This window comes from Pinus tabuliformis, chromosome 8, assembly GCF_031772625.1.
Source record: "Pinus tabuliformis cultivar Carrire ecotype Pingquan chromosome 8, CPIR1, whole genome shotgun sequence".
Taxonomy (NCBI): Eukaryota; Viridiplantae; Streptophyta; class Pinopsida; order Pinales; family Pinaceae; genus Pinus; species Pinus tabuliformis.
Genome location: NC_142294.1, coordinates 1,558,462,866 through 1,558,751,223, shown reverse-complemented (window position 1 = coordinate 1,558,751,223; position 288,358 = coordinate 1,558,462,866). Strand labels below are relative to the sequence as shown.

Here is a 288,358-nt window from a genome sequence, read left to right as displayed (position 1 = left end):
TGGAGATATTTCTGACACAATTTCTGGCACCATTCCCAGTGCTATTTCTGGCACTATTTCCGGCATAGAATCTGGTGCTATGATAAACATCCTTGTTTGCGTCGAAAAAGGTGTCCAATTCATGAACTGAAATACACTAAATTTCGACATTTTTTTGGCACTATTTTCCTATTATGTTGTAGTGTTGTAATCAGTAATTAATTAACAAAAGACCATTACCTCACTGTCCAAATCTCTGTTGAACATGCATCATTGTTGTTGTAGTCTTCTCTGCTGGCTCTACCTTTAATGTTATAGTCTTCTAATGTCCTTCACTCAGAAATTTTTGTTTTCAAATCTATCTTCAAAACAAATATGATCTACTTCCTCCCAAAGTATATTTTCTTCCACACACTGTCTTCTTCATTAAACCATCATGCAATCATCAATATTCAAATTCAATAAGAATTAAAAAAAAATAAGTTACCTCAATCAAATTTTCAAATATGATTTTGCTCCATGCTTCTGCTGCGAACTCTGAACTTTATTGGCTTCCTTTCTTTCAAATTTTCATTTTGCAATCACTCAATTATATTTGATTATGCTCTATGTTCTGAATTTCATCTCCAAAACTTTGCTTTCTTGTTGAGTTACTCTAATCTCATAACCAAAGAGTGTTCAGGATTTGATACCACTTGATGACAGTCAAGCCACCCCGACACCAATATCCCCAATCTACTCCACACATAGCTTTGTATTTACATACAATTCAACAATATTTTAGGAAACATTTAACCTATGCATTCAATATAAGAATACAAATTTATTATGATAAATTCCGTGAGATATTTTTTCTCTCACCCTCCATCACGAATCTCACCTCATTTCAGAAATCCAATTACATACGCTTCAACTTAACAAATAATGGATGCAATATAATAATTCTTTAACGCACTCATTTAACAGCTTGTCCCTATGTTTTAATCCTTCATGTTTAAGCCCATGTAACAATGGGCTCGACCCTTTGTCACATTCAATTCCCAACAATAAAAATACCCTCGCAACTGGGCAATACAAAAACAGGCCAAAAGGGGACTCCTACTGGAACACAATCTTTCAAATTTATTTTTTTTAACCATTCGCTAGGAAATTATTTCGTAGCACATGTTTTCCAATTTATTGTTCTGTCACTACGAAATTTCGTTAAAATTTTTTGTTGTTGTTTCGAGGAAGATGAAACGACCCGACTCCTTTCTCAGGTCAACTCCCAACGTCCTTAACTTGCTCCTTGTTATAGTGAATTATTTCACTCTCCTTTCTTCGTTAAGATTTACACGCTAGCTTGCATTGCATGGTCAGAAAATCAATATAAAGGATGTGACAACATTTCAAAATAGGGTACTCTGTTACAACTCCCAATTTATTGTAAATACCTCACATTCCTACTCCTGGACATCGTGGTACATTCCTCTGCGAGTTTTGAGACCATTTCAAAAAATAATACACAAGATACATGAACAAATCACACAAAGATTAAAGCTTCAATTCTCAGATTCTTAATGTAAATCAATTGAACAAGTACAAACTTTTAAACATAACCAAACACACTAAAATAAAACTGCAATTAGTAACAATTCATAAGTAGAAATCGATTTGCTTCAACACTGGGGTTTCGATTCAGTATAAAACCACACCAAATTGCAGTCCCATTTGCAATTCAATTACGCCATTCAGACATAAATACCTTCTTTTTCACACAAATTTGAAAGTACAGACAAGTTTGCAACTCAAGACTATAGTTGCACAAAGAAACAACGAGTTCCTCTCTTCTCTCCCTCACTTTTCTCCTCACTTGGGAGCGTCTCCTCTCACCTATTCTTCCCAAACACTCTTTTTTTATTATTTCCCAGAAGAAAACGACCATGACAACCAAGAGTCACAAAAATGTGAATTGTTTCCCCTTCTCCACAAAATAAGGGAAATTGAAAACTAAAATTTACATCAGAAAATACATTCTCCAACTTATTCTAGAAAGTAAAAACTCACTCCTAAGTGTAAATATTTACAATTTCATACAAAACATTTAAAATTTCCTCTCAGCATTACCATGTGGCCATCCCATCACATTGGTAAGCTCTTGTCTAGACTTCATCATATTGTGTGCTAGGCCTATGCAGCTACATCAAATTACTCAATGAATAAAATTTAAAAAGCATGTCTGTTGTAATGGTTAATAAGTGCCACATTTGGCATAGTGGTAAGTTGTTGGATTTGTAGCCAAGAGGTCGGGGATTCGATCCACCTGCCCAACCCTTTCGAAACTAATAAGGCCCTTTTGAGAAAATTTGGGATGCAATGTGGTAACATCTAATTGGTCCATGTGGAATCCATGTAACCTACTCGGTTATCAAGCCACATCTTCAACCATGTATGCAAACATGCTACATCAGCTATGCCATGTCAGTGTTATGTTGCATCAGCAGCATAACATGTCTTGTTTCAGTGCAACCACTTTTCAAGCATGTAAGAAAAACCCACCATGTGTCACACTATGATTCATCCACCTGTTAGCATCCATACTTCAACGTCAACATTTGCATTATCATACTACCACATGTTACAATATGTTTGGTCCACCCTTCAGTAATCGTCCTACCATATCTGCATTCATACTAACTGTACTAGTATGTGTCCTCTTGTGGTGTTGCCACATGGCACACCCTGCCAACTTTTTGCTTGTTGGAACTATTGCCTAAAAAGCTAACACGCCTTGTGAGGGGATCCCACAATGAAAAAGTGAGGCCAAGTGATAACAATATGAGGTGTGGACCACTATCACCACAACCACTACCTCCCACTCTTTAGTGGACTTTCACCACAAGGGAGGCTTCCCTATGTTAGGTCACTTAAAGGATATATCAAGTCCAGGGACTGGAGGTGACAAAGATAGGTCGAGGATGGATGCTCTAGTTAGTAACAGGGCTCATCTAGCTTAATAAGGAAATGCACATTCTCCAAGAGGCTTAATTAGGGAAAAAGTGACCTAGGATTTAAGAATAGGCAAGTTCAACAGACTTAACTAGGATCATGAGGCCAAGAAAAGGCTTGAAATATATAGGTATGATCAATTTATGATAGAACAAGCCTTCAACAAGCCCCAAGGTTAAGCGTATGGAAAGACTAGGGTTTCGCTAGGGAAAAAAGTACCTAAGGCAAAGGATGTGAGCCCTAAAATAGAGAAATTAGCCAAGGGAAAAGGTTGATTTTAACACAATGACCTCACAAACAAGTGTTGAATGCCTCCATCGAGTAACATAGTGAACCCTAGTTGAATTTAAACCCTAACCCTGGCCTAGCAGCTTTCCTTAAGAGGTCAAAAATAAGATTTTTGGAAGAAAAATGTGGTTTGAAGTTAAGTTTAGGTGTGATTAACAAAGTGAATAAGGCCAGTGATGGAGTCTAAGGGAGGTCTACTTACGAGAAAAGGCTAAACCCTGACAAGCAATAAGGGAATAAGAAACCCCATTTTCAAACCCCCAACTATCATTTTATGAGGGAGAAAAGTCAATGATGAGAGCTTATCATGAATATTCACTCATGGGATTGTCACATAAATTCTATAAGGGTAATGCATACAATACCATTGTTAAGATTCCATAGAAAAAAATTTCAATAATAATTAGCACATAGAAACCCTAGACAATAACCATTCCATGCAATATCCAATAAAATAAATTCCAATACAATTAAATTACAAGATATATGCATGAACCAATCCTTTATTGCTCCAGAATGACATCTCCAAAATAAGAGAATGGCTCCATAAACAAAAACTCCACAATAGATCACATCTACACAAGATACAAGACAAATTGCAGCTAGGACCAAAATCTCTATGAGGGCTGAATTGATACACAAGTGATGATCCAAATGAAGTGAATATAACCTCTACTTATATGAGGCTTACATCAACTATTTCAGCCTAATAAAGCCCATAATCACAAGTTTGACATGAAATGAACTTAGGTTACAAGCCAACCTATAATCTAATGACAAAATAGACCATAATTGCCCACACATGTGAGTCATAGCCTCTATAAATGTTGATATCATGCCCTTTTAGGGCTCATAACTCCATGCCAAGGTGTGGTGAGGTGTCCAAATTTGTTAAAGAGCCTAGATCATCCAAAATTTGAGGGAGAGTCCTCAAATCTTCCTATGGGGTGCCATCAAGTGGTCTCCACAGATCCCCAATTATCAAATAAGGCCTCCATCTCCAGAGAATTAGGGCTTCCTCTGGTGCAACTAGCCCTCCCTAGTCTCTCAATGGGAGACCATCCTCATCTAGGATCTAAATAAACTCTTTCCCATCAGGTTGTGTTAAGGCTAGCTTGGGGGAATGCTAGGTCCAATGGTGTCATCATGAAGAATCCTTAAATCTAGGTCAAATTTTACCAACGTCCAAGGTCCTGAAGCTACTTTGAGACATGAAACGTCTTCATATGTTGTTAGGAGGCTCAAGTCCCTTAATGTTGTATTTTCTAAGGCCATATACCTCTCCGAGAGGCCTGAGTACCTGTGGAATGGGTTCCCTCAAGGCCTGGGTTGTTATGAGCTACCTGAGACAAAACAATGTGTGCTCAAGTGAAAGAAACCATCCATAAAAGACTGAGATCAATAATGCATCTAAGTGGACCAAACTTGAATGTCAAGGGTTGGTAAATACTTAAAACAAAGATCACATTTAGATCTTTGGACCAAGTCCTTGCAAAGGTGTTTTCTCCCTTGGTATGGGTGGCTAATAGTCAACCTTATTAGGTGATTCTAGCCCTTAAGGGGAAGTGACAATTCCTAGGTCCATCCATCAATCAATAGGTGTTAGTGTATAATATGTGATAATGAAGGGGAAAAGGCTTCATGGCCAAGTTCCCTAGTCAAAGGGACTAACTGATTGGGTGTATCCACATCTAAAGTGTATGAATATAGAGGAGGGAGTGATTGTGGAGGCATGAAGTACCAACTTGGCTTGATTTTTCCACCACTCTTTTGTGTCTTTTACTTCTTCTTGAGTATTCCTTGTATTACTACATATAACTCAAGGGTTAGAGCTTGCTCTTTATGATGAAACAATTTTTCTACCCCTTAAAATGAGTCAAATTATCACTGATAAGGGTTGGGACATGTAAGTCTTCCTCTTTGATGTAATCGAGCATCATGTCCTCAAGAACCAGGTGATGGTTAATGAGGAGGGGAGATCTCATGCTAGGATTTTTCCCACATGCTAATCTTATGTCCTTGGCCATATTTTTCATTTTGATTTTCTACTTTTTATTTTATTGTGGTCATGATATTCTTTTCTTTTAGTTGCATCAACATCTAGGACAATAGTTTTTCGGCCGTACTCAAGGAATGTGAACATATTAGTGCCAAATCCCAAAGAACTAATGACAAGTTTGTTCCAAATAATGGAGGCAAGAAAAGGGGCTTGTAATGTGTAACAGAAAGTGTTAAGTATGTTATGTGTAATAATGAACACGCTATCTCAATCATCGTTTCCCAACAATGTCTTGCATGTAACCATAAGGCCTCACGAGAGGTCCCATTCGACTAGGGCTAAAGATTAACCCACTTGGTAAAATGAGAGAAAAAAAGTATTGTCAATAGACTAGGTCACCCCATTATCCATATTAAATGCCCAAAACAAACAATTATAAACACTCGATTACAAAATTATCAAAGTACCTTTTGAATAACAACCCACGTCCATCCAAGTGTAAATGTGGAATGGTGAGAGGCACGTGGTTGATGCAAATGGCAAAGGTACATGGCTGATGCAAATGGTGAAGGCACATGGCACATCATCATAAAATGATGGTTGGCAAGGGTTGTTCGCTAGCTAGTTGTGAAATGTAGGAGAAAATATTTCTCCTATGGGGCTACCATTTTAGTGGGTAAGGGGGCCAAAACTTGAGATGGCCATAAATTGTTATGCAACCAGCTCACAAAACACAAGAAAGAGATAGATCAATGACTTCAAAAGTAGCCTCTTCGAGGGGGAAACCTCCTTTGCATTACACAAATGAACAATTCTTGGATGATACAAATGACAATACCTCCTTTCTATATATAGGAGTCTAAGGGGTCACAACATAATTAAAGGTGACATAACAATAATAATGTAAGCGCACAAAAATAACAATAGTGGGCTTCTATGGGGCACAATAATAACAACATGGGGACAACATGGGCACAACAATAACAATAAAGGGATACAGTGACAATAATAATAAGGAAATACACTAGTATTATAGGGATCTAACATTCCCCTCTCCTTCAAAACAGTGTTGTCCTCAACACTTGAGTATTTATGGATGCTTCTGTATAAAATTCTCATCCTCCCATGTGGAATCTTCAGTGGGTAAGTTCTTCCACTTGATGAGATACGCTGAAATTAATCGATTTCGTACCTGTTGAGTTCTTGTTTATGTGACTGCTTCAGGTCCAAATATTATTTTTCCTTCATCATCAAGTTTTGGCAATATTGTTTGAACTAGGAGCTTGTCACCTATAACATTCTTTAAGCATGAAACATGGAAACTTGGGTGCACTTCAGAAGATGCAGGAAGCTCCAATTTGTATGCCATAGTACCAATATTTTGCAACACATTGTACAGGCCATAATACTTTGGTGATAATTTATTATCATTCTTAGCTTGCTTGAGGGAGATTTTTTGGTATGATTATAGTCGTAGAAATACCCAGTCACCTACAAAAAGACTTTTTTCGTTGTGATGTTGATATGCCTGTTGTTTCATTCTATTTTGTGCCAAAGTGAGGTTATCCTTTAATAGTTAGAGAACTTGTTGTTGATGCTCAATGTGATCTTCCATTGCTTGAACCTTAGAATTTTCTCTTAAATATGACATGATGGATGGTGGATGATATCCATAAAGTGCCATAAATGGGGTCATTTTTGTTGTAGTATGGAAGGAATTGTTATACCACCATTCAGCGAGAGGAAACCATTTGACCCATTGTATCTGTTTATCATATACAAATCAATGGAGATATTCTTCCAAACATTTGTTCACTATCTCAGTTTTCCCATAAATTTGAGGATGATAAGATGAGTTATGAGCTAACTGAGTACCCAGACATGAAACTAATTTTGTCCAAAAAAATTCCAGTGAAAATGGGATCTCAGCAACAATCTTTGGGTTTCCATGTAGCTTTTGAATTGTTTCCATAAATGCAGTAGCAATTGTATTGGCTTTAAATGGATGAGATAATGCACAAAAGTGTGCATACTTGGTAGGTCTAGCAACTACCACCATGATGACACTCTTTCCTTCAGACTTGGGTAAACCTATGATAAAATCCATTGAAACCTCCTCCCAACGTTGACTTGGAATGGATAGAGGTTGTAATAGACCTGGGGTCTTAATTGTCTCAACTTTATTTTGTTGGCAAACCAAAAATTCTGCCACAAACTTTTGAATATTAGATTTAAGGCCATCCCAAAAAAAATCCTTTTTAACCCTATGGTAAGTTTTAAAAATCCTGAGTTCCCTCCTAAGGGAGAGGTGTGAAATTCCAGAAGAATATTTTGTTTGAGTTGGGAATTCTTACAAAGGTATAAGGGATACTTTGTACCATAACAAATAATTATTCCAGCTAAATGTATCAGATGTACTGGGATCTTGCTGCAACTCTTGAATGAGTGCCCACACTTCTTCATCATTCTTCCACTCATCCCTTGCTTCGTTTATCTGATCTAGTTGGATAATAGAAATGGCACAAACCAATACTTCCACATCCTCATCCTTTCTTGAGAGTGCATCTGCAACAACATTTTGCTTCCCTTTTTTGTAGATGATTTCAAATTCATAACCCAACATCTTTTCTGGCCCATTTTGCTGCTCTATTGAAGATAATCTTTGTTCTAAAAAGTATCTAAGACTATCATGATCTGTTTTTACCTTGAAGTGTCTTCCCATTAGGTAAGGTCGTCATTTCTTAAGTGCATGTAATATTTCCAACATTTCCTTTTCATAAATAGCTTTGTGTAAACACTTTCCTTTAATTGGATGACTTTCGAAAGCAATGGGTCTTGCTTCTTGCATTAAAACAACACCAACTCCATTTCTTGAGGGATCCCATTCTACAATAAAGGTTTTTGTGAAGTCTGGCATAGATAAGGCCAGTCCTTGTCACATTGCCTCTTCAAGATGTTCAAAGGTCTTCATTGCTTCTGGAGTCCAAGAAAATGCATCTTTCTTCAATAATGTCGTTAGAGGTGTTGCTATTCTCCCATAATTCTTAAAAAACCTGCGATAATACCCTGTCAACCTGAGAAATCCTCATAGATGCTTTATGGATATGGGGATTTTCCATTCCTTAATGGCTTTAATTTTGCTAGGGTCTACCTTAACACCTTCATGAGATACAATACGACCTGGATATTCCACCTCTTATACTCCAAAGAAACATTTGGAGTTTTTTGCATATAATTGTTTCTCCTCCTATAGTTTGAGCACCCTGTCAACATGTTGAACATGATCCTTCCAAGACTTGTTGTAGATTAGTAATAATCAAAAAATACTAACATATTTTTTCTAAGAAAGGGTTTGAAAATGGAACTCATCAAACCTTGAAATATAGAAGGTGCATTCGTAAGGCCAAAAGGCATGATCAAAAATTCATAATGGCCCTCATGAGTTCTAAATGTTGTTTTTGGAATGTCTTCAATCTTCATTCTGATTTGATGATATCCTAAACGAAGATCCAACTTGGTGAAATAAATTGCTCCATGCAATTCATCCAATAATTCATCAATGACAGGAATGGAAAATTTATCTTTAATAATGATCTTGTTGAGCTCCCTATAATCAGACACATGTGCCATGATCCATCCTTCTTGTGCACCAATACTACTGGAGTAGAGAAAGGACTTTGACTAGGTTGAATTATACCAGCCTTTAACATTTTTGAAACCATACGTTCAATTTCACTCTTTTGGGCATATGGATATCTATAAGGCCTGATGTTTGGAGGAACACATCTTGGAATCAAAAGAATAACATGATCATGATCACGAATAGGTGGGAGGCCTTTGGGAGTCTTAAATACCTTGGAATGATTGTCCAAGAATTTTGGAGATCTGAAGAAATAGATGATTTCGATGTGGGAACCTCTAGCGAACATAATTGTGCAATTACGTCTCGTTGTTCTTTCTTCAGAAGCTTTTTCATGTCGTTAGAGCTAATTATGTTTCTCGGTTTCCATATGATACCCCTTAATTCAACTTCCTTTCCTTCTGAAAAAAAAAATAAAATAAAATAAAATAAAATAAAAAATAAAAATAAAAATAAATAAAATAAAATAAAATATATATATATATATATACATATAAAATGAAATAAAATTATATATATATATATATATAATAATAAAAAATTTAAAAAAAATAAATAAAAAAATAAAAAAATTTATTGAAAATTAAAAGTTATCATACCCAAAGATTGTATCCATTGGACTCCTAGTACAACATCAACACCACCCATTGGAATGGAAAGCATTGGACTATTCAATACATATTCTCCCATGGATAGATTGATATTATGGCACTTTCCAAAGCAATTTATGGTTCCTCCATTTGCAACCATCACTTGACACTCTGGTGCTAAATATAGGAAGCAATTCAATTCTTTGGCTATCTTACAATGAATAAAATTATGTGTACTGTCTGAATCAATCAACACTATTACCCTTTTATTCTTGATATGCCCTTCTATCTTGAGAGTTTGAGAAGTGGTAATTTCGGCCAATGCATTACAAGATATGGTCGGATTCATTTCTTCTTTCTCTAGAGTTTGTTCCTGGTGTATATCCTCTTCTTTTGACGTTTCTTGTTCATTTTCTTCCTCCTCTTCACAATCTATGTAGAATAATTTCTTCTCAACACACTTATGACCTTTAGTGTATTTGCTATCACAACTATAACAAAGCCCTTTTTCTCTTTTTTCTTCCAATTGTTGTGGTGTAAACCTTGTAGGTTGTGGAAGGCTAGGAAAAACAACACTTCCATCTTTATAGTTATGAGTGGTAGGCTTCCTTGTTGCCATAATTTTGCTTTCAAATTTTCTTGCCAACCTGAATGCCTTCTCCAATGAATCAGGTTCCCAAAGGCGAACCTCATGTTGTATGTTATCCTTTAAAGTCCCTATGAACACATCAATCCTATGCTCCTCCGGAATATCTTTTACCCTTATATTCAATTTTCGGAAGTCCTCAATGTGCTCCACCATTGAACCCTTTTGTTTGAGATTTATCAATTAGCTAAAAAAAGATGTTTCTTTTTGTATCCTCATAATGTGTTATCATTTCTTCCGTAAAAATTGACCAAGTGACATTTTTTTTACGAGAGCAAAGCCATAGATACCATACAAACTGATTGGGTTCCAAATATGAAGTTGCAATGCATACCTTTTGTGTGTTTTGCACATTATGGAGATCGAAATATTGCTCCATCTCTAGTATCCATGTTACGGGATCCTTGCCATCAAACTTCCTCATATCGATATTTGGAACATGATGGGTCTTCAATCCAACGTTAGAGTCTATGAAATCATTATTAATATTTATTTTGTTCTCATCATGAGTTTCTTTTACTACCCTTTCACCATTACTAAGCATTTCTTGTAGCAACTTTGTCAAATCTATCTTTAAATCTTCCATGTTGCCTTTAAGTTTTGCTTCTATACCATCCATCTTAGCTTCCATGTCATCCATATTAGATTCCATTCAATTCTTTAAACCATCCATATTAGCTTCAGTTACCTTTTGAGAGAGCAAAATTTGTTGCACTTGGTCTCGTAATTTTGATATATCATGTTGCATTTCTTCCTCTTCTTCATGTGTCATAGTAGATATTTTGGATTGTTTACTAAGTGTTACCATTTTCTTTCTTTGGGTCATCAATGAATGATAATTATGGTTCACAATGCCTTTTTAATCACTTCAAACTACTATGTCAAACAAAACTTGGGCAAATTTTAAAAAAACTACACACCTTTTTTTTCCGCTTTGTATGAGCTCAATCTTGAAACGACTGTAACTCTATAATTTCATATCTCCAAGTTCTAATTTTTTTTCTTCTGATAGCCCTCTAAGTCCTCTTTCCAACCCCGTAGGCCTAATCACAATTATATTCTCCAAGAAAGAGTTATTCCCAATATCCCGCGATGACCTGATTATAGACTAATTCAATAGAGTGAACTTGTACAACGTGCTACGTGTCACTGTTTCAACCTTCGGCCCTAAAAGTGATACCCAACAAACTAAAATCCGTTATATTTCTGTTACTTTTTACGAAATTTGAATCTGATGCTCAGAGAGAAAGTTATGATGATTTTCCCAAGGTGACCTATTTGAGATTGAATTCGAGAGCCTACAAAAATCATAACTTCCTCAATTCATATCTCCGAAAATATAGTGATACAAGATCTAAAATTCGGTCACCTGGTTCATCACAATTTCGTCTCAAATGGGATTTAAGTTCAACGTCTGAAGCTTGGTAGAAAAAAAATTTATATCAAAAATGGCACGATGACCTGTTTGAAGTAGCAAAACCCTAGAATCCAAAGCTTTGATACCAATTGTTATGCAACTAGCTCACAGAATAAAAGAAAGAAATAGATCAACGACTTCAAAATTATCCTCTTCGAAGGGAAAAACTCCTTTACATTACACAAATGAACAATTATTAGATGATACAAATGACAAGACCTCCTTTCTATATATAGAAGTCTAAGGGGTCACAATATAATCAGAGCCGACATAACAATAATAATGTAGGGGCACAACAATAACAATAATGGTATTCTATGGGGCACAACAATAACAATAATGGGCTTCTATGGGGCACAATAATAGCAATATGGGGAAAACATGAGCACAAAAATAACGATAAGGGGCTACAATGACAATAGTAATGAAGGAATGCACTGGTATTATAGGGACCTAACACTTTCTCATACAGTGTCCATTTGACTTTGTCCAATTATCATTGGAAAGCTCTCGATGAGCACTTAGACATGGGTACAATTCCATCATAATTTGGGAATAGCAATTTTTCCTTTTTTTAGAGATCATCCAAAATCAATTCTCCCAACAAAAGGACTTTTGGTCCACTAAAAGTATACATACATGAATTGACTTGTCTCTATAACTTGCACACTCTCAAAAAGCATAAAAAAACTATGTTGCATATAAGTGATGTTATAACAAGTCCTCACTTCTACTATTTTCCCTTCTAGGGGTTCCATACACAACATGTGAGGTTTACAAAGTTTGAATAAATTGACTCTATAAGTAGGCTACCCATTTCTTACCCAACCAAGCTAGTGGATTCTCCTTTCTTAGTTGATCATCTTCATGAACTGCTTATTTGATTATTATTGTGTGCTCCACTTTTTATCTGCTACCTCCTTCTTTGTCGGTGCGCGCATAACTTCCTTACCCTGCTTTGGACGAAGTTGTGGATGGAGTTTCCAATATTTCTCAATCCAGTAACCACTCATATTGCAGTAAGTGTAATAATTATGTTACTGTGAGTCCTTCTTGCAATTCTTCGTATTTTGACTTGGAGAGTGGCCTTTATGTCTTGTCTCCTTCCTAGTTGACATGACCTTCCTATACAAGGACTTTTACTTCCAACACTTGGCTGCACAATGATTATGTAATCTGCAAAAAATGCATGGATATGCATATCATAATTTATGTATAACATCACCATTTTTCTTCTAATCAAAGAAAACATTGGAGTAATCATGCTTGTCATACTTTTAATGTGTGTGCTTTTTTCAAGTTTGACGAGGAGAAGTTGTGTTCACACATCCTTTGGAATGTTCATATCTCTTTGGAGACACCTTTAAATATTTATCACTATCATGAAGTGATGTTTCATTACTTTAGATGAGGGATTTCTGTATTGGCTTAGGTGCTTTTCTTGAAGCATCTCTTTTCTTCAACAACCTTGGATCATTCTTCAACTTCTCCTTTTCTATATCCCAAACCTCCATAGTGAAGTCTTTCAATAACCTCTATGGGATTCAATATTCCTTGGCCATTGATTCCAAGGCCCTTTCTTTCAAATCCCATATTGGTTAGCAATATAAAACCACCACCCCGAGTATGCTTCTCAAATGCATAGAAATAAGAATCTACATATTGATTGGAGGAGGGAGAACAACTAGAATCACTTACACTACATATCTCAATCATTGTTTATATATCTGGTGTAGAAGATGGCTTCTTTAGAAAGGTATACTCTCCTTTCCCATTCAATCGTTCAACACTCTGAAACATTTTCAAAGTTTCTTCTACAATTTAACACTAGAGTTGCATCTCTTTGATGATTCCTAGGAGAAATTCACCACAAAGCAACAATTTGTCTTGCAACTCTTACTTCTCATCTTATGAGTCTTGCAGAAACCTTCTAAAATTAGAATTCTCTTCCTGAATATTATGGTTAATCTCTTCAATCTCTTGAAATATTTCTCGCTTCAACACTTTTCCCATGGTTATCTTACACAATTGCAAATCCCATCAGGCCTATTCAAATACCAAAATTTATCACAATGATTGCAAAAACTTAATGTGTAAATTTACTTAATTTATGTTATTAAAATTAATGAGAAATTGTAAGAAATAATTGGATAAATGAGTGGTAACAAGAAAGCCAAAAAAGCAGAAATTGATAACAGAGTTCACACAATTTGGGCTATGTCTTTGAGCCTACTCAACTGAACAACGGTTCCATTATTATAATGTGAAGAATATCATATGCTTTGTTACAACATCACGAAACTAAAATCCACGACATAATGTTATCACCAACTCTAGGAAAATTGTGACACTAATCTTAGGCTCCACCTACTCTTGGTCTGCTTGAAAAATGTCTGCAACTACCTTAGTTTTTTGTCTTACAACTCCATTGTTTCAGAACAAAAACTACTTGGCTTACACACTTCATCCACAAACAACTCCCTGGCACATTGGTATCTTGCAAAAATTATAATGGACAGATCTAGGCTTTCTCCATCCTCAAGTTGCTTCGGAAATGGCTTTAAAAACCCTCTTCTCCAAAATTACACAGAGAACTAATGCCTCAAAAGGGCTTGTTGTTGATAATTTTATCGACAAAAAGCCCCTTGGTGCAGTTGTAACACTCTTGGTTGTCTAATAATAGGTTACAGGGTTGAGCCTCAACATTTCCATCCTGGGTTGTTCAATTACTTAATCTTCAACCTTTAGCTCTACAATAAAACAGGTCTCCACGTAATGTGTTTCAACATTGAGCCCTTTGGCGCATTGGTAAGGAACTCAATTGTGCAAAAGCAAGTCATGGGGTCAAACCTTGCACTTTCCACCCTTTGGCTTTGGCTTGTCCTCTTGTTTGGGCTACGCTCTGACAAAAGGAGTCTGCGCCACCATTTTTCCAAGCCAAAACTAGACAATGTACTGGTAAAAGCGCTTGGTGTTACATAGTAGAGTTTTCACGGTTGAATCTCTCAAATTGTTGGGATTTTTCAGCCACTCATTACAACAAACTTCAAATATAGGAGTTTTTAGTTGAATGCCAACGAACTTGTGGTGGCATGTTGGTGATGTGATTAGTTCCTTCGGTCAAGGTTTCCAAGTTGATCCCCCCCGTCAATTTCCAATTTTAAGTATTTCTCAATGTATAAATTTTAAATAGCACTTTAGTCGTGATGGTTAAGAAATGGAACCTTTGGCATAGCAGTAAGTTGTTGTATTTATAGGGAGGAGGTTGGGGGTTCAATCCACCCACTTGAGCCTTCCATAGTCAACAAGGCCCTTTTGAACAAATTTGGGTTGCCATGTAGCATCCTCTAATTGGTCCACGTGGCAGCCATGTAACTTGCTTTATCAACAAGCCACATCTTCAACCACATTTGTAAACTTACTATGTCAGCTCTACCACATCACTGCCATGTCAACATATTTACTATCATAATGGCATGTGTCACAATGTGTTTGTTCCACTTGTTAATAGTTGTACTTCCACTTCATCGTCTATAATATTTGTACTACCACGTGTCCGCATGTGGTGTTGCCATGTGGCACACCCTCCCAACTTTTTGCTCGTTGGACAAAAACTTCAAATGGCCATAATTTTCTCATACAACATCCATTAGACTTTTTTCAAGCATTGTTGGAAAGCTCTCAACGAGCTCTTCGATGTAGGTACAAATTTCATCAAAATTCGAGAACATCAATTTTTATTGATTTTAGAGATCCTCCCCACAAAAGGGCTCTTGGTCCACCGAAAGCCTACGTACATGGATTGACTCATATATTTAATTTGAACACTCTCAAAAAGCATAAAACACTATGTTTCATATAAGTAATGTTATAACATTTTGCATAATTTTCCCTTCTAGGGGTCCCATAAACAACATGTGAGGTTCACAAAGTTTGAAGCAACTAACCCTGCAAATAGGGTACCAGTTTCTTACCTGACCAGGCTAATGGATTCTCCTTTCTTAATTGAGCTTCTTCATTAACTTCTTCTTTGATTGTTATTTCATGCTCCACTTTTCATCTGCTAACTCCTTCTTTGTGGGCACTTGCACAACTTTCTTACATGCTTTGGACAAAGTTGTGGATGGAATTTCCAACATTTCTCAATCCAGTGACTACTCTATTGTAGTGATTGATATAGTTCTTTGACAGCAAGTGCTTCTTTCCAGTCTTTATATTCTGACTTGGAGGGTAGTCTTTATGTGTTGTCTCCTTCCCGATTGACATGACCTTCCTATACAAGGAATTTCGCTTCCAACACTTGGCTACACAATGGTTATGTAATCCAAAAAAAGTGCATGTATATGCATACCATAACTTATGTATCACAACACCATTTTTATTATAATGAAAGAAAACATTAGAGTAATCGTTCTTTCCATACCTTCATGGGTGTGTTTCGTGCGAGTTTTTCAAGGAGAAATTGTCTTCACTCCTACTTGGAATGTTCATCTCTCATTACAAATGCCTTGCATTCTTTATCATTACCATGAAGTGATGTGTCATCTATTTGGATCAGGGATTTCGGTAATGTCTTAGGCTCTCCTCTTGAAGTGTCTCTTGCTTCAGTGACCTTGGAGCATTCTTCAACTTCTCCTTTTCCATATTCCAAACCTCCATAGCGAGGTATTTCAATAACCTTTATGTGATTCATTATACATTTGCCATTGGTTCCAAGGCCCTTTAATTCAAATCCCATCTTGTTCAATAATTTATAACCAACAACTAAAGTATGCTTCTCAAATGCATCGAAAGAAGAATTTACATCTTGATGGGAGGAAAGAGAACAAGAACAATCACTAACATTACATACCTCACTCACTGTTATTATATCATGTGTAGATGATGGTTTCTTTAGAAAGGTAGACTTTCCTTTCCCCTTCAATCCTCCAACACTCTGAAATTTTTTCAAAGTTTATTATGAAACTTGAAACTAAAGTTGAATCTCTTGGATGATTCCCACGAGAAATTCGCCATGAAGTGACAATCTATTTTGCAGCTCTTGCTTCTCATCTTCGAAGACTTGCAATAATCTTCTTTATTTTGAATTCTCTTTCTGAATATGATGGTTAATCTCTTCAATTGTTGGAAACCTTTGAGCACTACTGGGAGGGGTGGGGGATGAATCGATAGTGTGATGTATTATCATTTTTTCCCTTTTATTACTTCTCAACTTAATCACACACTTGTTATTACAGCAACTCACAATGTGTTAGCAGCATATGAATGAACAATAAACATGTGACCAAATAAGCAGCTAAACCAAAACAACCATGAGAGAAACAAAACCATCAAAAACAACTACAAAAACCATCACACAAGAGACACAATATATTTGGTGGAAAACCCTTCACTGGGAAAAACACCACCCTCAGTACTGTTGTGTTTCCTTGAATCTTCTATTAATAAAAATGATGTCTTTTACATAGATGAATCACTCCCATCAGTCTGGAGACTCAACCTCACTACAATCAACTGACTCTGATCGGCCAAGAGAATCGATTCTATTGATCGAATTAGAAGACTATTTTCTCACATAGATCTGCAAACTACCATCCATTGAAGGCAAACATGATCAATGATCCTCACCCAACTTCAGTTGGACTATCCAACTCTGATTGGATGGAGAAATTGTTCCTTTCACTGAAGCTTCAAAATCCCTGCTCCACTCTCGTGAAGTCATTTCTCCTCTGCTCTATGTGGATCTCATTCCATCTATTTTCATATTGGATCCCAGATTTTCTACTCAACTCTGATTCAGCTTTTCATTCATACTCTCAACAACAAGATTATGTGCAAATCAACATCAAAAATACCACCATGAATATGCTCTATACTCTAGAAAAATGGTGGTTCAAAACCATACATCATTTCCGCAACAACTATAATATATAGAAGCATAAACTCTCCTCCGACAACTCTATTTTGCAAACTAATAATTTTGTTGCAACAATTCTCCAACAACTTCAGAATTGCTCACTTCTTTGTCATCTACAGCATCTCCACACACTAACTTTGATCACATGAAGGTCTAAAACATTGTGCAATATCTCCAATGCTCACTCTCACTGTTTGTATGCACATATGCAATAGAAGTTTGACCTCCTCTATCTACACTCACATCTACTCACCCTACACTCAACAATCTAACCTCAAAATGATGGATCTACTCCTCTACTTAAGCAAATTTCTCCACCATTTCCACTACTCAAATCATCAATGTATTCACACACTAAACACTTATTCCGGATGTAGATTAATTCAACCATAAGATTCCAACTCATACCATGGTAAATTACCATTGTATCATTCTCAAGAAAACATTTGATGCGTAAGGAATGCGGTAAAACTAAGTTTGGACAGGATAACACTCCTTCTGCCTTAGGGAAAAGTGTTCATATCGGGATTAACGCTTCCCTAATGAAGGAAACAAGGGCTATAATGCTTGCCATGCTCTGCTAGATAACATTACCCAAGTTTGACCTCCAAAACTAAGTCAACATTGCTCCAAAACTTCCAGAGTCATCCTCTCAGTGCCTACAATCACCTCCTAAGTCAGTATAATGAATACATCATTTTATCATGCTCATATGAAGGCTATAAGTCATCATGTCAATGCCTCCAACCCTATCTAACTGATCAACATGTTAGGGTCTCCAAACAAGTTGACATCGTGCAAACAACTCACCTCTAACAGTTGCACAAACTATAACATCTCTGCACAAACCTATAATACATCTCCATCATCATCATAAGGGAAAACCATCACTGCAATAAGTCATATCCATGAGCATAAGCATGAAGACCTGGATGAAGCACATACCAACACAAGGCAAGAATATATTTCCAACATGCTACATCATCAAGAGGTTGACATAACCATCTCAATTCTAGTCACAACTAGCTACAACCGATCAAACATATGCATGAATGAACACCTGGAGTACATGCTACAAGGCTAACACCAATGCCAACACATAGAAACTGCAACTACATCATCCATAATGCTAACAATCTCCCGCTTTGGTATTGATATCAGCCACACAACCTCCAAATCAAACTCCTCTTCTATCACTCCCCCTTTGACATCAACGGCAAAGGGTCAAATCTGATAAGGCAGCAAGAACACTAGCATAAACACTAGAGCAACTGATCTCTACATGGTTGAAAAAGAATTCATATTAACCAACATCCATGCTTGTCACATCAGTAGCAACAAGAAACATAATAAACCAATCAACATTCAGAGAAACATATCCAACCAACAACCCTAGCAGCAACAACAATATGCACAAGCAACTATAAGCAGCATCAATGAACAACATGACATAGTATGTGCATGTTGGTGGAATTATATGTACTCTATTTCCAAGATTTAGTTATTGAATTTGGGATCATAAGATTAAGAGATGCAAGCACAGGAAATGCAGGATTAAAGCCTATTCTAACCTATGCTAACAACTAACTATAGAAAGAACTAATCACTAAGGATTATAACTTGTCACTGGACTATGGGACTCTAATGCTTATCAAGTTCTAAACCGCAATCTTTCATTACCAACAAACAATGTTCATGTGGTTTTATATATGTAGGTTATTAGGTCTTGAGACTTCAAGGATTTTAGTCCTATAGTGCTACATACAAAAAATCATTAAACATGTTGCAGAAAAATAATTTACATAAAAGTAAATGCTGACAACTATAAGCAAAAGAATGCGAGGCAAATAAAGAAAACAAGGCAATAAACTACAAGAAATGCATTAACAAAATATAAAAAATAAATGCTAAGCAGGCTTAAAGATATATTGTAGGTTCTTATTCGTTGTAGGAATCTTTTACCAAGTAGTTGCAAAGCTTCAATCAATTAAAGAATCATAAACTACAAATTACATATTTTTAATACCCTGTTCTAGTACAGAAATTAGTACTGAATTAAGTACAGAAAGTCTAGCAATTGAAATTCTGAATAAGTACCGAATTAAGTACGGAAATTTTGTAGATTAAAATTCTGAATACCAAAATGTGTTAAGAAACCAATTTTAAATTTGTTTGACTCTTAAGCCTGAGAAAAATCAATTTGAATCTAATCATGTTGAAATTACTATACTAATAGATTTGAAATGTAAGTCTAATATAAATTGAGATTTATGAATCTAAATATCAAACAAAATGCATGGAAAGAAACTGAATATGACTAACATTCTACTCTACAAATAAAACTTTCGGTACTCTAGAAAAACAAATCTTGATCAAGCCCATATTTGCTCAGTGGATACAATCTCCTCATGGTAAGATGTTATATGGTATACTCCTATCTTCAACAAGTGGTCCAACATTCGATGCAGGTAAGAGCATATGGTTGCCCGGTTGGTTAAATGCTATTAATGATAATAATAATTCATTGTTCTCAACAATTGGTCCTGGAGACTTTTTGGTTCATCATTCTCTTGCTCTAGGTTTGCATACAACTACATTGATCCTAGTTAAAAGTGCTTTGGATGCACGTGGTACCAGGTTGATGCCAGATAAAAAAGATTTTGGTTATAGATTTCCTTGCGATGGTCCGGGATGGGATGGTACTTGCGATATCTCGACCTGGGATGCTTTTTATTTAGCAGTTTTCCCAGGACATTACGTAAGTCGAGGGGCCCTTCCTGCCCTGGAAACTAACTTAGATTAGAATAACACATAGAGCTTCAACAATTAAATCTTCATTACAAGAATATCAACTTCAGCTTACAAACAAAAGTCAAATCTATTACAAAAGATCAACTCAAAATGATGATAAAATTCCTCTTTGCACCCTCTCCCTATTACAATAATGAACAACCTCCTTCCTATACCGTTTGAGGCTTTATTTATACATAAACTCCATTGAGGAAAGATAAGATCCAATCCTCTAAACTCAGAAAACGAATTTACAACTTTATACAAAATCTGATTTTTTGTAATTTTATACAAATTGGTGTTAAAGAACCAACCATATCTTCTCGACCATGATGTATTTTGAGGAGATATTTTTATGGAGCCTAATTTGTCATATTATAAACAAAAAAAATCTCTTGTAATTTCCTTATTCACTTCCATGGCCTCAGAAATCGTGCCCAAAGATGATTGTTTAGATACTTTTTCCAATCTGGGTTTTGCAGAAATTTTGTACAAATTTTCTTCAGAGAACCTGTTGTAACTTTGCAACCGCATTGAATTTCTGGAAACAATTTGAGATCTAAGTAAACTGATATGTTTTGCAAATCCCATTTTCTAGATTCTTGAGATTCGCCATCATATGCATGGAAATCGAGGTAGAAAATGAGAGTTTCAAAATTGTTACATATTTTTGGCTCTAGCTTAAATCATGTGCTAGGATCCCAAATGTGTAAGCTGGGTATATTCCAAATCTTGTAACATCATATTAGGCCCATGTGGAACCTAATTTACCATGCTTTGAGAAAGAAAAACATATTTTATAATTTTGACTTGTTTTCCCTCCATTCGTGCAAGTGCAAAATTAAGTATCGAACTGTTGAACTAATACATAGATAGAAATTTTCGTAGTGGAACATGCTCCTTGGCCACATAAACACATTAGTAAACCATGTTAAAAACTCATTTAATCATTAAAAATACAAGAAATTGGTAATAATTAACCACAAGGTAACATGAATGCATTTAGTGAAAATTGGTAATATAATAGTTACAGAATATGTTATAAAGGTATGAATATGGCTTGTAAATGAAAGGTTTAGATAGCCAATACAATAACATATCTAGGGCCCAACATCCTCCCATGCCTAAGACTTTGCATGCCCTCATGCAAACAAAATATGGACTAGGAAGGAATGATGGATGATATAAGGTGACAATGAAGATAATGGCTAAATAAATATGGATTTGGAAACTAGAATATGCATTAATGGATTTGGAAATGGTGATTTAAGAAAGGTGAAGAAATAGGAAGTGGTTAATCATCAATTTTCCTTAAATTTTAATGATCTAAAGAGCCTTTAAACATGTTTTTCCTCAAGTATGCCTTTCGGACTTTGATTTGTACTGCAGGATGAAATGGAAGTTATATGGAGCTGAAGATGAGGCAAAGTAAGGTTCAGAGTCTTGAATGATCTAGAAGATATGGAGTTGATGAGTGCCAATTTTATTTGCTAAAGGAAGCTTAAGAGAATGAAATTAATATGTTGAAAATGTCCCAGCAACCACTCCCCCATGTCTGAGATTTTGCATGTCCTCATACAAGCAAGGTGAGGTATTGAAGAAGTGAGGAGGGATGCTAAGATGGCTCTAGTACAAAGGAACCTGAAAAAACAAAAAAAATGGAGCTAATGAGATGAATACTGAATAAAAATAAGTCATCTCATATTTATTAAAATGATGCTAAACTAACACCAAGCATAAAAGAAATTCCAAATCACTCATTACATATGATTTCATCAATCTTTAACAATTTTATGCTCAAGAAAAAGAAACCTTTTATAAATTTAAGGGGCTCTCCTTCTTTGTAAGTAGGAGGATTTTTTTAATGATCACAACAAATGATGAACCAATGAAAAATTAGTTATTACTAACCAAATCCCAAAGTCTTATAGTTATCCAAGTATTACAGATAAGCTTTGCAGTTGAGTTTTATTAATTCTCTGTGATCATAGGTCCCACTTCTAAGGTAATTAAATCTTAGATATAGTATGAAAAACCAATGATAGAGGACTCAAGGTTACCTTAAGGCCATTCTTTAGTAGCAAATTTATGGAGTTTTTTTTCCCTTGACTTCATCCACACATGCTTCCTTTTGATTGTAACACTATAGAGTAACCATCATACATGTAGACAAAAGCCCTGGTTTGGTTGACACTTCTTTAGGCAGAATGCCCCATTGCCTGTGAGTGTCCATAGCCCCGATGGGTTTTCCTAGTGGTATCACAGGTCAATACCTACTTCCAGTAAGCATCCATAGCCTCGATGAGTTAACCTCTTAAACCTATTTTACATTGAAGGCTCTAGTCCCATGTTTCCTACCATTTTAGGTTTAGATTATGGACATTGATTTTACAATTGGTAGATGGGGGAGCGGCTTCAGAAAGCCCCTTAAAGGCATAAGATGATACCTTTCAAAGTGACTTTGATTACCTGCATAATGTCTTGGATGCATAAGGTACTTATAGGTACTCAAAGGACATAGCATGAATGAGCCATTTTTAATGTGAGATGGATGAGGTTGCCAAAGAATAACCAAAAGACACCTAAAGTTCTACCAATCATAGTTTTCATGTATGTTTTTGCTTTTTAAAGTAGTGTTCCACTATGAGTAGAGACTTCAATAACTCTTCTGCAAGTCTTAATAAAGATGCTCGAATATCATGCTTTGGTGTTATGGTTATAGTATTCAAGTTTATTTTTTCATTGGTATCATTGTATGGACCTCTTAACTTTGTTATAATCCCCTTAGTATGTTTTGGTAACTATATTTTGAGCAACTATTTTGTATTGATAATCATAAATCTATATGAATAAGAGAAATGAAATTCGAGATTGTGTCATATGTTGTTTTTTGAAACCGTTACAAGCAAGCACGTGAATAAATAAAAAGAGAGGAATACTACGAAAGCAATAACAACCATGTGAAGTAAGACGGAGGATGTCGATTACTACAGGTTTCCATAAGGGTTTAGGGTAAAACCCTAAGGTTTTTTACTGCAGCCTTTTGCAGTCTATTGGAGCAGCGTACCCGTCGCTGACAGTATTGCCCGTCGTTTCCGTTGCTGCCTCGTCCGTCGCTTTCTGAATGTCGGTTTCTGCTTGCATTATGGGGGAATCGATGGATGTTGAGGAGATCGATTATTCCGAGGATCCACAGCCGGATCGTGTCATTTTCGGGCACCCAAGTTTCTCTTCGTCGGCAGCTGGCCCTAGTCTCCCGTCCGACCCTTTTCTACCTAACTCGTCGCCAGTGGTTACCTTGTCGGAGCACTGTTCTACACCTCCATTCATCGGGTCTCTCTCTATAGAATCCCCTGCTCTGGATGTTCCTCCATTATCCCCTGGAACTTTACACATTCTGACCGTGAATACGCCTCCATCGCCTTCATTCGACCCTCATCCGCCCTTATCAACTTTCTTCATTGCGCTGTCTGCTGGCTTCCATTCCTCGGTGGCCCCAAACCCTTCTTTACCCATCCACTCGCCGTCAGGCTATTTCGAGACACCAGCTGTCAAGGTTAAGTCTGCAAAATCCATCCCTCTGGAAGGCTCCCCTGACCCTTTGGCGGATCACCCATCTGCACCTCGCTCGGGGAAGAGAAAAACAAAGTGTGTGAAGACGACCTCCAAGGATATCACGATTCGGTTTGGCGAGACCTCTGCAATTGGGGAAGCGGCATATATGGCTAGCACAATACTTGTCGGACATGTTTGCGGTAGGGCATATTCGGCCACCAGACTCACTTCATGGGTCAAGGAAATCTGGGGTGGATTACTTAAAGAACTGCCTGAGGTGTAGGTTCTACCTAGGGGTTGGTTTGCCCTTCACTTTGCAAAGGAGAATTATACAGATTTGGTTCTTGCCAGGTACTGGCACATTGAGATGGCTCTGGTTCTCCTCAAGAGATGGAGCCCTCTTTTTGATCCTGAGCGAGAACAAATTGGGGCTAGACCCCTATGGGTGCGCTTGCCAGGACTCCCTCTACAGTATTGGTGCGAGGAGGTCTTCATCAGAATCGGGAATGCCCTTGGTACATATCTGGACCATGATCGTACCTTTGTGGAATCAAGAAATAGAACCCTCGCCCGCATCCTGGTCCATTTGGACACTCGCGAGGGTTTGGAGGAGAAGATTACGCTTCAATGGGGGAAATATACCAAGATCCAGATACTGGACTACGAAGGGGTTCCATTCCGCTGTCGACGGTGTCACAAGGTGGGACATATATTTAAAGATTGCCCCCTTAATAAGAAACCAGAGGATACCCCTAAAGCGTCATCTGCACCATCCAGGATCGACTCGCCGGCCATCCAGCGCTCACCTGCTCCGGGCCCTATTCCTCCGGTCAGCAATCCTCCTCCTAAGGTAGTGGACGAGGAACACAGACTGAACTCGCCGCCTCTCACCAGGTCTCGGGCAACTGCTGAAGCCGCAAAAGCTTCGGGTACTCCTCTAACCCCTCTTATCTCTTCTATTGCACATTGCTCCTCATTTGTTGCACCTTCCATTACTGTGGCACATTGCACTATGTCATCCTCCCCTGTTATTGCACCTACCGCTCCCTCTCTGCATTCATTATCCACATCCTCCTCCTCACCATCTTCGTCATGGGTTTCGAAATCTCATCATTACAATCTCTGACCCCGTTCACTATCTAGCGGCACTCCGGTACATCTTGTCGGATTGGGTCTCACTATTCCTGGTCCGGCCTCTCTATCATCTCGGGGGAGAAAATCTGATCTGTCCAAAGCCATCAGACGTGCTGGAGCTGAAGTCACCTCTGGCCGTCAATCTACTCTTGATGGGGTTCTTAGAGCACTGAATACCCTTGGTAGCGTTCCCCCATGAAATGTCTTTCTTTTAATTGTAGAGGCATGGCTAGTGCCTCCAAGAAACTAGCCCTGCACAGACTTTTTGAGATTGAACCTGTTGACATTATCTTGCTGCAAGAAACCCTAGGTTCGACTGATCACATTACCAGCTCCCTGAACTCTATTTCTCCAGGATGGATCTATATGGCAATGGATGTTGTGGGGAGATCTGGTGGTCTTGCCATTGGATATAATCCCAGAACCATCAGAGTCATTGCATCTTGGGGAGGCCATGGTTTCCTGGGGTTAGATCTCTTTTTGGCAGAGCTTGGCACCAACCTACGGGTTGTCAACATATATGGTCCTTGTCAACAGAGGGAGAATTTCTGGCAGCACCTGCTTGGCCTCTCCATTTTCTCATCTGATCACATCATTATTGGAGGCGATCTCAACTTCTCCCTAGGTTATAGTGAATCCTGGGGGTCAATGGCACAAGTGGATTCAATCTCGGGGTTTATGACAGATCTCCTGGAGCGGTTTAACTTGATGGATGTCCCTATGAACAAGCCTCTTCCCAAATGGAGGAATAAAAGGGTGGGTGAGGCTACCCTTGCTCGAAGATTAGACATATTCATAATGAAGGGGCCCCTATTTCAGCAGCTGCATCACTATAAACAATGGGTGGGAACAGGGGGTATCTCGGATCACTCCCCCATTTATCTAGAGATATTGGGGCCTCACCCTAAGCCAAAAGCCCCTTTCAAGTTTAACCATGTCTGGCTTCAGGATCCTACTTATGTTCGTATGGTTTCAGACTTCTGGGCTGCAAACCCGATCGATAGATCTGACTCCTTGGCAAAAGGTTTATGTTTAAACTTGTCCAAGCTCAAGCATCTTTCTATTAACTGGGCTAGAGAGAAGCACCAGAGGGAGATTTCGACTCTATTACACATAGAATCCGAGCTTAGCTCTCTGCTCGATGAGCGAAGCCTGGGGTTTATCACTATTGAAGACAAATCTCATCTGATTAAACTTGAGAATCAAAAGGCTCAAATACTGAAGGAAAGAGAGGAATCCATCCGGCTTCAGAGTAGGGCCATATGGCTGAAAGCAAGGGATGACAATACAAGGTTTTTTCAGAATTATGCAAAAGGTAGAAAGGTAACAAATACCATTTGGAATCTACCTCTACCTGAGGGAGGAGTGGCTGATTCTTTCAATAAACTCTCCCATCTTGGCTCTACTCATTTCAAGAATCTATACAAAAGCCCTCCTAGTTCGAATCTTGTTGATATCATTAATGTGGCTGGTCACTTCCCTAGATTTGTTAATGAGGATGAGGCAGAGGAACTTTTTGCTCCCGTGACATCTGGTGAGCTTGAAGGCACGCTAAAATGGTTCAAAAAGGACAAGAGCCCGGGACCAGATGGTTGGACCATAGAATTCTACCTCGCTTTCTATGACCTCCTGGGACAAGATCTGTTGAAAGTTGTGGAAGAGTGCAGATTGTCTGGATCTCTGTACAATGCCATCAACTCGACTTTCATTGCCCTCATTCCTAAGTCCGACACCCCATCCTCCTTTAATGACTACAGGCCCATCTCTTTGTGCAATTGTTTGTACAAAATTATCTCCAAGATCATTGCTAATCACCTCTGCCCTATTCTCTCTCAACATATTGCCCCCCAGCAATTCGCTTTTCTTGAACATCGACAGATTCATGAAGCAATTGGCTCGGCCCAAGAAGCCATTCATACTATCTGGACCAGACACCAAAAACCCATTATTCTTAAGATAGATCTGGCAAAAAAAATTTATCGTGTCAGCTGGCTTTATATTAAGACGCTCCTCATCCATTTGGGCTTCCCCCACAATTTCATCACCTGGATCATGGCTTGCATAACCTCTCCCACCTTCAGTGTTCTCATTAATGGGTCTGCATCTCATTTTTTTCACTCTGAGAGGGGGCTTAGACAAGGATGCCCCCTCTCACCTCTCCTTTTTTTGATTGTCATGGATGGTCTTAGTCGATTGATTGCATCGGCTAAGAGAGATGGTGATCTTTGTGGACTCAAGATATCTGATGATTGCTTTCTCACCCATCTACTTTTTGTGGATGATGTTCTTATTTTTCTTGATGGAAGTATTCAGGATTCCTGCTCCTTTTCCAAGATTCTCTCTCTCTTCTCATCAACTACTGGGATGTTAGCCAATCACTCAAAATCCACCATTACTTTTGCCCGAACCTCCATCCAAGAGTCACATCTTGCTCATCAGCTTTTCCCTTATTGCATCAATCCTCTAGACCAGGGTCTCAAATACCTGGGGTTCTGGATAAAGCCTATCAGCCAGAAAATTGTTGATTAGGTTTGGCTCGTCACAAAATTGGAGAAAAGGCTTACCATATGGAGCCACAAATATTTGTCCAGAGCTGGTAGACTTGTTCTTATAAAATCTGTTCTTGAGGCCACTCCTGTATTCTGGATGGCACTTGCTTGGATTCCTAGGAGCATCTTGGCTCGTTTGCAACAAATCTGCAATAGATATCTATGGAATGGAAACCAGGACAAACGGATTTTTGCATGGGTTGGCTGGAGTAAGATAGCGTTGCCCAAAAAATGGGGAGGCTGGGGCCTAAAAGATCTTCCTTTTTTCGCTCAAGCACTTGCTGCAAAAATGGGATGGACTCTGTTGACCAGACAGAATCTCTAGACTGCCATCACATATCACAAGTATATTTGGCCTCAGCAAATCATGGATTGGATTCATTTGCCAAGTTGGCCTAAATCTGGCATCTCATCTTTCTGGAAGGCACTCCTTCACTCTCTGCCGCTCATCAAGGATAATCTGGCCTGGAGAATCAACGATGGATCTATGGCTCGCATTGGTTTAGATCCATGGACTGGAGGTGGAGGAAGATATCAGCTGTCTAGAGGACTCATACAGCATCTTCATTCACACGAGCTCAAGGTACTTGCAAACATTGCGGATCCTCATAATTCCACCATTTTTGCTCAAGGATGGAAAACCGCCTTACAGCTCGATTTACCACAATGTTGGCACCAAGAATGGCATGATTATATTTCTGCACTATCTGAATCTCATATCAGGATAAAAGAGGGCCCAGATGAACTCATTTGGTGTCATGCGGACAATGGTATATACTCACCTAAGTCTGGTTATTTAGCCCTGATCTCCCACAAGATACCGGATTTGATTACCTTCTGGTGGAAGCCTATTTGGAAACTTACTGCGCCTCCTCGGACCAGACTATTTTTCTAGTGTATACTAAAAGACAAAGTTCCCACAGGTAAAAATCTCATGCATAGATCCTTCCATGGGCCAAATTGGTGTACATTATGCAAAAGCTCATCGGAATCGACTTTACATCTGTTTCTGAAATGCTCAGCCTTGATTGATCTTTGGCAAAATATATCTTCTACAATTCACTACACAGGGCACTGGGAAGGTGATGACATAAACAAAGCATGGGAAGGTTGGTACAATCGGCATAAAGGTTCAAAACTTCAAAGTCTCCCTTTGATTATCAGCTGGCATCTCTGGCTGGCTCGGAATCGTTCTATTTTTGACAACAAACCTGTGTGTTGGCCACACACTGCGGCATGTATAGTATCGGCATATAATGAGATGCCTGATCCTCCACAAACCCGAGCCCGTAGGCCTCATACTCCTCCACATATTGATAAAAATACCCCTTGGGCGTATTTCGATGGTGCAGCACAACAGCAGGGATGTGGTGGTGGATTCATCTTATACATTAGTGAACATCATTACTTCAAAGTTAAGATGGGATTAGGGGCTAGAACAAACAATTTTGCAGAACTCATCACCCTTCGTCATCTCTTGCATTTCTCTTTGGGGCATAATTGCATGGGCATAAATATTTTTGGAGACTCGAAGATCATTATAAATTGGTTCAATAATATTACTGCTTGTCACATACACACACTTAGTAATATTTTGGATGAAATAAACATTTTCAAGGCTCAATTTAATAATATCACATGCAATCATATTTACAGGGAACATAACAGTTGTGCTGACAGGCTATCCAAGGAGGCCACGGTACTTCCCAGAGGAGAGTGGATGATCCAGGAACAGCGAGGGACAAATGAATACCGCTACTATCATCGCCCATACATAGATCTGCATTATCACAGGGCAGAGAGCCCATGATCTGGTTTTTTTGGAAATTTTTTGAACAATGTTTCTTTGAAAATTTTGTATATATTATACAGGATATTTATGTATGGCCCTGCGTGGCACATGTACAGACTTAATACAAGGCTCCTATTTATGAACATCCTGCGTGGTGTTCTGGACAGTATACAGTTTTTTTTTTTGAAGAACCTTCAAAATTTTGACTGAGCCCTCTGGGGCTAGACAGATACAGCATATGCAAATCACATCTACAATATGTAATTTTTCAAAGTTAATGAAAGATTACGATTTTTCCAGTGAAAAAAATAATAATAATAAATAAATAAATAAAATAAAAAAATTATCGTTCAATTAAATGTTTTATGAAAATGATTGCTTATTCAATCATCTTTATGAAATAACGATCTTAAAACAGATAAGTAATGATAAAGCATGAACACATCATTTTTAACAACTTAAGGTAAAAAGAAAGATGTCATCAAATACTCCTCTAAGTGTTCCATTTCATTGATGAAGATGTCTTTTCCGCTTTTGAGAATATTCTTCTAGTATTTAAGCATCTCAAATGAACAATATCCTTGAATCATGCTTTGTCTTGCAAAATAGCAAATTGGTACTAGAATTATGGGTATTGATTAGCTGAAACAAGGTACCAAACAATTGGTATGCAATACCAGACGATGTTGCAATGCAATCATTTCCAACTTCACATAAGATTCCAAACATAATGGTCATAGCTTACTTTATTGAAAAGAAAAACTAGAAACAAATCTAACTATTAGAAAGAAATAATAAGTGGGAAAGCAAAGTAATAGTTGAACCATGTTGCAGTTGGAAATAAAACTGAGTGACAATCTTCATTAAAATAATATGCAGCTGAAAGAGACCCCAACATAAATATGCAATACGAACATAAATCTCCCATTTTCAACTAATTACTTTTTAGTTGTTAACATCCCCACTTATACAAAACAAATGAGAAAGATGTTGCACTATATTTTAGAACTAAACTAACTATTATATGCAACATTTATTTATTATCCTACTCTACTTGAGAAAAATAAATTCCTCTCCTCAAGTATATGAGTATTTCCAATGTAACCATGTGTGTAACAAGTATAAAAATGCATTCATACTCAAGTTTAGAATATAATCTTCAATTCATACCTAAGTATGAAGAACCAGTTGTTTTAATGATGATGTTAAGGAGTAAAGAAGAATGAGAGAGTGGTATGTCCTTATAGTTGCTTGAAACCAATTTTCAATCAAATCAAAATGCTCTTGGTTTACCTCGTTATTTGGATCATTTAGGATATCATCCTTTACCATGCAATGTCGATCTTCCATTATGAGATGAATATCCTCTTGTGTGCTTAGAGGATCCACAGATAAGCATGTCGAAAATTCTTCAATCTCAGGTTCTAATGGTTTCTCTCCATTGGATGTGGTCCATGATTCTTTAGTTTCCTCGACAAGATTGCAAGGGTGAAATTCTTCTTGTGGATGTGGTTCATGGAGTTGTTGTTTTTCTATCACTTCTGGGGAGGCAGATAAGTTCTTGATTGTTGTCAAGATTTGTTCTTCCTGAGAAGTGAAATCCCAACTGTTGCTAGGATTTGAGAAAGTTCTTTCAAACTCTTGATCATCCTTGAACATTGTTTTGCTGGTTGCTAATCCTTGTCCTGCACATGGATTAGTGTATGGAGTTCTTAAAGTACCAAAAACTTTAAAAATCCTAAAGAAATAAAAATGAAACACACTTAAAATAGATACAAGCAAACCAATCATGTACTCGAAGCGCCACCATGCTACTAAGACCCTGTTGTCACCAAGTTATTTGTTCACACAAGTTAGGCTTCTCTTCTTTTCATGAATCAATCTAAAGGAAAACACACTTGAAAAGAAAAATGAGGCTTTGGATCCTACCTTTAATTCTATGCATATGAAAAAGAAACTAGAAAATCAATTAGAGACAACCAGACTTTGGAGCGACCCCAAACCAAAGCGGATGTGTGGCTCTTCACTCATGTCTTACCATCTTTCTCCACCCTCTAGTTGCCCTGCAACTAAGATCACGCAGAAAACTTGTGAAAGAAACTATGCTCTAATCCCTTTAGCACCTCCCCAGCAACGATGCCAAAAATGTTGGTGGAATTATATGTACTCTAATTCCAACATTTAATTATTGAATCCAAGATCATAAGACTTAGAGATGCAAGCACAAGAAATGCAAGATTAGAGCCTATTCTAACCTATGCTAACAACTAACTCTAGAAATAAATAATCACTAAGGATTATAACTTGTCATTAAACTGTGGGACTCTAATGCTTATCAGGTTCTAAACCACAATCTTTCATTACCAACATACAGTGTTCATGTGGCTGTATATATGTAGCTTATTAGATATTGAGACTTCAATGGTTTTAATCCTATAGTGCTGCATACAAAAAATCATTAAACATGTTGTAGAAAAATAAATTGCATAAAAGTAAATGCCGACAACTATAAGCAAAATCATGCGATGCAAATAAAGAAAACAAGGCAATAAACTACAAGAAATGCATTAACAAAATATCAAAAATAAATTCTAAGTAGGCTTAAATATATATTGTAGGTTCTTATTCACTATAGGAATCTTTTACCAAGTAGCTGCAAATCTTCAATCAATTAAAGAATCATAAAGTGCAAATTATATATTTTTTAATACCCTGTTCTAGTACAAAACTTAGTACCAAATTAAGTACAGAAAGTCTGGCAATTGAAATTCTGAATAAGTATCTAATTAAGTACGAAAATTTATGTAGATTAAAATTATGAATACCAAAATGTGTTAAGAAACCAATTTTAAATTTTTTTACTCTTAAGCTTGAGAAAAATCAATTTGAATCTAATCGTGTTGAAATTACTATACTAACATATCTAAAATGTAAGTCGAATATAAATTGAGATTTATGAATCTAAATATCAAACAAAATGCATGGAAAGAAACTGAATCTGACTAACATTCTACTCTACGAATAAAATCCAAGACATTACCTGAGTCGAGGGGCCCTCCCCACCTGGAAACGTGCCTGGAAACTAACTTAGATCAGAATAACACATAGAGCTTCAACAATTAAATCTTCATTACAAGAATATCAACTTCAGCTTACAAACAAAAGTTCAAATCTATTACAAAAGATCAACTCAAAATGATGATAAAATTCCTCTTTGCATCCTCTCCACCTCCTTCCTATACCCTTTGAGGCTTTATTTATACATAAAATCCATTGAGGAAGGATAAGATCCAATCCCCTAAACTTAGAAAACAAATTTACAACTTTATACAAAATCTGATTTTTTTGTAATTTTATACAAATTGGTGTTAAAGAACTAGCCATATCTTCTCTACCGTTATGTATTTTAAGGAGTTGTTTTTATGGAGCCTAATTTGTCATATTATAAATAAAAACCTCCTTTTTAATTTCCTTATTCACTTCCATGGCCTTGGAAATCACGCCCAAAGATGATTTTTAGATACTTTTTCCAATCTGGGTTTTGCAGAAATTTTGTACAAAACTACTTCGAAGAACCTGTTGTAACTTTGCAACTGTATTGAATTTTTGGAAACAGTTTGAGATATAAGTAAACTGATATGTTTTTACAAAACCCCATATTCTTGAGATTCACCATCATATGCATGAAAATCAAGGTAGAGCATGGCAGTTTCAAAACTTTTACATATTTTTTGCTCTAGCTTAAATCATGTGTTAGGATCCCACACGTGTGAGCTGGGTATATTCCAAGGCTTGTACCAGAATATTAATCCCATGTGGAACCTAATTTACCATGCTTTGAGAAAGAAAAACATATTTTATAATTTTGACTCTTTTTTTCCCTCCATTCGTGCAAGTGTAGAATTAAGTACCGAACTGTTGAACTGATACAGAAACGAAAAAAAAAATGGTAGTGGAACATGCTCCTTGGCCACATAACCACATTAGTTAACCTGTCATTGGAAAACCATATTAAAAACTCATTTAATCATTAAAAATACAAGAAATCATTAATAATTAACCACAAGGTAAAATGAATGCATTTAGTGAAAATTGGTAATATAATAGTTATGAAATATGTTATAAAGGTATGAATATGGCTTGTAAATGAAAGGTTCAGATAGCCAATACGATAACATATATAGGGCCCAATAGTGCATATACATAATGCAACCACCAACATCCACATGAGGCACCACACACAATATTCACCAAAACTACATAACAACAACACATGTATATCTCCAATTAGCAACATCAAAGCCAATAAAAACCTCTCTACTCATATCATGATATAAATATCCCCAGCGGACATAGCATGGCATGATGTACACCATGAACACCTCAAGAAAACCATAATGCCAACAATATATGGTTGAAGCAATAGGAACATAAAATGCTCCCCCCTGAACATGTGTCATCTTCTTAATCAACTCCATCCTGCAATGAACCACTTTCGTTATAAACAATGCTTCATTTCTACAAATAGAAGCATCCTATGGACCTAAACTCCACATGACCATGACTGAATGACATATAACATTGTACATACATGGTTGTAGCAGCTACATAAGGCCTCATACATGACCTCATGACCTCATGACTCATGACTAGATGACCAATGACAAATAAAATAGAAGTACATAGTGTCATGAGCATTTTACATGGATTTTACAGTAAAGAACATTGTTTCTATGTTCATCTCCTATGGACCAATGACTGAAATACATGACATATCATGATTGTTACATCATTATTAGCCCATACATGTGGCTGCAAAGATAACTCCATGAAACTCCTCTAAGGCATGCCTAACACCATGAAGACTCAACATACTATTGACTTGGACTCTCGACCAATACATAATGATGAAACAATAAAAGGTACATGGTTGTAACAACCTACATATGGTGGCCCCAACTCTCAAGTCACATATGCATGTCATTGTCATGTCTCCTCATGTTAGGGTAGCTGAACATGATCAACAAAAGCTGCAACAAGGTTGAGATAACATGCTTTTCCACTCATAAACAATAAGTATACCTGTTGTAAAGAAAATATGAGTGAAAATGACTAACACTGTGAAGAACAAGCCTTGAAACCCTAGAAATAACACTTGAAATTCATGTAGAATTTGGAGAAAATCATCAAAAACAGAGGAACGCTCCCTCTGGTCTTTTGTCCTATGTTAGAACACTCTGTGTCAAGCCATGGGCAATGTTAGTAACACTATGTGTCTCAAAGCTATTTTGTGTTAGTCCCTCTTAGGCCTATTTTGTGATGGATTTTGCCAACTTTACTTCAGGTACTTATCCAGCTGCTAATACTCCCCTTGAGATCATACCTCATGAGTATGTTGACCATGTTGATCTGAAAATGCATGTGTGAACTAGATCAAAAACTCATTGTTGTTGATGCTCTTCAAGTTGCTAGTGCTCCCCCTAAGACCATGTTGGTCTCATATATGTCTTTACAGTCAAAGATATACCATGCAAGAATGGACTATAGTAGGGGTTGATCTCTCCTACTCTGAATCCGACGTGGAAGAATACTCTCTTGGTCTCTTCTTACTCTTCACTATTCCCTTCAACATATACACATTATCCAATGTTTTGAATCCCTTAATAATGACTCTCTTAGATCCTTCTTTTCAGATGATGCAACCTTTGGAGTTAAAAAACACTTCCTTACCTTCATCAACCATTTGGCTCACACTCAAGATATCAGGCTTTAGAACTTCAACAAGCCATACATCATCTGCATTGGTCCTCTTCTCACCAAGATTAGCTTTACCGCTTCCCAACACTCTTGTGGTTTCATTTCCTTCAAAAGCAACCCATCAAGTCTTGGTTTTCCTTATGAAGTGAAATTTCCTCTTATCTCCTGATATATGGTGTGAACATCTGCTATCAATATACCACATGTCATCCTCATCATGAGAACAAAGTGCAATTCCACACCTTCCTAGTTGTTGTTGCTTCTTCTTCCACAAGTTCCTTTATTAGTTCCTTGGTTGTGTTTGCTTCTATGATTGTTGCTTTTAACCTGAAAGCATCATGGATATAGGCATATTGCAATCCTTGGCCATGTGTCCAAAGTTGTGACACACATAACACTTTATATGGCCAAGATAAGAAGCCAAAGGATCTGATCTTTTACTACCCATATCGGACCTCCATCTCCTCATGCTAGATCTGCAATCAATGACTTCGCGCCCAAATAGGTTACAAGCAAAACAAAAACCATTAAAAGAACTCATATACTTGAATGTACGTCCTCTCCTTGGTTGATCATACTGCTGCAAGAACGTGTGCATTCTCTTCCTACAGTCAGTTGCCATATGTCCAAAATTGTGGCAGTTGAAGCACTCAATATCATCCATCAAGGGGGAAAAGGAGTTTTTATTTCTCCTCTAAAATTTGCCACCATTAATCCTAGGAGTGGATGGTGTCCTTGGTTCTCTTCTTTGTTGTTGGTGGTGGATTTGTTTTGTCTCTCCTTTCTTACTGCTATTGTTGGTCACATTATTTGTTGCGAGCTTCTTTGGTTCTTCTTTGTTATTTTTCCTTGCATGTAAACTTGTCTCACCTTTTTTAAGATTGCTGGTAGATTTTCTTACTGCTATGGTCCTCTTCACTTGCTCCAGCTGCTGGTATTTTTCTTCAAGTCACTTCCTTAATTTGTCAATCACAACTTCAAGCACTTCAACATAGTCTTTCCTATACTTTGCTTGCTGCAATTGACTTCTTTAATACTTTTTATTCTGCCAACTGTGTCCTCAAGGTAGTGATCTCTTCCCTGAGATTTTTCTCATTTTCCTCATAAATCTGCAATTTCTTCTCATGCTCCTTGCATGCATCAGTTAGTCTACCAACTTCACCAGAAAGCTCTTCAACAATAACTAATGTAGATTCATATTCAACCTTAAGGAGCATATAACTACGATCACAATTTTCTTCACTAACCAAATCTGAATTATCATCACCACTACTATAAAAAATATAACTCATAAGTAAATCATTGTGTTTTATACCTTCAGATTTGTTGTCCTCTTGCACAATTGGTTTAACTGGAGCTCCCTTTTTCATGGATCCCTTCTTCTTCTTATTTTTGCCACTCTTCTCAACCTATTCTTTACTGTTGCTGCAACTTACTCCATATTACATATGAAATATGTCTAAAATCTCCTTGGCATATTTTAAATTTCCAACTTTCTCTAAATCTGCATTATGGAGACTTTCAAAATTAATTCGCCTTGCTTGAGCATTCAACTTATTTTCTTCGGATTAAGGAAAATCATCATCATATCCTTCACAAACCAAACTCCATAAGTTAGATCCACAAGAAAATAACTTATACTTCACACTTTTTTGCCATACCTTGAAATTTGCAGTAATAAGCATAGGTATTCCTTGAGAAGGCATTATGAAAATTTGCAAATTTTTGCCAACAAATCTCAGATCTGCTCTCCAACGATCAAGCTGCAACTAAGAGCCTCGCTCTGATACCAATTGTTGTAAACCTTTGAGCAATACTGAGAGGGGGGGGTGAATTAGTAGTGTGACTTATTATCAATTTTTGCCTTTTATTACTTCTCAACTGAATCACACACTTGTTATTGCAACAACTCACAATGTGTTACCAACATATCAATGGACAATAAATATGTGACCACATAAACAGCTAAACCAAAACAGCCATGACAGCAACAAAACCATCAAACATAACCACAAAAACCATCACACAAGAGACACAAGATATCTGGTGGAAAACCTTCACCGGGAAAAAAACCACCCTCACTATTGTTGCATTTCTTTGAATCTTTTATTACGCAAAATGATGTCTTTTACATAGATGACTGACTCCCATCAGTCTGTAGACTCGACCTCACTAGAATCAACTGACTTCGATCATCTAGGAGACTCGATTCTACTGATTAGCTCGGAAGACTATGTCCTCACACAGATCCACAGACTACCATCCGTTGAAGGCCACCACAATCAATGACCCCTGCCCAACTCTAATTGGACTATCCAACTCTGGTTGGATGGAGAAATTATTCCTTTCACTGAAGCTTCGAAATCTCTACTCCACTCTCATGAAGTCACTACTCCTCTACTATATGCATATCTTGTTTCATCTATTTTCATATTGGATCCCAGACTCTCTGCTCAACTCTGATTCAACTTTACCATCATACTCTTAGTAGCTAGACTCTCTACAAATCAACATCGAAAATACCACTATGAACAAGCTCTATACTCTAGCAAAATAGTGGCTCAAAACCATACATCATTTCTGCCGCAACTATAACATCCAACAACATAAACTCTCCTCCAACAACTCTATTCTGCAAACTCATAATTCCGCTATAGTAATTCTGCAACAGCGTCATATTTGCTCACTTCTATGCCATCTGCAACATTTCCACACACTAACTCTCCTCACATGAAGGTCTAAAACATTATGCAGCTTCTCTAATGCTCACTCTCGCTGTCTGTATGCACATATGAAATATAAGCTCAAACCCCTTTGTCTGCACTCACATCTGCCCACCCTACACTTAACAATCTAACCTCAGAATGATGGATCTGCTCCTCTACTTAAGCAAATTTCTCCACCATCTCCACTACTCAGATCATCAATGTATTCACACACTAAACACTTATCTAAGTTGTAGATTAAGTCAATAGAAGATTCCAACTCATACCATGGGCAATTACCATTGTATAATTCTTAGGAATGCGAGAAAACTGAGTTTGGACACGGTAATGCTCCTTCTACCTTTGGGAAAAGTTTTCATATCATGACAAACACTTTCCTAATGAAGGCAATAAGAGTTATAACACTTTCCATGCTATGCTAGACATCCTTACCCAAGTTTGACACCCAAAACTAAGTCAACACTGCACCAAAACTTCCAGAATCATCCTCTCAGTGCCTGCAATCACCTCCTAAGCCAGTAGAATGAATACACCATTTGATCATGCTCATATGAAGGCTCTAAGTCATCATGTCAATGCCTCCAACCCCGTTTAACTTATAAACATTTTAGGGTCTCCAAACAAGTTGACATGATGCCAACGAATCACCTCTAAGAAATGCACAAGCTGCAAGATCTCTGCACAAACCTATAAGACATCTCCATCATCAAGAGGTTGACATAACCAACTCAATGACAATCACAACTAGTTGCAACCGATCAAACATATGCATGACTAAACACCGACAGTACATGCTACAAGGTTGACATCAATGCCAACACACACCAGCTTCAACTACAACAACCATAATGCCAACATCAATCTCTTGAAAACTTTCTCGCTTCAACACTTTTCCCATGTTTGTCTTACACACTTGCAAATCTTGTCAAACCTTCTTTGATACTAAACTTGATATGAAAATATACTAACTGATTGCAAAAACTTCATGTAAATTGATTTAGCTTAAGTTATGAAACGTAATGAGCAATTGTAAGAAAAAATTGTAGGAATGAGCGATAAGAAGAAAGAAAAAATAACACAAATTGATAATAGAGTTCACTTGATTTGGGTTACCTCTCCAGGCCCACTCAACTATGCAACCATTCCATTATTATAATGTGAAGCATCTCATATGCTTTGTTACATCATCATGGAACTCAAATTTGCAACACAATGTTATCACCGACTCTATGAAGATTGTGGCATTGATGTCGGGCTCCTAGTACTCTCGATCTGCTTGAAAAATGTTCACAATTGCCTCATTTTTTAGTTTTACACCTCCTGTGTCTTGGAACAAAAACTACATAGCTTGCACACTTTATCCACAAATAAATCCCTCACACATTAATATCTTGTAGAAATTACAATGAACCGTTCTAGTCTTTCTCCGTCCTTGGGCTACTTCAGAAATGACATTAAAACCCTCTTCTCCAAAATTACACAAAGAACTAATTCCTCAAAAGGGCTTTTTGTTGATCATTATGTCAACAAAAAGTCCCTTTCTGCAGGGGTAGACTCCTATTCTTTTAATAATAGGTTATGAGGTTGAGTCCCAATATCTCCATCCTCAACAATTCAACTGATTTGGCTTCAACCTTTGACTCTGCAATAAAACGAGTCTCCGCACAATGTGTTTCAACACTGACCCCTTTAACCTACTGGTAAGGCACTTCGTTGTGCAACAATAGGTCGTGGGGTTGAGCTCTATCCTTTCCACCCTTTGGATTTGGCTTCTCCCCTCATTCGGGCTACACTTTTCAACAAAAGGAGTCTGTGCCACCACTTTTCCATGCTGCAAATACATGATGTACTGGTAAAAGTTCTTGGTGTTACATAGGAAAGGTATCATGGTCGAATCCTGCAAATTGTTGGGATTTTTGGGCCACTCGTTACAGCAAACTTCAAATATAGGAACTATTGGTTGAATACCAACGAACTCATGGTGGCATGTTGGTAATGTGATTGGCTCATTCCAACGAGGTTGTCAGGTCATTCCCCTCGTTTACTGCCAATTTTAAACATTGCTCAATGAAAAAACTTTAAATATCATTTTCGTTGTAAATGGTTGATAAGTACCACCTTTTCTATGACGATGAGTTGTTGGATTTGCAATGAGGAGATCTAGGGTTTGATTCACCAACTTTACCCTTCCGCCACTGATAAGGCCCTCTTGAACAAATTTAGGTTACCATGTGGCAACCTCTAATTGGTCCATGTGGGTGCCATGTAACTTGCTATGTTAGCAAGCGACGTATTTAACTACATCTGTGAACTTGTTACATCAGCTCTACTACGTCAAACTTATGCCACGTCAACAATGCCACACACCGTGTTCTGGTGCACCCACTTTTCAACCACATCAGCAGACCCTGTCGCATGTCACACTGTGATTGGTCCACTTGTCAGCAACCGTAATGCCACATCAACATCCATATTATCATATTGCCATGTGTCACAATGGGTTTGGTCCACCTGCCAGTAGTCGTATTGCCACATCAACATATTTACTATCTATACTTCCATGTGTCGTCCCGTGGTGCTACCACATACCACACCCCACCAACTTTTTGCTTTTTGAATCAAAACTTCAGATGGCTATAACTTTCTCATATGACGTCCATTTCATTTCGTTCAAACGTCATTGGAAACCTCTCAACAAGCTCTTCAATATGGGCACAATTTTCATCAGAATTTGAAAACATCAAATTTTCTTGGTTTTGGAGATATTCCTGGATCACCAACGGTCCAGATTCATGTAAAGTCAATTGTTTTTTCCTTAAAACTAATGATCTTTTGTGTATGTATGTTTACATAGCCTGTAATCATGTTGAATGTTTTTTGGATCTTGTGAAGACTTTTTGACAATATTATATACATCAATGTGTGTGTGTGTGTGTGTATTACTTCTTTGTCATTACACAATATTAATAGTTAATATATATGAGATGGCATGAATAGATCCAATTATTACAATGGTGTTACTATCTAATTTACAATTGGAAAAAGGTTTTTCAATTGTTTTTTTCCTTAAAACTAAGGTGAAGATTTCTTGACGACATTATATATACTAATATGTGTGTGTATATATAACTTATTTGTGTGTGTGTGTTTGTCTATATATATATATATATATATTACTTCTTTGTAATTGCTCAATATTAATAACTAATATATATGGAATAGCATGAATGGATCCAATTATTACAATGGTGTTAATGCCTAATTTATAATTGATATTTATGTACATATGCATACTTTTTGTGAAATTTAAATGTTATTATTATTTTTGTTTGTTATGTAATGTGAGTCATGAGATGATTGGCATGCCTACCTTGTGCTTTGAATAACCACGATCTAGGGTATCTAAGCTATCAAAATCACCCGAGGATAGCACCTGATCTGGGCCACACCAAACCTTAGCATGGTTGGATTTTTCCCCATGAAGTTTTGAACCAATGACCTTTTCACCATAGAGTGTCTTAAAAGAACACCTTGTCACCGTCTACTCTATGCCCGTTATATTCTTTTAATTTAATTATGAATAAATAATTATTTTCTGACCAAATGTATTTAGTAATATTAATTTTTTACACCGAAGGTGTCCCTTTCGAATTAGTTGGCTGCCTATAATCGTCTACCCTTTTGTTTTCCACGGTACAGTTGTCGTTGCTGCTTTGGTTTTCCACCGTTAACTTGTCAATCAACGTTCGAAAAAAAACTTACATATCCTGACACAGCTCTACCAGAATTGTCGACACCCTCTCTCCATCATCGAGGCAGAGTCCTACGCAGAAAAGTTTGGAGCAAAGCCCTCAAGATCAGGTTAGGGTTTTAATATTAATTAATCTTTTGATAATTTGTCTCTCTTCGATCTTCCGAAATCCACCGATTGGGCAAAACTTTGTGCGATCATGGCATATAACGCTTGTTTTGCTCGGCCAAATTTCAATAAACGCGTATAATTCAGTTACACCCAGGCCCGGTAAAATTCATACCTACAATTTTTTGTGTTTGTTCTAAATTTATTGTGAGGATTCTTTTATGACAAAAGAGAAGTTGAATGATGTAGTTAATATCTGTATTTATCCTTAATTATTCAAGATTTTACAGTATACATCGGTTTTGGCTAATTTGGCAAGCCACTAATGATTAGTCAGTTGCATAAGCTTCTGGATGACTTTTAATGATCTATGAAATTTTATTGTGATTGAATTATTTATGATTTTGTTCGATGCAACTTGTAGAAATCGATAAAAAGCAGCCCAGACTACCCACCTACCCTCCGATTTGATGAAAATCGACATCCAAAATTGACATTGACTATGGAATTTGTTGTGAAAATTTGGGAGAATGTGGGTACCGTAGATTAGCACAATACAAGGGTTTGTGGCCATCAACTAAAAAGGCTATAGATATGAAGCAGTTGAGCCAATATGTTTGTAATAGAGTGGTTTGGGTTCCAAAATAACCTTAATGTTCTTTAATTGAAACCCAAGCTTGGGGATGATTTTTTAGAATGCTCTTCTTTAATTTTGTGTAAGGAAAATGGTTTTGGAATTGGTTCTGAAATACTACATTGGAAATATGAGTTGTAGATTGAAACCTCACCTCAGAGATGATTTTTTGAATGTTCTTTTTTTATTTTTGTGTAAGGATCATGGTTTTGAATTTTTTTTCTAAAATGCTATGTTGGAAATATGAGCTGCAGGGGTGCAGGCTTTGTCGATGCATGGGGCTGGGAGTGTATTGGGAGCCAGTCGAATGGACCATTCCTTTGTTGTTTTTCCCAAGCAGAGGAATCAGGTCACTCACTATATATCGACCACACCCCCCATCCCCCCCCCCACCCCCTTGAAGATTAGTCCCAAATCTTCTCACAACATTACGGTGAGACGCAGGAACAACTGAGACAACAAACACTTCTGGGGCGGTCCAAGAAGTTACCTTTATCATCTGTTGACTCCCCCTCTCTTATCAACATTCCAATTTGCTCCACATCTGACCCTTGGGCTCTTAGAGATTCTCAGCTCGATCACCGAGAGTCATGACCCTATGCCTATCTCTCAATATGTGGAGTCTGGGGGACTCACACAAATTCTTAATCCTTAGAGAACTCATTACTTCTGCTAATACTTATATAATCCTTCTACAAGAATCTATGACTAAAGCCCAGAAGGTGATAGACTATTTCATAAAAATGCTTCCGGAATGGCATATGGCGACGATTGACTCAAATGGCCTCTCTAGGGGACTGGCTACCCTATGGAACCTGAGATGGGTTAGATTTAAAGCTTATAAATGTTTTGTTGGTATTTTGCTATCAAGTGGAATTAGGGGCCTACCAGGGCAACTGCATATACTCAATATATATGCCCCATATCGAGATAGGACTTATTTCTGGAACAAATTAGAGGAGGTTGATATTCTCAATATTGGTTCTCTCATTGTTGCGGGAGATCTAAATACCACCACTAGCCTGGATGAGTGTTGGGGTATGACGTGTAAGTTGGACCCTTTGACTCACAGATTAAAAGAAATTATCTATGATCATAACCTTGTGGACATCAGGCCACAGAAACTGGTTCCCACCTGGCATAATGGAAGGGATGGATCTCAACACATTTCTAAGAGACTTGACAGATACCTAATACATGAAGATCTGGTGGATAGGATGGGCATCCTACAATCAAAGGTTATTAACTCGTTTATCTCTAATCATCATCCCATCACCTTAATTTGGCGTAGGGAGTAGACAAGGATGGGTATGTCCTTCAAATTCAACAATATATGGCTAGAAGATCCAGACTTTAACACTTTTATCAGAGATTATTGGACACAATTAAAGAATCAGAGGATTCCCCTATGTTGGTGATCTTGGGAAGCTCCAAGTATTGAAATTTGTTGTGAAGGAATGGGAACCAAAAAAAAAACTCATGGACATCAAAGAAGAAATGGATAGATTGGGATTGGCTTTGAACTTAGGATGCCCATCTGCGGACCTCTTACACAACATCAAGGAACTTAAGGGAAAAAAGGAAAAAGATATTACATATACAAGGAGTCACTTTGAGACTGAATATCAGGGCACTGTGAATCTAGGAGGGTGACAAAAACACCAAGTTCTTCCATAGATATGTCAACCATATAAGAAAAATTAATACTATATGGGACATCAATGATTCAAATGGAGTTATGGTACATGCCCTTCCAGAGATACAACAGGCGAAAATCTCTTTCTTTGAAGATGCATACAAAAAGAGAGAAGTTGGTTGCATCGAAGATCAGATATGGGGAACTGACTCATACCCTACCATCTTCGATGAGGACAAAAATGAAGAGTTATACAGGGTTGTCAATTTGGATGAGATTCATGATGTCCTTAAATCTTTCACTAAGGACAAATTCCCTGGCCCAGATGGCTGGACTGTTGAGCTATTTATGCATTTCTTTGATTTAATGGGAACGAACTTGCTGAGGATGGTTGAGGAATCCAGGCTGGGAGGTCGTATCATACTTGAAATTAACTCAACATTCATTTATCTTATACCAAAGAAGAGTGATACGGGGACCTTCCACGACTACAGGCCCATCTCATTATGTAATCTGATATACAAACTGATCTCTAAGATCATTTCTCTTAGAATCAAGAACACTATGCCCTCATACATCACACCAGAGCAATATGGTTTCCTTCGGGACTGACTGATTCATGATGTAGCTGCTACCACACAGGAGGGTTTACATACCATTCACACCAAGAAATTGAATGCGACTATTATGAAGGTGGATCTACATAGGGTATGTGACTGTCTCGATTGGGTATACATGTGTATTGTACTACACAAATTGGTCTCCATGCACGCAACACTGAATGGATAATGGATTGTGTTACTAATGTTAGATATGCAGTCATTATAAATGGTTTTCCCACAAAATATTTTAGGGTTGGCTGAGGGTTGCAGTAGGGTTGTTCGCTATCCCCACTTCTATTCATTTTGGCCATGGATGGCCTCCGTCATAAAATAAAAAAATGCATGTATGAGGGGATAATTCGTTACTCTCGAGGTGGGCAGTGGCATCAAGATCTCGCATAGTTTCTTTGTTGATGACATTCTAATCTTTGGTATGTTATAAAATATGGCTTGGGCAACATTACATAATTTATTCTACACGTTTGGTAGGGCATCAAGTCTCCTCATGAATAAACATAAATCTATGATTCTATTCGGAGAGGGGCAAATAGAGGATATAAAGCACATTAAAAATATTTTTTGGGTGGAGGCTAAATCGATTGGCATTGGTTTGAAATATATGGGCTTTAATATTAAGCCTAACAAATACAGAGTTAAGGACTGGTATTGGATGGTTGACAAATTTCATAACACGATTTCATGATGGGAACACAAATGTTTAAGACTTGGAGGCAGGGTTTGTTGAAAATAGCAACAAGAAATGATAAAAATAGAATCTAGAATATTCCAATTTTAATTTTTCCTTGAATTAAAATCGAATTTAGTCTCATCAGCTGCTTGGAAATAATTAATTAATTCATTATGGATTAATTAGTTGGAGAAATTCAAGTTAGAAGTCTTTCTGAATTCATGCAAGAGTTATCCCTTAAATTAAGGAGATAAGATTGAGTTATATTTGAGTTGTAATTAGTTAACTTATTTTACTGAGTTAAGTCCAGCTAAATTAGTTCCAAACTGTTTGAGGAACTAATTGTGAGTTATCAGCCAATTGATGCATGCATGCACTCAACCAGTGTACTCCAGATAACTTAAGATTCCCTCATCAGTAACTCATGCATGTCTATTTTGAGAAAGACCCAGTTGAACTAAATGTCAAGGACAATGTACTATCAGTTGCATGTGTTTTCCACTAAAGAAAACTCATGCATGCAGAAGGAAAAATTCCTTGAGGATTGTGCAGTTCTGATAGGGTGTGAGAACAATGTTGAGATGAGTTTTCCACTTGGTTGGAGAAGATCATCCCAGAGGAACAACACAAGGAAATATGAGCTTGGAGAGGAGAGAGGAAGGCTTGTGAGAAGCCAGGATAGCTTGTGATCATCTGTGAGGATTGTACTGAGAGCTGGATAACTGTGAGAGCTAAGGCTTTGTATAATTCCAATGTATTTCCACCCTGTATGATAATACAGATAGTGGGGTTTTTAGCTGAGGCTTTCCCCAAAGTATTTTCATGTGTATTGTGCATTGATTCTTCTCCTTCTCGTTATATGTGTTCAACTTGATCTTGCTCAATATTTAAGCTTCCACAAATTGCTTGACAATAGAAGTAGGTTATAGTATTTTGCTTTAGTTATATTGCATTATCAAGTTAATCTACAGTCAACTTTTCTCTATGGTCTTAGAGGAGCGAGATTTGTAGAGAGAATTTGCAGAATTTCTACATGGTATCGGAGCCTATTTTATCGGAGTTGTGAACAGTATACAGAGAAGAGAATTCGAAGTTTGAAGTTCAGGGTTGCAGGTGCAAATCAAATTCTTATCATACTTCAGGGTTGGCCAATGGCATTCTATGGCTTGAGACTCGAGTATGCCTTGGAAGGCAGCTTGAATTACATAGCATGGAAAGATCGCATGGAGGCTGTATTAGAAGAAAACGGCTTGAAGGATTTCATTGATCAAGAAATCCAAAAGCCAACTTCAACTAATGCACAAGAGTTGGTTAAGTGGAAGAAGTGTGTGGCGAGGGAGAGACAGATCATCCTTAAGGGAGTTCGAGACCATATTGTCTGGAGTATCCATGGGAAAGATACTCCATATTCAATGTGGAAGACATTGAAGGACCTCTACCAGAACAATAGCGACCAGAGGAAATTGCGCTTAAGGATAAGCTTCGAAGAATCAAGATGGAGAACGGCAATACTATTTCCACATATCTGAACAAGCTCACCACCTACAAAGATGAGCTTAGCAGTGTGGGAATAACTACTGCCGATGATGATATGGTGAGCCTCACTCTTCTTGGCCTTCCAAAGAGTTGGAATAACTACCAGGCCTCTGTGAATGGAAGGGAGAAATTTCTGGATTGGGAATGATTGTGGTCGGATCTCATGCAAGAGGAGATCAGGAGGAGCACATGAGATGGTTCTTCATCCAAGAATGATGATGAAGAAAATCTGGCCTTAGCAAGTAAGGCAAGGAGAGTGAAGGGGAAGGATTCCCATTCTAAATCAAATTATTCTCATGAAGGGAAGAAGGGTGACAAGTGTAAAGTGAGATGCTTTAATTGTCACGAGATGGGACATTATGTGACTAATTGCCCATCGAAGAAGTCCAAGAAGGGATCCTCAAAAGGATCGGAAGATGAGGCATTAGCCTTTCAGTTTGAAATGGACTTTACCCTCATCGCATGCATGGTGTCATCGATGATGGGTTGTGTTTGGTATCTTGACAATGGAGCCTTATTCCACATGATCGACAATAAAAGTTTATTCAGTACCTTGGAGGAAAAATAACTCAAGATGCGCATAGAGATGGGCGACGACGAAAGGTATAGTGTTTCACGAGTGGGCACGGCTGCTTTTTAGAGGGAGCATGGAGCTCCTATTACCTTGACATATGTGAAGTACGTGCCTGGATTGAAGAAGAACTTGGTATCGGTCATGATGTTGGAGGACAAAGGCTATGATGTGTTTTTTAGTAAGGGAAAGGTTTTCCTTAGACACATCACCACGAGACAGGTGAAACAAATCAGTTCATGAGTCAATAACCTATATGCTCTTGAGGTTAAAGATGCATGCAAAGCCTTGAAGAACAAGGCAAATGTTAGAGACTTGGTGGTTGAGAAAGAGAGTAAATTACCTCTCAACATGCAACCCTAGAAGAAGTCTCAGACAATTGTGGAGGAGCCACAATTGGAGAAGTGGGCAGAGGGATCACATGCAGCCATACCTCCAGGTGTGAGGTGGGGCGATGCGAAGTGATAGTCCCAACAAGGTTGAAATTGGGGAGGGTCCATTGAGAGGTTTATCTCATGGATCGTACCTTGCTATGGGAGCCCAAAGTATATAGTAGCGGGAGGAATCAGTGGGATTGATGCAGTCAGAGATCAAAGTGACAGAGGCTAGAGTAGTTAGATACTGAAGAGTGCAGAGAAGGACTGACAACAGTGCAGAAAGGCAGAGTCAGCAGAAGCGCAAAGTTTTCAGTTGATAGAGGCAATAGCAGTCAGAGACTTTGATGACAGATGCATCATATTGAATCAGGTTAGATGTTGTTGTTATTGTTGTTGTTTTTTTTTTTTTTTGGAGTTGTTGGAGCAACAACACTAGAGAGAGGTGTTGCATGCATAACATTCCAAAGGTTCACGATCGAGATCGAGTTGAATTCCTTTCTTATTGAGAGGGAGTGTTGAAAATAGCAACAAGAAATGATAAAAATAGAATCCATAATATTCCAATTTTAATTTGTCCTTGAATTAAATTTATGAATTAAATTCGAATTTGGTCTCACCAGCTGCTTGCAAATAATTAATTAATTCATTATGGATTAATTAGTTGGAGAAATTCAAGTTAGAAGTCTTTCTGAAGTCATGCAAGAGTTATCCCTTAAATTAAGGAGATAAGATTGAGTTATATTTGAGTTGTAATTAGTTAACTCAATTTACTGGGTTAAGTCCAGTTAAATTAGTTCCAAACTGTTTGAGGAACTAATTGTGAGTTATCAGTCAGTTGATGCATGCATGCACTCAACCAGTGTACTCCAGATAACTGAAGATTCCCTCATCAGTAACTCATGCATGTCTATTCTGAGAAAGACCAAGTTGAACTAAATGTCAAGGACAGTGTTCTATCAGTTGCATTTGTTTTCCTATAAAGAAAACTCATGCATGCAAAAGGAAAAATTCCTTGAGGATTGTGCAGTTCTGACAGGGTGTGAGATCAATTTTCCACTTGGTTGGAGAAGATCATCCTAGAGGAACAACGCAAGGAATAGGAGCTTGGAGGGCAGATAGGAAGGCTTGTGAGGAGCCAGTATAGCTTGTGAGCATCTGTGAGGATTGTACTGAGAGCTGGCTAGCTGTGATAGCTAAGGCTTTGTATAATTCCTATGTATTTCCACCTTGTATGATAATACAGATAGTCGTGTTTTTAGCTGAGGCTTTCCCCAAAGTATTTTCATGTGTTTTGTGCATTGATTCTTCTTCTTCTAGTTATATGTGTTCAGCTCGATCTTGCTCAATCTTTAAGCTTCTGCAAATTGCTTGATAGTAGAAGTAGGTTATAGTATTTTACTTTAGTTATATTGCATTATTAGGTTAATCTACAGGCATATTTTCTCTATGGTCTCAGAGGAGTGGAGATTTGTAGAGAGAATTTGCAGAATTTCTACAGGGTTACCCTCACTCAGTCGGTCCTGCAACAACTTGCACTATATTGGGCGCACTTATACTGCCTCCCTACCTCTATTATTATGAAAATTAATATGATCATGGCTAAATTTATTTGGGTCAGCTCCAGAAATGCACATAAATTCCATCTTACCAAACTAGATAAGATCACCAAACCTAAGTGCCATGGGGGATGGGATATGTTGAACATCAAATAGTTTGGTTGGGTCTTGCTAATAAAAAGGCTATGGCGAGGATTGTTTGGCAATTGTTTATCGGGAGATATTATCCGATCCAAATACATCCAGGTTATTAAGGCCACTCATTGGATGCAAGAGGGACTAGTTGGGAAACCAACCGACTCCACTATTTGGATCAGCTTAAACAAGGTCAAACACTAGCTGCTACAAAGGTTATGCTAGATATTTGGCTTGGGGAGGGAGATTATCATCGGCAGGGATTGCATCTTGGGAACGACCATTGAAAAATTATTCTAAGATGAGCTCACTCGTAGCTTAAACAACAAAGGATACTTCTTCTTAGATCAAGCTATCAGTACTTGGTTTGGCTCCATTCCGATTTGGAAGGAGGTAGGGGAATTCAGACTATTGGGGATGTGGCCGAAATGTGGGAACAAATTCGGATTGAACTATGCCAGTCTCACATCTGCAGGGCAGAGCAAGGAGATCAGATGGGATGGGATGGGATTATGAAGTGAGGAGAAATATCAGTCTCAGACTCCTACCAATATATGTGTAGCTGCATTCAGAACTCCCATGAGGTATTTATGTTCACCATATTTTGGAAGATTAAGATTTCTATCAAGATAATTTTATTTGTTTGGTTGGCATGGAAGAACAAAAATCTCACCTGGGACAACCTGAGGAAGAGGAATATGCAAGGCCCAAGCATATGTGCTTTCTGCAGGCAGGAGGAAGAAAGAAATTTACATATTATATTAGTGTTCCTGGTGGTTGTCCAGATCTGGCATGAGATCTCCGGTAAACTCTCTTTCCCCTATATTAATCATGTCACGATAGAATCTTGCTTGTTATGGTGGAGCAGGAAAACAAATCCATGGAGGGCTATCCCACTTGTGACTTTCTGGGAAATCTGGCGATCTAGGAACCTTATTATATTTGAAGGGTTTTCTCTTAACATTGACCATATTGTGAGCAACATTATAACTTGGGTGAGACCCCTACTGTCTTACCATTATGGGCCTAATCGGGACCATTGCTGCCCTAATGGACCACTTATATCCTACCCAGGTGACTTTTTTGATGGCGCAGAACAAAGAGGTAATTGTGGATGTGGCTTTTGGATCCGTGTTGAACATGACCAGCAGTATAAGATTCATTGCAGAGGGGGCAAAGGAACTAACATGAAAGCAAAGGCGATGGCTCTTTAGGGATTGCTTTGGTTTGCAGACTTCTTGAACATTCCAACACTTCACATATATGGGGATTCACAATCCATTATAAATCATGTGTTGGGCAAATCCTACATTCAACAACCACACCTACAAGGCTGGCTTAAGAACATCGGTAATCTCATGGGCACTTTTCAAGAGATCTCCATTCAGCACATTCGCAGGGTTCACAATACCACTGTTGATGCCATGTCCAAGCTTGGAATCATTGCTCCTCAAGATAGTCTACATATCGCGCTGGAGATGGAGGGTTGTTCTCATGATGTTATTTTCCTTCCTTTCCCCTGATGGGGACAACTTTTTTATTTTCATAGTTGCACTTACTATGCCTGCACTATGTTGTTCTCTATGTTTTTGGTTTCACTTTACATATGTTTGACACTTTCATAATATGTTGATTTAGATAAGAAGGTGGACAATTATTACTACTATTTATGTTTCTCTTTTACTTTTCCAAATATGATGACCATCTTACTGCTATTTATGTTTCTTTTTTATAGGCTTAATTACATACCAGGATGATGACCATCTTATGATAGAGCTCCCATAATGACAAATGTACTGGTTTTTTAGTATATAATGCCAACATTTTTTCACACCGGGGAAAAAAAAACAAAAACAACAACAACAACAACAACAACAACAACAAAAACAAAAACAAAACAAAACAAACAAACAAACAAAAAACAAAACCAAAACCAAAAACAAAAACAAAAACAAAACAAAACAAAAATCCCTATGTTGTTGAAGTCTATAGAGGACCTACATGTATTTTGTATGTCTTGAAAAGTGAAACGTTGTTAATTTAAAGTCAAGTTGGTGAGTTCTGAATTAGTTTCATTATAAGATGGTTGATTGGTTTTCAAAATGATAGGGTGTGTGAAAATAGAAACTATTCAATATGTTTTTCTAAATGTTTCGACCATTAAAACCATGAAGCAAATCAATTTGAATTTAATATTATATTAAATTTATTACAAGTCATTATATGATTATTAAAGGTTATATTTAAATTTGTTATTGTGAAGTGGGGAAGCTACAACTTTTTAAATCAACAAAATATTTTGCTCATTATATATATATATATATATATTTGCTCATTATATACATACATATATATATATATATATATATATATATATATATATATATGTATATATCTGTTTTTTCTCTTATTAAATAATTTTTTTTAAGTGCTAAAAAAGTTTTTAATTTATTGTTTTGTTAATTTAAATTAAACGTATATTAATTATTAAATTAAATTAATATATTTTTGAAAAATAGACAAAAAAAAAAATTAAATAAGATAGTATATTACTTGGTAAATTGACAGATTACAAAAAGGGTTTTGTGGGAAAGAACCCGACACAAGACCCAGCTGAAAAGTTAGTGTTGGTCATAGCATAGGTTGTATTTACAGTACAACCCAGACAAAAGATGGAACATAGTACAAAAGAGGAGCTGAGAGATGCTCTCATTACAATATTTTCAAAATTGAGAAATTAGAAGCCGAGAAAGGAAAAGAACGCCTTATGGCAACCGACCATGCAGAAATTGTTAACCTCTGCGACAAATAGACTTTCGCGGAGGCAGAAGAACATACACTTGGGAATAAAAACAGAGAAGGAAACCAACTGCATCACTCATGGTTGGTGGTGACCCGATCCTCACTAGATGAATGGGAGTTTCCTGAGAGCTTCCCTCCTACTGCGCGGTGATGACCTAACGACTCGTGGAGGCCCAAGGGTCCTCTTTATTGATGCTCGAGGATCCTTTAGTGGTTGAATGGACCTTCATTGTTGACTTCTTCTTGATGCTAGTATAATTCGGAGTGTTCTAAGTGAGCCGGTCAATCTTAGTTTCCAGAGCCTTGGAGCGCTCATCTTGTTCCTGCATAGCAAGCCCCATGATGGTCTTCATTTTCCACCATGTTTCAATTGTACGTTTGTAGAGGTTTTCGTGCGCTCGGGTAAGAGCAGGGTCTAGAATCCATGCAAATTCTGCGTTGACCTCCTCCATGGTGACCTCTCTACAGAGAATATTGGCATGAGCCTCTAAGTCTGAAATTCGTTGTTGAGTTTCCGGTTTAACCACCACCGTGAAGCACAATCTCAAGCGCCTAGCAATAGTCTCCAGGCGAGTGGTAGGGGTCAGGCCCAAGGAGTGCCAACAGGAGGTTGCGTGACTGCGCGCACCTCCCCTACTTGGACCAGGGGTGGAGCTATTCCTCAGAGCCATGAGAGAAACTAAGGGACTGGAATGCAGGGGGAACCAGAGAGTGAGGGGCAAACAGAGGAGGGAAAAGGCAGTGAGAAGAATGAGGGGAAGAAGGGGGAGGGGTGAATTTATAGATGCCAGGAGGAGGAGGGAGACCAGAATGAGGGAGAGGGGGCGGGAAGGGGAAGCATGCAGAGATCTGAGGAGGGGCGGAGGAGTAATGGCAGAGCAGAGAGGAAGAGACTGAGAGATGGCGGTCACACAAGGGATACGGGAGGTGCCATCACAGACTCTGGAGACAGACGAGCCTAGGATGAATCTGTACTCAGGTGCCCTCCACCTGTCCTTCTCATTGAGTAGAGAATCCATCTTGTAATGATGAAAAGTACGCGAACAATTATTGTTCGGTAGAGTAGTTATCTTCTTCATTGATTGATGTGCATTGTTGACGGAGTTCCCCTTCCTCCAATTCCTACCACGCTCGGGACTTCGTGCAAAAGGTACCAGCCATACCCTCATTTGCCAGCTATCCACAAACTTGTTTCCTTTCCTTCTGATTACTTGAAAGTGGAGACCTACCATGTTGTCAATTCCTTGCTTGATCCGTTGTATTATTTTGTTTAGGTGCCAATTTTTCGAGATCTTGTCCACCTCAAAACCCTGCTGAAGTTTTTTGCTAATTTGGGTAGCCAGCGCAGAATCTCCTTCAACTACCAGAGGACTGAGGTTTAGGTTGTGCACTATGGCAATGTCATGTTCCAGGGAAAGAAGTTCAACAGCATTGTTGGTGGCTGAACCTATATTGCCCTCATAAATCCAGATTTTCTCACCTTTACAGTTTCTGAAGACCCCTTCAAAACCTGTTGGGCCCAGATTCCCTTTATCTGCGCCATCGTAGTTGAGCATGAAAGTCCCCTGCTCCGGCGGCTGCCATGTGTTATTTTAATTATCATTCTTGGGGAGGGGAGTGACTTCACAGACCTTAATATGAAGGAGATATAGCATTGAGAGAATTCTCACTTAGCGGAGGGTGGGAGGGGCTTTGACATTCTGAGTGGGTAGAGAGGTAATTGTTTCGCGGAGCGCACTTTTGATCTTCACAATAATGAATTCCTTCTGGATGGAGAGGCCGCGAAAGATTCTCGTGTTTCATTCCATCCATAGAGCCCAGCGGATCAAACCAAGAATTAAATTCCATGCACGGTTAACCAAAGGATGGGGGGGAAGGTTGTTCTCCAGTTCACGATGGTACTTTGAATGGAAGAGGGGTCCCAGTCCGAGCTTTTAAAGACAAAAGAAATCCAATTCCAAACATTGGATGCGAAAGGGCAGACATTTAACAGATGATTTTGGGTTTCTTCTTCTTGCTGGTAGAGGGGGCATCTCGAGGGGCCAATAAAGCCTTTTCTTCTTAGATTATCCCACGTTAAAACTTTTCTGTGCATGATTAACCAAAGGAAGATAGAAATTTTCTGTCAATGCTTCCTATCCCAGATTGCATTCCATTTCAGATCTTGTTGGAGTTGGTCATGCTTTGCAATGTATTTGTAGGCTTCGCTTAAGATGAAGTGTCCTACTGAGTTTTTCCCCCATCTAAGTTTATCCTCAACAAAGTCAAGGAGGATTTGTATTTTTTTAACTCTGAGGAGAGGTCTGACCAGGTTTGGGGGTTCATATGGGGAGTCCATTCCTCATGATTGTTCCAATTTCTCCATCTATCATTTTCTTCACTTTTTCCCCAGTACTGGTTGACTTTGATCTTCCCTCTATTTTTCATTTCAACCTTGATATGTTGATAGTGATCTTGATCAAGTTTCGACCTTTGTTGCCAGGCATCCTCCCAGAAAAGAGCCTTGTTTCCGCTGCCTATTTCCCAGAAACTATGTCTTTGAATGATATCCTTGTTCTCCCAAGCTTCATTCCAAATGATAGAACCTTTGGTGTTTCCATTGAGCCTGATGATTTGCTCATGTGTTAAGGAGGGAGTTTAATTTGCTTTCCAGAGGGTGCCCCAAGGGGAGTTGGAGTTAGCAATCCCTCTCCATTGGTTTTTGGCTCCCAGGGCCTTTCCTAGGAGGTCTATATCTCTAAGACCAAGGCCACCATCTTTTTTAGGCTTGCATATTTTTTCCCATGCTACAGGAGCCCATTTCTGTTTGACCTCTGTATCTCTCCATAAGAAGTTCTTATGAAGGTTTCTGATTTTTTTTGAAATCAATTTTGGGGCTGCTAGAGTTGAGTACATGTAAAGTGGGATGGCCTAAAGGAAAAATTTAACCAGGATAAGATGACCAACCAAATTTAGAGATCTGAAGGTCCAATTAGCCAATCTTTTCTCCAATTTGTTTAGCAGGTTCTCCCAAGTGGCCCGGGAGAGTGGCCTATCTGTAAGGAGAACACCAAGGTAAGTGGAGAGGAGAGAGCTAATAGGAATGGTTGGGAGTCTAGCGACGTTCCTGCAAATGGATGGAGTGTTAAAGAAAAACAACTTGGATTTAAGGGGATTGATGGAACTGCCAGAAGCAGCAGAGAAGTCCGTCGGGATGGACATGAAAGAGGCAGCCTCTTTGATGGATGGGAGGCCCATGAGAAGAGTATCATCCACAAATTGTTGGTGAGTTGTAGGGGGGGCAGAGGCATGGGGTTGGAGACCAGAGAGCTTATTTTCATGCAGGGCAGCAGTGATAGAGCGACTTAGCCCTTTCGCCATTATAACAAAGAGGAAGGGAGAGATTGGATCCCCTTGCCTGATACCCCTTGTAGGATTGAAGGGTTGCAAAGGTGATCCATTCACGAGGATGGAGAAGAAAGCTCCTGACACCATAGCCATGATCCACTTGATGCTTTCTTTGTGGAAATCGAATGCATCCAAGATCTGTCTCATATAGTTCCAGCTAATTTTCTCAATGGCTTTCGACATATCTAGTTGAATCATCATACCATGTATTTTTTGGGATTTGAGAGAATGAATAAGCTCATGAGAGAAGATGATGCTATCCATGATTTGTCTTCCTTCCACATAGTCAATTGTTAGTGGGAGATGAGGAGAGGGAGGATGAATTTAATTTGATTAGCAAGAACTTTGGAGATTATTTTGTATATGACATTGCAGAGGGCCATGGGCCTGAATTTGTCCAGAGAATCTACAGAGATTCCCTTAGGTATCAGTGTTAAAAAGGTGGAGTTAAGGGCTTTAAGGACAAACTTCTGAATTTGAGATTCCTCCACCAGGATATGAACATCTAGTTGTATGATAGGCCACCAAGCTTTGTAGAAATCAATGGTGAACCCATCGGGCCCTGGAGCTTTTCCATTAGGCATTCCCATGACCACATCTTCCACTTCATGGAGGGAGACTTTCCTTAGGATTTTTTGATGGTGTTGGACCCGCCAAAATGTCAAGGGGATCTCCCCAGTAAGAAGTCCCAATTAGACCTCAGACCGTTTGGTGTAGGAGTCCCAACAATGGGTTGTAATATAATTCCTTGACCACGATGTCGCATAGAGACAAGTAAGATAACTCTGTCAGTAGCAAAGGTGTGACCACTACAGTGAGTCGAGGAAGGTGAATGAGAGGTTCTAGCACATGGGGGGTGAGATGAGTGCACCCCTTAGCAACCTGTAGTAGTACTCAGCTGAGAAGGGAACACACGAACGAAGATGCATCACAAGCTGGAAAGAAGATCAATCAACAATCCAAAGTGATGGTTAAACCAATAGCACATTTGCAACAAGATTCATATAATCGCATACAAAGTAGTTCATACACAAATATGTAAGTTAAACAACATATATTGCTAAGCAACCAGAGCAGTCCAACTACAATAACAACATATCCATGAAAATGTGCTAGCTCTTATTATATAAAGAAGTGTAAGTCCCAATCATACAATACATCCATGTAAACCTACTAGCCCCAATAGGAAGCATTACAACCACATCTGCCTGCTCCTCCAAAGAGATGAACTAGCTCCGTACAGTAGAGAAGCCAAGGCGCATTACAATACAGTCCAAGCTTTCTCCAAGATAGTCTTATCAGAAACTTGGCTAACCAAAAGCCCTTACAATGAGTTATGAGGGACTATTTATAGCAAAGGGTGGGTGACCCTTGACATTCCCCTTTGTGACAGTTCAACTACCCTCATGACTATTCACCTACTCTATGACTGTTACATCCAACTATTGACACTTGACATGACTCAACATTACAATGCACATCTACTCATGTGAGACAACATGGCTTGAGTAAGCCATGCAAGACATCACTGACACTCAGTACACTGTGATGAGACCAACTCTTTGACATGCTTGTGATGGTGAAGGTGGTGAGCTGATGCCAAGCTTGGTCATCCGTGATGGTGTGCATGCACCTCATGGTGACATCTTGCTGAAGCGAACTCTTGCCTCCGTTGCAACGGTGCATTAGTTCGGCTCCTTCATCCAACTCATCTGTTAACATGCACATGGTCTTCTTGGGTGCGGATGAACCAGAAACACATGGATGCATAGTGTTCATGCTGATCTTCAAGTATGTGTTGGTGGTCATGTGCATCAACTTGCCGAAGTACATGTTCAACTCCAGTTGGACTTGCTTCTTGTCTTCGCCTTGGTGAGTGTGTTGAATGGGTTGGATTGCATCTGTGTGCACAAAGACATGCATGTCGTTCAATCCCTTGCATGCGAACAACACTACTCACCATGTCTGCTCCGTGTCAGCTACTGGGACGGATCTTTAACTTGTATGAGTGCAGTTTCATTCGTGAGTTCATGTTGCGCTCATTGTTCTTCCTATTCCTTCTGCAACTCATTCGTTTGTCTGTGCAGCTTCATGTTCTTCCTAAGTTGCTGCTTCAACACATGCAACTCCTTCTTTGTTCCATTCTCTGTCTTTGTGCGATCTTCATGTCACGCTGCCACCTCATTGCCCGAGTCTCCAAAGTTGCTTTCATTATCAGTGGATCTGCTTGACCTTGCAACTTTTTTCCGCCTTTGCGTTGTCAAAAACCTTCCTCTTGCATTCATTATGTTCACTACATTCATTGTATTCGCTATTTTCGGTATGTTGCCTTCAACTTTTGTTCATGAAGTTGCTTGTTGTGATATCTTGATGTTCTTTTCTATGAACAACTTGATATCTTCGTGAGTAGGGGAGCTCATAGACATTTGATCGATTGCATCTCCAAGCGTGCTCTGAACGGTGTCTTCGACTCTGCCCTATTATTATCCAAGTGGATTTTGGTGGCCACCCACCAAGTCCACTTGGACCCCCACCATTATTTCTTTTAGCTTTTCAGTTTCCTTAATTGTAGCACAATTCACTATTTTTAGCAGTTTTTTCGGGTCCTGAAATTCCGAAGCTATTTTGAGGCCCTAAACGACATTTTTTTGGAAAAATGGGAGCAACATGCGTCCATGGACCGATGTTTCACTTTCCATATTGGTAGTTCTCAGATAGATCTTTCTAACGAGATATTGTGCGTGTCAAATAGAGATTGTATGCCAAAGTTACGACCCCGGGAAGTTGATGTACCAATTTACCCAAACGGAGCCCACTGTTTGGCGTTTCATCTTCTAGGGTTAGGTTTTTGGATGTTTAGGGTTTTCCATTATTTCTCAATAATAAATAAGCCTTTGAGCCTCATTGTAACACAGTTCAAAGTCATGTAGCGGCCACATCTCTTCTTAGAGATAAGCTACCATCGCCCTAGCTAATTTATTTCCATCTATGTTTGTAAGCATATTTCAGTATTTTATAGTAATGAAATGAAGTATTATTTCTACTGCATCTCTATATGTATTTCTATATCTGTAATTTGTTTTGTTCCTATTTAAATCTGGATTAGTGGTATCAGAGCGGTCTGCTCTTTCTCTGTCTTTCTTTGCATGTCCCTAATGAGGTCGGGATATAAGGAGTTAGGGCTTGAACTCATCGAACCTTTGCAAGACCAGGCTCGCAAATCCCAATGGCCTCCCATGGCGGATGAAAAGAAAGATGAGGGGACAGGAGATCCTATCAAAATCTTGCTTGAAGAGGCCCTCGAGCGACAAAGGAACGCGATGATGGACAACTTTGCCGAGATCCTTCAACGGCTACCCAGGGGCGACACATCTACTTCCAACAGCTACTCTGGAAGCACCACACCCTTTAAGGTACAAGTTAACTTTGACATTCCCATATTTGAGGGTCAGATAGATGCAGATGTCATAGATAAATGGTTAAATCTGCTAGAAGGGTATTTTTTTGTTCATGATTTTTCCAGTCAGGAAAAGATTACTTTCACTCTTCTCAAAGTTGCCCCCCACGTCAAGGACTGGTGGGAAACCTACTGCGAGCAAAAGTATGAAAGTATAGCCTCACTGTTTTTAGCTACACCCACTTGGAATTCATTCGGGACTGCCATCAAGGAGTAGTACTACCCTGTTGGAAGCTATGAGGATCAATACATAAAGTGGACCACGCTGCAGTAGGGAAGGGACCAAGACATGCCAGAGTTTACCAATATTTTCCATACCCTTCACACGAAGTTGGGTATCAAGGATTCGGAGTAGCATTTGGTACTCAAATACTATGGCTATCTGCACAAGTACATCCAGGAAGAAATAGAATTCTTGAACATCTCCTCGCTTGGCATGGCATACTGATATGCCGTCAAGATCGAGAAAAAGTTTAAACAGAAGAAGCGAGAATTTGGATCTGTGAATCCGAAGCAAGGGAAAGGTTCCCCCAAACTGCAGAACAAAGGACAAAGCCAAGGCAGGGCGGCCCAAGACAACCCACCAAAGATGCAAGCAAAGAATAGCGTCGTGAAGCCGAAAAAAGACACAGGAAGGTGGTGTAAGTTCCATAAGAGCTCCACTCACAACACAAGTGAGTGTCGGGCCAAGCAGTCACTGGTGGCCAAGCTAAAGGTTTCAGAGTCAGATGCATGTTTAGACTCTGAGTTAGAACCCAACAAGGGGAATGACAAAGGGAGTCAGATTATCGATGCGGGGCCCAATGCCACCATTTCCACCACAAAGATCCAGAAGGAGGAACCCGAAGATCCAGAGGAGGAGGAGCGTCTCTTCCATTCCCAGATGTGGGTAAAGGGCTCCCCGCTACAATTCATTATCGATAACGGAAGCCAAAAGAACTTCATTTTGGTAGAGGTCGTGAAGCGGCTGGGCTTATTGACCACAGCACATCCACAGTCGTACACCATCGGGTGGCTTCACCAAGGACAAGATCTTCACGTGAGCCAGCAGTGTCGCCTTCCATACAACATCAAGCCCTTCACGGATGAGGTATTGTGCGACGTTGCTCCCCTGATGTTTGTGATGTATTATTATGACAACCATACTTGTGGAAGTGACATGCTATGTATGAATCAAGGCCCCATGTTGTTATTGTTACTTTGGGAAATAAGTTGTACAAGATACCAGAGGTAGCACCACCTACCGCCATCTCTTTGGTTACTGCAAAACAATGCAGTAAGCTCATTTCCAAAACCGAGAAATTTGTTTTCCTGATGATACGGCCTCAAGGAAAGAAGAAGATGGTGGCCACGACCTCCAGGCAAGGTGTTGGCATTATGATACAAGTGTTGTCCTTGATGGCAACTCACTCAGAGGTTTGATACAGGTGATGGCAACTTAATCAGAGGACAGATCTTAGTACAGCAGGTCAAGAGAGAGATATATGCAGGTTCATTGTGACAAAGCCGCGTATACACGCGGGTTAGATGTTTCGAAGACGCGTATGCGTATACACGCACTTTCACGCAAGGAAAAGCGCGTACATGTGGGAGAACTTATGTTTTGGTCCGTGGTATTTAGTCCTTGGTATTTGAACCTATGGTTGTGGACCATGGTATCTCGTCAGAAGTGTTGATCCCAAGTATTGGGTCCATGGTATTGTTTCTACATGGTTTTGGACCATGGTATTGAGAGAAGCCTAACCTATATAAGGAGAAGATCATTAGGCAAAGGGGATGCAAGGAATGGATGTCTGATGAAGTGTGAAGATCTAGTATGCTAGTTACGGGTTTGTGATGCTTGGCTCAAGTGGAAATGACAGCGAAGGTATAAGTATTAGGTAGAGGAGGAATGACTTGTTGTAGAGTTTTATGAACCCAACGTTTCGGACTACCAAGTGAGTCCATCATCAGGGGAGAATGCGTCAATAGATATTCTTAAAATCATAATGATGTATCCAAGAGCTAAAATTAGGGTATATATATAAGTTATTAAACAAAAGAAATAAGAAAATAGGTCGGCTCTTATCTTTTTATTTAGTTAATTAATTAAATTATTATTTATTATTATTATTATATAATTATTATTATTTTTAATTAATTAATTTATTTATTCAAGGGGATAACTTAATCGAATAATTTTATTATCTATAGAATTAATTATTATGTTTATTAATTCTATTTTAAATAATTGGTTCAATTGATTCATTAATTTGTTTAAATAATAAATTAATTTGTTTGATTAATCAAATTAATTAATTTAATTATGTATTCATTATTAATATGTTTATTCATTTATTTACATTATTAATTTATTAATTTGATTGATTAATTCATTAATTAATAAGTTTACACGGATAGATTAATTACTTATTTTTCTATTTCTTGAATTAATTATTAGGTTTAATAAATTTATGAAAAATTAATTTTTATTTTTTGTTTTATTTTATTTTTTTATTGATTAATTACTATGTTTTACTAATTAATTAATTTTTGATAGTTAATTAAACGAATAGATTAGTTAACAAATTTATTATATATATATATATATATATATATATATATATATTAATAAGTTTATTAATTTAATTTAATGTACTTATTTCTTTGTTTAATTATTTATTTATTTGATTAATTTGTTTTAATTGCTTAATTAATTAATTAATTTTTATTTATTTATTTATTTTTTATTTTTTTGGTTTTAGTGAGTTGTTTATCTATAATTTCTAGAGTTTATTTATTTATTATTATTATTATTATTATTATTATTATTATTATTATATATATAATGAAGAATTGAGTAATTACACCTATATGCATTCTATTAGTTATTTTATTTTTTTTATTATTTTTTTTTATTTTTTATGATATCAAATGATTATGTGTGAAGAAATCTATTACTAAATTATGTTTATGATTGTTAATTAAATGTATTGTTTAAGGAGGATATTACATAATTGATGATTTTATTATTTGTTTATTTTTACCTTTTTAAAGTTTTTTAAGGGAATATAGTTAGTTATTGGCTTTTAAGGTTTCAATTAATGGTTTCCAGGTGTTGCTTAGTTTTAATCCATCATCCCGGTTTACGTTATTCTTCCTTTTTTCTATTTCAATGGCTCCCTTGATTTTCCTTTTGAGATAGTGGTCTTCTTTTCTAACCAGTTTGACGTCTTCTATGTAGATGTAATGAGAGGAAGAGTGAACGTGTTCAACTAAGGCTGATTTAGAGGTCCTTTCTCTTCTTAGGTCAGCAGTGTGTTCTTTAATTCTATTATTAAGAGACCTACCCGTTTCGCCTATGTATTCTTTACCGCATGAGCAAGGAATCACATAAACACCTTTTTGATGTTTAGGGTTTATGGGATCCTTGACAGAGTTGAATAATTGTGTGATAGTATTAGCAGGGGTGAATGCTACATTAATGTTATGTTTATTAAGAATTTTAGAGATTTTATCAGTGGTGCCTTTTATGTATGGAAGGGAGACTTGAGGAGTGGATAAACTTTGATTTTTAATATCTTTGTTAATCTTGTTTAGGGATAGGTGCATAGCTTTCTTGATGGTATTTCTATTGTAGCCATTTAGTTCAAACACCTTGTGAAGATGGTTAAGCTCATCATTTAGATGGTCTGCATCAGATATTCTGGCCGTCCTAGTAGTTAAGGTCCTAATGATGCCAATCTTCTGTTTAGGGTGGTGATGGGAATTTGCATGAAGATATCTTTCTGTATGGGTTTTCTTTTTGTAGACTTGGAAACCAAGAGACCCATCTCTTTTAGTTAGAAGGATATCGAGAAAGGGAAGTTGGTTGTTGTTTTCAATTTCAATAGTGAATTTTACATGGTCAGAGAGGCTATTTAAGTGATTGAGGAATAGGTCAAGTTTTTCTTTAGGTCTGTACGCAAGTTGTCTCTAGTGAAAGCGCGTATACACACAGTTTTGATATAGTCAAGTAGCGTATGCATTATGAGATTTTGAGTTTCAGGTTGTTGTTGGTTCTAGTGGTTGTTGTAGAGTTCTGGGCTCTGGACTGTGTTCTAGTAACTGTGTTTTGATGACAGGGTTTCAGTGATTCAGTATTGGGTGATTTATGATATAGGTATAAGTTGATGATTGTATTGCAGCAGTGATTGTTTTGTACTTATGGATCCAGTTTGAAAATGTATGAAACGTGGTCCCTGGAAGAAAAGAAGTTTGCAGCCTTCTGTAGGTCAGCACCTACGTACTAGTATATCAGCTAGTACAAGAGCTAAGGGGGTTGTAGGTCCCTTCCAGGATTAAGCTGGAAAACGAGAGAGAGTTGTAGCTCTCTGTAGGTTGCAGCCTGCGTGCTGGTAAAGGACTGCACCAATACATTGTAAAAGAAGTTTCTTATTAAGGGAAGATAGAAACAAATTGCAGTAGGTGGTTTTCACCCTCATTGGGTTTCCACCTTAAATCATGGTGTTCATGTGTCCTCTTTATGTGTGATGATCTGTTCTGTTTACTGTTCATATGGTTAATAATGTTCTGATGCATTCATTGAAGATGAACTAACTAAATCATAAAGTTTACTGGATGTACGCTGGTTGCTTTTAACACAGTCGCGTATATACGCGGATATCTTTAACTGAAGTAGCGTATATGAATCAGAATATGAAAATTGAAAAGTGGTTGATTTGCTAATACTGATTCACCCTGCCCCCCTCTCAATATTATTTCCAACACAAGGACCCTCCGCACGACAACTATAGATGGATAAGGTCATCAGGAGTATGAGGACATCTTCACCTCCCCCGCAAGGGTTCCTCTGCACTGTCAGGTCAAGCACTCCATCGATCTGACCCCAGCTGCGCCACTGCCTATTGGACCAATCTCTCAGCGCCCTGTTCTGGAGAACGAGGAAATCAAGAGGCAAATTCAGGAGCTGCTGTAGAAAGGTCACATCCATATGAGTTCATAACCCTGTGGGAGCCTGATCGTGTTGGTACAGAAGAAGGATGGTATATGGAGACTCTGTATTGACTATCGGGCGCTAAACAAGATCACTGTCAGTAATAGGTACCCGATCCCATGGATTGATGACCTCTTGGACCAATTGAAGGGGGGGAATATTTCAACAAGATCGATTTGAAGTCACGATATCACCAGGTACCAATCGAACCCTCCGATGTGTGGAAGACTTCCTTCAAAGCCAAGGAGGGCCTTTTCGAATGGTTGGTTATGCCTTTCGGATTGACGAATGCTCTTGCAACCTTCATGAGGCTAATGGATGACATCTTATAGCCATTCACCAACTCATTTGTAGTGGTATACTTGCATGAAATCCTGATCTTCAGCCATAGTTGGGAAGAGCACCTCCACCACATCCGACAAGTTCTCCAAACACTACGGCAACACAAGTTATGTGCCAATTTGGAGAAATGCACTTTTGGCATGACCTAGGTTCAGTATCTGGGATACATTATTGATGAACGGGCGGTGCATGTGGATCCAACCAAGATCCAAGTCATTCGGGATTGGCCATCTCCAACCACTATGACAGAGCTCCGCAACTTTCTAGGTCTTTCCAACTTCTACCGCAAGTTCGTGTTGGGATTTTCTCATATCACTTGGACCTTAAGTCAAGTCACCAAGGGAGGAGTGAAAGAAAAATTCTTTTGGTCTGAATCTCAACAGAAGGCATTCACAGAGTTGAAAGATCGCCTCTGCTCGGTACCAGTCCTCGCATTATCAGACTTGCAACAACCATTTGAGGTCAAGACAAATGCCCCTGACTATGCAATTGGGGAAGTCCTTACTCAACACGAGCATCCAGTGGCTTATCACAGTGAGACACTTTCAGACACAGTCCGGAAGTATCCCACTTACGACAAAGAGATGTATTCCATTGTGCAGGCCTGCCGACAATGGAAGCATTACATTTTGGGGAAGGAAACGGTCATCCACACAGACCACCGACCCCTATAGTTCATACAGACCCAACGGAAATTGTAGAATGATCGCCATCAGAAGTGGTCCACATACCTGCAACAGTCCCATTTGAATATCAAGTATAAGAAAGCCAGCACCAATAATGTTGCAAATTGCCTAAGTCGACCACCAATCATGGCGTTAACCACCGTGCTCAAATCTTGTGGGCACGAGACTTTTGATTGGCCACTTCTCTACAAAAGCCACCTAGAATTTGGCCGCACATACCAGACACTCTTGGAGGGTCAGCATGTTCCATATTTTCACCTCTAGGATGCCTTGTTATGCCACCTGGGTCACCTTTGTGTTCCTTCAAGCGAGCGTGCAAGATGGTTTGGGAAACACACTACAGTCGAGTTGTTGGGCATTTCAGGGTCGAGAAAATAGTGGTAGTACTGCAGAAGTATTTCTATTGGCTGAATCTTTGACAGGATGTCGGGAAGTACATCAGATCATGCACTGCCTGCGCCATTGCCAAACCGACCATCAAGAAGCAAGGCCTCTATACCCCGCTGTCTACCCCTAGTCGACCTTGGGAATCCATCTCCATGGATTACATGTCGGGCCTTCCTTCTACTAAGCATGGAAATGACTGTGTTTTTGTTCCCGAAGATGGCCATTATGGCGACCTGCAAGAAGGATATCACAGCAAAAGCCACTGCTAAACTCTTCTTTTAATGAGTGTGGGTACACTTTGGGATCCCATAATCTCTCATCTAAGATTGGGACAGCAGGTTCCTCAGTAAATTTTGGTCCAGTCTCTAGTCGATGCTGGACACCAAACTCACTAAGTCCACAACCTTCCATCCTCAAACTGATGGCTAGATAGAGGTTGTCAATAGGATGATTGTACACATTTTGCACATGTACAACTCAAAGCATCCACGCACATGGGATGAGAGCCTCCCCTACGTTCAACGTAGCTACAACCGGGCTCTCCACATCTCGACTGGCCACAACCCCTTTCAGGTGGGCTTAGGATTCTAGCCACTATGTCCCATTGATGTGGCCATGCCATTTGTAGCTACTCACGCAGATTCAACTCATGTCCAGTCCGAAACAGATAAAGCAAACAACTTCGTTGAGCACATCCAACATATTCACCAGCAGATCCACGACATTCTAGAGAAATCAAATGCCAAGTGCAAGCAACAACATGATCGACATCGGGTACCACACAAGTTTCAGGTGGGCGACAAAGTCTAGTTTCATTTGCAAAAGGAACGCCTTACCGGAGCCTATCGGAAACTCAGACCACTCCGATATGGTCCTTACACCATTACCAAGGTTGTGGGAGACAATGCATTTGAGCTCCGCATTACCCTATTCCTTGGCTTGCACCCAGTGTTCAATGTGGACTGCCTTTGGCCATACTTTCCACCATTACTAGACACATCCAACATTACATAACAACTCACACCCACAGAGTTAAATCCGGATTGCATGAAACAAGCTAAACTGATTGGATGATGGACACAAAGATCAAGCACATTCGCCAGTAGAATATCCAACTGTATCGAGTTGTCAAAGTAGGCCAACTCCTTCACCAGGGCAAGTGGCTCACCAGGGACCAAGTTTAGTAGAAGTTTCCTCATCTCATTGAGGAACTCAACGCAATGGGGACCATTGCTTCCTAAGGAGGGCGGAATGATCCGGGTGTATTTTGGTGGCCACCCGCCAAGTCCACTTGGACCCCCACCATCGTTTCTTTCTGTTTTTCAGTATTTTTAATTGTATCACAGTTTACTATTTTTAGCAGTTTTCCGGGTCCTGAACTTCCGAACCTGTTTTTGAGGCCCTAAACGACGTTTTTTGGAAAAACTAGGAGCAACATGGGTCCATGGACGAAAGTTGATCTTCCCAAAGTGGTAGTTCTTGGATAGATCTTTCTAACAAGATATTGTGCGCGTCAAATGAAGATTGTATGCCAAAGTTATGACCCCGGGAAGTTGATGTACCAATTTACCCAAACAGGGCCCACAGTTTGGCGTTTCATCTTCTAGGGTTAGGTTTTCGGATGTTTAGGGTTTTCCATTGTTTCTCAACAATAAATAGGCCTTCGAGCATCATTGTAACACGGTTCAGAGGCATGTAGCAGCCACATCTCTTCTCAGAGATAAGCTACCATCGCCCTAGCTAGTTTATTTCCATTTCTGTTTGTAAGCATATCTCAGTATTTTACAATAATGAAATGAAGTATTATTTTTGTTGCATCTCTATATGTATGGTTATATCTGTAATTTGTTGTGTTCCTGTTTAAATCCGGATCATCTTGGAAACCATTGTACCTGCACTGCTGAGAGGCAGATGAACACCTACAATACCTGAAGACTTGGAAACACTCATGACAAGAAATCTGTAAGTCAAAAACCAAACTGAACTTGAGAATTGACTTGCAACATACCTATGTGACTGATCATGAAGGTTGCGCAATTTCGGTTGGGCAGTCGGGAGACTGACTTCCAAGACTGCATGAGGCACAGTCTGGGTTGCTGGGAGACTAACTGACTATTGGAACTGCACGAGGCACAGTCTGAGCTGCTGGGAGACTGACTGACTGTTGGAACTACGCAATGCACAATCTAGTTTGGCTACTGACTGTTGGAATTGTACAATGCGCAATCTCAGCTGGAAATGGTTGTAGGCTTAGTGACTGCATTGCGCAATTTTCTAGGTTAGCAGTCACTGTCCCTCATAAATGTGAAAAATAGTCCTGGAGGACAGTGCCTGGGCAGAAATGCGCATTTCCTGAGAGGAAAACAGAGCCTTCCCTCTCAGGATTGCGCAATGTTGTCTTGGTGAGGCAGAGTCCAGGCCAAGGCTGCCCAAACTCGTCGACGGGCAACTGAAAGTGAATTTGAGTGTGAATGTATGGTGATATTGAGTGAAAGCGTAAGTGAATTCTCATGCATGCAAATGGTGAATGACAGATTCAGAAAACAAAACAACATGCATGTGGGTGAGGCGAGTCACTGGATCGGCAACTGTTCGTGAAAAACAATTTCATGCATGTGACAACAGTGAGATAGCAACGAAAACTGAAACAATACTAGGACAAGCTAGTATACATATAAATGATAGCAAGTAAACAATACTCACACAAGCGAAAACACAAAAAGCAATGGAAATGCAACACAAGGCAAGGAAAGCGGGTTTACCCCAAAACAACTGAGTTAAATGTGCCGACTGCTCCTAGATGTGACGTGGGATGTCAGAGCCGCAAGGTTGATGTGAGGAAATGAGCTCTGCAGCGTTGGGTTGATGAGTTTTGATAACATCGAGGTTGTAATGCACATGCCACAAATCTAGGGGAAGCGACACTTGGTGCAAGGTTTCTGAAATGATCCTCGCATGTAACCTCCAACTGCCCAAAAATAGATCCCTGAAACAAGGGATGCCCTTGCATGCTACCTTGGGAGAAGTAACCCATGCATGCAAGTCTGTTTTGCTCGGTCTTGGAGGGAACCGATCAACTCAACTGCACATGCAAGAGGTTGTTCAACTACTTGAAGGAAATGCGCATTTTTGGTTGGGATTTGGGCTGACTGCCCAGGAGATTTGTGCAATTTCTGGGCAGAGTAGCTGACTGTTGCCTAGATTTGCGCAAATTTTGGGTTGAGCAGCCCTGCTAGGGAAAATTGCACAATTCCTACTGGGAGTGTTGACTGACAGGATTGCGCAATCTTAGAGCCCAACAGGCTACCAGATAGGATTGCGCAATTTCTAGAGGGAAGGCTAGTTTCCCTCGAGAAATGCACAATTTTCTTGGGGAAGCTGCTCAGCCTGCAACTAGGACCAAGTTTAGGTGAATAGCCTGTGTCCTACTCCTACACTAACATGCATCGGCCTGATCACGTTAAGTGATATTTCCAATGCAGCCACCAACGCATTGGTTGACCCATGTTAGTGAAGGTTTGGTCCACGAGCAACCTAGTTGTGCAAACCAGCAAGCAAGAAATATACAACAATGAAGACAACCACACTTCGTGTTCCAAAGTGCCCAACGGACATAAGTGAGTACCAGTGCATGATGAGCAGTCTGTGGACTTATCATAGTGTTGTGGGTCACTACATGCAAATTTGAAGCATAAGCACACTCTCGACTATGACATGCAAGCAAACGAAAGAAACAAAGATAACTTGTGTTGCGAACGAGTGCTTGCAATGTAAGATTCCTCCAATGAATGAGTGATGGGATTGTGCAGTTCAAGTGGAGGAAGTGTGATCTGTGTGTGAGATGGATCTTCAATGCATACATATGAGTGATGTGGAGCCTTGGGTGATTGAATAGTTTCATGATCAGAAGTGAGATTAACCCCAAGAGAGCGAGGAACTAACATAACCATCAGCTTGGGCTGAAGTGCCTCGACAATCTTGGGTGTTTCAACTTCATCATCAGGTAGATCATCATAAACCAGTGGCTTCGAAAGATCAACTGTGATAGAGTCATGATCATGATCAAATATGGAAACAAATGGATCACCACTACCACGATAGAAAAATTAATGATTTCGTCTGCATCCTCATGATCAGATGAGTCAAACAGAGGTGTTGACGGTGTTGGACCCACCAACATGTCAAGGGGATCTCCCTGGTAAGAAGTCCTAATTATACCTCAGACCGTTTGGTGTAGGAGTCCCAGTAGTGGGTCGTAAGGTAATGCCTTGACCGTGATGTCGCACAGAGGTAAGTAACATAACTCTGTCAGTAGCAAGGGTGTGACTGATGCAAAGAGTTAAGGAATGTGTACGAGACTTTCCAACACTTCGAAGGGAGAGGAAGGTGAAGGTGAGTTCCAAGTTGAAAGGGATCAGTCCTAACTCGGCTAGGAACACACCACACAAAGGACATGCACAGCTTTCGGCGAAGCAGTCCATTCGGATGCGGCAATCATAACATACAAGGTAAGATAACACGAACAACACTCACGGATCAGTCTGAGACGAGTGTGACGGATGATATAGAAAGGTTCATGAGAAAAGTATGTCTGATGTCTGGTAGAGTAGTCGACACAGATGGTGACAACATTAATTACAGATGCAACACATTAACAACGAGATTCATATAATTGCATACAAATCAGTTCATACACAAGTACGTAAGTTAAACAACATATATCATTAAAGCAACCGGAACAATGTAACTACAATAACAACATATGCATGAAAATGTGTTGGCTCTTATTATATAAAGAAGTGCAAGTCACAATCATATAATACACCATGTAAACCTGCTAGCCCCAATAGTGGAACATTACAGCCACATCCGCCTACTCCTCCAAAAAGATGTACTAGCTCCGTGCAATGGAGAAGCCAAGGCGCATTACAATATTGTCCAAGCCTTCTTCAAAATAGTCTTAGTAGAAGCTTGGCTGACCAAAAGCCTATACAATGAGTTATGAAGGACTATTTATAACAAAGGGTGGGGTGACCCTTGACATTCCCCTTTGTGATAGTTCAACTACCCTCATGACTCTTCACCTACTATGTGACTGTTACATCCAACTATTGACACTTGACTTACACTTCACATGACTCAACATTACAATTCACATGTACTCATGTGAGACAACATGGCTTGAGCAAGCTTTGCAAGACATCACTGACACTCGGTCCGCTGTGGTGAGACCAACTCTTTGACATTCTTGTGATGGTGAAGCTGGTGAGCTAATGCCAAGCTTGGTCGTCTGTGATGGTGTGCATGCAACACATGGTGACATCTTGCTGAAGCGAACTCTTGCTTTCGTTGCAACCGGTGCATTGGTTCAGCCCCTTCATCCATCGTCAGCGAACATGCGCATGGTATTTCTGGGTGCAGCTGAACCAATAGCACACTCATGCATAGTGTCTGTGCTGATCTTCAATTGTGTGCTGGTGGTCATGCGCATCAACTTGCGGAAGTACCCATTCGGCTCCAGTCGGACTTGCTTCTTGTCTTCGCCTTGGTGAGTGTGTTGAATGGGTTGGATTACATGTGTGCGCACAATGACATGCATGCTACTGAATCACTGCTCCGTGTTAGTTGTTGGGATGGATCTTTAACTTTTCCGAGCACAATTTCATCTGTGAGAGAACGTTGTGCCCACTGTTGTTCCTGATCCTGCTACAACTCATTCGTATGTCTGTGCAACTTCATGTTCTTCTAGAGTTGCTGCTTCAACACATGCAACTCCTTTGTTACATCTTCTGCCTTCGTGTGATCTTCATGTCGCGTCGTCACTCCATAGCTGGAGTCTCCAAAGTTGCTTTCATCATCAATGGACCTGCTTGAGCTTGCAACCTTGTTCCGCCTCCGTGTTGTCAACAATCCTCCTCTTGCATTCATTGCATTTGGTACATTGTCTTCAGTTGTTGTTCATGATGTTGCTCGTTGTGATGTCCTTGTCTATGAACAACTTGATGTCTTTGTGAGTAGGCAAGCTCATAGACACTTAATCCACTACATCCCCAAGCGTGCTCTAAACGGTTTCCTTGCCTCTGCTCTCCTGGAAACCATGTACCTATGCTATTCAGAGGCAGATTAACACTTGCAATACCTCGAGACATGGAAACACTCATAGCAAGCAATCTATCAGTCGAAAACCAAAATGAACATGAGAACTGACTTGCAACATACCTAGGTGAATGATCATGAAGGTTGCGCAATTTCAGCGGGGAGGTTAGGAGACCGACTGCCAAGACTGCTCAAGGCACAGTCTAGGCTGCTGGGAGACCGGTTGACTGTTGGAACTGCACAATGGACAATCCAGTCTAGTTGTTGACTGTTGGGATTGCGCACTGCGCAATTCCAGCTGCGAAGCACTGTTGGCCTAGGGACATATATGCATAATTTCTTGGGCCAAGTAGCCACTGTCCTCCAGAAATGTGCAAAATAGTCTTGGAGGCCAGTGTTGGGCAGGAATGCGCAAATCTGGAGAGGAAGGTGAGCCTTCCTTTCCTAGATTGTGCAATGCAACCTTAGTGAAGGCAGAGCCCGGGCCAAGGTTGGCCCAACTCGCCGACAGGCGACTGAAAGCAAGTAAGTCAGTGAATGCATGGTGACACTAAGTGATAACATAAGTTATTGATAGTACATGCAAAACATGAATGAAATATTCAACAAACAAATCAACATGCATGTGGGTGAGGCAGTTCGCTGGTTTGGCTAACGTCTGTGCAAAATAGTTTCTTGCATGCAACAACAGTGAGATAGCAACTAAAACTGAAACAAAGCTAGGACAAGCTAGTATATATGTAAACAGCAGCAAGTGTTCAAAGAATTCAAGCAAACAATACTCCTACAAGCGAAAACACCAACAACGACAAAAATGTAGCACAAGGCACGGGAAGCGGGCTTACCCCAAAATAGTTGAGCTGAATGTGCCGACTGCTCCTAGATGTGATGTGGGATGTTAGAGCTACAAGGTTGATGTGAGGAATGAGCTCTGCAACATCTGGTTGATGAGTTTTTGATAACATCGAGGTTGTGATGCGCATGCCACAAATCTAGGGGAAGCAACACTTGGTGGGAGGTTTCAGAATTGCTCCTTGCATGTAACCTCCAACTGCTAAACATAGATCCCTGAAACAAGGGATGCCTTTGCATGTTGCCTTGGGAGAAGTAGCCCATGCATGCAATTTTGTTTTGCTCAGTCCTGGAGGGAACTAGTCAACTCAGCTGCACATGCAAGAGACTGCTCGACAGCTAGAGAAAAATGCGCATTTCTAGCTGGGACCTGAGCTGGCTTCCCAGGAGATTTGCACAATTTCTAGGCAGAATAGCTGACTGCTACCCAGATTTGTGTAAATCCTAGGCTAAATAGCCTACTGTTGGGAAAAATTGTGAAATCCTGCTGGGAGGGTTGGCTGGCAGGATTGCGCAATCCTGCTGGGAGGGTTGGCTGGAAGGATTGCGCAATCCTGGAGCTCAATACATTGTTAGAGAGGATTTCATAATTCCTATAGGGAAGGCTGGTTGCCCTCCAGAAATGCGCAATTTTCAACGGGAAGCTGCTCAGCCTACGGCTGGACCAAGTCCGGGTGAGCAGCCTGTGAGGGGAATGGATCAACTGTGATCGACAGGTTGCCTTTATGCGAGGAAAACACTTGAAGCTTGAGTAATTGACAAATAAGAACAAAGTGTTGTGTAAGGTTGGTAGGGAGGCTCCAAAACAGGCTAAGGTAGCATTTTGGAGGGTGGTTGTAGCCGCTACAACACTTGGCAACACACTGGTAGAACTCCAGCTCTCTGAATGGACCTTGTTCGTGAAAAGCAAGTCTAACACCTCTGAAAGTATTGTTAAGCTCTCAGCTCATCTTGGCTCACACTAGTTTGATTGTAATATGTAGCATCTTCCAAACTCTTGGTTAATTGACACACATTCCAAGCCAAGGCAACACAATTGTTTCTATTAGGGTTGAGGGGTATATAGGTGCACAAGTAATATAGTCGTCAGAGTCTTAGTTTCATCTCTGTTGTTGCTCCACTGCCAGCAGCCCTGGACAGTACCCCGATGGAGTCACATAGGAACACAAGCATGGCTCTGCTGCCAGCGAGCCTGGTCAGTACCCCGACGGAGTTACTTGCATCACCTCCCTATGCAAGAAGCCTTTCTCTTCTTTCGCCTTATTCATTTTTCATTATGACTTTTTGTTTTTTTACTTTCCATTTTTTTCATTTTCACTGTGCATAACACTTATTCATTTCAGAGGCAGAAGAGGGATCCCGACTTATTGAGAGCAGAAGGCGTTGTTCCAACAGAGAAGTAGTTTATTGTATCTCTGACGTTCCTATTAAGGTTTTCTCGCTCACCTTACTCTACTTAACTAGGCTGACAAGGGTTAACCCAAAAACAATCGACTAGAGAAGGTGACACTAGTTAGCACGCAAGTGGTGTGTTTTCACCAAGGTTCACTTTGAACAGTACGTATTTTCCTTCGACGTATCATGGACTAAGAGTAACAAGCTCATTATATATAGGAAAGATGACAGATAACCAAGTAGTCATAGCTGTACAAGCTCTCTTGTACTTTACCCAGCTCGTTTCATGAGTCGAACATGGTTTCATGCAAACTAACCTACGAAGGAAACGAGCAAACGGACTAATCAATCAACAAATAAAAGCAAGAGCAGAAACAAAAATGAAAGCGAAGCAAACAAACAAAGAATGTAAGCAAACAAGCATGTAAGCAAACAACTGAAAGTAAACACTACTCCTACTCCTACACTAACGGTGCATGGGCCTCATCACATGAAGTGATATTTCCAATGCAGCCACCAGCACATTGGTAGACCCATGTTGGTGAAGGCTTGGTCTGCGAGTAATCCAGTTGTGCAGACCAGCAAACAAGAAAGATATAACAATGAAGACAACCACACTTCGTGTCTCAAAGTGCCCACGGGACATAAGTGAGTGCATGTGCATGACGGGTAGTCCGTCGACTTATCGTTGTGTTGTGTGACACTACGTGCAACTTTGAAGCAAAAGCACACTCTTGAATGTGACATGCAAGCAAACGAAAGAAACAAAGATAACTTGCGTCGCACACAAGTGCTTGCAATGTAAGAGTCCTCCAATGCATAAACAATGGGATCGTGCAGTTTGAGTGGAGGGAGTGTGATCTGTGTGTGAGATGGATATTAAATGCATACAGATGAGTGATGAGGAGCCTTGGGTGATTGAACAATTTCCTGATCGGGAGTGAAACCAACCTCAGGACAGCAAGGGCCTAACATAACCATCAGCTCGGGCTAAAGTGCCTCGACGATCTGTGGGGTTTCAACTTTGTTGACATATGGATCTTCGTAGACCAGTGGCTTAGACAGATTAACAACGAGTGAATCAACATCGTGATCAGATGATGAGATGAAGAGATCAAGACAACCAAGATCAGAAAATTCAGGATGTTGGTTGACATCCTCGTGATTTGATGAATCACATAGAGGGGTAGATGATAAGGAAGGACATTCACCCTCTCCGTTTCCAGAAAGATCAGATGAAGGATCAAGTGGATTTCCCATGAATGATTGGTCCTCTCCGTTTTTGGATGATGGGCTAACATACAGTGTGTCCTGCGAAAGATCAACAATGGGTGCATCTGTGGATGAAGACACACATGCAAAATCATGGATGACAGGTTCACCAATGATGTTAGGAAAGAACGGAGGGGACTTGGATGAAAGGGAGTCATCCTTCACCAAGTGTTGATGTTCAAGCTCCCACTCATACTCTTCATGAATGACAGCGCATGTTGGTTTTGAAACACGATCTCCATCAGTGGGTTGTTATTCGTTCACAACAAGTGAAGAGTCTAGAATGGACGAACACAAGACAACATCATCCAGAGGAACACCTGAGTGCGAAGACGAAGGTCGAAAAAAAGAATTCATATGAGAACTCGAAGGACTCAAAACCAAATATGCGCAAAAACTGAGTGGAGTGATGTTGGGAGTGTAAAGGTTGAATAGGTGCGGGAACATGATCCTCAGCATCACTAGGCCATGGTGGAACTGTTGAATAAGAAGAAGGCGAATAATCTGTTGAGACAGTGCCTGCTCCCACATGGGATTGCGCAGTTCCATCAACGAAGAAGGTTGAGCGAGGCTTGACATCAAGCTTTCTCTTGGGACGGGAAGATTTCTTAAGACAATACTCGAACCGGTCCCAAAGATAAGCGAACTTCATCTGGCTCCTCGGAGCTTGAAATTGTAAGTCACGGAAGTGCTGCCAAAAATCAATAACGGATTCATGTGGAGCTCTCCGTTGTTGTAACAGTTTCCGGTCAAGATGGTCTGGATCAAAATGATAGAACGTGTCTTCAATAATATCACAAAAGTGCTCACATGAGTGCACAGTGTCAGCTAGTAGGCTGAGCACCCAACAAAATGGAGATTCGTGAAGTGTGTATGCAAGCAGCAAACTGACCTATTCGTCAATAAACTCATCTTCCTCATAAATCATGGAAAGAAAGTTATGTAAGTGCTCAGCCTAGGCCACTTCGCCTTCACCATCATATGTGTGAGTGGACAAGAGATTGAAAATATTCCCTGAGATGGAGACATCTTCACGATTCGAAAAACACCTCGGCGGAAGAAGAATGAAAGACTCCATGAAATATATGTAAAGGTTCAAAACTGGATGAGAGGACACTACTTGTCATCAAGCCCTCCTTCTAACGCCAGAAATGTTAACGGTGCTGGGCCTGCCAACATGTCAAGGGGATCTCCCCAGTAAGAAGCCCAATTAGACCTCAGACCGTTTGGTGTAGGAGTCCTAGCAGTGGGTTGTAAGGTAATGCCTTGACCACGATGTCGCACAGAGGCAAGTAAGATAACTCTGTCAATAGCAAGGGTGTAATTGATGTAGAGAGTCAAGGAATGTGTATGAGAGGTTCCAACACTTCGAAGGGAGAGGAAGGTGAAGGTGAGTTCTAGGTTGAAAGGGATCAGTCCAAACTTGGCTAGGAACACACCACAAAAAGGACATGCACAGCTTCCGGCAGAGCAGTCCACTCGGATGCAGCAGTCACAACATACAAGGTAAGATAACACAAACAACACTCACAGATCAATCCAAGACGAGTGTGACGATTGATATATCAAGGTTCATGAGAAATGACTGTCTGATGTCCAACAGAGCAATCGACACGGACGGTGACAACATTAATAACATATGCAACACATTAACAACGAGATTCATATAATTGCATACAAATCAGTTCATACACAAGTATGTAAGTTAAACAACATATATCATTAAGGCAACCGAAACAGTCCAACTACAATAACAACATATGCATGAAAATGTGCTGGCTCTTATTATATAAAGAAGTGTAAGTCACAATCATACAATACACCATGTAAACCTGCTAGCCCCAACAACGGAACATTACAACCACATCCACTTTCTCCTCCAAAGAGATGTACTAGCTCCGTGCAGTGGAGAAGCCAAGGCGCGTTACAATACTGTCCAAGCCTTCTTCAAAATAGTCTTAGTAGAAGCTTGGCTGACCAAAAGCCTATACAATGAATTATGAGGGACTATTTATAGCAAAGGGTGGGGTTACCCTTGACATTCCCCTTTGTGACAATTCAAATACCCTCGTGACTCTTCACCTACTCTATCACTGTTACATCCAACTATTGACACTTGACTTACACTTGACATGAATCAACATTAAAATGCACGTGTACTCATGCGAGACAACATGGCTTGAGCAAGCCTTGCAAGACATCACTGACACTCAGTCCACTGTGTTGAGACCAACTCTTTGACATGCTTGTGATGGTGAAGCCGGTGAGCTGATGCCAATCTTGGTCATCCGTGATGGTGTGCACGCACCTCATGGTGACATCTTGTTGAAGCAAACTCTTGCTTTCGTTACAACCGATACATTGGTTCGACCCCTTCATCCAACTCGTTTGCTAACATGCGCATGGTCTTCTTGGGTGTAGCTGAACTGGCAGCACACTGAAGAATAGTGTCCGTTCATATCTTCAAGTGTGTGTTGGTGGTCATTCACATCAACTTGCCAAAGTACCTGTTCGGCTCCAGTTGGACTTACTTCTTGTCTTCGCCTTGGTGAGTGTGTTGAATGGGTTGGATTGCATGCGTGCACACAATGAAATGCATGCTGTTGAATCCCTTGCATGCGATCAACCACACTGCTCACCATGTTTACTCCGTGTTAGCTGTTGGGATGGATCTTTAACTTGTTCAGGCGCAGTTTCATCCGTGAGTGCATGTTGCACCCACTGTTGTTCCTGATCCTACTGCAACTCATTCATATGTCTGCACAACTTCATGTTCTTCTTGAGTTGCTGCTTCAGTACATGCAACTCCTTCTTTGTTACATCTTCTGCCTTCGCACGATCTTCATGTCATGCCGTCACTCCATAGCCGGAGTCTCCAAAGTTTCTTTCATCATCAATGGACCTGCTTGAGCTTGCAACCTTGTTCCACCTCCATGTTGTCAACAACCCTCCTCTTGCATTCGTTGCATTTGGTATGTTGTCTTCAGCTGCTATTCATGATGCTGCTCGTTGTGATGTTGTCGCTTGATGTCCTTGTCTATGAACAACTTGATGTCTTCGTGAGTAGGCAAGCTCATAGACACTTGATCGACTGCATCCCCAAGCATGCTCTGAACGGTGTCCTTGCCTCTGCTCTCCTGGAACCATTGTACATGTACTGTTGAGAGGCAGATGAACACCTACGATACTTGGAGACATGGAAACACTCATAGCAAGCAATCTGTCAGTCAAAAACCAAAATGAACATGAGAACTGACTTGCAACATACCTGGGTGAATGATCATGAAGGTTACGCAATTTCGGTCAGGAGGTCGGGAGACTGACTACCAAGATTGCTCAAGGCACAGTCTGGGCTGCTGGGAGACTGGCTGACTGCTAGAACTATGCAATGCACAGTCCATTCTGGCTACTGACTATTAGGATTGCACAATGCACAATTCTAGTTGGGAAGGACTGTTGGCCTAGGAAGAGATCTGCGTAATTTCTTGGGCGAAGCAGCGACTGTCCTCCAGAAATGCGCAAAACAGTCCTGGAGGCCAATGCTAGGCAGAAATGTGCAAATATGGAGAGGAAGGTGAGTCTTCCTTTCCTAGATTGCACAATGCAGCCTTGGTGAAGGCAGAGCTCGAGCCAAGGTTGGCATGACTTGTCGACGGGCGACTGAAAGCAAGTCAGTGAATGCACGACAACACTAAGTGATAGCAAAAGTGACTGACAATGCATGCAAAACATGATGAAATATTCAACAAACAGATCAACATGCATGTGGGTGAGGCAGTTCACTGGTTGGGCGAACGTCTGTGCAAAACAGTTTCATGCATTCGACAACAGTGAGATAGCGACGAAAATTGAAACAGAGATAGGACAAGCTAGTATATATGTAAACGACAACAAGCGTTCAAAGAAATCAAGCAAACAGTACTCCTACAAGTGAAAACACAAAAAGCGACAGAAATGTAGCACAAGGCATGGGAAGCGGGCTTACCCCAAAACAACTAAGCTGAATGTGCCGACTACTCCTAGATGTGATGTGGGATGTTAGAGCTGAAAAGCAATGTGTTGCCTGCTCCTAGATGTGATGTGGGATGTCAGAGCTGAAAAGTTGATGTGAGGAATGAGCTTTGAAGCATTCCGTTGATGATTTTTTGATAACATCGAGGTTGTGACGCGCATGCCACAAATCTAGGGGAAGCGACACTTGGTGGGAGGTTTCGGAATTGCTCCTTGCATGTAACCTCCAACTGCTAAACATAGATCCCTGAAACAAGGGATGCCTTTGCATGCTACCTTGGGAGAACTAGCCCATGCATGCAAGTCTGTTTTGCTCAGTCCCGAAGGGAACTAGTCAACTCAGCTACACATGCAAGAGATTACTCGACTACTGGAGAAAAATGCGCATTTCTAGCTGCCCAGGAGATTTGCGCAATTTCTTAGCAGAGCAGCTGACTGCTGCCCAAATTTGTGAAAACCCTAGGCTGAACAGCCTGCTACTGGGAAAATTTGCACAAATCTTACTGGGAGGGTTGGCTGGCAAGATTGCGCAATCCTAGAGCTCAGCAGGCTATCAGAGAGGATTGTACAATTCCTGTAGGGAAGGCTGGTTCCCCTCCACAAATGTGTAATTTTCAAGGTGAAGCTGCTTAGCTTGCAGTTGGACCAAGTCCGGGTGAGCAGCCTATGAGGGGAATGGATCAATTATGATCGACAGGTTACCTTTGTGCGAGGAAAACACTTGAATCTTGAGTACTTGATGAAGAAAGACAAAGTGTTGTGTAAGGTTGGTAGGGAGGCTCCAAAACAAGCTAAGGCAACATTTTTGAGGGTGGTTGTAGCCGCTACAACAAGAGGGGTAGATGAAAAGTGAACAAACTCATCCTCTATGTTTCCAGAAAAGTCAGTTGAAAGATCAAGTGGATTTTCAACGAATAGCTTATCCTCTCTGTTGTCGAATGATGGACCAACATCTTGTGAGTCGTGCGAGTGATCAACAATGGGTGTATATGTGGATGAGGACACACATGCAAAATCATGGATGGCAGGTTCATCGAAGAGGTCAGGAAAGAACGGAGGGGGCTCGGACAAAAGGGAGTCATCCTTCACCGAGTGTTGATGTTCAAGCTCCCACTCATATTCTTCATGAATGATAGCGCATGTTGGTTGTGCAACACCAACTCCATCAATGGGTTGTTCCTCGTTCATAATAAGTGAAGGGTCCGGAATGGACAAGCACAAGACAACATCATCCGGAGGAACATCCGAGTGCAAAGACGGAGGTCGTAGAACATAATGCATATGAGAACTCGAAGGACTCACAACCAAATCTGCACGAAAATTGAGTGAAGTGATGTTAGGAGAATGTGAAAATTGAATAATTGTGTGAGCATGATCTTCAACATCACTAGGCAGTGGTGGAGCTGTTGAATGAGAGGGATGCAGACAGTCAGTCGAGACAGTGCCCACATCCACATGAGATTATGCAGCTCCATCAATGAAGAAAGTTGAGCGAGGCTTGATCTCAAACTTCTTCTTAGGACGGGCAGATTTCTTAAGGCAATACTCGAATGGTCCCAAAGATAATCAAATTTCATCTGGCTCCTCGGAGCTTGAAACTGCAAGTCATGGAAGCAGTGTCAAAAATCAATAACCAATTCATGCAGAGCCTTCCGTTGTTATAGCATTTTTTGGTAAAGATGGTTTGGATAAAAATGATAGAAAGTGTCTTCAATAAGATCACATAAGTGCTCAAGTGAGTGCACATTGTCAGCCGGTAGGCTGAGCAACCATCTACGTGGAGATTCGCGAAGTGTGTGTGCAAGCAACAAGCTGGCCTGTTCATCAAAACACCCATCTTCCTCATGAAGCATGGAAAGAAAGTCATGTAAGTACTCAGGCCAGGCCACTTCACCTTCACCATCATACGTGAAAGTGGACAAGAGATCGAAAAACTCCCTCGTGATGGAGACATCTTCACGATTCGAAAAACACCGTGGGGGGAGAAGAGTGCAAGAATCCATGAAAGGTATGCAGAGGTTCAAAACTGGATGAGAGGACGTAGCTTGTCATTTGGTCCTCCTTCTAGCGCCATAAATGTTGACGGTGTTGGACCCGCCAATATGTCAAGGGGATCTCCCTGGTAAGAAGTCCCAATTAGACCTTAGATTGTTTGGTGTAGGAGTCCCAGCAGTGGGCTGTAAGGTAATGCCTTGACTGTGATGTCGCACAGAGACAAGTAAGATAACCCTGTCAGTAGCAAGGGTGTGACTGCTGCAGTGAGTCAAGGAAGGTGAATGAGAGGTTCTAACACATGGGGGGTGAGATGAGTGTGCCCCTTAGCAACTTGTAGCAGTACTCAGCTGAGAAGGGAACACATGAGTGAAGATGCATCACAAGCTGGAAAGCAGATCAATCAACAATCCAAAGTGATGGTTAAACCAATAACACATCTGCAACAAGATTCATATAATCGCATATGAAGCAGTTCATACACAAATATGTAAGTTAAACAACATATATTGCTAAGCAACCAGAGCAGTCCAACTACAATAACAACATATGCATGAAAATGTGTTGGCTCTTATTATATAAAGAAGTGTAAGTCCCAATCATACAATACATCCATGTAAACATGCTAGCGCCAACAGTGAAGCATTACAACCACGTCCGCCTACTCCTCCAAAAAGATGAACTAGCTTCGTGGAGTGGAGAAGCCAAGGCGCGTTACAATATTGTCCAAGATTTCTCCAAGATAGTCTTATCAAAAGCTTGGATGACCAAAAGCCCTTACAATGAGTTATGAGAAACTATTTATAACAAAGGGTGGGGTGACCCTTGACATTCCCCTTTGTGACAGTTCAACTACCCTCATGACTCTTCACCTACTCTATGACTGTTACATCCAACTATTGACAATTGACTTACACTTGACATGACTCAACATTACTATGCACATCTACTCATGTGAGACAACATGGCTTGAGCAAGCCATGCAAGACATCACTGACACTCGGTCCACTGTGATGAGACCAACTCTTTGACATGCTTGTGATGGTGAAGGTGGTGAGCTGATGCCAAGCTTGGTCATCTGTGATGGTGTGCATGCACCTCATGGTAACATCTTGCTAAAGCAAACTCTTGCGTCCATTGCAACCGATGCATTGGTTCGGCTCCTTCATCCAACTCGTCTGCTAACATGCGCATGGTCTTCTTGGGTGCGGTTGAACGGCAACACACTGATGCATAGTGTCCGTGCTAATCTCCAAGTGTGTGTTGGTGGTCATGCGCATCAACTTGTCGAAGTACATGTTCAACTCCAGTTGGACTTGCTTCTTGTCTTCACCTTGGCGAGTGCGTTGAATGGGTTGGATTGCATGCGTGCACACAAAGACATGCATGTTGTTGAATCTCTTGCATGTGATCAACAACATTGCTCACCATGTCTACTCCGTGTCAACTGTTGGGATGGATATTTAACTTGTACGAGCACAGTTTCATCCGTGAGTGCATGTTGCGCCCACTATTGTTCCTGTTCCTGCTGCAACTCATTCGTATGTTTGTGTAGCTTCATGTTCTTCCTGAGTTACTGCTTCAACACATGCAACTCCTTCTTTGTTCCATTCTTTGTCTTTGTGCAATCTTCATGTCGCGTCATCACCTCATAGCCTAAGTCTCCAAAGTTTCTTTCATTATCAATGTATTTGCTTGATCTTGCAACTTTGTTCTGCCTCTGTATTTTCAACAACCTTCCTCATCTTGTATTTGTTGCGTTCGGTATGTTGCCTTTAGTTGCCGTTCATGATGCTGCTTGTTGTGATATCTTGATGTTCTTGTCTACGAACAACTTGATATCTTCGTGAGTAGGCAAGCTCATAGACATTTGATCAACTGCATCTCCATGCGTGCTCTGGACGAGTCTTAAACTCTGCCCTCTTGGAAACTATTATACCTACACTGCTGAGAGGCAGATGAGCACCTGTAATACCTGGAGACATGGCAACACTCATGGCAAGCAATCTGTCAGTCAAAAACTAAACTGAACTTGAGAAATGACTTGTAACATACCTGTGTGACTGATCATGAAGGTTGTGTAATTTCGGCCGGGAGGTCCGGAGATTGACTGCTAAGACTATACGAGGCACAATTTGGGTTACTAGGAGATTGACTGACTATTGGAACTGCGCAATGCACAGTCCAGTCTGGCCACTGACTGCTGGAATTGCGCAATGTGCAATCTCAGCTGACAATGGCTACAAGCTAAGTGTTTGCATTGCGCAATTTTCTAGGCCAACAGTCACTGTCCCTCAAAAAAGCGCAAAACAGTCCTGGAGGACGATGCCTAGGTAGAAATGCACATTTCGTGAGAGGAAGATAGAGCCTTCCCTCTCAGGATTGCGCAATGTTGTCCTGGTGAGGCAGAGTCCGAAACAAGGTTGCCTAGACTCGCCGACGGGCAATGGAAAGTGAATGTGAGAGTGAATGCATGGTGATATTGAGTGAAAGCGTAAGTGAATGATCATGCATGCAAACGACGAATGACGGTTCAGAAAATGGAACAACATGCATGTGGGTGAGGCGAGTCACTGGATCGACGATCATTCGTGAACAACAATTTCATGCATGCGACAACAGTGAGACAGAAACGAAAACTGAAACAGTGCTAGGACAAGCTAGTATGCTTGTAAACGACAACAAGCGTTCAATGAAATCAAGCAAACAATACTCACACAAGTGAAGACACAAAAAGCGATAGAAATGTAACACAATGCAAGGAAAGCAGGCTTACCCAAAAATAGCTGAGTTGAATGTGTCGACAACTCCTAGATGTGATGTGGGATGTCAGAGCTACAAGGTTGATGTGAGGAATGAGCTTTGCAGCGTCCGATTGATGTGATCTGATAACATCGAGGTTGTGACGCGCATGCCACAAATCTAGGGGAAGCGACACTTGGTGGGAGGTTTCTGAAATGATCCTTGCATGTAACCTCCAATTTCCCAAAAATAGATCCCTGAAACAAGGGATGCCTTTACATGCTGCCTTGGGAGAAGCAGCCCATGCATGCAAGTCTTTTTTGCTCGGTCCCAGAGAGAACCGTTCAACTCAGTGCACATGCAAGAGGTTGTTTGATTGCTTGAAGGAAATGCGCATTTCTGGCTGGGAGCTGGGCTGACTATCTAGGAGATTTACGCAATTTCTAGGCAGAGCAGCTGACTGCTGCCTAGATTCGAGCAAATTCTGGGCTGAGCAGTCCTGCTGGGGAAAATTGCACAATTCATGCTGGGAGTGTTGACTAGAAGCATTGCGCAATCTTGGAGCCCATTAGGCTTCCAGATAGGATTGTGCAATTTCTGGAGGGAAGGTTGGTTTCCCTCGAGAAATGTGCAATTTTCTTGGGGAAGCTGCTCAACTTGCAGCGGGGACCAAGTCTGGGTGAACAACCTATGAGGGGAATGCATCAAGCTATGATCGACATGCTGCCTTTGTGCAAGCAAAACACTGAAGCTTGTGTACTTGACAAAGCAAGACAAGGTGCTGTGAAAGGTTGGTAGGGAGGCTCCAAAACGGGCTAAGACAAAATTTTGGAGGGTGGTTGTAGCCGCTACAACAAGAGCATTTTATTATGATCCTTTGTGAGGATTTCGAGAATATTCTTGGTGATCTTTTTGATATCCTAATCCTGATCATTCCTTGGCTCTTTGAAAAGAGAGCTGGAATAATTGATGAGCTTTGTTTCCAACTCCTCTTGAGAGCGAATGAGATGACCCTCTTGGTTCTTTAGAGCCAGAATTTTGTTGTTCCTCCTATGTTGTATCATTGTTTTGTGGAAAAAAGTCGTGTTCCTTTACCCACATTTCAGCCAATTTATTTTGGATTTTTGTTGCCACAACTTTTCTTCCTGAATGGCTCTTTCATCCCATCTTTGTTGTAGTAGTTGTTCCTCTTGCTTACTAGTCTCTATTAGGCCTTCGTAAATTATAATTTGTTGAAGAAATTCCAATTGGTGTTCCAAGTTTTTTTTTATTCGTAACGATATTGCCAAATGTTTCTCTGTTCCATTTTTTTATTTCCTCTTTGATATGTTTTAACTTTTGTTGGAAAGTATACATTTTGTTTCCAGTTCTGATGGGAGAGTAAGTCCACCATTGTTTCATTTTTTCCATGAAATCCGGGTGATTCAACCAGAAGGCCTCAAATCTAAAAGGCTTATTCTTTGGACTCATGGAAATTTGAATCTTGAGAGAGATAGGCTAATGATTAGAGCCTGCTTGTAGAAGGATTCTCGCCTCTGTTTCCCAGGAGGTGAGATAGGTTGCCTCAGATAGAAGGAAACGGTCTAAACAGGAGGCTATTTGATGGTCTCCTCCTCTTCTGTTATTCCAGGTGAATAAGCCATTGCTAGTGGGAATGTCGATGAGGTTGAGGTTTTCAATGGTGGCAAGGAAAGCCTCAGAGTCCTTATCTAACTTCTGGATTCCTCCTTTCTTTTCAGATAAGTTAGTTATCATATTGAAATCACCAACTATGATTTTGATAGGGTGGTGCAGAGGGTCAAGGAGATTGGATATGATTTGGAGCATTTTGATACGGTCTATCACCTTGTGTGGGGCATAAACATTGGTTATACTAATGGTCTCGTTGGTGCCTATGATTCTCATGATCACTGTCAAGGAATGGTGAGTGGCCAGAGAAGATATTAGGTCGAGTTTGGAATTTTTCCAAAAAGTCATTATGCCCCCCGCCGTGCCTGTACCCGTATTAGTCGAGGAGCTGTAAAGCTTGAAGCATGAGTTGAGAAGGAGGGGAGGGTGAGTCGAGTTCAATTTTGTTTCTTGAATGAGCAGGATGTCGGGATTATCAGATAAGACTCTAATTTTTAAGATGTGTTTCTTCCCAGGACTATTAAGTCCCCTAATATTCCAAGAGATGCAATTCATTGACATGGAGATGGGTATAGAGCTAGAGCCTTTACCTTTCCTTCATTGATTAGCTTGGTTCTCAGTTCTTGAAGGAGTTGACTAGTGGTTTTTCGTCCTCGCTTTCTGCTTGAGCCTTTGAGGTTGAGTCCTTCTACTGGGATGTTGGCTAATATGCCTTTTGAAGCTGTACTTTCTTGTGCTAGATAACGGGCTTTGAGTTTTAATTCTTTGTGGAGGAGATAAGATCCTTCAATTTTTTGTAACTGTTGTTCTGATATGGCATTTATTCCTTTTTGTTTCCATTCCTCTGCAATTGTTGCAAGGTCTACCCCCTGTAGAGCTTCCTCTATTGGGTTTTTCTTTGTTTCTACTTGCTACATTTTTGTATCCTCTAGCGCCTGCTCCTTACCTCTATTGGTATTACCTGTATCCCTTCCATTTTGGTCATTGTCTACTGGGTGCATTTATTCCTCTCCTGCTTCATCTGCTATCATTTCGTTAGGGTCCCTTTGCTCTTGTTATTATTCGGTACCTTGAACTGATTCTAGCTTGCTTCTTTGTATATGTTCTTCTTAGGGATAGATTTCTTCCCGTTATTCTTGTTCTTGGAGATTACTTTGGTGAACCCTTCGCTGTCTTTTTGTTTATTTGCTTGCTCTTGTGCTTGAGGGGTTTTATTCATGGGACAATCTCGGAAAGATGCCCATGCTCGTGACACTTTCTGCATCAGAAGGGAATTTGTTCATAGTCTATACTTTGTAGCCAGACTTCATCCCTGAAGATTAATTTGATTGCTTTTGGTAGGGCACCAAAGATGTCTATATATACGCAGATTCAGGCATAGGAAACATAGTGACCCATTTTGGTGCCTTCAGACATTTTGATGTACTCCCCCAGCTAGTCTCCTATACCTTTTAAGATTGAAGGAGCCCAATAATCAGTTGGTAAGGAGTAGAGTCGTACCCAGACTGGAACCCTAGTAAAATCCTCTTTTTCTGGTGTGAAGTTCTCCCTCCAGAATCTCATGTATAAACTGGCTGAATTGTAGAAATAGGGTCCTCCTTAAAAAATTATGTCTCTGTCTTCTAGGAGGTCAAAGATGACTGTAAAAAATCCTTTGGAGCCCAGCTGAAGTCTGATCTCCCCTTTGGGTGTCCATTTTCTTTGAATCCACCAGTTCAGGGCTCTTTCAGTTGGCCATATTCCCATGAACTTGCATATAACTGCGTGTTCCTGCATGTATTCTCTATATTCATCTACCCTGGGGTCTTGGATTTCCAGTTCTAGGATTTTCTTGGCTTTGGGATTACAATTATTCTTGGTCCTTTTCCCCTGATCTTGCGGCTGCTCCTGAGATTACGAAGGATTGACGTTGGTAGGGAAGGGCAAGTCTACGACCTTGCCCTTGTCTGCCCGAGTGTCCTTGATGGATCTTTTCACTCTGTCTTCGTCCCTTTTTGGAAGCTCGTTTTGCTGTGGATGAGCAGTTTCTTCTTTGTCAGAGCTTCCTCCTGGTGGCGTACAGAAGGCAGAGCTAGAGGCAAACTTTGTGAAGAATGAAGCTTGGTCTGGTGGCCGACTAGAGACCATATCCTTGAAGGAGCAGGCACTAGGATGTTGTAGCGGATCCGCCATGGCGGGCAGGGCCCCAAGGGCCAGAACCAGAGGCACCTAGGGGAGATTGCGGAGCTTGCACAAACCCTAGCGTGCACCTGAGGTCGGTTCTTGTCTCGACAATCTTTATAAAAATAAACATTTTATTACAGCATGAGAAATTTAACAATTTTTTTATTAATTTTAAAAATAAAAAATTTAATTATTTAGATAAGCGTGTATATTTTGGAATGGTTTTGGGAATTTTAATTTAATTATCAATAATTATTAGGTGGATGGTAGAGATTTAACCTCCATGAAATATTCTAGAATTTTCTTAATAGTATACACAAATCAATGATTGAGATTTATCTTCAAAGTAGTTAGGTCCTTTCCCCCCTTTAATTAAATTAATTATTTTTTATTAGTATTATATTTAATTAATTTTAATATCTAAATTAAGATTAAGTTTGTTATTTATTTATTTTTAATGTTTTTGAAAATAAATAAATAATGATATTGATAATTTAATTTTAATATTATAGCTAAAGTAGATATTAAATTAATATATGAGATTTTTTCATTTAAAGTTTATAAAAGTATATATATTTTAATCTTCTTTGAATTTGAACCTAAAACATTTTACAAAAGAGACACATCACATACTTTTAATAGTTTTATATATATATATATATATATTAAATTTCTCTCCTTTATATTTATACTTTGTTAATATGAAATTGAGATTTATAATTTCTCCATTCCACATACAAAACAAATATATGTAAAATAAACAATTGAACAATGTGAAAATTTTCCAAACTATAAATACATATCATATATTTAGTGAATACTCCTTCATATCAAGTGTGAGGAGTATTCATTGATTGTTTCAAATTAAAAAAGAGAAAATATTTAGTCACTTATTATTAAAGATATACTTAGTAATTACTTCTTCAAATCAAGAGTGATGAGTATTTACTTATTGTTTCAAATTAAAAATGGAAAAAATGTTTATTCACTCATTATTAAATAAAAGTAAAACATAATAACAAAATTATTAACAATATTAACATTCAAATGATAGAAAATTTATCACATCAATTAAATAACTCATTTTCGGTTAAACTAAATATTTCTATTTAAAAAATATATTATAATTATTTTATTTTTAATAAACCTACTTTTAATTTTAATTAATATTGACACTGACAAAACTGAACACATTTCATCGTCTACGTTTAAGTTATTATCTTTCTTTTTAAAGTGGTTATCTTTCTTTTTTTCTGCAACATTTTTGCAGTTATTACACCTTTAGAAGCCATTGCTAATACTATTTATTTAGAATTCAACGCTTATTCGTCATCCAATCCCGACACTTTGGACTTCTTGAATTTGCTAAACCCGTGGCTAACTGAAACCATAGCCGCGAGAAACCCTCCGAACCAACTGCACAGCCCAAGCATTTAAAATGCAGCGTTAAATACAAGACTAATTTGCTAAACCCGTGGCTAACCGAAACCATAGCCGCGAGAAACCCTGCACGCCAACCAACTGCAAAGCCCAAGCATTTTAAAATGCAACGCTAAATACAAGACTACAAGTGGGAGGGTTCATATAAATTGTTTTAGCTATAGGCTGCGGGCTTCGTTCTAAATTCCTCTTATTAAGGATCATTGTTCGAAAATTGGTTAGCCCGAACTCACATCCGTGGGAGTTTACTGCAACTACTCCAGCTTCGATTCTCATTGCAAGTGCATCTGTATGGGATTAACTGGAGAACACCAAAAACTTCAAGTCCCAGGAATTTCGGTGCTGTCCCATATTATAAATAACATCTTTTAACCCATGAAAATAACTGTTAAAGGTGGAGGGAAGCACTGAGCATAGCTGAAGCTGTTTCCTCAAGTTGGGTGTAGCACTGACAATGTCGGGTGACAGGAAAAACAAGAAGAGAACCAATCAAGGTTCAGAAATATATTGCAGGCCATGGAAAAAGGGAGCTTTTGGCGGTTGCTCTGCTTCACATGTGGTGGCACAGATGTTGGCGGCTTCTGCGCGGATAAACACAGATTTGGGATTGTCTGTTATTGTTGGATTGCAGGATTCCATCCTCACTTATCTGCACAGTTCGTCCAGGGATTCATCCACGGTCGAAGAGCTCTTGTCTGAAGGGTTGCTTGCTGCATTGCCTACGCTTCTTGCCTCCAGGTATGCCCTCACCACATGAATTTAGAGCCTGTAAATCTCTTATTCTCTTGTTGGAACAACGGTAATGTAATGCATGAATGAGAACTACTATAATTTGCATGAATTTGTGCTGTAAATTTCTTAGTATTTAAAATTGGTTTAGTTGGACGACGGTATTCATTGTAAACATCTCAAAAGCCTACATTGCTGTCTCCAATATATGCAACTTGTTAGATGATACTTAATGTTAAGTGCTAGTAGTATTATGCTGGAGAAAGGTTAGAAAGCAGGGGATATTTTTTTGATTATGCTGCTAGTGTCTGGTGACTATATATTCGGTTTAGAGTGTTTTTAGGTTTGCAATAGTATTGAGCTTTTCAACATGGATTTTATTGGTGTCTGAAAATTCATGATTATTACGTTTTTCACTAAATGTTGGAAACTACCACAGATCCGTCTTAACACCAGATCTGCATATAGTTTCATGCCATTTAACACAGCTTACACCATTTGCACACATAACATGGATCCTATGCAAAATTTAATTGTTAATGGCTTTAGCTTGCCACAGATACTGCTACAGAGTGCGGAAATTGTTGGAGGAGCAGCTCTCTGGTCATATGAAATGAATACGAAGGTTGCTAACGATAAAAAAATTGTTCCTGCTCTTGTGGCCATGCTGTCAAATAAAAACAAGGATATAGCAAGAGGTGCTTGTAATGCTGTTATGGATCTGGCAACAACATCAATTGGAAGAGAAAAGTTACGAGATTGCAGAGCCATTGATCAACTGTTGTGAGTATAAGTCTTTACTTTGGCTAACTTATATCAATTAAGGTTCTTCTAGTCTTAGAAGACAATATTTTAGCTTCTCAACCAATCGTTCTGTTGTTCTATTATCATTGTTTCCTTAAACAGAAGTGAAATATTAAAATTTATTCAGAAGTTATTTAAACTGTTTTCTGATAAATGCGCATAATCAGAGGTTAGAGTAGGGAAAAATGGTTTTATGATATGGCCAGCTGTTATACAGTAATTCAAAAATTAACTGAAGGTTTAGAATATGTGAACTTAAAGAAGGTTATACTAGAATTTGTGCAATAAGGTAATTAAATTGTGAAATATGTATGTTTGGAAATAGCTTCTTTGAAGATTGAATTTATATCAAAGTAAACCTGTGAGATCATAATCTGGAAACACTGCAAAAAAATGAAGATAAATCTGCAATTGTTGAAAATCAAACAGAACATACACTAGTTTTTCCATTCTAAGAATAAAATTGATGCACAGGAGAACTTGTGCTTATTGATTTCCCAGATTTCGTGAAGCAAATGATGAAAAAGCCTTTTTCTTAATTCTTGGTAGCTAAGGTTAGGGTTTGGTTTAACTTTGCATCTTATGGTAAATTTGCATCTATATGTCATCTTTCTATTGATAAAAATCACATTACATAGATTGAAAAGGCAAAATCTAGCATTTATTGCATCTTTATCTCCAAATTAGGATTGGTGTCTAGGCTTAGTTTGCTGTTTTATGCATCTTAAACCATTAAAAACTCCAAAAGTTTCCTTTCTTCTGGCTTACCTCTTGATAGCCTTTGATACTTTATTGAATCTATCCCTTAAGAGGCTATTTCTTGGTTGCTATATGCTTTGCATGCTGTACATCTACCTATCAATAAAACCCTAGTTTATAGTAGCCCTCTTCTTGTCTATTGGAATTGGTGGAAAGTGTGCTTGATTGCTTGTATCTTCTATCATGGCCATCAAGGCTTTGCCTATACTTTTTTCCATAACTGTTAGGCTATGTTGCCAGGGAATGTGGGTTCGGGGATGGGGATGGGGATGGGGACGTTGGTTCAGGGGTATATTATAAGCTATATATATTATATTTTATAAATTAAATATATATGAATTTGTATATTTTCCAACTTTAAACAAGAAAAATAAAATATTTATGAGTTAAACTTTAAATATTTAAACATGAACATCGTTGAATATTCACATTGAAACAATGAAATTTCAAATTTGATTTCATATTTCTAGTTTGATATCAAGTGAAAATTGGAGTTTACATATTAATAAGAGCATGATATATGTCCATTGTCATATTACGTTCAAAATTTGCCTTAAGGCATCTCCAAACAAGAACTAGGAAATTTCAAAAAAGTGAACAATGGCTTCCTCAAGCCATGTCATCAATATCACTTAGTTCTTCAGTCAATATGTTCTCTAGGTAGGAATCACTCTCATCTTGAGATTCCTGCTCATCCACAACAACTGGAGGTAGCTCAATAAGACCATCTGGTTGTATCTCCTCGTGCACACACATAGCATCATCTGTGTATTGGTCCCATCTCTTGAAAGGATCCTCCTTGCACCAAGGGTCTTTTCGAAATATGAGACAAAGTGTGCTATGAATGTACACTAAGTTCTCTGCCTTTTTTGAACCCAACCTATTTCTCTTTACTGAATGGATAAAGGCATACGTACTCCAATTCCTCTTGCAAGACGAGGAACTAGCTACCTGAAATGTTAGGGGAAACCCATTAAATTAATTTTTTTTTTTTTTTTGGGTGTGGTTCACGGACACCTTGGTCATTGGGTGGCCACTACGTCCACGGAAATATCTGGGCTGATCAACCCCGAAGGGAATCGAGCCTCGCGGCCAATAACTAGGCCTAACCCCAAGGGCTTCAAGGAGAATTGACCTTGTGACCTCTCGATCAGCGAGGCATTGATTTGACCAGTTGAGCTAACCCTTGGGGCTAAATTAATTAAAAATTTAAAAATAAAAACTAAATGAAAATTTAATACAGAAATTGAGAAATAAGATGAGGAACTCCAAACTAGCTACATGTCCAACTAAGCATATGACAAATTGTTGTAACTCAAGAGCATCAACACCATGACGACACCATCAATCAATTAGATTCTTCTTCTTGCGTCTAACGGCCAAAGCTGCATGTGAACCAAAGACACCTTGGCCACGTGAAAATTGGGCAAATTGAGATCGTATGTTAGAAGCTTCTTTTGTACAATAATAAATTCTCTTGACAATGGTCAATAAACCTTTGAATACCTCTCTATCTTGGGAAGAAGGCCTCCTTCCTATTGTGGGATCATACTATTTTGGATTAACATGGAGTACAGGTTCTCATAAATCTCACCTAAACATGGACCATTTGTGTCTGCATAGTGGATCATATCACAAATTGGTTCTATAAATTCCACAACAAATTTGGCATCAACCCAAAAATGATCATCCAAAATCAACCTCTTCACCTTCAAAGCTGCATCTGAGGTAGAAAACCTCCACTGGCTCCACATGTCACTGACAATTGTGGCAGATAAAGCCTCCTTCATCTCCAGAAGCTGCCTAAGTAAAATGTAGTGAGTTGCAAATCTGGTATTTGTTGGTTTAAGAAGCTCCATTTTGGCATGCTTGCTGTAAATAGCTTGTGATTGATGATGGTTGCATATAGACATTTGAAATTTGCGGCCATTTTCAATTAATGCTCGAATCCATTCAATTTTCCCAATATCCTTCAATGCATTATTCAAATAATGCACTGCACATGGTGTCCAAAAAATATCCCTGGGTACTTCAAGGACAATTAAAATATTAATAAATCAAAATGTTTATTGTTAAAAAAAATTTAAATTAGAAACAAATCAAACTTGTAATCAAAATTAAAAATATAATTATTGTAATTCAAGTATAAAATAAATCAAACTTGAAAGTTGAAACTTGTCACTAACTTGTACTCCTTTTGAACCATTGCCCTTACTGCTTTGCACACTGGAACTACATCGGTAATGACTTGAACAACATTGGATGGCTACACCTCTGCAATGACATCACATAATTGGTCTTTCAAGAACATAGTGGTCTTTTCTTGACCAGAACAATCAATGACCCTAAGAAAATAAGGATCAGACAGGGAAGAGACAATGATGTTTATCAATGGGCGATTCTTATAATCAGTCCATGACAATTGAGCATCCATCTACACTCTAAGATGCCTTCAAGGGTGCCATTGTCTTCTCAAGCCGGGGTTTCTCCTTGTCCATCAACAAGTTCAAAGCTTTTCATAACCATGTGCTTTATACCGTGGAGGTTCATCATTAATAGCATGAACCATTTGCTCAAAATAGGATGAACATTGAAGGGAATGCCACATGCAAGAAAATTTTGCTATTGCAAGATCAACACCCTCCCTACCTTTCAACAAACATGTCATAAAGGCCACCAAGTTTAGGCTTTTTGCATGCATGACTGATAGTGCTTGTTGATGCTCTGTACGACACATGCTCATCACCAATTTGAACTTCAACTTCTTCATCAGATGGTAATTCTTCCTCATTTGAGTCATCATTTTCATCAACATTACGACATGGCTTAGATATTGCTTTGCCTGCCTTACCATCAACGCTTTGTTGCTCTCTTTGTGCACTAGGGAGTCTAGTGGGATCATCTGGGTCTCCAGTGTAAGCATCAATAGAAGGAATCTTCATAAAATGAGCTTTAACTCTGGTATAGTTCCCTTTCCATTTAAGTTGACATAAATTGCATTTTATTGTTGCTATCCCCCCAACACCCTTTGGAGGTTTTTGCCTATCCACATATTTCCAGAGTGGATATTGTGGATTTGATGAAGACATTCTTGATTTTGGAAATTAACCAAATGGCAATATCTGAAAGCATTAGCAAAGACATTAGAAAATTAAAAATCTAAAGACTGAAAGTGAAAATCAAAGAAAGAAAGAAAATAAAACATACTTTTATAATTTATTAAATTATTTCAAGCAGAAATTAAGTACATTGAACATTCTTTATATGGTGAGCATGGTCGTAAAATTAGAAAGACAGAGGACCAACTCCTCCAATTGAGAATGCAACTCATCTTTGTAACCATTTCCTGAGCAAAATAACCCCCTGCTGCCCAACACCAAAACTACTATTTTTCAATTTTCTATTTGGGTTTCTAGGGAAAATAATACATATCTGTTGTTATGGCATGTGACTGGTCACCAATTTTATACCACCTTATTCCTTTTTTTTTCCATAGCATAAAGCTGTGAGTGCCTAAGAGTTCCCTGAAATCACTTTAAGGAATTGGGATACTTTTCTTGCTTTTCTTCAACTATGCACTAGTCTTTCTTTTCTTGTGAGTTGAGGATGAGTTATAACTTATATTCATTTAGTTGAAGAAGCTTATGTTGAATGATATATCTTGTGTCAAGGTTCTTGCAAGTGATCTTTCTCCAATTTAATGACTTCTCTTTCATAACCTGAATGAATATGGAATCATCCTTATCAATCATGGTGTAAACATCTTCTAATGACACTAACTAGTTATGCCTTGATTTGACTTTCTTGACATGTGAACATTGCTAAGGCCACATTAACCCTGTTATGTTTTTCTTTTTCTTTCCTACTTCAATGATTTCCTTGTCCTTAATTGCTTGAGCACTTTGTGCCAATTGGGTTTGATGTCCTTTGTAAGGATTGACTACTTCTAGTTATTTTTCACTTAGATGATGTGGAATTAGATATTTAATGGCAAGTTTTTGAACTAATCAAATCTAAAAATTAAGAGTATGGCAATACTGACTTGCTCTCGGGGGCTCAACAAAGGAAAATGACCTTTCAGAAAGCGACATTTTTTAATTAAAAATAAGAACACTAAGTTCTACCTCCAGTCAGCCAATTTTTGTTAACTTATGCAGAGCTTTTAGTCACATGGGGATGTGAAGGCCAAGGCCAAACCCATGTCACTGTTTTTAGATAGGCCCGGAATCTGGAAAATAATTGGACGTTTTTGAGAATTTTATGATATGCATTTATTAATTTCAATGCATATTTGGGGTCCCCAATTTGGACGAGGTTAAGATATTTGAGACAAAAACTTCAAAGAAATACTTGCTGCAGTGTTGCACCCAAACATTAGTGGTCACAAACTCGCCGCCGTTTATAGACCAGTCGAGTCTCTTGTTGTGCTGCCGTCTGGACCTGTCACCTGTGCGAAAATGGCCGTCGTCTAGAGCTATGCAATTCGAGCTTACCATATTCCTCCAATGGCGAGCAAAATGCAAAGCGAGGCACCAATGAACAATGAACAAAATGCAAAGCGAGCCGCTAATGAACAATGAACAAAATGCAAAGCGAACCACCAATGAAGAAAATGACATTCAGGTAGGGTTTTCACTTATGTTGTGGTTTTTTATTTAATAAAAAAAATAATTTTTTATTGCCCCTCGCGTTTCTAATGAAACTGCCAAGCACCCATTACTGAGGTTTGGCACATCCACTGCATGGAACGAACCCGTCTCAAGTATTCAAAGTACCAGGTTCTTACAAGCCGCTCTAGGTTCTTTGGGGTTTGCCTTAGAGGTACCTGTTCCAACACTCGGAACGTGTGGGGGGGGGGGAACCCGGGACGGGTTCAAGAACCCCACCCCTGGGTTCGCGAACCCGTGCGACACAACTGTTAGGCCTTATATCACCCTTGAGCCCTTGTTTGTTGAATATCTCATTGGTGATTTCTTTGGGGAAGCCTCCCTTGTGGGGATAACATCCACCACTAAACAACGAGAGAAAGACCACTGAGGTGATGGTGGTGGCTGATCTCTTGTTGCCATATGACCTAGGTTACCTAGTGAGGCTTTTAACTAGGGTTGCTAGATTTTGTGGTAACATTTTTTTTGGTGCCATTGCTGGGGAGGAGTTGAGTCCACTTCCTTGTAATCTGAAGTCTATGATTCAATATCTTTTGATGAGAACATCCCAAAGCCAAAACTAAAATTTCTCATTTGGTGACTCTTAAAAGCTTCTAGTAGTAGGTCTAGAACAACCATTCCTTCGAAGAAGAAAACCATTGCTGAGGTCATTATTAATCCTATCTCACCTGTAGCAAATTCCCTTTTTGGTAGCCCTTATACCTTAGCCGCAATGGCAAAGCCATGGCTCACCAGTGGCTACAAACCCCTTGATATGAGTGCCATTCAAGGATACCCTCACGAGATGCTTGACAAGTATAAAGAGTGGTTGCCCAAGTTCATTGGGAATGATAGAGTCATTGCTGAGCAACACATCCATCAATTTTACTAGCGTGTTGATGGGAGAGACATCCAAGATAATGATGTAGTCATGAGATTGTTTACCCTTTCCCCGGGGGATAATGCAAAAGATTAGTACCTAGATTTACCTTTAGGAGGAATCAAGGACCAGGATCAATTTCATGAGGCTTTCAATAAAAAATGGGCAACCACTAAAGACAAAATGTAATTACTAACCAAGTTCCAACACGCTAAGAAATTGGAAAATGAAATTGTCAAGGATTTCACTTAGAGGTTTGACAAATTACTCAAGGAAGTACATACTTTATAAGGCTATTGATTGAACTATCCTTGCACTCTTCATTGATGCTCTCCCTAGGCATGTCTCTTCTGCCTTAAAGGACAAGGAAGCTAGAACCATTGAGCAAGCCAAAGCTTATGCTATAACCATTGAATGTAATTTGACCACATCTAAGATTGACTTGCTATCTTATCTTAGAGCCAAAGTTGAGTCCAAAGATAAGCCATCCACACAAGTTGACCCGACCTTGCAAGCCTTTGCCCAAAAGTTTGATAAAGTCACTAATGAGCTTATGCAAGGACAACTTGCTATGATGAATAGGTTGACCATCTTAGACAAGGAAAGATGTTCTTGTTCTAATTATCCTTCCAAGCCTAAATTTAACATTGATAGTGCCCTTAGAAGGAATCAAAACTCAAGTATTGGCAAGAGTGCCCCTCAACAGACCATACCTAACACTCTTGCCCCTACTAACATGATAAATCAAGAAGGTCTTCCTTGGCTTTGATGTTGCAGTGATTTTCACACTAAAGAAAAATACCCTCATAACCAAGTTGAAGAGCAGGATAGCCCAGAGCATATGAATATGATAAATAACTCCAATCCCTTTACTACCTTACCTAATAGAACTTGTATTTCTCAACAACAACATGAAGGGAGAATATGTTAAGACTGATGATGAGCACATTAATGATGTTGAAGCCAGAGATAGGTTCAAAGTATAACATTATACTAGGAAAGGTAATGAGCTCGGAAACCTTGAGGCAAGTAGTAGCTCTGCTCCACCAAAGAATGTGACTAAGGTATCTTTTCCCTTTAGCAAGAACAATCCCAAATCTAGATCTCCTAACGAAGGCAATGACATATCACTAAATGTAGATTTGGGAAGTATGTTGATGTTATGAATTAAGGGAATTTTTTCCCTAGGTTTTCCTTCAGTAGCTAGGGTTTCAAAATTTTTTCTTTTTGTGCCATAATTCAACTTAATACAAATAATATAATCTTCAATGGATAACACTGATCTTCAATATATGGACAATGGTTTCCAGCAGGTTTATTTAGTTTTGTTCTTATGTTATTTTGTGTTGCTTTGTCTTCAAAATAGGCTGGAAGCCTTTATGGAATGTATATGTTTGAATATCTTGTTAGTCACCGCTATGTCTTTTCAGTGGCTTCCAAAATAGTCTTGAGTCCAGTAATTTTGTTGGATTCTGTGACTTCGGTTGTTCCATGATTTTGTAAGTATCTTTGATTCTAATGAATATCAAGATGTTGTTGTGGTTTCTGTGAAAAATACTGATCTTCAATATAAAATAAACCCAATAACATAGTTCATCAATTCCAATACAATTAATGTCAATCCAATAGTACCACAGGAATCCATTTTGCATGTACTAATGTAATAGATGTAGCTCCAATCAATAATACGACAAATATGTTTTTTTTAAAACACTATGCAAGGTTAAATGTACTGCCTTTGACCATGTCAATAATCTCGAGCCTGCTGCAAATTAGAATCTTCGTTATTCCTACTACAATGCTCGCACTCTGTTTTGGCCATGAATGCTTCCAAAGTTCTCACCATGTCTCGAATCACCAGTCTTGTGGGATTTTGGGCTTCAAATTCCAGGGCATCACAACTCATGGTATATGACTCGCCTCAATGATTTTTACCAAGGTTCCGCTAATTTATGCACAAAAAACCTCACAATCTACCACTGAATTGTCTCGAGACTTGTCTCCTTGCCTCAGGGTATCTCTATACTCAACCTCAGATCAGGTACACAAGAGTGCATAGCAACTGCCTTTCCACAAAAGAATTCTAGCTGAATTTGATCACTGCTTAAAGTACCAATTTCAGCCCTTTCCTTCCTCGCTGAGTATTCAAACAGGCTCTACCTCAAGAAAACTAGGGCTTGATCTGATCCACACTTCGGAGGCCCTCAGGTGGTTCTATTTCTTCAAGAAAACCTTGCTTGGTATTCTGCCTTAGGATTGTTGTTAGTTTGGACAGAGTTCCTTCGCCACTTGTGTTAGAACAACATCAATGGGACCCTCACTACCTTGTTTCTGGACGATGCTCCTGTGCTAAACAAGAACTGAATTCAACAGAGAAGAGAATACACTGTCTCAGATGAACACTTTGTACATAAAGAGTAAACACCAACAGAAATCCGTTTCCCTATACAAAGATCAATACCACAGGGCCCGCTCCTTCAGATAAAATAGAAACCCACTTCATAGACTTCGCTTTCCTCAGATAGAATAGTCAATTAATCTCCACAAAAGTTTGCTTGCCTTAGACAGAACAAAACATTAATTTCACAGAACTTCGTTGCCTCCATTAGAATTCTTTGTCCAAAACAGAGAGAAGTAATAAGAGGATGTCAACTAGGGTGGAATCTTTTGTTGAAGAATTTAGGGCAATCAGGTTAATCAAATTCTTCTCATGATGGTAACTACTTGTGAGGTACTTTTTACTTTTTTCTTATTAGCACAATCTCTCTCTTATTATTAGTGTATGTTCTTTTACTTCATCAAATTGTTACCAAAACAAAAGAGATTTTGAAAATTTCAAACAAGAAATTCTACTGCAGTAACTGATTTATTTCTCCTACTTATTTTCCATAATAAGTTATTTACAAAACCCTTCAGTAAACATCAAAGTAAATTCTACTGCAGTGTCAAATACAAGCACAAGAATCCATCACATCAACACAATTATTTTTGGACAATATTCCCCGGAAAAACCCAATGCGGAAAAATTGGTGCAACAAATGAGGGCTTATTTATTATTCTTCAGCAACAATCTCTTTACAAGGAATGATTTTGCAGAACATAGAGAAACCTCTTGAGAAAACACCTAAGATAATTTTCCTCCTCCCTTTGGAGAAATTCTGGCACCCTAGAGACCCTCCAGCCTTCACTGCATCTCCTCTGCGTCATCTCTACATGAGAATTGCGTCCCTAGCTGTGCTGTCTCTCAGAGCTATCCCTCTGCATTTATGCTGATGCCCTCCTTTTCCTTCACCCTGCAGCTCTCCCTCTGAAAACGAACTCTTACTTCTTGAGAATCGATTTCCCTCGGGTTATTGAGTATTTGCCTGGTGTGTCTCCAAATGACTCTCAAGTCTTCCTTTATACTTTTCTTGTTGAGATATCAACGACCGTGATCTAATCTCTAATCAACAGCTAAGATTAAATTAGACTTGATCCTCGTCTCTTAGAAGCTTCTCACCCATATTTTCACTAATACCCATTAATATTTTTATTTTCCTAAGTTTAGACTTAGGAACCCCATTGAAAATATTATTTATTTTAATAAAATACAATCCGAGTGGAATTTCACCAAACGATTTCTAGGTCTTGGAGATCTCATGTGTTCTAGCCCCTCCACAAAATTTCAGAGCTAGAGCACATTCGATGCTACCCAAAATCAACACTCCCTCTTAGCGAGGAATGTGCTTTAGCAATACTTCCCAGTAGAACTATCACACTGATCCACGACATCGGCCCTTTGCGCTCTTGACGCTCGGCGTACTACCCTTCATCCACTACGCTGTTGCAACCTGTACTGCTGCCCATGACACTGCCACTATCACTGCTGCATCTGTACTGCAACTCCCTCTCAATATGCTGCATCATGCTGCCCATAGCACTGCCACTGCTAATTGTTGCACTGCAACTCCCTGCACTATCCGCTTCTGCTATTGAAATAGATTCTCAATCATCCCCATCTTCTCCCTGAAATAAACAAACTTTGTTCTTCCTAGAGCCTTGGTGAGAATGTCTGCCACCTATTCTCCTGTCGGAGTGTACTGTAACTGTACTGCCCCTCACTGGACACAGTCTCTGATAAAGTGACACCTGATGTCAATGTGCTTCGACCGATCATGAAAAAATGGATTCTCAGAGAGCTTGATGCAACTCTGATTATCACACAAAATATTGGTCGCTTCCATCCTTCTCCTGAGTAGATTCACAAGCAACTTTTTAAGCCATCTGGCTTCACACGATGCTATGCTAGCTGCCATATATTCAACTTCAGCTAAGCTCAAAGCTACGAATTTCTGTTTCCTACTACACTAGGAGGTCATTCCTGATCCAATGTTGAAACAATACCCAGTGGTACTCATCTGATCTACTGAACTTCCAGCTCAATCTGCGTCAGTGAACCCACTCAACCTGATGTCATTGCCTTGGTGTACATTAATCCATGCTCGATTGTTTGTTGTACATATCTGAGAACATGCTTGGCTGTTGCCCAGTGCGCCCTCTTTGGTTCCACCATGAACTGATTGAGGGTATTGACAACATAACAAATGTCCGGCCTAGTATTGACCAGATACATTAGGGACCCTATGAGTTGCCTGTACAAGGTGGGATCGACTTCTTTATCTTTAGACACATCGATCTTCTTCCAGTTGGTAATCATTGGAGTAGCCATAGGTCTACAGTCCTACATTCTAAACCTTTTCAAAATTTTTGTAGCATATCTTCCTTGTCCAAGGAAAATTCCACCCTTCTGCTGCCAAACTTCCAACCTTAGAAAATAATGCATCCATCCCACATCCTTCATGTCAAATTCTATAGCTAGTTTTCCTTGCAATCTTTGATGAGCCTGGATGAACCTATTAGAAAAAGATCATCCACATATAACACCAGAATTAGAGGCTCATTCTCTACAATTAGATAGTAAAGGTTGGAATCTGCGTCACTCTTGACGAATCCCATCTTCTGCAAGTAACCATCAATTCGACCGTACCATGCTCTAGGCACTTATTTAAGCCCATACGAGGCTTTATTCAACCTGCACACATGTGATTTCTTCTCATGTGTTTCAAAACCCTCTGGTTGTTCAATGTATACTTCTTCTTCTATCACCCCGTTCAAGAACGCAGTCTTGACATCCATCTGGTGAATCTCCCACCCTATCTGTGCTACAAGGGATATTATGGATCTAATAGAAGTATACCTGGCTACTGGGGCGAAGGTTTCTTCGTAGTCTGTTCCTTCCTTCTGAGCACACCCCTTAGCCACAAACCTGGCTTTGTATTTTTCCACACTGCCATCTGCAGCATATTTAACCTTGTAGATACATCTCGAACCTACAACTAACCTGTCCTGAGGTCTAGGTACCACTTCCCAGACATCATTGACCATTATGGAAATGTATTCCTCCACCATAGCATCTACCCATACTTGATGCTGAACGGCCTCCCAAAAACTAGAGGGTTCTCCAACCTGAGCCACCAAGGCTTGGTATTGATCTAGTTGTCTACGCTCCCTTTTCTTGTTCCTAGGAGCTCCACCAAAATCCTCTGCATCCCGTAGTATCTGTCGAAGTTCCCGGCTTGTTCTTCCACTGGTAGTGGGTAGATCTATTTGCTCCTCCTCTTGAGACTCCACCTACTGTGATACCTCTAGATTCTTGTCTTTTGGAGAAATACTGGTGCTGGTTTCTGCTGGTCGAAGTGGCTGGACCAATGGATCATCCTTTCACTGCTCTTTGGAAGGCATTTCTCAAGATTTCCTAAAAGCTTTGTCCTCCATGAACTTTACATCCCGTCATACTACGATCTTCCTATTTCCCGGAAGATAGATTCTATATGCCTTAGCATTCTTGCTATATCCCACAAGATATCCTTTTTCTGCAGTTTGATCCAACTTCTTCCTCTTTTCTTCGGGTATATGGCAGTATGCCAAACTCCCAAATATTCTGAAATGACTCACCTCAGGCTTCTTGCCGGTGAAGACACTCTCTAGAGTAATCTTACCTAATGCCCTGTGAGGAGTCCTGTTCTGGACATATACTGCTGTGCTGCATGCTTCTGCCCATAGAAATTTGGGCATATCCTGATCATACAACATTGCCCTTGCTGCTTCAACAATAGTCTTGTTCTTCCTCTTTGCTACTCCATTCTGCTCCGGATTATATGGCGCTGCCCATTCTCTTCTGAGGCCTTCCCTTGCACAAAAATTAGTGAAGTCCTTATCAATGTACTCTCCACCATTGTTTGAGCGCAACACTTTTATCCTCTTCCCTGTCAGATTCTCAACCAGAGCCTTAAACTCTTTGAATCGATCAAAAACCTCATCCTTGGTTTTTAGAAAGTAGATCCAAGTCTTCCTGGAATGGTCATCAATGAAGGTGACGAAGTATTCGGCACCACTAAGAGCTTTTGTGGACATGGGTTTGCAGATATCTGAGTGTATCAATCCCAGAACACTCTTAGCCCTACTGTTACTTTCGGAATAAGCTGCTTTGGCGTACTTGCCTAGTGCGCACTCTCTGCATACATCATCTCGTTTGGTACTTAATTTTGGAGCTCTTGTGACGGTCCTTTTGAGAATTCTTAGAGCCCCATGGTCTAAGTACCCCATCCTCTTGTACCATAGTTCATTCAAATTTTTTTCTCCATTGTTGCCTATTAGTGCCATTGGAGATTCTAGTTGTAGCTTATACAATTTGTTACTTTTGACTCCAATTTGGGCCGTCTTCTTCCAACCCGGATGTTTGACATATACTTTCTTCCCAATGAAGAAAACATCATAGCCCTTGTTTTGTAACTGACATACAAAGAGTAAGTTCATCCCTAATCCAGGCACATGCAACACATTGGTAGCTTGAAGCCAATCCACTACTTCTGTTTGGAAAACTATAGTACCTCTTCCTACAGGGGTACATTGTACATTTTGACTTATTTCCCATGGTAATTTGGAAGTTCATCTGTTCTTCATGATAGCTCGAGAAACATTCTCTTATTCTTGTCATGTGCGCAGAAGCTCCACTATCAATATACCAAACCTCAGAGGAAGCAGAACTTGCCAAGCAAGCAACTTCTTCTTCTAGTCTGGAAGCTAACATAGAATAGTCGTGATCCATATTCTTCGTGCTTTCCTCTTTCCCGGGAGAACTACGTGAGTCCTTTTGAGTTGCTGCTCCAGCGTCATGCTCCCGACTCATTGCAGATTCTCTAATCTGTTGGAAATAATATTGAGAGGGGGGTGAATCAGTATTATCAGATCAATAATTTTATTTCCCAAACATATTTATATATGCTACTTCACTGAAGTGAACTAGCGTGTATACGCGACTGTGCTTAAAGAAACCAGTGTATATGCAGAGAACTTGTGATTTAGACAATTTATCATGTGTTGAGCTTAAACCAGTATATCAAAGATTTATTAGATAATGCAGTAAAATCAGAATAAAGTATCACACATAAGCAACACATATGAACACCAAGATTTAAAGTGGAAACCAAATGTGGGTAAAAACCACCTGTTGCTGTCGTCTCTGTCTTCTTTTAATAATAAGAAAATCTGTTTACAATCTTGTACTGGTGCAGACTCATACCAGTACGCAGGCTTCTACCTGCAGAAGGTTACAACCTTCTCTCGTTCTCCAGCTTCTACTGGAAGGGAGCTACAACCCCCTAGCTCTTGTACTAGCCAATATGTTTACTAGTACGTAGGTGCCAACCTATAGAAAACTCCACTCTTCCACCAAGGACCACGTTTCATGAATTTTCAGACTAGATACTCCTGGATCACAACACCACAAACTGAAGGCCACGTTTCATCAAATTTTCATACTGGACCCATCAAAGCTTTTAAACTTAAACTGCATCAACCAATATTCAGTTAATCTGAACAATCAGATCACTGACACCAGAACACTGTACTGAACCTAGAACCTTGCATCATCATTCAGAACTAGCTATAATCTCAAAAATCATGCATTAGAATGTAGACGCTACTTGGTTGTACCCAAACTGCGTGTGTACGCTACTTCCATTAAATGAACCTGCGTATACCTTTAAAACTACTGCAAACATAAACTTTTGAATCAAGTCTGTACCAACTATTAATATTCTGAATATCTACTATCAATTTTCAGAGCTTTACACAGGCAGGGACAGAGATCACTTCTTCTCTCTTATACAATCAATCAGTCAAATGCCAGCCTCCTTATGCATTCAGTTTTACATTCAGATCTAAGAAGACTTCATTGACAGACATCAGTAACATAACATAATTTTATCAGATAGATCAATTAGATCTGAAAAGAAGCTTTTCTTTAGTATACGCTACTTGAAGGAACTGAACTTGCGTGTATACGCTCTTTGGCTAAGACGAACCTACGTACAGATCTGCAAATATTGACTCAGAATTTTGCTGCAATTTCAGACTTCAAACAGACCTCATGATAGGTAATGAATAGAATAGGCGCAAAACATCAGATCTAGTCTCACCCAATATCAGATCATTCAAGAATAAGTCATTTCAAGTCTCATGATTCCTGATCTAATATTGAACTCACGGTGCACATGAATATTTCAAATCTAGTCCCAAACATAACCCTGCAACATAAAATATACTTAAGATAAAAGTATTCCTCAGAATCTTATTGCTTGCACCGTTGGTCTAATGATATTATCAACGTTATATACTCTTAGGCCTTCCTCAATACCTTGGACCAAAAACTTCGTTTTCCAACATGTACGCGCTTTTCTTCTTGTGAAAGTGCGTGTATACGTTCTACGCCCATTTTGTTCTGTTAACTCGCGTGTATACGCTTCTTGGACAAAGTGAACCAGCGTATACCTCTCTTTCTTCATTCTTTGGAGTCTGATCTGTAATCCTTTGTTGTTGACCTGTTGCACTGTGAACTGTCATCTGAGTGAGTTGCCATCAAGGACAACACCTATATCATAATGCCAACAATTTCCCCCTTTGGACTTGATGGCAACAACAACATCAAGACACTCTCCCCCTTTGACATCAAGGGCAAAGGGCGGACCAAGATATTCTCTCCTTTTGACATACATTATGCTGTCCATGCTCCCCCTGAGTACATGCTGAATTCTCTGATTGAGCTCCCCTTTGTTCATGCTGAGATGCACTGAAACTGTCCATGCTCCCCCTGAGCACATGCAAGAATATTCTCCAAAAGAATAATATGACTCTATAACTCAACTATGTGAGTATGACCTTCCTATCACCAATGACTCATACATATATCCATCTCCCAACCAAGTGGGGATAAACCAAATTTGACTCATCCACCCAACCAAGTGGGGATATACCAATTGTTTATACATGACAGAAATAATAAATATTACATCATCCATTCCATGTAAAGTGGGGATACAAATTACGTCATTTGTCCAGGAGGACTGATTCAAATGTATGAGAAGACATATCATACCCTAGACTTTTACATGACTTAAGCAACAAATGGTATAAATATCTGAAGCCATGGCTGGAGTCAGCAACCATAATGCCAAAAACGTTGAATGTACGTGAAGGCTAATGCTCCCCTGAACTTGTGCTACCTGTGCATTGTTAACAAGTCAATGATCAAGGCATCTTTGTCAGTCAGATAAAAATTATTGAACAAAGCATATCGATAGATAGTAATCATCAACATCAGACAGAGCACCCATATCAGAAACTGCACCACTGTTTTTCCTGACTGAAAAGCATATACGCTCCTTGACCCATAGAAACCCGTGTGTGTACGCGACTATACTTCATGAAACACGCGTATAATAACCTTTCTCTGAAAAAGTTGGATTTAACAGTAGGATGATGCAACAACTACTCCCAACTTTTGTTTGAGATATTCAAATGTTTCTCTGGGCAGTGGTTTAGTGAATATATCAGCAACCTGTTCTGTGGAGGGAACATACTCCAATTTGAACTTTTGTTCAAGCACTTGTTCACGTAGAAAATGGTACTTGATGGGTATGTGCTTGGTCTTGAAATGCATGACTGGATTCTTGGAAATACTGATGGCACTTGTATTATCACATAGAATGGAGATAGGTGGAGTACATGTGATTTGAATGTCTTGTAAAGTTTGCATCATCCAAAGTAGTTGTGTGCAGTAAGATGCAGCAGCCACATATTCTGCTTCAGCTGTAGATAAAGCAATTGAACTTTGTTTTTTGCTTTACTAAGACACTAACCTGGAACCCATATAGAATGCACCACCACTAGTGCTTTTTCTATCATCAACACTTCCTGCCCAATCTGCATCTCTATATGCATGAAGAGTAAGATCTGTATCTCTAGGATACCATAAACCAAAGTCCTGAGTTCCTTGAAAATATTTGAAAATTCTTTTGACTGCCTGAAGGTGTGATTCCTTTGGGTTTGCTTGGAATCTTTCAACTATTCCTACTGCATGCATGATGTCAGGTCGGGTACCTGTTAGATAAAGTAGACTGCCAATCATGGATTTGTAAGTTGGTTGATGTACTGCTACTGATTCATCATTTGAGCTGAGACTACATCCTGTTACCATTGGGGTACATACAGGTTTAGAATCTTACATTCTGTACATTTTCAAGATCTGTTTGAGATATTTGGTTTGTAACAGAAAAATACCATCTTTAGTTTGTTGAACTTGTAGACCAAGAAAATAGGTAAATTCACCAAGCAAGGACATTTCAAATTCTTGCTGCATTACTGAAGCAAAATTCTGACTCATGTATTCTTCGTTGCTACCAAAAATGATATCATCAACATAAACAATAATAATTAGCAATTTATCAGTTTCAATCTTTGTATATAGATTGCTATCTGCAGAACCTTTTGTAAAACCTTGTTGGTGTAGATATTTGTCAAGGCGGTAATCCCAGGCCCTTGGAGCCTGTTCCAGACCATAGAGAGCCTTTTTGCGTTTGCATACAAGTTTTTGCTTCATTTCCAAGAATGAATCCTTCTGGCTGTTCAATATACACTTCTTCTTCTAAATCTTCATTAAGGAAGGCTGATTTTATGTCCATTTGGTATACTTTGAAATTCTGAAAGCTAGAAAGAGAAAGAAACACCCTTACGGCTTCAAGTTTAGCAAGAGGTGCAAAGGTTTCTTCAAAATCTATACCTTCTTGTTGAGCATACCCTTTACAAACAAGTCTGGCTTTGTTTCTAATGACTTCTCCATTTTCATTCAGCTTGTTTTTGAATATCCATTTAGTTCTTATAATATTTTTATCATGAGGTCTAGGAACTAATTCCCAAGTATCATTCTTTTCAATTTGCTCAACTTCTTCATCCATGGCCTTGACCCAACATTCATCTTTGCGTGCTTCATTTATATTTTGTGGTTCGGTGGAGGATAGTAATGCTAGATAGCTTGAGGTCCCTGTAATAGTTCTTCTTGTCTGTACACTTGCCTCTTTTTCCCCTAAAATTTGAGTTTCTAGATGATTTTTCTGAACATACCTGGACAAAGTCTTTTCTTCTACCATTATCTCTTCTTCTGGTGCTTCATTTGTTTCTTCTTCAATATCATTTTGATTTGATGTGGGAAAATAATCCCCATTTTCTTCATTGTCATAATCTTTTGTTGATTTTATTTGTTTTGGATTTTGGCATGCTTCATCAATTACAACATCAATGCTTTCAACAATTTTCTGAAGTCTTTTATTATAACATTATTATCCTTTACTTCTGGAAGAATAACCAAGAAGAATACCTTCATCTGCTCTGGGTTCAAACTTACCAAGTTTTTCATCAGTCCTTTTGATAAAACATTTGCTTCCAAAAACTTTAAAGTATTTTACAGTAGGAGTCTTGCCATACCAAAGTTCATGTGGAGTTTGAGTGCTATTTACCCGAACATTTGCTTTGTTGAGAATAGTTACAGCAGTGAATGCAGCTTCACCCCAGAAGGTTGCAGGAGTTCCATATTCATCTAGCATAGCTCGAGCCATTTGTTGAATTGTTCTGTTCATTCTTTCTACCACACCATTTTGCTGAGGAGTCCTTGTGGTGGAGAATTGCCTTTTTATTCCATGTTGTTCACAAAAGTCAGAGAATTCATCAGATGTAAATTACCCTCCTTGATCAGATTTGAGGCATTTGATTTTTCGATCTGATTCGTTTTCAACCAAAGCTTTGAAGGTTTGGAACTTTTCAAATGCTTCATCTTTATGCTTTAGAAGACCTATCCAACACATTTTGGAAAAATCATCGATGAACAAAATAAAGTATTTTTCTCCACGAAGTGACTTTTTCCTTGATAGTCCACATAAATCAGTATGGACAAGTTCAAGAGGCTTACTAGCTGACCCTTCTTTTTCCATGAAGTGGACTCTAGTTTGCTTATCGATTTGACATGGTTTGCATATTGTATTTTCTGGGATGCTGATATTTGGAAGATCATGAACAACTTTGAGTCTGCATGCTTTTCTTATTTGAGAAAAGCTTAGATGTCTCAATCTTCTATGCCACAGCCAGTTTTCATCATTTTTGCTTAGATAACACTGTTGTTGTCCTCCCTTGAGTATGTATAAGTTGTTTGGAGTTCTTGTAACTTTGATTACGGTCTCTCCTATATCAAGCTCACGAACAACACATCCGTTTGATCGAAACACAACTTCATTTCCTTGATCACACATTTGACTGACACTCAACAGGTTATGCTTTAAACCGTCTACATACATAACATTTCCAGCTTTAACCTTTTCTTTCAAGAAAACAAAGCCTTTACCTTTTATGACAGCAGGAGTGTCATTTCCAAATGAGACATTTTTTTCATTTTCTAAGGCATTATATGAGTGAAGTTTTTCTTTGTCACCTGTCATGTGTTTTGAGCATCCACTGTCGATGTACCACTAATTTTCTTGTCCTTCTGCATACAAGGCTATACCACATCTTTCTGTTTGAGATTCTTTCCTTCTCCATACCTTGGGATTTAATGGAGTTTGCTCCTTTTGAGATGTTTGCCGAAATTTGCTCCTGCATTCAGATTCTTCATGACCAAAGTTGTTATAGATTGAGCATTCTATTTCATTTTCAAGAGGAGAAAAGTTATTATAGGAACTTCTTTTGATTCTTGTTACATTCCTTTGATTTCGTGCTTCTCTAGTCATGATGGTTTTGTAAGCAACACATTGAGCAGCTTTGTGCCCAAAATTATGACATGAAAAACATTGCCCATTAAAGTTCTTGCGACTATCGAATCTATTAACCTGGTGATTGAAGTTTCTATTGATATTCATCTTTGGAGCAAATTGAGTATGATTTGCCTGAGGTTGGTTGTGGCTTCCATTCATCCTTGGAGTAAATTGAGTATGATTTACCTAGTGATCTGCTTTATGCCTTGGCCGACGATTGTCATACTGTTCACTGGTCTTTGCTGCATCAAGATAGCTTTTGGTGGAGGTTGACGGCTTCTGTGATTGAGATGCCTCTTCAGTATATCCAAAACCTGTCTTTATCAGAGGAGAATACTAAACTTTGATAATTTCATTTAAAGTTTCTGATCCTTTAGCAAATCTAAGATTGAGAGATTTCGTTTTCTCAAGATCCTTTCTTAGACACACAATTTCACATTCTAGTTTTTCATTGTATATTTCATTTTCAGCAAGTTGGTATGTCAAGGTATCTATAATCATATTCTTTTCTTCCAAACAGATTTTGAGTTTAGATATTTCTTCATGAACGTCTTCCTCTTCTAAAGCATCCCAAAATTATCATCGTCATAAGCCATGAGAAGTCTATAATCATCACTATTAGATAAACCATCACTATCTTCTTCTAAACTATCCCAAAAATCATTGCAAGCATAAGCCGTGAGAAGTCTGTAATCTTGTCCAGTTTCATCTTCATCACTATTAGATAAACCATCGCTATCTTCATGAGTATAGTAATTCCTCTTATTCACAACTTGTTTTCTATTCCCTTTTGCATATTCCTTTCCTTTTTCATATTTATCTTTATGAGGACATTTGGCAGCGTAATGATCGACTCTGCCACAAGCAAAGCATTTGAAAGGTAACTTACCTCTAAACCTTCTAGAACCCCGTTGAAATTTCTTGACAAAGTTTACCTCATTTTCTTCTTTTGAAATATGTCCTGATTCATTGTGTTCTTCCTTTCCTTTTGCTGAGGCTTTAAATGCGGCTTCTCTCATATTTGATAGTCCTCCTTTTCTCATCTCGAAGGCAGTGACGATTCCGTGAAGCTGTGTCATAGAGATATTCTGCAGATCCTGTTTTTCTTCTATGGCAGACACTTTGGATTCAAATTTAGCAGACAAGGATCTCAAAACTTTCTCAACTAAGGTAACTTCTTTTATTTCTTCACCCAGATTCTTCATACAATTAACAACCTCATCTATACTTTAGAAGTAACTAGCTATACTTTCATCACTATGCATCTTAAGAGTTTGATATTGAATTCTGAGACTATGAAGCTTAACACGTTTTATCTGAGAGTCTCCTTCGTAGCTCAGAACGATTTTGTCTCATATTTCTTTGGCTGATTTGAGCTGCATGAATTTGACAAACTCTGATTGTGATAGACTTCCCAATAAAGTATTGACAACTTTGGCATTGGTTTCATATTGCTTTTTACCTGCCACATCTGTAGGATTTGTTGTTGGAAATGTATATCCTCCTTCCACAATTTCCCAGACCTATGTTCCAAGCAATTGTAGATAGTTGCTCCCATCGAAGATTGGCGGTCTGATGGATCCCATGCTTTCTTGATTATTCATGTTGATGGATCTCCCTTCAAGCGATCAAGCTTCTTCTAAAGGACTTGCTCTGATACCAATTGTTGGAAATAATATTGAGAGGGGGGTGAATCAGTATTATCAGATCAATAATTTTATTTCCCAAACAGATTTATATATGCTACTTCAGTGAAGTGAACTAGCGTGTATACGCGACTGTGCTTAAAGAAACCAACGTATATGCAAAGAACTTGTGATTTAGACAATTTATCATGTGTTGAGCTTAAACCAGTATATCAAAGATTTATTAGACAGTGCAGTAAAAGCAAAATAAAGTATCACACATAAGCAACACACATGAACACCAAGATTTAAGGTGGAAACCCAATGTGGGTAAAAACCACCTGCTGCTGTCGTCTTTGTCTTCTTTTAATAATAAGAAAATCTGTTTACAATCTTGTACTGGTGCAGACTCATACCAGTACGCAGGCTTCTACCTGCAGAAGGTTACAACCTTCTCTCGTTCTCCAGCTTCTACTGGAAGGGAGCTACAACCCCCTAGCTCTTGTACTAGCCAATATGTTTATTAGTACGTAGGTGCCAGCCTACAGAAAACTCCACTCTTCCACCAGGGACCACGTTTCATGAATTTTCAAACTGGATACTCCTGGATCACAACACCACAAACTGAAGGCCACGTTTCATCAAATTTTCATACTGGACCCATCAAAACTTTTAAACTTAAACTGCATCAACCAATATTCAGTTAATCTGAATAATTAGATTCCTGACACCAGAACACTGTACTGAACCTAGAACCCTGCATCATCATTCAGAACCAATTGTAACCTCAAAAATCATGCATTAGAATGTATATGCTACTTGGATGTACCCAAACTGCGTGTGTACGCTACTTCCATTAAATGAACCTGCGTATACCTTTAAAACTACTGCAAACATAAACTTTTGAATCAAGTTTGTACCAACTATTAATATTCTGAATATCTACTGTCAATTTTCATAGCTTTACACAGGCGGGGACAGAGATCACTTCTTCTCTCCTATACAATCAATCAATCAAATGCCAGCCTCCTTATGCATTCAGTTTTACATTCAGATCTAAGAAGACTTCATTGACAGACAACAGTAACATAACAGAATTTTATCAGATAGATCAATCAGATCTGAAAAGAAGCTTTTCTTTAGTATATGCTACTTGAAGGAACCGAACCTGCGTGTATACGCTCTTTGGCTGAGACGAACCTGCGTACAGATCTGCAAATATTGACTCAGAATTTTGCTGCAATTTCAGATTTCAGACAGACCCAGATCATGATAGGTAACAAATAGAACGGGTGCAAAACATCAGATCTGGTCTCACCCAATATCAGATTTCTCAAGAATAAGTCATTTCAAGTCTCATGATTCCTGATCTAATATTGAACTCACGGTGCACATGAATATTTCAGATCTAATCCCAAACATAACCCTGCAACATAAAATATACTTAAGATAGAAGTATTTCTTAGAATCTTATTGCTTGCACCGTTGGTCTAATGATATTCTCCTTCTTATATACTCTTAGGCCTTCCTTAATACCTTGGACCAAAACCATTTTGGACCAATACCTTCGACCAAATACCTAGGGTCAATACCTTGGACCAAATACTTGGTTTTCCAACATGTATGCGCTCTTCTTCTTGTGAAAGGGCGTGTATACGTTATACGCCCATTTTGTTCTGTTAACCCGCGTGTATACGCTTCTTGGACAAAGTGAACCAGCGTATACCTCTCTTTCTTCATTCTTTGGAGTCTGATCTGTAATCCTTTTCTGTTAACCTGCTGCACTGTGAACTGTCATCTGAGTGAGTTGCCATCGAGGACAACACTTGTATCATAATGCCAACATAATCTTGTTGCCCGATCTCACCTCTGATACCATGTGAAAATTTCAAACAAGAAATTCTACTACAGTAACTGACTTATTTCTCCTACTTGTTTTCCACAATAAGTTATTTACAAAACCCTTCAGTAAACATCAAAGTAAATTCTACTGCAGTGTCACATAATAGCATAGAGAAAAGAACAGTGAAATACAAGCACAAGAATCAATCACATCAACACAGTTATTTTTGGACAATAGTCCTCGGAAAAACCCAATGCGGGAAAACCGGTGCAGTAGATGAGGGTTTATTTATTATTCTTCAGCAACAATCTCTTTACAAGGAATGATTTTGCAGAACATAGAGAAACCTCTGAGAAAACACTTGAGATAATTTTCCTCCTCCCTTTGGAGAAATTCTGACACCCCAGAGACCCTCCAGCCTTCACTGTGTCACCTCTGCGTCATCTCTGCGTGAGGACTGCGTCCCTAGCTGTGCTATCTCTCAGAGTTATCCCGCTGCGCTATCTCTTTGATGGAATGCGTCACCTCCTCCTCAGTCTTTGACTGATGCTGATGCCCTCCTCTTCCTTCACCCTGCAACTCTCCCTCTGAAATCGAACTCTTACTTCTTGAGAATCGATTTCCCTCAGGTTACTAAGTATTTGCTCGGTGTGTCTCCAAATGACTTTCAAGTCTTCCTTTATACTTTTCTTGTTGAGATATCAACGACCGTGATTTTATCTGTAATCAACGACTAAGATTAAATTAGACTTGATCCTCGTCTCTTAGAAGTTTCTCACTCATATTTTCATTAATAGCCATTAATATTTTTATTTTCCTAAGTTTAGACTTAAGAATCCCATTAAAAATATTAATTATTTTAATAAAATACAATTCGGGTGGAATTTCACCAAACGATTTCTGGGTCTTGGAGATCTCATGTGTTTTAGCACCTCCAAAAAATATCGGAGCTAGAGCACATCCGATGCTACCCAAAATCAACAGAGACAAGAACACAAAATGTTGGCTCTCTACCAGGGCCAAAACCTCTCACTCTTTGAGAGGAAAACCTTCACAAATTCTTCTTATAGAGATTCTAATTGACGAATACCAAGACCAAGACCATTGACCTATAAGCCACTCCAAGACCAAGACACCAATCCTCTTCTTTGTCATAGCTGAGACCATCATCACTGCTGCAACACCGAGGCCATCACTACTGCACCATCGAGATCTTCATTATTTCTGCACTATGGTTGCACCTTCTCCGAGATCTTCATTATAACAATGAGATCTTCCATACTAATATATACACACACACACACACACATATATATATGAGAGCTGCACCGAAATCTTCATCAAGATCATGACCTTGTAACTACATCTTCATCACGATCATGACCGAGATCTTGATTACAACTATGCCGAGATCATGACTGCATATAGAATGTATGCTGAGACAGAGTGTGTCACTGTGGGATCACCGAGATCCTCCTCATCAAAGAGACAGGTCCGTTCTGAAGTTTTCATAGAGATCTTGCCACTGCATTCGAATAACACTGAGATGTATCCGAACCTCAATCTCCCCCTGCCCATCCGAATTTAGAGATGACTGTAGCCTCATTCGAACATCAAGGAGAGATATCTGAATCACTGTACTTGCAGCTAGCCCTTAAACCTTTTCGTTGTTCTATTATCATCTTTTCTCGCTGCTCCTTCCATTTGAATTAGCTTCTGTTCTAGGGATTCAAACTGTCCTTTTGTTATTACCCATCCAAATTCAGAGGATGATCTGAATTCCTGAACTGAGGAAATGCAAAGTGCATTGGTGCATATATATAGTGGTTGCCCATCATAAATAAGCCGACTTGAGTGTATGAAGGGATGTGTCTCTATATAGTGAGCCAACATGATCTTCCTTTAATTCAATTTGTAGGCCGACTTCTTCAAGAGGGATTGTGCTTGTCTTTGGAGGGCTTCTAGACATTTCTATAGACTTGTATACATTAAACATAGGCTCAAGAAGAGCTCTTCATACATGACATTAATTCTAGACCCTAAATGACATATCCTATTATACTAAAATCACATGCTCATGAAATCCATGAATCAAGTTACAATCATAATTTTGTTCTCTTTATTACATCATTTACATTAGTCATAATTACATGTCATTATGAAGACCAAACCTAGTTACACTTCCTTCAACATTTCCTCTTAACTAGGGAGGTATTCATAATGGTACTTGGTCATTTTTAATTCGAAGAATTCACATAAGAGAAACCAGATTGGCAATCCATCTGTTCTAGCATCACAATAACCAACATTGTTTCCATAGCAAGGCTTTGATTGACAGCTCTATCTCTCATTAGATCAGAGCACAATGTTGGCGAGACCAATGACTATAGACACCTTCATCATTGTATACCCACCCGAGTGTTCACTGAGTATGACCTTCTAGGACTATTCTTATCTTGGGTTCCCAACTCTCAAAGAATATCAATCCTTTTACCTACTCTTATTTTGGATGCCCTACACATCCTCAAAGAGCATCAGATGCTAGATGATTACCCAATCCTCCATTCTTTCTTCTCAAGTGAACACAAGAATGTTGTGTCTATCTCTCCCTCTTAACTAGGGAAGATATGCCCATTCCTGTAAAGGAATGTACCCAAGCTCCCTTTGACCAGGGACTTGCCCAAGCTCCCTCTTAATTGGGGACTTGTCAGAGCTCCTTCTCTGCTAGGGACTCTCCTTTTTCTTCAACAACTTTTTCTAGTGGGTCCTTCGGCTGCTTGATCACTTTCTTTCCTTGATGTCATGAAATTCAGTCGAGCTTCTTTCTTGTAGGGAATTAGGCATCCATCACTTTCCTTCTTGTTTTGTCATGTCATTTCTTTCTTCATGGAAAGTGGCCTTCTTGGTACATATATGGATCCTTCTTCATATGGCTACTTCTTTCTTATCATGCTTCTTTCAGGAATTTTCATCCACCATATGAATGCTAGTTGTACTTGCACTCACAACTCTTGTTCCAGTAGCCCCGCATGAACTCATCCAAATATTATTCAAGAAATCAAAACATAACATTAAATCAAATAGTACCTTATGAGATGGCTCTTCATCATGACATCTTTCTGTAGGTATCATCATCCTGCATACATGTTGACACATCTCCCAAATATATCCATTGGCAAGGGTCTCCATCTTTTTTCAGATTTTCATTAGTCTTCATATCTTTCCGGGAGATTTCCTAGTCAAATCTTCTTGGTCTTTTGGATGTTGATTGCCTTCATCATGGTTGCATATCTCACGATCTCTTCTGTTGGACACCTAATCCTCTAAGGGCTAGTATGGAAGCGGAATAGACTAAGGATGTGGAACCCATCGGTCAAACCATATACTATAAATGTATATGTTTTGTTAATAAAAAATGTACTCTCATGTTTATCTTTCATATTCTGTTGCTGCCATGTGTGTGTTTAACATGGTATCAGAGCGGGTGAATTCCTACCATGCTCAAGTGTGAGCCACTATGTGTGTGTGGCCTTTCTCTGCGTGTGATTCTAGTCGCTGCTCTTGATATGTGGGATGTATACATTGAATTGTGTTGGACGCTGTGAATTTGGTTGAAAACTTAGACACTGCATTCATTTCAGTCAGCTGCGTTGAGTTTTGTATGCTGGTTTTGAAGCGTTACTCAGAATAGAGCGATGAAATAATGAATCGTAGGATTTGTTTTTATAAAATTAATTTGGAATAAAATCCCAAGACTCCAAAACGTTGTTTTTGAGTTTCCTGTTGTATTACGAAGTTGTCTACCGCTTTGCAGTGCTGTGGAGGATTTAAAATTTGGGTCTTTGCTGCCTTGAAATGGTCTATTTATTATTGCTGCAAATTGTATGCATGTGTCTTTATGTGAACCTTTCACCTCCATTGCCAAGTTCATAGTCGAATGTAGTGGCATTTGAATCTCAGACCATCAAGATTATGATTGAGAATACGGACTCTGTTAGCGCTATTCCATTGCCAAACGTTTTTATAAGATATTCTTGAAGTGTTATTTGAAGGACTGAGGATTGCGGATCAACTTGATTAAAGAACCGTTACAGCGCTTTAGGCATTTCAATTGCAGACCTGTCTTCCTGTTTATCAGGTTTCTGACCTGCAACAGACCATTCTGTCTGCCATTCTCTGTTGATTTCCTGCATCCCTGTCATGTACAGTTTGTACAGTTCTTAAAAGTTCTTTCCCTTTGCTAGTCTGCCATAAGAAGTCACTACTTCTCAAACATTACTCATATGCTCGTAACATTGCATTTGTTCTATCGGTTATGGTTATAGTGCATCCTTTCTCCTATTAGTGTGTCAATTCATACACATCTACCATTACATATTTGTTTGTAATTAATAGCTTGGCCTGAAGCTCCTCTGCTAATAAATTCTTATTGGCTGTTATCTTTTCCCTGGTATGACCATACCAGAATAAGCACGCTTCCATGGAAATGTGGTAATGGCTTCTCTACAGAGAGCTCAAATCGCCAAAGCTGACTTTGAGCTTGTCTGTGAGTGGTATCCAAAGGAAAAATTGTCAACTATTCTACCTCGGCTTGCCATTTCCTCGACTAATTGTCTCCATTTTTCTGCAACTGTAACTTGATGTGGCCCTACCTTCCTGTTGTTTGATGAAACCCACTGCCAACAGCAATGGATGATGCAACAACAGATCCAATAAAGCAATTTGATATTTTGTGGTTGCTGTAAATAGCTGGCACTAGTTCGAGGCATTTCTATGAAGTCTGATAGGTTCTCTTTAAAAGGTTGTGTGCTTCTACAAGAGATCAACATTGTTCCAGCATTGGCTGGGAGCGAACTTTGTTCAAACAAGGATGTTGTTGCTTCAGTCACCACTGCCACATTCACCATTTTTGTCCAAGGCTACTGCTGCAAGATTCTTGAGAACATGAAATTATTGAATCCTGGAGGAACTGTAAAGATCTGGTGGCATGAAGAGGAGCCCTCGGACAACAGTAAAAAACAATGGCATCGAGATGAGGGCAAGCTTGGCCACCTGGCACACATGTCATTCACACACCCTGGCGAAGCAGAGGGCAATGTTGGAGAACATCATGAGGGTATGTGTTGGCCTAGCTCTTGTTTCTAGTACCCTTTTGTAATATGATCTACTTGATGTCATCTCGTTATGCCATGTAAAGTTACAGTCAAGGTCATTTATGACTAATAATAAGTGATTGTAGAAGTGTGACTTGTTTATAAGTTCTTCGAACCAAGATGGAGAGTTAATTCTGTTTGACAAGAAAGAGATACTTCGTCTACCTCAAGATGTCAAAATTCAACAACAAGCTATGAGTTATTGTAAGTGGCATGTAGGTTGCGGAAATTTTTTGAGATAGTTTTGACACTGTTGGTCTTCAGCATTTTTCCTCATACCCCTTGGCATATTTCGAGCTTATTCCTTGGATGTGTATATACATATGCGGCAAAAATAAATAAATAAAATAAATAAATAAATAAATTAGCTACAAGGAAAGGACTGCAGAACAAGACAATTAAAAACAACTTCCTTCGAAAAAAAAAATCATCAATTGGCCATAAGCATTAGGGACCGTTTGCATTCTTTTGAGTTGTAGCTATTTGGCATTGTTTGAGCTATCTGTTCATAAGTTCACTTGTACTTTTACAAGTAAGCAAGTGCATTTGTAGTTGAAGCATCCTTGTGAAATGGATCAAATGGGTGATGTATTAGAGTTACTGAATACTCTGATACATTCCATTGTTGATGGGATGGTAAAAATCAGCAAGGATTTTCTCACCGATATTCATAGTTGTTTACAAGATGTACATGAAAAGATTGACTTTTTACAGCTTGAATCTCAGCTTCAGCAAGAAGAATTAAAACAAAGGAATCATCATTTTGAACCTTTTTCTGTTCAGAACATTGAGACAACAACCCATCAGCAACAAGTCAATAATGTTATAGTTCATTCAGATTTAGTACCCAATAAAGCAACAAGGTTACATGCAGATGCAAAAGTTCAACTTGCACTTCCCAAGCCCATCATCAGACCTTGGGAAGAGCTTGTCCACAACAAGCACAAAACTGGTCTTGGATATGGCAAGGACGTGTCCTTTCACATTCCAGACTACTCAAAGCCCATTTAGTTTCAAAGTGCTGGATTCATTCATGATAGTTCACCTCCAGCTGTTTCAGATTCTGGTTCTCTTCCACAGCAGCCACAACAGATTGTGAAATGCCAACGTTGTGATCGAGTTGGCCATTCGAAAGAACACTGTTTTGATCTTCATCCATGTAAGCACTGTCATAAAACTAGTCATTCTTCAAACAGATGCTTCAGAAACAAACCTCCTGCAAGAACAAAGATTCATCTTGGATGGATCGCTTCTTGGCAATGGGCATCAACAGCCAAGAAGATATTACAGTGACATGTCCGAACTTGTTCTAGAGTATTGAACAGTCTTGCAGTTGAATTTTCTCCATCATCTCACCTTGTATCTGACAGGGGGGGGGGGAATGATGGTCGTCTACAAGCTTCAAAGTCACATCAAGCGAGCCTGAGCCACAACCTGCCGCACGAGATTTAGAGTTGTAGCCAGAGACAAAGATGCCCCTGAGCATGCCTTCAGTTGGTAATCTGGGACACTTCCTCTAGCAGAAGACTTCAGCTTCTTGCCAGTTTCGGAAGAATTCCAGGAACAAAATTGGGGACACTTCCTCTAGTAGAAGACTTCAGCTTCTTGCTAGTTTTGGAAGAGTTCCAGGAATTGCATTAAGCATTCCAAAGTTGTTGGTCATCCTTAAACCATCACAAGTTGAGACTTCCCTTTTCAGGTTGAAGTTCTCCCTTTTATGCGGGGTGAGACCTCCCTTTATTGGTTGAAGGTTTCCCTCTTCAAAACATCAGGAGCACTTCCTCTAGCAGAAGACATGAGCTTCATGCCAGAATTGGAAGAGTTCCGGGAATTGCACTAAGCATTCCAGTGTTGGTGGTCATCCTTAAACCACCGCCCTTTATACCAACATTTCAGAGAGCACATTCAGCCTAGTGCTGCCATGCATTTTTGCACATTTGGTATTACAACTCTCTTCTTGGACTCATACATAACCGGATTAAGGGGGGAATGTTGGACACCTAATCCTCTAAGGGTTAGTGTGGAAGCAGAATAGACTAAGGAAGTCCAAGAGACCTTGGGATGTGTAACCCAACGGTCAAACCATGTACTATAAATGTATATGTTTTGTTAATAAAAAATGTACTCTTATGTTTATCTTTCATATTCTGTTGCTGCCATGTGTGTGTTTAACATCTTCCTTCCTTACACATTCCATTCCCAGGAGCTTCCAGTCAGAGTTTTTTAATTTTAGTCAACCACCTCATATTTCATATGAGGACATATTATGTTGATTTCATCTAGTGTGACTTATGCCTTTCTGCATCCTTTCAAGGGAGGAGATCCTTTTCTCTTGATCATGCTTTTCGAGTTAGAAGTAGTGATCCATGTTACCGACAACCATACGACATGACATTATAATATTAAATACAAGCATACATACCTCATTTTACCTTTAGGTCATCTAGGCTTCTTTCAGCAGCGTCCTTGATTGAAAAGATCTTCAACCCCTTGATCTGCTTCATTTCTCATGTCATCATGATCATACCATCATCCCATGAATTCCATAAGTTGGAGTTCCTGATGAAACACTTGCTTCCACTTCTAGATCTGTGAATCCTCCGATGAGGATTCCATCAGAGAATCTTGATGATCTTGCATATCCCCATTTGGTAGATGTTTCCTTTTTGATTTGATGTATGATGAGCCTTGTCCTGGATGACTTCTTCATTGTCCAATGAGGTTCCTAAGAGCTATGTCCTTCATGTTTGATTGCCATGGATTTTGTTCCTTCTGTCCTTCATGATTCCCATGGTGATGTTACGAGCTCTTGTTTCTAATGCTTCCATGATGCCACTATGCATCTTATTATTTATCATGGTCATATCCATAACAAAAGGTTTAGGAGCTTATGACAAGTCCCTTTTGTGAAGGAGACCATCTCAAACATAATAGAGATCTGTTACTCCCTCTTTCCTTGGTCCTTTTCAACTTCCTCCATCTTTTCGGTGATATGAGCTTTCTTTCCATAATCTTTCCATAGCGTTGAATCTTAGCTATATTGTTCTGTCTTGCTTGAGGACCAAACTTCCCTTTCCTTTCTGCAAATCTTTAACCTGCAACATTTTTGCCCTCAACTTATCTTTTTCTATCTAGCATAGAGACCACAAGTTGTCGAATGAGGTAACTTTAGTGCATTTAAGAACAATGATGATTATCTTCTTATCGTCTCCCCCAGATCTCCCAATTGAGATCTTAAAGATATCCCTTCATTCTTTGATACCTTCAATTTTGTGTAGATCAGGTCTAAGTGATATGACCTTCTTTACTGCATTTTTAGAGAATATATCTTCTAGTATTTCATATATCTCTTTGATGTCTCCTTTGATTGATTTCATAAGAATCCTATGAGTCCCTTGATCCCTTTCCATGTTTTCAAACAATGCTTGACCTTCAGAGACTTTTCCATAGATATCAATGACTTCTCTTTCGGGGACTATATCTATCCTCCTTTCTTATGCAAGGAATTTTGATGACCTATCCAACTTATAGATCTCCTTGCAACCATGAAGTCATTTTACCAAATAAATTAATGAATGAAAGATACTTACTTGACAAGTGAAGATGAACTCTTCTACTTGATCATTGGTTGAAGAAGATGTATTAGAGCTTCCTCTTGGATGATCTTCTTTCAAATGAAGAAGCCTTTCTCCAGTAGAAGACGTTACTCCTTTTGATGAGGATGAGTTGATGCTTCCTTGGAAGATCTTCATCTAGGGCAAGGAGATGATCCTTGCTTGTTTTATAACCTTGAAGATGATGACAATGCCTTCAATATGCTTTGCCTTCTTTTGTAGATCAGAACTGCTACTAGGGTTTCGACTTTCTCCAAGATGATGTGATCTTCATTTTTAAGGCCCTTTGAGCTACCCTGCTTTGTAGACAACTTGATGAGGGTCTCGGTGGCCTTTTGATGATGACTACGGAAACAAAAAGCTCTCGCTGTTGTAGACTGCTTCTTCGATCTAGGGTTTGATCAAAGTCAGGGTTTGATTCTTCAGTGTAGATCTTGATCCTTTTCTTTGATAACCTTCAACTTGCTTTGATGCCCTTCTTAAAACTTGATCCTTGAATGTCTCTTTGCTGCCCTTCCTTCGACTTCAATACCTTAGCTTTGAGACCATGTTGAAGAATTTAGGGCAATCAGGGGAATTAGATTCTTCTCACGATGATAACTACTTGTGAGGTACTTTTTACTTTTTCTTATTAGCACAATCTTTCTCTTATTATTAGTGTATGTTCTTTTACTTCATCAAATAGTTACCAAAACAAAAGAGACAAGAACACAAAATGTTGGCTCTCTGCCAGGGCCAAAACCTCTCACTCTTTGAGAGGAAACTCGCACAAATTCTTCTTATAGAGATTCCAATTGACGAATACCAAGACCAAGACCCTTGACCTATAAGCCACTCCAAGACCAAGACACCAATCCTCTTCTTCGTCATAGCTGAGATCATCATCACTGCTACTGAAGTCATCACTGCTGCAACACTGAGGCCATCACTACTGCACCACCGAGATCTTCATTACTGTTGCACTATAGCTGCAACTTCACCGAGATCTTCATCACTACTGCACCATTGTTGCACCTTCACTGAGATCTTCATTATAACAATGAGATCTTCCATACTGAGATATGTATATATATATATATATATATATATATATATATATATATATATATATGAGAGTTGCACCGAGATCTTCATCCAGATCATGACCTTGTAACTATGTCTTCATCAAGATCATGATCGAGATCTTGATTACAACTATGCCAAGATACATGACTGCGTATAGAATGTATGTCGAGACAGAGTGTGTCATTGTGGGATCACCGAGATCCTCCTCATCAAAGAGACATGTCCGTTTTGAAGTTTTCACAGAGATCTTGCCACTGCCCATTCGAATAACACTGAGATATATCTGAACCTCATTCTGCTTGTGCCTATCTGAATTCAGAGATGATTGTAGCGTCATTCGAACATTAGAGAGAGATATCCGAATCACTGTACTTGCAGCTAGTCCTTAGACCTTTTCGCTGTTCTATTATCATCTTTTTTCGTTGCTCCTATCCGAATTAGCTTTTGTTCTAGGGATTCGAACTGTCCTCTTGTTATTACCCATTCGAATTCAGAGGATGATCTGAATTCCTGAACTAAGGAAATGCGAAGTGCCTTGGTGCCTATATATAGTGGTTGCCCATCATAAATAAGCCGACTTGAGTGTATGAAGGGATGTGTCTCTATATAGTGAGCCGACATGATCTTCCTTTAATTCAATTTGTAAGCCAACTTCTTCAAGAGGGATTGTGCTTGTCTTTGGAGGGCTTCTAGACATTTCTATAGATTTGTATACATTAAACATAGGCTCAAGAAGAGCTCTTCATACATGACATTAATTCTAGACTCTAAATGACAAATCCTGTTATTCTAAAATCACTTGCTCATGAAACCCATGAAGCAAGTTTATAATCATATTTTTGTTCTCTTTATTACATCATTTACATCAGTCATAATTACATGTCATTATGAAGACCGAACCTAGTTACACTTCCTTCAAAATCTTTCACCACCAAAATTGACAAGAAGAAAGGGGCCTTAAAACCCTCGGGGCTAATTCTCAAGAAACACATGAGATGATCCAAACTTGATCCTTCAAAATGAATTCAATCCTCCTATATTTATAGATTTCCAAGAAGGGTATCTTCTGCTTAATTGATTGAGTAAATTTTACGCCAAGCCCCAATTTTGGGTTTATTTGCTCAGTTGCCCCAAAACTTGCCCAAAATTGGATATTTTCGGTTTTCCCCTTTATTGAGGATTGTAGGCTATGGGGATTGATAGGCTATTACGTCCTTCATTCATCCTCAATTTGTAAAGGGCATTATAGTTGACTAAAGTAAATGTCCCTGTTCCTATGTTAGAGCTAGTAAAGCTTGAACCTCAAAGAGGTCAAGTTAGAAAGATTCTCAACCTTAATAGTGAACTCGAGGATCCTCTTATGATATTGCAAAACATCTATGTATTATGATTGAAAAAATGGAGGACATGTCCCTTTCTTATTGTCATTAGTAATTAATAACTTGATACTACACAATTGCATGCCTGACTCCGAAGCTTCTACAAATGTGATGCTTTTAAGAGTCATGAATCAATTGGAATTGCAAGTCACTAGACCTTATAGAAATGTGTGTGGTTTTGAAACAAAGTCTATTTCTGTCCACATTTTAATAAAATATGTTAAAGTTGCTTTAGCTGCTAACCTTTACAAAGATATAATTATGGACAATAGTGGTTATTGATGTTCCTGATGCTTGGGGTATTCTCTTATCAAGAAAATGGTCGGCCACTATTGCTGGGCATTTGTAAATGGACTTATCTTATGCTACCATACCCCCACCAAAAGGAAAACCATTTATCTTTTATAAAGAGCCACTTATTGCTGAACAAGTTGAAGACATCATGGAACAAATCAACATTGCCTTTAGCATTGATAGAGGATTGGAAGATAAAAATCTTGCTAATCCAAGGATGTTGCTAGCTAATGATCCCTTCCTCTTCCCTCTTTCACCCGAAGACTCCACAAAGGAGGAGGAGAATCTTCAACCTTTCAAATTGCAAGTGGAAAGGAAGCACTTTGAGCCTAGTATCCTTGGGAGACCAACGGTTGCTAAAGAATTTGGGGGAAATATATGTCAAGTGAACCAATTACCTCCCTCCAAAGCAAAAAGGCAAAGAAACAAAAACAAGAAGCAATGGGTCAAGAGGCAAGAAGAAGATTTCCAAGTTGGAGATAATGTCCTTGTTAATGATGACCCTTTACCCAGATAAGGTCCATAGAAAGGTAGGCATTGGTTACTTCTATGTAGCAAATCTTGATGGAGTGCCTTTGTCATCACCAATGGATGGTAAGCACCTCACCCCTTTCAATGGAACACGATGCAGTTATTCATAGGTAGATAGAGTAGGATTATGTGCCTTGCATTATTGTTTTTGCATCCTTCTTTGATTATCTACATGTTGATTTTACTTGCACACTAGATAGATTTTATGCTTTGTTTAATTAGCGTTTCGTTATTCTCGTATATTGCAAGAGTTAGATTTTGGTAGCTCGGAGCTACTTCTGCATTGGTAGTGCCTAGCATTCAAAAGTGACTGAGAAAATTTCACTTCTAGGTACTTGACTTTACAAAGTGATTTTATGAAGTTAAAAAAGTGACTGTTATTGTTTAGTGACTAAAAAACGACTTTTTATAATGTGAGTGTGACTTTATAAAGTTGGGTGAATTAAGTGATTTAAGTGGGCCCAATGTGAGATTAAGTCATGACCGTTGATCTTGATATGGCAAGATTTAATCTTGGCCATTAGATCCTAGGGTTAAGTCATTTGGGCATGAATGTGTCATAAATGTAAACCTAGAGAAGTGAAGAGGCACAATTTTTTCTTCATTTAATGAAGAGAGAGAAAGGGAGAGCTGAAGAAAATTTTGGAAGGAGCAACAAGGAAAGGAGAACTGGGCATGCATATCTAGAAGAGATTGGTACAGTTCCCAATGCACTTTCAGCTAGTTCATACAACACATTTAATGCTGGTTGTATAGCGAAATTTGGGTATGTTTTTAACTTTTTCGAGGCAGGGGGCAAACAAATTGAGGTAGCAATTATATGTTATGTTGGTACAATCCGTACAACAATGGTACAACAGTTGGGCATGATTTTCTAGGGAGTCATATGGTGTTAAACTATAACTGATTTGACCTAGAAATTGAGGAGGGATTTCTGGCACATTGTCCTAGGTGTTTGGCGTAGAAATCAAGGGCAAACTCAGTGAGATAAGTTGGCTATTAATTGCTGGAAATTTTTCCTGTGTATATCTCTGTAAATTTTCTGTGAGCTCAATAAAATTTCTCTCATGTGGATTGGTTTTCCCATCGGGGTTTTTCCAGGGGATTTTCCCAAAATATTTGTCAAATGGTGTGATTGTTTACTGTTATGTTCCACTACAAATACTTTCCGGACTTAGTCATTTGTATTTTTTCTCATAAATGACAGTTGAATGTGTGTGAAAAATCTACATTATTGTTGAATATTTATTGGAGTAAGAAATTAGAGTGTTGGTTAAGTGTCTGACGAAAGTCCTACAAGAGAAAACTAGATTGTAGGTGAAATTCCAACATGGTATTAGAGCTAGGTTGGTAGAACAATTGAGGACAATAAACTAAATAGGGTTTTGTCGTTGAGAGGGAGCTGGTGTTTACCCTTGGATAGATTTGAAACCTTGTGTTGGTAAGAATGTCAATGGCAACAAGGTTGAGGGTGGAGGATAGGCTGATTGGGGTTGGAAATTTTAGCCCATGGAAGGGGAAGTTTGTAGTGACTTCAGGAGTTTGAACTGCGGGATATTGTTGAGAATGCTGTAGTTCCACCCATTGGTCCAGTACATTTGGTTGATTTTAACAAGAGGAATGTTAAGGCCAAGAGGCTCCTTCTAGATGCTATCAATGACCACTTTTTTCCCATGTTTCGGGGAAGAATTATGCCTTTGAGATGTGGGCAGCCTTAATCATTTTTTTCCAAAGCACTAATGAGAACAGAAAGATGGTGTTGTGGGAAATACTAAGGCAAACCAAGATGACCAATGTTGACACTGTTTCCTCATACCTCACCAAGGTCACTCAAGAGAGAGATGAGTTGGCAGCCCTGGGAAAAACCATTTATAACGAGCAGTTGGTTAGATCAACCGTGAGTGGGTTTTCCAAGTAGTGGGATGCCTTCATTGATGGGATAGTTGTTCGTGAGAAACTTCTAGAATGTGGGATGATTTCCATCAAGAGGAGATAAGGCAAAATGTCAATAGTGGTGGGAAGCATGGTGGGGGAGATGAGGAGAATGTTGCTCTTGTGACAAAGGGAAAAGGTAAGGTAAAGGGAAGTGGGGGATCTTCTTCTATGAAAGACACGAGAAAAGTGAAATGCTTTGCATGTCACAAGACTGGTCACTATGCGAGCTAGTGTCCATACAAGAAGAAGAAGAAAGAGGCTCAAGCAGTAGTAGTAGCATCAACTAAGATTGATGACTTTGCTAAGAAATTTGAAAAAGAGTTTTCTCTTATTGCTTGTATTTTAGCATAGCACTGTTGTGAATGAGGATAGTGGGTTATGGCTAGTGGACAATAGACGGGGATGTGGTCAATGTTACATAATATTTCAGAGATAGGCTCAAACTATCATGTGAGTTGTGGAGATAGCATCACACATGCAGTAAAGGGGGTTGGATGTGTTAGATTCCAACTAGAGTTAGGAGGATTTTTGGAGGTGACAGGGATGTTATTTTTTTCAGGGTTGGTGGTACACTTGCTCTTAGTATCAACCTTAGAGGATCATGGATATAGAGTTTTGCTTCAAGATGGACAGGTGCTTGTATATTCAGAGGGAGCAACCTTGGATGCAGCAGTGGTGCTTGGCATCAGACAGGGGCAGTCATACAAGTTGCTGGGACATCTTGTGGTTGTATGCGAGGGGATCTTGGAAATATGATCAATGTCAGTTACTGAGGGGGGACAAGAGACTAGGAAAAGTGATTTTTTAGGTAATCTCAGGAGTCTCAGTTGGTATGATATGGCATTGATAGATGCTCAAGATTGTGATGGGACTCCTTGGACCGTGGTTGGTTCTGTCAGGTTGTCAGCTCAGGCAGCAAGCAATGTCACACAGTTCAGGTTCGAATTCAAGTTTGACAATGATTAAGTACAATTCGAATTTGAATTTTGTAATAAAATTCAACTAAGGTTCATGTGTGTGTGTGTGTCTATATATATATATATTTACTTAAAATTTTTCAAATTACTAAATATATTTATAAATAAATATAATTCATATATATAATTCTTTTTTTTTTTTATAAATATTACTTTCATTTATTTATTATATCCATTATACATGAATAATCTTAATATTAATAATAATAATACTATATATATATATATTATTCATTTATTATATATATATATATATATATTTTCTTTTTAAAATAAATATCATTATTCATTTATAATATATACGTGAATGATGATATTAATAAATTTATGACCAACGTAATTTGCAACTAGTCAGCCAAATATTTGTCATAACTTTGGCAGAATATGTTTAAACATTTTATCATTTCATATTAAATATAATAAAAAATTAAAACATAATTTATTAAATTATTAAACCAAGACCATGCCAGTCATCTTCAACTTGCTTGCGTCCCAAGTAACGCATAAGCCATGCCAACCATCTTCAACTTGTTCCATAGGTTATTGCAGATGCGGAGGCCAAAATGCGTAGACTCCCAAGTTTCACAAGTTATTGTAGATGCAGAGGTCAAAATGCTACATAGGCTTCTAACCCTTGCGTTTAATTTTTCAACACGTGCAAATTTGTAGGGCGCACGTTTAATATTGTATGAAGGTTCAACTGCACACTTGATAATTGTACGGAGGTTCAAAGGTCTGACGGTAAAACCATAAAACTGAAGACTAAGCAACATGATTTTGAATCTGTCGTACTTGAGTCGAACTCAAGCCGAATTTAAAATTTGTTTTTGGGTTTGTCGAGTTTCAAACCCCAAGGTTCAAGCTCGACAAACCCTGTGACTTAGGTAGCAGGACAGGGTTCAGGATCAGAGGGAGCAACTATAGGTACTGAGATGGGCTTGGAGACAAATTCTGTTGGTGGAGGTGCTAGAAGTACCTCTCTCGCTAAGTGAGAGTGTTAGATTTTGGTAGCTAGGAGGTACCTTTGCATTGGCAGTGCCTAGCATGCAGAAGTGTTTGAGCAAATGTCACTTCGAGGAACTTGACTTTATAAAGTGATTTTATGAAGTTAGAAAAGTGACTTTTTATAAGGCGAGTGTGACTTTATAAAGTTGGGTGACTTAAGTGACTTAAGTGGGCCTAATGTGAGATCGAGTCATGACCATTGACCTTGAGATGGCAAGATTTAATCTTGGCCATTAGATCACAGGGTTAAGGTATTTGGTCATTAATGTGTTATAAATGTAAACCTAGAGAAGTGAAGAGGCACATTTTTTTCTTCATTTATGATGAGTGAGAGAAAGCGAGAATTGAAGAAAGTTTTGGAAGGAAAAGCAACAAGGAAAGGAGAGTTTGGCATGCATATGTAGGAGATATGGAGTGGAATTTAGTAGTCCGTACAAAACATCAAACCTATAGGCCACCTTTCATTATATTTTCAGACTGGACCCACTTCCGTCATTAAGCCCAAACCAAGTAATAATTTTGAAACCAAATATTGAACCAACACTATAACATCAGCAAACCAATCATTGAATCTCAACCATATATTGCAACCAAATCAAACCAATCATAACTAGATCATACCAATGCACAACCATTCATAAATATACCAAGTCATACTCTGTTCATCACATAAACCAATTGTTGTCACTGCAAAACTTGATCAAATATATTTCAAAAACTATACGCTACTTCTCTGTAGCACATCCGCGTATGTACGCGCTTCCTCTGTAGAAGACCTGCGTACAGATCTCAAATCACTGACTACTGAGATTTTTGTCAAACTGAATCACTAGGTCAGTCACTAAATATTGAATCACAACAGATACATCAATACTAACTTACTGAAAACCTAATCATATGCAACGCTATCACTGATCAATATACCAAGTCTTATTCAACCCAATCAACACTATTAAACATAGATTATCATGATAGAGACATCATTGATATACAACAACAAACATAACAAAACTGATCAAATATCATCAACGAGCCATATTGCAAAACCTTAGCTTATGTACGCGCTTTCATAAAGCGTATCAGCGTATGTAAACACTTTCAATTCACAACACCCGCGTATAGATCTGCACAAACTGAAAACACTTCGCAGAATATATACGCGGCTACCCAGAAGCAGATCCACGTATGTACGTGACTCACCTGAGGCAAACATGCGTATAGATCTGAAAACTTTCGCTGCAAACACAATTTTACTCTCTGCAACCCTTTTTGTCAGAATTACATACTTTAAGATTACTTCATTCAGATCACAACATCATTCAGATCACAACATCATTACAACCATAGATCTATCATTGTTAGACATTTTCAATAAGTACATCAAACAAGCACATATGTCACCATACTTCAGATCTTTCAGATATGAGTCTTCTCCTTGCTCCTTGGTGCACACTTGTTTCAGATCAAATCATTCATAAACAATCCATCACTTGCACACCTAACACTTTGATCTCCATCTCCTTATATAACATTAGCCTTAGCCAATCCCTTAGGAATGTTGTTGGTATTCTTTGACGACATCAAATAACCATTGTCGCACTCATTACTATGGGCCAATACTATGGTAAAGTCCCTTGGTATTCAAATTACCATGGTGCAGGTTCTGTACACGACTTTTCTTCACAATACCCGCGTATGTACGCGACCTTGCTTCTCAGGATGTTGAAGAATCTAGGGCAATTAGTTATGATAGGATTCTTCTAGCAATGATAACAATTTGTGAAGCACTTTTAATTTTCTTGTTAGCTTGATCTTCTTCTTATTATTAGTGTATGTTCTTTTACTTCATCAAACTGCTACCAAAATACAAAAGACAAGAACACAAGATGTTGGCTCTCTGCTAGGGCAAAACCTCTCTCTCTTAGAGAGGAAAACCCTTTCTCAAATTTCTCTTATTGAAGCTTCTATTGATAAATGCCAAACCCTAGACCCTTGACAAGAATATCCTCCAAGCACAAGTCAAGTATTTGTCCTTCTTCTTCCAGCACTTCGTCCTCCTTCTGGCAACTGATAGTAGTCCTTGTTATGCTTGTTCTACAAGAGATATTCCTCTTTGATCCTTAGTAGATTCCTTCACATATGAAGAGTACTTTATCCCTTCTCCAACCGAGCTCTTTCTTGAGATATAGTTGCAGGTCTGATATGACAACAGTGTGGCCCTATTTCTTCGCACGTGTGAGGGGATTCCTTCTAGAACCTTATGTGAAAGTCCTCTTTCCTTCTTCGCTTGAGTGAGAGGCCTTATAGGCCTACTTTTCTAGCCCAAACAATGAGATATGTATGACTGTGGTGGAGGGCTGCTATGACAGTAGAGAGACCCTCTTTTTCTTCGCACGTGTGACTGCAATTGACCTTAGAACAATCCTCTAAGGCTCGGTACTTTTTCTTCCTCCTTCGCTGCACTAGAGGCTCCTTTCTTTGTCCCTTTCTCACCCTTAACTTGTCCCTTCTTCTCGCTGATTTCAGAGGTGATCTTCATTGTCATTGGAGGAGTGGACAACCTCTTATATATAGAGGTCTGTCCCTTCTTTAGGCCAACTTGTCATTTATACTTCAGATTGCTTCTTTTAGTGATGTCGTTGCATGGAGGAGACTTGTGACTTTGCTTGGAGGTATTTCTTGGACTCTAATACATATATATACATGGTGTAACATGCCCTTAAGGGTCTTCAACATTTCTTTTGACTCTTTGACTTCCCTATAGCACTTTGACATGTGCTAGACCTATGCAATGAGCAAGAAACTCATTGATATATATAACCAAAATAATATTTCTTTTCTTTTACAAAATTACATTTATGAAGACCAACCTAGTTACACTTTCTTCAACAAAGGACCCACGTATACTTTCTCAAACTTTATCTTTACCATCCATCTGTCTCTAAACTGATATTCCTTCACTTGTCACATCTGTACCAGCCTGCATAATCATCCTGTTACCATAATGTTGACATCTTTATCGAGTAGGTTTCCATCAAGGACAACACATTAGCCATAATGCCAACAACATACCCCACCCGGGTTCTCTCAGGATATGTCCTTTTAGGACTATTCTTATCTTGGATTCCCAGTCCTCAAAGAATATCGATCCTTTATGGCTACTCTTATCTTGGATGCCCTATCACATCCTCAAAGAGTATCGGATGCCAGATGCTTACCCAATCCTCCATTCTTTCTTCCCAAGTGAAGACAAGAATGATGTGTCTATCTCTCCCTCTCAACTTGGGAGGATATATCCATTCCTATGAAGGAATGTACCCAAGCTCCCTCTTAATCAAGGACTTGTCCAAGCTCCCTCTTAGCTAGGGACTTGCTTCCAGGTTCCTTCTTAACCAAAATCTTGCTTCTAGGTTCCCTCTTACCTAGGGACCCGTTTCCAGCAACAACTATCATTTCTTTGGTGGAGATTATGGGACCTTCTGCTACTTGTATAGCTCCTCCATTCAATGTCATAAATTTGATCTTTATCTTTATGGAGCCTTCATTTTGTAGGGCATCGATGATCAATCACTTTTCTCAAGTCAGTGATTTGATCTTTCCTTTTGTTTGAAAGTGATTTTCTAGTCCATATTTGTCTTTTCTTCATACAACTACCTTTTCCACATCATGTTTCCTTTAGAATTTTTCATCCCAACACATGAGTACTAGTTGTAGGTGACATCCACAACTCTTCCTTCAGTAGCCCTGTATTAGCCCATCCAGATATTGTTCAAAAATAAAAAAATGAACATCAAATTGACATTACCTTTATGACAACCTTACATTGCAACATCTACTTGTTGCAACACCAACATCCTGCATACATATTGACACATCTCCAAGATATACAATGTCAAGGGTCTCCTTCTTTTCCAGACTCCATTAGAGTCTTCATACCTTTTCCATGGAGATGTCATGGTCAATTCTTCTAGTTATCGGATGTTGATTTCCATTCTTCATGTGACGATAGTTGCATCTTTCATGATTTCCTTTCTTTCTTTCTTCACATATTGTTCCCCAGGAACTTCTATCCATAGTTCCTTTATCTTTGTTAACGACCTCATATTTCATATGAGGACATATTATGTTGATTTCATCTAGTCAATATGTGAACCATGCCTTCATGCATCTTTCCGAAGGAGGAGATCCCTTTTTCTTTGATCATGCTCATGAGATAGAGCATTTACCCATGCAACTATATGACGACATGACTTAACTTATCAAACATAAGCATACATACCTCTTTTCTTCTTTTGGTCATATAGACTTCCTTCCGCAACTTCCTTTCCTTGATTGAGAGTTCTTCAACCATCTTGACATGCTGCATTCCTTTGTCACTGTACCATCATCCTTCCAAACAATGAATCCCATACAAGGTGGAATTCTTAGCGAGACACTTGCGTCTTTCAAGAGATGAATCTTCTAATGAAGATTCCAATGGAGGATCTTGATTATCCTCATCCCGCAAATGCTCCTTTCCAATGATGTGTGATGAGCCCTATACTAGATGACTTTCTTCTACCCAAGAGTATTTTATGCTTCTAATGAGGTTACCAAGAGCTACTTTTTTCTAATGACAACTTCCATAGACTTCTACTTCAGCTATCTTTTAAGCTTTTGCTGATGATGTCATGGGCTCTTGTTTCATTCGTATGCTCTTATGATGCCATCTCCTAAAATGATGCATCCTATCATGCTTCTAATGCTTCCTACCATGATAGTTATACAAAAATTGAAAAAAAGCTTGGTGAAGAAGATTGTCTTAATCACAGTAGAGATCTTTCACTTCTTCCTTCTTTGACTTCTTCTTCTCAGCATCTTCCACTTCTTTGGTTATGTTGGCTTCCTCCCTTCCTCTTTTGTTGTTGTCCTTCTTGAGCTTGGGACAATCGCTCGTGTAGTGCCCATATTCTTGACAACTGTAGTATTGAACCTTTGCCATAATCTTCTTCTTTTTCTGAGGACCAAACTTCCCTTTTCTCTTTGCCATGGCAACAAATGCTTGTGTTTGCTCGTTTCATCCTACATCACTTTTTGCCTTTAGCCTAGTTTCTTCGATTTTGCACAATGACCATACTGCATTGAATGGAGTAGCTTCCTTCTTCCCATAGATGCTTGATGTGAAGTTGCCCCATTCCTCCAGTAGTGCATTGAGCACTATGGTGGTCATTTCCTTATCAGACTTTATCTCTCCCAATTCTTGTAGTTGGTCTCTTATCTCTGACACCCTTATAAAGTATGAGACTATTCCTTCTTCTTTTGATATCTTCATTTTGTAGATTTCTTGTCTTAATGATATCACTTCTCCGACAATACTTATGGAGAACAATTCTACCAGCTTGTCATATATTTCTTTTGAATTTTCCAACTTTGATACATAAGGTATGAGGGGATCTTTGATGGATTCTATGAGAATCCTTTGAGCCCTTACTTCCCCTTTCATGTATTTTGCAAGTGTTTGAGCTTTTTCCTTTGGAGGTTTAGTGATTGAGCCCTTAACATGTTCCGCAACTTATAGGTCTGGCAGTTACTGGTTCACCACATTGTTAAAAAAAAACATGTTCCGCAACTTCATTTTCTATGAGGATCAAATCAGTCATTTTCTTCCATGCAAGAAAGTTTGATGACCCAACCAATTTGTTGCTCTCATTGCAAAAATACATTTTGATAGATTCAGATGTGGACATAAATATACTTAATTGTGAAGATACTCCTCTTCAACTTGCTGCCTTCTTGATTTTGATGATGATATTGGTAATAGAAGACTTCTTCTTGATGAAGATGTCTTTCTTCAAAAGTGATCCTTGACCCAAGGAGAGGGAGATCACCTTGAATCTTTGATGATGATGACAATGCCTTTGATCTTGATTTCCTAGGATGAGTAGTCTTCAAGATGCTTCACTTTGTAGTTCTTTTTGAGTAGAGGTAGGGTTTGTTGAGGTCTCCTTCTTTGAGTTGACAATTGAGCGAGGTTCCCAAGAATGCTTCAAGTGTAGAAACAAGGGTTTTAGAGATATTCTTTCAAGATGATCTTGTCTTCGAATCCCTTGGAGATGAGAGGATCTTCTTGATGATTTGATGCCCTTGATAATCTTCTTGAACTTCAGTTCTTGAATGTCCTTTATTGAGCCACCCTTGCTTGACTTGTCACCTTAGCTCTGACACCATGTTGATAAATATAGGGGCAACAATTATAGGTGATTTCTCTTATAATTATAACTGCTTGTGAAGACCTTTTATTTTTCTTAATTAGGTTCTTCTTTAGCTTGATAATATTGTGTTCTCTTAATCAAACAACTACCAAAACACAAAGAACAACGAGACAAAGGACACAAGAGATAGGCGTCAACCAAGGCCAAAACCTCTCCAATCTTGAGAGGAAAACCCACAAGAATTCTTCTTCTTATAGAATCTTCAATTGACGAATTCCAATACCTAGACCCTTGACCAACAACCCCTCCAAGACCAAGTCAATGCTTCTTCTAGATGTGCTTCTTCTTCTTCCAAGTCAACGCTAGTCAAACTTGTGCCTCAGCTTCAGATTTCGGTCCTAACTCAGAATTTCAGCTAGCTGTTGCAAACTTGCAATTTTGGCTTCTTCTACAGAAACCCTAGGTCACATGTGTGGCTGGAATATGGACAAATTTGCCTCCTTTTGACTTCACTTGACTTTGACTTCTTCTCTTGACAATTCAGTTTGCTAAATAGACCTTCTTTGACCCAAACTTTGGCTCCTTTGAGTGACTGCAATTTTCGGCTTCTATTACTGCAGGATGATGCCCTAATCTTCCCACGTGTGGAAGAGTTTTAGCCCAAAACAGATTAGAAAATACTTTGCTCTTCTTCCTTCCTCCTTCTCTGGGTATTAGGCTCCTTTTCTTGTTTAGATCGAACTTTCTTAAGCTTGAATGAATGCTTCCTTTAGTGAGTCCGAGTCCTCCTAGGGTCCTTAATAGGCCAACATGTCTTCTTAGGTAGGCTGACTAGCTCTTTTGTAGTCTGACTTGATGATAAGCACTTGACAAGGTCTTGGAGGGTCATTTTGACACTTATTATGACTCAAATAATTTTTCTTTACAATATGTAACATGCCCAAGAAGGGTCATTCATACATGACAAAGACTCCCTAGACTTGTAGACTCAATGACAAGCCCTAGAAGCTCACAATGGGAGCTTGACCTGAAAATAAATTTTCCCTTGGGCATGAAACCCATGCCTTAGGATCAATAATAATAAATTTATTTTTCTCATTATATCAAATACGTAAAATCATGATTACACATATCATTATGAAGACCGAACCTAGTTACATATTTCAACAAACACCACCCAATTTTTTTTGCAGGGCGCTGCCTTTGTACCCTTGCATAGGGGGGCTTTCACCCCCTTGCAACCCCCTCTAACAAAGGGGGTTTCCGCCCCCTGGTGATAGCTATGCAAATAATATAACACACACCCATCGTTCTACCACTTGTTATTTTCTTTGTACAAAATGTGTCGTAGGAGTACATGATCAACAATTTAGGGCAATATTTCCCATTATTTCTCTACACCAAGAAAATTTCTCAGTTCTCACATATTTTGTTAATGACTCTGCAACATTCTTCCAAGTGTCCACCTTCACTAGTGACACCTCCTTTTCTTCAATCATATCTCTAACAAAGTGATACTGAACATCAATATGTTTTGTCTTAGAATGGTACACTGGGTTATTTGCTAGGAAGATTGCACTATGACTGTCACAATCTATCCTCATAGCTTGCTATACCAACCCAATACCTAAAAATATTCTCTATAACTACTGCTTCTTTGCTTGCATGAGTGGTTGCCATGTATTTAGCTTCTATAGTTGAGAGTGTCACTACAAATTGTCTGTTTCTTATAGATTAGACACATACTCACTTGTAGCTCTTTTGCAATCTAGATCTCCAACCTAGTCTGCATCAACAAAGTCAAGTATGTCCAACACTTCGTCCAATCCTATTCTTCCTTGGTAGCACAATCCATAGTTAGTAGTGGCACACAAATTCCTGAAACTCTCTTTACTATTGTCCAATGCTGCGTTCCTGGTTTTGACATTCCTGCTAAATACTCCCATTGCATGTGCAATGTCCAATCTAGTATAAACCTCAAACTTCCAATTGCACTGGCATATGGAACATGAGATGTGCCCTCTTCGTCTTCTTGTGTCTTGGGACATTGATTTGCAAATAACTTTACATTTACAGGAATAAGCACCTTTCGGTTTACATTCTTGCATATTGAACCTTTGCAATATTGTCTCAACATACTTCCTCTAATTTAACTAGAGTTTTTTGTATGCTCTATCTCTTCTAATTTCCATGCCCAAAATGAAATTTGTACAGTCGAAATCCTTCATGTCAAATTTAGAGGACAACTGAGTTTTCACTTCCTAGATGATTTCCTTGTCATTTCCAATCAACAACATATCATCCACATACAAGACCAAATAAATAAGATAATCACCAACTAATTTGAAATATACACAGTGATCTGCTTTTCTCCTTGTGAAGCCACATCCCAATATACAAGTATCAAAATTTTTATATCGCATCCTTGGTGATTGCTTTAACCCATACAGGGACTTTTTCAACCTGCACACCAACTCTTTGTTTCCCTTCATTGCAAATCTTTCTCACTGCTTTATGTAGATTTCTTCTTCTTGATCCCCATGTAGGAATGTTGTCTTTCTGCCCATTTGTTCTATTTCAATAGCAAAAGTAGTAGCAACATATAAAAGAAATCTAATAGAAGTTAACTTGGTATCAGGAGAAAAACTCACCAAAGTTAATTCCCTCAACCTAGGAATAACCTTTTTCTACTAACCAAATTTTGTATTTCTCCACTCTTTGTTTTGAATTCAACTTCTTCTTAAACACCCATCTGCTGCCAATGGGCTTTCTTCCATTCAACAACTCCACTAGATCCCAAGTCTCGTTTTTGTCTAAGGATGCCATTTTTTCAATTGCCATTTTTCTAGAGTTTTCCATCCTCTGAATCGTCTGCCTCCCTGACAATTCTAGGATCATCATCAGTGATAACCAAAGTAAAATTTGAATGGAAATTAGGTTGAATATACCTTTATGATTGTCTTCTTTCTTGAACTGGTATCCTTAATGCCAGAGTATGTGGTTCCTCTTTTGATTCCTATTCTTTTGTAGAGTCTGATTCATCATACTTCAATTCAAATTCATTTTTTTCTGCTTCTTTTTGTTGAGAAATCAATGCTAGTAGAATTAAGGTTAGATTTCTCTTTCTTGATAATTACTTGTGAATTATGTTGGCTTCTTTTACTTATTTGTTATATTATCTTTCATCAAGCAATTACCAAATTATGTGTGCATGAAGATCACAAAAACACAAGACACAAGATGTAGGCACTCTGCTAGGGAAAAACCCCTATCTAGGGGAAAACCCAGTCAAAATATCTTCCTTCAATAGTTTTTCTTGAGACTCTTCAACCTAGACACAAACCTCCTCCACACCAAGCCAACCTTTCCTTCTTCGATCCAACCTTCAACCTAGTAGCAACAACACTTCGACCCCAACAACTTCGACTTGGCAGCTTTTGACATCAACTGGCAGCAGCAACTTCAACTTTGACAAAGAGACTTCGATCTCCTAAAGTAGCCCACACGAGAGAGAGAGAGAGAGAGAGAGACATCCCAAAACTTCGATTTTGTCCTTCCCTTCCTTCTTGACCAAACTCGCACTCCTTTTAGCCTCCTTCTTCACCTTTGCACTTTTCCCAGCTCTTTCTTGGATATCAAACTTGTGAGAGAGAGTGTGTCCAAATGAATTCGATCTACTTCAATATATAGGCTTTTGATGAGGTCGAATTGCTCAGTTGAGGCCGACTTGATCTCCTTGAGCTTGGTGTGGAGGTTACATAATTCATCTTTGACTCAAAAATAATTCTTTTTACATCGTTCGGAAGCCCAAGGAGGGTCTCATAAAATATACAATGACTCTAATGACTCATTATTAATCCTAGGAGCCCACAATGGGGACTTTGACTAATAAAAATATGACCCAAGCATGAAACCCATGCTTTAATAAGTCATTGTAACAATAATAAAAAATTCTTTTGACAAATACATTTTATGTAGATCGAACTGTTGAAAAGTGTAACTAGGTGCGGTCTTCATAATGACATGTAATTATGACTTTTGTAAACGATGTAATAAAATTATTTTTGTAAGCCTTGCTTCATGGGTTTCATGAGCAAGTGATTTTTATTTTAGGTGGCTCCCATTGAGAGCCTTAGGATTTGTTATTAAGGTCAATGAATTAATGTCATGTATGAAGAGCTCTTCTTGAGCATATGTAAAATATATATGAGTCAATCTAGTGTCTAGGAAGCTCTCCAAAAGACAAGCACAGTCCTCTTGATGTTGGTCTGCAATATGAAGAAAAATAAACTTATGTCGGCTCACCCAAAGTGACACATCGGTTCACTGGTTCATGTCGGCTTGAGTACATGGATGAACTACTATATATACCCAGCTAGGATCTTCGCATAAGAATAGTACAAAATTCGGATACCTCTATAGTTTTCGGTGGGTAATCACAGTGACAAGTTTGATGGAAAATCACAGTGAATAGACTTCATAGATCTGAGTCCTTCGATGGTGGAAACAGAGAACAGACTTTGCATGACTGAGTGGAGAAGACAGAACAAAATGCGGAAAGGTTTTAGATGGGTACATTATATTGGATGAAATCACAGTCAAAAGACAATTCAGATCCCTCTGTGATTTCAGAGAACAAGGGCAAAAATAGTTCGGATCTATCTATTCAAATGGACTAGAAGACAATTTTGGATACCTCTATATTGCAGTGACAATGTTTCGATGTTGAAAAGAGTCTACAGTTCGGTGATCTAAGAAGACTATGGTTCAGTGTAATTTCTAGATAAAGAAACCTCGATGCTGCCACAGGAAGAAGGATCCAATGCTAAACACAGTCTCAATAATGATGCAATTCAGACATGCTTATAGTATAATGATATTACAGTGATAAATTTCGGATTGCTATCTCAGTGAAGGTCTCTAGTGATGAAGCCTCAATAGTGGAAGAAGAATCTAGAAGATAGAAGAGAGGACTCGTGTCTTGGTCTTGGAGTGGCTAATAGGTCAAGGGTCTTGGTCTTGGTATTCGTCAATTGGAATCTCTATAAGAAGAATTTGTGCGGGTTTTCCTCTCAAAGAGTGAGAGGTTTTGGCCCTGGCTCATAGCCTACATGATGTGTCTCTTATGTATTTATTTTCATGCATTGGTTACTCTTTGATAAAGAAGAACACTAAAAATCTAACGTGAAGAAGATCCTAATCTAAATTAGTAAAAAGCATTCACAAGTTCTTACTAATCTAAGAGAAATCACCTAATGCTAATGCCCTAGATTTCTCAAGACGAACCTAGTTACATTTTTCAACACTTTTTCCCTTGGTAGCACCTCCCATTTGACAACATATTGATTTCTCTAAATATCACATTTGTACTATTCACAACTGCTAATTTTAGGTATGTTCTATGCTTAAAGCAATGTATTTCAATTTTCACAGTTAGCTCAATATCTTTTCCAGATTAGCAATCACATCAGCATTAAAGTAGATTGCAAATAGAACATAAACATAGATCGCAAAAGACAAGCCAAGACAAGAGGACACAAGATGTGGCGCTAGCCAGGGACAAACCCCAATGTGGGGAAACCCTTGATCAATTCTTCTTATATGTTCTTCAATAGTTCAACAGAGAGAGAGAGATAGTACATATACAACAAAAGTCAACACTTTGACTTATCTAAATAAGAGCATAGATCATCTCTAAGTAGATGATACATGAGATAGCTAAACTCAGTTGAAGACATGCTGCTTCAACTGATTCTCCTAGGTGACTCCATCACCATGCGACACCTATCATTGTGCTGCTGCTCATCATGATGTTGCACCCATCATTAATATGCTGCATCTAATCATGCTTTACCAATCATGACTGTACCCATCACTGTATTGCATCATGTACCATTGCTGTCCCAATGTGCTTGCTGCACCATGCTTGGCACCATGTGCTTGCTGCACCTTGCTTACCATACTGCGGTCCCAATGTGCTTACTGCGCCATGCTTGCCATGCTGTCACATTGTGTTTGCAACACCGTGCTTGTTGCTATCCCATTGTAGCATTGTTGTACCATGTTGTTGTCCCAATGTGTTTGTAGCACCATGCTTGTTGTTGTCCCATTGTAGCATTGTTGTAGTGATATAGACTGGTTAGGGCACTTCAGGTTGCTGCCACAGCCCTCAAACAATCACCTAGGCAGCCCTTAGTCTCTGCGGCCTACCCTAGGGTGAACTCTCTGCCTCCATGCTGAAGATGAGGGCATAACATGACCCCAAAACAGTCCATGCTATCCCTTGTTGTGATGGTATAATAACCCTCCTCTACCTTGGCCCTCCTAACAACAACTCGGCCTTCACAAATGACCCTTGGAACCCTCGCTAGAATGCTGCCTTAGCTGTGGCCTAGTCACAACAGGAAGGTCCCTTTACTCGGCCTGTTACAAGAGAGAACAATCCTCAAATACATCCACTGCTCGGCCTCCTTAATCTCCTCCAGATCACGTTGTCCCATAATCTCCTCAACCTTCTTAAGGCTAGGCTTTAGACAGCCATGTTAGGACAGCGTAAGGGATTGCTGTGTAACATCCCTCATTACCTAGGGCACCTAACCCTTCTTGACTGCGGCTAGGTGTCATGACCCCTTTAGGACAACACTTAGGCCTTTCCTCCATAACTGCATTAGGAGTTAGGGCATCTCCTCTAGGTCATGCGTAGATCATGTAGGATTGCGATTTAAGTTCATGCTAGGGCTCCTTGCCTACTGCTTCTAGGGCTTGTAGAGACCAGCGTATAGGGCAACGTGTAGCCCTGTTTCTTGACTGCGTCTAGGGCTTGTACTAGGGCTCCTTTCCTTTTGCATTTAGGGCTTCCTCTTTTAGATTTCTCTTCCACTAAAACCCAGAACAAGTGGAGGGAGAGTGAAGTGTGTGTGTAATGACCCTCATGTCATCTACTTTTATACTAAAACGTTGAGCACATGTGGGTGTTATTTAGTTGCTGGCCGACCTTGACGAATTGTCTTATAACACAAATAAATTCATAACTCCATGAATACTTGTCGGAATCGGATGATCTTTAGATCAATCGTACACCTCTCGATGAGAGGAGTCCAAGAAGAATATCAGTTGCCATAAATAAGATGACCCACATGGAGTTTGGTCCTAGTTGCCAATTTTAACACTCCCTCTCAACTAGGGAGAAATCCATCAGCTGATCCATCTACTAGACTGTACTATCTCTGCCAACAGTGCCCTGCACTGCTCTGCTCTGCTTTGCTTTGCTCTGCTTTGCTGAACCATGAAGAAGAAGAATTGATCGAGAATGCTTCAGACCATTCTCTACTGATCCGAAGTCAGTTCCATATGAAGAGAGTGTGTCATACCACTCTTACTGATCCCAGATCAGTTCCAAAAGAGAGTGAGTTATGTCACTATCACTGAACCGAAGTCAGTTTCATTGATCCCATATCATTATCAAAAGAGAGTGTCTCAAACCACTCATAATGACCCCAGATCAGTTTCATTGATCCAAGATCAATGGAGGTCATCCTAGGATAGGGAGTACGACAGATACAACGATGCATCCATCGATAGTACTACTATGGTCCCTAACCCCATTTCCCTGCTCATTGGTCAGATGAGAGGTACTTCCCATGAGTCCCAGACTACATGGGTAGGATGCCTCGACAGGAGAACCACTCATCCTGTCCATAAGTGCCACGGGGTATCATAGGGGAAGGTTGAACCATTCACCCTGTACAAAACACACCATTAGAGGAGGGTGAGTCGCCCTATGGTCGCTTGTTGCTCCAAAAAGTACCCCAAGCCCCTCGGAGCTCCTAGAGATCAATGTATGCATCATACAGGAACCTCATAAGAGGGTCTCTCAACGACTCCAAGTCGTTCGGGAAAGTCGCAAATTTGACCTTTCCTCGGGGATTCTACAGAATGTTTGCAACCTGTATATTTGTCTCAATGCGATGGAGATTTCTCGCTCATCGATGTACCATATCCCAGATAAGGTAGTATCTGATGTCTATATGTTGGAGCAATTATAGAATACGAGATTCCTCAATAATCGAATCCCCCTCTGGTTGACACAGAAGATCACGATGGTATCCATCATGTGTACAAACAACTTGCTGAAGAGCTTCCGCAACCAGGTAGCTTCACACGAGGTCATACTCGTAGCTATGTATTCGGTCTTAGTGGTGCTTATAGCAACCGACTTCTGCTTCCTGCTCATCTAGGATATCAAAGCAGAACCCAAAGAGAACCAACACTCAGAAGTGCTCTTGCGATCCTCCACATTGCCTGCCCAGTTAGCATTCGAATAATCATGCAGCTTTACATTTCCGGCAGTGTATCTCAATCCATGAGAGATTGTGCCTCGAAGATATCTCAGAAGATTCTTGGCACCAATCCAGTGAGGCTCAACCATATATGAGCTCATCATACTAATTGCAAAACATATGTTCGGACTGAAGTTCACCAAGAACATCAATGCGAACGAGTTTATGAAACTCAGAGGCATTTCCCAAATCAGGTCCGGCATTACTACCACATAACTTCTGAAAGTTAAGATCCTCGAGGTAGTCACGGGCTTGCAGTTTACCATTCCAAATCCGGAATCCAACTCCCTCTTACTTTTGCAAATGAGAGGGTTTGCACCTATCAGAAAGAGGTCGTCCTCAGAAGGTGCCGGTATGAGAGGTCTATCATCCACAACCTTCAAGCAATGGTTTGGATCGGCTTCACTCCTAGTGAATCTCAACTTCATCAGACAGCTATCAATCCTCTCATACTACGCCCAGGGTGTTTGCTTCAAGCCATAGAGGGCTTTCTTCCACCTGCATACATGAGATTCCCGATCATGAATCTCAAACCCCTCGGGTTGTTCCAAACTTGTGGACCTGCTACATGAGGGGAATGGTCCCCTTGTAATATTTTCCTTCGGTATATCTCAGACATGTACCTTCATGCTCTGTTGAATTCAAGCATCCTTGTCACCATCTGATTCACATCGGGTAGGGCCCCATAATAAGTAGACCTCCGGTGCTATAGATGAGATGTTTCAACTAACATGGTCCCTAATGGACCATCCTGCAACTCGATACAAATTGCCAACATTGAACTCAAAAGCATCTTTGAAATTTCCATTTTCAAACACGTACCTTTCCATCGATGAATGCCACGCTGAAACCTTTGACTTCCAGGTTCTTCTTGTGGTTAGGTACATAAAGAGATTCTTGTAAATGAATCGAGTTACCCTCATTCAATTGAGGGGTAGCATTCCCTCCACCCTTTCCGGGATAGGTGGCATTGACTCCAAGTATAATCCCACGATTGTTTCCATCTCTATTAAATTAGAGAGAGCACCCTTCTATCTGATGAAGTGCCTTGAAGCACTACAATCAATATGCCAGATTCCCAAAGAGTCTGAAGGAGAGGGCCAATACAAGATAATGCTTCTTTATCTCATTAGAAACGACATTTGATTCTTCATACCTGGGGTTCCTTGCTTTCTTCAAAGAGTCAGCGATTTCCTTGATGACCTACATTACCGGTCATTCCTTCGATCATTGAAGATGTCCCTGGAATGATTGTTATCTTCATCAAGTGATGTGTCCCTGCATAATGGTCGAACTTATTACAACCAAGGCATCTGCCTTTCCTTCCACCCTTAGATTCGGACCTCCCATTGAAGTGATCTTTAGGTAGGCCATCAGAAGCTTCCACTGCACCATTCTGATAATATTCTCTGCTTCGACTTCACCCTTGGTGAATTTGAAGAGGGATGAGTAATCCATTGATCCTTTTGTCCTTTCCCAACTGTCTTTGGTGATTAACATATAAGAAGAATTGATCAAGGGTTTCCCCACATTGGGCTTTGTCTTCACCTCAGCTCTGATACCATGTTAATTTTAGGTATGTTCTATGCTTAGAGCAATTTGTTTCAATTTTCAAAGTTAGCTCAATATCTTTTCCATATTAACAATCACATCAACATTAAAGTAAGTTGCAGATAGAACATAAACATAGATCGCAGAAGACAAGTCAAGACAAGAGGACACAAGATGTGGCACTAGCCAGGGACAAACCCCAATGTGGGGAAACCCTTGATCAATTCTTCTTATATGTTCTTCAATAGTTCAACAGAGAGAGAGAGATAGTACATATACAACAGAGGTCAACACTTTGACTTATCTAAATAAGAGAATAGATCATTTCTAAGTAGATGATACATGTGGTAGCTGAACTCAGTTGCAAACATGCTGCTTCAACTTATTCTCCCAGGTGCCTCCTCCACCATGCGACACGTATCATTGTGCTGCTCCTCATCATCATGCTGCACCTCACTGTGATGCACCATGCTGCATCCATCATTACTATGCTGCATCTCATCATGCTTTACCAATCATGACTGTACCCATCATTGTACTGCATCATGCACCATTGCTGTCCCAATGTGCTTGCTGCACCATACTTGTCACCATGTGCTTACTGCACCTTGCTTACCATACTGCGGTCCCAATGTGCTTATTGCACCATGCTTGCCATGCTGTTCCATTGTGTTTGCAGCACCGTGCTTGCTGCTGTCCCATTGTAGCATTGCTGTACCATGTTGTTGTCCCAATGTGTTTGCAACACCATGCTTGATGCTGTCCCGTTGTAGCATTGTTGTAGTGATATAGACTGGTTAGGGCACTTCAGGTTGCTGCCACAGCCCTCAATTAGTCGCCTAGGCAACCCTTAGTCTCTGCGGCCTACCCTAGGGTGAACCCTCTGCCTCCACGCTGAAGACGAGGGCATAACATGACCCCAAAACAGTCCACGCTATCCCTTGCTGTGATGATATGCCCTACGGCCTACCACACAGCCTTGCTGTAGCTTTATGGCCCACACATCACACTCAAAACAACCCTCCTCTACCTCGGCCCTCAAGGAAGGTAACTCAGCCCTCCTAACAACAACTCGGCCTTCACAAATGACCCTTTGAACCCTCGCTGGAATGCTGCCTTCGCTTTGGCCTAGTCACAATAGGAAGGTCCCTTTACTCGGCCTGTTACGAGAGAGAACATTCCTCAAATACATCCACTACTCGGCCTCCTCAATCTCCTCAACATCACGCTGTCCCATAATCTCCTCAGCCTTTTTAAGGCTAGGCTTTAGACAACCATGTTAGGACAACGTAAGGGATCGTTGTGTAACATCCCTCATTACCTAGGGCACCTAACCCTTCTTGACTGTGGCTAGGTGTCATGACCCCTTTAGGACAACACTTAGGCCTTTCCTCCATAACTGCGTTAGGAGTTAGGGCATCTCCTCTAGGTCATGCGTAGATCATCTAGGACTGCGATTTAACTTCATGCTAGGGCTCCTTCCCTACTGCGTCTAGGGCTTGTAGAGACCAGCGTATAGGGCAGCGAGTAGCCCTCCTTCTTGACTGCGTCTAGGGCTTGTACTAGGGCTCCTTACCTTCTGCGTTTAGGGCTTCCTCTCTTAGATTTCTCTTCCACTAAAACCCAGAACAAGTGGAGAGAAATCAAGAGTGAAGTGTGTGTGTAATGACCCTCATTTCATCTCCTTTTATACTAAAACGTTGAACACATGTGGGTGTTATTTAGTTGCTGGCCGACCTTGACGAATTGTCTTATAACACAAATAAATTCATAACTCCATGAATACTTATCGGAATCAGATGATCTTTAGATAACCATACACCTCTCAATGGGAGGAATCCAAGAAAAATATTAGCTGCCATAAATAAGATGACCCACATCGAGTTTGGCCCTAGTTGCCAATTTTAACACTCCCTCTCAACTAGGGAGAACTCCATTAGCTGATCCATCTTCCAGACTGTACTATCTCTGCCAACAGTGCCCTGCATTGCTCTTCTTTGCTTTGCTTTGCTATGCTCTGCTGAACCACGAAGAAGAAGAATTGATCGAGAATGTCTCATACCATTTTCTACTAACCCGAAGTCAGTTCCATATGAAGAGAGTGTGTCATACCACTCTTACTGATCCCATATTAGTTCCAAAAGAGAGTGAGCTATGTCACTCTTACTGACCCGAAGTCAGTTTCATTGATCCCAGAACAATATCAAAAGAGAGTGTGTCAAACCACTCATACTGATCCCAGATCAGTTTCATTGATCCCAAATCAATGGAGGTCATCCTAGCATAGGGAGTACGGTAGATAGAACGATGTGTCCATCAATAGTACTACTATGGTCCCTAACCCCATTTTCCTGCTCATTGGCTAGATGAGAGGTACTTCCCATGAGTCCCAGACTACATGGGTAGGATGCCTTGATAGGAGAACCACTCATCCTGTCCATAAGTCGCCACGGGGTATCACAGGGGAAGGTTGAACCATTCACCCTGTACACAACACACCAGTAGAGGAGGGCGAGTCGCCCTATGGTCGCTTGTTGCTCCAAGAAGTACCCCAAGCCCCCGGAGCTCCCAAAGAATAATGTATGCATCATACAGGACCCTCATCATACATGACCCTCATAAGAGGGTCTCTCGACGAATCCAAGTTGTTCGGGAAAGTCACAAATTTGATCTTTCCCCGGGGCTTCGATAGAATGTCTGCGACTTGTACATCAGTCTCAATGCGATGGAGCCTTCTCGCTCATTAATGTACCATATCCCAGATAAGGTAGTATCTGATGTCTATATGCTGGAGCAATTATAGAATACGGGATTCCTCAATAATCGATCCCCCTCTGGTTGACACACAAGATCACGATGGTATCCATCATGTGTATAAACAGCTTGCTGAAGAGCTTCCACAACTAGGCAACTTCACATGAGGTCATACTCGTAGCTATGTATTCGGTCTCAGCGGTGCTTATAGCAACCGACTTCTGCTTTATGCTCATCCAGGATATCGAAGCAGAATCCAAAGAGAACTAACACTCAGAAGTGCTCTTGCGATCCTCCACACTGCCTGCCTAGTCAGCATTCAAATATTCAATCAGCTTCACATTTCCGGCAGTGTATCTCAATCCATGAGAGATTGTGCCCCGAAGATATCTTAGAAGATTCTTGGCACCAATCCAATGAGGCTCAACCATATATGAGCTCATCATGCTAACTGGAAAACAAATGTTCGAACGGAAGTTCACCAAGAACATCAACGCGAATGAGTTTATGAAACTCAGAGGCATTTCCCAAATCAGGTCCGGCATTACTACCACATAACTTCTGAAAGTTAAGATCCTCGAGGTAGTCACAGGCTTGCAGTTTACCATTCCAAATCCGGAATCCAACTCCCTCTTACTTTTGCAAATGAGAGGGTCTGCACCTATCAGAAAGAGGTCGTCCTCAGAAGGTGCTGGTATGAGAGGTCTATCATCCACAACCTTCAAGCAATGGTTTGGATCGGCTTCACTCCTAGTGAATCTCAACTTTATCAGACAGCTATAAATCCTCTCATACTACGCCCAGGGTGTTTGCTTCAAGCCATCGAGGGCTTTCTTCCACCTGCATACATGAGATTCCCGATCATGAATCTCAAACCCCTTCGGTTGTTCCAAACATGTGGACCTGCTACATGAGGGGAATGGTTGCCTTTTAAAATTTTCCTTCGGTACATCTCAGACATGTTCCTTCATGCTCTTTTGAATTCAAGCATCCCTATCACCTTCTGACTCACATCGGGTAGGGCCCCATAATAAGTAGAACTCCGATGCTATATATGAGATGTGACAATTGACATGGTCCCCAATGGACCATCTTGCAACTCGATACAAATTGCCAACCTTGAACTCAAAAGCATCTTTGAAATTTCCATTTTCAAACACGTACCTTTTCATTGATGAATGCCACCCTGAAACCTTTTGACTTCCATGTTCTTCCTCTGATCAGGTACATAAAGAGATTCTTGTAAATGAATCGAGTTAACCTCATTCAATTGAGGGGTAACATTCACTACACCCTTTCTGGGATAGGTGGCATCGACTCCAAGTATAAACCCACGATTATTTCCATCTCTATCAAATTAGAGAGAGCACCCTTCTATTCGATGAAGTGCCTTGAAGCACTACAATTCATAAGCTAGATTCCAAAAGAGTCTGAAGGAGAGGGCCAATACAAGATAACTCTTCTTTATCTTATTAGAAACAACATTTGATTCTTCATACCTGGGGTTCCTTGCTTTCTTCGAAGAGTCGGCTATTTCCTTGATGACCTGCATTACCTGTCATTCCTTCGATCATTAAAGATGTCCCTGGAATGATTGTTATCTTCATAAAGTGATGTGTCCCTGCATAATGGCCGAACTTATTTCAACCAAGGCATCTGCCTTTCCTTCCACCCTTAGATCCGGACTTCCCATTGAAGTGATCTTTAGGTAGGCCATCAGAAGCTTCTGCTGCGCCATTCTGATAATATTCTTTGCTTCAACTTCACCCTTGGTGAATTTGAAGAGGGATGAGGAATCCACTGATCCTTTTGTCCTTTCCCAACTGTCTTCGGTGATTGCTCTTTCACTCTTGCTTGGGCTTTGTCTTCACCTCAGCTCTGATACCATGTTAATTTTAGGTATGTTCTATGTTTAGAGCAATTTATTTCAATTTTCACAGTTAGCTCAATATCTTTTCCAGATTAGCAATCACATCAGCATTAAAGTAAATTGCAGATAGAACATAAACATAGATCGCAGAAGACAAGCCAAGACAAGAGGACACAATTTGTGGCGCTAGCCAGGGACAAACCCCAATGTAGAGAAACCCTTGATCAATTCTTCTTATATGTTCTTCAATAGTTTAGCAGAGAAAGAGAGAGATAGTACATATACAACAGAATTCAACACTTTGACTTATCTAAAAAAGAGCATAGATCATCTCTAAGTAGATGATACATGAGGTAGCTGAACTCAGTTGAAGACATGCTACTTCAACTGATTCTCCCAAGTGACTCCATCACCATGCGGCACCTATCATTGTGCTGCTCCTCATCATCATGTTGCACCTCACTGTGCTGCACCATGCTGCACCCATCATTACTATGCTGCATCTCATCATGCTTTACCAATCATGACTGTACCCATCACTGTACTGCATCATGTACCATTACTGTCCCAATGTGCTTGCTGCACCATGCTTGCCACCATGTGCTTGCTGCACCTTGCTTACCATACTGCGGTCCCAATGTGCTTACTACACCATGCTTCCCATGTTGTCCCATTGTGTTTGCCCTCAAGGAAGGTAACTCGACTCTCCTAACAGGAACTCGGCCTTCACAAATGACCCTTGGAACCCTCGCTGGAATGCTGCCTTAGCTGCGACCTAGTCAGAACAGGAAGGTCCCTTTACTCGACCTGTTACAAGAGAGAACAGTCCTCACATACATCCACTACTCCGCCTCCTTAATCTCCTCCACATCATGTCGTCCCATAATCTCCTCAGCGTTCTTAAGGCTAGGCTTTAGACAACCATGTTAGGACAGCGTAAGGGATTGCTGTGTAACATCCCTCATTACCTAGGGCACCTAACCCTTCTTGACTGTGGCTAGGTGTCATGACCCCTTTAGGACAACACTTAGGCCTTTCCTCCACAACTGCGTTAGGAGTTAGGGCATCTCCTCTAGGTCATGTGTAGATAATCTAGGACTGCGATTTAACTTCATGCTAGGGCTCCTTCCCTATTGCGTCTAGGGCTTGTGGAGACTAATGTATAGGGCAGCGTGTAGCCCTCCTTCTTGATTGCGTCTAGGACTCCTTACCTTTTGCGTTTAAGGCTTCCTCTCTTAGATTTCTCTTCCACTAAAACCCAGAACAAGGGAAGATAAATCAAGAGTGAAGTGTGTGTGTAATGACCCTCATGCCATCTCCTTTTATATTAAAACGTTGAGCACATGTGGGTGTTATTTAGTTGCTGGCCGACTTTGACGAATTGTCTTATAACACAAATAAATTCATAACTCCATGAATACTTATCGGAATCGGATGATCTTTAGATCAATTGTACACCGCTCGATGAGAGGAGTCCAAGAAAAATATCAGCGGCCATAAATAAGATGACCCACATGGAGTTTGGCCCTAGTTGCCAATTTTAACAACAACCTTCTTAGTTTCTGGATTCCAAACCCTATAACCCTTCAAACTATCTTTATATCCAATAAAAACACTTTTCAACTTTCTTATCTAGCTTATTCCTATTCTCCTTTGGAACGTGTACATAAGCATCACAATCAAATACCCTGAGATGTTTAAATGAGGATTGCTTACTATTCCATACTTCATGTGGAGTCTTGTCAACTAACATTGATGAGGGTGATATATTTACTAGTTAACTCACAATGTCCACTATATTTTGCCTAGATTCCTGTCATAACCGGACATCACTGAGCATGTTCCTTACTTTCTCCATTAGCATCCTATTCTTCATTTCTACAACTCCATTATGTTGAGGTGTGTATGGACTAGTCGTCCATCTTGCTATACCGCACTTCTTACAGGATTCTTCAAATTCATTCTCACAATATTCTCCACCTTTATCTGTCCTCAACATCTTAATTTTGTTCTCTATCTGATTTTCCACAAGAGCTTTAAACTCTTTGAATTTGTTAAAGACATTGAATTTCTTCCTCAAGAAATAAATCCATGTATTCCTCGAGAAGTCATCTATAAATGAGACATAGTACACAAATTTACCTAGAGATGGAATCAACACAAGTCTAAATACATCACTACACATCAGTTGTGATATTCCCTCTGACCTTGTAGAACTAGAGGAGAATCTTTCCCGATTTTGTTTCCCATGTAAACAATGTTCATAGAAATCAAAATCCAGAGAGAAATTAGACATACCTTCAACCATACCATTACAGTGTGGTACTCGAAGGCTATTCTCTCTAATATGTCTGAGTGTTTGATGCCACATCATAGTCTTTTCTGTAGAGGTTGTAGGAGTTTTTCCTTTTTCTGCTCCACTCTTAAGAACAACGAAACTATTGCACCTATCACTAACAATGCTTCCCAATACATATTTCCAATCCAAATTCCCTTCAACAATACCATTGCTCCTCCAACCATCCTACGGGTATCATTTTCAAACATTGTTTTTACAATTGCATCGCTCATCTTGCTTACAAAATTCAAATTTCTAGCCAACCCTTGGATGTGCAAAACACTAAGTAGTGTTCTAAATTCTAATCCTTACATCCATGAGCTTCAACTTGACTTTTACTCATCTTATGGTTTTGGTTGTTGAGTCATCTCCTAAGAAAACATCACTAGCATCATATCTTTCATACTTGCAAAACCGCTCATTGTGAGGAGTCATATGAAAGGATGCACCTGAGTCGACTAGCCATGCCTCATGATCTACTTGTGTGCTTGAAGAGCCAAATACACATCCACTCCATCTGAGGAGGATTTTGTTTCTGTAGAAGGAGCATCACCATATCCCTTCCCATTTTCAACAATTTTGTATTTACTATCTTTCCTGTAATGCCCTTATTTTCTGCATCTCCAACATACCTTTATGAATTTTCTTGGAGATTTAGATCTTCCACTTGAGGACTTATTTTTATTTCTATTTTGCGAGCATCCTCTTACAAATAAGGCATCTGTGTTCTAACTTTCCATATTTTTTTGTCTCATCTCTTTTGATAATAAGAATGAGACTATTTAATAAAAAAGGAAAGTAGTTGCATTACCACCTATGGCAACAACCAAACTATCCCATGAGCCTAGTAAAGAAAACAACAAATTGTTACACTTATTTTCATCTAAAATCTTAATAGCAACATATAATGGTTGACTTGCCACAATATTGCAGACGCTTAAATGCTCTATTATTGAGTCTTTATCCTTCATCCTCATGTTATACAACTTTTTTTGTAGGAGCAATTTGTTCACTAACGACTTGATTGATACAAAGTCCCTAACTTGTTCCACAATGCCTTCAATGTAGCTTTTCCTAAAACATTCAATAATATTGAATTTGAGAGACAATTGTATTGTGCTCTTTGCCTTTCTATCCAACTTGGTCTAATATTGTGTTGACATCCTTGTTGGTGCAATACCCAAATCCACAATGATCCATTGATCTTTGTCCACCAACAAATCTTCCATTTGAGCTTCCACAACTAAAAAATTTACCAATTGACTTTCTCGATTTTTATCTTTGAACTACTAGCCATTTTCCTTTCACCACAAGAATCGATTATGTAGATCTCCCACTGTAACAGGGTCTACCACAAGCCCAATCAAAACCCCTTAGCCACAAAAGCATTTTCTTGAAGCCAAAAGAGATTTGATACCAAATGTAGGTTTTAACCCTGTACAAATATTTGCTATAAACACATTTTGAATAAACCAGAAAAGATTCAATGGCAAACATGCACATTAACACACAAATTTTACCCTAAAAACCCAAAATTGGGAAAACTAGAAAGATTTTTCAATGTTTTCTTTACAATACAATATATATATCCCGTGACATCTATAAATTGCCAATCCATTTACTTTGGATTCTAATAAAATTGTAGTTCCTTAACTAAAACTACAAAACCACGAGCTAAACCACCATGCACCACAAAACTGTTAAAGGTGAAAACCATGTGTAGAACACTGCCAAAAATGGATGCAAAAAACCTTGTGTGGGGATAGTTGTGCAAAGAATATAACACATACCCAACATCAGATATCTCTCTATTTCACGATTAATTGTGCTGTGAATCTCGACATTAGGTACCATCCTATGAAGACAAGTATGGAGCCCTTCCATCACCTTGCCATCAAAATCAAAGTTGCATTTATAGGAAAATGTGAGGTTGAGGAAAAGTGTTGCTGCATGAATGGTTCGATGGAGTATCTTGATCCACCAACTATCCATCAAATCCCATAACATCATGTTTACTAAACTCAAGGGTACCCTTGCCCACATAATAAGGCCAAATAGTGTCTTTGGCCCTATCCATGCCCTCATACAAATATGCCATCGTGGGCTTATCACTATCAACCAATCTCAGAACCATTACTAAAGGTTCACTAACTGAGCACACTTCTTCCACCACTTCCCTTCCCAGAAGGAGTCATTGTACACCAATCTAGCAATTTCTCTTCCATCCTCTCTCCTGCTATATGTACAATCATGCCACTCATCACAAACAGACATTTGCTTCATGGCATTTGTTAAAATTGGTAACTAGGGCCAAACTCCATGTGGGTCATCTTATTTATGGCAACTGATATTTTTCTTGGATCCCTCTCATCGAGAGGTGTAGGATTGATCTAAAGATCATCTGATTCCAATAAATATTCATGGAGTTATAAATTTATTTGTGTTATAAGACAATTCGTCAAGGTCGGCCAGCAACCAAATAAACTCCACATGTGCTCAACGTTTTAGTATAAATAGAGGTGGCCTTCAAGTCATTTCAACACACTTGGGATCTCTTCCTCTCTCTACTTGTCTTTGGGTTTTAGTAGGAGGAGAAATCTTAAGAAATAATGTTGCCTTGATCCAAAGGGTAGAAAGCCGGAACTGTTGGAAAAGCCGGAAAAGCTAGAAAATCCGGAACTGCTAAAAAAGCCGGAAAAGCTAGAAAAGCCGGAATTGCCGAAATGGCCGAAAAAGCCAGAAAAGCTGGAACTGTCGGAAAAGCCAGAAATGTCGGAAAAACCAGAATTGCTGAGAAAAGTTGGAAATGTCGGAAAAGCCGGAAAAATCGAAAAAGCCAGAAAAGCCGGAAGTGCCAGAAAAGCCGAAAGTGGCAGAAAAATCGAAAAAATTGGAACTGCCGGAACCGCTAGAAAAGTCTGAACTGCCGGAAAAGCCGAAACTGTCGGGATTGCCGTAACTGCCTGGAACAATTGGAATTGCCGAAATTGCCGGGAACAGTCGGAACTGCCAGAACTGTCGGGAACTGTCGAAACAGTTGGAGCATCTGTCTCCGAAGGAGAGCAGCATGCAAGGGACAACTAACTAACATTGGGACAGTTGTATGGTACTTAGCAGCAAATACACTAAGCATGCAATGTTACAACTAGCATGTAAGGGACAACTAGCATGCAACAACAAGCATGCTAAGGACAACAAGCATGCTAGGGACAACAAGTAAGCAAGGGACAACAAGCAAGCAAGGTGCAACCAACACATAGGTTAGGATGGCAACATGGTGCAACAATGGCACATAATGCAGTACAGTGATGGGTACAGTCATGATTAATGAAGCGTGATGAGATGCAGCATAGTGATGATGGGTGCAGCATGGTGCAGTGCGGTGAGGTGCAGCATGATGACGAAATGCAGCACAACGATAGGTGAAAGAGTCACCTTGGAGAATTATTTGAAGCAGCATGTCTTCAACTGATCTCATGTGTCATCTTCTTAGAGATGATCTATGCTCTTATCTAGATAAATCAAAGTGTTGACTTCTGTTGTAAACGTACTATCTCTCTCTCTCTCTGTGCTGAACTATTGAAGAACATATAAGAAGAATTGATCAAGGGTTTCCCCACATTGGGGTTTGTCCTTGGCTAGTGCCACATCTTGTGTCCTCTTGTCTTGGCTTGTCTTCTGCGATTTATGTTTATGTTCTATCTGCAGTTTACTTTAATGTTGATGTGATTGCTAATCTGGAAAAGATATGGAGCTAACTGTGAAAATTGAAATAAATTGCTTTAAGCATAGAACATACCTAAAATTAACATGGTATCAGAGCTGAGGTGAAGACAATGCCCAAGCAATAGTGAAAGAGCAATCACCGAAGACAGTTGGGAAAGGACAAAAGGATCAATGGATTCCTCATCCCTCTTCAAATTCACCAAGGGTAAAACGATGCAGAGAATATTATGAGAATAGCGCAATAGAAGTTTCTGATGGCCTACTTAAAGATCACTTCATTGGGAAGTCCAGATCTAAGGGTGGAAGGAAAGGCAAATGCCTTGGTTGCAATAAGTTCAGCCATTATGCGAAGGAGTGTCCGAATGGCAGAGACATATCTCTTGATGAAGATAACAATCATTCCAGGGACATCTTCAATGATCAGAGGAATGACAGGTAATGCAGGTCATCAAGGAAACGTTCGACTCTTTAGAGAAAGCAAGGAACCCCAGGTATGAAGAATCAAATGTTGTTTTTGATAAGATAAAGAAGTGTTATCTTGTATTGGCCCTATCCTTTAGATTCTTTGGGAATTTGGCTTATTGATTGTAGTGCTTCAAGGCACATCATCGGATAGAAGGGTGCACTCTCTAATTTAGTAGAAATGGAAACAATCGTGGGATTATACTTGGCGCTGATGCCACCTATCCTGGAAAGGGTGTAGGGAATGTTACCCCTCAATTGAATGAGGGTAACTCGATTCATTTACAGAATCTCTTTTATGTACCTAATCGCAAGAAGAACCTGGTGTCCATTTCAGCAATGGAAGTCAAAGGTTACAGGGTGGCACTCATCGATGGAAAGGTACGTGTTTGAAAATAGAATTTTCAAAGATGTTTTTGAGTTCAGGGTTGTATCAAGTTGCAGGAAGTCCACTGGGGACCATGTCCATTGACACACAGCACTGGAGGTATGTGAGTCAAATGGTGACAGGGATGCCTGAATTCAAAAAGAGCATGACCAAAGGAAAATCCTACAAGGGGACCATTCCCCTCATGTAGTAGGTCCACAGGTTTGGAACAACCCGAGGAGTTTGAGATTGATGATCAGGAATCTGACGTATACAGGTGGAAGAAAGCCCTCTATGGCTTGAAGCAAAACACCCCGAGCGTAGTATGAGAGGATTGATAGCTATTTGATGAAGTTGAGATTCACTAGGAGTGAAACCGATCCAAACCATTACTCGAAAGTTGTGGATGGTAGACCTCTCATACTGGCACCTTATGAGGATGACTTATTTCTGACAGGTGCAGACCCTCTCATTTTCAGAAGTAAGAGGGAGTTGGATTCTGGACGTGGAATGATAAACTGCAAGCTTGTGACTACCTCGAGGATCTTAACTTTCAAAAGTTATATGGTAGTGATGTCGGACCAGATTTGGGAAATGCCTCTGAGTTTCATAAACTCATTTGCGTTGATGTTCTTGGTGACCTTCCGTCTGGACATATGTTTTGCAGTTAGCATGGTGAGCTCATATTTGGTTGAGCCTCACTGGATTGTTGCCAAGAATCTTCTGAGATATCTTCGGGGTACAATCTCTCATGGATTGAGATACACTGCTGGAAATATGAAACTGCATGATTATTCGAATGTTGACTGGGCAGGCAGTGTGGAGGATCACTAGAGCACTTCTCAGTGCTAGTTCTCTTTGTATTCTGCTTCGATATCATAGATGAGCAGGAAGCAGAAGTCGGTTGCTATAAGCACCGCCGAGACCAAATACATAGCTACGAGTATGATCTCGTGTGAAGTTGCATGGTTGCAGAAGCTCTTAAGTGAGCTATTTGTACACATGATGAATATCACTGTGATTCTCTGTGACAACCAGAGGGGGGATTTGATTATTGAGGAATCCTGTATTCGATGATTGCTCCAGCAGATAGACATTAGATACTGCCTTATCTGCGATATGGTAAGTCGATGAGCGAGGAGGCTCCATCGCATTGAGACTGATGTACAGGTTGCAGACATTTTGTCAAAGCCTCGGGGAAAGGTCAAATTTGTGACTTTCCTGAACGACTTGGAGTCGTTGAGAGACCTTCTTATAAGGGTCCTGCATGTTGCATGCATTGAGCTCTGGGAGCTCTGGCGGGCTTGGGGTACTTACTAGAGCAACATACGACCACAGGGCGACTCACCCTCCCTTGGTGGTGCGCTATGAACATCATGATTAGTTCTCCTGTGGGCCGGGATGATTAGTTCTCCCGTGGCAACTGTGGAATGGGATGATTAGTTCTCTTGTGGGCCAGGATGATTTGTTCTCTGTGGTGACTATGGAACAGGGTGATTAGTTCTCTTGTGGGCCAGGATGATTTGTTCTTCGTGGCGACTGTGGAACAGGATGATTTGTTCTCTGTGGCAACTGTGGAACTGGATGATTAGTTCTCCTGTGGGCCAGGATGATTAGTTCTCTGTGGCATCCACTAACAGGATGATTCGTTCTCCTGTGGACAGGATGATTAGTTCTCTTGTCGAGGCATCCTACCCATGTAGTTTGGGACTCGTGGGAAGTACCTCTCATCTGATCAATGAGCAGGGAAATGAGGATAGGGACCATAGTAGTACTATCGATGGATGCATCGCTGTGTCTACCATACTCCATATGTTAGAATGACCTCCATTGATCTGGGATTAGTATGAGTGGTTTGAGACACTCTCTTGTGACATTGATCTGGGATCAATGACATTAATTTGGGATCAATATGAGTGGTTTGAGACACTCTCTTGTGACATTGATCTGGGATCAGTATGAGTGTTTGAGACACTCTCTTGTGACATTAATCTGGGATCAATGAAACTGATTTGGGATCAGTATGAGTGGTTTGAGACACTCTCTTGTGATATTGATCTGGGATCAATAAAACTGAATTCAGGTCAGTAGAGAATGGTATGAGACATTCTCGATCAATTCTTCTTCTTCATGGTTCAGCAGAGCAGAGCTCAGCAGATGAGTAGAGTAGAGCAGAGCTCAACAGATTAGAGCAGAGCAGAGCAGTGCAGGGCACTGATGGCAGAGATAGTACAGTCGGACATATGGATCAACAGATGGAGTTCTCCCTAGTTGAAAGGGAGTGTTAAAATTGGAAACTAGGGCCAAACTCCATGTGGGTTATCTTATTTATGGCAACTGATATTTTTCTTGGATCCCTTTCATCGAGAGGTGTAGGATTGATTTAAACTTAAAGATCATTCGATTCCGATAAGTATTCATGGAGTTATAAATCTATTTGTGTTATAAGACAATTCGTCAAGGTCGACCAACAACCAAATAAACCCCACATGTGCTCAACGTTTTAGTATAAATAGAGGTGGCCTTCAAGTCATTTCAACACACTTGGGATCTCTTCCTCTCTCTACTTGTCTTTGGGTTTTAGTAGGAGGAGAGATCTTAAGGAATAACATTGCCTTGATCCAGAGGGTAGAAAGCTGGAACTGTCGGAAAAGTGTGGAACTGCTGGAAAGGCCGGAAAAGCCAGAAATTCCGGAAAAGCCGGAACTGTCGGAAAAGCCAGAATTGCCGGAAAAGCTGGAATTGCCGAAAATGCCGGAAAAGCTGGAACTGTCGGAAAAGCCGAAATGCCGGAAAAGCCAGAAAAGCCGAAAAAGTCGGAAAAGCCGAAAGTGTAGTAAAAGCCGGAAAAGCCGGAAAAGCCGGAACTGTCGGAAAAGTTTGAACTGCCGGAAAAGCCGAAACTGTCGGAACTGCCGGGAACTACCGGGAATTGCCAGGACTGCAGGGAACTGCCGCAATGGTCGAAGCATCTATCTCCGAAGGAGAGCAATATGCAAGGGACAACTAACTAACATTGGGACAGTTGTATGATACTTAGCAGCAAATACACAAAGCATGCAATGTTACAACTAGCAAATCAAGGGGCAACTAGCATGCAACAACAAGCATGCTAAGGACAATAAGCATGCAACAACAAGCATGCTAAGGACAACAAGCAAGCAAGGGACAACAAGCAAGCAAGGTGTAGCCAACACATAGGTCAGGATGGCAACATGGTGCAACAATGGCACATAATGCAGTACAGTGATGTGTACAGTCATGATTAATGAAGCGTGATGAGATGCAGTATAGTGATGATGGTGCAGTGCGGTGAGGTGCAGCATGATGACGAAATGCAACACAACGATAGATGAAGGAGTCATTCTACAGAATTATTTGAAGCAGCATGTCTTCAACTGATCTCATGTATCATCTTCTTAGAGATGATCTATGCTCTTATCTAGATAGTCAAAGTGTTGACTTCTGTTGTAAACATACTATCTCTCTCTCTCTCTCTCTCTCGCTGAACTATTGAAGAACAGATAAGAAGAATTGATCAAGGGTTTCCCCACATTGGGGTTTGTCCCTGGCTAGCGCCACATCTTGTGTTCTCTTGTCTTGGCTTGTCTTCTGCGATTTATGTTTATGTTCTATTTGCAGTTTACTTTAATGCTGATGTGATTGCTAATCTGGAAAAGATATGGAGCTAACTGTGAAAATTGAAATAAATTGCTCTAAGCATAGAACATACCTAAAATTAACAGCATTGAAGCAAAGATTGAAGACTAATGAAGTTGGAAAAATGTGTGATTGTTGGACTCCACAACTATTTGCTTCTGGTGCATCTCCTCATGAGACTAAGAACAAAAGCATGGTTATATATGAGCTTGGGGATGCTCTTAGCCTGATCAATCACCTCTTTGATGAAGTAAATTTTCCCTATATCTTCGAGCATTAAATCAATACAATGTGCAATGCATGGAGTCCAGAACAATGAGTGGTGCCTCTCCATAAGTATCCTACTAACAGCCAAATAATTAGCTTCATTTTCTGTTATGATTTGCACCACATTATGTAAACCGATCTCCTAAACCCATCTATCAACTTACATATGAATGTTGCATCTTTTACATGTGCTAATGGATCCACTAATTTGATAAACATGGTACGTCTAGGACATTGTAACAAGATATTGAAGGGTCCCGCCCTTTCTATCTGTCCAACATCAAACATCACTTCTCAACTTCTCATAGGTAGTGCTTTTATACCCTGGGCCAACTACAATAATGGAATCACACATCGACTATCAAAATGGATTGTTGTTGGTGATTCTGAGAAGTAAGTCACCCCAGAAAATACATTTCCCATAACCTTGTCTAGTTCTGCCTTCTCATTTTTTTTAACACTGACATGATGGAAGGTTGTGCTCCAACTCTAATTTGTGGAACAATAAAAGATAGGACCTCCTGATAGGCGAATTTGTGGAGTCCCTCCCACTAACATTAGTGGGAGATAGCCTTGAACTTCTAATTGCATGTTCGACCTTGTTTGTGGCTACATAGCTATGAGTATGATCTCGTGTGAAGTTGCATGGTTGCAGAAGCTCTTAAGTGCGCCGTTTGTACACATGATGAATACCATTGTGATCCTCTGTGACAACCGGACTGGGGATTTGATTATTGAGGAATCCCGTATTCGATGATTGCTCCAGCAGATAAACATCAGATACTGCCTTATCTGCGATATGGTAAGTCGATGAGCAAGGAGGCTTCATCGCATTGAGACTGATGTACAGGTCGCAGACATTTTGTCAAAGCCCCAAGGAAAGGTCAAATCTGTGACTTTTCCCAACGACTTGGAGTCGTTGAGAGACCTTCTTATAAGGGTCTTGCATATTGCATGCATTGAGCTCTGGGAGCTCTGGCGGGCTTGGGGTACTTACTGGAGCAACATACGACCACAGGGCGACTCACCCTCCCCTGGTGGTGCGCTATGAACATGATGATTAGTTCTCCTGTGGCAACTGTGGAACAGGATGATTAGTTCTCCTGTGGGCTAAGATTATTTGTTATCTGTGGCGACTATGGAACAGGATGATTAGTTATCTTGTGGGCCAGGATGATTTGTTCTCCATGGCGACTGTGGAACAGGATGATTAGTTCTCCTGTGGGCCAGGATGATTAGTTCTCCGTGGCATCCACTGACAGGATGATTCGTTCTCCTGTGGACAGGATGATTAGTTCTCCCGTCAAGGCATCCTACCCATGCAGTTTGGGACTCATGGTAAGTACCTCTCATCTGATCAATGAGCAGGGAAATGAGGATAGGGACCATAGTAGTACTATCGATGGACGCATCGCTGTATCTACCATACTCCTATGCTAGGATGACCTCCATAGATCTGGGATCAATGAAACTGATTTGGGATCAGTATGAGTGGTTTGAGACACTCTCTTGTGACATTGATCTGGGATCAATGAAATTGATTTGGGATCAGTATGAGTGGTTTGAGACACTCTCTTGTGACATTGATCTGGGATCAATGAAACTGATTTGGGATCAGTATGAGTGGTTTGAGACTCTCTTGTGATATTGATCTGGGATCAATAAAATTGACTTCGGGTCAGTAAGAGTGATGTGACACACTCTCTTCAGATGAAACTGACTTCGGGTCAGTAGAGAATGGTATGAGACATTCTTGATCAATTCTTCTTCTTCATGGTTCAGCTGAGCAGAGCAGAGCTCAGCAGAGCGGAGCAACGCAGAGCAGAGCAGACCCCAGCAGATCAGAGTAGAGCAGAGCAGTGCAGGGCATTGATGGCAGAGATAGTATAGTTGGACATATGGATCAATAGATGGAGTTCTCCCTAGTTGAGAGGGAGTGTTAAAATTGGCAACTAGGGCCAAACTCCATGTGGGTCATCTTATTTATGGAAACTGATATTTTTCTAGGATCCCTCTCATCGAGAGGTGTAGGATTGATGTAAAGATCATTCGATTCCTATAAGTATTCATGGAGTTATAAATTTATTTGTGTTATAAGACAATTTGTCAAGGTCAGTCCCACATGTGCTCAATTTTTTAGTATAAATAGAGGCGGCCTTCAGGTCATTTCAACACACTTGGGATCTCTACTTGTCTTTGGGTTTTAGTAGGAGGAGAGATCCTAAGGAATAACGTTGCCTTGATCCAGAGGGTAGAAAACTGGAACTGTCGAAAAAGCCAGAAAAGCCGGAAAAACCGAAACTGCCGGAAAAACCGGAACTACCAGAATTGCCGGAAATGTCTTAAAAGCTAGAAAAGCCAGAACTGCTTGAAAAACCGGAACTGCCGGAAAAGTGGGAAATGTCCGAAAAGCCGAAAAAGCCGAAAAGCCCGAAATGCCGGAAAAGTCGGAAAAGCCGGAATTGCCGAAAAAGTCAGAACTGTCAGAAAAGCCGAAACTGTCGGGATTGCCGGAACTGCTGGGAACAACCGGAATTGTCAGAACTGTTGGGAACAACCGGAACTGCCAGAACTGCGGAAACGGTCGAAGCATCTGTCTTCGAAGGAGAGCAGCATGCAAGGGACAACTAACTAACATTGGGACAGTTGTATGGTACTTAGCAAGAAATACACTAAGCATGCAATGTTACAGCTAGTATGCAAGGGACAACTAGCATGCAACAAGCATGCTAAGGACAACAAGCATGCTAGGGACAACAAGTAAGCAAGGGACAACAAGCAAGCAAGGTGCAACCAACACATCGGTTAGGAGGGTAACATGGTGCAGCAATGGCACATAATGTAGTACAGTGATGGGTACAGTCATGATTAATGAAGCATGATGAGATGCAGTGTAGTGATGATGGGTGCAGCATGGTGTAGCGCAGTGAGGTGCAGCATGATGACGAAATGCATCACAACGATAGGTTAAGGAGTCACCTTGGAGAATTCTCTGAAGCAGCATGTCTTCAACTGATCTCATGTATCATCTTCTTAGAGATGATCTATGCTCTTATCTAGATAAGTCAAAGTGTTGACTTCTGTTGTAAACGCACTATCTCTCTCTCTCTCTTTGCTGAACTATTGAAGAACATATAAGAAGAATTGATCAAGGGTTTCCCCGCATTGGGGTTTGTCCCTGGCTAGCGCCACATCTTGTGTCCTTTTGTCTTGGCTTGTCTTCTGCGATTTATGTTTATGTTCTATTTGCAGTTTACTTTAATGCTGATGTGATTGCTAATCTGGAAAAGATATGGAGCTAACTGTGAAAATTGAAATAAATTGCTCTAAGCATAGAACATACCTAAAATTAACACGATTGAAGCAAAGATTGAAGAGTAATGAAGTTGGAAAAATGTGTGATTGTTGGACTCCACAACTATTTGCTTTTGGTGCATCTCCTCATGAGACTAAGAACAAAAGTATGGTTACATATGAACTTGGGGATGCTCCTAGCCTGATCAATCACCTCTTTGATGAAGGAAATTTTCCCTATATCTTCGAGCATTAAATCAATACAATGTGCAATGCATGGAGTCCAGAACAATGAGTGGTGCCTCTCCATAAGCATCCTACTAACAGCCAAATAATTAGCTGCATTTTCTGTTATGATTTGCACCACATTATGCAAACCGATCTCCTAGAGGAACCCATCTATCAACTTACATATGAATGTCGCATCTTTTACATGTGCTAATGGATCCACTAATTTGATAAACATGGTATGTCTAGGACATTGTAACAAGATATTGAAGGGTCCCGCCCTTCCTATCTGTCCAACAATCAAACATCACTTCTCAACTTCTCATATGTGGTGCTTTTATACCCTGGGCCAACAACAACAATGGAATCACACATCGACTATCAAAATGGATTGTTTTTGGTGATTCTGAGAAGTAAGTCACCCCAGAGAATACATTTCCCATAACCCTGTCTAGTTCTGCCTTCTCACTTTTTTTAACACTTAACATGATGGAAGGTTGTGCTCCAACTCTAATTTGTGGAACAATAAAAGATAGGACCTCCCGATAGGTGAATTTGTGGAGTCCCTCCAACTAACATTAGTGGGAGATAGCCTTGAACTTCTAACTGCATGTTCGACCTTGTTTGTGGCTGCCTCTTCTTTCTTTCATTCCTTTGCATGAATTAAATCATGCACAACTCTCATAACCTCCATGCTAGCTGCAAGACAAATTCCAACATCATGTCGGGGATTTTTGACAAATGGTATTTTGATCTGCTAATCCCTTCTGTCATATGCTGCTCACTCAATTTGCTATTCAATCATTGCTGGTTTGTCCCATCTTTAGGATCCCTAGACTTGCCAAAATGGGTTCAAACCATTTGGCATATTTGCTATATAAATGGACAACTTCAAACTTCAAACCTTAGGCACAAAGAACACAAAAAAATGGCATTAAAACCCCACTAGAAAAATAATAACAGCCTATTGGTTTTAAAAATCAGATTCTCTAGATTAGATTATTAGCAATGAAAAATGACAATGAGAGGGTGACTAAGAAGTTAAAATCAAACTTACATATCAATGTTGCATCTTTTACATGTGCTAATGGATCCACTAATTTGATAAACATGGTACCTCTAGGACATTGTACCAAGAAATTAAAGAGTCCCGCCCTTCCTATCTGTCCAACCATCGAATATCACTGTGCATTCAGAGACCTCCCATGATTGCTTCAACTCCCCCAATCTAGAATAGATGTTATTTTCCCGTTCATGAATTGACACCCACAACTTGTCATAGGTAGTGCTTTTATACCCTGGGCCAACAACAACAATGGAATCACACATTGACTCCCAAAATGGATTGTTTTTGGTGATTCTGAGAGGTAAGTCACCCCAGGAAAGATATTTCCCCATAACCCTGTCTAGTTATGCCTTCTCATTTTTTTTAACACTGACATGATGGAAGGTTGTGTTCCAACTCCAGTTTGTGGAAAAATAAAAGATAAGACCTCCTCATAGGTGAATTTGTGGAGCCCCTCCCACTAACATTAGGGTTCGGCCTTGTTTGTGGCTGCCTCTTCTTTCTTTCTATCCTTTGCATGAATTAAAGCATGCACAACTCTCATAACCCCCATGCTAACTGCAAGACAAATGCCAACATCATGTCGGGGATTTTTGACAAATGGTGTTTTGATCTGCTAATCCCTTCTGTCATATGCTGCTCATACAATTTGCAATTCAATCATTGCTGGTTTGTCCCATCTTTAGGATCCCTATACTTGCCAAAATGGGTTCAAACCGTTTGGCATATTTGCTATATAAATGGACAACTTCAAACTTCCAACCTTAGGCACAAAAAACACAAAAAAATGGCATTAAAACCCCACTAGAAAAATAATAACAGTCTATTGGTTTAAAAAATCAGATTCTCTAGATTAGATTATTAGTAATGAAAAATGACAGTGGGATGGTGGCTAAGAAGTTAAAATCAAGCTTGTTGCCCAGTTAAAAAAAAAAAACCTTACATTGTTTTATGGGTGTGAAAATCATGGCAAAATGACAAAGAAAAAAAATGTAGGCAAACAAAGAGGCAAACAAAGAGACAAGCAAACGTGCATAAATCTATGAAAAAATAGCATTAACATGGTGGGATTTAAATACTTTTCTGTGAATGGAAGATTCAACAGCAGTTGGCAAATGAAATGGAACCCTTGCTCTGCTAAAAAATCCTTGATGGTGATGATGATGGCTATTTAACTATCTCCACAATGAGTGATGATGGCCACGTGCCCTCCTCCTTCCTTCTCCAATCCCCAAGAAACACAAATGAAGAAAATAAAACCCCAAAATTGCTTTAAGTCTCACGGGTTATATTGGCAGCCGATTTTTGGTTCATGGTGAAATTTTGTCCCAAAAATTCACAATGTTGAGTTTGAGGAAAAAATCATGACTTTTTTGGGCTAAAAACTCAGCTGGCTGAAAAAACTGCGATTTTGGATATGTTATCAACACTGATCTCAACCACACACCAGACTAGGAGCTAACTAGTTGGAGATAATCTCTCATGTCCAACTAAATCTAACAACCTCCTAAATTATATAAGCAAACCATCCACATAAAAACAAACTGTACCTTACAATAACCTATACATTTAACAATCATGACCTTATTGTATGATGAAGAATCAAGCATTAATTTAATAAGACAAGTGAGAGTTGATAATTCCAACAGGATATAAACAATATTTGCTGACATAACTTTTGATAGTCATTTGTTTTGCCAGGTCACTTCACACAATGGCCAAACAGAGGATGCTGATGGAAATAATTTGTCGAGAACAAGTAGCATGGATTGTAGCTTTGAGATGGAGGACAATGAACATCTGATACTGATTTTTGATGCATTAACTGCTTTGGTAATTGATAATAGTGGTAATCATCTGGAATTGGTGTCAAAGGATCTAGCTTTTGCAACATTGTCTTGTATGAAAGTGTTACGGGCCAGATTCCATGACCAAGATCAGAAACAACTACTGAATTCAGATTGTAATTATAAAGATAAAATGCAAAATATCCTTAATGGAAAAAGATGCTTCGTTGAAAGGATGATTTTTAGGTTAGCTGTAGGGCAAGGTGTTTCTGATTGCTCAACTTACTCTGTTGATACAGTGAAGAAAAGTATATTTGGAGGTGCAGATTCTTGCTTCGAACATTTTTTGCAGCATCACTGGGAATGCTGTCCGATGATAATAAGAAAGGCAGCCAAGATGGAGAGTGATAATGATATTATTGCTTCATTGATTGAAGAAACACATAATCAAAACATTGATTATATACTAAACCAGTTATTGACAGGAATGGTCTCCTGTCCACCTGTTACAGCTGATAACTTAGATGCCCTAGATTTCCTGGCAGAGGTGGAGGATGGTCTGGGTCACTCAATGATTTATGGACAGGATATTCGTATTATTAAATCAAATATGGAAGAGGTAAATGCCATATTTTCAAAGGCTATACCTGGGATAAAAGAGCAGCACTTTTTTAGAGATCTTAATAATGCAGTTAAAGGGGAAATACCAAAAATTGTCTCTTTGCAGGATTGTAAGCAAGCCTATAAAATGGGTTACACAATTGCTATAAGAGGCATGGAGTTCCGTTCTTGTAAAGTTGCTGCAATAGCAGATGCTTTGGCCATGATTTTTGGACAAGCATCTGTGGGTGCAAACCTCTACTTAACTCCCCCGAACTCTCAAGGGTTAGCTGCTCATTATGATGATCATTGTGTTTTAGTTTGCCAGCTTGCAGGAAACAAGAAATGGATTATCATTCCTCCAGAAAATGTGCTTCCTCGTTTATATGAACCTTTAAATGCAGTGCATATTGCACCAGACGATGTGAACAACCTTGAAGAAATTCTGCTGACAGAGGGTGATATTTTATATATTCCTAGAGGATTCCCACATGCAGCACACACTATATTCAGTGATACTTGCCATTATTCCAATCAAAAGAGAGATCAAAGAAAGAATTTTGATATATATTCCAATCAAAAGAGAGATCAAAGAAAAAAAATTGATATATGTTCTTGCAGCAGTGGGACCAAACCAAATAATACAGTTAGAAACACAAACATGGGTGAGAAAAGATATGGCTTTGATAATTTCTGTTCATCAGAAGCAGATTGCATCAATGAAAGTAGTTATCGCACATTTCCTCAGTCCACTGAAAATGGACCTTTGCCAGGCTGTGTGGATCAATCTACTAATGATGGTTTCTCCTTACATCTTACATTTGGAATAGAGGTGGAGCTTCCATTTGAGTAAGTAACATACATTAAAACTTCAGATTTTCTGCTTTCAATTGTTCTTGTGTTGTTTTACTGATTTTTTTTGGATATTATGTTCCATACGCCTGAGCAAAGAATCTACTAACATATGAATGAGACATTAAGAATTTCCTAAGCTTTTTGTTGGACAACTTCTAGAGTATCTTTGGATGCTGCACTTTAAACGTTTTTCCATTAAAAATCATCTTATATAAGATGAAATAACTCTATAGGGTCATACATTCTGTTCTCAACATTCGTTATTACAGGGAAGAAAATTGTTTTGAACAAGAGTTTCATCGTCTTGATAGGCATTTACCTTCATCTCAGCATGTTGCCTCATAGCAATGATTAGGTTTCCTTGTATTTTCTCTTCCTTCATCGTGAATATTGCTGCTTGTTTATTTTGTTTTTCCTTCCAAAATATATACAAATACATAATATCAGAAGATCAATGGCTATTTTAGGAAGGATACGTAGAAACTAATTTGGGTTTGAATCGCTCTAGTCTTCTACGATTTGGCATAGTGTGCCCTTAAGCTAGATGATGGGGAACAGTGTGCCTTTAGTGAGCTGAACATTGTGTCGTGTGGAGATGATAGGTAGTAGTCTGCCTCCATGAACATGCTAATATAGCGTCCATAGAAAAAATGGTATGGGGAAGTGTGTCCCAAGTAGGACGATGGAAAATGTTATTGCACTGAGTAGGAAACATCAGAATTCCACGAAAAATTGGGGCATTGTTGTTACCGCAATGGCAGGTGGTTGTGTACTCCCATGATATTGTTACCAACAATGTGTCCTTAATGAGAGGAGGATGAGAGCGGAGTTCCTCGAAGTGGCTTGAGACATAGTGTACTTGATGTAGGAGGCAGTGTAGCCCCTCAGCGTTGATCGGGGCCTAAAATAATAGGCAGCCATCTGTTTGGACTAATGATGTTGGTTTCAACATGATTTGATTAGAATAGATGATATAAGGTTGTGGAATGATGTGGGATGATAGTCTAGTTTGCTGCCAAGAGGGCTGATAAGAACCTTATTAGTGTGTATCTTACAATTTTAATTACAGTTAGTGATTGAGGTGGGCTTCAAAGTTTATAATATGCTATAGATGGCTAGAAATTGCATGTTTTTGGAGGCGGCTTGTTTTGAATATAAAAAAGGCCCCTTTTCTTTTGTCTACTGTTCTTGTATTGAGGAGTATGTGTGTTGGGCGCAGCCCAACTTGGTCCAGTTTTGGTCAAAGACTCCGCATTTTGAGGAGCAAAGTGCGTGGAGTCCGCGAAGTTGTATTTACTGCGCAATGTATAGGGGCTTCGGGGTGGGTCGAAGCCCCTCATTTTGTAACGGGTATCGGGGTTTTAGTTCATTGTTTTGTTGAGTCCATGGTATGTGGACCATGGTTTTTGTAGCAATGTAATGTATTTAAGGACATGTAATGCTTTGTTGAAGATCATCATTAGATCACAACATAGAGAGAGCACAAGTGATTGAGTCTTTTGTTTTGTGTTTTGGGTCTTAAGGAAAGGCTCCGCAACTGAGTGTGTGGAGGCCTTGGAAGAGTCTGCAGCTGAGTGCATAGACCACCTGTAGCTAGGTGCACAGGTCGAGAAGTTGTATGTACTGAAAGATCTATCTTAATAAAGAAGAAGAAGTTTTGGCGAAGTCTTTTGTATCTGTATCTGTTATTTGTGTTCTATCTGTTTATGCAAAGTAATTGCAAGTAATTGGTATGTTAGCGCAACTGTTATTGTTCTATAATCTGTTTATATTAAAATGAATGTGACAAAGTTTGTAGTTAGAATACACTACGCAGTAATGTTATGAATGTTAGAAGGAAGATTAAAGTACAAAAAAGCGAAGTTAAGAGCCACTCTGCGCAGTCCCTCAAGGTTGCAGAAACCTGGTTCTGCAATCACCCATAGCCACCTCGGGTGAGACTTCAACCTGCTTGTGGCTTGTTGCCAAAAGGGCCGGTGTTTGAGGGTTTTGTTGGTGCGAAGTACAAGCTGAACCTGGGTCAAGCCCAATCAAGCCAACAAATGGTTTCATTGTCGGGACCAAGATTTGTTTGAGGGATGTGGATGTGGCATCCATCAAAGAAGGAAATACAAGATTGGGTAGATCAGAAAGAATGAGAATTCGTAGTTCAGGAAACAAAAATCCACGATTGTCGACTAAAGCCTGGTTGCAAAAGTATCTCTTTACAGAACAACATGAGATCTTCTTCGCGACGTTTGCTAATGAACTATATGAATGGGTATCAAAGTTGATCGAGCATAAGACTTGTTTCAAAAACGACGAGCCTACCACGTGGAGCCTTGAATTGATATAGCGACTCAAGAATACTAACAACAATATCTCAAGAGCGGTTGATTTTTGGATTGACATTATCCTAGGAAGATTTATTACTGAGTTCACAATAGACCAACATATCTTACAACGAAGCTGAGCGAAGATTTTTCAAGGGTTTGTTGATTTTTAATGTACCTTGGACAAGTGGTTTCCCATGGGTTAGTCTCTACCTAGGGAAAAGTGCTCAAAATAATTCTTTTCCTAAGTGAAAGTGACTTTATAAGTGGTAAAGTCAATGTTAAATTATAAAGTGAAAAGTGACTTTAGACATAAAGTATAATGTGGGTACTTTATTTAATGGGTGAGTTAAAATATAGAAAGTGAGAATTAAATGCACATTTATTCTCATCCCTTGATCTAAATGAATCTGAGCCATTAGATCTTAGGGTTGCCCAAAAATCATTTAGGGAAACAAAAGGGGGAAAAGAAAAGAGAGTCTGAATTCATTCTTCATGAGCAAATTGGAGAAAGGAGTCTGAGAGTTGGAGAAAAGTTTTGAAGGAGAAATTTGTTGTAGCAAGCTGAAGGAGTGATTTCTGGGCAAAGTTGGGCATGGAAATGAAGGTTTAGAAGACATTAGAAGGTACAGTACGAACAACATTGAATGCTGTGAGTTGCACGCTGTTCGCAAGAAGTTTTTGAGTTTTTTTTGAAAAAAAGCCGTACAGTGGCACGGAAATCCGTACAGTACATACGGGACAGTCCGTACAATAGTATCCATACAATACATATTTTTAGCTTCAAGTGGGCATGGTTTTCAAGGAGTTTTGGGCTGAAGAGATAAGCTGTATTTTGCTGTTTTGTTTTGTCTACAAATGTATTTTTCCTGAATTTGAAAGATAAATAAATTTGAAGAGCTCTCTAACAGGTTTTACCTTGAGAAGATTGAAGGGGTTTTGCCTGGGTCTAATTTGACCAAAAATATGTGTGTATTTTTATGTGTGTTGCTGGTCTGGTTATGTCCATACTTATTTTTAACATGTGTTGACAGTCCCATGTGTTTTAATTTGAAAATTTCATTTCCAGAATTCTATATGTTGAATGTATGTTTATGGGAGAGAGCATTTAACTGAATGGAAGTGATAAGGTGAAATTAAAAGCGGGTTGGGATTGTTGGAAACTTTTTTTAGTCATCAAATTTCAACATGGTATTAGAGCTGTAGGCTGAAAATTGCAGTTTGAACAACAGACAGTAGTTTGGGACAACAAACAGTGGTTTGGACAACACACTGAATTTTTGGATAGCAAACTGATATTTTGGGACAAGGTGAAATTTCACACACACTGAACTTTTGGGACAACGAGTTGTGCTGGAAAGTTCATTTCTCCATTTTCTTGGTTTTGTAAATTTTGGACAGCAGTCATGGCCATGTTCTTAAGGATAGAGGACAGACTAGATGGGATATTCATCAAATTTCAACATGGTATTAGAGCTATAGGTTGAAAATTGCAGTTTGAACAACAGACAGTAGTTTGGGACAATAAACAGTGGTTTGGACAACACATTGAATTTTTGGACAGCAAACTGATATTTTGGGACAAGGTGAAATTCCACACAGACTGAACTTTTGGGACAATGAGGTGTGCTGGAAAGTTCATTTCTCCATTTTCTTGGTTTTGTAAATTTTCGACAGTAGTCATGGCCATGTTCTTAAGCATAGAGGACAGACTAGATGGGATATCCAACTATGTCGTTTGGAAGGACATAATTTAGACAGTGTTTGAGGAGGCAGTAGTTTGGGACATAGTGCGGCAAGTGGTTGTACCTCCTACTGTTGCAGATGAACTTGCTGAATTCGCAAAAAATAATGCAAAGGCAAAATTGATTTTGATGGACAGTCTGAAGGATCACATGGTTCCTCAGGTGAGAGGAAACACATATGCATATCAGATGTGGACAACTCTAACCACTCTCTATCAGAGTACCAATGAGAGCAGGAAGATGGTACTCAAAGAACAATTGAAGAACATCAGGATGACAAAGGTTGAAAGTGTAGTTCATTATCTTGGCAGGGTCAAACAGGTACATGATGATTTGACTGCTATTGGTGAGACAATTGCACCCACAGAGTTAGTCAGGATAGCTGTAGCGGGACTTCCTAAGTCTTGGGAGGTCTTTGGAGATGCTGTTACCTCTAGGGAGAATCTTCCCAATTGGGATAGATTCTGGGATGATTGTGTGCAACATGAGATACGGAAGACTGGCAGTGGTGGGGTGAAGATAGCAGATGAGGAGGATGTAGCCTTGACAGCCAGGGGGAAGAACAAAGGGAAGGCCAAGAAGGGGCTTCATCAAATGGGGCTAAGGAAAAGGAGGAGAAGAAGAAGAAATATATGGATATGTCCAAAGTCAAATGTTGGGCATGTTAGAAGATGGGACACTATGCTGTTACGAGTCCCGAGAGGAATAATAAGGGGAAGAAGGGTACTGCAGCTTTAGCAGAGGTGGAGCAGTTTGCTTCACAGTTTGACCAGGACTTTGCATTTATTACTTCTACATCTAGTAGGAGTACATCATTTGATGTGTGGTACATAGACAACGGGGCTTCTCGCCATATGACAGGTGCACGGGAGTTCTTTTCAGAGCTTGCAGAGAGGGCACTTGATATTGAGATTGTACTTGGAGATGACCGCATTGTGAGAGCTAATGGTGTGGGGACTGTGACCTTTGAGAGGGAGTCTTTGCCTCCTTTGAAGGTCATGGATGTTTTGTATATTTTGGGGATGCAGAAGAACTTGATTTTAGTGTCTGCTATGGAGGAGAAGGGGTTTGACGTCACTTTCTCAGGAGGGCAGGTATTGATGCATCCCAGGGGAGCTTCCATCACTTCGGCCAAAGTGATTGAAGTTTGCTCTCGGAAACTATATTGGTTCAGTTTTTAGTCGGCAATAGCATTGGTGAGTTGCACATCTGGTAGCACTCACACTAGTACCACTAGCAGTAGAGACTTGTGCGAGTTATGGCACTGGAGGATGGCGCATATGCATCATGGAGCTTTGAGAGTACTGAGGGAGATCACTATTGGAGTTCCTGATTTCAGTGTCGAGCATTATGAGGTCTGTAGAGGGTGTGCTTTGGGCAAGTACACCAAGTTACCATTCCCAGCGAGTGACAACAGATCTACAGGTATACTAGACTTGATTCATACTGATGTTAGTGGCTGTATGTCTCATGTGTCTTTGGGTGGTTATGAGTATTATGTTATATTCATTGATGACTACTCTAGGAGGACTTGGATATATTTCCTGAAGACCAAGGGTGAGGTCTTCAGTCGCTTTAAAGAGTTCAAAGCTCTTGTGGAAAAGTAGATAGGTAGGAAGATTCGGGTCTTGAGGTCAGACAATGGTGGTGAGTACATCGATGGTGGGTTTTCTGACTTCTATGCATAGGAGGGCATTAGGAGAGAGTTCACGATTCCTTACAACCCCCAGCAGAATGGGGTGTCTGAAAGGAAGAACAGAGCTATTGTTGGGGATGCTAGAGCGATGATTCATGATCAGGGGTTGCCTTTGTTTTTGTAGGCCGAGGATTGCAATACTGTTGTTTATCTTCGGAACAGGGGTCCTCATAGAGTATTGGGGATTATGACTCCGAAGGAGGCTTTCACTGGAGAGAAGCCTCATGTGGCACATCTTCGTATCTTTGGATGTCTCACATATTCTTATATCCCCAAGGAGTAGAGGACAAAGCTGGAACCCATGGCAGAGAAGGGTATCTTTATGGGTTACAACGAGACTTTGAAGGCCTATTGGATCTTCATTCCTTCTAAATGGAGAGTGGTGATTAGGAGGATGTGAAGTTCAAGGAGTAGAGGACGAAGCTGGAACCCATGGCAGAGAAGGGTATCTTTATGGGTTACAACGAGACTTCGAAGGCCTATTGGATCTTCATTCCTTCTAAACGGAGAGTGGTGATTAGGAGGATGTGAAGTTCAAGGAGGAGAGGGCCTATTGGAGATCACAGGAGTATGATGAGAGAGAGAGTCACAAACTTCTCCTCAGTAGGGAGGTCAGGTACAGGGAGCAGGACCTCAGGGTTCTGGATCGACTGGTACAGGAGGTACTTCAGTGTCAGTGACATATGGAGCACCAATGGCGAATTCACCGAGCACCTCTTTAAGGAGTCCACTATTACAAAGTTCACATGGCACTTCAACTGACACCGGCATAGGTGCCAGTACAGGTTCTTCGAGGACAGGTGCTGGTACAGGCACACCAGGGTCAGTTTTCTGACCTTCAGCTTCACCAGACTGGGGGGCAGAGGATGAGGTTCCCTATGGTGAAGCTTCTTTAGGGAAGAGGAGGCCCAAGTGGCTTCAAGACACCTTGAAGGAAGCAGAGTTCATTGGTCCTTCGAAGAGGGTGAACAAGGAGAGTGTGCCACCTGAGCGGTTTTGTAGTTATGTAGCCAAGGCTACCAACATTGTTGACTCTGAGCCTACTAGCTATGAGGAGGCTGCTAGCCAGGAGGTATGGAGAGAGGCTATGGTGGAGGAGTATGCCTCTATCATTAAGAATAATGTCTGGGAAGTGGTGCCTAGGCCTGAGAGCAAGACAATTGTGACTTCTAGGTGGCTCTGCAAGACCAAGCATGCTGCGGATGGCAACATTGAGAAGTTCAAGGCGAGGTTTGTGGCTAGAGGGTTCTCACAGATAGAGGGAGTTGACTATGATGAGACCTTCGCTCTCGTAGCTCGGTACACTTCTATTCGGTCCCTTATTTCTATTGCTGCAGAAATGGGTTGGTAGATCCATCAGATGGATGTGAAGACCACATTTCTGAATAGAGTTATAGAGGAGGAGGTGTATGTTGAGTAGCCACAGGGCTTTGAGGTACTTGGGCGGGAGACCCATGTATGTCGGTTGAGGCGAGCACTCTACGGACTTAAGCAAGCTCCAAGAGCTTGGTATTCGAGGATTGATACTTACTTGCAATAGATGGGTTTCACGAAGAGTGATGCAGATCCGAACCTATACTACATTGTTGTAGGGGATGATCTGCTCATTCTTGTGTTGTATGTTGATGACTTGTTCATTACTGGGGCAGAGAGACTGATTAGTGGTTGCAAGGAGGATCTTGCTATGGAGTTCGAGATGAAGGACATTGGGCTGATGCATTACTATTTGGGGCTTGAGGTATGGCAGGAGGAGGGGTAGTATGCTGTGGATGTGTTGAGCAGATTTCACATGGCAGACTGTAGACCCATGTCTACACCTATGATCACCAACTGGAAGAAGCTTCATGCTTCAGATTCTAGTTTGGTGGATCCCACATTGTATAGGCAGCTTATTGGGTCCTTGATGTATCTGGTCAACACTAGGCCAGATATATGCTTTGCAGTGAACACACTTAGCCAGTTCATGGTTGAGCCCAGGAAGGTGCACTAGGTAGCTGCAAAGCACATTCTTCGCTACGTGCAGGGGACTGTTGATTATGGTCTGGACTATAGGCGGGGAGATGGAGTGAGGTTGGCAGGTTACACAGATTCAGATTGGGCAGGTTGTGCTTTTGACAAGAAAAGCACTTTAGGGTGTTGCTTCGGATTGGGTTCGGCAGTTGTGTCATGGTTCAGTCGAAAGCAAAATTCAGTTGCTTTGAGCTCTTCTGAGGCTGAGTATATGGCTGCTAGTCAGGCTAGTTGTGAGGCCATTTGGCTTCGCAAGTTGTTGTATGGCCTATTTGATTAGGAGTTGAGACCGACGGTTATTCACTGTGATAATCAGAGTTGCATTAAACTCACAGAGAATCTAGTGTTTCATGACAGGTCAAAACACATTGACATTAGATATCATTTCATCAGGGACTATGTTCAGAAGGGGGCAGTGAAGCTGGAGTATATATCAACAGATGAGCAGGTGGCCGATGTTCTCACAAAGTCCTTGCCAAGAGGCAAGCATGTCCATTTCAGGGACAAAATGGGTGTGGTGAGAAACACTTTCCTCGATAAGAGGGAGTGTTGATTTTTAATGTACCTTGGACAAGTGGTTTCCCATGGGTTAGTCTCTACCTAGGGAAAAGTGTCCAAAATAATTATTTTCCTAAGTGAAAGTGACTTTGTAAGTGGTAAAGTCAATGTTAAATTATAAAGTGAAAAGTGACTTTAGACATAAAGTATAATGTGGGTACTTTATTTAATGGGTAGGGAAAAGTGTCCAAAATAATTCTTTTCCTAAGTGAAAGTGACTTTATAAGTGGTAAAGTCAATGTTAAATTATAAAGTGAAAAGTGACTTTAGACATAAAGTATAATGTGGGTACTTTATTTAATGGGTGAGTTAAAAAATAGAAAATGAGAATTAAATGCACAGTTATTCTCATCCCTTGATCTAAATGAATCTGAGCCATTATATCTTAGGGTTGCCCAAAAGTCATTTAGGGAAACAAAAGGGGGAAAAGAAAAGAGACACTGAATTCATTCTTCATGAGTAGATTGGAGAAAGGAGGCTGAGGGCTGGAGAAAAGTTCTGAAGGAGAAATTTGTTGCAGCACGCTGAAGGAGTGATTTCTGGGCAAAGCTGGGCATGGAAATCAAGGTTTAGAAGACAACAGAAGGTACAGTACGAACAACATTGAATGCTGTGAGCTGCACGCCGGTCGAGAGAAGTTTTTGAAAAAAATTCGTACAATCCATATAGCGGTACGGAAATCTGTACATTTCATATGGGACAATCCGTACAGTCATATCAGTACAAGACATATTTTCAGATTCAAGTGGGCACGAAAATCGAGGCAAAGTGGGCATGGTTATCAGGGATTTTTGGGTTGAAGAGATAAGTTGTATTTTGCTGTTTTGTTTTGTCTGCAAATGTATTTTTCATGAACTTGAAAGATAAATAAATTTGAAGAGCTCTCTAATAGGTTTTCCTCGAAGAAGATTGAAGGGGTTTTGCTTGGGTCTAAGTTGATAAAAAATCTGAGTGTATTTTTATGTGTGTTGCTAGTCTGGTTATGTCCATATTTATTTTCAGCATGTCTTGACAGTCCAATGTGTTTTAATTTAAAAATTTCATTTCCAGAATTCTATATGTTGAATCATGAATGTATGTTTATGGGAAAGGGCATTTAACTGAATGGGAGTGATAAGGTGAAATTAAAACCGGGTTGGGATTGTTGGAAACTTTTGTTTAGTTATCAAATTTCAACAGGGTCCGCGAGGTAAGTACCTAAATTCTTTGAAGCTTTGGATTAAAATGCTTTTGTGTGCAAAGAGCGTACTACAAATGCAGTCATATTAATGTTTGGATGAAGAGGGAATAAGTTTGAACCAAGACTAGGGTCTACGTGAAGTGGAAAGTGATATAGAGTAGAATGTGAACCAAAGAACTTTATTGAGCATGCCTATAGTCCCTTGTTAGGTGGGTCTGAGAGTGAAGAGGAATGAAGTAACCTCGCAATCTCGTAGTATTCCCCCTCCCATCCTGAAGGTGCGTCGAAGTTAGGAGTTGAGAAAAATCAATGCATTGTTGGGATTCACCATCCATCTACTCCCCTTACCCCCCATCCCCCTCCCCATAATTCCCCTACGCCCCCTTCCCCTCCCCCTAACCCCCCAAGAAGAAAAATGGCCGATGACATTAAGCTGCCTATCTTTAGAGGACTTGGATTAGAGGATCTTGAGCAGTTCTGGTTTGTAGCTGATGTAGTATGGAAAGCAAGACAGATCACTGACGAAGATGTAAAGAAGGTGCAACTCATCACGACGCTGCGAGAAAGAGCGTTGACATGGTACATGAAGTATTCTGTGACTAATCAGGCTGCTTCGTTGGATGATATTAAGAAAGCGTTGGTATCAGAATTCAAGAAGCTGAAATCAGAATCATAGTGCATTACGGAGCTAAAGGAAATCAAATAGACGGCTACTGAGTCTGTGTGGGAGTTGGATCAACGATTCAAGGTGTTAATGGGACAAGTAAGCTTTAACATACCCCCAAAACAACATAAAGAATGGTTTATAGTTGCGCTGCTGCCACATATCAGGTTACCCTTGACGCAACAGAAGATAGCGACTCAAGCCGAAGCATTGGAGATTGCAATGAAGCTGGAAGCCTCGCCGATCGGAGATACTCATGCAGGAGTACAACAAATTCAGAGTCAACTAGCAAATTTGACCTTGGAATTGCAAGATCTCAAGAAAGGTAAAGAAACCAGATCATAAGTGTGGTGTACAAAATGCAAAGCAAAGGGCCATTATAAGGATCAATGCCCTATGTTCAGAGATTATTTGGCAAGTGGAGCACCTAATCCAGTAAACCTAGGATCAAGTTTGTGGTGCGAGATTTGTAGACGAGAGGCCAACATCGATTTGAAGATTGCTATTTGTTACATAAATACATGTAGACCCCAAAGCAATTGTTTTGCAACTTTTGTAAATCAGTAGGCCATGATGAGAGAAATTGTCGAAGTTATGACTTGATGTTGGAGCGCATTACTGATGCTTATAGACTGCAAGCTAAAGGACATACACATGAGGAGCTAGGCTAGCATGCTGGTCAAGGAGGCTTCCAAGGAGGAGGAGGAGCTGGTTGAGGACGCAACCAAATTATCTGTTATAACTGTGGATAGGCAGGACACTTCGCAAGAGACTGTCAGAACCCTACTACAACCTACAACTACTGCAAATATTTTGATCACGTGATAGAAGAATGTCCTGTCCTTATCATGAAGATGCAGGAGAAAAGGAACCAACAGCTCGCAACAAATATTCAAATGATGACCGCTGAGCCAAGGGAGGATGAACCGCGCATCAACATCGTAACAAGGAGTGGAGCTGCGACGGGAGACGATAAAGGTAAGAAGAAAGTAGAAGAGACATGGGTAAGAAAGACCACAGAAAAGGCCCCTGGGTTCAGTATCCAAAAGGAAAAAGAAATGTTCATGGGAGCGAAGCGAAGCTTCATGGATGCTGGGGCTTCAACATCTAGTGCACAACTGAAGTTAATGCCAAAGAAGGACTGCGACAAAGTGTCTACTCCGACGCAAGAATTAGATCCAAGTATTTTGAAGTCATTTTTACAGACTTGCATGAAGTTGTTGAGGAATCAGAGGGCTGTCGAAGGACTCTAGGAGTTGATAGACTCCTACGCTAATAAAGAGGTACCGCAAAGCAATCTGCGTACAGTGAACAATTTACATCGACACAAGAAGAGAACGAGGAAGGAAATGAGATTAACTGTGCAGATCAAGGAATATGATATGGATCAGGTAATCTTGGATTTAGGATCCGATGCCAACATGTTACCTAAGCAAACTTGGGAGTTAATGGGAAGACCGAAGTTGCAATGGTTGCCAATACAGTTGAGGATGGCCAACCAACAAAAGATCATCCCTATGGGAAGGTTACCTGGCATCATAGTAGACATTGAAGGAGTCCGAACCGTTGCAGACTTCGAAGTGATTGAAATTGTAGATGATAGCAACCCTTATCTAGCACTTCTTGGATTGGATTGGGATTTCGATAATTTGGCGATAATCGATTTGAAGAAGAGACAAATGATGTTCGAAAAAGACGACGAGGGTCATTGTCCCTCTAGACCCCTCAGAAGGAGTGCGCTATACAGAGCTTGTCCGAGATGAATACTGCAACGCAGATGTCGACAACATTTATCAGATAACAGCTAAGGAGGAAGATTGGATTAATCCCACTGTAGATGGAAAATTGGGCTGGGAACAAGACAATTCTTGTACTTCAGATTTTGAGGAAGAACTGGAAAATTGGCAGAACAGGTTATATGAAGTCTCTACCACAAAATCACTTTGTTTGCATAACTCCCGATATATGTGATCTGCCTTATTATGATGGGATTAGAAATGTAAGCCTGTTTCTTGATAAATATGAAAGAGAAATACCAGAAGAACAAAGGTTACAAGCTTTGGATGTAGCCTTGAGGGCTACACCTACTAGATGGTGGGGTACTCATAAAAGAAATATAGCAGATTGGAAGCAGTGTCGAAGATTAATGTGGATCAGGTTTGGCTCAATTGACACAAAAATAGAAGTAAAGTATGATGGCAAGCTTGATCCCCCGGAGTATATTCATCACTACACTTCGGTTTGTAAAGAAATTCTAGAACAAGAGTGGGTACATGGGTTTATCCACACACTAGAAACGATTCCTATGAATTGGTATCTTGAAACAAAATTGCGACATGGAAATGCAAACTGGACAAATTTGGTTGAAGGGTTCATACTAATATTCAATTTTGAAGATGATTTCCCGTGTATAGACTCGACTCTTCAGGTAATCAAAGCAAAGGTTTTTGAGAATGAAACTCCATTAACTTGGCAGCATGATTGGGTTGCGTAGTTACAAAATGCATTGGAATGTTATAATATCACTGCCAAAGAAGATGAAGATTTGCGCAATATTGATATACCAGAATCGAAAGGACATCGTAAAGTTGTTGAACCAGAACCAGAAATACTGGATATAATGCAACTAGTAAAAACACAGAAAGTGAATATTGGGACAAAGGAAGACCCAAAGTTCGCGATGATTGGAGACTATTGGGACGCAGATACAGTTAGTAAAATCACAGAGCTACTACATGAATACCAGGAGCTATTCCCTACGAAGTTTTTAGAAATGAAGGGCATATTAGGGGACCTAGGAGTTATGAGGATCCCTCTGAAACCTGATGTGAAGCCTGTGAAGCAAAGACCCTATAGGTTGAATCCGAAATACAAGGAAAAGGTGAAGGAAGAATTAGACAAAATGCTAGCAGCAGGGATCATCGAGCTTGTCGAAGAGTCTGAATGGGTAAGTCCCATGATAGTTCAGGAAAAGAAGACTAAGGGAGAGATCAGAATTTGTGTTGACTTGAGGAAACTAAATGATGCATGTGTGCATGACCCCTTCCCTACACCATTTACAGATGAAGTATTGGACAATGTAGGAGGTCACAAGGCCTATTCTTTCACAGATGGCTTTTCGGGTTACCATCAGATCAGAATTGCACCAAAAGATAGACATAAGACAACTTTTGCAACAGAGTGGGGCTCATTTCAGTACACGGTGATGCCTTTTGGCTTGAAGAATGCGCCTGCCATATTTTCTAGAGTTGTAGTCGCAACATTTAAGGAGTACATACACAAATTCTTGGAAGTTTACTTTGATGATTGGACAGTCTTTGGGCTATTAAAGAAGCATATTGCGAGCTTAAGGCTTATGCTGGATACATGTAGGCAGCATCAGATTTCACTAAACTTGAAGAAGTGTATATTTTGTGTGCCTTGTGGCATACTATTAGGGCATATTGTGTGCAAACAGGGTTTGCTGGTGGATCTCGCAAAGATAGCAGTCATTGTGAACTTGCCAGCACCGAAAACAGTGAGACAACTGCGCACGACACTTGGACACACTGGCTATTACAGATAACTGTGCCAATGGATAAGTTATTGAAGAAAGATGTCACTTTTAAATGGGACGAAGAATGTCAGAAGAGTTTGGATATACTGAAGGAGAAGATGGTAACTGCGTCGATCTTAGTTTTTTCGGATTGGAATAAGGAATTTCATGTACATGTTGATGCATCTTGCATAGCGTTGGGTATAGTGCTGGCACAGCCAGGAGTAGGCAAAGTTGATCACCCCATAGCTTTTGCAAGCAGAAAATTGTCCAAGGCGGAAAAGAACTATACTACAACAGAAAGAGAAGGGTTAGCTATGGTTTATGCATTACAAAAGTTCAGGCACTACTTGTTGGGAGCACATTTCAAGATGTTCACTGATCACTCCGCGTTGAAATATTTGGTGAATAAGCTTGTTTTAGGAGGAAAAATATGTTGATGGTTGTTGTTGTTCTAGGAGTATGATTTTGAGGTTGTAGTCAAGCCAGGAAGATTGAATGTCGGGCTCGATCATTTGTTGAGATTGGAGACAGGAGAAGAACCCACTAGTATCAAAGATAACCTACTCGACGCGCAATTGTTCACAATCAGGGTCATGGATGATCACTTCACGAATATTATTCAGTTTCTGGCCACAGGAATGGCGCCCATGGAGTACACTACACAACAGAAGGAGTTGGTGGTAAAAGAAGCTGATTTCACGTTGATTGCAGGGCACTTGTACAAAATGGGACTGGATGAAATACTGCGAAGATACGTCCCAGAACATGAAAGGCAGAGTATTCTAGCAGAATCTCATGGAGGAGTCACAGGTGGACATTATGCAGGAAAGGCCACTGTGTAGAAAATCTTGAGAGCTAGGTTATGGTGGCCCACAATACATAAGGATGCAAAAGAGTTTTGTCGAGCGTGTGATATATGTCAAAGAACAGGAAGGCCATCTAGAAGAGATGAAATGCCATTAAATCCACAAGTGACGTTGCAAGCATTTGACAAATGGGCTATTGACTTTGTTGGACCTATTAACCCACCAGGAAAGAAGACTGACACAAGATACATAATCACTGCAACTGATTATTTGACGAGGTGGGCCGAGGCACAACCAGTGAAGGATTGCAGCACAGATATTGCTGCAAAGTTCATTTTTGAATACATTATGTCTAGATTTGGGTGTCCAAAGATATTAATGAGTGACTGAGGCTCACATTTCTTGAATCAGACTATTGAGGCGCTGATTGAAGGGTTTCAAGTACACCATCACAGAAGTACACCATATCACCCTCAAGCGAATGGGACAATGGAAGCTTTCAATAAAATTATGGAGAATGCACTCACAAAAGTATGCAATGTGAACAGAAATGACTGGGATCTAAGGATTCCAGCGGTGTTGTGGGCATATAGGACAACATGCAAGAAATTGACAGGCTAGACACCTTTTAGGTTGGTATATGGACAAGAAGCAGTCATGCCTATGGAGTACATTGTGCCCAGTTTAAGAATTGCAACCTTCACAGACATGGCAGATTCCGATATAATGGAGGAGAGGATGGTGCAATTTCTTGCTTTGGAAGAGGACAAGTTTATAGTAGGTTTTCATTAGCAAGTACAAAAAGCAAGGGAGAAATCCTGGCATGACAGGCACATCAAGCAAAAGACATTCCGGGAAGGAGATCTTGTACTCTTATATGATAGCAAATTTGCAAAGTTCCCAGGAAAATTTAAGACACATTGGTTAGGACTGTATATCATCAAACATGTCTCTGATGGTGGTGCAGTTTAGCTCACAAAGTTAAATGGTCAGCTGATTCTAGGACGAGTGAATGGTAGTAGATTGAAGGTATATAGGGACAACTTTGTCCCTGGAGCTTCGCACTGAAAGACGAAAGGAGAAGAGTCTTAGTGCCACCTGTAGTTGAAAGTGGGCATTGGACTATAAACTACTCTACAGAAGGGGACTTTGCCGAAGAAGGCTACTGCGCGATATTCAGGGGTATGTCGAAGTCAGAAAGAACTGCGCCAAAGGAGGATTACTGTGCGATATTCAGGGGTATGTCGAAGTCAGAAAGAACCGTGCCAAAGGGGGATTACTGCACGATATTCAAAAATATGTCAAGTCCGAAAGAACTGCGATGGAGGGTAGATTACTGCGCGATTGTCGAAGATAACCGGAAAAATATGACCGTTGGAAGGAAAAAGTTGTCGTTAAAAGGCGCGGGAGAAACGCATTTATGAAGCACAACTGGTCGGATCTAGCACCATACCTGCATTAAATGAACAAGATCTAAGCTAATCATGAGGTTCGAAATTCAAATTCGCTATAAAAGCTATGTCCCACTCCACATTTTACACTTTGTTATCTGGAGAATTCAGTTTGAGAATTTGCAATCAAGAGTGAGTTGTGTGTTACTATATGTCTGAGAGAAGCTTTGAAGAAATTGCTCAAGCATTTGCAGAGAAAGGGCTAGCAGGAGTCATGGAAGCCCAAGTTGGTCACTTTGGAGCATCGAATGTACCCCTGTCCCCAAGGCGCGCGAGGTCACCGCAAAAACAAGTAGTTACAGAAGAACAACCCAAGAAAAGACTCGAAAAGAGGCCAGCTGAAGCCTCTGGAGTAGAGCTAAGAACGTCCCCAAGGAAGAAGACAACAAAAGAGCAACGGACGAAGACCAAGCAAGATAAGAAACCTAAGGAGAAGGCGAAGAATCCAATACAACAGGAAGAACCAGAGGAAATCCATGATAGTGAGGAGAAAGCCGAGATGCACCAGATGGAGACAGAGGGCACATAAATTCCCTCTGTGCTGCCACCATATTTTCCACCAAGGAAACTAGGTGCCAAGCCGGTTAAGGACCCGAAAGACACAAAGTTCGACACTTTCACATCGCTACTACCAGAAAAAGTGCCATTTGAAGGTGAAGTGTTGGGGAAAATCCTGCAATTAAAAATGGAGGATTGAGGCTTTAATAATATAAGTAAATATTCGTAGTTCGAGCCGAGCAAGTACGTACACCAAGTCTATTATCCAGAGAGCGAAGTTACGAGGTTGGAGCCGCACCAGTGGGCTGTAGGATTGCAAAGATTAGGCTTGCTAAACATGCTATACGTGCCACACTTCGGTAGAAGCACATCCAACACAACCTATGTTCGACAGTTACTAGTATTGGTGCATGACGGATGCCTCTGGTTGGGGAAGAGGATCTCGATTGACGAGATGTTGATAAGAAGAATTATTGGACTGCCCCACTAAGGGAATGTGAAAATTCCTACACTGAAGGAACCCCTACTGCAACAAATCTGAATCTACTTCACCTACTTGATTTTTAAATTACATTCATCAAGTTATTCTTCTGAATACTGAAGCAAATTACTTCTGCAACCTACACTAATTAAATATTTGATCTCATGAAATAGAATGCAAAGCAAAGAACAAGATACATAGGACACACTTATTTTGGACACAAGAGTCCTCGAAAAAACCCAATGCGGGAAAACCGGTGCAATAGTTATGAGGGTTTATTATTATGCAGGAGAAATATCCGAATACAAATCTAGGATGCTCATCTAGCAATCCTTTACAGAGAAAAATACTGGCGGAAAATCCAAGTGAGTTTTAGCTCACTTCATCCAACTGAATTCCGGCTGATCCGGCACAAGACTGCCTAACCCCGACTATTTCTGCGCTGGCCCTGCATAGGCTCTGCATCACCTCTTTTGCCCTCTGCGTGAGCTATCTCGACTGTTCTGGCAGTTCCAACTGTTCCCGACAGTTTTGGATTCTGCGTGATAGGCAACTTTTTTGCTCTACACTAGCCCTTTTGGCTTTGCGTCAGAACTGCGTGGGCCTAGATTGGCCCAGCGTCAACTCTCCCAGCTTCTGCGTTGCCTCTCTGCAAGCTCTCTTCGCCTCTCTGTCAGTATTCTCCAGAAAGTTCTCCCGGATTCTCACTGGCCCTCTGCTGCTGAATGATCACTTAGTTCGAATTTCTTAGCTTCCTAGCCCCAGAAATCGAACTCCAGATCAATTCTCTCTCTTTGTGTGTATTTCCAAATGAACCCCAAGCTTCCATTTTATACTTTTCCTGTTGAGTCTTCAAAGGCCGAGATTAAGTCTCTAATCAACGACTAAGATTAAAAGATGACTTGATATGCCTTCTAGAAAATTCTCACCCACATTTTGATTAATACCCATTCATTTTAATTTCCCTAAGTTTAGACTTGGGAATTTCATTAAAAATATTAATTATTTTAATAAAATACAATCCGGGTGGAATTTCACCAAATGGTTTCTGGGTTCTTTAGAACTCATATGCCTTAGCCTCTCAACCAATTTTCAAGGCTAGAGCACTTCCGATTCTACCAAACACTAACACTCCCTCTTAGCGAGGAAAGTGCTCAGCAACAATGTTCACCTGCATTATGCTCTGTTTATGAAGCACCTCCTTTCTGCACTGCTGCTGCCACCAACACTGTGTTGCTACTGCTATTGTACTGCTGCCCATGACACTACCACTACCACTGCTGCATTTGTACTACAACTCGCTCTCAAATGTTGCATATGCTATGCTGCTAGCACTGCCACTACTAAAACTGCATTCGTATTGCAACTCAGTTGCTGAGAGAAGCAATTGAAAATCAACCAAAATTAGCTTAACTTAACTGTGTTCAGCGTAATACAATGAATGTTGGAATCTGACTGCTGCTGATTCTGACCTTCTAAATCTTTTGCGCTGCTGCTGACTTCTGCACTGTGCCAACTGCACTGCTGCTTGTTGACCACCAGAGTGGCACCTGATGATTATATGAAGACTCCACGCCCAAGGATGATCTAGAGGACACTTGTACCATCAGATATCATCAGTCAACAAAGTTTTTAAACTCTACTTCTATCTTATCATCATCTTTCTTGTAACCACATTCCACGCCCTGCGGGGAATTGTAATAAGTGATATTAGTAATGATGAGTTTTTGAGTTTGTAACAGGCCTAGGATGTTGGGACTCGATTAATAAACGAGTACACCTTGGAGTGTTTTTTTTATCTGGTTAATTATCCCTTTTTTCAGAGGCAGATAATTTTCTGGTTTTTTTCACTCACATTTTACCCCAAAGTTGGGGTGACAGTTTGAAGGTTGAGCCCCTAACACATCTTAGTATCTAGAGTCGATGTATATTACCATACTAGATCACACAAAAAATTTCGTCAAATTTGGTTAGGTTTAGGTAGTCATTTTTAAAATTTTTAGATTTTCTGCACTGCGGACATTACTAATAAAATTGTATTTGTAATGTAATAAGTGATGTCTAGAGAAGTTGTATAGGGTATGAGTAACGAAATTTGCACCTCTCACCCTCAACTTTCTACTATGACACACTTTGAGAGATTAAAAATGTGTTTTTAACCCTCAAAACCCACTTTTCCTAAGTTTAGTGGGAAATCTGACAATTAATTAAGCCATAAATTAAATAAACGGAGAAAAATAAATATCCACACATGCTAAATGTTGTGGGAATGAGGTGGAAAATTATGGGGGAGTTAAAGTGAAGTTCCAAGGTAATGTGGACTCCTAAAATCAAAGAAAGGACATGTGCTCAAATAAAATCGAATTTCTGACATTAAATGAGAACGCTGCTTACCTGGAAATTCGAATTTGTAAAGTTAATGCACATTTGGGAGGATTTGGGAGAATATTTGGTAGAGATTTTTGTGGGAAATTGTCCCCACATGGATTACCACCCATATACACTTGCCATTCCATCATAAAAGCCGAATTTGGCACATTAGGGAAGAAGAAAATGACGTCGACTTGCCAGAATTCGATTTTTACACTTGGCATTGGAGCCCCATTCAACAAATTCGAATTTCACTTTGGGATTGTCACCTCATTTCAATTGTTTAATCACTTCTACATTGGGATTGCCTCCCATAGTTCTATTTAAATGAACCTTTGGCTCTCATATTGTATCTTTAGAACAAGCTATTGGGCTTACGGTGACTCTACTGGATTTTGTATTCATTTTCATATAATAGAAAGACTTTGGGGTACTATAGTGTTGGTGTTCTCCTTCCATTTCTTGAGGTGATGTTATTTCAATTGTTGTGCTTTACATTCTACATGTATGTTGGATTATTCTAGTTATCATTTTGCCACTTGTTTGGATTAACATATGCAAGCTATCTTGTATGGTTTTTGGGTTAGAGAAATACTTTAGGAAGAAGAGCACTAGAATATTTTTAGTGAAATCTCTAGTCTTCTCCTCCATTGTATAATCTAATCCCTTTATGATTGCTGACATCTTTTTCCAAGTGTGTAGAGATCTTTAGATTTGGTTGAAGGATTTACTTGGGCGTCGGGTAACTCTCTAACAGACGAACTAACTCCCAAGATCAAGAATAGAAGGATCCAATTAGTTTGTGTTAATTTTAGGCAACAATGGTATGTTCTATGCTTTAGAGCAATTTTACTTCAATTTCTTTATTAGCTCAGTATCAATATTCAGATTAGCAATCACATTAACATGATAGTAAAATGCAGATAGAACATAAACATAAACAGTAGAAGACAAGCCAAGACAAGAGGACACAAGATGTGGCACCAGCCAAGTACAAACCCCAATGTGGGGAAACCCTTGATCAAATCTTCTTTTAGTCTTCAATAGTTCAACAGAGAGAGATAGTACAATTTACAAATTTGATAATTTATAACAGCAACAAAAGTGCCCTAATCGAAAAAGTCAACGTTGGTCAACAGGGCAAATTTGACCCTTAGCAAATTGGTCAACTTCGGTCAACTTCGGCCTCCAAACAACAAGATAAAACAACCCTCAAAACAATGAAATTCAGCCTAGTCAAAGGCCCAGAAATCCGTACCCAATCAATGAGGAGAGAGAGAGAGAAGTGTGAAGATGAGTGTGTCCAAATGAAGCTAAGTCACCTTCTATTTATTTGCAACGTTGAGGATGAATAGCCGTCATTGTTGGGCTTCTGAGCCTACATAAGTTTACTGGCTGACCTTGACAATTTGACCATAATCAAAATAAATTCATAACTTCATTTGTACATGTTAGAATCGGATGATCTTTAGATCATTCCTACACCTCTCGGAGAGAGGAATCCAAGAAAAATATTAGCTGTCATAAATAAGATGACCCATGTGGAGTTTGGCCCTAGTTTCCAATTTTAACACTCCCTCTCAACTAGGGAGAACTCCATCTGCCAATCTATACTATCTATGCCATCAATGCACTGCTTTGCCGAACTATGAAGAAGAAGAAGTGATCGAGAATGTACCATACCATTCTCTACTGACCCAAAGTCAGTCCCAATCAAACGAGAGTGTGTCATACCACTCTTATTGACTCGAAGTCAATTCTAGTCAAAAGAGAGTGTCTCATACAACTCTTACTGACTCAAAGTCAGTTCCAATTGATCCTAGATCAATATCGGTCATCCTAGCATAGGGAGTATGGTAGTACACGATGCGTCCATCGGTAGTACTATAGTCCCTATCCTCATTTCCCTACTCATTGGCCAGATGAGAAGTACTTCCCATGAGTCCCAAACTGCATGGGTAGGATGTCTCAGCAGGAGAAGGATGAACCACTCATCCTGCCTACATGTTGCCAAGGGGTATCGCAGGGGAAGGCTGAACCACTCACCCTGTACACAACAAACCACTAGGGAAGGCTGAATGACTCACCCCATGGTTGCTCATCGTTCCAAGAAGTACCCCAAGCCCCCCGCAGCTCCCAGAGCTCAATGTCCATCTCACACAGAACCCTCATAAGAGGGTCTCTCCATGACTCCAAGTTGTTCTCGGAAGGCCAAGAACTTGACCTTCCCAGGGGCTTTGTCAGAATATCGACGACCTGCTCATCAGTCCCAATGTGATGGAGCCTTATTGCTCCTCATTGTACTATATCCCAGATAAAGTGGTACTTGATATCTATATGCTTGGAGTGATCATGAAACACGAGATTCTCTGATAATCGGATCCCACTCTGGTTTTCGCAAAGGATCGCGGTGGTATCCAGCACATGTCCAAATAGCTCACTAAAGAGCTTCCTCAACTAGACAGCTTCACAGGAGGCCATACTAGCAACTATGTTTTCGACCTTGGTGGTGCTCAAGGCAACCGATTTCTGCTTCCTGTTCATCCAGGATATCGAAGTAGAACCCAAAGAAAAACAACACCCATAAGTGCTCTTGTGATCCACCACACTGCCAGCTCAATCGACATCAGAATAACCATGCAACCTCACATCTCTAGCAGTATATCTCAGTCCATGAGGCTCAACCAATCCAATGCATATGATGAGGCTCAACCATATATTGACTCAGTGTGTTAACTGAAAAACATATGTCCGGACAGGAGTTCACCAAGAACATCAGTGCTCCTGTGAGTTGACGATACTCATAAGCATTTCCCAATTCAGGTCCAGTAGCACTATCACATACTTCTTAAAGTTAAGTTCCATCAGAGTAGTCACAGGCTTGCAATCCACCATCCCAAATCTTTCCAATATCTTCACAACATATTTTCCTTGAGAGGAAAATTTCACTTGGCTTTTGCCAGACCTCCAACCCTAGGAAATAATGCATCAATCCTAGTTCCTTCCAGATTCAAAAGCTAACTCCCTCTTACATTTGTGAATGAGATTGTTTGCACTTGTCAGAAAGAGGTCGTCCACATAAAGTACTAGAATGAGAGGTTTATCATTTTCAACCTTAAAGTAAAGGTTCGGATCGGCTTCATTTCTAGTGAATCTCAGCTTCATCAGATAGCTATCGATCCTCTCATACCAAGCCCAAGGTGCTTGCTTCAATCCATAGAGAGCTTTCTTCAACCTACATACATGAGATTCCTGATCATGAACCTCAAACACCTCGGGTTGTTCCACATAGACTTCCTCTTTGATTGAACCATGCAAGAAAGTGGTCTTGACATCCATCTAATGTAGGTTCCATCCTTGCGAGGCAGCAAGGGCTATGATCAAGCGGATGGTGGTGTATCGGGCAACAGGTGCAAATATCTCATCATAATCTACACCTTCCCTCTGAGAGAAGCCTAGAGCAACAAAGCGATCCTTGAACTTTCTTGCACTTCCATTCGCTCCATGCTTGATTTTGTAGAGCCACTTAGAGGTGAAAACCGATTTGCCCTGGGGCTAGGGACCACATCCCAGACATCATTCTTCATAATTGACTCGTATTCTTCATTCATAGCATCCTTCCATACTTGATGCTTCACGGCTTCTTTGAATGATGAAGGCTCATTTTGAATGATAGTGCTCATGGCGGTCAAATATTCTTGATACCTATTCGGCTTCTTGCTTTCATTGAAAGTCCCCCTTGGTGCAATGTGTCTCTCCGCATCTTCAAGAGTCTCCCTAAGCCATGAGGGTCTCCTTTTGGAGGAGGAGGGCTCATGAGGAGGTTCATCAACATCAGGCATCGTTTCGTTTTCTTTTGCACCCTGATTTCGGTGTCAGCTTCTTTGTCCTTCGTTAGGATAGGAAGGTTGTTGATCTTCTTGAGGGCCATATCTTCGTCGAAGGTGACATCATGACTTATCTCAACTTCTTTTTGACCAACCACATAAATTCTATATCCCTTAGAATTGTCACTATAGCCCACAAAGATTCCTTTCCTCCCAGATGCACTCAATTTGCTTCTTTCCTCTTTCGGCACATGAAAATATACGAGACTTCCAAAAATTTTAAAATGAGAGACATCATGTTTCTTACCAGTGAACATTTCTTCGGGAGTCTAATGCTTGATGAGGGCATTGATTTTGAACATACACGACAGTATTTGCAGCTTCAACCCATAGGAACTTCGAAAGGCCTTGATTATGAAGCATGGCACGAACTGCTTCTACAATAGAGCGATTCTTCCTTTCAGCCACACCATTCTGCTAAGGAGTGTATGGCGTTGTAGTCTCCCTCTTAATGCCACCTTCTCTGCAATAATCTTGGAATTCATTGGATTCGTACTTGGTCCCATTATCGGTCCTCAATATCTTGATTTTCTTCTCGGATTGGTTTTCGATCAAGGCTTTGAAGTGTCGGAACTAGGTGAACACTTCATCCTTCTTCTCCAAGGAAGTAGATCCAGGTCTTGCGAAAATAATCATCCGTAAAGGTGAGATAATATAAGTATCCTCCCAAAGAGTTTACGACCATCATATCAGATGTGTCAGAGTGGATTAATTGCAATATATCTATGGTCTTGCTATTACTTGACGGGAATGGTCCCCTTGTAAGTTTTCCTTCGGCACATCTCGAACATACACATTCATGCTCTACTTTGAACTCGGGCATACCTGTCACCATCTATCTCACATAGGGTAGGGCCTTATAATGAAGATGGGCAAACCTTTGGTGCGATAGTTCAGATTATAGGGATGTGTCGCAAGACATGGCTCCCAATGGACTTCCTCGAACTTGATACAAAGTGTCAACCCTGAACCCAAGAGTAAAAGCATCTTTAAAATTTCTTTTCCAAACACGTACCTTTCCATCGATGAATGCCACCTTGAATCCTTTGTCCTCCATGGCTGAAATGGATCCCTGAAACAAGGGATGCCTTTTCAGATGTTGTCAAAGACTCTCCTGTAGTTGTTACTTGAAAAGATCTAGCCCTTGGAAGTGGCATGTTGTAAAAGACTCCTTTGGTTTCCTTGGGAAGTCTTCTCAGAAGACTTGTCTTTTTTCTCTTTGTAACCAATCTCTAATAAAAGTATTATTTTTTCTTGTGAAGGAGCTTGGGATTTTTCCCATGGTATCCTTTCTCCCCATTTAGAGGGAGGATCATTGCTTGTGGGTGGACTAATCTCTTAGTTTAGTTACTCCAATTTTCTTTGTTAATCTCATTGCTAAGCTCATTCGTGCATGATTAGTTTCTTAACATAACACTCACATCCATTCTCATTTTAGCATACATTTGAGATTGGTTTATGTTTGCCATTTCCATTTCTTGAATACTTGTATTGGGCAATCTACTACAACACATGCAATTTTTCTTTTGATGCAAGCAAGTATTTTATATTTACTGGGCAAGCTTAAACTAGTTTAATTTATCCATCTACTTTGGTTTCACAAGTCTCTTGAGCACATTGCTTTATCATTGTCAATTTATATTATGTGGCATTATCATTATTGTTGGGTCTTTCTTGTGTCACTCCATTGAAGCAATTTGGCATTGATTTCATTTACTTGCAAAGCAACATATTTGGAACTTGTGGAGCTACATTGAGCTAATTGTTTCACTTTCCCTTTCCATTGAAAGATATTGGTATTGTTTATTTGAGCATTGTCTTTTATTTTGAGCACTAATATCAATACTTTCTTGGAAGCAATAACACTCACTCATGCATTTCATCTAGGCATTTTAGTATAAGAAGGCTTCCAAGCCAGGCCCCAAGCCTCACTAAAATTAACCTCCAAGCATAAGCTTGGTTGATAGAAAGTATAGAGAAAAAGACTTTCTTGGAAAGTTCTTCCATCTGGTATGAAGTAAGGTAAAAGTGTTGCACCCTACAGTTATGAAGGTGGTTTGTCCCCTTGTAGGAACGAAGGCACACGCTGACTAGTAAGACTCAGGGGACTGGTATCGTTAATGACACCTCTGTGCCCTCGCCCCCTCTTTCTTACAGTCACCTCATTTTTTACCCTTTGGTAAGAGCTCAAGAGGAGGACTTCTCATTTAGATTAGACATTTTAGATTAAAAATAACCAAGACTAATTGCATTCAAATCTAGTATAGGTGCATCTCATGCTAATACATCTTATGATTTCACTTGCAATTGTTCATTTTACTTGTCATTATTGAATATTTTATGTTGGCAAGCATTGTTTCATTTTTTTTTGCAAGTAGAACACTAATTGATTTTCCTTTTGCAAGATATCTCTGTATGTTTTAATTTAGACATTTTGATTGTATTTTAAAATCATTTTATATCTTGTATCGATTATCGTGCTAACATCTTTGTCTCCATTTCAAGATTGCTTTGCTTTCATTTTTTGAAGCATTCTACTTTTGTTTTGAGCAAATATATCTTTCATTCCTGTTGAGCAATTTATCTTAAGACATTGGTTTTATGGTTTTAATATGTTAATGATTTTTATTGCTCATATCATATTTTCTTATAATTCTTAAAAGTAATCCACTTTCACATTAACATCTCTCCTAGAACCTCACATTTCTTTTATCTCAGTTTTCCATATTAGGGACCACCCCTCGTAGCTAACCTAAGGGATAGCTTAAACGGAGAGAGAGGGGATTTAGTGTGACAACCCCTGCTCTTAGTTCCCTGCCACCACCCACACCTTGAAACTTCCAACCTTGCTCTGCACTAATCAGTCTTTGGTCCCCTGATCCGAATTGGATCCTAAAGAACTCTCTAAGTTTTCATAACTCTGTAAAATTCATGCCAAAGTTTCAAAGACTTACAAAGGTCGAGCTTATCAGAAATATCCTCGAACAGTTGTAATTTGTGAGCAGCACCAAGCAACGAGGACCCTTGGTCAAGTGCGCCGACCGTTGGCCCATGGTAACGCGCGCTGCCACGAAACAACAAAACGGGAAGCCTTTTTGAGAAATGGGGGAGGTTTCTGATATGCGATTAACGACAAACGACAAGTCGCTAATCGCATATCGTTGGGCAAACCCCTCAGAGAAGAAAAAGCCCCAAGCGACCCGGACCTGAAAAGTCAAAAACCGTACAAAATTCGCCGATTCCTCAGAGGCGGGTCCCACACGAAACCGATAGGATATCGGAAGGGCTTCGAGCAGTAAGCGGTTTCAACCGAGTCCCGCCCAATGCCACACACTGGGTGCCACGCATCCGGCGGAAGAGAGAGAAAACCGCTCACATCGGACGGGTAAACGTCATGCAACTTACCCACCCGATATGGATGGAGACCGTAGGATCTGGAGGCTCCAGATTGATGGTGGACATGCAATCCGACGGATGACCGGATTCAACGGGGTAAATAGGCCGAGTTGTATAAAGGTTTGAAGTCTGGCATGAACGATGAGTTGGTAGAGGAATCATGTTCGTGGGCATTCTGGGAAGTTAAACGGAAATAACGGCAGTTCAAACATTTCCAAGAGAACTAACACTCAGTTCGTTATGAAACAGGTGGCCACCTCCCTGTAAGGTGTTACACAATGATGATGACGCAGAATAGAGGAATTCAAACGGACAGAGGCAGGAGAACCAGAGCGTCGGGAAGTGGAAACAAACAGTTAGAAAGCAGATTGGCTTTAAAGCCACGAACTGACAGAAACAAAGCAAGCAGTGAGAAAAGCGAGTAAGAAAGCTAAGAGCAGAGAACAGAGAAAGTAAGTCGAGCTGACCTGCAGAGCAAAGGCAACATCGAGACAGAGCCAGAGAGAGTCAGAGAGTCTGTGTACTCCCGAGAAGGCTTGAGAGGTTCAAGTGAACTCCTCGGCATAGGCCTATCATGTATGAGTCTCAGATTGGGCTCATACTACTGTGACCAACAGAGGTCGAGTTTCAGTAAGGAGAGTCTGTGTACTCCAGAGACTTGGGGGATCCAAGTCCAGTCCTACTGATTTATATCTGTTGAGTGAGACTCAAATTGAGCTCACTGTTGTAAAAACTCTGCTTTGAAAACATAATAGAGAGGCCACCACTGAAGGCTGGACCAGGAGACATAGCCCAGGAGTATTGGGTGAACTCCTTATTAAACTTGTCGTGTTTACATGTTTGCCTATTATGTTTTCTCTAACTGCTTTAGTGTCTATGTATTTCACAATCTTATCGATCCATTGCATGAAGTAACATAGGCACATCCATGCACATGACTCTGTAATGCCTTTAATTCTTTTTCCTGGATAAATTCCAGATCACCCCCAACAACTGCATTTGTCCTCCAAACACTCCACTACATCGTTTGACACTAAGTCCATCTTACTACTGCTGAATCTTGGGCTCTCGTAGCAAGGAATTGATCCAAGAGGTGGACTCCTCAAGGATCCTTCCCACATGTAGTCCTCTCGACTACAACTCAATATTGCCCCATCTCCCTCTTGGAGATGCGTGGGCACTCATGGCAAACTCATCCTCGTCAATCTTTGTTGAAGCAACCTTTGGATCGTGTTTCTCATCCTTGTCCTTTTTCTTCAAAGGACACTGGGATGCATAGTGGCCCAACTCGCCACAACTGAAACATTTCACCTTCGAAATGTCCTTCTTTCGTGTCGGCTTCTACTGCCCCTTCGATGCTAGAGTTGTGTTTTCCTCCTCTTCCTTCGTCTTTGTGCCACTCCTGCTGCCATTGAGGTTGACCTTCACTAGGTCCCTCCTTAACTCCTCCTGTTGAAGAGCCGCCCACATCTCCTCCCATGAAGGTAGGTTCTCTGCCCAATATGCTTTGGACGAAAACTTGCCATTCTTCCGAGACTCCATTCAGGGCTATCCTCACCATCGCGGTTGGCTAAGGAGTGGACCCCATTGCAGCAAGATGGTCTCTAGTGTCCTGAAGACGCTGAAGATAGAGGTTCACACCTTCTCCTTTCTGTATCAAAGTCCACTACAAGTTCTGCTCCAAAGACATCTTACGCTGTTCGGAAGAGCCTTCATATAGAGACAACAAGGCTTCCCACATCTCTCGGGCTGTATCCTTACCTTGCAAGTTGTTGGAATTTCTAAGTCTAACCTGTTAGAAACCCTTCATGTACTTTCTGATTTATTCCTACCTACTTGTTCTGTTAATTAACAAGTTATTTACCATGTAAATACTGGAAATAAATATAAGTACATGCTCAACACATAACAGATCATCAACTGAAGGAAACAAAACAAGCACACAAATGACACCGTTATTTTTGGACTAATGTCCCCGAAAAACCCAATGTGGGAAAACTAGTGCAGCTATTTGAAGGTTTGATTTATTAAGCAGTTTCAGAATACAATCTGGGTGCCAAATCCGGCTCACCCAACAGAGAAAAATCTCGGCAGTATTACCTCTCCTTCGGAGACAGATGCTCCGGCTGAAACCTCGGATAACTACTCCGGCAGCTCCTCAGCTCTAATCTACCCCATGAAAAACCCCAGTGTCAGCCTTTAGGGACTATGTCAACCTCTTCTACCCTCTGCGTTAGCTTTCTTGGTAGTTCCGGTTGTTCCTGGTAGTTCCGGCTTTTGCTCTTTGCGTCAACTTTTCCGGCAGTTCCCGACAGATTGGCTTCTGCCTCTGCGTCAGTTTTCCCGGCAGTTTCGGTTGTTCTTGGCAGTTCCGGCTGTTCCCGGCAGTTCCGGCTTCTGCCCTCTGCGTTAGCTTTGCCGACAATTCCGGCAGTTCCCGACAGTTTCGGCTGTTCTTGGCAGTTTGGCAGTTCCCTGCAGTTTCGGTTATTCCTAGTAGTTCCGGCTTCTGCCCTTTGTGTCAGCTTTCCCGACTACTGCGCTGATCCTCCCAACACTATCTCTGCCTCTCTGATTCTGTATTCACTGCCCCTCAACTGCAACTCCAGATCAGTCTCTCAACTTTTTCAGCAAACCCAGCCCCAGAAAGTCGAAATCTTGATCTCTTGGTGTGTTCTCCAAGTGACCCTCAAGCCTCTTATACTTTTCTCGTTGACAAAACAACGACTTAGATTAAGTCCCTAATCAACGACTAAGATTAGATCTGGCTTGATCCATGACTTTTGGACCATTCTAACACAGTTTTATATTAATTCACATTAATATTTTATTTTCCCTAAGTTTAGACTTAGGGACTCCATTAAAAATATTAATTATTTTAATATCTCCCAAACTGTTTAGAATCTACCCAAACCCTTTCTAGGTATTGGAGATCTCATGTGCTTTAGCCTCTCCACCAATTTTTGTGGCTAGAGCACATCCGATGCTACCCCAAATCAAAACAAGTGTGAGACCACATGATCTCGAACTCCATCGAGAATGAGCCTCTTTGCCTTCCCCTGCTCGATTTTGTATTTCTTCTTTTGATACTTGTCAACATGAACAACTACAATACTATTGACGTAGGCCTCTAGATCATATTCCTCCAGAACCGCTAAGATTCTGGTCTTCCATATGACATAGTTGGAAGCTCCTTCCAACTCGTCTTGATCTTTGAGCCCATGCGATTCCATCTCACCCAACTGTCGAACTGACTCCTCTAGTCACTACTTAGCACTACTCAGCAAGTGAGAAATTCAAACTTTCTGGTGGAAAGTTCTCTGAGGAGAAAATTTCCCTTCTACGTGTCTTCGTTCTTTTCTAGCGGATTTCTACCCCGGCAGAAACTACACCCTTCAAGCACTGCGCTGAGGCTTTGCGTCACTCCCTCTGCCTCTGCAAACTCACGAACTGGAAATCATACCTGTTTGTTGTCTCACTTAGAGAGAGATTTCCTCGGATCTGTTTACTGGCAAGAACTGTGCAATCCCTTTAAGGGGATTTGAATTGTTGCCAAGTGCAGCTTTCGGCCTCATTGCTCAACACTGGATCTGCTCTTCCTGTTTCAAAATCAATGCTCTGATACCATGTGAAAATTCCAACTACTGAAGGAACCCCTACTGCAGCAAATCTGAATCTACTTCACCTACTTGATTTTTAAATTACATTCATCAAGTTATTCTTCTGAATACTAAAGCAAATTACTTCTACAACCTACACTAATTAAATATTTGATCTCATGAAACAAAAAACAAAGCAAAGAACAAGATACATAGGACACACTTATTTTTGGAAACAATAGTCCTCGGAAAAACCCAATGTGGGAAAACCAGTGCAGCAGTTCTGAGGGTTTATTATTATGCAAGAGAAATATCTGAATACAAATCTAAGATGCTCATCTAGCAATCCTTTACAGAGAAAAATACTGGTGGAAAATCTGAGTGATTTTTACCTCACTTCACTCGGCAGAATTCCGGTTGAGCTGACACAAGACTGGGTAACCTCGACTATTTCTGCGCTGGCCTTGCGTAGGCTCTGTGTCAACCCTGCATCACCTCTTCTGCTCTCTGCGTCAGCTATCCTGGTTGTTCCAGCAGTTCCCAACAGTTTCATTTGTTGCTGGCAGTTCTGGATTCTGTGTAATAGACAACTTTTCTGCTCTGCACTGGCCCTTTTGGCTTTGCGTGGGCCTAGACTGGCCCAACGTCAGCTCTCTCGACTTTTGTGCTGCCTCTCTGCAAGCTCTCTCCGCCTCTCTGTCAGTATTCTCTGGAAAGTCCTCCCGAATTCGCACTGCCCCTCCGCTGCTGATTGATCACTTAGTTCAATTTTCTTAGCTTCCTAGCCCCAAAAATCGAACTCCAAATCAATTCTGTGTGTGTGTGTGTGTATTTCCAAATGAACCCCAAGCCTCCATTTTATAATTTTCCTGTTGAGTCTTCAATGGCTGAAGTCTCTAATCAATGGCTAAGATTAAAACATGACTTGATCCGTCTTCTAGATAATTCTCACCCATATTTTGATTAATACCCATTAATATTTTAATTTCCCTAAGTTTAGACTTAGGAATTCCATTAAAAATATTAATTATAATAATAAAATACAATCCTGGTGAAATTTCACCAAACGGTTCTGGGTTCTTTAGAACTCATGTGCCTTAGCCTCTCCACCAACTTTCAAGGCTAGAGCACTTCCAATGTTACCCAAAACTAACAGGGAAGGAACCCGCCGAAGAGTTCGTTGGCAAAAACCAAGACGAGGCAATGGCACAGATCATGAAGGATAAGTTCGGGATTATCAAGAAGTCCTATGGTTATGATATCAACTCTATCAGCGACCAAGGGGTGCGCTTCGCCGCACACATTTTAGTAGGAAAAATAATGAGGAAATGTAGAGCAAACGAAGTCCCCGTAGCCGTAGTTTCTTTGGCTGCACAGTGTAGTGCTGGGGTTTAGTTCAACTGGGCCAGGTACTTATGCAAGGAATTTTTGGAGGATTGCCGCGAGGCACAGGAGGAAGGCAAAACATTTCATTATGTGTGGTTGATTTTGATCATCGTGCTGTTAGCATGGAAGGAGCCGGAGGACTCACAATTTCCGCCAGTCGAAACAAATGTATGTGAAGCTGTGCGGTATGCCTCACTGTGGCATACCAAGGAGCTGTTGCATGCGTAGGAGAACAAAATTTTCTTTGTGCTATTGGACATGGATTTGCACATGGTGGTGAACCAGTATCCCAGGTTATCACCTAGCTTGTATGAGCAGTATTGCAACATTGTAACATTCAAGGCAGATTTTCATAGAGTATACATCAAGGCTTGGAAGGATCCAATGGAGACATGGCACCCTTTGCCATATTTCTTCACCGAAGGCAATTTGCTTGCAATAATACAACAATGGTCAGCTGAATGGATGACCCCAACCATAGACGACACTGAAGCAGTGGGGGGCACCATGCAGCATGCGAGTCCAAGTGGGAAAGACAAAGGAAAAGAAGCAGAGGAACCAGAGCCAGAGACAAAGACAAAACATGATACCCAGGACCCTCTCAGCGACGTAGATCCAACAGGGAATCACCATTCATCATCAAAGAGAGGGTATGTACAGTAACTATGCTGGGCGCACAGAAGAAACAGAAGGTGAGCAAATCTAAGGGCGTGATACTGCTTGTCCTCATTGATGGGGACATCGACGAGATTGGAGAAAAGGTCCAGGAAGTAACAACAGAGACCTGGAACAAGGTCGATGATCGCTACAAAACAATCTTGACAGATGTGCAGCAAGGCATTGCGGAGTTAAAGGTACTGGCGCAGACAGCCAGATAACCGGCATAGATAGGTCAGCTACTGCAGCTAGAGTGACGAATAGAGCTGACAATTGGATTGAGGATTTTGCAGATACCAGGTGGAGCGTTACAGTTTGAATTCGCCGAGGACAGAGAGCAAGCAAGAGGGTGGGACCGTGTTAACATGAACATCGCCGCACTACCAACTCAGGTATTACACGAGTTCCATCAAAGTATTACAGATGAACTGAAGGAGCGAGAACAATGCACTTCGCTGTTAAGCATTCAGGTGGAAAAGGACAAAGCTTCGTTGAAGAAGGAGCTCGATCAATTGATCAAAGAAAGGGATGAAGCACGCCAACAACAACAACAGCTAGAGGAAGCCATTGCAAAAACTTGTAGTGAAGTTTTAGATGCAAAGGTCCGCGAAGAACTGCCAGTAGAGAAGGTCACGAAGCTTGGCCTCGCGATAAAGGAGTCAAAGAATAAGCTCACAAAAATAAAGTTTGAATATGAAGTGAAGATTTCTGAGTTGCAAATAAGGCTGTAGCCAGTCACGCCACTGGAAGTACGTGAGCAAAGGGAGATGGATCTAAAAACTGCAGTGAAAGGCATCTCTGACACAGTGGCGGATTGTGGAAAGTTACTAGATGAGACTATGCAGATTTGGACCTCACTGTAGGAGGATCCAAACATTTAGAGGATTGAAGAGGAGCTACAGGCGAAGCAGAAGTGGTGGGAAGAGATCTTGGCAATTGTGAAGACCCTACCAGTCTCGTAGAGGCTCGCCAACATCACTAAAGGGAAGAATCTCCAGAAACAGATTGAAGATCTTCGGAGGAAAGAGCAGATTTTGACAGAGAGGACTATGTCGCGGCAGGATGAGGCCCTCCATCTTTCGCAAGCAGTAGATGAAAGGCTCAAGGAGCTACAACAGAAGGAGAAAAAACTGCTACAGAAGACTGTCGGACTAACCAAAGAGGCATTGCTGGAAGAAGTGCACCGAGAGGAAAAGCAGGTAGCAGAAATAGTCTAGCAGTACAATGCCGTCTACAATAACATCGCAACAAAGATCAAGGGCACTGCAGCTGAGTGACTCGGGACGAGTCACATGTGAATGTTAAGGGCTTGTTGGGTGTGACCCAACTTGGTATAGTTTTGGTCAAAGACTCTGCATTTTGAGGAGCGAAGTGCGCGGAGTGCGCAAAGTTGTATTTTTGGGCAGTGTATAGGTGCTTTGGGGTGGGTCAAAGCCCCTCATTTTGTAATGGGTATCGGGGTTTTAGTTCATTGTTTTGTTGAGTCCATGGTATGTGGACCATGATTTTTGTAGCAATGTAATGTATTTAAGGACATGTAATGCTTTGTCGAGGATCATCACTAGATCACCACATAGAGAGAGCACAAGTGATCGAACCTTTTATTTTGTTTTTTGGGTCTTAAGGAAAGGATCTGCAACTGAGTGCGCGGAGGCCTTGGAAGAGTCTACAGTTGAGTGCGTAGACCACCTGCAACTGGGTGCGCAGGTCGAGAAGTTGTATGTACTGAAAGATCTATCTTAATAAAGAAGAAGAAGTTTTGGCGAAGTCTTTTGTATCTGTATTTGTTATTTGTGTTCTATTTGTTTATGCGAAGTAATTGCAAGTAATTGGTATGTTAGCGCAACTGTTATTGTTCTATAATCTGTTCATATTAAAATGAATGTGACAAAGTCTGTAGTTAGAATACACTGCACAGTAATGTTATGAATGTTAGAAGGAAGATTAAAGTACAAAAATGCGAAGTTGTTCTATAATCTGTTCATATTAAAATGAATGTGACAAAGTCTGTAGTTAGAATACACTGCACAGTAATGTTATGAATGTTAGAAGGAAGATTAAAGTACAAAAATGCGAAGTTAAGAGCCACTCTGCGCAGTTCCTCAAGGTTGCAGAAACATGGTTTTGCAATCACCAATAGCCACCTCGGGTGAGACTTCGACTTGCTTGTGGGTCATTGCCGAAAGGGCCGGTGTTTGAGGGTTTTGTTGGTGCGAAGTACAAGCCGAACCTTGGTCAAGCCCAACCGAGCCAACAATGTGCCTAGGAGACCTTGGAGTTTCCTATCTTTGTTTCATAAGGATAATTTTCCCCTTTTTGTGCTCTATTATTGATGCAAAAATAGATCCAACTTACATAGACCTGATAAGGGTTGGCAATCCTTTTGACACTCTACAAAAATGGTGCAGTTCTAGATACTCATTTTTGCATATAGTATGAATCCACGACTTGTTCTGAAAACTATATCTGAACCGTATAGAAACAATTGGAAAATAAATGAATTGGAATAGTTGCAAGGGTTTGGTGAACAATTTCAGGTTCTAAATGGAAAACTCCAAAAATATGCTTTGTTGTACCCCCCATGTCCCCCCAGCCCCCATTTACTGAATCCATAACTGATCATTTTTTCTAAATTTGGAAGGAGGTCGAGGATATGAGGGAGATTTGTGAATTTCCAAATTTGTATGGATAATATAATGCAGTTGTATTATTTTTCTTGTTGAAAGTTTCTCCTTATTGTAAAAACTTCCAAAACTAAAATAACCCCAAATTTAGCAGGAAAAACCCTAGAAAGTGCTAGAAATGGAATTTCGCTACGAGGAAATCTTGAATAGTTGGCTGAAAGTTGCAAAGCCGAGGACTTGGTGGATGAAAGCTGCATTTACAAAAGAAATATTGAGTATACCACAAACCTCAATGCTTATGTATGGAGAAGCCCTTGAATGTGCAACTCCCTTGATATTCCAAGTAGTGGAACATAGACAAAAATCGATGATCTAGATGGATGTTCTCTATCTTTGATACTATGTTAGAAAAGGCTCTGATATCATGTGAGAGAAATAACTGAATACATGAGACAAATGTTATTAGAACCAAACCGTTATTTGCACTGGTAGATCCCCTGAACCAGGGACCAATGAGAATCAGATTGGAACCGGTAAAAAATTGAACCAAAAAAACGGTAGCCCAGAAGTACATAAAATATTCAAATTTTAAAGAAACATATATATTCATGTGCATCCATATGAATCCAACCCATTTATACACTAATATGTTGAAAATTGGCAGCTCAGGGATGAATTTCCTTATCTAAAATCTCATTTCTGACAATTCTAGAGTGACTTTCTAAAAATAGAAAGTCATGTCTAGCATCTCAAGTATGACTTTCCAAAAATAGTAAATCACCTTGCATCAATTGGTAATCAAGTATAGTTGATGGAAAATCACTTAACTTATCATTAATCAATCCTAATAGTTCAATCTCAACTTAATCATCAATATTATTATTATTATTATTTTACTATTATCCTTTATGATACTATTATATTATTATTAAAAGGAAATTCATGTCTCTCAATCATGGCACTCAATCATGTCATATGTAACTCCCCTCAATTAATGCATATGTTACTCTCTCTCACTTAATGGATACGTTACACTCTCTCTTACACACTCATTAAAAGCATGGCATATTCCTCTTACACACTCATTAAAGCATGTCATAAAAGATTCCTCTTACACACTCTTTAATGCATATGTTACATTCTCTCCTTTATGGCATAAGTTACTAAGGCATGTGTTGATCTCCTTTATGGCATCAGTTATTGTTGTTTTTCCACGTTACTGGAGTCTAGGATAGAATCTTAAATCAGTGACACTACCAATCCAAGTATCACAACAAGTCTACTTTGCACAACGGAATTATATACAATAGTATAATTACTAGTGCACAAAATATACACAACTTTTTACAAATTTATACAACAACGCAACTTCGTTATATTAATAAAATTGATAATACAACAATCTAGGGCTCCCGCACTAGGGATAATGACTCTCATACATCCACTAGTACAAGAATGCAAGATACAAGATACACTGGCGATCTAGCTGATGTAGTCGACGATCACAACTGCTTTGTCGTATCTTGTACACTACAGGTCCTTCACTTCCGTTCTGCAGCGCCTGCTTGTATCAATGCACCAACTCCTTTAGGCCATTGAACTTGTCTTTTCAATTTTCCCTCTAGCTGATCATAAGTCCATATACGACCAACAAATAGGGTCTTCATGCTCACTAGCTGCTGCTTTGTCCTTCAAGGACACAACCCTTTGAGACTTCTTGCCCATTGCTGCTCCTTAGCTACTGAGGGACTTCTTCCCACTATAGTCTTTTTGCGTTGCTCCAATGAAGACTAACATAGGGCAGGAGGGTTGCCACCTATCACTGTCAAATGTCACTTCTCCAACACGAGCTGTCCAAACTGTTCCTGGTTGGCCAGACCTTGAGCTTCACTTCTCTGCTTCTTCTAGCAGCTACCTTAATCCATCAAGGTGCTGCAGTTAGGGCTCATATTTGGGCACTTTCACACTGGCCTCCAATAGAGCACAAATGCCCAAGCCAGTGTTACCAGAATCAGACTAGAACCGGTCGGTCCAACCGTTTTTGGCCCAAAATTGGTCTGAACCTGAATAGACCTGTTCGGGATTGGTTCCATGCGACTTGTACCTTCCTAGGTCAGCGTAAAAATTTGCCTATTTTTTATGTTTTCATTTGGTTGGCCCACTTCTAATTCTCCCCTAAGCCAGCCTAATATTCAAACCTATGGTCCTATTATTGCCATGCAATTCATGGTCATGTTCAATTTTTAAAGTAAAAGTGGCATTTTCCTTGATTTTCCATTTCCATCCTTGTACTTAAATTTTTAACATTACCATGAAATGACTTAGGATGTTCGAGAGTGGTTCCAACTTCATTGGATTTCATAAGGAGAAAGTAGAATTCTAGATTTCACTCAAAATCTAGTAGACTTAACAAATTTTCAGGATTTCAGGATTGCGGGGATTGCAACGTTTCCATTGGATTTTGTCATGTACGAGGGTGAGGAACTAGTATTTAATAAGAGAACTAATCGCTTTATGTACCTTGATGTCCTAGCCATCTTTTGCATTTTATGGTACATTTCCTGTTGAGAGTGGCCAAATTATGCTTTTTCTTTTCTTTTAGTTGCATCAACCTCTGGGGCATCGTTCGAAACCTGACCATTTGGTGTCGTAAGAGGCTCAGTAGATGCTTTGGTTTTGGACTCGCCATGAGAGACAGTGGGAGGGCTTGCATCATCCTTCCAACCCTTACAAATGGGATACATGCTTGTTCAATCCATTTGGAGACCCATGAGGATGTTTTGTGCCCCCATAGCCACTTGGGGACACCACAGGTTATTTGCTTGGATATCAAGGGGCCACCCCCTTTATCACTATGTTTGGAGCTCATTCATTCATCTTGGCACACATTGGACTCCACTAGGCCTCTTCAATGGCCCTTTGACCTATTGTATCTATTATTTTGCCCTCTTGGGAGGCTTATTTTTGTATTATGGAGCTATCTTGGTGGGCTTGTCACCAAGGAATGTTATTTTTGCACATTATTTTATTAGTTGGGGCATTATTAGGCCTTATTAGGCAAATCGAACCCCTTAGGGAGGATATATATTGATGTGATGATCATTTCATTTGATCATCACTTGGTTTTGGACTTGTATCTCTTCTTGAGAATTTCGCTAGCCTTATTGATGGATGAATTGGAATCTTGATGCATTTCGATGTTTGGAAAGACTTCTCTTATCTTGGAGCTTCGATTTTTGTCTCTATTGGTGATTGGAAAATTTCGCTATACTTGTGTCTTTTACATGGTTTCTTTCTCATGTCTTGCACTTGTATAATGTATGGAAATTTTTTGCTCATGAAGCTGGTGTAGCTACCTTAATGAAATGTGAATTTGTTGATCTTGTCTTTGTGAGGGCTTTTTCATATGTTTATGCAAAGTATAGTGAATGAATGTCCTAGGGGTATATGATTATTCATAATTGCCTTGATAAGTCATCAATTGTAACATCAAAGAAGTATAAATTTCCCTAGTAACCTAGTTGCTGCTTCTAGGGCCATGCGAAGTTGTTGGGGAACTCCTTGATTGGGTATAAGCATCTCTAAATATTGAATCTCATTGACTCCATTCTCCCAATAGGCTAGGCACTGGTCTAGTCCTAGGTGATCACTAAAACGAAGATTTTTCTCACCTCCTTTTCTCTTTTCCAAGCCCTAACCCTAGTAGGCTTCCTAGGGCATCACACGAAATTTTTTGTATCCATCCAAAATTGATGAAATTTGGTCTAGAGCTGCGTTGGTCTGTCCTTGAGAGGTCCTCCAATTTTGAAGCTATTTTGACGGTGGAATCTCGAGTTTTGGCAAGCCCTAGCTCGCAAACCATTCTCCCTAGGTTTCCTTTGGTTAGTGGCTTTATCAAGGATCATTGTATTAAAGTCTCAAGTCAAATCCAATCTCTTGATCCTTCTTCTCCTCCCTCACTTGGTCAAGCCCCTTTGTTTGAAGTTTCATCCCAAACCCTTGACCTCGTTTGGGTCCACTAGGGCTTCTTTGTGGTCCCGCAACCTTGTCACTCCAATTTCACAAGGATTGCTTGGAAACCCTATTCTTTTAGGATTCTTTGGTCTAGGGCACTTCTTATCAAGAAATACTCCTCAACCCTAGGTCTAGGTCTCCTTCTAGCCCTTCTTGGAGAGCCATTCACCTTGCTTCTAAAGCAAGCAATCCCCATCATTAGAGTCTCTCCTTTGAATAGGCTCTGAAATCACTATCCACACACACCATTGATATATTTCTCCTAGTGATTTCCCTAATACTGAGACTCCTCCCATCGGTGAAAGTCCGTAAAGAGCAGGGAGCTTTAGCCGAGGTGACAGTGGGCTATTGCTCCATTGTTGCCACTTGACCTAGTGGTTGCTCCATTGGAGCCCCTTCTAGGACCCTTGCTAGTTTGAGCGGTAACAATACCAAGGGGAAGAAAACCTTAAGCTCCCTCAAAGAATTTTATTTATTTATTAATATTACTAGGTGAAACCTTCTTAAACAAGAATGAGGGCTTAGATCTAGAGTAGGGTTAACAAAAATGGGCTTCAATGAGCTAATACCCCTTCCTCAAAAAGCTAAGAAATCATGAGAAATTATTTGCAAAATTTTATAGTGAAAACTTTATGAAGGAAATTCCTCCAAGAAAAATTACCTTTCCCCTCAAAAGATTTTCTCTCAAGATGCTAGACATCCCGGAGAGGAGGAAATTCACACAAGAAGAAAGAAAAACCCTCTCCTATGCTTGCAACCAAGAGAGAGGTCTAAAAAAAAAATTAAGACGACTTCCCAAACAAATCGGTCTTGATTTTTCCAAGCCTCAAGTAATGGCTTTCTTCAAAATCAAACTTGGAATTATCCTCAAACCCTAGCCATCTAGGATCTGTACAGACAAATGGAGAGAGGAGAGGGTTTGACTTTGATTAACGAACAAGTGTAACCTCAAAAAATTTGTTTTTTTTTTTTTTGATCCTCAGGCTTCCACCTGCAAGAAATTTTGTATGAAAAATTTCCAAGCCAAATCCTTAATCTTTCTTTAGATCTGCACAAAAAATAGAGAGGAAATCCAAATATATACAAGAGGAAAATGATCTATATACAGAGGGTTTAGAATATATACAAAAATTTATAGATCTACTTGCCCAAAGAGTGTGAGGACACCTCCACTCTTGGATAGCAAGAAACAAGCTCTAAAATAGCTAGATCTGACAAATAAAGCACATAAATAGATAGATCTAAAGAATTAATGATAAGATTTACAAGTTATGGCAAGGAAACTCCCTTTAAAATATATCTTATGATAAGCCTTTGAGATAATTCAATGTGGGTTCTTCAAACTTCTATCTGCTTGAGAGTTGGTTCGTCCAACCAAAAACTTACCCAACGCTCAAGACCTGTTCAGAAAAGTATAGATCTCTACACACTTGAAATAAAATTGTTAGATCTACAAGGAGATAGATAGCACAATGAAAAAGAAGACTAGGGGATCAAACTTCAACCAAAAACCCACCAGCACTTCTAGATCTAGAGTGTTTCTCGAAACTCAAATATTAATGTAAGATAGCTTACAAATAATAGATCCACAATCTGGCAAGTGATCTTAGCAAAATCAATTAGCACTAGTAGAGCATCAAGAACAAAAAATTATGAAAAACATTATCATAGATGTAGAAGAATAACACCACAAAGCATTAACCCCAAAGACTTTCTTTATTATTCAGAAAAATCCAATACAAAGTTCCAGCAAAGCTTCAATAACCAAAAACTCAGTTACAATTGATGTTACAAGTGGGGAGTGAGAGCCTCAATTTATAGAGAAAATGAGAGGAAGATCCCTCTCCAAGTGAAACAACTAGATCCAAGTCAAATAAATTGTGACCCTTGATGGAGCTGCGTAGACCTTGAGGAGAAAATCCGTTTGCCTTGAACGAGATGCTTGGCTGACCAAAAATTTAATCCTGGACTGGTTTGGACCACTAAAAATATTTTCCATCTTTTTTTCTCGAAAAATTCTCATTCAAAATAACCATCTTGGATCATTTCCTTAAAAATTCGATTTGCTGGGTCATTTGCTTCTTTTGTGGACCATTGAATTTTTCCTTGGGTCATATTCTCTTGTTAAATGGAATTCCCATCAGTTTGTATTTGACTTTAATAATTGGGAATTTCCATCTCATTTTTTATCATTTTCACTTGGAGAAATTTTTTATTTTTCTCTCATTTTATTTTCTGGCTAATTATTTGATATCTTTTGCCAAAAAATAGAAAAATTGAGACTTGAGGGGTAAATATATATTTTTCCACCCTCAATGTGTGTCTAGATAAAAAGTTGAGGTGTAGAGGTCTAATTTTGATTACTCGTACCCCCTACAACTTCTATAGACAACACTTATTACATTTTACATCAATTAATTATTAAAAATTTCGACCAGTGGAAAATTTTTAATAATTAAAAAGTGACACTCAGACTCATCCAAATTCTACGGAACTTTAGAGATCATCTTGTATGGTAATATACATTGAATCTAGACACTAGGACTCACCTAAGACTTTACCATCAAGCCACACTCTAATTTTGGGGTATATTTGGGAGAAAAACTCAATTGATTATAAGTGTTGAAAAACACATAATGTGCCGAGGAAAAAAAACTCCCTAGAGTGAACTCACTTGCTAGTATAGTCCTAAGCTACCTAGGCTTTTAGTATGACTCACTTTTCATCATACTAGAATCATTGACATTTTTACATAATCTCTGCAGGGTTGCGGAATTTGGAATACAAACTAAAGATAGGAAGCATATGAAATTTTGGAATTCTAGCATTCTGACATGATTTGATGATGATGAGATGCTTCTGGATGTGCTTTGCTCATGGAACCTCTGACAAGTCTTCAAATATAATTTAAGTGGTTAACAGTACTAAAACATTAAAAGTACTAGGAGGCTAATTAATAGAAAGGGGGATCACATGAGGAGGGGGTCAAGTAGGGGCTTGATCCCAACCATTGATTTCATTGAGCTGAGATTTAATCTCAGCCCTTGATTTCATGGGTTAGGGTTCTCTATTCTAAAGGAAGACAAAAAGGGAAAAATTTCAGCCCTTGATTTCAAGGGTTAGGGTTCTCTATTCTAAAGGAAGACAAAAAGGGAAAAAAGAAGTATTGAGCTCATTCATTATTCTCATGAGAGCATTGAGAAGAGGAGCAAGGAGATAGGAGGAGGAGAGCTTGGAAATTCTGCAACAGAGAACCAAGTTTGAGATAACAGTGGTTCGAATCTCAAGAGGTCGAGTTTATAGCTTTGGTGGGGCTCGAATCTGAAGGAACCAGCCTTATTAATCAACAACACTCTGGTCGTTTCATCTTCTGGGTTGGAGGCAGCGCACATGCGTCAAATTTCTCTCCCTACAGTCAGCTACTAAGAGGCCAAGATTCTCGGGCCTGAACTGCACAGTTTTCGGGCCAGTCTGTGTTTGTTCCAGCGATAATTTTGGGAAGTTTCAATGAGTTTTTTTGGAAGGAGAAGCTGCTACATGAGTATCATTTCCAGCCTAGCAGATATGAGTCAGAGAGCTGAAGTATTAGTTGTTCCTTGAAGTAAATTCCATGTGCATAAGGAGCAGCCAAGAGGCTGTGTTCTTCACTAAAGGAGGCTGACTGTGTGTATATATATCAGTCCAGAAATTCAGTGTAAAAGGACCTCTGAGAAGCTTCAAAAGGGAAGAGATAAGTTAATCTCTTGTTGTATTTTTTGTTGTAAAATTTTCTAAGAAGCAACATAAAATCCTCCTGGAAGAACTAGTTGTTGGAAATAATACTGAGAGGGGGGGGGGTGAATCAGTATTATCATATTAATAAAACTTTTTCATTTCCATAATCAGATTCATATATGCTACTTCCACAACTTCTTATGATTAAGTTAATCGATCTTCAATGAGTGCATTAGAACATTATCAACCATATTATCAGTTAACAGATGCAGTAACATAAAGTAGATCATCACACATAAGGCACACACATGAACACAATGATGTAAGGTGGAAACCCAATGCGGGAGAAAACCACCTGCTGCAAGTCATCTCAATCTTTTTCTTAATAAGAAAATTCTTTTACAATATTTGTACTGGTGCAGCCTTATACCAGTACGGGAGCTACAACCCCCTTTTCTCTTGTACTAGCCGATCCATTTACTAGTACGCAGGCTACTACCTGCTACAATGCTCCAAAGATTTCCTTTAGCTCTTGTACTAGCTTAGATACTAGTACGTAGGCGCCGGCCTACAATCTTCTCTCCTTCAAGTACCACGTTTCATCAATTTTCATACTGGATACACTGAAGCACAACCCATAAACTGAAAGGCCACATTTCATCCAATTTTCACACTGGACCCAACAACAACATTGAAGCTCAAACAACCTTCTGAAATACCCAATCAACTGAAGTAACTAGATCAACAATAATAGGACCAAACCCAGAATACAACAATGATAAACAAAGATTTTAAGAGAAGGAAGCACCCTGCTCAACTGCTAGCCTGAGTCCGGACTCACCCTGCTCAACTGCTAGCCTGAGTCCCGGACTCACCCTGCTCAACTGCTGGCCTGAGTCCCTGGACGCACCCTGCTCAACTGCTAGCCTGCGTCCCTCGCACTGAGTCTGTTGAACTGCCTGCGTCCCGGCGCACCTGAACCCTTCTGCGCCTGCGTCCGGCGCACCTGAAACACTTCGCTCCCGCGTCCAGGACGCACCTGAACCTTACTGCACCTGCGTCCCTCCGGGCATAGATGATTTCAAGACTTTAGAAGTAACCCAGACAATCAGATCCACAGATCTGAACATGCGCCAAGAGATCTCGGTCCATTAATAGATTCGCCTTGATTAGATCTAGACCAGATCTCACCTCATAAGATATTCAACAAAAGACATGCATAATCCAAATGAACTCCTTTGCTTTATATAGGCAAGCTCCTCCCCAAAACATGGAACAATACCACGAGCCGACACCATAGAAACACAAAACCGTCGGCTAGATACCACACAAGAAACCCCCACGTGCTTTTCTCTGCGTTGAAATGTGTGCACTGGGTGGACGCACCCCCTGAATGGCTGGCCTGCGTCTTTGGACGCGGGTTATGCATGGTATACCTGCGGGGACGCACTTTCTGGACTGGCTTCCTGCGTCCTTCATAATTTTTCAATAAAATGAGAGCTGATCATCAACTTCTGCTGCTGACTTGAAGAATAGTGAACTACCACCTGAATGGGTTGCCATCAAGGACAACACTTTAGCCATAATGCCAACACTAGTTTTCCCCACTGTGGGCTTTTTTCCAGAGTCAAGTTGACCAAAAACAAGTGTGTCAAACTTCTGTGTGTGCTTGCAATTTTCTCTTGTATCAGTTGTTTAAAAGAAATGGTAGAGTAGCTCTTTGTTTTCATGTAAATGCTAATCTGATATAAAATATCAGTCATATGTTTTATGATGGGATTGGGCATTAAATCATGCAAAACATGAAAACTGGGTTGGGCTACATACTCCTACAATTTTATACACCACAGAGATATATCAACACATGCTTTATTGCCACCCAATGAACGCTAATTGGTTCCTCCATAAATTGGTTGTGTATTCACTACAAATCATATATTCATTCTAGTATTGACTAGATACATCAATGACCTGATCAACTGCCTGTACAAAGTGGGATTCAATCATTCACCAACTCACTCTTGGAAGCATCAATCTTCCTCAAATTAGTGATCATAGGTGTAGACATAGGTTTGCAATCCTCCATCCCGAATCTCTTTTGTATCTCAACTGCATACTTGTCCTACCCAAAGAAAATCTTTCCTAGCTGCTGCCACACCTCTATTCCCAAAAAGTTGTGCATCAATCTAATATCCGTCATCTCGAACTCCAAAGCAAGGTGCTTTGTCCACGCCCTATTGGCCTCTTTGATCCTGTTAGGAGGAGATTGTCAACATACAGTACCAAGATAAATGACTCACCATCAACAAGTACATAGTACAAGTTAGAGTCTGCGTCACTCTTGTTGAAGCCCAATCCAAGTAGGTACCCATCAATCTTAAAGTACCATGCACGAGGTGCCTGCTTAATCATGTATAAGGCCTTCTTCAATCTACATACATGAGGCTGCTCAATATACACCTTTTCCTCAAGTACCGCATTGAGGAAGGCATTCTTCACATCCATCTGATAAATCCTCCACCCCATCTCCAAGGCAATAGATATAACTTCCTTGATAGATGCATATCTGGCGATGGGTGCAAATGTTTCCTCATTATCCACTCCTTGCTTTTGGGAGAAACCTCTCGCCACAAACATCGCTTCATACTTCTCAATACTACCATCTGTTGCATGCTTGATCTTGAAGATCCATCGAGAAGTGACCACTAACTTCCCCATAGGCCACGATACCATCTCCCACACATTGTTCCTCATGATGGAACTATACTCTTCTGCCATGGTGTCCCTCCATACTTGTTGGTCTGTTGCCTTTTCAAAGGTAGAAGGCTCAAATTCATTGATGCTACTCATCAAGGCCATATAATTGGAAAATTAGACTAGTAGTCTACTCTCCTTGAAGGTCTTGCTAGGAGCCTCCACATGCTTCTTTGCATCCCTCAAGGTATGCTTAGACAATCTCGGCCTCCTCTTGGTAGAGCTCGAAGGAACACCTCGTTCCTCCTAATTAGAAGGCTATGACCCTACTGATAGTACTGTTGGTCCTTGCTCAACCTTTGGAGCCTTTCGCTCTCGATCATTTGCTACTATTGGACTTGTCTCATGTGACCTTCTAAAGGTCTTAGTCTTCTCAAATCTGACATCTCGGCTAACTATTATCTTCTTCTACCCCGAAATGTAGACCCTATAGGCCTCTCTCAGATGAGGGCTCCAACTTATTCCTCTTCTCTAATGGAATATGGACATACAATAGGCTACTGAAGATGGACAGATGGCTCACCTTCGGTCTCACTATTGTAAATACCTCCTTAGGAGTCTTGTCCTCCACTACCCTGTGAGGACTCCTATTTTGTAGGTACATTGTTGTGTTACAAACCTCCGCCCACAAGAACATAGGCAAGTCTTGATCATGGATCATTGCCTTTGTTGCTCCTACTATAGTCCCGTTCTTCCTCTCTACTACTCCATTTTGCTACGAATTGTAGGGTACTGCGAATTCTTTTTTGATTCTTGCCTCCCTTTATAAACCATTGAACTCATTGGAGGTATACTCGCCCCCATTGTTTGATCTATGTTGATTTCTGGTAGCATTAGATGTTCTCTAAGTCTTAAAATTTGCAAGGAGGCTTAGACACATGCATGCTCCAATATCCAGAAACCGTTTTGGAAAATTCTACCCGGAAACAGTTTTATTAAAATAATTAATTATTTTTAATGGGTCCCTAAGTCTAAACTTAGGAAATTAAAATAATTAATGGGTATTAATCTAACTGTGGGTGAAACTTCTAGAAGAGGATGAGGATCAAGCCAAAATGATCTAAGCCATTGATTAGAAGTTAATATGGGCCGTTGGTTGTCCAACAGAAAGATATAAGAAGAGGCTTGAGGGGCACTTGGAGAACACATTGAATGAAGAACGAAAGATCGATTTTCTGAAGCAGAGCAACTACTAGAAAGAATTTCAAAGTGATCTTTTGCAATGAGGGGCGAGGATAGTTCTAGTTGGAGATTTTTCCTGATTCGGGAATACTCAGCAGAGGAGGTAGAGAGAGATCCAGCAGAGGCAACGTAGACCCAGAGAGGTTGACGCAGGGCCACGCAGAAGCCCAGAAGGAATCTATAAATTTGCTGGAGAGATCGATTTCTTGAGCCGGAAGTCGGGGTGTAGACTGGGAGGGAAGAAGTCGAAATCTCAAAGGCAAATCGACCAGCCGGGAGCAGTGACGCAGACCCAAATAGCTGTGACGCAAGGCCTACGTAGTGATTGCATAGAGACTGCGCAGAGGCAGTTAGGGGTTGTCCATTCAGTGGCTGGATCAACCATGATTTTCAGCGATAGTGTGAGGTAATCTCATTGATCTCTTTGTCAATATGATTCTCTGTACTGGATAGCCAGGAAGGCATCGAGGGATTGTATTCAGAAGTTACTACTACTTAATAATACAAACCCTCAGCTGTTGCACTAGTTTTCCCACATTGGGTTTTTCCGGGGACAATTGTCCAAAAATAACTGTGTAGATGTGTTGCGTATTTCTTTCTTGTTCAGTTTCTTGTTTTGCATTTTATTTAAATGGTGAAGGCTGCAGTGTATTAGTTTCGGTGTTTACTGTAGGAAACAATAAATAATTTGTTCAAGTAATTAACAAATAGGAGAAACGTAATCAATTGTTGCAGTAGAAATTTGGGGCTCCCAACTTTTCACATCTTATCAGAGGTGTAGGTGAAACAAGAGAGTAGTGCTGGAAGAGCCCAACGCTGAAGGGGTGAAACAAGAGAGCAGTGCCGGAAAAGCCCAACACCGAAGGGAGAAGGGAAGTCGAAGTGCTACATAGGCAGCAAATCGAATCCCCAAAGGGATTGCGCAATTCAGGCAAGGAGGGCGAGATTTTCGTGGTAAATCTCTCTCTAAGTGAGTCGACAGACAAGTAGGATTTCCAGATCGAAATCTGTTAGCGGCAAAGGGAGCAGCACAATAATAGCTTTAACGAAGAGGGATTTTTGGTGTGACGCAGTTTTCTGCAGGCAGTTGTTGGGCAAAAAGGCGTTAGGAGAAAGAAGAGACACTTGAGGGAATTTCTTCCTTAGAGAATTCCTAGTCAGGGAATTTGAATTCTTATTTGCTGAGCAGCAGCAAGAGAGAGGAGGTCATTCGACTTTTTCGATTGGCAGAGATGGCAGCCTTTGGGTTGAGAGATCAGGATTGGTTGGATGGTGCATCCAACTATGTGATTTGTAAGGCAAGGATGCCTTGCCTTCTGGATGAACATTTTCTCAAGATCTACGTCGATAGTGTGGTAGCTAAGCCCGCGGATCCAGATTCGCTCAAAAAGTACAAGGGAGAGATGGTGAAGGCCAAGAGAATGATCCTCGACGGAGTAAAGGATCATGTAGTATGTCACATCTCAAGCAAGGGACTGCCAAGGAGATGTGGGATGCCTTGTCAACGCTATATCAGGGAGCTTCCGAGCAGCGGAAGATTTACTTAGAGCAAAAGATGAGGTCCACGCAGATGCAGAAGGGGGAATGCATTGATCCGTTCCTTGCAAAGCTTCAGGAGACTTGAGATGAGCTAGCAGCTGTGGGGTCTACACCTTAGTCTTCCGAGATGGTAAGACTGGCCCTCAACTCAGTTTCAGAGGAGTGGCAAGTATTTGTCCAGAGCATCCTGGGCAGGGAGAACTTGTTGGACTGGGAAGGAATGTGGGCAACTCTTAAGCAAGAGGAGTTGAGGAGAGACTTGGTCAAGTGTAAACTTGACGGAAGCAACAACAATGGGTCAAAGCCCAAGGAGGAGGAAGAGAATGCAACCCTCGCATCCAAGGGGCAGCAGGAGCAGCAGAGGCGGAAGAAGGACGTCTCGAAGATTAAATGCTTCAAGTGTGGTGAATTCGGTCACTATGCAACACAGTGTCCTCTCAGGAAGAAGGACAAAGATGAAAAGCATGATTTGAAGGCTGCACCTGCGAAGATTGAGGAGGAGGAGTTTGCCATGACAACCCAGATACCTCCAGGAGGGAGGTGGGGTGATCTAGAGCTGTAGTTCAAAAGGACTGCAGATGGGCAGGATCCTTGAGGAGCCCACCTCTCGGATCAATACCTTGCTACGAGAGCCCAGATCAGAAGTTGCAAGATGGACCAATGTTAGTTGGTGCAGAGGGGTGTCGGAGTGATAGTCACAGTGGCTAGGAGCGCCAGAGACTGAGCAGCGTAGAGCTAGAGTTGGCAGCAGTGCAGTTGGCACAGAGTAGAGGTCAGCAACAACACAGAGGCTTTAGAGGGTCAGCGTAGAGACTAGCAACAGTCAGACTCCAGCAACAAGATGCATCATACTGAATGATTTTCAATAATTTGGGATGATTTTCCGTTGTTGATACAGTAGCAACAGTAGTTGGAGAAGGTATTAGTGTAGATATAGTGTTGGCAGTGGCAATGCCAGTACCAGCAGTAACACAGATTCAAAATTTGAGAGGGAGTTGTAGTACAGATGCAGTGTTGGCAATGGTAGTGTCAACAGCAATACAAATGCAACATTTGCACAGTAGTTGGTGGGCAGTGATGTCAGACATCAGCAGCGCAGAGGGAGATGTTACAGAACAGGGTGATGTTTCAGCAGGGTGCATTGCTAGAGCACATTCCTCGCTAAGAGGGAGTGTTGATTCCTGGTAGCATCGGATGTGCTCTACATCCCAAAATTTGCAAGGAGGCTTAGACACATGCATGCTCCAATACCCATAAATCGTTTTGGGAAATTCCACTCGGAAACAATTTTATTAAAATAATTAATTATTTTTAATGGGTCCCTAAGTGAAAACTTAGGAAATTAAAATAATTAATGGGTATTAATCTAACTCTGGGTGAAACTTCTAGAAGAAGACGAGGATCAAGCCAAAATGATTTAAGCCATTGATTAGAAGTTAATCTGGGTCGTTGTTTGTTCAACAGAAAGATATAAGAGGCTTGAGGGGCACTTGGAGAACACATCGAGTGAAGATCAAAAAATCGATTTTCTGAAGCAGAGCAGCTGCCGGAAAGAATTTCGAAGTGATCTTTTGCAGTGAGGGGCAAGGATAGTTCCGGTTGGAGATTTCTCCTGATCCTAGAATACTCTGTAGAGGAGGCAGAGAGAGATCCACCAAAGGTAGCACAGAGCCAGAGAGGTTGACATAGGGCCACGCAGAGGCAGCGCAAAAGCCCAGAGGGAATCCGTAAATCTGCTGGAGAGATTGATTTTTGGAGTCGGAAGCCGGGGTGTGAGACTGGGAGGGTAGAAGTCAAAATCCCAGAGGCAAATCAATCAGCTGGGAGCAGTGATGCAGACCCCAATAGTTGTGACGCAGGGCCTACGTAGTGATTGCTTAGAGACTGTGCAGAGGAAGCTAGGGGCTGTCCATTCAATGGCTGGATCAGCTAGGATTTCTAGCAATAGTGTGAGGTAATCTTACTCATCTCTCTGCCAGTATTATTCTCTATATTGGATAGGCAGGAAGGCGTCCAGAGATTGTATTCATAAATTACTTCTTAATAATACAAACCCTCAGCTGCTGCACCAGTTTTCCCAAATTGGGTTTTTTCAGGGACAATTGTCCAAAAATAACTGTGTAGTTGTGTTGTATATTTCTTTCTTGTTTAGTTTCTTGTTTCCACATTTTATTTAAATGGTGAAGGCTACAGTGTATTAGTTTCGGTGTTTACTGTAGGAAACGATAAATAATTTGTTCAAGTAATTAACAAATAGGAGAAACGTAATCAATTGCTGCAATAGAAATTTGGGGCTCCCAAATTTTCACAATCTAAGGACCTTGATCTTCTTCCTAGTCTAGTTCTCCACAAGAGCTTTAAACTCTTGGAACCAACTGAAGACGTCATCCTTGGCCTTTAGAAAGTAGATCCATGTCCTCTTGGAATAGTCATATGTGAAGGTAACAAAATAACTAAACCCAAAGATAGACTCCATTGACATAGGACCATAAACATCGAAATGCACCAAATCCAACACTCCCTTGGATCTGTTCTCACTATTAGGAAATGTTGCTTTGGCATGCTTTCCAAGCACACAACCTTTGCACACGCCATCCTGCTCCACACTGAACTCTAGAAAACCAGTGATCATCTCTTGTAATAATGGTAGAGCCTTGTAGTGTAGATGCCCCATTCTTCTATGCCAAAGCTCACTCTAGCTGTTACTGTCATGTATAAGGGCCTTTATTGGATGTCCTCAACAAATACAGGTTGCTCTCTCTGTTGCCTATCACTCGCCTCATGCAAATACTCCTTTTGGCTTGACAAATACTCCACTTCCCGTGAAATTGATCTCAAGCCCTTTGTCCTCAATAGCCGAAACAATGAGCAAGTTCTTCTCCAACCCAGGTACATACAATACTTCCTTCACCTCCATAGGACTCCCTCAGTTCAACTAGAACTGTATGTTGGAAACACCCTCTAGTACATACCTGGCATTTTCACCAAGCTCCACTTGAAGATCACGATGCTCCTTGGCTAAACTGGTGAATATGTTACAAGATCCCATCATATGATGAGAAACTTTGTGGTCTACAACACATGTCATGGTACCTGAAAGACATGACACCAATGCAAACTCTTGAATTTCTCAGCTAGATCATCCATTTGCACAAATGCAATTGCAAAGCCATTTTGTTATATTCGTCCCTACAAGGTGTATACTATATACATTTGGATTTACATTGAAATTTTGAATGATATATATATATATATATATATATAATTGTCATATTTTATGTATTGTTTAGTAAACCAATTCATAGACTAAATGGTCGATTGATTTTCATTTGACTTTGCACCGACCCTTGACCAATTTTGAGTCCATTTCAACTTTTAAAACATTGCTTTGAATATGCTTGTCATGTTGCTTTCTTATAGTTGCAATTGTTTTTGAACTCAAGCTTAGGAACCGAAAGGATGCACTCATAAAGGTGTTGGGTTTGACATCCATATTTTCATTTGAAAATCTAGTGTTAATAGCTCTAATGGGAAACATATTGGAAACTTCACTAGAAATTGTGAAAAATTTCAAAAACATGTATTTTTTTTCGAAAATGCACTAGAAATATTTCTAGCCGGCTTCATCCCATAACCATTACTTGAAATGTTTCAACTAGGGAATCCTCGGGTTTTTTGGAGTTCCACATAGCTTTGGTTCTAGTTCTTTTTTCTTTCTATGGCCATTACCATGCATTTTGCATAGAGGGCTGGTGCTTGAATCCTTCCACACATATCCAACTCCCCCATGTTCTTTTTTGAGGGAAACAAATATTCCAAATGACTTCTTATAAACCCTTTTTTGACATAGAAGTTGGCCTAGAGGAAGTTCAAAATGATGTCCAAAAGTCAAAGATTGGACTTGTCTTTAGTCACATTCATATGTATGCTATTAGTTATCCTAGGCAATAATCCACACTTTGGTAGAAGCACGATGTTTTCCTCCAATTTACCTTAGATTGCATGACTTTGTTAAGAGTATTAATCAATGTTAACAAACCTAGCTCGAGGAAAATTTGGCAAGCTAGAAGACTCAAGGTTCACTCGGCTTGATAAAAACAAAAATATTAAAAATACACTTTTCTATGAAAAAGATAAATTTTCATTTATATCAAAGTAATTTGTGGCAATACAATGCATAATATAAATAGATGTCCAAAATATCACGTGCACAATGTCTTGTAAGAATTAGTTGAAAACGATCCAAAATGGAATCAAGGATTGGAAGTACTTGTAACTAATATCTAAGAAGTAGAACTATCACCTATGCCTCAAGTTGTCTTAGCATCAAGGTTATCAAAGTCATCAGGGTGAAATAAATGAGTCTGCTCATGCATTAGCCAATTTGATGTGGGGTCCACATTTTCCAACACTACCGCTACGTGATCTATGCCTACCATTTATCATGAAATTGGAATTCCTTGGAGTATAGATTATACTAACTACTGTTGGTTTAATTCAAAAGCTTAGATAAATGAAAACAAGCCTCAAATTTCTCACCTCAATTTTGCCTATTACAAAGACGAATTATAATGTACATGTTACTGTTGCTTTTAGCAAGGTCGTTGAAAATTTGTACAACTTGTTAGGAGGAAACACAGAAAACAAAGACCCACTAGCACTTTGTTTTAAGTCCCCACTCTTTAAGCCCACATCCTTTCAAAATGGCTATGGGAGGCTTTCCTTTAATGACTCTAGCCAACCAGTACAAGACCAGTGCCTTATAATGGGATTAATTAATTGAAGTGGAGGAGCTTGTGTTGTTTTTTTGTTGGTGTATTGTGTAAAATAAAGTAAACCAACCAAAATGCCTATGGGAGGCTTTATGTAGCATAAAAACTATGCTGAAGCACAAAAACTGATAGCTTGTAGATTTAATTGTTAAAAATACACGAGAGGTATTTTAATAATAGTTTATTAATATATATAATTGTGTAAGATGATATAAGATGATTTGAATGTTACAATGAGGCCCTGCTTTTATACCTCAGCAGGTGACCTTTCGTGAATGGGCATGTCTTTTAAACATGCCTTTTCACCTAAATTAATGACTATTTAACCTAATTAATATTTAATTATTTAATATTTATATTTATTTTATTTATTTAATTGTTATGAATTATATTCATAACATAGCCTCTTCCTTCGGAAGCTTTGTCCTCAAAGCTATATTGTTGGCAATTGTCTTTGCGGTGGTTGTCTTCTTGGCATATAATCTGGGCATCGTTTCATCATGTAGCTCATCAATAATATTACCTTGGAATATATATATATATATATATATATTTTTTTTTTTTTTATTAATACTGATTTTTTTTTTACAAGTCTAAATTTCTTTTTTCTTTTTTTTTTCAAACTCTCTTTATTTTTATTTTCAAAACTTTAATAATTTTTTTTTTTTGTTTAACTTCAATTTTTTTTTAATTGAATTAATAATATAATATATATATATATATATATATATAGTTATTATATAACTATATAATTGTGTTATAACATGACCAAATGTTATGTTATAATCGAACCGAAACAATGTGACCAATGATGTGAATAGTCACGTCCAGCAGTTGACTAGGGATTTTGACCAACATCACTGTCGATTTGAATCAAAGGATAACGCAGCCAGGGCAGACGTTAAGACTGTAAGGGATGGTTGAGTTGTTGTTGGATGGCGCGTTGAATCGCTGTGAGATTGGATTGGTCGGATGAACATAAGGGTCAACGACGGAAGAACGTTGTGCAAACTGGACCCAAAAAGAATTGTGGTGATCTCTGAACAACGAAAAACAGCATTGAGCTGAAGGTAACGTGGACATCGATGGAAGCGTGTATTAATACCATTGTTCCAAAGATCTGACATATTGCATGTACTGCAACATGCATACACCGAAGAAGCTTTAAAGGTGTCCGCCATATAAATACCATTGCCCTTATCATTTCCAAATGTCATTAATTTGGAGTTGCTTAAGCATCGCAATCCATTTCTTAGAATCGAATACCAGTTTTCTTTGTAACTTCCATGAAATCCAAATCTGGAAATTTCACGCTCGTTGTTTATAGAGGCATTCACAACCTCTCTCTCAGGAGAATCCTTAAGTCTTTGCAGTTCCTTAGCAGCTGAATTTGATATATTCTCTGATATATCCACTAGAAACTCCATAACCTTAAAAGGTGTTTTAGCGAGGTCTGACTCTTTAAAAAAAGATAACGGCCTTCCTCATTTAAATTGTTCACAAATTTGTTACACAACTCTCCTATTCTTGTTTTAACCCTCTCAAATTCTTCTCTTTTTCCAGAAGTGAGGTGAACTCCTTGCCTCTCAAATTCCCTAACCAAGCGGTTGACATAGCGTTGAGCTTCTGGATCTAGCCATTCACCTCTTGCTGCAAATGCCTTGACAACAAGATAAACATCTTCTCGCATGCTGCAATTCACATTGTGAGCATCAATTATTTTTTCTGCTTCAACACTGGCTTCTCGGACATCCTTTGACGTGGCCACCATTCTTGGAAGCAAGCAAGACTGCACTAAATAAGATTGTTCAGCTTCTAATTCAGCAAGAGGCTTGATAACATTTGAATAAGCAACCTTGTCAAGAGGCACCGCTGCCACAGAATCATGTATCTTCTTTGATTTGGCAACAATACAATCAACCAGATTCAATATTTCTGATGTGGTAAGATTAATGCGGATTTTGATTTCAGGACATCCTTTATGCCAGCCTCTAAACAATGAAAGAAGGACCCTGGCAGCCATGAACGCTAAAGCAGTTGCTAGTGCAAATGCCACTGCCTGCTTCTGCGTCTTCTTGGTCTTCATCTTCGCCTGCATCTCCAATTTTTTTCGGGTAATCGTTGAGCAAATTCTCACAGAGAAGAAAGAAGAAAAAATGCAGTTGCCTGCTAAATAAACTGTCGCTCGATTGTAATAAGGCCTCTGATAGTTTTCTTGATAGTTTTCTTGTAGTGTTTGTTTGGTCATTGCTGGCTGGTGCCATGCTTTCACTCCTTCGTCTGCTTGCTTTGTCTCTGTTTTTCCCGTCCATTTAGGTAAAGGATAGTCATGAAGGTTTCCCAACTCTACACTTTCTACTAAGTTGACCACATTGATATTATGATCTTGGTAGAAAGGAAATGTTTGCTTCTCGTCTTCACTGATAGGAGATCCAAGATTAATAATCTCTATCAAGGGTCGAGTTTCCCAACTCGTTCTGTTGGATTTACCACCCTTCTGAACGATTTCTACAGAGGTTGGTAGTGAAGAATTACCGTTGTTGTTTTTCTCAGCAAGTATGTTTGGAGGCCTTCTATTCTCATCTGAGTTAGATTTATCAACATCCGGATCTTCAGTATGCAACTTATCTTCTTCGACATTATTTTCATCTGGATCATTATCTTGATCATTTTCCTTATTATCAATTTCCTTTCGACATTCATTAACTTCTGCAATTGATTTTTCTAATCGCTGTAATGCTTCTTGAATACTAAACTGCTCAACGTAATCAAGATGTGAATGTAATGGCACATTGTGTGGCGAACTACGTTCAAAGGCCTGCATGATTATATCGTGTGCCATGGCTCTGATACCACTGTAGCATAAAAACTATGCTGAAGCACAAAAACTGATAGCTTGTAGATTTAATTGTTAAAAATACACAAGAGGTATTTTAATAATAATTTATTAATATATATGTAATTATATAAGATGATATAAGATGATTTGAATGTTACAATGAGGCCCTGCTTTTATACCTCAGCAGGTGACCTTTCGTGAATGGGCATGTCTTTTAGACATGCCTTTTCACCTAACTTAATGACTATTTAACCTAATTAATATTTAATTATTTAATATTTATATTTATTTTATTTATTTAATTGTTATGAATTATATTCATAACACTTTCCTTGGATGACTCTAGCCAACCAATACAAGACCAATGCCTTATAATGGTGACAAATGTTTGAGGTGGAGGAGCTTGTGTTGTTTTGTTGGTGTGTTGTGTAAAATAAAGTAAACTAGCAAAAGAAGTACACTCTATCTAGCAAGATATATCGTGTGAGTAATCAAATTTAGTGTACAGAAGATATACTAACCAAATATGTAAATATTTCTATAAACAGAGCCTTGGTTAGTGGGGTTGCCGTGTAAAATAGCTTGCTGCCCCTTTTTTGCAAGTCTATAATTTCTACAAAAAGCTATAGAAAACACCCCTTGAGAAAAACCACTTTAAAGTGCTTAAGCACTTGTAAATATTAGTTCTATGGGTGGGGAGTCTAGAAGGGAGAAGATTGGTCAATTTAGATTACTTCTAAGCCTTAGACCTGCAATAAAGTGGTGCATTTCCCTGGAAATATATTGTTGAGAAACCAAGTGTAATGAAGATAATGCTTGATTTCTCTTAACTTGATAATTACTTGTGAATATTAGTTGGCTTCTTATTACTTATATCATCTTCTTCATCGAGCAATTATACAAATGCAAAACATAATGATGACAAGAGAACAAGAGACACCAAGATTTAAGCTCCAAGCCAGGGAAAAACCCAAGGGGGAAAGCCCAACAATACTTCTCTTATAGAATCAGATCAAAATGAGATATCCAAGACCCAAGACCTAGACCAAGACTACGATAAAGATCCCAAGTCAACGCTCTTCCAAGTTTCCTCCAACAAGTCAAAGTCAACGAAAGTCAATGCTGGTCAAACTCTCTGAAATCTGGTCAAAATCACAGAATTTTCAGACCTGCAGTGGAGGTTGAATTTCAGCCTTGTAATTACCTCATAGTTGCCATAGAAACTTCGCATGTGTGAGAAAAACCAAGGTAGAAAACTTGAATTTTCTCTTTTCTTTTGTTGGAGAATGTAGCTAAGTTCAATCTTCATAATTTGTAGTATATACCATTATGTATTTTATGTAAAAAGCAAAAGAAAATAAAAAGAAAAAGAAAAAGTATTATTATTTTTCTAGATAAGCATGTTCTTTGTGCTTCTAGGTTTAGTCTTATTTTGGACCTATTGTAAAAGAAAGAGAGAATTTTTTAAATGTAATTTTTGGGACAGAAATCCCTCTAGATGCCAAGTCAGCCTACATGACAAGTCGACCTTGCCCCAATGGACATGTCTATTCGCACCCCTCTAAACTATATAAATAGAGGGAAGATGGAGCTCATTTGGACACACACTTGGATGTCTTTTGGTCTACAGTATTGCAAAAACAAGGAATAAGATGAGGATCATTGAAGTCTGGAAGAAAGGGTTTTTTTCTTGGAGCTAGGGTTTGTGGAAGATCTACCTTGGTATATCTCTTATAGTTGGTTTCTTGCTGATGAATCCATTGGAAGGAAGGTTTGACTTGGCATCTGGAGGTGGGAATTTCTGTGGTTATGGGTCTTGGATATCTCATTTGATCTGATTCTATAAGAAGAGAATTTTTCTTGGTTTTCCTCTTTGAGGGGTTTTTCCCTGGCTTGGAGCCTATATCTTGTGTTCATTTTGTTTATGTGATCTTCATGTTACTGTTATGGTAATTGTTTGATGAAAGAATTGAGATAAAGATTAACTAAAAGAAGCTAACATATTTCACAAGCAATTACTATTGTAAGGAAAATCAGAAATCTAAATATATTAAAGACCTCTCGATTTTCCAACACCTTTGACCCCCTTTTCTCTCCTTTGGCTTCAATTCTCTTTCTTCTCAATTAGGCACACAAATTGATGTTGATGTGTTGGGTGAGTGAATGAATCCGAGTGGTCGTGTTGACTCTTATATATAGTTGTCCAGGAGGGTCGAATAGTTGCCACATAGGCTGACTTGTCCAAGGAGGGCCAACTTGGTGTTTGTTTGATTCTTTGACTCAAAATAAAAATTCTTTTTTCTTTTCTTACAAAAAGTCCCATAGGACTTGACTCAAATATATTTCTTTTTGACTCATAATAAATTCTTTTTGACTCTTTTGACTCTATGAGCATGAAGAACATGCTTTGACCAAAAATATAATAATAATAATAATAATGAATATAATAAATATATTGATGATGAAATTATGTTGGACACCTAATCCTCTAAGGGTTATGGTGTGGAAGATAAACATTCAAAGGGAGTCCAAGAGACCTTGGAATATGGAATCCAACGGTCACTCACATTGTGAATAGTAATGCATTCAATGCCTGATCATTCAGATTCTTGTCTTCACCATGATTGTCTTTAACATGGTATCAGAGCGGGCAATTGCTGGCCCTGCTCCAATTTGAGCCACTGTTCTTGTGGCCTTGCCCAACCACTGGCTTTGTGGTCTTCGTTACCCTGTGGTGCCTGCAACTCAGAAATGACAACATATAAACTTATCAACGCTATCCATCCTCACTCAATTAAAAGGTTGCTCGTTTTGCATCCCTAGCAGACTAAACACCTCTTGATTGAGCGTTGGTGTCTCCTCCTTGAATTAATTTCTTGTGCATGGAATCTCTGCAAATTTTTGAGTACTGGAATCAAGACTGAAGGTGTAATTATTCTGCATTGAAAACTCTATGCTTTAATGTCTCTGCCCTTAGTCTGATTTGTCATCTCTGCTCACTGTTTATCTTGTCAGAAACGTTTCCTTTGCTCACCAAACCTTTGTACATAAAATCCTCATTGTCGCTCATCTTGTCATCTCTGCAAGTATTGAATAAGTGTTACAGGTCTTACGTTACATGCTTATCGTTTTACCTGTCGTTGTTTCTCCTCAAAGATTGTTTTGTTCATAGTTAAAACACATACCACAATCGAATATCCATAAATTCCTCAATTTCAGTGAATGCTCTGCTGTCCATTTCCCATGATGGTCAACACTTGTGTCTAATACTCTGCTTCAAATAAATAAGTCGCAGAGAAGGGATCGATTTTCGATTATGAAGAGCTCGGTTTTATTTAGATAACAGAGAGCATGTTTTGCGGCCATATGCATTGGTCTCTGCAATGAGTTCATGTCGTATGTATTTTTTGTACCGAAGTATATGAAGACCGTGCACATGTATTGAAGCTCTAAGTAGCCCTATGTTGTTCTTGACTATACAAGTATTAGTTCTGGTTTCCAAGTAATACAGTCGGTCGGTTTGTCCATTCATTCCACCAGAGGAGGAGGAAAATAAAGAACGAGTCGGGTATCGTTAAGGAAACTCAGCGGTTACTCAGGAGCCGACCCGTTCACCATAGCTTCAAGAGGAACGAATGTCGTATCGGTCTTTCCAAACAGCGAGACAAGTTGCTGCAATGCTATAATGCGTTCACCTAGCTTCTCTTTGCGCACCTTCATCAAAGTGCTCGCAAAAGCTTCTACTCTAGGTTTCTTGAAAGCTGCATTGGAAAGCCTGGCTTGATCGTTGCTTCTCTTGTTCAGTAGTGCACTCTCCACCTTCATCAACAACATTCTTTTGCAAATTATTGTTGCTCGAATACGTGGAAGGAGAAGTGGAGGGGCTGCCTCCAAACTTCTGTTGTTGGACGACAACAGGTTTAGGGCTTGGGCTAGTATAAGGCATGTCCAGATTGTTCATATTACTGTGGAATGTTAGGATATTTGATGAATGAAAAGTAGCGGGAGCCTTAAGCAGGCCAGGAAGCTGAACAGGTGGAATTGATACTTTGCGGGAGGCTGGAAATCCTTCCAGCTCGAGGTCCATAGAATCAGGCGGCAAAGTGTTGGCAGGATCAAAGAGCTTAGTGAAAGGGCTCAAATGAGGCATGAACACCGAATCAATCTCTTAGAGAACTTATTGAGTGAAGCTCAGCCATCATCCAAGAATGTAGAAAGGTTCGAAGGAAAAGAGGAGATTACGGTTCCTCTCGAGGAAGCCATTCAAGCGAAAAGTAAGCCGATAGCGACCATAGCTTGAGTGCGGGGATGATTCACAGATACAATAGTGATTTACTGTTGCCATCCTTTGGAGTTAAAGGACAATCAAACCTGTAGGAATTTACAGGGTAAGTTCCTCAGAAAGAACACCGCTCACAACCAGATCACAGATCAATACACCAGTATTTTTGACGTGGTTAAAACCCTCAAAGAGGGAAACAGTCCACGGCCTGTCCCAACGTGGGTACTACAGGCAATTTATTAATCAAAGAATGAAAATTTACATAAGCTTCTCTCATGCACGGATTACCCGAACAATGACCCTCCATGCGCTTTAAATAGAACTCATGGACCAATCGGGTGTCAAGCCACGGATCAAGTGTCGGTAATACCGAGGTGAGAGTGAACCGTCGGATCACTACATATCGTGACCGTCGGATTGTAAGTTACAAAATGTACAACGGTAAAGAAACACACTTTACCTAACTCTATACCTAACTCTATACTAGACCAAGTTGAACTTAACTATTTCCTATGTGTCGGAATATCCTAACATCCCCCCTTAAGAACAACTTGGGATAGGATTGAAGGATTTACAAATATGACACAATAGGAGAAGGAAGGAGGCACTAGAGCCTATCCCCCCTTAGTGACAACTTCCTGAACTCCAAGCATATATCGAAGTTTAGTGAACTTCGCCTCTGTGAGAGCCTTTGTGAAGATGTCTGCAACCTGATCATCTGTTGAACAATATTGCACTTCAAGAACATGGTCATGAATGAGCTTTCTGATGAAGTGCATGTGTAGTTCAATGTGTTTGCTGCGCTGATGCTGGACTGGATCTTTGCATAGCTGAATGGCACTTTGATTATCACACCAAAGTGTGGTTGGATGCTGCTGCTCAAAGCCAAACTCTGATAGGATCTGACGAAGCCACAAGGCTTCCTTACTAGCTTCCACGGCACCACGATACTCTGCTTCTGCTGACGAAAGAGAAATGGCAGCCTGTTTCTTACAAGCCCATGTAATAGGTCCTGAACCAAGAGTGAAGACATAACCGGCAGTAGACTTCCGATCATCAGGGTCACCAGCCCAATCAGAATCAGTGAAACCAACTAATAGAGGAGCTGCTTTGGCACTGTAATGAATCCCAAACTGTACTGTACCTCGAACATAACGAAGTATTCTTTTGGCTGCTTTCCAATGACTTTCACGGGGGTTTTGCATAAAACGAGCAACAAGGCCAACAGCAAAGGAAAGATCAGGACGAGTATGGGTTAAATACAAGAGTTTTCCTACAAGTTGACGGTATAAGGTAGCATCAACTTCAGGAGAAGTACAAGAGACTGAAAGTTTGACTCCAGACTGAAAGGGAGAAGGGGCTGGCTTACAGTCTTCCATGTGAAAATGACGAAGAATATCACAAGCATACTTGGACTGGGAAAGGGAAATACCCTCCTTGGATTGCAAGACTTGAAGACCGAGAAAATAGTGTAAGTGTCCTAAGTCTGTCATTTCAAATTTCTTTTTAAGGCTGGACTTCACATGGTTTATAAGGTTGGGATCACTACCAGTAAGAATAAGATCATCAACATAAAGAACAAGGATGATAAGAGAGTTGCCCACTTTCTTGGTGTAGACAGTATTGTCAGAATAACACCTAGAAAAGCCAGATTCTAAAAGAAAGCTATCCATTTTGGCATACCAAGCCCGAGGAGCTTGCTTGAGACCATAAAGGGATTTCTTAAGTCGACATACAAGGCTGGAGTCTGTTTGGATGAAGCCAATGGGTTGTTCCATATAGATTTCTTCATGCAAGTCCCCATGCAAGAAGGCAGATTTAACATCCATCTGATGGACTTCCCATTTTAAAGAGGCAGCAAGGGAAAGAACAAGGCGGATAGAGTTCATTTTGGCAACAGGGGAGAAGGTTTCAGTGTAGTCAATGCCTTCAACCTGTGAAAAGCCCTTAGCAACAAGACGAGCTTTATGTTTATCAACTTTCCCATCTGGTCCATACTTGGTTCTGTAAACCCATTTACATCTAACAAGTTTGCGTCCCTTTGGTAGAGGAACAAGATCCCATGTATCATTTGTCAACAATGAATGATATTCTTCATTCATAGCTGCTTCCCAATGTGGATGGCCTGAAGCTTCTGCAAAAGTGTCAGGATCATGATTTACTGGAGCTTGAGCCAGTAAAGAAGAGGCTCTTTCAAACTGAGAACGTGTACGTCGCTGATCTGTAGGATCACCGGCAAGATCACCTGCTGCATCCCGAGTAGCACGGACCCATCTTGGAAGTTGAGGATCCTGAGAAGGTGGGGGAGGATTATCATCCTCACTTTCATCATCTGAAGAAGAAATGTTTTCAAAAGTAGAAGAGATAGGAAGAGGTGGCACATCCGCCGGACTAGGCTCGCAGGCCGATTTATTTTCATCAAATTTTACATCTCTTCTAATGATAACATTTTTGGACTTAAATGGAATAAGTCTATAACCTTTTACATCTTCAGAATATCCAACAAAAGTACATTTCTCACTCTTAGGTTCTAAAGCTTTATGCTTTTCATCTGGAATATGGGCCCATGCTTCACTTCCAAAAACACGAAAGTGACTTACATCTGGTTTAATGGAACTCCAAGCTTCTTCTGGAGTGATATTCTTTAGAACCTTAGTAGGAGTGCGATTGATTATATAATTTGCACAATTAATTGCTTCGGCCCAAAAACTAAGACTGAGTCCTTTAGATTGCAGCATACAATTAGCCATTTCCTTTAAGGTGCGATTTTTCCTTTCAGCTACACCATTTTGTTGTGGAGTGTATGGAACAGTATGTTGCATTTGAATTCCATTTTCGGTGCAAAAGTTGATGAATGTGTTTTTAACATATTCTCCACCATTATCAGTTCTTAGCTTAAGAATTTGATGTCCAGATTGTTTTTCAACAAAGGCTTTGAAGGCCAAAAATGTGTTAAATACTTCGCTCTTGAGTTTTAAGAAGTATACCCAAGTGCGTCTGGAGAAATCATCAATGAAAGTTAAGAAATACTTGCAGCCAGAGAATGAAGCAACAGGAAGTGGACCACATAAATCACTGTGCACAAGCTGTAAAGGGGCTGAGGCGTGCCAAGAGGCACGTTTTTCAAAACTGTCCCGATGATGTTTTCCGAGTACACATCCGGAACAAACACCATCTCTGCAAGATACCATAGGAAGACCTGTCACCATATTTTCTTTACATAGATGCTGAAGGGAGCGATAGTTTAAGTGACCAAATCGCTCATGCCAAAGTTTGCTCACTTCATCATTATGAGCAACAAATACTGAGGGAAGATTTGATGACCCAAAGTTGTGAAACTTATACAACCTTGTGGAATCATCAGCAATACCAGTAGCTAGAATCTGTTTAGGATCTCTTAGATCCTTGATTACAACATCATGAGGTGAAAATTCAACAATTTTACCTTCACCTGAATGAGTTATCTGATATACAGATAGAAGGTTGCAGGATAAGGTTGGAACACATAATACATCATTAAACTGACCATTGTCTAGATGAACAGTTCCAGTCCCTACAACATTAAGAGATCTATCATCACCAACATATATATTTTTGGTGTTACAATCATTTAAAGAAGAAAACATGGCTTGGTTTTTGGCCATGTGATAAGAGGCTCCAGAATCAATGAGCCACTCATGAGAAGGAGAAGAAGAAGATACATTTAATGCATAACCAGACTGAGATGATTGACAACGACATGCAGAAAGTGCCATTCCGGAAGTTGAAGTTGAAGTATGCTCCACATGGATGTTATGTTTCTTCATTGCGGCTTCCAAGGCTTCCATCTTCTTAAAGCATTTAGATTCTAAGTGGCCATCTCGATTACAAAAGTTACAATGTCTATCAGTCTTCTTCCATTTGTTTTTATTGGTCTTATCATTTTGCTGAAATGATCTTTCATTTTGAGGCTGAGTTTGCTTGGGACCCTTGTTTGGTTTAGGACCATTCCTTTTAGGATATGACTTCTTAGGATTCTTTGAATTTGGTTGCTGCTGGGCGGCTAACGCTTTCTTGGAAGAGTTTCCAAGATTAAGAAGACCAAGGTGTAAGAGTTTTTCTTGTTCTCTTATTAAAGAATCACAAAAAGAGTCAAAGGAAGGGGCCTTGTAGTCTTTTCCTTGACAAATGAAAGCTTCCCTTGTAGAATGGAAGGTGGAAACAAATACAGAGTAGGCTGGTCCCAACTTAGTAAGGATGGAATAAATAAGGTTACTATCTTCTTTCTTAACCTTAACACCTTCCAAGAGATATCTAAGGGTCTTGAATTTGGACAAGAAATCTTCAATGCAAGAAAAATTATTAGGATCCAATGTAAGCAACTCATTTTCAAGTTGATGGGCTCTAATTTCATTTTTAATCCCAAAAACTTTAGTGATTTTTTCCAATGCTTCATGAGGAGTCTCAAGTTCTGCAATATGGAATCTAAGATCAGGAGAAATAGACATCCCTATCAAACCACGTGCTTGATCTTGTCTATTTTCCCATTTTGCAGCCTTGTCTTCATCTTTTGGTTTCTTCTCTTGGTCTGTGGCTATTCTGTAGAGACCTTTACTTCTAAGTAAATCTTCCATGTAGGCTATCCATTGGAAGTAGTTAGTGCTGTCAAGAATGACTTGGCATGGACTTTCCATTTTTTAAAAAAACTGAAGCTGAAGATGCTGAAAGTAAGTGTTCCAATGGATAGATCTCGAAAAATTAGGCTGTTTTAAAAAAAACGGCTCTGAAAAAGGCTTCCGGATGAAGAAGTTATGGCTTTTTGAAAAAAAATTGTTGAAGTTGCCGGCAAAGTGCGCGAATGAAAAAATCCGCCCCCACAAAATGGAGACTTGAACCCAAGACCTCTACTCTCTTAAAATAGCTTTGAACCAATTGATCTATACAAAAAATTTGAGAGAGAGAGAGAGAGGGGGGGGGCCTTGGTTTGCGTGCTTGCCTTGAGAAAGCTCTTTTTCCCTACAAAACACAAAACACAAAACCCAACACGGACATGCAAAGAAAACGAACCTTATGGCTCGAAGTTAGCTTTAGCCAAAAAACTAGATATTTTTAAAAAAATGAACCTTGCGGCTCAAAGTTAGCTTTAGCCGAAAAACTAAATATTTTTCTCAATGTTTCTGATTTTCCGAGATCACACTAAGGTGCAGGGAAAAGAGCATACGCATGAGAAAAATCCTTCCTTTTTGTTTCTGATTTGCCCAGATCGCACAGAGTCGCAGGGCAAAGAGCATACGCAGAAATGAAAGGTATAGATCCGGTTTAAAAAAAGGGCTAAATAAACCGAAACCGAAATAAGCAGAGAGAAAATAACAGTAAACTGAAAAACACTGTATACCTCCCGATCTGAAAAATGACGCAGCTAGGGCTACCGGAAACCTTTTCGCGTGAAACGAAAGGGGTTCCTCACTGGAACAGATGCTCCGAACGCAACAGAGCAGTCCTCTCGGCCCGAAAGCAGTCAGAAACAGCAGATCTAGGAAACGACAGCCGCATGCAGTTCTACCGGCTTCAGATTTGGATCACCAACGGACGCGGCTTTCAAATAGCTCTGATACCATGTGGGAATTTACAGGGTAAGTTCCTCAGAAAGAACACCAAAAGGACACCGCTCACAACCAGATCACAGATCAATACACCAGTATTTTTGACGTGGTTAAAACCCTCAAAGAGGGAAACAGTCCACGGGTTGTCCCAACGTGGGTACTACAGGCAATTTATTAATCAAAGAATGAAAATTTACATAAGCTTCTCTCATGCACGGATTACCCGAACAATGACCCTCCATGCGCTTTAAATAGAACTCATGGACCAATCGGGTGTCAAGCCACGGATCAAGTGTCGGTAATACCGAGGTGAGAGTGAACCGTCGGATCACTACATATCGTGCCCGTCGGATTGTAAGTTACAAAATGTACAACGCTAAAGAAACACACTTTACCTAACTCTATACTAGACCAAGTTGAACTTAACTATTTCCTATGTGTCGGAATATCCTAACAAAACCTCTTAAAGTCTTCAGTGTTAGAAACGGTGAATCAATGCCATGAACGTAAGATGTGATCCTATTGGTGTAATTTGAAGCACTGGTTGTAATTTCATGGTATTTTCCAGGCGTTAATATGTCCCTCTCACATCTTTGTTGAATTGAATTATACAACTAAAACTCTTTGCTGGTGTCATTTCCTATCTTTGAGGCCATATCTTTTTACTTGCATTTATTCTCTAAGCTTGATAAAATGGCCACAATTACCGAGTTATTAGAGTGGCTAAATACTTTAATACACTCCATTATTCATGATACAGTCGAAATTGGGAAGGACACTCTCTTTGACATTCATACCTGTCTGCATAATGCACAAGAAAAGATAGAATATTTGCAGCTTGAATTGCACCTACAAGTGGAGTTACAACAGAAAAGGCATCATTATGAACTTGTTTTTGTTCAAAATAGTCCTTTGTTTGAGATTGAGACAGATTCCCATCAACAACAAGAAATTGTGGATGCAATACACATTTCAGAGGCAGATTTGTAGAAATATGCAAAAATTCAGCATACACCTCCCGAGCCCATCATCAGACCTTGGGAAGAGTTTGTCAGCAACAAGCACAAAACAAGTCTTGGATATGATAAGGAGGCATCCTTTCATATTCCAGATTACTCAAAGCCCATCCAGTTTCAAAGTGCTAGATTTCTTCATGGCGGTTCACCTTCACCTATTCCAGATTCTACTCCACATTCGCAACCAAAAGTTGTTAAATGCCAATATCGTGACTGAGTTGTCCATATGAAAGATCATTGTTTTGATCTTCATCCGTGCAAGCATTGTGGTCAACGTACTCATTCTTCACACAAATGCTTCAAAAACAAGCTACCTGCAAGAACAAAGATTCATGTTGGATGGATCGCTTCTTGGCAATGGGCTTCAACATCCAAGAAGATATTTCAGTCATATGTCAAAATTTCTTCTAGAGTATTGAAAAGTCTTACAGTTGTGCTTTCTCCATCATCTCACCTTGTATCTAACAAGGGGGAAAGTGATGGTCATCTACAAGCTTCAAAGCCACATCAAGCGAGCCTGAGCCACAACCTGCCATACTAGATTTAGAGTTGTAGCTAGAGACAAAGATGCCCCTAAGAATGCCATTGGTTGGTGGTCAGCCTTAAACCATCTATGCAGGGTGAGACCTCCCTTTTCAGGCTGAGCTTCTCCCTCTTCAAAGAATTGGGGACACTTCCTCTAACAGAAGACTTCAGCTTCTTGCCAGTTTTGGAAGAGTTCCAGGAATTGCATTAAGCATTCCAGAGTTGGTGGTCATCCTTAAACCACTGTAGGTTGTAGACCTCCCTTTTCTAGGTTGAAGGTCTCCCTCTCCAAAGCATTAGGGACACTTCCTCTAGCAGAAGATTTCAGCTTCTTGCCAGACTTGGAAGAGTTCTGGGAATTGCACTAAGTGTTCCAGTGTTGGTGGTCATCCTTAAACCACCCCCTTATACCAACATTTCAGAGAGCACATTTAGCCTAGTGTTGCCATGCATTTTTGCACATTTTGTATTACAACTCTCTTCTTGGACTCATACATACCCCTTCGGATTAGGGGGGGGATGTTGGACACCTAATCCTCTAAGGGTTATGGTGTGGAAGATAAACAATCAAAGGGAGTCCAAGAGACCTTGGAATATGGAATCCAACGGTCACTCCAATGTATGATAAAATGTATATCATTGTGAACACTATGAAAAATTTTAAACATAAAGTCTATTATTGTAGCAACTGATTTATTTCACCTACTTATTATTCCCAATAAGTTATGAAATCCCTTCAGTAAATATTAAAATAAATTCTATTGCAGATATCACACCATTATACAGAAACAAATATATGCACAAGAATCAATCACATCAACACAGTTATTTTTGGACAATTGTCCTCGGAAAAACCCAATGTGGGAAAAACGGTGCAGCAGAGGAGGGTTTTATTAATCTTCAACAACAATCGCTTTTACAGAAAAATTTACATAGACACTGGGAGAAAACACCTAAAACTTTTCTCTGAGACTTTTTGACACCCTGGAGAGCTTCCTTTCTCTACTGCGTCAACCTTGTGTCATTTTGTGTGGCTCTGGTCCCTCTCTGCGTCATGCGTCTCTCTTATCTGCGTCTCCCTCTGTGTTGTCTCTGAGAGTCCCTACGTCACTTCTTCTGAGCTCCCTGACTGCTGTTAATCCCCACCTTGTCCTCCACCTTGCAACTCTCCCTCTGAAATCGATCTCCTTCTCTTTGAGAATCGATTTCCCTTAAGATATTGAGTATTTGTTGGTGTGTCTCCAACTGACCCTCAAGCCTCCTTTTATACTTTTCCCGTGAGTCTTCAACGACCGAGATTAAGTCCCTAATCAACGACTAAGATTAGATTTGACTTGATCCTTGTCATTTAGAACTTTCTCAGCCAGTTTTATATTAATACCCATTAATACTTTAATTTTCCTAAGTTTAGACTTAGGAACTCCATTAAAAATATTAATTATTTTAATATCTCTCCAACCGGATGGAATTTCCCAAAACGAATTTTGGGTTTTGGAGATCTTATGTGTCTTAGCCTCTCCACTAATTTTCATGGCTAGAGCACATCTGATGCTACCACAAATCAACACTCCCTCTTAGCGAGGAATGTGCTCTAGTAATGCTCAATCGCTGAAACATCACTCTGATTCTTCTGCACCAGTACCTATTTTGATTCTTGGCTTGATGCCTCACACCATCTGCACTACTGCTTTCTGTATTGCTGCCCATGACACTGCCATTGCCACTGCTACATTTGTACTGCAACTCCCTCTCCATATGTTGCCCATGCTGCCCATAGCACTGCTAACTGCTACATTGCAACCCCTGACACTTATCCATTTCTACTACTGAAATGGATTCTTTACCATCCCCATCTTCTCCCTGAAATAAATGAACTTTGTTCTTCCTAGGGCCTTGGTGAGGATGTCTGCCACCTGTTCTCCTATAGGAGTGTAGCTCAACTGTACTGCTCCTCGTTGGACACAGTCTTTGACAAAGTGACACTTGATATCAATGTGCTTCGACCGATCATGAAATATTAGATTCTCAGAGAGCTTGATGCAACTCTGATTATCACACATGATCCTGGTTGCCATCCATCCTTCTACTGAATAGGTTCACAAGCAATTTTCTAAGCCATATGGCTTCGCACGAAGCTGTGCTAGCGGCCATATATTCTGCTTCAGCTGAGCTCAGAGCTACGGATTTATGTTTCCTACTGCACCAGGAAGTCATCCCCGATCCAATGTTGAAACAGTACCCAGTGGTACTTTTCTGATCTACTGAACTTCCAGCCCAATCTGTGTCAGTGAACCCGCTTAGCTTAATGTCATTTCCTCTAGTGTACAATAGTCCATGCTCGATTGTTCTTTGTATATACCTGAGAACATGTTTGGCTGCTGCCCAATGCACCCTCTTAGGTTCCACCATGAACTAACTGAGGGTATTGACAGCGTAACAAATGTCTGGCCTGGTATTGACCAGATACATCAGGGATCCTATGATCTGCTTGTACAAGGTGGGATCAACATCTTCATCAATTTTCTTCCAATTGGTGATCATTGGAGTAGCCATAGGCCTATAGTCCTGCATCCTAAATCTCTTCAGGATTTCTGTAGCATATCTCCCTTGTCCAAGGAAGATCTCACCCTTCTGCTGCCAAACTTCCAACCCCAGGAAATAATGCTTTTGTCCGAAATCCTTCATGTCGAATTCTGTGGCTAGATTCTTCTTGTAGTCCTTGATGAACCTGGATGATCCTGTCAGGAAGAGATCATCCACATATAATACTAGGACTAGAGGCTCATTTTCTACAACCAAATAGTAGAGATTGGGATCTGCATCACTCTTGACGAACCCCATTTTCTGCAAGTAGCCATCAATTCGACCATACCATGCTCTAGCTGCCTGTTTAAGCCCATACAAGGCTTTCTTTAATCTGCACACATGAGATTTCTTCTCATGTGTCTCAAAGCCTTTTGGCTGTTCAATGTATACTTCCTCTTCTATTACCCCGTTCAAGAATGTCGTTTTGACATCCATCTGATGAATCTCCCACTCCATCTGTGCTGCAAGAGATATCGTGGTTCTAATAGATGTATACCTAGCTACTGGGGCGAAGGTCTCTTCGTAGTCTATTCCTTCCTTCTGAGCATACCCCTTAACCACAAACCTGGGTTTGTATTTCTCCACATTGTCGTCTGCAACATATTTGATCTTGTAGATCCATCTTGAACCTACCACTAATCTGTCCTGAGGCCTAGGCACCACTTCCCAAACATCATTCACCATTATAGAGTTGTATTCCTCCACCATCGCATCCACCCATACTTGATGCTGAACGACCTCCTGAAAACTGGAGGGTTCCCCAACCTGAGCTACTAAGGCTTGGTATCTGTCTAGCTGTCTTCGCTCCCTTTTACTGTTCCTGGGTGCACCGATGAATTCTTCTACATCCCGTAGAATCTGTTGTCGGAGTTCTCGACTCGTTCTTCCTTTGGTAGTAGGCGCATCTGTCATCTCTTCCTCTTCATGTGTTTCCTTCTGTTTTGAAGGAGAATTTCTGGTACTACCTTTTGCTGGTTGAAGTGGTTTGACCAACCGTTCATCTTTTGACTGATCCTCGGAAGGCATTTCTCGAGATTTTCTGAAAGCTCTATCCTCCATGAACTTTACATCTTGCCGAACTACTACCTTCCTGCTCCCTGGAAGATAGACTCTATATGCCTTATCATTCTCGCTATATCCCACACGATATCCTTTCTCTGCAGTTTGATTTAACTTCGTCCTCTTGTCCTCAGGTATATGGCAATATGCTAAACTCCCAAATATCCTGAAATGACTAATTTCAGGTGTCTTCCCGATGAAGACCTTCTCTGGAGTAATCTTGCCCAATTCCCTATGAGGAGTTCTATTTTGGATATAGACTGTCGTGTTGCATGCTTCTGCCCACATGAATTTTGGCATATTCTGATCATACATCATTGCTCTAGTTGCTTCCACAATAGTCCCGTTCTTCCTTTCTACTATTCCATTCTGCTCCGGATTGTAGGGAGGTGTCCACTCTCCTCTGATGCCTCCTAGCGCAAAAATTAGTGAAGTCCTTGTCAACATACTTTCCACCATTGTCTGAGCGCAACACTTTTATCTCCTTTCCTGTCAGATTCTCCACTAGAGCCTTGAACTCTTTGAATCGACCGAAAAACTTATCTTTGGTTTTCATAAAGTAGATCCAAGTCTTCATGGAATGGTCATCGATGAAGGTGACGAAGTATTCGACACCACTAAGAGCTTTTGTGGACATTTGTCCGCAGATGTCTGAATGTATCAATCCTAGTACACTCTTGGCCCTATTGTTACTTCTTGGAAATGCTGCTTTGGCATACTTGCCCAGAGCACACCCTTTGCATACATCATCTCATTCAGTACTAAGATTTGGAACTCCTGTTACAGTTTTTCTGAGAATTCTCAGAGCCCCATGGTGCAAATGTCCCATCCTTCTGTGCCATAGTTCATTCAAATCCTTGTCTCCATTACTGCCTATCAGTGCCATTGGTGATTCTAGCTGCAACCTATACAACCTGTTACTTTTGATTCCGATCTGGACCTTCTTTTTCCAACTCGGGTGTTTGATGTATACTTTCTCCTTAATGAAGAAAACGTCATAGCCCTTGTTTTGAAGTTGAGATATGGAAAATAAGTTCATCCCCCATCCTAGTACATGTAGCACATTGGTAGCTTGGAACCGCTCTCCTGTTTCTGTTTGAAAAACTATAGTACCTTTCCCTACTGGAATATACTTTGCCTTATTCCCCATGGTGATCTGAAAATTCATTCTTTCTTCTTGATAATCCGAAAAACATTCTCAGATTCCTGTCATATGCCAGGAAGCTCCACTATCTATATAGCAAACCTTCGAGGAGGCAGAGCATAGAATAATCGTAATTTCTGTCTCTTGTGCATTCTTCTGAAAATATGCACGAGTCTCCTTGAGTGGATGCTTCTGCATCATGCTCTTGACCCATAATTGATTTTCCCTTTCTGTTGTCAAATCTTTGCTTTGATACCATGTGAAAATTTCTAAACAGAAATTCTATTACTGCAACAACTGATTTATTTCACCTACTTATTATTCCCAATAAGTTATTTATGAAATCCCTTCAGTAAATATTAAAAGAAATTCTACCGCAGATATCACACCATTATACAGAAACAAATATATGCACAAGAATCAATCACATCAACATAGTTATTTTTGGACAATTGTCCCTGGAAAAACCCAATGTGGGAAAAACGGTGTAGCAGAGGAGGGTTTTATTAATCTTCAACAACAATCGCTTTTATAGAAAAATTTACATAGACACTGGGAGAAAACACCTGAAACTTTTCTCTGAGACTTTCTGACACCTTGGAGAGCTTCCTTTCTCTACTGCGTCAACCCTGCATCATTTTGCATGGCTCTGCGCAGCTCTGGTCCCTCCTGCGTCATCCCTCCATCTCTCTGATCTGCATCTACCTCTATGCTATCTTTGAGAGCCCTTGTGTCATTTCTTCTGAGCTCCCTGACTACTGCTAATCCCTCCTCTTCCTCCACCTTGCAACTCTCCCTCTGAAATAGATCTCCTTCTCTTTGAGAATCAATTTTCCTTGAGATACTGAGTATCTGTTGGTGTGTCTCCAACTGACCCTCAAGCCTCCTCTTATACTTTTCCTGTTGAGTCTTCAACGATCGAGATTAAGTCCCTAATCAATGGCTAAGATTAGATTTGACTTGATCCTAGTCATTTAGAACCTTCTCGCCCAGTTTTATATTAATACCCATTAATATTTTACTTTTCCTAAGTTTAGACTTAGGAACTCCATTTAAAATATTAATTATTTTAATATCTCTCCAACCAGATGGAATTTCCCAAAACGATTTCTGGGTTTTAGAGATCTTATGTGCCTTAGCCTCTCCACCAATTTTCATGGCTAGAGCACATCCGATGCTACCACAAATCAACAAATAGTAATGTGATCATTCAGATGCTTGTCTTCACCATGATTGTCTTTAACAAATTACATTACATTATGAAGACTGACGTTAGTTACAATTTCAACATATGCCAATATTTGATGTTCCCAATTTTTTTGCATGCAAAAACCACTAAGGAGTTTTGCTAACTTTTGATAATATTAAAAATGGGGAAAATATTATTTTTTTGAGAAAAAAATATTATTTTAATGAAATGGTGGCAAAATAATATTTTATTGAAGAAAGGGAGGCAAAATATTATTTTAATGGAGAATGGTGGCGAAATAATATTTTATTGGAGAATGAAGGAAAATTATTATTTTATTGGGGAATGACGACAAAATAATATTTTATTGAGAAAAGAGGTAAATTATTATTTTATTTAAAATGGCGGCAAAAAAGTCTCCTAGTGGAAAATGGGCCCCACCAATAAAATAATAGGGAAAAAGGAGAATCTAGGAGGCTCAATGGAGAATTATAAATTGGAAATCATTTTATTACTATAATTTCTCTTTGACATTGAGAAGAAGCTCAAACGAGTTTCAAGAAAGCGAAACTCAATAGATGATTCAGTGGACTTCGAGTGCCACTCTAGTTAGCTCTTGGGGGAAGATCACTTTAGGTCTCCCATTTGTGTTTATTGCAGGATTACATAATTTTCCAAGTCCAAAGGCCGAGCTTATATGTCTCTGCATTCAGAATTTGGCGATTGATTTATAGAGTTTTCAGTGGATTTCCCATGCCAACTTAGAAGAACGAATTCTCTGCCTAGAAATCCAAAGCAAACTTGTTTAGAGTAGAGCCTAAGAGATCGAACTTTTTTCTATGGCTACTTTGTCGGGAAAGTGATGCCCTAGGTGGCCCAACGTGGCTAGACCTAGAAAAGAGGGGGAAAGGTGAAGAAAAAGGTTTTAAGGTGATCACCTTATGGTGGATCAGTGCCTAATTCCTTTTGGGGATATGGAGTCAGGAAGAATTGTGAAGAAGGATCTCGTTTCTAGCTCAAGGAGGCTCTAAGGGCAACTTCGTCCAATGTTAGGGCAGAAAAGGAAAGTGACCTTAAAGCGTTTATACTTCACTTGCAAATGAAGATGGCTTATCAAGATAACTTCGATCTCTAGGACAATTCATTCAACAAACATGGCCCATACATAGAGATATGCTATATAGAAACATAATTCCACAATGAAGCAGTAAATGCATGCAACAATTAGCCCTAAAATAGCGAAAATCTCATGATCAATGTATGTGACAAAGTAAAAGAAAATAGCATCAATATCGTACTTACATGTAAGAGAATATATCCAACCATCAATACATTTGCCAATAAAGAAGCTCCAAGATAAGAAAGTCCAATCCAAACATCAAAATTCATCCATGCTCCAATTTATCCTCCAAGAAAGAAATGCTCAAGAGAGAGAATGATCCAATCCAAGTGATGATACAAAATGAATTCATGTCTCTCCTATTTATACACTTATTAGGAGTTCGAATTACCTAATTTGAGCCTACATTAGCCCATCAACTAAAAATAATGTGCAAATAACTACTTATTGGTGACAAGCCCACCAAACGAGCTCATAAACAAAATAACAATCCTCCGAAGAGGTCGAATAATCAATAATGCATGTCGTTGGTCTCTCTAAGAGGCCTAATGAAGTCCATAAGTGCCAAAATGATGAGTTGGACTTCCAAAAGTAATGGACAAGGGGTTGACTCCTTGTTCTCCAAATAATAAACCTGTGGTGCTCACCATGGCTGTGAGGGCACACAAGTGACCTCATGGGTCTCCAAGTAAGTCGAAGATGCCTGTAGACCATCTGTAAGGGCTCAAATGATGGTGTAAGTGATGCCACATCAGCATACAAGTCCCGGGTCATCTGCCAAGTGCATGGTACAACTATGGGGCTGGCTGGGCAAAGGTGAATCAGGTACATCTTCTTCGTCCAATAGGTGAATCTCGAGCAATCTTTGATCCATGGAGTGGTATTTAATGCTGTGGAGGCCCATGGCTCTCAACGCACACCTTACATGTGGCAATGTAGTCCTCTAGAGGGTTAGGACCTCGTATAGGGAGACCAAACCCAAGATGGAGACCATCTGCAATCCTACATAAGATCCAATGCGTCCCCTAGCCTTCCAGTACAACAAGTCATCAAGGGAAATTGAGTAAAAGAGCTTACAAATCATGGACAACAGGTGGGGACTTCATAATGGCATGCCCTTCCATAATGGGGTTTGGCATGTGCTAATGTCTCCAAGCTCTAAATGGGGTTAAGCAAGTATCCCATTAAGTGGTTTTTACTTCTAAAGGGGATGATATGTCCAAGGTACATCCTTTAAAAGGTGGTGACATGCGGTAAAGAGATGAATGGAGTAGGGAATGAAAAGGGGTGGACATGTTGGGGTACAAGGGTAGCTAGAAAAAGGGAAGCCCGCACCTAGGTATATAATGTATAGGAGGGAGCAATTGTGGTACATGAGGTGCCCCGACCTTGATTTTTCCACCCTTCTTTATATGCCTTTTTCCATTTATGATTTTTCTTTAATTAACTGCTCGAGGCTCAAGGGGTGAGAGCATGATGTGTGAGATACAACAATGGACACCCCTTTTAAGGTAGGGCAGTTCATTGCCCACTAGGGATTGGGACAATCATGGGTTCCTAAATGCTAAAGGAGGCTCATCTAGGGCCTTCAGGAACCAAGGTGATGCCCATGATGATGGGGTAGAGCTCATGTATTAGCTTTTTCCCACTTGCTAAATGTGTCTGTCTTGACCATCTTTTGCATTTTGTGGTAAATTTTCCTGTTGAATGTGGCCAATTATGTTTTTTCTTTTCTTTTCCGCTGCATCAACCTCCTGGGCATCATTCCAAGTCTGACCCAAGGTGGGGGCAAGGGGAAAGCCAACGCTATGTGGACCTAGCGGAGGAATGTGGACCCAGGTGGGAGAAATGATGAATGGGGTTGTAATGAGTGGAAAGGGGGCAATATATGTGGATGAGGGAGCGGGACCACGCAACCAAAATTAGGGTTTCTCATGAAGTACTATCCATAAAGCCAAAGGGTCAGTAAAAGAGATCCCACAGGACTAGAATCCAAGGTTAACATCCAAAAGGGGTCTAGGGGACAAGAGCACAAACCTAGCCCATTATTTCCGTTGATTCCCCCCATTAATCCATGCCCATAAGTGTCCATGATAAGCAAACTACAATACTCAATTACCAAGTGACAAGGCACACCTTTAGGTTCAGGAGGCCCACCTTATAACATACAATCATGGCAGATGGGTGAGGGATCACATGGATGGCTCAGGCGGCGGAGAAATGGCACAACGATCTAGTTGGTGCCTGCAAGGCGTTGTCGGCTATCAGTCTAGGACCATCTTGGAGAAAAAAAAATTCTCTTAGGGATATCACCCACAAAATGATGGGTAACATCTGGCTCCAACTGGGACTTGATCTCTCTCGAAGTGGACGAAGCTACTCGAACAGGAGGTCACGAGAACTCCAACAATCTCTTGGTTACCGTAGACCTGTTACCTGCACATATCAATGATTGAACCCACGGGGCAACATGTTTTTCATGGTGTCTTATGATCACCCATGCTTAGTGTTAGGCCATAAAATCAACAAAAAAATAAAATATGCAAGCTTTAATCTAATGCAACTAATCTATTATGAGAAATATCAAATGATGCTACTTCTAATGCAAAGTTCAACATGAAATGCATCATACTCTACGTGCATATAGTAAGAGAAATACTAAGTGTAATCATAAAGCCAGTGCAACCAACATATCATCATGTCACTATACATATGCCTGCAAGTATGATTACTCATGAAACAAAACCCAAAGCAAATGTGGACACAATCACATGGAGAGTGAAGTGGCTGGGAGGTGGGAAAACTTGATCTCCATTCGATGTAAAAGGAAGCCCTAAGAGAATGAGAATAGGTTGATCTAGAAGTGCAGGCCTTTCCCTCCAAGTACGCAATGATGGAATGAAAGATCACTCTCCAGAACTCCCTATCACAATCATTGCTTATAATATTATGCTTTGTAGATGCCGCAAGGTTGTGATAAGAGGGGAATGAAGGGTGAGGGACAAGAGTAGTGCAACAAATAGGTCGCCCGTGGTGATGGTCACATTGGGGAGAGGAGGTCGCAGAGTGATCATAATTATGAGGATGAGTCAAAGTATATTCAATGAAGGGTTCTTCCTTGACAGCATATTAGAAGGGGGAAAAGGGTCATGGTCACTGGAGGTCATACCAAAAGGGGCGAGGGACTCACTTGAGGAAGAATCAAGATGATGAACAGTAGGGAAAGGCAAGGGGAAGGGTGAAGTGTCATATTCAATGGTTTTCCTTCCCCAAAATCATAATCTAAAGGCTCAAGTGATTTGTGTATATAATCATAAGGTGGGTAGGTAGGATCCTCATTTCTTTCCTCATTATAAGCACCAAAGATTGGGTTTTCATTAAAAGGAGAATCAATTATTTTCAATTGTCCCTCTTCATGCAAAGGAAAATAATAATTCTCCTTCCCAAGGGTATTGATGGATATGTCATCACAAGGAATGCCCAGGATAAAGGGAAAACCAATCTCAGCCTCATTTTCTTTGTCAGTATCATAAATGGGAGCATAATCAAATTAGGGCCCAACAACTTCCCATTTCTCCTTCTCAATTCATAAATAATCTTTAATGTCATCTTCTAAGGAGCTAATGGGATCAACTTTCTCAAGGTTCTCAAAAGAGGAGTCATCGAGAGTAATATCCTTGAGAAAGGTAAGGTTGGTCTCAATTTCATTTTCCATAAACTCATCCTTCGCAACACCTGTGCTTTCTTGCTCCTTTTGTGGATGTAATGACGACTCATCTTCCTTCTCATGGCCAAGATCCACAAGCTTATCTCCAACTTCTTCATCTTGAATACTGAGACCTTCCCTTTGGAGGGGGCTTCCTCTAGGCTTTCACAAGCAACTTCATTAGATTGGTATTTGGGTCCCTTATACTCTATGAATTTTTGAGCAACTCGATAAACGATGAAATGCTTTCAGCCTCACACAAGTCCAACCAACCTCGGTGCTTGTATCCAATAGAAGCAATAAATAACTCCATGAGGCTGTCTAGATGGACCACATTAACTTTGGAAGGATGCTTTATAAGTTTTGCTATGTGGTCCATTGCTGTGGATGGATCACCCTTGAATTGTGGCATATTTTGCAGAAACTTCCAATCCAAGCCATTTGGGTATCCTGGAACCCATGTGATATCCAAAGCAGGGAACCACTTGTGAAGCTTTTTAAAAGCCATTGATCTTTATATATTGATATCATGGGAGTCACCAAGGTGAACTAAAATTGCCTTAAAAAATGCTTGCTTCACCTTACAAGCATTGATTTTGAAACTCAATGAAGAACCAGGGCTTTGTTCTTCCAATGGAGTCGCCAATAATGATATGTCAATATGTTGTACGAGGAACAAAACACACATCTCGTGTCCCCGACAACGGCGCCAAAATGTTACCGCTCAAAATGGCAGGGGCTTCTAAAGGGACAACTGCTAGGTCAAGGGCAATGACGGAGACTTAGCCCACTATCACCTCAGCTAAGACTCCCTATTCTTTATGGACTTTCACTGATGGGAGGAGACCCGATATATAGAAAGTCACTTGTGAAGGATGAATCAACAAATGGATGTGAAGTGACCTTAATGACCCTTTTCCTAGAAGGAGGTTAAGAATGGAGATTGCTTGCTCTTCAAGCAAGGTACAAAGCTTTCTAGGAAGAGGTCAAGATTTAAGGGTTAGGTTTAAGGAATAGGCCTTGTAAAGGAGTTTCCCAAACCCTAAAATCCTATTGAACTTGACTTCCCAAGTGGTTTTTGAATAATTAACTTTTCAAAGGAATAGGACCACATGGGACCAAGTGGACCCAACCTAGGTTAAGGGGAAGGATTTTAGCAACCAATGATGATCTTAACCCAGACAAGGAAGGGGAAAGGATCAAAACAAGAGTTTTCACTTAGAGGTGTCAAATTGATCCTATGAGGTACTAGCCTATGGAACACTAGGGCAAAGTTTGATCTTAGAGCTAGGGATTGGGATATCTCACACTCCCTCCATCGGAATTTCTTCAAATTTGGAGGAGATCTTGAGGACACACCAACGCAGTAGAGGCTAGGAGATCGAACTTTTTCTATGGCTACTTTGTCGGGAAAGTGATGCCCTAGGTGGCCCAGCGTGGCTAGACCTAAAAAAGAGGGGAAAAACGTGAAGGAAAAGGTTTTAAGTTGATCACCTTATGGTGGATCATTACCTAATTCCTTTTGGGCATATGGAGTCAGGAAGAATTGTGAAGAAGGATCTCGTTTCTAACTCAAGGAGGCTCTAAGGGAAACTACGTCCAATGTTAGGGTAGAAAAGGAAAGTGACCTTAAAACGTTTATACTTCGCTTGCAAATGAAGATGGCCTACCAAGATAACTTAGATCTCTAGGACAATTCATTCAACAAACTTCGCCCATACATAGAGATATGCGATATAGAAACATAATTCCACAATGAAGCAGTAAATGCATGCAACAATCAGCCATAAAATAGCGAAAATCTCATAATCAAGGTATGTGAAAAAGTAAAAGAAAATAGCATCAATATCGTACTTACATGTAAGAGAATATATCCAACGATCAATACATTTGCCAATAAAGAAGCTCCAAGACAAGAAAGTCCAATCCAAACATCAAAATTCATCCATCCTTCGATTCATCCTCCAAGAAAGAAATACGAAATTCTCAAGAGAGAGAATGATTCAATCCAAGTGATGATACAAAACGAATTCATGTCTCTCCTATTTATATACTTATTAGGAGTTTGAATTACCTAATTTGAGCCTACATTAGCCCATCAACTAAAAATAATATGCAAATAACTATCTATTGGTGACAAGCCCACCAAACTAGCTCATAAACAAAATAAAAAGCCTCGCAAGAGGTCGAATAATCAATAATGCATGTCATTGGGCTCTTTAAGAGACCTGATGAAGTCCATAAGTGTCAAATGATGAGTTGGACTTCCAAAAGTAATGGACAAGGGGTTGAACCCTTGTTCTCCACATAATAAACCCATGGTGCTCCCCGTGGCTGTGAGGGCACATAATTGACCTCATGGGTCTCCAATTAATTATCATCTGTAAGGGCTCAGATGATGGTGTAAGTGATGCCACATGAACATACAAGTCCTGGGTCATCTGCCAAGTGCATGGTACAACTGTGGGGCTAGCTAGGGAAAGGTGAACCAGGTGCATCTTCCTCATCCAATAAGTGAATCTCGAGCAATCTCTGAACATCTTTGGGGATCTATGGAATGTTGTCTACTGTTGTGGAGGCCCATGGCTCTCAACACACACCTTAAATGTGCCAATGTAGCCCTCTGGAGGGTTAGGACCCTGTATAGGGAGACCAAACCCAAGATGGAGACCATCTGCAATCCTGCATAAGATCCAGTGCATCCCCTAGCCTTCTAGTGCAATAAGTCATCAAGGGAAATTGAGTAAAAGAGCTTACAAATCATGGACAATAGGTGGGGACTTCATAATGGCATGCCCTTCCATAATGGGGTTGGCATGTGCTAATGTCTCCAAGCTCCAAATGGGGTTAAGTAAGTATTCCATTAAGTGGTTTCTACTTCTAAAGGGGGTAATATGTGCAAGGTACATCCTTTAAAAGGTGGTGGCATGTGGTAAAGAGATGAATGGAGTAGGGAATGAAAAGGGGCAACCCTGGGCCACATGCTGGGGTACAAGGGTAGTTAGGAAAAGGGAAGCCCACACTTGGATATATAATGTATAGGAGGGAGAAATCGTGGTACATGAGGTGCCCTGGCCTTGATTTTGTCACCCTTCTTCATATGCCTTGCCTTCTATGATTTTTCTTTTATTAACTGCTCGGGGATCAAGGGGTGAGAGCATGATGTGTGAGATATAGTAGTGGATACCCCTTTTAAGGTAGGGCAGTTCATTGTCCACCAGGGATTGGGGCAATCATGGGTTCCTAAATGATAAAGGAGGTTCATCTAGGGCCTTGCAGGAACCGGGGTGATGGCCATGATGATGGGGTAGAGCTCATGTATTGGGTTTTTCCCAGGTGCTAAATGTGTTTGTCTCGACCATCTTTTGCATTTTGTTGTACATTTTCCTGTTGAATGTGGCCAATTATGCTTTTGCTTTTCTTTTCAGCTACATCAACCTCCTGGGCATCATTCCAGGCCTAACCCAAGGTGGGGGCAAGGGGAAGGGGAAAACCAACCCTATGTGGACCCATCGGAGGAATGTGGACCTAGGTGGGAGAAATGATGAATGGGGTTATAATGAGTGGAAAGGGGGCAATATATGTGGGTGAGGGAACGTGACCACGCAACCAAAATCGGGGTTTCCCATGAAGTACCGTCCCTAAAGCCAAAGGGCCAGTAAAAGAGATCCCATGGGAGTAGAATCCAAGGTTAACATCCAAAAGGGGTCTAGGGGACAAGAGCACAAACCTAGCCCATTCTTTGCATCGATTCGTCCCATTAATCCATGCCCAAAAGTGTCCATGATAAGCAAACTACAATATTCAATTACCAAATGGCGAGGCATACATTTATGTTTGGGAGGCCCACCTTCAAACATACGATCATGGCAGATGGGTGAGGGACCACATGGTTGGCTCAAGTGGCAGAGAAATGGCACAACGAGTTAGTTGGTGGCTGCAAGGCGTTGTTGGCTACCTGCTGAGGACCATCTTGGAGAAAAAAAAAATTATCCTAGGGATATCATCCACAAACTGGTGGGTAACATCTGGCTCCAACTGGGACTTGATCTCTCTTGAACTGGAGGAAGCTACTCGAACAGGAGGTCACAAGAACTCTAACAATCTCTTGGTTATTGTAGACTTGTTACTTGCACATATCAACGATTGAGCCCACAGGGCAACATGTTTTTTGTGGTGTCTTATGATCACCCATGGTTAGTGTTAGGCCATAAAATCAACAGAAAAATAAAATATGCAAGCTTTAATCTAATGTAGCTAATCTATCATGAGAAATATCAAATGATGCTACTTCTGATGCAAAAATTAGCATGCATTGCATCCTACTTTACGTGCATATAGTAAGAGCAATACTAAGTGTAATCATAAAGCCAGTGCAACCAACATATCATCATGTCACTATACATATGCTTGACAATATGATTACTCATTAAACAACACCCAAAGCAAATGTGGACACAATCACATGGAGGGTGAAGTGGTTGGGAGGTGGGAAAACATGATCTCCATTTGATGTAAAAGGAAGCCCTAAGAGAAGGAGAATAGGTCGATCTAGAAGTGTAGGGCTTTCCCTCTAAGTATGCAATGATGGAATGAAAGATCACTCTCCAGAACTCCCTATCACAATCATTGCTTATAATATTATGCTTTGTAGATGCCACAAGGTCGTGATGAGAGGGGAACGAAGGGTGAGGGACAGAAGGAGTGCAACAAATAGGTCGCCCATGGTGATGGTCACATTGGGGAGGGAAGGTCGTGGAGTGATAATAATCCTGAGGATGAGTCAAAGGGGATAAAGTATATTCAATGAAGGGTTCTTCCTTGACATCATATTCAGAAAGGGGAAAAGGGTCATGGTCACTGGAGGTAATGTTGGAAAATGCAACTAGGTTCAGTCTTCATTATTGTACTTGAGTCAAATGTAACATATACTTGTCAAAAGAAAGTGAAAAGAATATTTATTATTGATTTGATTTGAATTATTAAAGCATGGGTTTCATGCTTGGGTCAAATGTATAGGTCAAGCCTCCATTGTAGGGTTTAGAATATGTCAGAGTAAATTTGTAAAGACTCCTCCATCCATCGAATTCTCCTTATTGTTGAAAGAATCTCCATCAAGTCGATTTTCATAAGGAGATCACATGTTGGCTTACTCATAAAAGAACATGCATGTTGGCTCAATGAAAAAGACAAAACTCTTCACATTGTTATGTCGGCCTATTTACATGGGGAAACCACTATATATACCCACTTGGGTTGCTCGCATAACAAATATCACAAAACTTGCTCTATTTCAGAGGTAGTTTCGGAGATGACATAGAAGTTCATGTAGCGTTTCGGAGATGGCACAAAAGTTTAGAGATGACACAAAAGTTCGGATCTTGGCCTTGTGTTCTCGGTACCTTTGCAGAGAGAAGTTCGGTTATCTTAGGGTAGACAGTTCGGGTTATAGTGACCTCCATTCAGTGATGCATTGTAGTGTCCTTAGTTTGGTGGTACTATTGTAATATGTCCACAATATCTTAGTGTTATTATAGTGATGCAATCACAAGATGAAGAAGCTCAGAGTGTTTTCAGAAGTAATCTCTTCAAGGACAAGTGTGAAGAAGACTGACAACTACAGTAGGCTATGTTGTTGATGCACAACAATATTGACTTGATGGATGGAGGATGTCTTGGTTTAGATTGTAAGGGTTTTGGTCGTCTCATCTTTTGAATCTAATGAAGGAAGACTCCGTGACTGGGTTTTCCTCTTGAAGGGGGTTTTGCCCTGGCAGTGTGCTTGTATCTTGTGTTCTCCCTTTTGTTGTTTGGCATTAATCTTGACGATCTAAAAAGATAATTAAGAAATATAATATTAATAATGAAAATATCACAAGTTAATGTCATTAAGAGGAAAATCATTTTAACTGCCATCTATATCGATTTTCCAACATGGTGTTAGAGCTATGGTATTGGTCTAAGGAAGTTTTGAATGAAACTAATGATGATCTCGGTGCTACGACAAAAGGTCGAATCTCTGAGATTATTACAGACTACAGTAAATTGGTTTCAGTGCTTTTACGCAAGTGAGAAAAATTCGGATATCTCAGGAGTGCTCTCGGTATAATCATAGGCAGAAGAAGGGTCTTGGTTATGCTAATATAGTATATGAGACCTGGTTCTATCATAGTGGTGATATCATAGTAAGAAAGGCTCAATACTATTACAAAGAGAAGGTCACAATACCACTACAATGATAAGGGTTTAGTTCCATCACAATGAGAAGGTCTAGATACATAACATTAATGTTATTACAAGGATTTGGTATTTCCACAGTTCAGTACCTCCACAGTCACCACAGTTTCGGTGATATTACAAGATGAAAACATAGTGGTACCTCAGTACTACCCCAGAGAGGAAGTTTCGAGACTCCTACAGTGAGACAAAGATAGTTTCGATGCCTTCACAGTAACAAAGCACTCGGACTTGATGGAAAGATGATTTCTATGCTTCCACAAGTTCGGTGTCATGCTCTCACAGTTTGCTATTATGCTTCCACATGAAGAAAACTTGATCATCACATAAAGAATCTGAAGTCTATGGAAATCGAAATTGACAGTGCAAGGAACCAACTTGAAGAGGATCTGAGTACAAGGAACCAAGTAAGTATTGGTACTACAAGTTATCAAATTAAAGGTATGAAATCACAAGGTATGTATATAAGCATTTGAATTTCTATTATGGTTCATATAATCCTTGTTTCTATCTAGTCTAAGATTAAGAATGTACTCTTAGAACCTTAATCCTCTCCCTCTAGGATTTACAAGTAATCTAGGATTCCAAGCAAAAGTCCTTGATTGAGAGAAATTAAATCACATTCTTGGTATCACATGGTTTGCTTGTAAGTATGTATTACAGGATCTTGGCCTAGTACAAAGAAAACACTTCAAGGAATCCTTACCAGGTTTGTCAAGAAACATCTCCACCTCCAGGTATGTCTATATATCTTATAAAATTCTCTTTATCTTATTTTTGAAGTTTGCATTACATTACTAACATCGTTATGTCTAGCTATCTTGAATCATAATGATTCTTGTTTTGGGTGATTCATCTCTTGATAAATCTACCCACCCCACTCATATTCTTAACTGATTTGGTAGAACCCTAGACAGGTTCTAGAAAACCCTAACCTAAGGCTATGCTAATGTGAATGTCTGAAACCCTAAGCTTCTTAGGGATATTATGAAATGTTTGTTTGAATATTTTATTGATGATGTCATGTTTGGGATTTTGGTATGATCTGGAAAACCTAACTTGTTAGGGTTGAATGAATTTTCTGGGTTCAATGCAAGTCAGTTGATGTTGGTTTGAAAGTTATTTTTGGGCATGTGAAGCATGGTACATATTTAATTAAAAAAATCCTCTAGAAAAACACCTACAACAGTATATTCAATATATGTTTGATGAAACCTTTCATTGAAGAAGCACACTAACAGTCAGAAATTTTGTGATAATTTGGGAGAATTCCAAGAGGGAACATTACACAATATGAAGGGGATCCACCCTAGTTTATGTGCACATCACACCCGACCCATTCGACACCCCCAACATAGGATGAACCCTGCATTAAAGGTCATAATTAAGGGAGTAGTCCATGTAAATTTTATCTACCCAATTTCTGATTGCAAGTGGGTTTTGCCTTAGTCATTATGCCAAAAAAGAATGACAAGTGGTGTGTATGCATGGATTATAGAAAATTAAATAAGGCCACCTTAAAAGACTATTCTCCCCTACCGTTCATCGACTAGGTCTTTGATACTTTGGAAGAAAATATTTTTTTCCTTTCTTTCAACATGTTCAATGGTTATAACCAAATGCAAATTGCCCCAGAAAAAGAGAAGACTACATTTACTTGTCATTGGGGAACCTACGTTTATCGAGTCCTACCCTTTGGGTTATGTAATGCCCTAACTACCTTCCAAAGAGCAGTCCTCAGAATATTTTCCGACCTAACCAATGACTATGTGGATGATTTTACTGTATATGGAAATACCTTTGAAGAAGCCTTAAACAATCTTGAATTATTTTTTTATTAGGTGCCAAGAGACAAATTTTTCTCTCAGCCACAAAAAGTGTCATATGTTGCATACTAAGGGAATTGTGCTAGGATACCATATATCACTTGCTAGTATCCAAGTAGACTCTGCCAAGATAGAGATCATCATAAAACTTATAGTTCCCACTACCCAAAATGACGTTCAAAGATTTTTGGGACATGCAGGGTACTATCAGAGATCCATAGAAAATTTTATGAAGATAACATTATCCTTATTCCAATTACTCACAAAAACTGCAGAGTTCTACTGGAATGACCAATGCCAATCCACATTTGAAACTCTAAAGGAAAAATTGTCGATTGCACCAGTCTTGCAAGGGCCAAATTGGTCCTTGCCTTTCCATATATCTGTTGATGGTTCAAATACAACCATTGGGGTTATATTGGGACAAAAAGAAAATTGGAGACCATATGCCATCTATTATACTAGTAAAAACCTCACCCCTAATGAACAAAATTATACTCTAAGAGAGAGAGTTTCTTTCTATAGTACATGCTATTAAAAATTTTCATCATTATATTCCGGCTATTCTATATTTGTGCATACTCAACACTTTGCTATCAGGTACCTCATGAACAAACCTATCACTAATGGCAGGGTGACTAGATGGTTGCTTTTGTTGCAGAAAATTGATATTACCATCATTTATAGGCTGAGAAAGGAAAATGTGGTTGTTGACTTCCTATTCAAGCTCAACAATGAGGGGGAAGCATCTCTTTGCCTTATCTACTAATACCCCTGAGCAATGTTGCACGAAGCGGGAGCGTTTTTTGGAAGCGGGGACATGGAAGCGTCATTTTCCAAAAATCTAGGAAGTGAAGCGTCCGCGGAAGCGTCTGCTATATATATATATATATATATATTTTAATATTTTTTTTGCATTTATACTCAAAACAAACATTCCAAATAGCAAATTAATTGTAGAAGACATAAAAACATGCATATTTTTGCATAAATCAAGATAGATATGGCATCCATGATTCCATTGTAGTTACTAGTATGTACAACAATCATCTATATTCTAGCTATTACAAACATACATCAAATTTTTAAGCATACTATAAAACATAAAACATTTAAGCATATTATAAAACATAAAACATAGAGCATATTATGATTTATCTAGCAAGTGAGCAACTGTCAACATTTGTCATGTCCAAAATTCAAATAATAATGTTTACAAAATATGTCACTTGGTCACCGCCAAGACAAAAAAGGTTCAAAATTCAAATTCACAAGCCTACAAGTCTAATGAGTAATCTATGACAAAAAGTAGTAGATTGTGAATATATCTACTAATCTCTCCTCCTTCCACCACGAATAGAACGTGTCGGCGGGCGGGGACCTCCACGTGGTGGCAATGAAGAAGATGGTGTTGTGGAAGTTGTGGAAGTGGCACTGAAACTGATGAAGAAGAACCCCCTGCTGTTGGTGTTGAACCATGGAACCTAGGAACCAAGGGACCAGATGGGGGTGGGGGTGGCATATCAACACGATCATCATCATCCTGGAATCGCTCAAAAAATTCATGCAAAAAAAAACACTAGTTAACAAAAAAATTAAAAACATGAATTAGAGAAATGCTTTATAAGGAAAAATTGGAAAATTCATACCACAATGGACATACCTGGATAAGAGCATCCTCTAATTGCTCTAATCGCAACACTCCATCCTCCAAATTGAGCTCCTCTGGATTCTTGTCCCAAATCAACATGTCTTTATTAGACTTTGCATCTTCACAGTAATGGGACAACAATCGCAAGTTGTAATGAACATAAACCAAGCTCCTTGCCGGGTCTAAACTCAACCTGTTCCTTTTAACACTGTGGATGAAAGAATAAGAGCTCCAACACCTCTCTGCAGAAGAAGTGTTTACCACCTGTGATAGCATCCGCAATGCCAAAGCTTGTAGAAGTGGAGTACCCCCTCCATGCATGTTCCACCGCTCAAGAGAAGAAAAAGTCTCTCGATCTTTAATTGCATGCATGCTCCCAAATGGACCAATGTTAAGCATATAGTTGCTCCCCTGTCTCTGTACCAATGCAGCCTCCTCCTCATCAGGGATTAATTTACTCAATGTAGCCATATATTTTCTGTGAACCTCTTGATCTTGGTGTGGTTTTCTCCTGCTTCCCCCCCAAGGTGCTGGTGTTGAAAGCCATGATGGATGATAGTATTTAGGTGCCAAAACATATGCTAATGCATGAAATGGAACATTTAGCATTTCCCATCGGTTTTGCACCTCTACACGAACATAATTGTACAAGGTGGTATCTCTAGGCTCAACAATGTCTTTAATCTGCCCCAACATGCTATCCATTTGCTCATACACCTCCCCAATTACTGGTCGATCTAAATCTGCAAACTTGATCATGTAATAAATTGGTTTGGTGAATTGCAAAACATATTTAACCTGTGACCAAAAGTAACTGTCAAGAACAGTGTCCTTGACTGCATTAGCACCATCTGTGTCAGTGTTAATTTCATCCCATGTTTCAGCACACACCAGATTAGTTAAAGCTTGTCTCACCTTCACTAGCCGCCTAAAGGTGAGGTAATAACTAGCAAATCTTGTCTTTGCAATTTTAAGCAACTGCAACTTGGAGTAAGTGCCATAGAAGTAGTTTACCCTTGTATGCCCTGTGATGAATTTAATGAGCTGCTTCCCTCTCTTGTAAAGCTCAGTAATCCACCCACATTCTTTCTGCTTCACAATATCATGCATCAAAAGGTTCAATGTGTGAACCAGGCACCTAGACCAAAAGATGTGTGGATGAGTACGCTCAATAATTTTTCCTGCTGCCTTACAATTTGCTGCATTATCTGTGATCACTTGAACCACATTCTTCGGACCAACATCTTTGATTGATTTCAATAGGAGATCTGCAATGTTTTGTGCAGATGCAGTGATGGAGGAGGAGTCATGACATGTAATAAATATTGCACCACTAGAAGAAACACCAAGAACATTTATCAAATGTTGGTTTCTAATATTTGTCCACCCATCTGATACAATGGATACCCCAAAATCTACCCACTCATTTGTAAAACGTGTCAAAGCTCTTTGAACCTTAGCTTTTTCTCTTTCTAATAACACTGTTCTAGCTTTCTCATAGTTGGGGGCCTTGTATCCTTTTGGGGCTTCATTGATGGCCTTTACCATTTCATGCCAATAGGGAGAGCGAAGCACATTGAATGGTACATCGCAAGCACAAAGAAAACGGACTATCTTTCCATCCACATCATCCCTCCTAGCAACATTAAGGAAATCCCCTATTGTTCTTCTACCTCCAGAGCTTGCAGAAGTACCATGAGGAGATGAGCAGCTACCAAATTTAGAGGTTGCACTTGATTTAGAATGAGTTCTTTGTTTCTTGTATTTTTGTTGTGCAACCATCTCTATTTGGATGTATTTTCTTCTTTCTTCAGTTGAAATGTTTGGGCAAATTTGTACCCCCACAGCACCCTTTTTTTCATCACTGTCCAGCACCCCACAAAGATGCCTCCTCAAACAGGTATATGAACCACAATATGGTTTTCCTTCATGACAACCTTGAGGGCACACAAATTTGTAAGATCCACCATCCTTTCCCCCATCAAGTTTGGTCACATAGTTCCACAAGGGTGTTGATGTAGCTTTCCCATCTTGTGTTTCAGTGTCCTCTTCAGGTTCATCCCCTTCCTCTTCAAACCCTTCCTCCTCATCATACATTGGGTCACTCATATTGGGACCACTGTCCTCTTGTGTTTCATCCCTTCTATTTCTATTCCCCTTGCCATCATTAAAACCAAGAGTGGAATGATACATAGAAGCCAAAAGAACACCATCTTGGAATATGGATATAGGTGGTGGACAACCTGTAAGTAAAGGAGCAAGTAGAAACAATGGGAAAGAGTAGGAGAGGGAGGAGAAAAATACAAAAAAATTGTCAAAAAAATAAGGGAGTTTGGGGTTTGAACTTACCGCTTTAGCTCTTGCAGATGAAGTCCTCCAAGCTCTTGCTCCAAGCTCCTCCTCCTTCACTCCTCCAAGCTCTCCTCTCTTCTCTTCTCCAACTCTCATAAACTCAAAGTGAGAAAATGAGGAATGAATGGGGGCTTTATTCTTTTCATTCCTCACCTTAATCTCACTCTAACCTCACCCTAACCCACCCCCTTTATGTTAAGTTAACATAAATTAAAAAAAAAATAAAAAAAATTGTTTTTTTGCCTTGCGCGCGGCCTCCTTTCCGAAGCGTACGGGAAGCGTACGCTTCCTCCTTCGAAGCGCCATGCTTCTGAGGCCCGAAGCGCCGTACAAAGCGCGCTTTGGAGGCCTGGAAGCGGCGCTTCCGTACCGCGCTTCCAAATTTCTAGGAAGCGGCGCTTCCGTACCGCGCTTCCAAATTTCCAGGAAGCAGCGCTTCCGAATTTGGAAGCGCCGCTTCGGGCCACGCTTCCTAGGCGCTTCCGTATGGGACGCGCTTCGGGGCTTGGAACCGCCGGGGGGGGGGGGGGGGGGGGCGCTTCGTGCAACATTGCTCTTGAGGCAACGAGCTATACCTTCATACATACAGATATCGTAAATCTGCATTTGCCAAACATCAAAAAGAGGCATCAACGCCTGTTGATATTTTCTCTTGCTATTGTTTTCTTTGCAGAATTCTCTTTCAAGTTTTAAGTATCATTTGATGAAGAGTTAGAAGTTTCAACTATCCTATAGCTGTACACATTTTCGCAAAGGAATTCCATCATGCTCGAGCATTCAGATCATCCTAGATTTATCATCATCAGTCGACAGTTTGTCAGAGTTGTAAACCCATTTTGCAAAAGTTTTAATGTAAAAGATGCTAGTATGACCATACGTATGTAACAACCTAGGTAAGCCTACTATTTTGGTGACGATTTTCACCCTAAGAGGTTTTTCGTTGTGTTTCTAAACACAGATGATCGGCAGAGTTTTTCTCTCTAGCCTCACCCCAAAGCTAGGATAGATTTTGTCGTCAAGATCTTAGGCAAGTTCTAGTGTTCTAATTGAGTCTTCTGTAAAAGTGATTTGGAAATAATTTTAGCTAATTGGTTAAATTATTTTATTACAAATCACTTGGTCTACTAGATCATATTGAATCACAGAATTGAGTAAAATAATTGAGGGTCTATAACGAATGGGTTTTTGCACTTTGAAGATTTAAATGTAATAATCTTATGTAAATAATATTTTAGCATTATATCTAAAATATTAGAGGGTTGGAAAAAATTATTAATCCCCTTGTGTCAATTAATTAAATTTTTTGACAAAAATAAATTAAAATCCTAAGCCAAAAATTTAATTAATTGGTGTCAAAATTAAAATCCTAGGGAAAATAAATTCTTCAAAAAAGAAAAATTTGTGGGTCTTAGAGAAATTAATTTTTGGAAGTCCCTCCACCAAGGAAATATTGAAAATTTCAAGAAATTTTGGACCCTTGGGCCTTGGTGGTTAAGTAAAAGTCATTTTTTAGGAAATTAGCTCAAAACTAAGTTGCACGAAACGTTGAAATGGAAACATCAGTAGAAATGTCAGCCGAAATGTCATATATGTATATGTAAAAATATATATATATATATATATATATAAGTGAATAACACATTATCTTGTAAGAAAAAAGGGAATAAGACCCATGGATAACAATTTAGAAGGAAAAACAAGTCTATATTACCTCTCATATATGATTACATGATGGTCGAGTTTTGACCAAGTTTTGGAGTTTCAGGTACGGCTATGGCCCGAAACGTCAGGTTATTAGAAGTTTCGTGCAACATAGGCTCAAAATAATTAATTTTGAGCTAATTAAAAATGAATTAAAAGATAAATTCGAAAATCCCTCAAAATTAAAGATTTTCGACGGTGGTGATTAAAAGATAATCAAATATTTATCAACAGTCGAGATTACTTTGACGGGTATTAAACCAACTAGCCGTTTGGAGAATTTATCTATAAATTTGAAGCCATTTGCTACTCAAAGCATCCAATCTTTGGATAATGTACTGGCTCTCGAAGCTCTCTTGTAATTTTTTTTAAATAATAATAATGCAGAAGTCTTTGGGATTTTCATTGATGGTGGTGTTTCTCTCCTACTTCTTATGGTAATATTGCTCCTAATACTCTATTAAATAATATTTTAGAAGTTGTTGATTATTAGCCTTTGTGGAATAACTTATTGCACAGGTATCTTGCATTGATTGTTGGATGTAAGGTAACATTTTAATTTAATTGAATTAGTAGGTGTCTCTATTGCTCTAACAACTTGATCTTGAGTGTGCAAAGATCTTTTTATATTCAAAAACTTAGACGTGAGGGGAAGTCTCTGGTTGGACCAACCAACTCCCAAGGCATAAGATTTGAAGAGTCTCCCTGATTGGATCCCAAGACTTATTTAACGAAAACTTTCTTGCAGGGCTTCTTGGCCAGTGCCTCATCTAAAGTATTTATTTCCAATTTTTTTTAACTTATAAAGCTTTAAATGATCTATTTGCTATTTCTGGAGCTACTCTATCTAATCTATGGGCGGAGGTGTCCTCATACCCATAAATTAGATTTGTAGATTATTTTGAAAATATTTGTAAAACTCTTATCTCTTGCTGAATAATTTTAATTGACTAACCTAACTGTTCAAGCAAAGGATTTTAAAAATTTTGTGGTTCACAGTGTTATTGGAAGATTTTTTGAGCAGGCCGCAAGACCTCTAGGGCTTATTCTTACATTTTGATATATTAAACCCTTGGTTTTGCATAAATAATTGATTTTTTTTAGGAGCTTCTAGAAAATATATTTTTTTTTGGGTGTCTGAATTTATGGAACCCATTTGCAAATCTTCTAAAGTAAAAATCGAATTTTTGAAACCGTTTTCAAATTTCTAGGAGCCCTCGTCAGATTTTATGCCTATATGATTCTTCCTTGGACGTCCAACAATTGAAGCGAGAACCCCTTTACAGAGATCGGATTTGTTTTGAAGGGTTTCAAGCTTTTTTCTGGTTTGGTCTTGGAAGAAATCGATTTTAAGTGCTGCAAAATTCAGATCTATTTTTGGGAAGCCGTCCTCATTTTCCTTGGAGCAGAATCGTTTTCTTTGGGAAGTCGTCTTCAATCTTGAGCCTGCACAAAAAAATCTCTAACCCGCAGTAAAGTGAAATTCCTTAAATTTGAATCGAAATTGTATTTTGGAGGGCCTAATCAATTTCAGAGATAAATTCATAATCGATTGGTTACTTAGGACCTGGAAAAACTTCAGATACATAATTTTGATTAAAGCCATGAGCATCAACGAGGTTTTCTGGGCCATCCGGAATATTTGACGTGAAAAATCGTTGAAATTTTGTGAAGTCATCCTAGTGGAAGCCACAATCTAAAATCCTTTTGCAAGGAACATTTAATTTTTCTCCCAACCGTAAGGTTCTTCCCTTTGGAGAAAATCGATTTGGGGAAATTTTTTATTATCATAAGTTGCATAATTTAATGACGGTTTCTTTTATTCAATTTAATGCCCCTTGGGCATTTAGTGGTTTAAGCAAGAGAAGTTTATTTTATAAAGGAAAGTAACATTATCGTGGGAGGAAGTCTAATTTCATTTGGGAGAAAATATCTCATTTTAAATATTGTAAAACTATTATATGAAATTTTCTCTCATAATTGTCTTAAGGAGGGATATTAAAATTTTATTCGTAAATTCCCTTTTGAATTTTTCAAGGCTTGCCCATTGGTTTAGTGGTTCTCTCTGAAATTTTAATAAAACCTTATTTTGTCCTAGAGGGAGCTTGGGGTCCCACCCCTTGGTATCTCTATCTCTTGACTTGCACCATTGGTTCTAATTTAATTTGCATTTGCCTAAGCACTTCAATTAATTATCATTTATTTGATCTAATTAGCTTTGGTTTACATAGAACAATATTTGTTTGGCTAATAGATTTAAATTGATTGGAGTTGCTTATATCATCAAATAATCACTTGTGCTTTTTTCATTTCATCCATTTGCTCTTCAAACATTCTTAAAGAGACATCTTAAGTGGAGTGACATTTGCTAATTTAATTCATTTCACATAAGAGCAGCTTCCATTGAGAGCACTTGAATTATTTAGATCTAATTGCTTTGTGAACAACTTTAATGCTTCATTAATCTTGTCATTTTGGACTTATTTAGCATAATCATTTCTCCCCTTGAAGAATATTGCATTCTCATCTTGCATTTGATCATTATAACTAGAATTGTGGGTTTACTTTGTAATTGCAATAGTTCTACTTTGTAAATCATAATTACTTGCAAGTCGTTCTTAAATTGTTTATTGCTCATATTTTTGGTTATCTTGATCGATTAAACTATCTTTCTTCTTGCAGCACTGCTAATCTAATAACTTGAAGTTTCCATGTTGTGCAAGTGATATAATCTATATTAAGCATTGTTCATTAGGCATTGGTCTCTATTCCATAATCTTGATATTGTCTCATTGATCTCAATTTCTTTAATCTTGTTAAGACATACTTTGCTCATTCAATAAATACACTTGCTAATTAATCTCAATTCAAGTTGTCTAGAGAGGTAGTGATCTTGCCCTTTGATCTCCTAGGACTAGTTGCTTCAACAAGTTATCCCCCTTTCATCTATCTTTAGGGACTACCCCCCTTAGCTTGTCTAGGAGAGAGCTAGAACAGAGTGAGTAGGGATCAGGGTGACAACCCCTACTCTGAGCATTGCGCTTTAGGTGTACACTTTGGGCGACAACAAGACATTTCTAGAATCCTCCCAGCTGATTCATCCTGGTCATTTGAACACGTTCAAAGGGCTTCATTCTGATATAGCACATCTTTAACATATTTAATAACGAACTTTGCCGTTGTGATTTGTTCAAGAGATCGCACACTCCACTCTTTTTTGTTGCCCCTTTGGGTATAATACCACATCAACTAAGAGTTTGTATCAATGTTTTAAGACTCCGACTCCGACTCCGACTCGGCCGAGGATCTACTCCGACTTCGACTCCGAAACGGTAATGACTCGGCCGGCTCGATTTCAGTGACTCGGTCGTTGTAAAAAATACATTAAATATTTATTTTTTTATAAAAAAACATAATTTTAAAGATTTTAAACATAATTTTAGAGATTTTCATTCATGTTTCCAAACACACCTACAACTGGAGTCCTTGTTGGCTGTGAGACTGAGGATGGTGGATTGGGATCTGCATTCAACTGAACAGCATGTTCAAGTTCAATTGATGTCTCGATATCTAAATCTAAATCAAGATCCTCATCAAGATCAAACTCTGCTGGACGACTCTCCACTACCCAATCTCATGTTGGATCAATGTCTTCCAACACAATGGGATCTGAATCAGGTCTTTTGTTCAGCAAATGGTTTCGTCTGAGCCGGAGGTTGTATTGGACATAAACTAGATCATTTAACCGTTTTTTATCCAAACGGTTTCTCTTCTTTGTGTTACTTGGGAGCAGGAGCGAAAATGGGAGCGGGAGCGACATTTTCAGAAGCTCCTGGTTTGGGAGCGAATCCCAGAGGAGTTCGACAACCAATGTCACTAACATCAAGGTACATAGAGGGATTGGTGCTCTTGATTAAATAAGAGTTCCATACCCTAATACATGACAAAATTCAATGGAAACATTGCAATCCTCCAATCCTGAAATCCTGAAAAACTGATAAGTCTGCTGGATTTTGAATGAAATCTAAAATTCTACTTTCTCCATATGAAATCCAATGAGGCCGAAACCACTCTCAAACATCCTGAGTCATTTCATGGTAATGTTAAAAATTTAAGTAAAAGGATGAAAATGAAGATTAAGGAGAATGTCACTTTTACTTTAAGAATTTAACATTACCATGAAATTTGAATAGCATATCAATAGTAGAGAGCATTTGAGTGTGTTAAATAGGGTTTGGGAGGGGGAATGGACCTCAAATGACATTTAGCAAATTCATATAACACCTTGGAGTCCAAACCAATCAGAAATCACCTTAAAAATCCATTAAAAAATATTAAATTGCTGTTTAACGTGTTCTGGGCTGGCTTTTTGTGACTCGGCCGAGTCATAACAGAAACAGCCGAGTTGGCTGAGTCAGCCATGACTCGGCCGAGTCATGGCTGACTCGGCCAAACGTACCATTTCAAAGGCCGAGTCATGGCTGAGGGTATTGGCTCGGATCAACTCGGCCGTTTCAGTATCGAAACGGCCGTTTTTTAAAACAATGGTTTGTATATACATTTGTTTATATGCATGGGGCTTTTTTTACCTTGTTGACATGTTGCATAGACAACTCTCCACCATGGACTGCTGTGGGGAGTCTCTTGGTACCTGGCTGGGTGATTTGGCACATGGTTTGGTCAACTTAACTTCTGGACATGTGGTTTAATAAGACTTGACACTTGGACATATGGTTTAATAGGATAGGATTGTGGTTTTGGCTCGACTTTGTAGGGACTTAAGTGCATAATAAGCTCTAGGACATATGGTTTAATGGCACATGACACTTGGATTGTGACTTTGGCTCAAGTTTGTAGGAACTTAAGTGCATAATAAGCTCCAGCGCCTAAGATTTGAAAGCTAAAAGAGGTGGGCTAGAGCCCATCACTTTTTCTAATTTTTAATCTGAAATAGACAACTTAAATAAAAATAAAAATAATTTTAACAAACCTTTTGGCTTGGGATATTGGCAAATTTTGAGAATAGGAGATGGAATTGACAAAAGAATTGGTTGTCATATGAAAAATAGGACGAAGTTTTTGAAGATTCACTGGATTGGAAATTTTGAGGTAACAAGAAAATAGCGGCTGTGCAAATATTGAGAAAATTCAAAATAATTTAACCTGGTGATTTGATGTTACAACAATCTACAACATACAACATCTGTTACCACTGATAAGCACCTAGGTTCTGAACTATTTTACCCAATTTACTATCTTGCAAACTGTAATTCTGGCGTATAATGTAAGGTTGAGTAAAATAAATAAATGCACTCTAAAACACTAGCATTTGAAGAATAGACACGGGGAACCATGAAATGGGCTCTCAAACAATGATAGTAATAAATCTAAACAGACCTAGTAAATTGCCGAGTTAATATCTGATAAGGTCTATGGTGTATGGTGTCAAATTATAATGTAGCTCAACATTGTGGTTTGATGTATTATGAATGAAAAGCATTGAAGTGCATGAGTGCTTTTAATTCTTTTGTTTTAAATTTGTTTGGATTAAAAAAAAAACGGACGTACAAATCCTTGAATTATGTATACTGTTTCAAAAAGGTTGCAAACTTCTAGGGAATTGTAGAGTGCTGGATGTTACTTTGAATTCAGTGACAATGTCTTTTTGGTGATTATATGTGTTGTAGGTGGGAAGGTATGATGCACATTGCTCTTCACAGCTGGGCACAACATCAGAAATGGGATGATTTCGTGTCCAATTCTAATTCAGAAAAAAAAATCTTTCTTGCTGTACAACTGCTGCATATTGCAATCAGAAATTTAGGAGATTCTTGTAGCCTTTTACGAAAGGCTTGTACAGTGGCAACACCTTATAGCTTCTACATTAGTAGCAAGGAATGGGAAGCACAATTTGGACTGGATGCTAACAGTGACATGGTTTCATGTCAAAAAAATCCGAAGGCTCTTTCTTGCAAAGAAGTGTTTTCTAACTTAATTGGAATTGTGGCAAGAAGATGCAGATTTGCAGATGCATATAGAATTGTAGAGGCCAGTCTCAACAGTTTGGCTGATGATTCCTTACAATGGATGAAATGGCTTCGACATCTATCTTCTGAAGACACAAACTCAAGTGGTCAGCACAGTTGCGATGATCCTTATAAACTTCTGAGAGAGATGTTTAAAGCAGACCAATCGGATGTATTGGAATATGAAAGTGCTTTCTTGCGAGTGAAATCTAAATTCTGTCATGAAGTGAAGTTTGAGGAAGCACAGAGTGGTTTTGCATTTCTTCTTAGAAAATATAGGCGTTCCAGGAAACAGTTTATCAATGGAATGTTGGCTTTGCATTCAAAATGAATGGAAGATTATCACACGAACTCTTCTTTGTTTTCCCATTTATGTGAAAATGCTTTATGTAGGCATGTTATGATTGGTCACATCTTGTGGGAGTTATCTGTCCCACTTCAATGGAAAACACTGCTGAGCTTCTGTAGTGGCTCTTTGTGGCGGCCATTTCTCCAGAAAATGTCTATAGTAGGAAGAACTAATGCAAATTTATTTTATGCCCCTTAAATTATAGAAACAGAAAGCTTTCTCTGTAGATTATATGCATGATGTTGGATTTCAATGCAAGCGGAATCTTAAAACTTTGAAGTTTCCAAGGCATGATTTTTTTCTAAATTTGTTATTTTGAGTGGATGACATTTTGTTTGATGGTATTTATAGTACTGATCTTTGTTTTCTTATGCAGTGGGCTTTTGTTTTTGAAAAAATTTCATGTTTTAGCTCTTCAAAGAAAGGAATATATTATATAAATGTTTCAGTCCTTGAGGGACTTTCAGACATCAAGATTCAAAGCCATTATAAGAATATACTCATTATAAGTTCAACATGTCACATGCGGAAATTGAACCCAGGAAGGGATAACAACATTTCTTCCAACCACCAAAGCCACGTCCAATTGAGTTTTGAATTACTCTCATTGTAAAGGAATCTAATAAATTAATATTATTTGATCCTCCCCAGCTTGGACAAGTTGGGGTATAAATTGTGATGGACTATCTTGTATTTAGAAGGAAAGGCATCATGATGATATTGAGATATTAGGCTCAATAATATTGTCCTCTTATAGCAAAGACTTTGTATTGGGGTTGTTACCCACCACTTGTGGGTGACACCCATAGGAGAAAATTTTCTCCTAGCTCCTCAGCTGGCAGCACCTTGTAGCCACCAAATAGCTCAATGTGCCACCATCTCCTCCACCTGAGCCAACCGTTATGCTCCCTCAACCATCTGTTATGATCGTATGTTTGAAGGTGGGCCTTCCAACCCCGAAGGTATGACTTTCATTATATAGTTGGGTATCTTTGCTTAATTATCATGGACACTTTTGGGTCTGGATTAGTGGGAGGATTCAACAAAAAGAATGGGCTTGGTTTTTACTCTTGTCCCCTTGTCCAATGTGGTGGTTAACCTTGTATCCTAGTCCCGTGGGACGTCCTTTACTGGCTACTAGCTTTAGGAGGAACACTACATGGGAAATCCCGATTTTGGTTGTGTGGTCCTGCTTCTTGACACCACATATATCACTCCCCTCTGCTCATTATAACCTATTTCTAATTATTTCCCATATGGATCCACATTTGTCCATTGGGTCCACAAGGTGTTAGCCTCCCCTTCCCCTTGTCCACACTTTGGGTCGGGCTTAGAACGATGCCCCAGAGGTTGATGCAACTAAAAAGAAAGTAAAAAGTATAATTTGGCCACTCTCAACAAGAAATGTACCATAAAATGCAAAAGGTGGCCGGGACATACAAAATTAACACGTGGGCAAAAGCCAAACATCAGCTCTACCCACATCACTATGACCATCACCTTGGTTTCTAGGGTCCCCCTACATCATTAAGAAACCCATGATTGTCCCAATTCCTGGTGGGCGATGAACTGCCCGACCTTGAAGCGGTATTCACTACTACATCATTCACATCATGCTCTCATACCCTGGAGCCTTGAGCAGTTTTAGAAGAAAAATCAATAAAAGGTAAAAGAAATATGAAAAAGGGTGGAAAAACAAACGTCGAGGTAACTCATGTACCACGATTTCCTTCTCCTACACTCATACACCCAAGTGTGGGCTTCCCTTATTTTAGTTACCCTTTTACAATGGCATGGGGCTTGGAGTCTCCCCCTGATGCTTCCATTCCATTCCATCATTATATCACATGACACTTGCCACTTGAAGGATGTCCCATGGACCTGTCACTTCTTTAGAGATTGAAACCACCTCATAGGGTCCTTGGTTAACCTCCTTGAACTTCGAGACACCTGTGCACTCTAAAGCCCACTATGGAAGGGCATGCCACTATGAAGTGTCCACTTGGTTCCATGATTTGTAAGCTCATTTACTCAATTACACTGATGATTTGTCATACTTGAAGGTGAGGAAACGCATTGGAGCTTATGCAGGATTACATGTGGGTTTTCATCATGGGCTTTGGTCTCTCTATACAGGGTCCAAGCCTTCTAGAGTGTCATATTGGCATTTTTAGGGTGTGTGTTGAGAGCCATGGGTCTCCACTATAGTAGAGAGCAGATATCTATGACATGGGATCTTTCAGTGCCATCCATTGCTCGCATGTGTTCCACCTATTTGATGATGATGATGATGATGATGATGCACCTGGACCACCTTGCCCTACACACTTGCACCACACACTTGACAGTTGATCCAAGGCCCAGATGAGGTTATATCTCACCATAGGAGACAAAGGGAGCGCTTGCATCATTGTTCCAGCCCTTACAAGTGGGATACAGGCTTGTTCGATCCATTTGGAGACTGTTGATTTTTGATAGCTTGGGAAGGACTCCAAGCCCTAGGGTTCAAAGTTTGGAGGTTAGAGCGCCACAAAAGCACTTTGTGGGCTTGGAACCCAAGATGTGGTCTTTGCACCCAATATTGTGGGTGTGAATTCGTGAGGAGTTTTGGACATGTGATGATTTGAGGTGATAGAGAATCTCGAGAGCAACCGGGAGCAAAGATCACTCAAATTCGAATTGTCTATCATGAGATATGAATTTTTTGTTGTAGTTGTGGGTTAATGTGGCACCTAAAGCAAGTCGGCTTGGTGTGTTAGAGTGCCACAAGTTATGCTTGTTGACACCACATGATTTGATATAAATTTAGGAGAGATGAGAGGCATTTCTCACCATCCCAAGTGTAACATTTCATAGTAAATCAACTTTTGAGGCAACCGAGCTCTAGGAGGTGGACGAAGTGCAGAAGGGCTTGTTTTGGGTGAGTTTGGCATCTTCAACTAGGCCGAGGAGCTACATGAAGACAACCGCAACCTTAGAGGACAAATCTGGGCTAGATGTGTGGGTAAATTATGTCCTAACAGGTCTGAATTCTGAGCAAGAGGCAGTTGTGTCGTCTGGGCATGCTTATGAAGGATTCTTGTGTGGTTTGGAAGGGATGTTGCCCCTGTTTCTTAGGTCATAGGCTAGGGAGAAAACAAAAGTAGGCCGCAGGCCTTACTGTCCATAGAACAAGGTGCCATGAGGGTGGTTTAGGGTTGGTAATTAGCCCTGGACAACAATGAAGAAGAGCAGAGGTAAGGGAAGCTAGGACACAGCTGTTAGGAAGTAGTTTGAAGGAGTTGAAGTGGGATGATGTGGACTGTCATCTTGCCCTAACTATTCAACCTATCCTACAACAATGTTTGTCCATATTTGAGTTACGTTGTTTTTTATTTTATGTTGAATTGTTGCTAGGTGGATGAGGTCCTAGTGTGGACAGTTGTATTGGGAATCTTGTGGTTGGTGGAGGGAAACAAGTAGGTGTCCAAAGTAGCCCTAGAGCAGTTGACAAGGACTTTGGACAACTATGAGTTGGGTGAAGTTTTGGTAGCCTAAGTAGCTCCTTGATGGACTAAGGAGTCTATTAGAGGCAGATTGGAGCTCAAGGTTTGGCTAGCCAGAAGAGCAGATTGTTGGAGCCCATGTTCATCATTCGAGAAGCGACATTTGATGGTAATAGGTAGAAACCCTCCTGCCCTATGGTAGTCTTCATTGGAGCAACGTCAGAAGACTATAGTGGGAAGAAGACCTTGAGTAGTTGAGGAGCAACAGTGGGCAGTTCAGAGTTGTTCAACAATGGCGTTGTGAACAACTCAACAGGAGTCTCGATGTGTTGATGGATAAATAATTAACAAGAGAGCAGATTTGATAGCCGAGATCCAGTGGCCAGATGGATTTGGAGCATTGATAGAGGCAAGTGATGCAAAACGGAAGAAAAGGACCCACAGGTGTACAAGATATGACAAAGAAGTTGTGATCGTGCACTACATCAGCTAGATCATCAGATTATCTTGTATTGTGTATTCTTGTACTTGTGGATATTTGAGGGCCATTATCCCTAGTACATGAGCCCTAGACTATTGTATTATATCAGTTGGATTAATATAACGAAGATCGGGTTATTGTACATATTTGTATAAAAAGCTGTGTATATTTTGTGCACTAGTAGATTTAGTGATGTTTATATTCCATTGTGCAAAGTAGATTGTAGCGTCAGTGATTTAAGATTCTATCCTAGACACTAGTATAGTGGAAAAACAACAGAGACCCATTAGGATGTTTTTGTGCCCCCACATCCATTTGGGAGCACAATAGGTTGTTTGCTTGGAGATCAAGGGGCCACCCCCTTTATCACTATAGTTGGATCCCTTCCACTCATTTTGGCACATGTTGGACTCCATTTGGCCTTTCAATGGCCCTTTGACCTATTGTATCTATCATTTTGGCCCTCTTAAGAGACTTATTTTCATGTTATGGAGCTATCTTGGTGGGCTTGTCACCAAGTAATGTTATTTTGTACATTATTTTATTAGTTGGGGCATCATTAGGCCTAATTAGGCAAATCAAACCCTTAGAGGATGATATATATTGATGAGAGGATCATTTGATTCTCATCATCACTTGGATTTGTATCTTTTTTCTCTCTTGAGAATTTCGCTATACCTATTTGAGGACGAATTGGAGAATCTTTGATGCATTTTGATGTTTGGATATCTTTCTTGGTCTTGGAGCTTCGATTTTGTCTCAATTTGATGATTGTTCTCTCTCTATTTTATACATGTATAACGTATGGAATTGTTGTTCATGAAATCTGAAATTATGCCCTAAGTTTATGTGAATTAGTATAATTGTTGATCTTGTGAGGAATTGCATATGTTACATGTTTGGGTATAGTGAATGAATGTTCCTAGGGGTACATTATCTTCATAATTGCTTTGATAAGTCATCAAATTGCTGCAACAAGAAGTATAAATTCCTTGGTAACCTAGTAGCTGCCTTTAGGGCTATACAAAGTTGTTGGAGGATTCCTTGATTGAGTAAGAACGTTCCAAAGGTTGAAAGCACATTGATTCCATTCTCCCAATAGGCTACGAATTGATCCTATACTTGGTGATCACCTCAACGAATACCTTTATCACCCCCTTCTCTCCTTTTGAAGCCCTAACCCTAGGGGTCTCCTAGGGCATCATACGAAATTCATTGCAACCATACATTTCAAGAGCGAGTTGGGCTACAATTGCGTTGGGGTATTCTCTAGGCCCCCACAAATTTTGAAGAAATTTTTGTGGCTAGATTTGGAATTATCTCAAGCCCTAGCTCCAACTATGTTCTTAGCCTTAGGTTTCCTTGGTTAGTGGGTTCATCAAGGATCATTGTATTGAAAAATCAAGTTGAATCTAATTTCCTTAATCCTTTTCTCCTCCCTTACTTGATCAATACCTTTTGTTTGAAGTTTCACCCGAAACCCTTGACCTTGTGTGGATCTACTTGGTCTACTTTGTGGTCCTTCATCCTTTATCACTGTAGTTTCACAAGGATCATCTTAGAAGCCATCTTCTCCTAGGAATCTTAGGTCTAGGGCCTTCCTTATCAAGGATTATCCATCATCCCTGGGTCTAGGCTTCCCTTCAAGCCTTTCTTGTAGAGCCATATACCTTGCTTCTTGAACAAGTAAGCTCTATCATCTGAGCCTCTCTTATGAATGGGCTCTTGAAATCACTATCTTTCCATCATTGATATATCATTCTTAGTGACTTCCCATATATTGAGACTCCTTGCATCGGTGAAAGTTTGTAAAGAGCAGGGGACATTCACTAAGGTGACAATGGGTCTTTGTCCCATTGTTGCCACTTGGTCTAGTAGTCTCCCCTTTGGAACCCCTCCTAGGATCCCTGCTAGATTGAGTGATAATAGGGGTCACAAATCTTTTCCATATTAATAGCTAAGTTATTTCTCAAGGATTTTTTTGTCTATTTGGCCTACTAGTATGCTTATGTAGCTATGGTGTTTTCAAGAGCTTCATGCAACCATAGTGTTTTAAAGCGAGTCCAATTATTGCCCAACACTTAAATACTTAAATGGGCTCTTGAGGACAAACTGAGTAGGGCTCAAATAACTATGATCTGGGTTTAGGTACACTACCTAAGACAATGGGCTTGGATGCTTATGATGACATCATGTAATGAATGCAAAAGTTAGTTGCATTGATACAACAATATGCTCCTTGAGGCTTGGGAGTACTAAAATTGGGTCTCTGTGAAACAAAGAAAGAAGAAAGAAATTATTTTAACATCCACGAGATTAAAAATAACCCATGGGACAAGCCACCTGACTAACAGATTTATGCATTTCAACCCTTCTTGTGTTCAATGTAATGATGAGCGCCTTCAACTTCTCAACCGTCCCCTCACTGAATAGATTTTCCCAAGAGCTTGCTATCAGGGTATTTACATATTTGTCCCTGTTGTCCTTGAAGGCTTCACATTCTAAAATAAAATGTTTTTCAGTTTCCACTTTTCCAAAAGTGCAAAAAGTGCACACTCTTTCTTCCCAATCTTCTTTAGGTCTTTTCCAACGTCCAGTTTCACAACGGAGTTGGTGAGAGTTAGTTCTTAACTGGGCAATGAGAATTTTGGCTCTCCATGATATATTGGCCTCTATGTACGCTTTTTGATGATGATTGTAAGTGGGATTAAACTCTTCAATATAATATTTTTTCTTTCTCCCTATCTCTTGATCCCAAATACACTTGTGGAACTTATCAATAAAAAAATATTTTATCTCTTTACCATTTGTGGGACACATGTTCAAGTAAATATCCCATTTACTGAACCATTTGATGTTTACCGCATCCAAGTCTTCTTTCTTTTGCACAAAATGTCATTGAAGACAATCTTTAGGCCATATGTCATCTACCATTTTTCTACTCTTTTTAAATATCTTATGAGTCGTACCATAGCGCGTGCTTCAATAGGGACTACCCCCATTTCACTCATCATGATATCATAAGGGACTGAACTTTTAATTTTGAACTTGTTTGTGATCAAACGTTTTTGGATTTTCTCAATTTGCTTCCACTGTAAGTCAGAGGTACTACTGGCCCACAATTCACACCCATAGAGAACAACTGAAATCACTAAAAGCCCAAAAAGAGTTTTGGTAGTCTTCTAGTCCCATAACTCTGCCTCTCTACACCTATTTTGAAAAGCATAAAACGCTTTCCACCCTCCCAAAGTCCTCTTATTTTTGCAACTTTCCCAACTTAGATTTTTATTGAAGTCAAATCCAAGGTATTTGTAATTTGCTACTTCTTCAAGAGTGTTGCCTTCAAAGTAGAACTTATGTTGATCATGATTTCGTTTGTTAGAGAAAACCACCACTTTCGTCTTGCTAATATTGACTTGCATCCCCACTGTTTTACCAAAAAGTGTAAGTGACAAAGGACATCCTTGCTTGACCCCAATATCGCTCCTGAAATTTCCAGATATGCTAGTTGGAGTTTTGATTTTGAATTTAACCTCTTCATATAGCCTATGGACAACTGCTCTCAAATGTAAAGGAACTCCAAGTTCCTCCATTTTGTGCCAAAGTTTATCCCTAGGAACTGTGTCAAAAGCTTTCTTAAAATCAACAAAGCAACAAAAGACTTCCTCCTTTTTCTCCCACACTTTTTCAATGATGTTTCTTAATGTTATACCATGATCAACCGTGGAATGCTTGGTCTAAAGCTGCTTGCCCCTTAGCATGTTTACCCCTTTCTTCCACCCACTTGCTGATTTTATTTTCTAGCATGCTTCTAAATAGCTTTGCAAACAAAGGATTTATCATTATGGTTCTATAATTGGAGGGATTATTGATGTCACCGCTCTTGAAAAGAGTTATTGCTAGGCTTGTTGTCCAATTTGTAGGGAACCCTTGCTGATTGACTTTGTTGAAGATTTTCGCAATGTGAGGTGCAAGAGTTTTCAAGCCCCACTTTAGATACTTTGCTTCAAGTTCAACTAAGTCTTTTGCTTTTCCAATACCCAACTTGACCTCTTCCACAATGAAAAGCTTAGTAGCAGTGTTGACCAATGGGGGGGGGGTCAACATTAGAAACCTTTTCATAAATATGTCTTTCATAATCAAGCCATTGAGAAGTTGTAATCCTATTTTCAGTTTGTTTCTTCCTCGATTGAAGATCTTTCCAAAATAACTTGGGGTTATTTTTCCCCCAGAATATCAGTTCTTCCCTCCTTGAGACCATGAAATCAACTTGTTTCTTTCTCAAAATTTGTTTGTAAACTTTAAGATATATTTCTTTCTTGTTTGACTCTTTCAAACTTCTCCTTGCTTTTTTGCATTCATCATCAAACCAAGCATTAACTAGAAAGCAATCGGTTTCAAATTTTCTATTTTTTTTTTCTCTTTTGCACTCTGCAAGTGCCCTTTGAATTAAATTTGTTAGCTCGTGACTATGAAGGCCATGTGGAGGAATTTTTAGCTTCTTGAGAAGCCTAACACTATGTTGAAGGTGTTATAGTTTCTTTGAGTTAGAAGAATTCTGCCCTTTGAGGGAGATTGATGAATGCACTAATTTTTTTATCCAAGCTGCTTCTTTCAGTGCAAGAGAACCTTAAATGAACAGGTTTGTGATCAATTTTTAAATCCAAAATCCGTTCCTGAATCAAAACTTCCTCCATTTTTTCACATAAACCATGCAAGCAAATTGCATAATCCACCACACTTGCACCATTGTAAGTGTTACAAGTGAAGATCCTAGAATTCCCCCATTTATCTAAGCCATTGCAAATGACTAAATCAAATGCCCCACATAGAGTAAGAAGTTGTTCCCCAAAATTATTATAGCCTTTGTTATTTTCTAAAACTCTTACCCACTGGTGATTGCTTTCTTCGGTGAGCCAAATAGGATTACAATCTTCCTTATAGCAAAGAATGCTAGCTTGTGCACTTGCAATCCTAGCATTGAAATCACCAACTAAAAGGATTTCCCCTAACTGTGAATACACTGCAATATCATTTCTTAAAGCTGCAAAGGGGTCTTTGCAGTCAAGCCCTCTATCTTTGTAAGTTTTTGAAACTTGTGGAGCAAAATAACATGCTGCAATTCTAATGATATTTCCATTTTCAAAGATTTTAAACCAAATGAATTGTTTATTTGAGTCTTCTTTTTCTAGCTGAATGAGATAACCTTATTTTTCCCTCACTAAGATCATGATGCCCTCATGCCATTTTCCATTCTCTGTTGCCTTGTTCCACATTACCATCTTCATGTACCCTTCAAGCAAAGGTGTCTTGCACCCTTCATGCTCATGTGTTTCTATGTGACAAACTATGTCTCTACCTCCTGCAATAAGCCCTAACCCAAGTCCTTGCCTCCATGGGTAACCTCTACAATTCCAACAAACTTAACTTAAGGAAACTTGGGTAGAACTTGACTGCTATTTCTTTCGGCATAAAAGACTCCAAGTTGAATCTTCACTCTTATCTGCCCCTGCTAACCTTGTTGCATAGTTACTTGTTAAAGAATTTCCTATCCCTTCTTTGTTGCTAGCTTGTTGTATTGTTTTAGAATGGGGTCCAAAAGAGGCAATAACAACTTTTCCTTTGTATAACCATGCCCTTTTGCCCTCGTCCCTTGCTTCTCTAACCTTTAACATTTCCTCTCTTCTTTCCTCTTGTTGCCTAATAGTTAAATCTTCATCTATAAAAAAGTGAGAGCCCCTTAAGAGTTGCTTCATTTCTAAGAGATTTTGCTTGTCATGTGTGCTTGACATAATGACTCTTATGGGCCTATCCTCTCGTCACTGATCTTACACACTCTCCACGCTTGGAAAATTCAACCTTGCCAAAGCAGTTTGTCTTTCAAAAAATCACTTCCAAGATCAAGAGTGCATTCATCTTTCCCATAATCTCTCACCCCCTTAATAATTATGTTCACTGCTCTGACTTGCCTTTCTTTCATTTCTCTATCTTGCATGTTGTCCATTTGGTTGTTTGTTACTTCTTCTATATTAGCAGATTTTTTAGTAACATGTGCCCAAGTTTTGGGATTGTTTGTAAAACCCGCTTTCTTTTCTCCTCTTCCTTTCACTTCCTGGTTGTTTGTTTCATCAACTGCTTTCCCTTTGTCCTAGGATGCCTTAGGTATCAACACATCTTTATTTCCCATTGTGATTCCTTCATGTTTTTCTAGGAAACCTTCATGTCTTGCCATTCAACCTTCCCTACCAAAAGAGCTTCTTGCAACAATGCTACTTGCTCATTTAAAAACGTATTACTTTCTTCCAAAGCCTGGTATGCATTTGTTATTGTGTGTATTTTAAGATCTCTTGCCTGTTGTTTAACTTCCAACTCCTCCAACCTTCTCTTGGCATTTACCAACTCTTGCACATACAGGTCAAATGACCAGGTTAGAGGTGTGGATGTGGGGTTGTATAATTCAGAATCATTGTTTCCTTTAACTCTATTTTTTGTTGTGTCCTTGTAAAGTGGGTTTGATTGAACATTGTTTATTACGAAGGACCAAATTTATTTCCATTCAAGACTGCCTTTGCCTTTCCTGTTCCCATTTTAGACATGCAATTCTACATTTTAAAATACCCCAAAATTGCTTGGAATTGACCCAAACCCACTTCCATGTTTTAACCAAGGAAGCAATTTTCACTTGGCCTAGATGGTTAATTTCAACAAAATCTGGTATCTCTTGTTTAGGCATGATGGCGACATCGTCTCCATTGTCATACAGTGAAGGGGGAAAAAAGAAGAGCTTAATATTTGTCTACCTATTGAGAACAGCCAAAACCACTGGAGCCCATGGAGAAGGGTGGCGGCTCCTTCCTTGATATCCAACGACGACTCCTTCCGTGTGTTCCTTCCTGCAAGGATCACAAGGTAGAGTTTGCAAGGTCAAATTGCCAAATACTTCCCTAAAATATTGCGCCAAAGATTGCCCTTGAAGCCTGCGCCAAATCTAGAGCGCACAACCTGCAGGGATCACCAGGCAAATATTGCAAGATCAAAGCACCAAAGTCTACACTTGAAGTATGCACCAAAGACTACCCTTGAAGTCTATGCTAAAGAGCCAAAACTTGTGTTGAATCCTGCGCGATTCATAAACCTACGAACTGTCGTTTTGGGATTTTCTGTAGGGTTGACACCTGCTGCAAGGTCCACTAAATATTGGAGACTAGGAAAATACGTCTGAATAAGTGCGTGAAGAATAACATACAAGTATTCTGCATGTTACTGCTCAATCTAGCAGGGGTCCTAGGAAGGGTTCCAAAGGGGCAACTACTAGACCAAGTGGAAACAATGGGACAAGGACCCACTATCACCTCAGTCGATGTCCCCTACTCTCTATAGACTTTCAATGATGGGAGGAGTCTCGGTATGGAGGAAATCACTTGAATAATAGGATCAATAGCAAGGCATAATGTGATTTCCTAGGCCCATTCAAAGGAGAGGCTCAATTAATGGTTCAAATACTTAAAGAAAAGTTGAAAGGCTCCCCAAGAAAGACCTATAAAAGATGACCTCGGGCTTAGGAATATTCAAAAATGATGAATGCCTAAGATCAAAACTTCCAAAATCCCTTGCTTTTGATTGATGTGTCTATACTAGGGTTCCAAGTGAGGCAAGGATGGCTCATTCAATGGAAAGATTCAATTAAAGTGTCAGCTTTGGGAGAAGCTAGGGTGACTTTCCACGAAAAGCCCCTTGAGAGAAATACTATAAGAGACCAAGGGTTGAGAGATATACCATGGTAAAGGCTCATCCAATGATCACCTATAGTTAAGAGAAAAGGTTTTGAATGATGAACTACAAAGTGCAAACCTTCAAGAAATCCCCAAGTCAAAGCAGCTTCAAGGGTTCCCTCTTGGTGTGATAGCTAGGGCATCAATTTATTTGAAATTCCACCGTCAGAATTCGTTCAAAATTGGAGGATGCCTAGAGGAGACATAAATGAAGAAACTTGTCCAAACAGAATCCTAAAATTCCTCCTCCCTAAAATTTCGCACCAAGCCCTAGAAAATCTCCTTATCCTTAGGGGACGAAGAAAAAAGGAAAAAAGGTGAAAGAATGATATTTCATTAAGTTAATGTGATCACCAAGGATCTAGGACTAGTGCCTGGCTATTGGGAAGATTGGAGTCAAAATGATCAAGATTTAGGAACTTCACTCTTCAAGGAGGCCTAAAGAAGTAGTTCCACTCTTTGTGGATGCGGCGTCACAACAACTTTAGACTTTTATACTTCAATATGCAAGATTTGATGGAGTTTCAGGGTAAAAGGTGCACAACCTAACCCTAGGAAAATTTGTTCTTCTTGCCAAGATGAATAACATATGCAATGAGCCAAGATTTCAAGTGTTTCATAATTTCGCATTAGTTTTTAGGGCACAAGTAAAGTCATGGCATATCATTTCCATACATTAGACATGAAACATTATGAAATTCACATGAAAAGAGCACTTACATTACAAAAAGAGTATATCCATCCATAAACTTGCCAAATAGAAGCTCCAAGAGAGATAGCAAAAATATTCCACACATCAAAATGCATTTAATCATCCAATCATTCCACAAATTGCAATTCTGAAATCTTTAGACAAATATATCCCAAATCCAAGTAATGATGAGAGATCAAGTGGACCACTCTTATATTTATATGATCCTCAAGGGACTCGAATGGCCTAATTATGCCTAATAACACCCCTACAATAAAAATAAATTGCAAAATAACATCCTTTTGGTGACAAGCCCACCAAATAGCTCCATAATATGAAAAATAAGCCTCTCAAGAGGGCCGAAATGATATTACAATAGCTAGGAGGTTTGTTGGAAGGCCAAATGAAGTCCAACATGTGCCAAAATGAATAGAAGGGTTCCAAAAATAGTGATGAAGGGGATGGCCCTTTGGTCTCCAAGCAAATGACTTGTGGTGCCCCTAAGTGGATATGGGGGCACACAATCATCCTCGTTGGTCTCCAATTGATTCGAACAAGCGTGTATATCATCTGCAAGGGTTGGAACAATGATGCAAGCCCTCCCTTTGTTTCCCATGGTGAGACAGAACCCCATCTTGACCTTGGATCAACTTCCAAGTGTGTGGTGCAAGAGTGTAGCCAGCTAGGAAAGGTAGTCCAGGTGCATCATCATCATTATCAAATAAGTGGGACACGAGCGAACAATGAATGGTGTTGAAGGATCCCATGGCATGGTTATCTTCTCTCTGCGATAGTTAAGACCAATGGCTCTCAACGCACACCTTATAAATGCCAATATGACCCTCTAGAGGGCTTGGACCCCGTATAAGGAGACCAAACACCAAGATGAAAACCCACCTGCAATCCTACATAAGATCCAATGTGTCTCCTCACCTTCCAGTACAACAAATCATTAGTGTAATTGAACAAATGAGCTTACAAGTCACGGAACCAAGTGGGCACTTCATAGTGGCATGCCCTTCCATAATGGGCTTTAGAGTGTACTAGTGTCTCCAAGTTCAAGGAGGAGGTTAATCTAGGACCCTATTAAGTGGTTTCAACCTCTAAGGGAGTGATAGGGTTGTGGTATATCCGTCATATGGTTGGTGTCATGTGATACAATGATGGAACGGAGTGGGGGATCAGGGGAAGGCTCCAAGCCACATGCCATGTTACATGGGTAGCTATGATGAGGGAGGCCCACACTTGGGTGTACATATGTAGGAGGGAGCAATTATGGTACATGGGTTACCTAGGCCTTTTTTTTTCCACAATTCTTCAATTGCCTTTTGCCTTTTATTGATTGTTCTTTTATAACTAGTCAGGGTTCCAGGGAATGAGAGCATGATGTGTGTTATATAGTAGTGATTACCCCCTTAAGGTTGGGTAGTCCATCGCCCACTAAGGGTTGGGACAATCATGGGTTCCTTAATAATGCAGGGGGAAAATATGAGTGGCCCTAGGAATCGGGGTGATGGCCATGATGATAGGGGTAGAGCTCATGTTGGATTTTTCCCACGTGCTAAATTTATATGTCCCGACCATCTTTTGCATTTTATGGTACATTTCCTATTGAGAGTGGCCAAAATATGCTTTTTACTTTCTTTTTCGCTGCATCAATCTCCGGGCATAGTTCCATGCCCAACGCAAAGTGTGGACAAGGGGAGGGGGAGGCTAATGCCTTTTGGTCCCAAGGATAAATGTCGACCCGGATGGGAAATATGTGAAAAGGGGTTATAATGAGTGGAGGGGAGTGATGTATGTGGTGTTGGGAAGCGAGACCACACAACCAAAATCAGGATTTCCCATGTAGTGCCACTCCTAAAGCTAGTAGCCAACAAAGGAGATCCCACGGGACTAGGACACAAGGTTAACCACTAAGTTGGACAAGGGGACAAGAGTATAAACCAAGCTCGTTCTTTCTGCCGAATCCCCCCACTAATTCATGCCCATAAATGTAAAAATACCCAACTACATAATGGAAGCCATACCTTCGGGGTTGGAAGGCCCACCTTCAAACATACGATCATAACAGATGGGCGAGGGTGCATAATGGTTGGCTCAAGTGGCAGAGATGATGGCACATCAAGCTATCTGGTGGCCACAAGGGGCTGTTGACTGTCGGCTGAAAACAATCTAGGAGAAAAAAATCTCCTATGGGTGTCACCCACAAGTGGTGGGGTAACATCTGGCTCCAAGTGGGACATGATCTCTTAGTAGAGTGCACAAACATACTCAAATGGGGAGGTCATGAGAACACCAACAATCTCTTAGGAACGTAGACATGTTATCTTCACATCAAAGATTCAACACACAGGGCAACATGTTTTTGCGGCATCTTATGATCGCCCATGCTTATGTTAGGCCATAAAAGTCAATAGGAAATTAATTCTAAGTGCAAGTTTAATCTAAATGCACCTAATTTAGCATGATAACATAATATGATGTTAGCTCTAATGCGGAAATCAATATGCAATGCATCCTACCCTAACACGCATATTATCTCAGGCAAATAGTAAGTGTAATCATAGAACCAGTGCAACCAACATATCATTAGATTAATATAAACATGTATGCTTATATGATTACTCATGCGATAGATCGAAAAGCCAACATAAAAACAATCACATGGAGGATGTTGTGGGTGGGGGGCAAGAAAATACAATATCCATATGATGTAGAAAGGAGTCTTGTATGAGGGGAAGGGCACCAATTTAGAGGCTCAGAGCCTTTCTTGCAAGCACAAAATGGAAGAATGAATGACCAAACTCAAGAACTCCCCATCACGACCATTGTTCATAATGTTATACTTCTTGGTCGCCACAAAATCGTGTCGGGAGGGAAAACGGGACCAAGGAGATGGAGGGGCACACCAAACATGTTGCTCAATATGATGGTCATATTGGGAAGGGGCAACGATTGTGTGCCCACGGTCTTGAGGGTATGAATTAAGAGAAGGGATACATCTAATGAGTGGCTCTTCCTCAACATCATACTTAGGAGGGGGAAAGGGTTCATCAATATTGGTGATGGTATTAGAAAGGGAAAAGCAAGGGCCATTGGGATCTTGGAGAGGGTAAGGGAAAGTAGGGTTCTTGTCAGGGTCATCGTCGGTATCATAAATGGGGCCAGCTACTTCCAACAGATCCTCCTTCTCGACAGTGTGAATAAGTATGTCATTGTGAGTAGTGCCCTAAAGAAAGGAAAGACCAACCTCAACCTCATCTTCCTTGTCGGTATCATAAATAGGGTCATTGTTGAAATGATGGTTAATATCCCATTTTCCCTCATTTATGTAGAAGAAAGCAAAAGCGTTAACCTCACAGGGATCCACACTAGCCATATCCTCTAACACCTTTTCATGAATGAGAAACCCCATTTGATGATGTTCATCCTTGTGGGCTTGAATGGGGACTTTCATCAATACCACACTCATTTCCGACTCCTAAATCTACAACTTGAAGATCCTCCATGGGGTTTTCCTTTGCTTGGTCATCACAAATTTCCTCATAATCATTCTAACCATCCAATTCATTGACTTCTATGGGATGACTTTGTTGCGAATTGTAATATCTTTCGTTGACTAGTTCAATCAGGATATTGAAAGCACAAGCATAGTGAGCAAACTGAAAGAGATGGTCATGATCTTTCTCATAGGAACATTGTATTAGGTAAAGTTATTTTATCTTCCTATTACAATACTTGAATATGAAATCACTATCTTTGTGCTCAATTAAATACCCATAATACTTAACAAACAAATCCACACTTTCTTGCAATTTTTGGAAGTCTTCATTATCAAGTTTATTGCAAGGAAAACCAAGGACAATCTCTCTTTGAAAATAAGCCATTTTTCGTGATTTTGCATATGAGATCAAAATGGAGTCGCCAGGTTGAATTTTAAAGCCTTGATAGATGCTTGCTTCACCCTGCAAGCATTAACCCTAAAGTTCAATGAAGAACTAGGGCTATGTTCTTCCAATGGAGTCGCCAAGAATGATATATCAATGATGTCGTAAGGGAAACAAGGCACACGTCGTGTGTCCCTGGCAACGACACCAAAAATGTTACCACTCAATCTAGCAGGGGTCCTAAGAGGGGTTCCAAAGGGGAAACTACTAGACCAAGTGGCAACAATGGGACAGGGGCCCACTGTCACCTCAGTCAATGTCCCCTTCTCTTTACAAACTTTCACCAATTGGAGCCCCGGTATGGAGGAAATCACTTGAATAATAGGATCAATGACAAGGCATAACATGATTTCCTAGGCCCATTCAAAGAAGAGTCTCAATTAATGGTTCAAATACTTAATAAAAAGTTGAAAGGCTCCCTAAGAAAGACCTATGAAGGATGACCTCGGGCTTAGGAATACTAAAAAATAATGAACGCCTAAGATCAAAACTTCCAAAATCCCTCACGTTTGATTGATGTGTTTATACTAGGGTTTCAAGTGAGGCAAGGATGTGTAGAAATTAATGTGTAGATTCTAAACTGCTCATGAAATTTTCTAAATCACAAGACTAGAAGCTACTCTACTGATTTGCGGAAGTAAATTCACGATCGAGAACACAAATCATTAACATGCATCAAGATTTAACACACATACACAAAGATTTATCTAGGGGAAAGCAACTGCTCAAAACCCCTTACTATTTGTATTGCATTAATCAAAGAATCTGGATGAATACAATATGCTATGCTCAAGCTTGAGCTCAACCTGCACCTGTATCTTCTATCCTCTGCTTGACTGACTAACCTTGGCCAATACTTATCAAAAATTTCAAGCCTCCAAGCTCCTATTTCCTTGCATTGTTCCTCAAGGAATTATCCCCTTATTATTTAGGAAATTCCTCAATTTGGATTGTGCAATTCCTATAGGTCTTTCTTTTACTGCATGCATGACATGTACAACTTGGAATAGTTTACAAATGATAGTACACTGCCCTTGAACTCCAATCTCAATTGGCTAACTCGAATTTTTTGCATGCATCAATTATTTTGGGTTGATTGATCAGTGAACTAGATAATCACTCAGTGCGAAAAAAGATACACACCCTTAACTAGACCTCCACTAGTTCTACTGACAGTGAGAACTAGTTACACTGAAAATAACTCAAATTAACTGAAATAGATTGCTACAAATTAGCAATCAATCATGTAGAAATATACTCAAGTGTCTCTAACTCAAATTTATTGAGTTAACTGAGTGACAAGAGCCGTGTCACCTCAGTTAACTACCTCCAAGTATTCTGTTGAAATTGAAATTCGAATTTCTCCTAATTTAATCAAGGGAAAATTAAATTAGGATTTTCTTGCTGCATTTTCAACATGATGGCTCATTCAATGGAAAGATTCAATTAAAGTGTGAGATTTGGGAGAAGCTAGAGTGACTTTCCACAAAAATCCCCTTGAGAGAAATACTCTAAGAGACCAAGGGTTGAGAGATATATCGTGGTAAAGGCTCATCCGATGATCACCTATAGTTAAGAGAAAAGGTTTTGAATAATGAACTACAAAGTGCAAACCTTCAAGAAATTCCCAAGTCAAACCAGCTTCAAGGGTTCCTTTTTGGTGTGATCAATAGGGCATCAATTTATTTGAAATTCCACAATCGAAATTCATTCAAAATTGGAGGATACCTAGAGGAGACATAAATGAAGAAACTTGTCTAGACGGAATCTTAAAATTCCTCCTCCCTAAAATTTCGCACCAATCCCTAGAAAACATCCTTATCCTTAGGGGACGAAGAAAAGAGGTGAAAGAATGATATTTCATTAAGTTAATGTGATCACCAAGTATCTAGGACCAGTGCCTGGCTATTGGGAAGATTGGAGTCAAAATGATCAAGATTTAGGAACTTCGCTCTTCAAGGAGGCCTAAAGAAGTAGTTATGCTCTTTGTGACAACAAATTTAGACTTTTATACTTTGATATGCAAGATTGATGGAGTTTCAGGGTAAAAGGTGCACAACCTACTTCTAGGAGAATTCATTCTTCTTGCCAAGGTGAATAACATATGCAATGAGCCAAGATTACAAGTGTTCCATAAATTCACATTAATTTTTAGGGCAAAAGTAAAGTCATGACATAGCTTTCCATACATTAGACATGAAACATTATGAAATTCACATGAAAAAGAGTACTTGCATGAAGAAAAATATATCCATCCATAAACTTGCCAAATAGAAGCTCCAAGAGAGATAGTGAAAATATTCCACACATCAAAATGCATTTAATCATTTAAATCATTCCAGTTTGAAATATTTAGAAAGGTATATCCCAAATTCAAGTGATGATGAGAGATCAAATGAACCTCTCTTATATTTATATGATCTTCAATGGATTCAAATGGCCTAATTATGCCCCTACAATAAAAGTAATGTGCAAAATAACATCCTTTTGGTAACAAGCCCACCGAATAACTCCATAATCTGAAAAATAAGTCTTTCAAGAGGGCTAAAATTATATTACGATAGCTAGAAGGGTCATTGGAAGGCCAAATGAAGTCCAACATGTGCCAAAATGGATAGAAGGGCTCCAAAATTAATGATGAAGGGGATAGCCCCTAGATCTCTAAGAAAATGACCTGTGGTGCCCCTAAGTGGTTGTGGGGGCACAAAATCATCCTCATGAGGGAGTAATCGAGGTACATGAGTTACTTCGGACTTTGTTTTTCCACCCTTCTTCACACGCGTTTTGCTTTTTATTGATTGTTCTTTTATAACTGCTCAAGGCTCCAAGGAATGAGAGCATGATGTATAAGATATAGCAGTGATTACCCCATTAAGGTTGGGCAGTTCATTGCCCACCAAAGGTTGGGACAATCATGGGTTCCTTAATGATGCAGAGGCCAATATGAGGGGGCCTAGGAACCAGGGTGATGGCCATGATGATAGGGGTAGAGCTCATGTTGGATTTTTCCCATATTCTAAATTTGTATGTTTAGACCATCTTTTGCGTTTTATTGTACATTCCTGTTGAAAGTGGCCAAATTATGCTTTTTACTTTCTTTTTAGCTACATCAACCTCTAGAGCATAACTCTAGGCTCGACCCAAAGTGTGGACAAGGGGAGGGGGAGGCTAATGCCTTGTGGACCCAACAAACAAATATGGACCCAGATGGGAAATATTTGAAAATGGGTTATAATGAGTGGTGGGGAGTGATGTACGTGGTGTCTGGAAGTGGGACCACACATGCAAATTCAGGATTTCCCGTGTAGTGCCACTCCTAAAGCTAGCAGCCAATAAAGGAGATCCCACGGGACTAGGACACAAGCTTAACCAACAAGTTGGAAAAGGGGACAAGAGTTCAAACCAAGCCAATTCTTTCTACCTCCCACTAATCCATGCCTAGAAGTTTCCATGATAAGTAAGCAAAATACTCAACTACATAATGGAAGCCATACCTTCGGGGTTGGAAGGCCCACCTTCAAACATACGATCATGACAGATGGGCGAGGGTGCATAATGGTTGGCTCAGGTGGCAAAGATGATGGCACATTGAGCTGCCTGGTGGCCACAAGGCGCTGTTGGCTGTCGGATGAAGATAATCTAGGAGAAAAATTTCTCCTATGGGTGTCACCCACAGGTGGTGGGTAACACTACCAATTTCCATGTGCCCTCTACCTTCACTTGAAATTTTGATCCTGCCCTACCTCTATGTTTCTTTTGTGCCTCAACAGTGAAGACAACGCTCTGTAAGTGTTGTTGAGCTGCCAAAATGCATGAGATTCCCGCTCAAGCCTTCACGCTGCCAAACCCCAATATTGTCCATTTCTGCTAAATATCTTTAGATTTTAACACACACATCCTTTATTTTCCAAGGGTTGGAGATTGTGTACTGGAACGAAGCAAAGCCCTAGAAGCCAAATGGGTGTTTGATTGAGAGCTTTATGGGATGACTGTTATGGCAGTCTCACAGCTCACTCTTGATTGCACTCTCAAAATCCACAGCTCATTGAGGAAAGTTAATTTACCACTTGACGATAACCTCCTACACATGGAACACTCAGTTGTTTAAATTTTACTTATAAACACATTATTATAGGCGTAACACATGTAAAAAACATCTGGTTATTTATAAAACCATAATCTCTGTTTTTGTTGTGTTTTGAGAACACTTTACCAAAATGGAGAATAGAAAAGATACAAATTATATACTTATTATATTTTCCATCTTCTTGTAATCCTTCTCAAGGAAATCAGTTAACTTTTTATTTTATTTGAATCCTTGTTCTCGAGGACACCAGTAAACATTCTTTCAAAATGGCATGTTATAAGTTTGTTTGGCTCAAAATTTTGAATAAATAATCTCTCGATGTTCGCTTGTTCATTAAGGTTGATGTGTGTCTCACCCCCTCTTACATGATCATATAATCTTCAACCTAAACACCGTGCATTTGGACAAACTCCATTGTCACCGGCATGAAAAGGAAATGATCAGAAATGAAAAGGGAATCATCAATGCCTCAAGTAAAATGTCTATATGTTATTATATTTGAGAATGATCAGAGCCTCTGGTAAAGAGTCTATATATTATTACATTTAAATAGAGTTACAACTTACCTGTATTTTCGAATAAGTGCATTCTGCTGTTGTGATTGTTCCAATATCTGCAATCATGACATTTTATATTTCACTTAAAATAAGGCAGTGCACTGATGCTATTTTATATTTCATTTAAAATAAAGCAGTGATAATTTGGGCTAAAATTGGCATATAAATATAGATATAAAGGAATATTTAGAAATACATGCAGCTGAAAAGTAACCTAGGAATGTTATTGCTTCAAATTAAGAAATATATGTATCTTAAATGCAAGGCCATATCCTTTACTTTCATTATAAAACTCTCACATATTCAGCGGGGGAAGATGTGCCTCTGCGTCTTTCTAACCATCATAATAATAATAGATTCAAAGTATTTTATAAAGTAGAGAGTCATATGCAGATTGAACTTATATGATACAGTGCAAAAAAATGAAATTGTAAAAATCTAGTAATTATAAAGTAGAGACATATGCAGATTGAACTTATATGATACAGTGCAAAAAAATGAAAGTGTAAAAACCTAAGTTTCTATGGATTGAAATATTCAGAATATTTTGGATA

General features: G+C 39.8%; 1 protein-coding gene across 2 annotated transcripts; it reads left to right on the top strand.

The window, feature by feature from the left end:
* The first annotated feature begins 88,814 nt into the window (after positions 1–88,814).
* Positions 88,815–266,899, top strand: LOC149241910 (uncharacterized). 2 transcript variants are annotated; one of them, XM_089374071.1, is made up of 4 exons: positions 88,815–89,727; positions 90,268–90,501; positions 167,202–168,752; positions 266,094–266,899. In XM_089374071.1, exons 1-4 carry the CDS (start codon positions 89,444–89,446, stop codon positions 266,761–266,763), a joined length of 2,739 nt encoding a protein of 912 aa, XP_089230197.1. In that variant the 5' UTR covers positions 88,815–89,443; the 3' UTR covers positions 266,764–266,899. The 2 variants fall into 2 exon arrangements, with proteins under 2 accessions (XP_089230197.1, XP_089230198.1); XM_089374072.1 differs by having other exon boundaries at positions 89,593–89,727; positions 90,278–90,501.
* Positions 266,900–288,358: the final 21,459 nt, after the last annotated feature.

Bases quoted from the DNA above. Each gene is read 5' to 3' on its own strand.
- LOC149241910 (XM_089374071.1), top strand. From the start codon at position 89,444: ATGTCGGGTGACAGGAAAAACAAGAAGAGAACCAATCAAGGTTCAGAA. The intron at 90,502-167,201 runs GTGAGTATAAGT...AACTTTTGATAG, and splicing joins AGAGCCATTGATCAACTGTT to TCATTTGTTTTGCCAGGTCA. The intron at 168,753-266,093 runs GTAAGTAACATA...TATGTGTTGTAG, and splicing joins GAGGTGGAGCTTCCATTTGA to GTGGGAAGGTATGATGCACA.